Source organism: Scophthalmus maximus, chromosome 13 (genome assembly GCF_022379125.1).
Source record: "Scophthalmus maximus strain ysfricsl-2021 chromosome 13, ASM2237912v1, whole genome shotgun sequence".
Taxonomy (NCBI): Eukaryota; Metazoa; Chordata; class Actinopteri; order Pleuronectiformes; family Scophthalmidae; genus Scophthalmus; species Scophthalmus maximus.
Window position 1 is genome coordinate 8,340,993 of NC_061527.1, and position 208,141 is coordinate 8,549,133.

Below are 208,141 nucleotides of genomic sequence, written 5' to 3' on the forward strand. Positions count from 1 at the left end.
GGAAAACTGTAATGATTAATGGATTATTATACAGCTGCGGGTTAATGTAGTATTTGAATAATTGAATAATCAAGGTTACCATTTCATGTTTCTGACATAAGATTAGGATTTAAAGGAAATGTGCCAGTCCCCAGTTTTTTTTTATCTTACCATCAAATTGTGTTCATTTGTGTTTACTCTAAAAAGAAGTAAAAAACTTTTAAATGTTTTTTGAAAGAGTGACATGTATTGTATGCGTGTTTCAGTGTTTGCCATCTGTGCCTCATCAGTACACCACGTGCCTTGTGTCTGGGCATGTGTGTGTGTATGTGTGTGTCATTGTTGGACTTTGCTGTCAGGAATGAGTGTGTAAAAAGGCCTGAGGGTTGAACTTTCCCCTACTTCTCACAGTGACTATACTCCATCACTGAATGTTCTCCAGCATTCCTCGTTCATGCTGAAGAGACACAGCGCCTGGCCTGCACCCCCCACTGAGATAAACAACAACATCACACTGTCAGGGCTTCACATCGACAGGTCGAAAATCTGACAAATGTGAGCGGTCGAAATCTCATTTTTCAAGGATTGCATAAAATCATACAATTTTGCCTTTTTTCAGTTTTACTTTTTAATGCAAGGATTTTAAGAAAACTATATCTATTACTATTTAGGGATTAAAATATATGCTGAAGTAGTTTGTGTATTGATAAAATATAAAGAGATGAAGAATTTGAGATGGGTTCATTCTTTTACTCAGTGTTGGATTTGCAACAGTCACTCGATAGCTTGCTCAAGGATTTATCAGTAACTATGTCATGACATCACCTTGAGCAGATTGATATTGTTTTTTCATTTTTCATCGTTAGTTACAGCCCCACGGGGACTATTAACAGTATTTGAAAAGCCACCACAACAAGCACAGCAGGGGGAAAAAGTCTAGTGACATAAAAGAAATGTATACGAACAATTGTGGCATTTAACCAACAAACTCTGAATCACTGGAATAAAAATCAGCTACAGATTTGTTCTCAATTAGAAAAGCTCATTGAGCTCTGAAAAACTAAAACCAAATCCATATCACGTCCTTCACGTATCCCCAGTGATTCAGACCTTTCATTGCATCATGATGTTCAGAAGGGGTTACCACAATGAAAAACTTTCCACGCCTCCAACAACCCCCACATCCCCACCTCCGAGCTTCAGTAGCCAACCAGAGGATACCTCTGCTGCAGCACTGAGCTATAAAAACCTCTCCATGCCTTTCAGCAGCACACGACAGAGAGCGACACCAGAACCAGCTTTTTCCGACCACAGGCCAACAGCAGACACAAAGATGAAGATGCCACAGCTGCTCATCCTCCTCTTCGCCATTCTGGTGCATGCGGCAGCTGGTTTCCCCACTGACCGGAGAGAAATGCCAGGGCGGGACAAGCACGCCTCCTGGGACGACGTGAACGTGGTGGCTCACGGCCTCCTGCAGCTGGGCAGGGGTCTGAAGGAGCACGTGGACAAGAACAAGGTCCAGATGAGAGACGTCAACGCCAAACTCAAAGCCCTAAACGGCACGGTGGCCGAGCTGGAGAAGCAGCAGCAGCAAGGTGAAGCTCTGAAGGCCAGAGGTGCAGCGGTGGAGGAGAGGGAGAGGATGGCTGCAGAGCTGGCTGAAGAGGTGAGGGTGAAGGCGGAGGAGGTGAAGAAGCAGAGCGAGGACATGGACTCCAGGATGGACAGACTGGAGGAGAAGATGGATGAAGTGCTCACTGGGCCGAAACTGGCCGGCAACTACAGCGATCACTCCGGAGCCCCATTTATCCAGGTGAGTGGAAACTACTGCTTTGACTGGAAAAAATGCAGACTGTCAATCAACACTTGGTGAAAGAAACCTGACGACACCCTTCTTGAGAGGCACATGCTACATTTGACACATAGGTGTAAAGACACAATGATGTTGTGAAGCTCATGTCTCCCCCCCTGCTGTTTCCAGAGGTTGCTGGCGGCTCAGAACAGACGAATTGATGAGCTGGTGGAGAAAATCAGGCAGCAGCAAGGCAAACTGGAGAAGCAGAGTCTGCACCTGAAAGCACTGCAGAGCAAGGTGAGTCGCATTAACATTTACATCGACACAACACCGAGGTGTTCTAGGGAGGTCCTTCTGAAGACAAGACTGCTTTAACGTTAACCAGAGGATGTAAATGTTCTGATTGAAGTTATAGATTTTAATTGTTTGACTCTGCTCCGTGATTCCTTCAGGTTTCCCACAAAAGAGTCAAATTGCACGGACGGAGAGACGAGGAGACGGCGCTGAGAGAAGAAGCAGAGCAGAACAAAGACACATCAGGTAAGGAGACAAACTGCTCCGGGCTTTTAAAGGGTTGGAAACCGATGGAGGGAGTGGAAAGGGTGAGATCTTAAATCTTTTGGGCCTAAAAACTCAAGCAGTTCTGTAACTGTTGATCTTAAACGGTCATTGAGCAACAAGTTTAACTTTGCCCTGATTTCCTCTGAGAATTCAACCATTAATGCCAAAGTCCACTAACACTGACAACTACACACCTTGTCACAGGTCACATTGAATATAAAGGCTGTAAAACCTGATTCATTCAGTTTGCATCAGCGAGTGACACAAAGCATTTACAGCCAGTGACATAAGAACAAAAACTTTCACCTTTGCACTCAATTTCTTTTGTACCTGACTTGCTGGCAGAGCAGCTCACACAGTCCAAAGATCAGGGAAATGAGGATAGCAGCTTTAAAAACACACACACACACACCTACTGTACTGCATGTTTGTCCAACTCAAGTAAGGTAATAAATGAAACTCCTGACAATGTTTTTCCCAGCTGCACCGAGCTGAAAATTACAGTTAATAATTGAAAACTTGGAGCCACAACGAAGACGCAAAGCTGAGACCGGACTGCGATTCTGCAGCCGCATTGTGAACAAAAATCTCAGTGAATGTGATTTGCTAACATTACCATTGTTTTCTTGTGTTGTTTTTATTCTCAGATTTGCCCAGAGACTGTCATGACCTGTTTGTTCGAGGGCAGCGAGTCAGCGGCGTCTACACAATCCAACCCAAGAACTCAGAGAGGTTCGACGTCCTCTGTGAAATGTCTTCAGGTGAGTCAACGGGAAAAAACTGCCTCAAAGTCCTCTGATTTAATTAGCAAACAAAGTTGAGCAACTTTAATCCAAAAACACCCAAACATAACAGCATACAAGTGGAGCACAAAGCAGAGACTCAGAGAAGAGTCCTGGCCAAAAACACAACTTTACCCTGAACAATAGATTAAGAAACCCACCAGATAGAGCTCGGCCTTCTGGGAGAAAATTTAGGCCACAGGACAGAACACAGTCAAATTATGGCCTTATGGCTGCCACAGCATCGTATTTTCCAAATGCTCAACAAGTTTTGGAAACATGATTTGTATCAAGTGTGATCCGCCTCTTTGGCTCAACCTTCCCTCTGCTCTCGCTCTCTGCAGAAGGCGGATGGACTGTCATCCAGAGACGTCAAGACGGATCCCAGAACTTCGACCAGCTGTGGGAAAGCTACAAGAACGGTTTCGGCAGCCTGAAGGGTGATTACAGTTTATTCAAAAACTGGGAAGAAAAATAATAAATCAGCTTTCCTTGGTGACAAAAACTAACCCTGACCTTTCTCGTCCCTCAGGTGAGTTTTGGCTGGGCCTGGAGAACATTCACTCTCTCTCCAAACAAGGCCAGTACGTCCTGGAGGTGGAGCTCTCCGATTGGGCAGGAGAGCGGCAGACGGAGCGTTATCAGTTCCAGCTCGAAGGAGAAAAGAAGAAGTTCGCCGTCCACCTGGAGGCTTCATCTGGCGACCAGGAGGAAATCATCGTCACCGGAGCCTCCGGTCTTCCCTTCTCCACGGCCGACAGAGACAACGACCTCGCTGGAGACGCCAACTGTGCCGAGCTGCTCTCAGGTACGACTGTTTTACTCACGTCCTCGTTAAAGGCTCAGTTCACCCAAATCACACACTCACATTTTCTCATGTTAAAGTTAAGTTAAACTAAAAGTAGCAGGGGATTAAAACAAAAGATGCTCTTTTGGTTGCAGGTGGCTGGTGGTTCAGTGGCTGCGGTGAGTCAAACCTCAACGGCCGATACCCCAGAGAGCCGAGTCTGCTCAGGAAGCAGCGGCACAGAAGACAAGAGATGTTCAGGTCGTCCACAAGGAGACAGAACAAGTCTCTGAAGACCGTCCTAATGAAGATCACACCCGCCACAGTAAAACAATAAGCTGCTCAGTAGGTCTCATAAAGGTCAAACAAAAAAGACCAAAGAAAACAGGAGTTGTTTTAACTTTTAGGATGAAATCAACACACTTGACTAAGCACAGTCATAATCTCCTGATGCTCTGATATTTCTATGCTATGCCATATGATAACCGTTGTCTGTTGTTGTTCAATCATATTGACAGTTCAACATTATCCCCTTTATAAGGGTTTTATGTTTTAATCTTATTTTATATCACTTGCTGTATGTGTTTTTATTACTTTGTACTTGAATAGTTTCTTGCTGTCCACATTTATACACTTTGTGTTTTACATTTCATTTGTTGTGAAGTGCAGGAAAATAAAAGATTTAAAAGTGTAAACTAAATAATTGTGCCTCTTTATTTGTGTTTGAAGGAGACCGCACACCCTGCACGAAGAGTCGGCATGAAGGGTTTTCAGAGATTCAGTTATTCAACAGGGAGATTTGAATTCAACACATGAAATCTCCCATCCTAAATGGTCAGGGTTTTTTGGTTTTGTTTTGAGCACTAGTGCCTTCTGCTGGCAAAATTATATTTAAAAAAAAAACACATTCCCATCTCTTTCTCTGAAATCAGACCGAGCCTAACGAGTTAAATTGTTTTTACCTCCACCAAGGAGGTTACATTTTCATTCGTTTGCCGGTCTGTCAGCAGTATCACTTAAAAACTACAAAGCGAATTTTCATGAAATTTTGTGGAGGGATGGTGCATGACTGACATTACATTTTGGAGCAAATTTGGATAAAAAAAAAAGAGAAGAGGATCCAGGAATTTCTGTTCACTTTCTTTAATGTGGTGAGAACGTTCATAATCCTTGGCGGAGGTGTGCCTCTCTACAGTGTGACACTGTTTTTAAAAAATAACCAAAAATCTCAATTTGTGACAAAACTTAGAAAAAGATTGTTCACTTTTGTGTTTATTTCTTCATTTTCTTAAAGAGTACACATAATGGTAGCTCGTCATCTCACAGATGGTCATCGGACACACATAAAAATGCATTTTATTGTCATAGGTCCTCAAACAGATTCCCTGATATAAACTATATGAGTAGGCGCTCTCACAAGGCACCTCAGACTGCCAACAGCGGTGTCAGCTCAACGTTCAGTTTGTTGGCACCAAGGCAAGTACATGTATGTAACGTGCAAAAGTCGTCAGCAGCAGAAGAAAAAATATGCTCCCGCAAAATCAAAGCAAGAGCTTGAGTGAAACGGCACAAGGTCACTACGTATTTCCACCAGTTATGGTTGTATAATAATCCATAAAGAGATTTTTTGGAATAACAAGAACATTTTGACACATAGTTTCTGGTCGATCTGCCAAAGTAGGACACCCCACATGAAGATTGTCCTACAAGACAATGGAGGGCGGTGACAAAGGTTAAGAGCTTGTTTGTATGATACTGTATAGTTTTAGGTTTTATAACTTCAGTCCAGTGTTAATTCATGGAAACAGAAAAAAATAAATTTTAAAAAAGTACACAAAAGAAATCAACTCCCAAAACAAGGCATAGCAGCTCCACTCTCTATTTTTTGCATTGCTGAAAATTCTGTTCAGTAAAAAAGGTGCATTAATAAGCATCTTATAACATCAGTATTCATCACTCCCACATTTGGCTTCAGTGTTTTGTTTTGTTTTTCTTATTCCACCATTTTTTTTATAACGAGAATCTGGGAATGCTTCAACTCTGTTTGTTCCAGTCCAACGGCGCCCTCTGTTGGGCTCGAGGCCATAAACTGTCAAACGAAGTTTCAAGATTACGAGACACTTATTTAAGGTAGTTTAATATTAAACACGAACATTTTGAGTTTGAATGTTGTATTGATGCTAAAAAAGCTACAGCACCTTTAAAGACTGACAAGGGACTCTTGAGGTGTGATGAGGTTTGGCATTGCCTGCATTCAGCATATTATAAAATCTAGTGAAAGAGGCAGGTTTAAATAAATGGAGGAATGTGAAGGACGAGACAAAGAGAGGAGGGTAAGTATGCGAGGAAGGAAAGGTTTGTGTGTAGAAAAGGCTTATCAGAGGTTCTGCTGGAGGAAGTGCAGTAGCGTAATCTCGTAATGTTCCCCCGACTCTGGACATCGGATGCTGTGTCGCTCATTCGGATAAACCTGGAAAAACAAAAAAATAATTACATTTTATACCACCTTACTTTTTAAGCTAAAAAAACATGTTGCATGATGCTAGAGATTGGTGACCATAGTTAGATTTTCTTCACAGGGAATTATGTTCACGTTTTGTAGACAACAACAATCTCCCGATTTTTAGATGCACTTTTCTTGACTGGTGAGAAATTATCAAACACAAACTTTTCCAAGGTTGAAATATTTGAAAATCTTCTAAAACTTGCACCATGGTCACTGTCACCATCTTGCTTTAATGCATTAAGGAGGGAAGAGACTTCACTCAACCGACCCAAACAAGAACAAGACCTTGTTTTGTGCTCGTCTGATTTTAAAATCATCTTTGTAATATGTAGCTTAAATAAGGAAGGCAACTGTCTATTTATATATAATATCAGTCTAGAAACTAAAATCAGTATATGTGGGTAAATCCTCCTACCTGTAGGTTGTATGGCTTCCCTGCCCGGATCATTTGAGACACCAGGAAGTTAGTGTGGAAAAAGTGCACGTTCTCATCGAGGAACCCGTGTAGGATGAGCAACCTGTTGGGCCTGTGTTTAACGGAAACAAAGAAGTCTTGGTTTCTGAATTCAGCTGTAGTTACAGCTAACATGAGCGCAGAATCTGAATCCAATTATCCACTTCTATGCATTACTTATTGATAATCTATCATCTGTGCTCATCTGTGAAGTGTATGGTTGAAACCAGACATGATGTTTTACAAAGGAGGAGGGCAACAGAATGTACAATACAATTCAGCATTATCTCTTTTTCAAATCAGCCGTTATCTCAGTTAATTGATGGGCTGAAGGGCAATAAACTTAAAAAGCATTAATATGAAAATCTGCATTTTAACATTAAAAGCTCTCACTCATTTGGGAGTTTGTCGACATGCAGGGCGACAGAACAAGCCTCGTATCCCTGCTTGTTTTTTTCAGGCGTGTCCAAATATCGCTCTGTGTAGCCGGTGTCGTAGGCCATCCACAACGTCACCGGAGCTCCTGCAATGGCAACCTAAAAAACAACAGAAACAACAGAAGCAGGATTTCCAACACTGTTTTTTCATTTTATTTCCTCCTTTAAATGGTTTCTTCAGAAATACAGCCATTTATTGACCAGCTTGGAGTCAAACCCTGCACCTGCTGCTCGAGGCTCATGTGGCATAAGCCCAAATCATCAAGATATCGTGTCGCGCCCCAGACAGATTTTCAAAAGCAATTGACAACGGAGTTACTTAAGTGGCTGTTATTGTCCAACAGGTCTCCACGAGATAATTTCCCTTCAACTGCATATATTTCCATTAACCCATTTACTGTTGAAGGATCTGTAAACACATTTTGAAACTCTTGTTTTTAAGTCTGAACCAACAGGAACTTCCATAAAAATAAAACTTATAAAAAAAAGAGTAAAAGTTCATAGTTTTGACCTTGAAGACGTCGGGTTTATGGACGAGGCCCATGAGTGAGAGGAAGCCTCCGTACGACCAGCCATGAATGGCAACACGGCTCAGGTCCACAAACTTGTACTTGTCAGCTACGTAGTGTAAACCCTCCACCTGGTCTTCGATCTCCACCTGACCCTGGATGGATGAAAAACAGAAGCCGCTCACTTTTCATACAATATGCACAGGAGGAGCTGCTTCATCACTATACATGTTTGTCTCTCTCACACATGAAACAGACACATGCTTGAAATGATAAATACCATTTTGTCCTTCACAGCTCCTTCAAACTGGAGTCCTCGCTGACAGGATCCTCGGCCGTCAATGACCAGCACGGCGTAGCCCAGAGACGCCAGAGTGTTCAACCGCAGATACTTCACTCCTTTGAAAGAGTTATTCACTAACTGCACCTGAGAGAGAAAAAAAATAAAAATTAAAAAAAATTAAAAAAAGAGTTCACACTGATGATGTGAATCATCCGAATCATCTTAAAACCAAATCGATATTGTCTAAAGGATTATATTGCTGTAATCAAATCGAAAGTGGAAGAGATCAAACCTGTGGACCGCCATAAACAAAGACAACAGTGGGATGCTTCCTGCCGGGGACCAGGTGGTGTGGTTTGTACAACATGCCGTACAACTCAAAGCCCGACTTCCCCGTGAAGCTGAAAATCTCTGGAGGAGTGTAGTCGAATGTGAAACCTGAAAAACACAGGGCAGACATGAGAAACGCAAGGAAAAATAAATTCTTCAGAACATCTAACAGTTCTGTCATAAACTTTCAGAATCTGTCGTAAACAAAGTGTCCAGTACCGGGTGGCTCTTTCATGCTCGCCCAGAACTGCGGCTCTTTGTGTAGCGGGTCACTGTCGGAGCCATTCAACTTGAAGATGTGCACACAGGGTGAGGAGGTCAAGCTGCTATAATGGCTGATAAACATGTCAAAGGTCTGTGAGTAAGAAAAGAGAAAGTGCAGCTTTAACACGTCCTCACCAACATTTCCCCTGAAAGTTGTGGGAGAAAACAGACGCGGCACAACACTGGCAACATGATTAAACCGCTAGTGTCAATACCAATACCGTTCTATTGATTTTTTAAAAAAACATTTAAAATCCCAAATCCCAAAAGTTCCCACTCTTCAGAGTCACAAAAATCTACACTGATGTTCACTCATTGTAAGTGTGTGTGTGCATGTTTTCATACCTGGCTCACAGAGCAGCTGTGGGAGAATCCAGGTTTGGTGAGTCTGGCGATTTCGCCCGGAGAATCGTAGCTCACCACGTAAAGATGATGCTCCAGAGGAGAGTCTTTGGTTCCCTGGAAATAAACCAGCTTCGCCGCCTCGTCCACCCAAATCTGAGGACTGGAGGAACGCTACGCTCCCAAAACACCACAGAACAAGAAAAACTGTTGGAAAGTTTTATAAATACAAAGGAAAAAAAACTCAATCAGCCTCATGCAAGGACATATTTGGATTCTTTTCCTTAAAGGTTTGCTGTTACAAAGTCAGATTCACCAAACTTTCAAAACTGTACAAACTAAGCCACTGTAATCCCGACTACATCAAATGTGCTGTGAAGAAATGACAACTCTGGACCACTCTTTGTTTTTGATTGTACCCAAGAGAAATGAAGGTATAGTTACAATAAAATGGGTGAATTCCACAAATTCTCTTAAATCACCACTTAAGAATGAATCTGCATGACTGGTTCTGGCATGAGGCCTATTGTTTTATTGTTCAGCAAGATACAAGTAATTTACAATTAAATGTTTTTCTGCATTTCATTTTTTTTTTTCACTTATTAGTGTAGCATGGCTTCATATGTTAGCTGCCTGCATTCTTATACCCCTAATGTGTGAAACACTGTGTACTGATGAGTGTTTGCTGTGGTTCATTAGCACTGCACTGAAACAGCCACGCAGTAAAATGTTTTTTTACCTTTGCTCCTTGATTGGCCAGCACCTCCCACTCCCCACTGGTTACCGTCAACTCCTCTTTGACTGGACACTTGAAATCCTCTAATGATAGAGGAGCCAAGATGTCATGTAAGAGAATCAACTAAGAGAACTGTTTGATTAGGGAACTCTTCATGTTAAAACTCGTGATTCTACATTCACACACATAAAGAAACCACTAATAAATGGTTTATTACACTATAATCCAATAAGCACATAACAAATAAATTAAAAACTTGCTAAAAACCTTATAGAAATTGGGTTTTATATGAGAGTTCAGGTGGTTTAAATTGTAAGGTTGAGTTAAAGAATGATATGTCTTATATTACCTTCAGAGTGTGTGTAGCCTTTGGCCCAGTGATAGCTGCCCCGCTGTAACACTGACGTGATCTTATAAAGATGGCAGAAGCCTGTTTTGGACTCGTTTACAGTGATGAAGGTGATCTCTTCATCACTGGTTTGGATGAAAGGATGGAAGATGTCATGGACCTGTAGGACAAAAACAGTTCAAGTTAATTTTTCCAAAAGGAAATATTTCAAAGAAGTGAAATTGTAATTGCAGCTAACGCTGATAAGAACAAACTAAACTGGGTCATACAAACTTATGTGGGAAACAATTTGGATTCAGTGTTGACAGATGTAGGCTTAGAGAAGCTGTGATGTGGAGCCTCACATTAATCCAGATGTTGCTGGTCTCTTGGTAGATGATGAAGGGCTGGACTGCGTCTCCCAGGGCCTCCAGACTCTCTTGTCTACTGGCCTCGTCCTGGTGTGAAGGGATGAAGAACGCTGGAGGCAACAGGACCAACTGGAGACGCTGCTGTCGCCGGTCCATCATCACTGCCCACGCACTGACACATGGCGAGAGAGAGAGAGAGAAACAGTTGTGACGAGTGGGAAGGTGCGTGGACACCATGTTACCTCATGTCTGGGTTTTGGAGCTTCACGAGCTCGGTGAAGTGTAAAGGCTTTGGGATGAGCTTAACAAGAGGAAACTTACTATCGGCCATCCTTTGTCCATCCAGCTCTGGTGATGTATTCAGCACACGGGAACAGGCTGGTGAAGGGAACAGGCAGCTCCTTTTCTTGTGCGCTGACAATCTGTGGGAGACAAAGCACCAAGCTAAACCAGAGCACAGAGCATTTTAGTGTTTTGTTTACTGTGGGTGGATCAAAACATCATCAGTGCATTTGGATGACTTGCAGACGCTTACTTTGCCGAGATTATCTGTCCTGATTTCTGCTATTTTGAGAGTAATGTCTGGATTCTTGCTGCCTGGAAATAAATACAACTGAGTTAAAAACCAAAACATTGATGAGAACGGTCAAACATTAAAACAAGGAAGGAAAATGTGACAAAAAAGCGCAGGGTAATCTGCCCAAAAGTTAAAACCTAAATCCTGGTTATTAATGCAGATTAATTTCTCAATAAATCGATTACATTTTAGAAGATGGTGATTGAAAAAGGCCTGCTATATCTTCTCACAGCGCAAGGTGACACCATCAGATTTTATTTTGTCCAACCAATTGCTAATAAACCAGAGATATTCAGTTTAATACCATATAGGCCAACAAAAACCATGATATCCCCATATTTTTAGGAATCTTAAGAAAATGGCTAAAAAGATTATTAGATCATCAAGATAGTTGATGATCTGTCTCTCCGATTAATTGACTTATTGTTGCAGCTATATACAGTCTGTACAGTCTTGCATAAGTCATGCAAGACTGCAAAAAAATCTCACAGACAAAACCAGATAATTTTAAGTGTATCACATAAATACAGAGGTCTTCAGTGCCTGAGTACCTGCACGTGGGTATCTGTAGACATCCGTCTTTCGCTCCTCCAGAGCCGGAGATGGGACGTGGATGATCTCAACCTCAGATTCGTCCACCTCCTCGTATAAAATCTGTAAAGTCTTACCACCGTCTGATTCTGAGCCAGAGAGAGAGAGAGATGCCCAGTAAAGCATGTAAGTATTATTTCATCAGGGAATAATTTTGTGTCTTTAATAAAATGTCTTATTGTTACTCCTTCCTACTTCAACAATGAAAATGATAATAATCAATATTGCACAGTGTATGACTCACTCACCTTCTCGAGCAGCTGGTGACCACCAGTATCCGGTGAAGCGATCAAACTCTTCCTGAGTGACAAAAGTGGCCACACCGGCAGATTTTGGGTCGTCTTTCGGATTTTCACTCCCTAAAACCAAAACACAGACAATAAAAATAAAAAAAACCACCAAAAAAAAAAATATCTCAGTACTAGGGGTAAGACTGAGTCTGTGAACACACTTCATTCCTGACCTTTGTGGCAGAAGGTGAGCCTCCTCTCTTCACCAGTCTTGATGTTGGTCACCCAAATGTCATTGTTAATGATGAAGCCAATGAAGTCGGGGTCCCCAGGGCAGATCTTGGGGTCCATGCGTGTGCCTGAATTCTGGCTCTTAATCTCTGAAGGATTCATCGGAGAAGTCTGCACAAACACACAGAGTGAACGGAGGAAAACTTAGGTCACTTAACAAGGGTAAAGATGTAAAAAGATGAACCCTCCATCTGTTAATTTCTAACATAACGCTGCTGTTCACTGTCCATTTATTTCCATGTTGTTGTTGTTTTTTTTAAATAGAGTGCTCCTTCACTGGTCGATAAAATTCTGATCAATCTGCATTAACCTCACATTTACGAATAATAAGCAAGTGTAGAAGGAACACAAGTGCAGCTAACTTATGCAACTGTTCATATTTTTTACAGAGGAACCTCAACAGAGCTTTGGCCTAATCAGCAACCGTACTATCACCCCCTGCAGGTCTGGAATAATCATTCTGTGCTGTGTGGCAGTGAAAATGTTACTAAACTGTCCTTTAACTCACAGTGAGGCTGTCGTTTCCACCGTCGCGGCAGTAGTACAGACTGCTGTTGGCCTGGAACAGGAAGAGGCCGCTGGGTCGGTGGAAGTCATAGGAGGTAATGCCCGACACCCCCAGACGCTTCCTCTCCCGCAATAGCTCCTCCTCCCGGGAGAGGCCCCCGTGGTGCGGGCTGGCCTGGGGTCAGGGATGACAGGAGGACAAACAGAGGGAAGACGTGGGCCGAGGGAGATCAAGGTCAAAGACAGTTAGTTCAGGGTATGAAAAACAATCAGTGAAATGTTTTTCTACCAAAACTAAATGAAATGGAGAAAAGCCATGTTCCAATAAATGGACACATTTATCTCCTCTATTCAGCCATAAGAAATTCTGTTTATGAAATCAACACAGCTCAATGCAACAGTGCATAAAACAGCACCTCAGTGGACTCTGTAATTTTATATTTAAGGGGAGATTTTCAACAGTAGCTTAAAGCTCCATGGATAAATTTCCCATTATGAGTGACAGGTTCAAAATCATTCTCTAAACTATTAAAATATAAGGTGTTCATAGGATCAGAGAGGAGGAAGACGATGAAGAATCCTATTACCTGAAAGTGATCCAGCATCATTTTCCATGACAAAACCAGCAGGCTGTCTTTGCGGATCTTCTTAGGAATGTCTGAGTAGAGCAACGCATTTTCCATGAAGATGTTAGGCATTCCTGTAAGACCAAAACAAAACAAAAAAATAGTGTGAGTCCAAGTAAAGCAAACCAAGCATGGTGTAGATGAGCTAAGGTTCGACTGGAGACATGCCTGCGAAGAATCGTAAAAATTCAGACAGAAATTCTGTCCACTGCAGTGGCAAAAGAAATATGTCCACAAGGCAAGAAGGTGTTCCTGGTTTAGTTTTCAGGTTCACTGAGGATCTCCGGATTTCTAATGAGCATGCAAGGCCGGCAACTCTGACTCACCAGTTGTATCCACAGATTATTCGTAGACGCGTGCTACTTTTCAAAGTGGCTGAAAGGAATCATGGGACTCTGGAGGTCCATGTACGCTAAAAGCACCTAACCTCCGCTGGATTTTCCTAAATTTTTTTGAGACATTTATTGTAGAAAGGGAAATTATTTGCCTGAAAATGAACCCATTCAGACTTCCCCCAGCTCACCAAGGTAGTAGACGCGGTGAGAGTGCGGGCTGCCCTCGTCCTTCTGGATGAACTGGAAGTCGTGCGGCGCCTTGCTGATGATCATGCCAGTGGTCTTGTGGCTCTGGTGGATGATCTTCCTCAAGCCATCCCAGGTGTGCTTCTCCACCTGGAACTGGGTGGGAATCACATCCTCCATCTCCACCACCTCCGTGCTGTCCGAGAGCTCATCCAGCCCCGTCATCCCTGCTGCCACTCCTCTGATGCTGTGGGCAGACACAGACACTTTTGAAACATGCAAAAATCACGTTCACAATTCAGCGTTTCCCACCAAATTGCAACTGTAACCTTGGGTTTTACTAAATGCGGAGTGTACGTTAGGTGTCTCATAAAACATTAGCAAAGCTAATTTTATGAACTACACACTACAAACTATTTCTCATCACTTGAATCAAAATGACAAGAAAAGGTTTTTGACCTTCAGGGCTTGAGCTAAGGCATTATTATGGTTAAAACTCGATGGATGTTGTTCAGGAAAAAGTCTAAATACCTTTCCTCGGCGTCTTCTGTTCTGTCTTCAACTTTCAGCCTCTTGACTCTGTGCATTAACCGCTCAACAAGCCTGGACCAGACCCGACACCCTGTAAAAAAAAACAGGAGAACACATGAGAGTTGAAGATGCGAAAAAGAGAGGGTTGTTTCAAGATAACAGACCTTTACATGGCAACACCTGGTCTAACTGACAAGCAACTTAAATAGAGCTGAATTAGAAAAACAAAACAAAAAACAGCGAATGTGTCTGAAACTGTTACTGAGGTGACGGCCCCATTGAGGGCAGACGTCTCTTTGCTGCTTCATCGGGGAGCTGCTGCTCTTCAGCCGACCGCCCAACACTTCCAGCTGTGTCTTTCTGATATGAAATATCACTGTGTGTGTGTGTGTGTGTGTGTGTGTGTGTGTGTGTGTGTGTGTGTGTGTGTGTGTGTGTGTGTGTGTGTGTCTCAGCTGCGTGACTCTGGCACTTCAACGTCTGTGTCATTACTGTGGCAAATGTGACACGGTTACTCAAAATATTATCGCAGACTTGTATGGGAGGCTGTTTTGTTGCCTGGAGCAGCACAATGACCTCCACAATTTCAAATATTTTTTTTTAACGTAAATGAAATATCCCAGAATAGATACGGTTGACAATTGTCTACATACTTTCATGGCAAAAAAAATCGTTTTCTATAATGGATATACATGCATTTCTGTAGTGAAACGGCATTAATTGGTTGGGTCTATTTCTTTTGTTTCAGTTTAGACTGTTTTTAGTCTTTTATAAAAAAAAAAATTGTGTGTTGTAAGAAAAACAGCCTCAGTGTTTCAAAAAGCTTCTCCTCACATTTAAGAAGCTGAAACCATTCAAGTAAACACTGTACAGCTTTGCTTCAAAAAATAAAAGTCATTTAAAGTAACTGAAGCTGTCACATAAATGTGGAGGATTGAGGTCAGAAAAGGAGCACGAGCATCAGTTCAGATTTTACACAAACATCTCTCTGGCAGTGAACCTTTCGTCTGCACACACTACATGCTCTTTTAGTATCCCGGCAGAACTCGGCTTCACTGTTTCCGTCTTGATCAGCTGATGGAGCAACATGATGACTGACTGATGGTGCTCGGATCCAAGAGGCGACTGGCTGAGCTCGTCCTGCCCCTTCAAACCTGGACGTCTTCGTCTAAACTTGTCTAAAGTCAAACCCCCTGTCGCAGTGACTCTGATGCTACCGCGTTAGCCGCCCGGTAGCTGCGACTCGTTAGCAAACTTAGCCATAACAGCACTGTGTGTACACACACACACACACACACACACACACACACACACGGGGAAACCACTCGTTCGTTTCATCTTACACTTCCAGTCCACAGGCCGGTCGTTCTCTCCGTGTTGGAATCAGCGGCCGGGCTCTGAATACATAGTCCTCGTCTTTCAAGTAGCGCCGGTAGCTAGCTAGATGCTAATATGCTAACAACGAGGAAACGCTCGAGGTATTTAAAAAAAAAAAAAAAAAAAAGGATCACGACCTTTAGCCCGGATGTGATCCGTCAAGTTTGGAACTTCTTGATTCCCCATCTTTCTTTCCTTTTTTTTCACTTTTTGCTTTAATTCCTTTAAACGTCCCTTTTCACGTTTTATTCTCCAGCCGGAATAAACCCCCAGCTATGACTTTATATAGTCAACATTATTTAGAAGAAATTCAGAAACCTCCCTTTTCTTTTACTTGAACGTTCATAAAAACAGTTGAATAGTGGTTAGAGTTTGGCAAACCGTTATTGTTTTAATTATCGATTCATTTGACAATTATTTTGTCAATCAGGCAGCTAATGTTCCAGTTTATAAGTCACTCCCCACCCCAAACATATACTGTTTATAAAGATATGAAAAGCTAATAATGTTTAATATCTGAAAGACAAAGCAATAATTTACTGTGGCATTTTGCATTAAAAAAACCGTTTTCATTACAATCAATTAATTGATTAATTGACTAATCGTTGCCAATTAATTTTCCAGCTATTTATTAATGGGTCATTCAATCCATGGGTTACTCTACTGATTCGGCCCTGCAGTACCTTGCAGGGTATGAAGTCAAACACCAGACGAAAACACACACAACACCCATGACAAGCACTGTATCGATAAAACATTTATTTTTGTAATAATTTGTCCTTTTTTTCTTTTTGCATAAGTGCAAAAAATGCACCCAAAACAGCCACCTGAGGGAAGTCTACATCTTTAAATAAAAAAACAAGCAAAGTGTACATTTATCGTACAAAATTCTCTTTTTAAAAAATTGCACAGTTTGTGTATAATATATATATTCATAATCTCCATTTTAAACAAACTTTAAAGGCTCAGAAAGTAAACATAATTCACCAAATGAAAAATAAAAACATTTTTTCCCTAGAATTTAAAGCTGAGGAAACTTGAGACCCTGTTTTCATTTGTGTCCACCATAAATATACATATTTATATGCAAGTCTCTTTACATATAGTCTCTGTGCTAGTGTTTGACCAGACAATCAAAATTATTGCAAAGTAGTTTAGTTCTACTATAAAAGATGGGGAAAGAGGTGGGGGATAAAAGCTTCTTTCTGCTGAATGTTCCTTAAGTTAGGCAAAAAAACAAACAAAAAAAAACACTGGGTTTCAATACACCCTTTTTGAATTTACTGGAATCCCTGCTTTCAAGGTTTCTGTTTCACAAACTGTGCATTTAACATTCCCATAGAATGATCCAGAACTCCAGTTTTGCTTTATAGCGAAAACAAACATTTCCCTGACTCTTTTTTTCTCTCTCAAACTTTACACAGCACCCATGGCGGAGGTGGTGGTCAGCGTCGGTACGGATGGAAGCCCTGTACATTGTGGTTCTGCCCTCTGCCGAACGCATTGGCGGCGGACTGTTGGGCGGCGGTGGGCTGTGCAGTCGGTGCCCCGTACGAAGCCGTCTGCTGAGTGGGGTCTGCGAAGCTGTGGCTGAATGCTGTCAGGTCCTGGCCGTACCCTGAGGTGGACAAGAGAAAGAGAGAGTGGAGCAGAAAGAAGAGGGTTTTAATGTCAGCGTCACCACATGGTGTTAGGGAGAATTCTTACACCTTTAACGTATTGATAAAGTAACATGGCTTTTTCAAATTCTCCCAATTTTGATGTTGAGGAAATATCCACCACCTACCGTCACACTGTTACATTTACTGGCAGATGTCTGATGTAAAGTGCATTCAAGTTGTCATTTTTGATGAATGATTACTGTGCTGTAACATTATTTTGTAAATTATAGTTAATATCATAATACCTTCTTACTCCTGGTTTACCATCCTGTCCCTGCATCTATCAATTAATAGGTTTGGGATAATCAGTTATTTAATTGACAGAAAAGTAATGGGTAGTATAACTGATAACTGACTAAAGCATCTCAAATTTGAGGATTTGAATGCCTTTCTCATCTCATCTCTCATCTCAAGAGATGATGAGAATGAGAGATTTTCTACTTTGTTCCATAATCAGTGGTTAATTGAATCCATTTAGATTGGTAAATTAAATCAATGTATTTTTCCCTTCAATTACTGTTATGGTTAATACGGAAAACAACAAAATGGCTAAGAAGTGTCATGTGCATTTTTAACATCGGTTTCATTGAGTGTTTAATGGATTTGTAAAAGATGTTTACACAAGATTTAAATGCTATATTACATCAATGAACCGTAAGTGTTATTTAACAGTTCTGTAAATGTCCAAATACAAAAATTTCATCTGAATTTTAAAGATTTTTCTAATTTGGGTAAATTGATGTGTAGATTATCTTAAATGATCTGGTGTTTTTTCTATTTAGACACTAGATGGCGCCAACTCATCGCAAACAGACAAGGGACACCCAGGGAGAGAAACTAACCTCTGTGTAAGTAGGTAGTTTTTCCCAAACTCTAGCAGCCACTGTCCAAACCAAAGGGACATCTAACTTTAAAAAGGACTGATTTATTAGCTACCAAATGAATCATGTAGAATACAAAGAGCAGCTGCAGCCAAATCTTTCCAGCATCTTGCTGGTGATTGGTTATGTCCTTGCCCTTGAAAAATCCAGTTACACTCAGTAGTCAATAAATACTGGAGTGGAGAAAGCTATAAACAACTGGAATGGAAAGAGAAGAGTGAGAAAAAGAGAAGGAAAAAAGACTTTGGGCCGCTCAAGGTCTGTGAACGGAGATCGGTTCCCAACAGGAGCATCAGACAGAAGAATTGAAAATTTACTGGCATCGTGTCCTTCTTTAAATCTTCTTTCCTTTCTCACCCCTCAGCTATAGTACAACGTGGAGACAGTACATGGGGGTGGGGGGGGGACAAATGGGTGAATGGACTGCTGATACATAGAGACAACTGAACCATGAACACAATTTCTGACAATTAGATCATCCTTTTATATCAGCAAAACAATGTGGACAGTGAGTAAACAAAAAAAAAAGGAGGACGTGGTCAGTCTTGGTATAGTAAAGCTACAGCCCCTGAGGGAGATGGTGTGCTTTAATTTCTATGTAAATTTTTAACAAATACACTCAGCGGAGGGAGTCAGTGGCTGTGTTTTACTACACAATAGCACAGTAATTTGTATGTACATGCAAAATGTACATGCAAAATACTAAACACAGAGCAAAAGGAGAAAAAAAAGGCAGAACCAGGTTGCAGCTCTATAAACACTACAGTACTAACAGATGCTTCTTTTGTGGTGGGAGAAGACGATGCTGGCACCTACCTGCACTATATCCTCCCTGCCCATCCTGACCATTACTGTGAGAAGGACGCGTTGGTCCGTAGGCAGAGGGGTCCTGAGGGTAGTTACCCAAGCCTATCAATGAGATGAGGAGACCAGATTGACTGAACCCAGATACTGCCGGCCGACTATTTTACAAAGTCCCCCCCTTACTGAGCGAACTGACCTTTACATTTATACTCCGGTACTAAGTCTGCTCTATGCGCTTACTCTGAAGTCAAAACAAAATGGGAGTGTGTGAGCTATCTGCTCTCACAGCTTTTTTCTTTTTCTTTAATCATGCCAGCCTGGTCTCAGAAATTTTTCACAAATGCACATGATATGCTTAGATGCCAGAAACATGTGAAACATGTCTTCCCGCCAAGAACATATTACGAGAAAGGGGCAACTCGGAACATGGACTAGAACAACCACATCAGCAGTTCTGCATGTCGTCATGCATAAAATATGTCCTGTGTACGCGTCTTATAGACATTTTCCAAAGCATACCATAAATTTCTGGATTCATTTCCTATCTTCCAAGCCCCATTCATTTCAGTACGCTGTAACAATCAACTTGAAATTTCTTGAATTTGGTTTAAGATAGGCTACATGCCAGATTTATCTTATAACATTATTGTTTTGTATCCTTTACAATATTTTGGTTTGAGTGAGACTGAGAAACATTACTCATTAAGACATTAACATCCAAAAGTTAGTCAAAAGCGGAGCTTTACTGTTGAAAAAAAATACCACAAAATAAAGCATGAACATAACTCAAGGGACAATGTGAAGTTTCTTGCAATACCAAAGGCTGCTGCTTAGCAGTCAGCTCTCAAATATCAGATATTGCTGTATTGTTGCATGCACTAAGGAATTTTGACCAACAAAAAAAAGTAAACATGTACGCAAGTTTCACTGTGTACTGCAGTAAAAGTGAAGTCAGTGTCTGCCAGGAAGATGAGAATCATTAGAAAATATATGGTATGCATCAGAAAATATGTTTTTATTAAATTAAACATTACATGCAAAACCACAGGTCTGATCTTCACTCTTAGCATAACCAGTTTATCTTGACTGCCCAACTCTGCATAAGCAAAGTGTAACCTTAACCAAACTTTATTTGCCTAAGCTGAACCATCTGCAAAGTTCAAACAAAAAAAAGTCATATCCAGTGATGACTATTGTAGGTAGATATCATTTCACAAAACTTCTGTGACTCTGTGCTGTCATCCCTGGCTTTGATTAGCAGACTAAATGCCAGGGGACACTAAAAAGCAAAAAAGCTGGATGGATGAGAAGCCAAACAGGAAACACTGGACAAGATGGACACCTGTCGTGACTGACAGCGATCACATGTCTGCTTTCAATGTAGATCCAGCAGTGTGAGGCAGCTGTAAGCCAAGGCAGAAGAAAAGCACCAGCCAGCCCAAAAAAACGGAATGTAGCTTCTAAATGAATATCTGGCTCTTATCTGACTGCGTGCTTTTGTTGCAGTTGAATGTTCGATGAAGACAAAGTTCCATTTCCCTGGATGCTGGTTAGTTTTCACAGTATCTCCGTCTTCGTTTTGGTTTGGAGCTGAATACCTCCAGTTGTGCTCTCAGCATGATGTCAGACATTCAATCCTGCATGAGCATACAGTATGTCACTGGAAAATGTACCTCTCTAAGTTTTTTTTTAAACCATAGAAATTAATAAGGCACATCATTATCTGCATTTACACTGGAGTGGCTTGATCAAACGTCTGTATTTCAGGTCCCTACATGCTGAAGGATTTTGGCAGAGTTAATCGCCTCAGGAAAGATCTAGTAGAAATAATTATCCTGGCCTAAGACAGTCCAAAGGTAATATTTGACTAGACTAACAGTTGAGTTCAGAGACCACAAAGACATCAGAGAGTAAATCTTATAGACACATTAGTCAAAAAATGACATGGCGAGGATTCTAATTTCTGCACATATCTACAGGGCAGAGGGACAAAGTTCACATTTTGCAAACAAGCATGCAAAGGTCCGGAGAGATAGACTAATGGACATGTTCAAAATATTGGATTGACCAGTTGGACATGCCTAATTCCAGAAATAATGTTTCATGGGTTTAATATTGTCATGCTGGTGCTCTTCTACGGCGACCGTGCCAAGTCCAGGAAAATAAACCAGCAAAGTCCTCATCAGGGAGGAAGAGAAAGAGAAAGTGTAGGAGGGAGCAATTGAAAGGTAGGAGTGTTTGAATCAAATGTCTAGTACAGTCAGTCAGGAGAAGGATGAACTTCCATAAAAATCAAAATACAATTAAAAAAAGAAGCAAAACAAAACAAAGAAAACATTGCTAGGCAGGATGATCTAATTAAAATCTACCAATCTTTTCTTTTTTTTTTTTACCAATCCACAGCTCAGCTGGAAAAACTTGACAGAAATGACAGCTGAAGACTCCTTGATATAGTTAAAGTTCAGCAGCATCTTCACAGTGGAGCCGGAGGGGTTCATGTATGCAAGAAGCATGTATGCATGTGTAGCTGTTCAAGCTAAATGGAACCAAGAGCAAGCTCCGCTTGTTTTAGGGTTGTTAAGATGAACTAACATGAGCTGCAGTTGCACCCATAAAATACTAAAGGAGATGGGGAGGGCGGCGGGTGGGGATCAAAATTTAAATGGGAGAGAAAAGGGGCAGCAAACTGCTTGATGCACAATGCTTTTCTTACCATACTGGCTATAAGGAAAGTCAGGCTGCCCAGTCGGAGCTTTGCTCAAGTCCTGAGTTGGTGTGGTGGCGGGGGCAAAGCCCAGAGGTGCAGTTCCTGGTGTGGTGGGCGGAGGAGGAATCTGTGGAGCATACTGGTCTGCTTGGGGTGTGCCAAAAGTGTAACCTGTTGGGAAGGAACAAGATGATATCTATGACTATTCTGTAATGATCATCTTTTCTTGTGGCATTATCACAGATTGTACATTGTGTTGTATATTCAGACCATGGTCAAGCCCCAGTGTTGCTGTTTTTTAAGTAAAATACAAATTCTCTTCCAAAAGATGTCTTTGACTTTTTTGTATTTTGAATAATAATTAAAAAAAATCATTCAACCACACCATAACATCACATGAAAACTGTAACTAGCCATGATATTCATCAATGTCTCCAAAAAAACTCTTCTCATTTAGGTTGTAAGTCAAACGTCTTTCATAAGGACCTGCTGCAAGATTGAAATTGTCACCACTTCTAACAGATATTTCCACACTTCTTTCTCAGTTGTTTATTTGGTCCACGATTTGAAAAACATTAGCTTGGTCTGCTAACAGGTTTATTTGGAGCAAGGTTATAATCCCCACACACACAGGCCTTTCGCAGAATTTCATGAAATTCAGTGTATCTGTCTGTGTCTGATAAGATGGAGGTTCCTCCCTGACCACAGCAACAGCGAAGCTGCCAAGAAAACCTGACATTGAGTAAACCAACACATTTGCAGCCTAATTCCCAATGTTATCCTAACATATGAGATATCATCTGTAAGCACTTACAAATTTTGATCAACACCAAAGTGTTTTATGAGCGAGTACATCACGTGTTACTGACCAAACTGAGGTGCTGTGCTGTAGCCCTGTTGAGGGTAGCCCTGAGGTGCAGCAAAGCCACCTGCCGGGGTTGTGACCAGGAATGCGCTGAAAGGTGATGGGGGCTGTGTGGGTGTTCCCCGGCCTGCAGTCAACGGAGGTCCATACCCCCCTGCACCAACAGAGGACAGAACTATTTCTTATGCATGTTGTTAAATATCTGTGTACATTTTATATAAATAATCAGGTCGTGAATGAAGTGCACTGTACTGTATCTTTACTGCATCAGTTTCAATTTGTCATGGTCTTACTGAACAGCTGAAACATAGACAAAGTAGATAAATGGTGTAAATTCTGCATTTTACAGGTTTCTATCTGAAACTGAAGTATCCCCGAGCACGGGGCCGACACTGCAGTGAGTCCTGCAGGTTGACCCGGAGGTGGTGAGATGAAACCGAGCCTGACCAATAGCAGAGGGAGGCTGGAATACATTCAAGGCTGCCATCTGTCTCAAGCAGAAAATTATCAGCAGCCTCAGCCATTATGAATCAGTGATAACACGTGCTGTTAACTGTCATCGGCCTATTGGCTGTACTCAATGCAGGCTCTTTGTGTGACACAAGCCTTTTTCAAGATAAGAACACGATCACATGGCTCACACACACGTCTATCTGCAGTTTGATCGAGTCACTATTGTGCAACATATGAAAAACAACCAATTCATTAAACTGGAAAGACAGGATGTTTTCTGTGTGGTCATAAAGAGGTGCAACACTTACCTATAGGTTGCCCGGTAGTCGACACCCACACTCCTTCAGAAAGAAAGAAAGACAAATTTAGACCCAGGACAATAATGATGCCTGACATACAAAATGTTCAAATAATTCACTGTAACGTTCAAACAGACAGTGCATGCTGTGTCCACCGTGCATGAGGTTAATGTCAGAGCAGAGGATTAAACACTTAAAACCATTTCTTCGAGGTTCTCCGCTGAACAGACAGCCTCACTCGCTCTGGGACTTGTTCCCACTCACCCGGTGGCCCGTATGTCTGTTGCCAGCCCTGGGCAGGCTGTGCTGTCCAACCATTAGCTGCGCTCAAGATGCCCCTGGTTGCCCACTGGCCGGGGCCAAGCTGGCCAGGAGCTTTGCTGTCACGCGGTTCAGCCTTCTTTACTTCCACCTGGACAAAGGACAAGGAGGGCACATTTGGCAACACCGGCATAAGATCTAGACGTCCCTCACCTAGACAGACCTGTCCTACCGATGATATTCAATCTCAACATTTTGGGGCCAGGTTTAAAAATTCCACTTTATGTTTATTGGAATAATGTGGGGCAGCTATCTTAATTATATTACTGTGTAGCCTGGAGAAATGTACAGCTATGTGTCTCAGGTACTAGTTATCAAGCAAGAATTTCAGAATGCCCAAAATGATATTGCAAAGACAGCACACATAAATTAGACTTTTTTAAAATCATCATCTCTACATCATAGCACATGTACCTGAGAAACATAGATTTCTTTATTTCCTCAAATGAGGAATACATACATCTAATGGAAGGTCATGACTTACCTTTCTCCAGCTAACGCTTATAAAGAATATCTCTTTTTTTTTTAATTAGAATATGTTTTTTTGGGGGGAAGGGGTTTGTATCTCAGTTCTTACAGAATATTAAGCAAACATGCAGATAGTAAAAATGAACAGTTGTTACAATGTAAAACAGAATCTTCATACTGTGTCAAATGTGAGAAAATATTTTCTGTAACAGTTTGGCACCAATATAATGTCAAGTTGAGGACATTGTCTAAAAAAAATTTAAAAAAGGAATTTTTAAAACATCTATATATTAAGAATCCATCTTAAAAGCCACAAATGTTACTAAGATTGTTTAGGAGTTATTAATGCAGAAATGCATGCTTCACTTTTATTTCAGTTTTATCTAGAAGAGTTTTATCCAATATAAATGTTTAATGTCTTGAGTCAAATATAAATTGATTGCCCCAATAACAAAGCTTCTCTTGTTTGTAACTAGGCAAAGCTACTAACAGTTAACCAGAGCAAAGAAACAGGTTGAGACTAAGGGGGAGGCAACCAGAAATAGACTGAGAGGTTGAGTTATTGGGGTCACCTTGCAGGAGGAAAACGAATCGCAAATTCCTCCCCGCTTTAAGGTGTTGCCACCTTCCCCAGCCTCATCCTCCTTCTCTGTCGACCTAATTACATGCACATGTTTCCGACAGTGGCCTCGCCGCCGCCGGCTGCTACCTGATCGCTTTCTCCCGTGGGCATCACAGCAACGAGTGATGGATACCATGACTTCTGTGCAGTCCCCAACAGCAGAACTGGGATTTGTCCCACAGTTTGATGTGCTCCAATTTCTAATTTTGTAACTCATATCTCCCAGGCTCCCTCAAGTCCCAGCGTAAGGTAATGTCAAGTCAAGAACAATGGATTAAGTCGAGCCTTGATTCTTGCCGAAAACCAGGGCAAAGTCAAGGGGAGGTGGGTACCACTGGAGAGTACAGAGGTTTGGCTGAATCCTTTACGGTACGAAGGAAATGGGATTGAGATCATCACTAATAATCATCAATGACACTTCAGTAAAAATGTCGTGTTGCTACTCTATATCTTTGATTAACATAACAAAAATCAATCTTACCAGTGACTGATAGATTGTATCTTGGGGGAAAATTTGATAGACAGTAATGCACAAAATACAGTAATGCACTTGCAATTTTAGTTTGTCTGTTTACAATAAACAGAAAAAGTGCATCTAAGGGGGTCGGGTTACTTAAGGTGCTGACCAAAGACCAAAGACCGCAAAACTCTCTATCCCATTATTTTCCTGTCCACTCTTTCTACTGTCCACTCAAAATAAAAGCACACAAAAAAACAACTAGCATTATCTTTGGAAGTGCAGACACACCACAACAATTAGCACTTTTCACCAAATATGATCACAACTTAGACAATGTCAACAAGAGAATAAGAAACCTCACAAAAATGCTGAAATATACACAGAGGTCTGAAGTGTGTCGATGCAGACGGACCTTCAAATATTTAAGATACAGGATACATACGATGATATGATGTGACTTAGTGGAACACTGCGCTTGACTTAAATCATTTTCTAATGCCCACAAATCATTTTCTGTCGTTACGCAGGGCAGACTTCTGGTCTCTCTTCTGGTATCCCTCTGTATTTTGGTTTAAAAGCTGCTAATTACAAAATGTCTCTACTGGGGGAAAAGGGGGTTGTTAATGAATTAACACTTTTTTAAAAAAGCCTTGAGAACCCAAGTGGCAGCCCAATCCATGTGAGATGCATGGGACATGCAACATGCTTTTGGTTGGTTTGATTTAGCTGCGGTGTCAAGTGTGTGGAGTTTGCCACATACAGCAGAAGAATAGAAAAGGATGCCAGAAGGTTATGAAGTGTGCTTGAACACTACACCATAGTGAGTTTATTGACTTGTCCCAGATGGACAGCTTACCTTATCTGAAATGTCTTTGAGCAGTAAGCCTCATCCAGCTGGTGCACCCACTGAGTTAAAGTGAACACTAACATTACTCTGTGCGGCTCGTGCCTCATCCTAAGCAGCATTTTTTAAATTGAGAAAACTGAGAGACACAGTATGGAGATTCTTGAACTGAGGTCACTGAGTTGAGTCTTTACTTTAACTTTTCAAAAATGAAATAAAATTAAAATAATAATTAATAAATAACCAAAAATGTTGACGTGTAAGTGACCTGCCAACAATATATCAGAAAACAAAATAAACAGAACAGAATGGACCAATCCTTTAGGCGATTTGCAGTCTGTGAAATTCCACAGGATATAAAGCCTACATTTTATTTTATAATTGATACTGTTATTATTTTTCATAAAGCCAGAAATTTGTATACGTTTTGTTTTGAGTACAATGCACTTATGACATCCTAAAGGAGTGGTCAGTTTAAACAAAGCCTTGGGCGACAATTCAAACTGTAATATAAAAGCATTTGTCGAGCACAAGTTGCTGTGGAAACTATGAACGCACTAGTGTAAAATCATAAAATAATCCGGCTGCTGACTTATTTTTCTTAGAGGCTAAATTTTTGAGGTAGGATGTTGCAGTCACTGATGGGAACCCACTGGAAAAAGTAACTATAACTAATAAAACAGCATCATAGTACAATTCTTGCTCTGTCGCCCAAGCCTCTGTTTGATCTTAAGGGTAAAATAAAACTACAACTACACACTTTTTTGCCCATGATGTCGTGAAAATGCATGTTGACAGCCTGGTCCACTGATTGTTCGGCCTCGAAAGTAATAAATCCAAAACCTAGCCAACGACCAAGAGTGAATCAAGGTAGCAGGGGGGTTGTGACAACACAAGATGAAGAACAGTATTGGGCTCCAGCAGAGTGAGGATCCGTCAAGACTGAGCAAGAGGCTCCTGGGGTTCGGATGATGTCGCAGACTCGCAGAACAACACAAATCCGAGGCTAAAGCCTGGGGGATTGAGGGGAAACTTCTCTTTACTGTGCAGAGAAATGTTTTGTGAAGATAACAATACAGGAAGGTTTAACTGCTAAACATGAAGAATGACAGGTGCAGCATTTGATTCAACGTGAAATGTCACATGACAAACATCAACTAAGTCACTCTTTCGCCCTCTAACATTGATAGATGCCAATTGAAGCAGTATGACATTAGTGTTACTTCATGCCGTTTCATCCAAACCCCACCTTGATCTGTCCCTTGGTATATTGCTTTGGAGCACACACTCGCAGCAGCCACTGTTAATGCATCACAAAAATATGGAGAAACACAAACTGTAGAATGCCTTAAGCTTTCTCCAAGCTTTCCCAATTTCAGTGTTTTACTTTTGAGTCAGCAAGGATAAGCCTAAAATGGACAATTAAAATATCGCTCACAACAATAACACAAAGATATAGGCCATAACTGGTTTCCCAAAGTGACATGTTTCTAATTGTGCTCGAGAGTTTTCATGGGGGGTACACAACGTTCATTGACAAGAATGCGGAGCCCAAAGTTTAAGGACTTCTCGGAGCAGCCGCACCTACTACTCTGTGAACTACTTTACCTGTTCCAGAACTTTTCAGAGTATCAAAAGGCCGCTGCGAGCTGCAGTGATCTACTTTCAACTTGATTAACTTTCCGCTGTGGCAGAATTGGGTTGTGTGCACAATCTCTACTTGGGGACTTAACCTCAATCCAACTGAACGTCCTGCGAGACAACCAAGATTTTGGAGACCTCTAGTAACATGCCAAGCATTTCCCAAGCCTCATGATCTATTGCTATTAATACCATCTGTCATTGACCCAACCTCGATCTAAATTCGAAACCAAGTTGACACATTAAAGAGTTTGACATATCTTGGTTACAGTGACACTCAAATTGGTGACACTCACATTGATATTTGATTTGTGACTCAAATCAGACATCAGCTATAGATGAATCTGACGGGTTGTACATTGTGAACTAGCTTTTACTCAGACCCATAGAAATAGAACTGGGAAATTATTTGAAAATATAATTTGAAGAGCTGTGACGTCGTTCTGATTTTAAATTTATTTGGCAAGAAGTTTGATAGTCAGTTATAATCTATCAATTAGGTTTCTACGGAAAAAATGGCATGTTTTCACTGCTTTCAGCTTCTCAAAATGTGAATATTTTCTTGATTTCTTACTTCTCCACAGTAAACTAAATATCTCTGGGTTGTGGACTGTTAGTCGGACAAACCTCATACTTAAAAATATTTTTTAAACCATTTGTTGACATTTTATAAACTAAACAATAAATCCATTAATTAATCAACTGTTGGCCATATCACCTAAAACCTATTCATCTCAAATGCAGAGGCTGAATGTCAACATCAGACATGAATACACACAGATTAAAAATGAAGACTTCAATTGTTATCATTTGTTTCCTCCAATAACTTTGAGGAAAATCTTGAACAAACTACCTTATTACTGGAAAAAGTTTAGCCTTAACCCAGTTAACAGTTGGATGCAACCTTGTGTACGCCCCATTTTGACTAAGAGGGAAAAAAGATCTGGGTACTTTTACATTTGGCCTGTACCTCTGTGCTACCAGTCAATGCACAGTAACCTAAAGGAGAAAAGACAAATCTTAAGAGACACAGTTAATCACATTCAAACCATTCACAAGGAGAAGGGGGTACAGAAGAAAGAAAAAATAGAAAGGGCTTACTTACAAAACGACTTAACTTTCTACATATGGGAAAACACACACTATGCCGTTTAAGAGAAATATATCAAGTACGTCTAAATCAAGGTCAAAGAAAACTTACGCCAGTGTTCAAAGTCTAATGGTTTTAGTAAAAGAAATTCTTTATACTATTAAAGATCAAGTAATGGTTGTTACTGATGCACTGCATAATGTTAAATTCCAATGACAAACTATTCTGGGGTTTCTCCCAACAGAGAATGTATGGCGTTTGGAAGAGAGGGAAGTAATACATGTTGTGGGTCAGTGGCCACTGCATCATTGCTATGTAGGACAAATGCAGATGAGACAGCTGTGACAGTAACTCAGCAGGCAAGAGTCTGACACCAACGCTGCCAGTGGCACGGGTCTGATTCCCAGTGAGGCACTCCACGCTTAAAGTGTCGGCACGTCACCCACTCATGATACATTTATGACTTATCTGGACAAACTCTTCCGAGACGTTAATGTGTGTCACTGTTACTGCCAGGACTCGTGTCGTATATATTTCTGCGGTATGAAAAGGACATGCAAAAAAATGTAATAACAGAATTTAATTATAGTCACCTCTGGCGACCGGGATGAAACCAGCCTCTGTGAAGGACAAATATCCCCATAGATACTGGAACTGTTCTTAATATGCCAGTTGTGTGCTGTGATGAAGTGCCGTCTTTTTGGAGCACCTACTTTTTGTTCTCTAGTTAGTGAGTCCTACAAACCCCTATTTACAACTTTCCAGTTAGCTGCACAATCTCCTTTCATTTAGCAAGTTTCAGTGAAGGGATTTTCAAGTATGTGCGTTCCAGCTCCTCAAAACACAGCATGTCTTACATAATAAGCAGCTGTATTGCTATCTGCTCTTTCAAGGCTGGTGTGGGGGCAAATTGACATCCCTAATTCTGAATCAGGCTTTTCTTCTTTTTTAAATTTAAAAGGTTAAAAATCTTAATTTTACAGATGAAACACTTAATTAAACAGTTAATCACGCAACAGAAAATTATTCAGAAAGATTACAAATTACTCAGCAACAAAATTTTTGAGGTATTTATTATCAAACATGCCAAAATGGGACCGGGTGTAGACTTTTAATGTTACTATGCCAGTTTGGGTGTCCATTGCCTGGACAAATTTTTTTCAGGATAAAAGTAAGCGAGTAGTAATGTGTCTGAAACAGACTGGAATTGTCCCACAAGGTCATGAAGGACACAGCAAAGACACCATCTGTTATTGTTTTATGTGAGCAGATTACATATGATATTAAACAAATTTGTAACCCTAGCATATACAGGAGATACTGCCATCAGGCCTGTTAAAGAATTAAGTGTTCTTGACCAGTGTGCGATATATATGTGAGCGATATATATATATATTTTTCACTACATTTAATGTGCGCTGTAATGGCTTTGTAGGGGTTTCGTTTAACATGCTTTCAGTGCATTTTGTGTTTTATCGTGTGCCTTCATCGTACACAAAATTCATGTTAAGGATGACTGTGTTTTAAAAGAATTGAACATATGGGGCTGAGTGGGGCTTTTTTTCTCTTTGGGCCAGAATAGTTTGTCATGAGATTTAAGATGGTATGGTATGGAGAGGAGAGAAGGGGAAAAACGGGATCAGCTTTTACCTCGGGGCCTCTGCTTCTCCGCATCATAGATCATTACCACCTCTGTGACCTTGAATGGGACAAAGAGAAACAGAGGCTCCATTTAGAAAAAAACAGGCAGGGTCCCTTCTTATTCCAATAAAATATTCAGCCAAAATTTGCACAAATAAATGATAGTACTTTCCCATGCCACAAAATTTTCATACTGCAGTATTGACCCTGTTCAATGTCACATCCATTCAAGCAGTCTTAATGAATGTGAACTGACTTGCGTTGTGTGCTCAGCAATACTCACCACTCCAAATCTATTGAAATAGTCCCTGAGTTCAGGCTCGCCGCAGTTATGGGGGATTCCACCTACAAATATCTTCTTTGATTTATTGCTATCGGCTTTGCTGCCCTTCTGAAAGAAAACAGGGAGTGTATGGATTTCAATGTCTGTTACAGCATCACTCAGAGAGGGGGGCCAGTTAGCCAACATCTATTCAGACAGTGCAGAAGAAATTAGGTTCTCCTCTTGCCCTGGGGTATAATTCTTAACATGTCATGTCAATGCAAACACTGGTCTCCACAGATCAGAGAACACGGCTTCCTCCACTTACTCTCAAACACTAAGCATTGCTGTGCACTGCACTCATGCCACAAAGGCTGGAGGCTGCTTACAACAACGCTTTTTACCAATTACTACATCTTCTGCTTTGTTAGTAAAACATGCAGCACCAACTGTATGACTTAAATTCAGTGCAAGTAGTTCCGAGAGGAGGAAGAGGGGCCTCATTTATAAAAGATTCTGACATACAGAGTCTGTGCTGCCAAATATGTGACTTATGAAAATGTTTTATAGACAGCAAAAGTGCAATAACTAAACCCTTGACCGCCCAAAGGGACAAAAAGACTATAATAGAGCAGCAGGGGCTTGAGATCATTGTCAATCGACCCACAAATCACGCAAGTTGGTGCAGAGATTTCTGCCTAGCAAAATGCTCACTGCCGAAAGCAATTTTCTGAACCATAAAAGATCTTTTGCGTTTTCATAGTTCTCAATCAAAAGAAAAGACACTTGCAAGGACAAATTATTTCAGCAACCACATCTTTTTTTTCTTAACTTCAAGATCAAGAAAACTGAGCAAAATTCAAACAACATATGGCAGAGGTGTTATCATAATTCACACATTCAACATGGAGATACAGGTTGATGACATCCTCATGAGTCACTTTTTTAACATCTGGGAAATTGTGACAGTATTATGGTCCAATCCCAGGCTTGTGTTAACTCTTCCAGAGATCTGCTGATATCGCTGCAGTCCCATAAATAGAGGTCGATACAAGTCATACAGTATTTAATGCGTCTTTAAAATTTATCAAAGCCCCAAACTCATTTCAGGGATTCTCAAATGTATGAAGCCTGTGCATTGTAATTTCTAAAATAAAACCACACTTTGACAATAACAAATAACTAAAAATGAGATTTAGGACAAAGTCAGAGTTATTTTATAAATGAAGCTTATGGTCTCCTCACAGCTCATAAACAGATACCAGAGTTCAGCGTCAAGATAAGGAGGGGTTGGAGAGACTGACGGCCTAAGCCAGCAGAAACACCTAGCCATGCCTTCCGATTAGAAATCAGATTCCTCTTACCCAGCCCTCTTTGGTTCGAGACTTTTCAGGCTGCATCCCCCTGGGAGTGCATGGCTTCGGGTCAATCTGACAGTAGAGAGAGAGAATTTTTTTTTCCCCAAATGAAGATAACTACAAACCTTCACCTTCACTGTTTCCCTTTTAGTAGACTTGCTTGCCTCACAAAACAGCAGGGCAACATATGTAGTAGAGACATACATTAATCTGAATATATGGCTAAGAGTTTTTCGCAAAATATAATTTGACGTGAATAGCGCCACTTAATGCAGAGGAGAAACTAGATTTACAGCTTGTTTCTTGTCAGCCATCTCTGAAGATACCACTTTAGCTGCCAATATTCCTAATTCTAATTTGAACAGGTAAGTCTTGTTGGACAAGTAAAAATGTCAGTCTGCATCATCTGCATCTGCATGCAGGTGCAACACAAACCAAAATTGAATTTCTCCTTGAATAACCTCCAACATACAGTTACTATTTCACATTGCTCTCACAAAGCGCTGGCAGATTACTCCAGTTGATTTGACTATCTGGTCCTTTGATTTAAAAAAAATACTCACATTTCTTCCATCAAGATTATGCGGCTTTGTCTCCAGCACTGTCCGTACACAATTGGGGTCTTTGAATTTGACAAAGCCGAAGCCTCGCGACTGATTCGTAGTTTTGTCCTTCATGATGACACAATCCACTACTTCCCCATACTGTGAAAAGTAGTTTCTAAGTGTCTCTGAGGAAAGAAAGAAATTAAATAAAAATGTCGCTCTGCAAAAAAATATGCATAGATTTATACAATAATACAGCAAATGTGCAGAGTTGATCAAAGATTTAACTCAGCCCAGTTTGCCTCCTGAACACAAAGAGGAGTAATCATGATTATAGAACGTATGCTTTCATTACAATAAATGATTCGATGAAAACATATTCAGCACCAAAACTGGAACCAAAACTAGTGCAACAAAGGGAACATTACGTCTTTAAGTCCTAACATTAAGTCCTTCAGTGACCTTGATTTTATCTTTTGCATAGAATATTGTATCAATGTTTTTTAATGTGAAAACATAAAAACGCACTAGAGTCACATATTGACTCTCCTGCAGAGCAAATATAGCACTGACCCACTGTCATCTTGCATAGCACCCAGCGTACAACCAACCACTGTAACGCCTGCACATGCCCATGGAGACAAGTGTGCAAGTTTGAACAAACGAGGAGTCACTTTGGAGAGAGTTATCGTAATTGCTTTTCTCATTGCTGAGAAGCCCCAGGGCATCGGCGGGGAAACGGGCTCAGAGTAACGCAGCGTTGTGGTTCAGATCTTAATGTTAACAGCGCTGTTGGCGCAGACAAAGTTACACGATGGACAGCCGAGCATGAGCCAGTAAAAAGCTTTAAGACAAAATAAACCAACTCTGGGCAGCTCTGAATGAGAGGAGAATACAAACACAGGCCCCATCTGTGATATCAATTTGTAGACTCCAGCACCAGTGCTTGTGGTTTTCAACTGCATCATCAGTAATTGTGAAATGTGAAAAGGGATAAAATACTCTTTATCTTCATATCATGATATTGATATAGTATTAAGACAGTGATTTGATATGTTATAAGCATTAATAAACAACTTTGGTGCTACACTCTCCACTCGATGTCATGTCAATGCATCAATATCATCAAACAACACTCAATACCGTCTGTAATTGCGGTGATAGTGTGACAAAGTAAAATCTCTTTTACAGGTTTCTTAGGGCAACATACTTATAACTATACCTGGTGTCAGTATACGTTGCTTTAATTAATTAATTTAATCATGTATTCCGCGTGACACATTTATATTTCACAAAATCAACCAAGCTTCTCAAATACATCAGGGTCTCTATGTGTCTCTCAGACGCGTCATGTGAGCATTTTCCCTGAATAAAACCAATGCTTTGAATCAGGCATTATAGTAGTGACAAATAAAAATATCTTCATCTGCATGTTAATGAAAATTGTTTCCAGAGACCATGTCACACACCTTTTTTACTTATTGTATAAAATCAGCATCACAAAAATACCATCAAATATTGACGCCAAGGCAAAAGTGGAACCCCCTTGTGACCTGACAATTTCGAGGGGTTTATTCAAACTTATGCTCCAAACAATAACGATGAACAGGAAACCATCCTCGAGGCAGACAACAGTGAAGCTACAACAGTGCACAACAACCACACAAACTGCAGTGGATTAAAAAAAAAAGACTTTGTACATGAAGTGGGTGAGATTTCACAGGTTAAAAGAAAAAAAAAGTGCGTCTTACCTTGTGTGGTACTCCAGTCCAATCCACCCACGAAAAGTTTCCTGAGAAGAGTCGATACAAATTACCATCAAGTCAGTCATTTATCATCGCTTTGAGACAGAGTCATAAGTCATCAACTATTTCAGAACAAGCAGCATTGCAATGTCCCACACAAAAACATGCTGCATATCCAGAGGCCATGAAATGACTTTTTTTTTTTTTTTTAAACAATCAATGTCTATGCAGGAGAATATTGCAATGTTGAGAACACAGAGCTGCAGCTGACTCAACAGCCAAATACACAGATATTACACAACATGAGGCATCGCTGCTGCCACCAAGGCTGGTGCAGCATTGGGGGGAGGGGGGGGGGGGATAAAACACACAAGATCTCAGTATCAAACACCCCGTTTTGCGTGAGTCATATGTTTAGATCCCGTCCTGGACGTGGATGTCACTGTAGTGGTGTGGACAATAAAGGCTCTTTTTATGAACCTCCTGCCACGTAAGTTACTCCAGGATGGAGCCACGGCGTCACAGCACCGAGCTGACTGCAGCAGCAGCAGCAGCAGCAGTCCCCGTCCACCACCCGGCTCCAGCCTTCACCGCCGTAAAGCCCGAGGATTCTCCCGCCGGTGCGCGCCGGTGAGTGAATCCTCGGCTGCTGGAAGTTTTTAATAGCAGCGGTCAAAAAAAAAAGAAAAGGCACCACTGTCACACAAGCTAGCGAGGTTAAGACCACTGCTGACAGATAATGGTGGCGGCTGCTGCTGCTGTGGCAAAGAGCGGAGGGTCAGTGCGGGACGAGGAGGCTCCGTCCTCCGGCAGTGCCCGCTAAATGCCCTCGCGCTGGGCGAAGTGGAAGAGAAGGGGGGGGCACGCTTCGCTTCGCTTCGCTTCGCTTCGCTGGCAGGCGTCGGCTAAGCTAGTTCGGCTGCTGCGAGCTACCCGGGAACAACACTGACATGGAACAACTCCACTTCCACGCGCGGCACGCCGAGTGGCAGCACCGGAGACGCGCGTGGAGGGGCTCAACGGTGCCACTTCAGTGGTTAGTTTCACTTTTTTTTTTCTTCTTTTTTTTAAATTTTCGGGCCAGCGACGTCGCTAAGTTACTACGGCTAGCTTAGCATGCTAGCTAGCGTTAGCTGTCAAATGACAGCACCAACGGACGGACGGAGAGGGAGAGAGAGAGAGAGAGCGCGCGAGCGCGAGCTCAGCGGCAGACTGCGAGGCGACGACGCTTTTCTGTACAGTTCGACGCGCCCGCAGCGGGAAGCTGTGTCAAAGCCATGGGACCTTACCCGATTTCATCTCCGACCAAGTTGTTGTTCATCTTCTGAGGCTAACGCGGTTGACTGTAGGCGCTGTGACCGGCGTATCGCTTCAGTGCTGCCCCTCTCAGACTGAGAGCGGAGGAAGGTCACTCCGCGTTTTGGTTCAAACTGCTCTGCGCAATGACAACGCTGCAGGGGGGCATCGTCTTTAAAGGAACATTACACCCAACTAGTCCCCCCGTGTTATTACATCCCAGAGGTGGAGCTAAGTGATTTAAACCCAGATGTGTTTTGTTTTTATTATTCTAAAGCTCTTAGTTCAATGAGGCTTCATATCAGTGAGACTTCTTTTTACAATGAGAACCTGGGCAACGAACCCATGTGCAGTAAATAATGACCAACAACAATAATATTTAATTAACAACAAACAACTACATTTGACCTTTAATTTCTGATATTGCACATAGATGTGTAACATGATGGCCAAAGTCATTATCAACTGCCCACCGGCCCAATACAGCTTCAGGTTTACTTCATTTGGATCTATTGAAAATTTGTCAGAATTTGGTTCCACTTGAAATACTCCTCCATCCTCCATTGTGGTCCTGGCCGGGCTTGTCAACTCAGAATCTAGTTCCAAGACTTTAATAATTAGGGCCTGAGCAATGGTGCAAGGACCTTATTGTATTACCAAGGATATTTATTATTTGCTGTCTTTCAATGCATTTTTAGGGCCTAAACATGCTTGACAACTCAGGAAACCTTGCACACACATCCATTCAGGAAAAAACATTTACATCTTTTGTTTTTGTTTTTTAAATCAAACCCCTTTTGACTTTGCCATAGATGATGACCTTGAAAAAGCCTCTTGGTTTTGATGATGCTGAAGTAGGAATGCTTTTAGTTTTCTTTGAACGGAAAATCGTCCCCCAGGCTTTTTAAAATTTATCTGAGACTGTGAGCCTCCCTTATAAAATTTGGAAGAAAGCGACCCCTTATACTTTACCTTAGTTCACCTGCCTAGTTTGGCTCAATTTCTGCATACCTTTGCAATCATGATTATGTTACTTGATCCCATAGAGACACATCAGTTGAGCAAAGATATCCCTATTGTTGTTTGACAAGCTTCAGACTCCACCAAATACAAAAAAACATTCTGTCCTGAAGAATTTATTTGTTTTCTGACCGGGGGGAGGGAGAAGTCGAAGTCCCCAAAACTATGGTATCTCGGAAACTATAATCTCTTTAACCAAATCACACACACACACACAAACACATTTAGGCTGTTCTAAGTGACCCCTTTCGCCTCTAAGTCCCCTTTGATAATGTAATAACTTATGTAATATTGTTCACTTCAATTCTGGGGGGAATTGAAAACTTATATGTCCTATATTATGCAGTGGCAATTTCCCATACTAATACCCAGAAATAATGTTTTTCTTTCAAAATAAATGTTTACTTCACCCTAGTAGCCCCCCGGATATATGAATAGATCAACATCATATATAAAAGGTTTAACAATACCTGCATTCAAATCACACAGAGATTTAGTGACTAAATGTTCTGCAAGCTTGAAAAAACCATTCACATCGGCCTGTGCTGGTACTAAGAAGTAGGACATTTCTCATCAGCTCATTCATCAGCAGTTACTGCACAGAGTTTTCTAAAGTTAGCTTCCTTTACCCACAACGTCTTTGAGAAGATATATGTTGATATAAAAATACTTTGTTTAGGCCTAGTGAAAACTAGACCAGGATTTTATTTCATGTTGTCTAACTGTAGTGTTTCATTCAAGACATATGTAAAGCTAGATATGTAGCTTACATTATGATTTTATAACAACTAATGAACAATAGAAACAGAAATATTGTGAAATACTTGATGGTAGTATTCCGTGTTTTCACAGAGCTCCCAGTGGGAATCATGAGTGTCAGAGTGAATTCAGATTCTCCTTCAGTGTAATGTTTGTCTGGTAGGAATCCTTGTTTCTAGTTATCTCTATTAATATGATTTTTGGAGGACAAAGTGAGGTCACACATCAGTGTGTCAAGATCTATAACAGACTCTCATCTGGGACCCAAGTCCATCAAAAATAGATTTTTCAAATTATAATGTATGTGAGAAAAACAGCTTGATCAGTTTTCTCAGAGGAAAACGGCATTCCTGAAATGGGTCCTATTTTGTTAAATAGAGCAGGAGAAGGAGAAGGCAATGACATGTTCGGGTGGTTACCTACTGTCTAAACTCTGGACTATGAAATTACGTTTATCTGCTATTTTTTTTCTATTTTTAGCTTTATGTAGACTTTTCCATTTGGCTTTAAAGCAACTAATATACTGTACCGGCAACTCTTCATCTGGTTGATCCAAGGTTTGCGTCACAAATCTGATATAGTGCTCTGGTTTGATACAGATCCAAAGGCATTCGACCTAAAGGCAAGGCTGTTATGATGGTCAATCTTGATGTCAATTGTCATGACACCATAAACCCATAGACTGCCATTGTTAAAAAAAAACAAAGGCCCTGAAAGAACAGCGCTCTCTTCCTGCTGTCTGCAATAGAGCAAGTCGCTGCCTTCAGATCTGAGCCATTGGTTCCGTGTCTATTGGGGAATACATCAACAAAAGAACAAGTAAAATACATATTTTCCAACATTATTAATGGGTCAATATGTGTTACACAAACTAACAAGTTTTTTACTGCAGCCTGCAGCAGGTCTGACACTGTTTTGCTTCGGTATGTCAGGGTGAACATCAGCTGTAAGGAAACAACAGGGTTTTGCAGTAACTCTGTGACTTAGGCACTCGCACTACATGAGGGAATTCTTTTCTGAGATCTTAATGGTCAGTTCACTCCTTCCCAAAATACATACCTGAAAAGTTATCTTTCCAGAAACAGCGTCTCACAGCGAAAGGTCAAGAATTTTCTTTGGGCCTTTTGACAGAAGAAATTACAGTGAAAACTAATATATATATATAAATATATAAATATATATAAATATATATATATATACAAACAAACAAAATTTTAAATAGTGGGTACCTTTGATTTATAAACACATTGTCAGAAATTCTAGATTCTACACCATATTGAGAGAGTAGACTATTAAATGGGAGATTAAACAATTGTTGTATAAATGTTGTCAGATAGAAATAGTTCCGTACCTGGTATTCAAATGGGATTTACAAATGATGAATGACTGTTTGTTTTACCCCTTTGGGAGATTGTATGGTTGGAGTTTACTTTGCAGTGAAAGGTAATTAAAGCAAGAAAGATTCAACTGCTTAACTGTTGACTAAGCATATTTCTCTGTGACTTTTTTTACTGTAAAACCTGTGACATTTTGGCTTTAAGGAACTATGGCTGACTTGTTTTAATGCTCTAATATGTCTAATTATTAAGGAAATATTTGCAGTTGAAAGTGGGAAAGCAGAAGACTGGAACATAGCTGTTACACCTTAGAAATGTTACTGTAATGTTTCATTTCAAACAAATAAAGACCAGATCATTTGTATTTTGTATGATTTAAAGTCAACCATAAACACATCACAGTTGATATAGTTTGTATTTGTATCTTGTACATCAGATCCTTTTGATTTTAATGACTTAATCTGGTGCGTTTGGTGAATTCGCCGTTGCACATTTTCACAACCAGTGATGCTGTGAGGAGAGTTGAAATGCCACTAGGTGGCTAAAGTGCAAGGTTTTCCAATTGGAGAAACATATTTTCCGAAAAATCAGTAAATAAAAGTGTAATGTGTTTTTAAACTCAAACCAATTTGTCATATTGGTGAAAGTACAGTTTTTCAGGCAACAGAAAAAAATCTATATATAAAATGATGACATACTGATTAGCACTTCAAAGATTTTTCTTCCTATTGCTTTGACCTATAGTCACTAATTTCATATATCCTTGCGTCATTCTATTCCCCTTCGAGGATGCATTTGAAAATAAAAACTCAAAGTCAAAACCCATTCTAAAAAATGTGAGTCACATTTTTGATGCAGCCTCTGTTGACTGTATCTTCTGGAATGTGAAGTGAAAAACACACGGGACCTCTGCACCGACAGATAATGAAATGAGAGATTATCTGGCTGAACTGTGGAAGACGGTCCATCTCCTGCCCTTTGACTCTGATAACTGGACGACACCATTTCATTTGAAAACCATGTCAACATGAAATTCAACCAAAATTGTCCAATAGTCAGCTTTTACTTCCAGGTGCCCAAGTTGTTCTACAATTCAGTATCAACAATTACCAAAGTGAGACATTTCTTAGGAAAATAACTCATCAAAAGGTTTCAGATGGGCTTTTTGGTGTTTGTGACATGATAAACACTTGAGAACTGCAGAATAGAAATTATGGGTTATTGTTTTACCATGTCGGGCAGCTGTGGTTGCTGCATGAATGAGTTTCTGTATGAAACAAGTGCGAATGAAGAGCCTTGTGTAAGAGTGGTAGGTGGATGAAAACCTGCAATTTGACGAGGACCCTCATTGAGGAGCCGGTCCCACTTAGCTTCACCTAATGGGAGTGAAGTGGATGATGGGTAACTAGGGCAGAGGCACGGTGAAAATGATCGGATGATACATTTTTGACCGTCACGCATTCTCATTGTGGTGCGAGTCATATAACATACAAGAAAAGGCGAAGTGACAGTGAAAATTACAGACATTCCAGGTTTAATGTGGGATTGTGGTCCTTATTTTCAGGTCCTCTATTATTTTTAGGTAAAATATTATATTCTACTGAAACATGGTTATATGGAAAAACTCAACGTTATCAGTATCTTTTTATTACACTTATATCTATATCATAAAAAATCCAGTTATATTGGGGCTGCAATTAATGATTATTTTCATTATAAATTAATCTACAGATTACATTCTAATCTAATCGCTTAAATGTTTCAAACATCAAAAAATGTGTTTGAGCTACAGTCTAAAAAAAACAAAGTTATTGTTTCCTATAACCGAACCAAAAACATTTATATTTGAGAAGATGAAACTGATGAATTTTGGGTATTTACGGTATCACCATTATAATCCTGTAATACACAGAGAGATCCCCAGTGTATGTCGTAGTTAGTAGTAAACTTATTGTGGACATTAACACACAATGACAATTCTATATTATACCATTATTGGTCCATAATCATATCTGTGCACCACCTTCCCACAGAAGACGACATTGCTGGAAAAAAACAAAAAACATTTTCGGATAGTTACACAGTTATAAATGTCTTTTCTTTTACTAGTCTGATAAAGGCTGCATATCCAGTTAATCAGGCTGCTCAGATTTTGTTTTGCAACAGGACCAAATGCACGACGTGTCTGTTTGAAATACAGTGCAGGGGTTGACTTCAGCTGTTCATACCAACACTCAGAGAGTAGAAAAACTAAGAGTTCTCACTCCCCTGCTAGATCTGGGTACCACACAAATCATCCAGTGGGGTGAAGCAAACACTGAAGTTTTGACAAGAAGATGCAACCGATAGCCTTTTTCTCAGCTCTACAGGCTGAATATGATTTTTTAAAAACCATCATAATAATGTGTATTGTCCAGCTTTCCTTAATTACGATCAGTATGTAAAATAACTGTATGACAGCATTTTATTGTATCTCTAGCTGCACATACAGGGGATTTAGTTAAATATTTATGTTTCATTGTTAGGTCAACAAGCGGAGAGGAACAGACTTACAGAAGTGTACTAGGGCCAAGCAAAGAAAAAATGAGGAGAGGAACTTTTCTTTTCCATTTTGCATTTCGAAGTCGAAATGTCGAGAATGAAGTCAAACTAAATCTGATTTTTCTTATTTATTTCGCACATCAAGAATACAGTTGCAATGTTGAGAATAAACTTGTAATTTGTGGATTTAAGTTGAATAATATATCAAACTACTAACATTAGTGCATATGACTGCCTCCACAAAATTCCTTGTGTAGATGAATTGGTGAAATTGTTCTCCAGAATCAGTTTTAGCAACAAAGAATTTCTCTGTTGGCACATAAACACAGTGTGTTATGCTATCAGTGCTAGGACTTTGAAGACATTGCTCCGAAAACTGCTTCTGTTCAGAAACAGAAACCTCACAAGCTTGGAAAGATGGATCAATGGCAGCTCATATAGCTGCGAGCCAGTAATTCACCACAGAGTGACACGTCCTGTCTTGCAAGACGATCTCGGGCACCGTCACCTCTCTCGGCTTGACCCTCACTTAAACTCAGTCTCGCGGCGTCAGCACTTCTGCGCCTCATATAAACCGCCGCCTCCTACCTCTCGCCCTCTTCTGTCCGCCAACAGAACCAAACAATCACCACTACCTCCGCCATAACAACACACAATATGACCTCCGCCGCTCAGCCCATCTTCTCCCAGGGGGAGGACTGCAAGGCGTCGTGGCACGACGCGAGCGCCGGATACAACGAGTCCGACACACACCTGGAGATCATGGGCAAGCCCGTGATGGAGCGCTGGGAGACCCCGTACATGCACTCCCTGTCGACCGTCGCTGCCTCAAAAGGTAAAAACGAGAAGGTTTGGGAAGTCGACAGCAAGCATGCGCCCATTATCGGACACGCGGTTACTCCGCGATACTGTGTCCGAAAATGGGCGACGGCTTAACTGTCGCGTAGGTCTTTTGAGGATTTGCAGGTGCAACAAGCAGATGCCATATGCTGTTATAAATGACGACTAAATACTTTAGCTATAGGCTATGCAATTCATATATATCATTTCAAACGTTGTTGCCAAGTGAAATAACTCTTAAAAGCACATCAAAAATATATTCCATTAGTTATATATTAGGGTAAGCATGTTGAGCCTTACTGGTTGAGTGAGTGTATTGCTTTCTGTCATAGAATGTGGGGTGAGGTGGTTAAAATTTAGATATTTGAAAAGAAAAATGGGAATGAATTTACAATTTTAAATCACAAACTGTAACTTTTTTCGTATATATATATATATATATATATATATGTATATATATATATATATATGTATATGTATATATTCTATAATAATATTAGCAAGACTAATATATATTACCACTATGTATATACAAAGAGTGTGTGTTTTTTGCACACATCAGCCCAACTAACTTGAGGACACGTGTGTGAGGGGCATGGTGCAGCTGTTACACTACTCATGAGAAGTGGCCAAAGAAGTCCGGAGGGAGGGGTGACAGCCCATCTGCTCCTAATGTGAAAATAGACTGTACACACACACACACACACACACACACACACCCTCACAGATGTGTGTGGGAAATAGCAGGCATGTGCACCAAAAACAGTCTGCACAACTTTGCTAAAAATTCCGTTGCCTGAGCAGAATTTCTACAAGTATATCTAAGAAACATTCTGGCTGCTCATATTTGTTAACAAGTGCATGTTTAAATTCGTAATTTCCTTTCATTTTCAAGACAATATGTAGTTATTTTCTCCCTACTGTGCTTTTCTGTCATAATGTGAAAAAAATGTGAACATATGTGAACATTTCTGCCGTATTTGCACGAGTCTTTACTAAAATGAATGCATGTTAAATGTGACTATTGCAGTGTGCAGTTGATTTTAGGCCAAATGAATCTATAATTTAAAAAACAAAAACTTTATTCCCAATCTTTCTATATGCTTCTGTTGAAAGGAAATGAACCAACCGGCTGTCTCGCACCCAACAGAAGGAGAAAACTTTACGAGTAAAATCAATACCAATACATGTAATACATAGTCAGTACTGGCTCAAAACAATGCTAATGCTGTTTGAATGTCAAACAACACTGTCTTTGTTTGTAGCCGGAGGCCAGACTTTGAACTTTTGGTGGACAAAGAATGCAATCCAAGGAAATTTGGAGAGATAGAAATTCTTGAAAGCTTCAGCGGATTAAAATTTCCTGTGTGGTGTGTTTTTGTGTCTGTTCTGATTGGTGCGGTAGGCGGTCGGGTCCTGGAGATCGGTTTCGGCATGGCCATCGCTGCCACTAAAGTTGAGTCTTTCCCCATCGAGGAACACTGGATCGTTGAGTGTAACGACGGTGTGTTCGCCAGACTGGAGAACTGGGCCAAATCTCAGCCTCATAAGGTCAGCAGACCCGACTAACATATTGGTTAATGTTCCTGTGCTTAAATGCAAAAAAATTATAATTATTGAAGCCTGTGTTTATGTTATTGCAGGTTGTCCCTCTTAAGGGTCTTTGGGAAAACGTGGTCCCCACCCTGCCCGACAGCCACTTTGATGGTAAGAAATCCAACCAGACGTAGGGCAACATGTGTAGATATTCAGCTTCCTGTTTTTGCTTGATGCACAATCCTGGGGTTTACAGTGTTGAGAAACCTCAAAAGCAGCAGATCCAAATCGAATGAATCTGTTTTTAAATGGTCTATATTAAATACCGTAACCATGGGAAACCTGAATATCCCTCGAAGTTCACATCACTACACCCTGGTTTGTCTGCACCGTCCATTTTCTCTAGTTAGAGGGATTCAAAAGCCTTTTTCATATTTCACTGCGATAAAAAAAGTGTGGAAGTTATTGATTTACCTTGCTCTATATACAGTACTAACACCGTTTCTCTCCTCTCAGGTATCCTGTATGACACATACCCTCTGTCAGAGGAGACATGGCACACTCATCAATTTGACTTCATTCAGGTTGGTATAATAAAAATCCACATTCACCACACCAGTAAGTTATACAATACACAAAACATATACAATATAAATAGTGTAAAGATATTGGCATCTGTCTCTAAAACCTACAACAATTAATCTGTAGTTTGGGCAGCTCCCAGTGCACAGATGCATACAGCATATAAGAGTAATAACATTACATAATCTTTCATGTGGTACACACACCAGACCGGTCTGGTCTTCTTTAGGTCATGTCCCAGTGGACTTGAAGGACTGATCGATTTGTTAAAGTGTGCATTTTTCTGCAGGGTCACGCTCACCGGCTGCTGAAACCCGGCGGCGTCCTGACCTACTGCAACCTGACGTCCTGGGGCGAGCTGCTCAAGACCAAATACGACTCTATTGAGAAGATGTTTGAGGTCGGTCCCTGTCATTACCTACTCAATCTAACTTAGCTCATTAATAGCGTATAGTTTCTATTATACGCTAATCACTAGGTAACGTGTTTTACTTTACTGTACTAGCAGGAAAGACAAAGTGCTATTACCTTAGAAAGATACTGTCTGTTGAAGACAGTTTTGTTATGAAGAATGTATTTATTTGTTCTTTTGTTCAACAAAAACTCAAAACAAAAAATCAAGACTTCCTTAGAATGGATACTTTTTTCCCAGTTATTTTGTCACTGTTAGGACATTATATACTTAACATCTGTTTAAATTGCATCTGTTGTTAATAATTGTGATGCTAGCTATTGTCATTAAAGTTATCAACAAACTGTATGAAATATCAAGATTATGTTCTGATGATACAATGCTCGTTTTAATTTAAGCTTTAACGAGCTGAGGAAAGTGAAAGTAGATTTTCTTGTCTCCTTAAAGCAAGATTATGCAAATATTTTTACCTTACAATAACCACATCAAAAATAATTTTGAGGTCCCCAAAGTCCTTAGGAAGTTGTTACCCTGTGTAACTTTGGTGAGCAGGTACAATCACCAGCAGCTTAAACTGCTGGAATCAGGACAAGTCATTTCAAGACCAATACCGAACTGTAGATCAGTTAAAAAAGACTTATAGGTCAGTGCTCAGACTCGGAGCCCAACACATTAATCAGAGGCTGCGGTTTCAAAGCAAAACTTAAACCATGTTGCTTTTAATACTTGATAACTTTGAAAAATGTGATCAGTTGTCCTCTCCTGCAACATGTATTTAAACAGGACTTTTAAAAATATGATTGATTTGAGTCATGGCTGTATTTATTAATGAATCCTAGAACTAAGTGCACATGAGGGTTGTGGTGAGGACAATTTTAAACATGTGCGCCGATAATTTCAAGCCTAATGATAAACTGGATCAGTTCTGCAGAAGCCGATATGGCCGCGAGCCGCCTCACACTCATCCACTCTTCTCTGTTAATGATTTCCAGGAGACCCAGGTGCCTCACCTGCTCCAAGCCGGGTTCAAGAAGGAGAAGATTAGCACCACCACCATGGACATTGTTCCACCCAGTGAATGCAAATACTATTCCTTCAATAAGATGATCACTCCCACCGTTCTCAAAGAGTAAAGTCCAAAGAGACTGCAACAACCCTTTTTTTTTTTTTTTAATCAAACGTGCCTTCTCACCTGACCTCACTGCATTTCAATGACTGTCATCTTCCAATAAACCCAAGAACCTCCATACTCAGTCTAGAGGTGGTTGTATTTTATACATTCATTTTAACATCTGTTTGTTTTGCTCTGTGGTTTCAGTTTTAGAATTTCAGTGCACACCTCAGACTGTAATCTGTTGATTGGAGGTGAATTTTTTGATGCAGCCTCTGTCCCAGCAGACTGTGCTACAGTACGTCTCTACACTGAGGTAGTTTATTCTTTACAATGAAAAATAGGAGACAACGGAAGACTGAAACCATCAAGAAGGAATTTACACCTCTGAGGTTTTAGATTTCTTTGCCCCACACTCAGTATCTTGTATTTGTTGCCATGCATAACCTAAAGTGTAGACCAAGCAGTATATTTATCACTACATGTTGAAACGCATGCTTTGTCATGCAAAAGTATCATCTCTTCTCTATGTTCACAGTTAAACTCTGCAGAATCACGTTATTCCAGTAGAAATTTGACGAGAAAACACAATTTCAAAGTTCCTCGGACGTTATCAAGTAACAAGGGTGCTTTTCCAAACCCAAGGTCCAGTTAACAACATAGTTAACTATGCGTATTGTGTAATGCATTGGTTTTGTACACATTAAATACGTTTTTAATGTTTAGCATCCTACATGATGAAAAACCAACTTCTAAAACAATATGTTGGCAGGTAAGAAGTCCAGTGAGGTGGAAACAGAGCTTATGTTTTCATTTATGGTTATAGATAACGCTGCATGTTATCTGAACACATGGGCATAAGTTACCACCTGGTGGGGACACATTAATCATTAGATAGATGGATGACGCAACATGCAGCTGCAGTGTAGTGGGAAAACTGCAGCAGCTGGCTGCAGCTCTGGTTGAACCCTGAGCATGTGACGCTTTTATTTTAGGAAGTTAGACAAAGCACTTTTACAGAGAAACATCATGAGGGAAAAAACAGACCAGGCGAGACGCGAGAACTGTAACGATCAGTCTTTCTTCTGGTTACAGCCTCTGAAATGCGACGATTTTTCGTTTTTCTTCATATATGAACGTACAGTGATTATCTGTTTTAGGACCGTTAGTCAGATAACACACAAGATGTTAAGTTGCCTCGTTGGGTTTAGGGGAAATTAGGATTGACATTATTTTCTAACATTTTTGAACAAAAACAAATAAGCAGTTGTTCTCCCTCTACCTGCCTGTAACCTGTTGGGGTTGGGGCAAATCTTATAGACATATTTATAGATACATTTATGCAGTACATGGTCTTTTGAGATATTCCGACAGACTGGGACCAGCATTGTGATATGTTCTGTTAAAGGAGTTACCCACCCTACAGACATTTGACTCGTCAGTGAGTCTGCATGGCCTGTAAAAAAAGAAGATCTTTTAAATTGATCACTGCTTTCTGTAAAGCAGAAATCCTGCTGCCTCTTTTATATGTGAAGGATTCCCAGTAAGTGGGCAAAGATTGGTTTTAAATCCTAACACATAAATCTAACTTGTAAATGGGAAGATTTTTGAACCTGCACCAACCAGGGAATTATGTGTCTCACAAAAACACTTTGGTGTCACAGAGATGAACTTGCAGTTCTGTTGATTCACAACTGAAGATGCATGAAAGCAACTCTGAATATGAGTGAAGATAAGTAATGATAATTAGCCAAATATAGCGAAGAGCTACTGAAGCTGATTATGTTCATTAAAAAACATTTTCCGACGCCTTCACTCACAGAAACTCACCTGGTACCAGATAACATGGCATTATATCACCTCAATAAAAATGCATGTTACTTCTTTACACTGCTTTGTTGACACAGAACAGTCAAGGTCACAGTTGGTGGAGCCACCCAGTGACTCTTTCAGTCATAACATTTAAAAGGTTCAGTATCAAGAGTGTAGGAAAACCTACGGTGGCCTTCAGTTAATGTAAAAGAGCCAGTTGTTGGTCCATGAAAGAGGACCCATTCCTGAAATAATATAAAGGGCTTGTTCTTAAAATTAAACAATTATACACTAATGAAATCTTAATTATGAATATTTCATTAAAACTGTGCCGACATACCAACGTAAATCCTACACTGGACCGTTAATGACACAACAGAAACAATAATGCCTTTTCATGTAAGCCTCAGTTTATTGAAAATAAAATTAATTGAACGATCTCTAAAGTACAACAATGTTTTTTGTTGAAGTGAGTTCTTGCAGCTCTACACAGAGGAGGAGCGGCAGCGCTCCAAATGAAACCAGAAACACAACATTTACATACCAGATACACGCAATACACTGTACACGTTCACTTCCTATACCAGATCGTCATCTTCTTCTCTCGCTTGATTTTCTTCTGCAGCTGTAGAGTCCCGTACAGGAGAGCCTCTGCAGTCGGGGGACAACCTAAAAGACACACGGATAATGTATAATCTAACCATTTATATATTGGGCTTTTAATATAATCACACATTGCTCTCATCAGTCTGTAAGACACTGCTGCAGGATGATTGCAATGAAACATTCTCAATCCTAGCTGCTGACTTTGTAAGAGCATTGACAGCATTTATTTAAGGTATTACTGCTAATAAATATACAACAGCTACTTCTACTAATATAAAATAACTCACTAATGAATCTTCCACTGATTCTACAAATACTGTCTCCTCTCCTTTTTCTTAATTGTGGACCTGAGCAACGCCTACCACGAGCTCTGTACTGACGCTATAATGAAACTGTTGACTTCATCTAATTAGGACAGGACCTACAGTAGACATTACACCCATATTTGATTAAATAATGTGCTGCAATATACACATTCACTCTCCTGTCGAAGGCTTTCCTAACGTTTAGGAACCGGGTTGCAGAAACACGTTCAGCCACGAGAGCATTACAAGGCCTGGTTCACGGTCTGTGTTTTACTTCATCCCAAAGTTATTGGATGGGGTTGAGGTCAGGGCTGCTGGTGTACTAATATTTCCCTAAATTTGAACTATATGGACCCACAATGCTGCCCACTTACTTTCATTTACCTTTTCATAGAGTGTGTGTTTGAGAAGTCCTGATTCAAATTAACAATTTTTTTCCATTGCTATTTATAAGATTCCATTTTTTTTGATTCAATCATTTCCATATTGTGCAGTTTACCTGGAACATAAATGTCCACTGGTACGATTCGGTCGCAGCCTCTGACGACAGAGTAGGAGTAGTGGTAGTAGCCTCCTCCGTTAGCACAGCTGGGAGAGGAACACAAGACATTTAATAAGTTATTATGACGTGGTGTAGTTTTAAACCCTAAACCCATATAGTAGGAAATAGACAGCTAGAGAACAAAAAAACTTAACTAACAGCAAACTATGGCTGAAATAAAATACATAATGACTGGGTGAAACCTTCAAATTTGACAGTATGCCTTGTATTTCAGTGTAGCATAAAAGCATAGATGATGTTTGATCTGCTGTGGAGACTTCATGGATGCAGGAGAGCCTAAAGCTCATCAAGGGGCAACTTACCTTCCCATGGAAATGACATATCTGGGCTCAGGCATCTGGTCGTACACCTGTTGGAGAGAAGTTGCTGTTATATAATGTCTGAGTCTGACTAAGATCTAATCTGTCGTTTCAACGTTGTACAAGTCTAACAATCCACCGACAGATTGGTCATAATCCAGCCAGTGTTGACGCAGCTATACTGTTCTCAGAGCCGCCAAATTGAAACATCTGAACGAGAGAGCGTTTGTAACTATCGACGTCAATGAGTTGTGAAGAAACCAGCCCTTTCCTCCCTTTCAAAGACTCTCACCTTCCGCAGAGCCGGAGCCATCTTATTGGTGAGTGTGCCTGCCACAATCATGACATCGGCCTGTCGGGGACTCGCTCTGAACACAACTCCGAAACGGTCCATGTCGTAACGGGGCGCCGCCATGTGCATCATCTCCACTGCGCAACACGCCAGCCCAAAGGTCATAGGCCACAGAGAGCTCTGAGGAAAGAAGCACAGCAGCGATAAGCCAAGAAAAATCACAGACAGAAAAGACACAGGGACAGTTATATTATGGTGCTGTGCAAAAAACCCCACATACATTACTTTCTTAAAATAGCATGACAACGCCCCCTTCGGTAAAGGGTCATCGAATGGTTTGATGATTAGGAAAAATCAGATGTTATAGCCTACACAATCACCTGATCTCAAACCAATTGAACCACTAAGTGAGATTTTGGATAAGTGTGTAACACAGCGTCTTCCACCGCCATCATCAAAACACTAAATCGGGGAATCCTTTTTGGAAGGATGGTCTGGATCTGCCAGAATATTTTTTGTTGTTGTTGTTTTTAGATTAGATAATCTTAAAAAAATGAAACCTGGAGAAATAACAGCCCAGGAGAAAATCAATCAGTGTTTCCATGGGACTTTCTTTGTTTCCATGTGACATAAGTAACTGCTGTGCATGTGAATAATGCTGCTGAGATTGCAGCTCCAGTCTCTCAATTTGCTTTTTGCTGCCTTGAAAAGGTTTAATTTGTGACCGTCAGACTACAAACTACACACAAGGTTAATATTAAAAATGCTTTTGTAGACTTTCTGGTGAATATAGTGTAAAAGTGAGGCAACTGAGCAGTTATAAGAGTTAGATACTTAACAAGCCTAGATGTGACTAAAAGATCAAACAGTGGCATTTTAAGTGAAAGACAGATCCAGACGTTCACTAATCTATTCAACACATGCTGGATGTCATCACAGCCGCTTGCTGACTCACCCTGCGCGCCCAGTTAACCAGATCATCCAGCTTGGTGATAACATACTCTCCCTTGCTGCTGGCTAGAGCTGCTGGTTTGGCTGCGGCCACTGCCGTGCTCTTCTCTCTGACTGGAACAACACTGCAACAGAAGGAAAGAGTTGTTTACCGGGGGTCTGCTCTTTATCCTCATATTTTCACCAGGGCGTTTTTTGGCAAACCCACCTCGTGCTGGTGTTCTCACTTTTGACGCTGCTGTGCAGACTCTTCTGTTGAAGAGCAAAAACTGAAATAGGTCTGTTGGATAGAGAACAAATAGAAGTTATTACAAAAAAAAAAGATGATGGCAAGAATCATATCATAGCATCAGATCACAACATATTCCTATTTCAAAACAGTCAGTGAAAGACTGTAAAGCACCAAAACAACTGTAATCAGCACAGATCAGCTTTACTGGTAACTGGTTTTAAGATGTGAAATGTAATCATTGAAAAATACTGTATTATGTGCACCAAGGACAGATTTCATTGTAAAAGATGCAGATTTTGTCTTGGCCTTGGTCTTGATGATGCTTTAAATGTTTAATTTGAGTGTTTGTCTGAACAGCCTGCATGCTGAGTGCTCCTGCTGCCAAATAAATAAATAAATAAAGCTAACAGATATTTGTTTCAGCATTGTCTTTTGATTGGGACTGTTTTAGCTTGAAACCTTCTTCAGTTAAACATAATCTGATATCAACAAAGTAACTGATAAAAGTGAACAAAACTAAATTTTGACATTTGGGTGTTGGAAACATGTTGAACTGTATGATTTTATTAATGTGACATGAACTATTGTCGTATTTTGGGTCACTATTCCATCCTGCATTTTCTACTATGTTTGAATTTAATTAGCGATGGTTTCAAATGGCTAAAAGAAAATAATACTACTATAAAATATGAAAATCAACCTTGTAAAGGATCATGATACTGTAGCAGTTGCAGGACCAGCATGACTGAGTTGGATTTAAGTAACATTTAGAAACAAGGAACTGGATTAGAAGGTTCTTACCTTGTTGAGAAGGAGCCAAACATGGCGAGACGAGGCGCTGCGAAATAAAAACAATAGACATGCAAAATCATTACTCTGCTGGAAAACAATACAGACGACTTTCTGCTGGACACAACTTTTGGTTGTTGGTGGGATTACCTCATGCCAAAGACAATTTTGTAATGTCTGTTCATTTTATGTGGCCCCACTTAGGGCCATGTCTGAATCACTCAATCAAAAACGCCTGTTGTCAGCATAATCTAATCTTACTTACAAATAAGCACTTGAAGCGTTTTTTTTGCCTATTTGATGAATGTTTATGTACTCTTAACTATATTATTTATACGTATATTATTACTATATTAATTCTTGCACTTATGAGTAATATCTTTAAGGCTGAATGCACTTATTGTAAGTCGCTTTGGACAAAGGCGTCTGCTAAATTAATTATAAGAATTACAATATAAATATGATGCACGATAACACGTTGCATTATAGTATACGTTGCAGACAACATGTTTGATATGGACTATTACTGCATTTATTAAGTGTATTAAGTGGTGCATTGAGTGTTTAATACATGCGAGGCTGTAGAGCAGCACTTTGTTATTCCTTAAACCCCTGGAGTGATACTCCGATGGTCGTAATGTTTGCAAATACAGATGGTAACAAAAAAACTGGCAGTTTTAATGAAGAGTTTGGTTTGACGAACTGTGCGAAACTGACGACTCGATCTAGAGCAAACGGCGCATCGGGTGTGTTACTCAAAAAAAGTCGTGGATTTAAAAAAAAAATCACCACAGAGACTCTTCCTAGTTGAAAGTAAATTTGTCGTTATATATGTGCGCTGATTTTGCTGCTAACGTCACAGCAGGCGTTCATGTTAGCTAACCGCGTTAGCCGCCGTGCTAACGCAAGACACAGCAAGGTCAGTGTGCGCATTCACTTGAAGTTCCTAACGCGGCTGCCCACACAGTCAAAACACCGAGCGCTGCATTTGAATGTACCTCATCTGTAAATACGTTCGAACGTCGTGTGTCTGAAAGCAAGGTAACGTTCATTAAAAGCGTGTTTTTTTAGTCAAAACATCACTCACCGACCAACGCCGCCATCTTTGATTTTCTGGTTACGTGAAACTGCTTCCGGTGTCTGTTTGAGCTCGAGCGGTGGAGGGCGCTGCCGCTGCTGTTACAGCGACCGGTTAGAACAGTTAAAATATTATTGTTCAGTATTACCTTATATTGGTATAAAGTCGGTGTTTTATTGTGTCTGCAAGTTTTGACTTATATGTGACGCGCCGTTTATGATTTGCACTAAACTTTCAGCCATAAAACAAAACAGAAACTATAGACATTCATGTGGTACAATTGTGCTCCATTCAAGTGATGTCGGAATAATCGGAAAAACGACTTTCCGAGTAGGGAATTCACTTCAACGACACTTGAAATCGGTAAAGTTGATGAAAATTTAAGTGCACGAGTTGCGGATTTGTTTCCATATGTCATACTTTAAAACATGGTGGAGGAAAGAGCCTTTGACTGGTGGTTAAAAGCTTTGACTAATGCTGCAAATTTACGTATTCAGTGTCTTTTTCTTTTGTGTGCATATCATTTAATTGCACGTAGAGTAACCTAGATTAGTTTGAAGATAAATATTTATCATCAATAATGTCTGTCACATCTGATCCATTTTCTTTGCTCTTCACTCATATATTGAAAAAAGGGGTCAGTTAAATTCTCAAACACATAAATCTATCTGTGGGAGGGTGTGTGTGTGGTTGTGTGTGGGTGTGTTTGTGTGTGTGTGTGTGTCTAGACTTTATAAGAAGTGATTTTTTATTTTTTTTACTTTCACTTAGATGTTAGAACTTGAGTTTGGCCCAGATACTAAAAATTGGAGACTGCTCTACTTGTTTAGCTGCATCCACACTGGTAGTGTCAAAACAAACACATTAATCTAATCCTAATTATCAGTCAAAACACACTCTTCATGCCAGGTAGAACAACCTGAATATAATGTAATTTGTTCAATTAGTTTGAATGACTGCATTTGATCCCAATATATACAATTGATAAGGACAGCTCCAGAACAGCTACTAACTGGACCATGGTGAGTTTTTGTCTATATTGTTGTTCGAGGTGTTTTTAACAATACTTTTAACTGAAAATTTGAGCAGCACGACTTTCCATCGCCTACCCTCGTTCCGGTCACGCTGCTAAGTAGGATGTAATGGTATATGATTTTGAACTCCTAGAAAAAAACACTAGTTTTCTCTTTACACTCTCAGTCCTACTTAGTTTTAGGTGTGGCAGGTGTGAACAAGAGTAAAGTCCTCCTAATGTTCTTTTATGGATTGTTTTTATTACTTTACTGATTTTCTTTGCTGTTAAACTTCTGTCCTGTTTTAATTCTTGTATGCACATCTGACCAAATGAATTCACTCTTATGTATTATAAACTTATTTATTTGATATGTAGTGTATACGTCACAGTAACAAGCTGTACAGTCAGATACAGCTTGTAGGTTTTGCAACATGGCTCAAACATTAGATGATTCAAATAAACAGAAATACATTTGGAGAGGACAAATCTTGATGGGAAAATTTGTATTAATGCTAATTCATTTTGCAAAATGTATTAAATTGTAAATTCAGCAGGGCCTAAGAAATGATCTTGTGGGTCCTATCCCATCCCTAGACAAGTAGTTTGACAGACCTGATATATTAGATGACAAAACAAATTATACCGTGTGGTTGCACATGACTGACTCCAGAGTTATGAGCCAAACTGATTACCTAATCTGACCTGCAACCAAAACCTGCTCTGAATCTTAGTGTTATCTAATCCACACACACCTGGTAGACAGACAGGTACATTGGAAAATGAAATCATGCAAAAGTAAGAAAACTGTCAGGACTGAACTTATTAGAGACATGGTTTTGTGGTCATGGTCATCAGTCAGGCATGCCTGACAGTTTCACTGAACTAAAAGAGGAAAGTAAATCCTAGCATTAGAGGCTGAAACATGTTTATTTTTACTTGATAAATACCTTTTGACTTGCCTTTAATCATACCAATTTGGATAGCTCATTAATCTTTCTTTCAACCATCTCTTGGATGCCGTTTTTGTTTTGGCCCGGTTTTGCTGTCGCTAACACAGCGAGCAACATCAGCAGCAGTGAGGACGCCAGCAGGGTGGAGATGGAGAGAGCGTCCAGAGAACGTAGAGAGCATGTTATCACATAATAATAGACCCGGCACTGAAAACACACAGTGCAGTTTCTCCAGGAATAGCTGCTCTGTCAAAGCAAAAAGCAGCAACTCGTCAAAACAAATGGAAACGATGAAAATACTTTTTTTTTTTTTAACAAATGGCTTTAATTCTTCCTTCATCATGTACAATCTTTTAGGACAGTTCAAATAATAATAAAGTCTGATAATTGAAGTTGCTTTGCTCGTGGTTTTTTAGGGTCAAACCAAATTCAGCCATATACATATAGCAGAGTTTTTAAGTACTAAAGAGTTCAAAACATTAAATATAGGCACTGGAATAGCTTAAAAGGAAAAATGTTTTAAGACTACAGCATTGTTCAAAGGCCTCGCCCACCACTAGTGGGCAAGGAGCTCTTACATTACAGATAATAAGCATGAATCCACATAAGAAACAGTCCTGTATAGGAGGAGCAGAAGCACAAGTTGATCCGTCACACACTTGGAGGTTATAGTGGCAGCGTGCTGAACTACGGACCACAGGAATGGCCTATTTTTGGAAAGATCTCCTCCTCTGAAAGAAGAAAGCGCCGCTCGCCTCCTCACTGAGAGTGCAGGATGTCTGTGGGTAGGATGTCTGGTTTGCCACTTGGGCTCTGTGATGTCTCCCCTGACCAGGAAGAGGGGGTGACCTGATTATAGAGGACGTCCTGAGATCCAAAGAGTGGCTCTTTGAGATTCAGCGTGTACATGAGGAACAGATTGAGAGCCACCATGGCAAGGAGCGGGAAGACGGTCAGGCCGGAGCCGAAGCCCCGCCAGGAGCTGCACACGTTCAGGCTGACCCAGTAAACGAGCCTGCCGAGGATTAAAGAAACCAAAACAGCAAATCAGATCAAGTTCAAACCTCACAGCCTCTCCGATGATGATGTTTCGGAAAGCAACATGACCAGTTAAACCAGACTCGATTCAGTCAATTAGGCTTATTTTCAGGAAAGGATGATTCAGAAAGACGATTAAATAAGTCTGACAGAAGTTACAAGCTAATAGACTTTACTAAAGTAGTAACACTGCACTGTAAATTGATTAAGTAATGATTATGAGTGTTTAAGTTAAGAGACACATTAAAGAAACAAACCACGGTCGATGTGCCACGTTCTCAAACTGATAGGAAACTTATGTTTCAAGAAAAATGCTAATTATGTTCTTACTGTGACATAAATTACTTGGCCGAGATTCTATTCGATGTTTCAAAATATAAAACGATCTTGTATATTATTTTTAGCACTTATAAACCAAACTCACATGACTCATACGGGACTTGAATGCACGACGGCTGATAGAATACAAGCGGAGCGCCGCCACAAACTGGATAAAACTAAAGGATCTGAGTTCAGTTCTTGTGCTAAAGTCTGAGTGTAACACAGCCTGCCAAAATTCTCTTTGGTTGTGTTAATGACAGTGGTTGTGTTCATTTTTAGCCATGTGAGTGACATGGCTGAAGGACTGGCAATGTTGGTCTGTCAGTCCCCAACTTTGGTCCAGATTGAAATATCTCACTAAAAACCACTGGACACACTGACGCTGACATTAGTGCAGACATCTACGCTCCTCGGAGGAGGAAGCCTAACGACCTTGGTGATCCACTGACTTTTAATCTGAACATTTCTGGCGCTCACCTTCCAAAGATGAACATGGCAACCAGTATAGGCACCAACTTCAGCTGGTCTTGAGGCAGTAAAGCGGCCATAACGACGAGGTTGAGGACATAGAGTAGTAACTGTTCCAAGGACGCTGTGACAAACAGCTGCTGAGCCGCCCGTCCTCGTGGAAACGGCTCCAGCAGATTGAAGGAGCCTGTGCAGAACTGGCACGCCGCGCCCATGAGCATCGCTGCGAGGGATAAAAGAGCAACATGTCAGTTAGCAGATTGAACCACAGCCACTTTTCCATAAACAACTCTCAGCTTTCGGCGACTTCGAGCTGCAATTGATCTCATCTGAGAGCCTACTTTGTTTACCTGATTTTTCTTCATTTGAATACAGCAACTGCCAGCATAAATGGCACGCATGCAAAAACTCCTCTCTTTAATCAACATGACAAAATAGTTGAGAGGAAAATGATCAAGATAGGCTTTGGTTCTGGATGTTTTTGCCACCTGCCCTCTGGTTCTGGTTGCCCAGGTTGGGAAGTGATTAAAATATTCTGAAACAATTAGGTCACAGCCTGGGAGACAACACACGCAGCCAACCTCTTATTGTAGTTTCCATTTAAAGCTATGTGCAGGAGGAGGAAATTATGCTTCTCTCCAGAGGCCTGGGGAGAAGTCTGCTGCACTGAGGTTGAAAGCGCATGAAATTAAAGGGGACAGCAGACATTGAAACATTCCTGGACGAGGCGGCCAGACAAACCAAATCCTCTCTTAATCTTTATCTTCAATTTGTGGCGCACACACACAGCTGTTCCTGAATGTCAGCGTGCAGGTGTTTGAAGCGTACCGAGTAGGATGGGGACGGCCGCCACCACGCAGCAGCAGGAGGTGAAAATGACGCGGCTGGCTATGTCGGGGCAGTCGGGCGGTTTAATGGGGACATAGAAATAGAGTGCATAGAGGATCCCAGCTGCACACAGGAGAGACGCCAGGACTGAGAAGAAAGCGGGAACTCGGCCGCTCTGACAGCATTTACACTGGCAGCAGCAGCAGCAGCAGCGTCCCCGATCCAAAGCCTCCTCTGTGGCCTCACAAGTCTCTTCCCGCCCCTCGGAGCGCCACACCGTCAGCTCCACGCTCTCTGGCGGCTGGCCTATCAGAGGTCGACCCTCGTCCGCACTGCAGTCCAGATTGGTGGACTCTGGACTCCATCTCGGCGTGTCTGTGCCGTTGGGAAGGTCTCCCTGAGAGGCCGGGGCTGGAGTGCCGATGAAGTTTTCCGTGGCAGCGTCCAAGTCGTGCGCTGCGATGATTGGACTGGAAAGAGTTTGATCCAGTTCCCCCTCCTCCGTCTGATCCGCCTGCAGCTCCTCTGGGAGGCCGTCGCTGGGCTGCTGGTGGCAGGGAGCAGAGCCTGTTCAAATGAGAGCACGTTTTAATACAACATCCAGAACCAGATACTTAGAACACCCAACTGCAGGTTTACTCTGATCCGTCTTCCACTTCCTTTTGTCCAGCTTGCACAGCAGAGGTCTGGGTCTCAGGTAAACCTTTAGAGAGGTCTGCATGTAAAAGATTAGTGTGACAAAATTTTATATTTATCTTATTGTCAACAAATACCGTTCAAAGATCCAAACCAGCAATGCGTTGATCTCACTAGCTGCGGGACAAACCTTCTTCTTCCCCTGTGACATTGATCTTCAGTGGTGGGTTGACGTTCTTGAAGATGATCACTATCATTTTTAATTGATTCAGTCCCACGTACAACATCCTACTGTCAATACTCACTACAGCATCAAATGTGTATCAGTCCACAGCTGATAGTGACCAATAAATGCACAACTTGTTCCTGTCTGAATAATATTTACTAAAAACCACCGGGCCCAGTGGTTTCAGGAAGCTGCTGAACCTGTTTTGAAGATGTATATCTTCAGGAGGAGCAATGTGCTCAGAGAGCCACACAGAGAAAAGTGTCGAGAGAATGATGTGCTGCTTGTTTTGGTCTTTCCACGGGACATGTTGGAAATAAGTCACCAGCCTTATCCGATGAAATTATTTTCCATCTTTCATTTTTTTTCCATTCATTTTACTAAAATATCAACTTTCCATCAAGAAAAAAGACCAGATCAGAAAATCCCAGATTTAGAAATCTGTTTTTAACCAAAATGTAAAAAGAAACTAAACAATCCGACACTGATTTTAACGATTCATGATGGAAAACTCTCACCCAGGTGTTTTCAGACAGCAATGATATCAACATCGATTAAACATCTCAAAGTTCTCGAGGCTGAAGCATAAACTACCAGAGATACTTGTGGTTGCACACATTCACCCACTTCAGATTATAGATGAGGTTCCCTCCCACAGGACAGTAGATCTTCAAACTCTAAACACTTTCTCAGCCTCTTAAACTTTGTCTGCCTCGTGTCCTTTTTTTAATAGAGACCAATAAACAACTTTTTCCGGGTGAGTTCGTCAGATGATTATCTTATTGATTATCTTATTGTGTTATGCAATTGCATGACTTTTTACACTTTGTTGTCTTCAAAACAAAATCTCATCCACAAAAAGGTTCCCTTCCTAAAAATCCATCTTTAAAAGAACAAATCAGAGATGGAGATTTCACAATAAAAACATTAAACAGCTCTCAAGTCTACAATCTCACTTACATCACATAATAAACACTAGAATGGCCCCTCTCCAGTCCCTCTACACACTCATAGATATCATTTCCCAAAATATTTTTTTCCTCAAAATTCATGCATTGTATGGACTGGTAAAAATGTCTTGCAAATGTTAAACAAAGTGGGGGAAATGTATTTTTCTTTTTCTCAGCCCATGTCCCCTCCTTCCACCATGTTTCAAGGAAAACAGTTCAGTAGTTTTTGTGTACTCCTGCTGACAAACAAACAAAACACCAACCGACGGACAGTGGAGAAATGATTATGTTGGCGGAGGTAATAATAAAGCTTTTTTCTTTTTGGTAAACCAGTAAACCTCCAGAGTTCCTACTGATTAAAACAAAATCAATTTTTAAAAAAAGATTTTAAGACCAGAGAATCAGATTCACTGCTTATTAATTGTTGCGCTGCTTTAATCAGCCCTGACTCTGTCTTAACTCCTGTTGGATTCAGTCTGGACTCCAACTCAACTTTAGCCATCGCGAGTTTGTTCTGGCCTCCCCTCAAATCGTACCGCTCCATCAGAGAGACGGTAAAACAGTTGCAGTGATAACTCACTCTTTGGCTGATGCGTTGCTGGTGGCGGTTCAAGGGAATGCTGGGAGCCGGAGACGGAGTGGGAGGACGAGTGTAGCTCCTCCATCGAGGACTCGGGGCTGTCTGACACAGGCGCCAAAGAGATCTGAGTGTCCAGGTCCAGGAAGGGGGAGAAGGAGAGCCGGGCCGGGTCGATGTCCTGGAGCTGGTTGATGATGTCGCTGATGGACTCCTTCATGCTGTCGAGCTCCTTCGCGTTCTGCCGGTTAGTGGCCTGAAGCTCTGTGGTGCTCATAGTCAGTCAGCCTGGGCGCAGCAGAAGGAAAATGGGCCAGAAACAAAGTTACAAACACCAAAGCAGGGACATGTGAGGCGGTGAAATCCCCCTCTGTCCTCCCGAGTGTCAGATAGGGGCACTAAGAGGTCGAGCACATAAAAGGCATAAGAAGATGCCACATCAACATAAGCCCTGACAGAACATTTGAAGTCATAAGAAAAAGGAAACCATTTATTAAAAAACAGATTTCTAGTCACAAGAGACGTCTATGGAAACTGCAGAAGCCAAGTCAGAATGTCAAACTAAAGTTGTTTTTATTCATTTTATTTTGTGAGTGGTGCATTTATTTCTTGTTTTCCTTTTACATATTGCCCTTATTCCAATTTTGTTCTCCCACTTTATCACCTCTGCTTTGAAAAAGGTTGCTTGCCGACTTTCAAAAGAAGAGGTTGGGCGAAGGGGGATGAAGGAAATTAATGTCACCACTGACAGGATGTCGAAGTTTATCTTCCTCTGTGAGGCCATGCTCTGTCCGAATTGTTTTCATTTAAGTTTTCAGTTTTCCTGAGACCTTTGAAACAAAATCTACATGTTAAAACATACATTTTATGTAAAGCTTATAGATGACTGACACACACTACTCGGAATATATATTTGTAATCATGTATCCCTGAAGAAACTGCTCATAGGAGACATTAGATCAAGCAGCCAGGACACTGAGGCCATGTCGCCTGCGAAGCTTCTGGAAATGTCTGGTTTATACAACCTGCTGGTAGGTTTTCGATGACACAGGACAGACCCGGGCTGGCTGTTCCCCCCGTGTTTCCAGTCTTTATGCTAAGCTAAGCTAAGAGAGTCCGGGCTCCATTGTCATATATGAGTGATATAGACAATCAATGCAGGCTCATCTTACTTTTAGCAAGAAAGCAAAGGTGTGTGTATCCCAAGCATCCTTTAATAAATAATATTCAAAGTACTCAGTATGTCAGCATCAGTTAAGGTTTTAAAACTTTCCTGCCTTAAAGCTCAAAATCTGACCAATCGTTCACCATTTCTGCCGAACTTAAATTGTTTCCCTTTAATATTTTTACACTACTGTCTCTTTAATCGACTGTCTGACTGGGGTTGTGTCATGCCTATCGTTACAGTTTGCATGGGGGCCCCACGGTGGCCACAGGGGCCCTAAGCAGCCGCTTAGTTCGCTTATGCCCTGGATGATATAAAATCTCGCCCTGCTGCTGTTATGATGGCGAAGAACTAGCACTACAATTATAGTTGTCTATACAGTAAACATTTTGACCTGTGACCCCTCATCTCAGGCCATGGCCTCGGTGTGGTCACGGCTCGATTCCAAATATTTTTTCCCTAACTCCTCCTTTAATCACCTGACCACGCAGATCAATCTGAGGACCACTTGTAGAGTTGACAACAGAAATATGTAGAGTGGGGAAAAAATTACATAAGATCTCTTTTCATCAAGAGTCACAGACAGTTTGTGGGTCAACAGAGAACAGTTTTGTGTACCAGAGGTGGAAAGTAACTAAGTACAAATATTCTAAGTGCTGTACTTAACTACAATTTTCTTTAATTGAATATTCCCATTTTTACAAAGACATACTTCCACTGCACATTTCAGGGGAAATATTGTACTTTCAAACTCTGATAAACGTACATGACAGCCGCATTTACGTTACCTATTCGGATGTGATCACTTTGTGATAATAGGATCCATCGTTGTAGATAAAATAATCAAACAATGTGTGAAGCAGGAAAAATAAACCTATTACATCACTAGCGATCCAAAGACTTAAAGGGGTGATTCTGTGCAATAAGAACTTTTAGAAAGTACTTTTATAGTTTTATACTTGGAGTAGATTTTGTGCAAATATTTCAATCAATCTTCATTTATCAATTACACGTTTGCATGCAGGACTTTCACTTGGAAATGAGTTGTTTAGCAGTGTGGTGTTGCTGTTTTAACTAAGTAAATGATCTGACTTCTCCATTCATCAGTATCTATTACTTTTTTTTGGCCAGTTCTTCCCATAAAATTGCTCAAAGCGTCTGACCAGTGAGTGTAAAGTGACACCGATGACGCGCCTTTTGTTGCTCTGCCGTTATTTAAAAACTTGTGTGCTGATTTTTTTCTTCTCCTCCACGGGCTCTTTAGTAACATGTGCAGACTCATGGAGGAGTTGGAGCGTTTTCTTCTGGACCCTTTTTTCTTCCTCCTCTTTTGACTTTTGGCGCACATCCAGCTGTGGCGCACGCAAAAAAAAAAAAAAGAAAAAAAGAAAAAGAAAGACCTGCGGCGAGGATCTCTCTCCAAACAATGAGGACTTCTCCATGTATAGAGCGCGACCAGGACTCGGAGGGGAGTCGCATGTCGGCGCTGCTCGGAGCTGGGCCGAGGATGTGGAAACGCGCGTATGCGTCAATGTGCTTTTACAGTCCCCGCTGAAAAAAAGAACTGTCGCAAAGCAACAAAAACAAACCCAAACAAAAACCACGATAAGAATCCCTCTTCCAGAAGGCAAGTGAAGTCTGTCAGTGTCTGACCAAGAGCAGGGAGGAGGGAGGTGCTGGATTAGGGGATAAAAGGAATAAAGCCCGAATGCGCACGAATCGGTGCGTAAAGGACACGAGTCGTTCTGCGGCACAGATCTGATTCAGCAGCAATTAGAGCTGTGCACAGTTACTGAGACGCGCTGCAAGGCAGAAGCACACCTCTAGTGGAATCTAGAGACATTAGTTGTATAAATGAACTTACTTTTGGTCGGAGGCTGCAGGGTACTTGGTGACTTTACTCTCCCTTCGCAGGAGGAGAATTAAAAAAGCCCCACTCCGTCCGTCTCTCTTGCCTGGCTGCCCTCCCCCCTCCGTTCGCTTTTTGTCTTCCAGGATCCTGGACTTCTGAATCAAATTTCAGGACGGACAAAATACGAGGCTTTCTCCCTCCGCCCACACAAGAGTTTTTTTTCTTTTTCTTTTTTTCCCTTGCTGGGTACCATGTCAAACACCATATGGAGCAAATAAAACCAGAGGAGCAGGGGGGGTGGGGGGAGGACCTCTGCTCTCAGTCGACTGCAGATCCAACGGTAACAGTCACATCCTCGACACACGTTTGTCCAAACACGACAGCAGACATTTACTCTGGTGCACTAATGTGCTGCTGCGTATATGATCCTATGATGTCATTATGACGAAGGGACTTTATTGACTCCGCCACTGATTCTGTGATACAATGTTACTCAAGTATCATACAGATTTAACATTAACATAATATTGAATAATTCATTTTCTAGTGACATGTTTGTGCTTATTCTCATGGTGGGCTCTAATGTTTCTGTTGTAAGTTTTGTTATTCGATCATAAACTTCTTTTAATAACTGCATAAATGTTCTGGCGGCATATGGAGCACAAATGCCAAATACTTGCTGGTTTAAGCCTCTTAAATGTGAAAAGTTGCGGCTTCTCTACATCACTGTAATGATGATATTGACTCTTTGTTCAACAGATCAATATTTTGTACAGTCTAATCATTTGATTCACTGATTGAAAAATAAATGTCTGTTTTATGACTATTTTCTTGGAAATAACTATAATATTCCTATAACAGATTCAGGTGTTGCTTTATTTTACAGGTGTTGTTAATATATAATAAAGTCTGATTGATAATTTCTTGAAAGTTTCCTGAAAACCACCATGTAGTTAGTTAAATTAAGCCACATTACATTTGGGAGGAAAGTAGAGCCAAAGCCTTGAGACTGATATTGTAATTAGTTAATTTAGCCGAGTGCTGAGTTTATTAATGATATCCAGAGAGATTTCCATGGGGGAAAAAACTGCTCCATTTAAACACCACTAAATATTTTTTCCTCATTCATTTGATTTGTGGACACATTCCACAGTTCACCTGCTCTTCTCTGAATTAAAGTCTCTACGTTGTTCTAGCTCACAGCATTTGGAGAAAGTGTAAAAACTCTCAATTTTACCTGTGATAACTGTAACCCCATCTCTTTTAAAACTAGAGCCATATGGTGGGGACATTTCAAAGGAGAATGTTTAATGTGATGGTAATATTCCCATATTAATTCACTGTCTCACTCTGGCTGTAATTCCACCTTATTTCCAAATCTTTTCCATTTGTTCTTCTGAATGTTTGCTTTCCTGCTGCACAGGAAGGGATGAGTTTTAACAGCAGGAACTTTTTTTTAAGGAAGCCAACTCAGTAACGGGGTTAAAAAAAGAAAGAAGAGAGGACTAAAACAACAAACACTATTTCTCATCAATTTGAAATAAAACGCCAGAATGGAAAGCGTAAATTCATGATTTTAACAGTGGGTGACAGAAGTGAAACTTCATTCTGCTGTATCACTGTTACCTCAGTGATGATATTAACAGCTGTCCACTCTGACCTCCTCCTCCTCCTCCTCAGTCTGATCTGCAGAAGCTTTCATGACAAATCTCTCAGCTCGCACGTTTTCAAAATCCAGAGCTGAAACAAAACACAGGCGCACACGCACGCACACACACGCGCGCACACGCACACACACACACTCACACTCACACTCACACACACACACACACAGCTAAAAGTAAAGTCACAATGACCAACTCCAGTGTTTTATTCCCCCATTACTATCAGGGTGATTTTATTGCATTTTTAAAAAAGCATGTTTGAAATATACAGAGATAATAGCCATTGATTAGCTATAGCGTCAATAAATAAAAAAATATTTCTATAAACAACATCATTCAAGTTTTGTCATGTACATCAACACAAACAGCAGGCAGCAGTTACTGCCCTGTGGAATGAGTCTTGGAGAAAAGGGGTTTAGGTGATGAACGACCAGCAGCATGTTTGAAATACCGATCTGCCTCGTCCTTTTAAGTCATCAGGGAGGACGAAGGAGGCCGAGTGTGTCCACCACCCACAACACAACTTCAGGCTTCAGGTCAGGGGCCAGTTCAAAGATGGATTCTGCTTTTACAGCCAAAGCACAAAACAAATGCAAACATGAACCGTGAAAGTCACGTAGATTAGTTAGAAGTGAGGCGGGGAGGTGGAGGGTTGGGGGTGAAAGCTGGTCAGTCCTCCGACAGCAGCCGGTGGAAGTGATCCTTCCTCTTCTTCAGCACCTCCCGAAAATCCTCCTGAAAAAACACAGCAAGAGATAGTTCGGACAGAACGGTGAGACCGGGGGAGGAAGGACCGCAGGGCAGATGCTGCGGCCGATAAGCAGCTGTTTTATTCAGAACTGAAAAAAGGTCCTGACAAAAACTATCTGAATCTACAGTAACACACTTCTACGTATTAATGGATCTCTCTTTAACGACATTTTTCTTTTGATAAAGAAGCATTGATGCATCTTTTACAGAACAGATAATCCTCACGGCATGGAAATCACCTTAATCAGTTTTTGTTCAGTGGCATTAAAAGCTGAGTTCACGTCACAGTGACTAAATGAAGGAGACACCGAATGACAGACCAAACTAAACAAAGCACAAGTCATAGTGATACTCGATCTACTTATTAAGATTTCACAGACCAACGGGTGAAGTCACTGTCGACTGCCACTCGCTCAACACGTGAAGACACTTCTTCTCCTCTCACATAGAGGCTTTAAACTGAGCTTTCCACAAAATCACAAAGGTTTCTTCAAGCAACTGTTACAGTTGAAGGCAGTTTTGTCTGAGAATACGCAAAGTAAACCTCAGGAACACGCTTCAATTTTTCACAAAGGCAGATGTGAGAACGTGAGGGTGAGATTTTGCACAAACAAACTGAAGCTGTTTCCAGAAACAACATGACTTTGGTTCTTTAAACCATCTAATAGTTAATTATCTTTAACGAACCTTTAGAATCATGCTTTTGTGTGTGCGTCTGTGTGAAACAGACATCAAATGAACACGTTAACTGAGGATATCACAGACATACCGCCGCAGACAGCTTCTCCATGTAGGGGATGAGTTTGTGGAGTTCTCTGTCCCCCGACTCTCCAGACCAGCTCTTGATGGGAATCGTGTTCATCAGCTGTGAAAACACCAAACGACTCTGTTCATCACGTCAAGTTTTCACGTGCGTGCGTTTAGAACGTTTACGCACATCAACTGGCCCGAGAGCCCAGGAAAAAATGTAGGGTCTGGGAAAACGTATATCATATACCATGACCTTTAAAACACGATTTAGGTATCGTCATTGGTTTTCACGATTAGTCAATGGGAAAAAATACGAAAGTGTTCTAGGACATAATAAAATGTACATCTTTTATTTAATTTATGTGACAGAGGTCCGTCACTTCCCATAAGTTATCATGGGGGGAAATAAGTTAAGGCAGCAGAGGAAAAACAGCGGTGGTGCTCACATGGTACGGGTACGTGTGAGGGGCGTTGTCCAGAACCACCGTCTTGCCGAGGTCCCTCCCCAGGATGTTGAGGTCTTTGATGTAGTGGCCGAGGACGCAGGCACAGTCGTCCTGATACAGACGATGCCTGGAAGTACAATAATTTAAAATCATTGACACCAGTTTCTGTGAAACACGTGACACAAAACATCCTCTCAAACTGGTTTGGTGAACGTGAGGCCTCCCCCAGTCGCCACATCTGATCCAGTACAGCACCTTGGGTGTGGTGGAGCAGCAAACTGGCAGCACCAATTGTGCAGCGGAAAAATCTTAAGAAATCGCGTGATGCTATCAAGTCAACACAGAGCAGAATCTTTAAGGATTGTTTTCATCACCTTGTTAAATCAATGCCACAAATAATTCAGGCCTTTCTGGGGGCGAAGTGGGGTCTTACCCAGAGTTAGAAAAGGTCAACCTGAGTTTCTACCACCTGAGGCCAAACTAACACATCTACACTCATTGTAATTCACTCTGGATAATAATCAGCTAAATCCATCACAGTTGCACGCAAACACGGAAGAGCGACTTGACTAATGGTCCGAACACAAGCAGACCATTTGACACGAGCAGCGACCAGATGTAGGTCAGTCCAATCGTCACAGACGGGCCGACGGGCGGTTAAAAGTCGTCAGCCGAGCAGAGAGTTTATAGAACACAAGTGGAAGGAGACGTCAGGGAAACATACCGAAACAGTTTCCTCTGCGGGTCCAGGACGTCCAGTATCTTCTCAGCATATTCCTTCTTTGCACACGTGTAAACAAACAGCTGGAACAAAACACAAACAGCAGCTGGAACCGATTCCACACAAACCGGATCTCGATGGGCATCAGGGCACCATGGACACTACATAGCACTTATATTTACTTTCGTATACAAAGAAAAATAATTTAGTGGTTGAACTAAATAGAGTCAACTGAATTGCATTTAAATAAAGGGGATTTGTAAAGATACAAAGAGTATCTGTGTTCTGAGGATTTGTCATCTTTGCAGAGTTTTCATTCGTGAATATTACTGAAAACAAACAGCATATACCATAGATGACACTTATTAAAAACCCTGTTACAATAAATAACCAGTAAAAGAAAAATATTTTTAAATCAGATTAACACAAACCTCATAGACTTTTGCCATGGACTGAAGAAACTCTCTCACGTGTGGTCGTAGGATCATGTGCACCTGTTGAGAAGAAGGGAGGACGAAAGAAATAAATGAACATGTAAATACACATTCTCCATTTCCTCCTCAGTTCTGATTTGATCTTAACCTCTTGTTGACAGAGCAGTTTACATAATTGAATCTTAATGTTGCTTTTTTATTTTTTGGTTGGAAAAAAAAAGTGAATTGTTGTCACATTTTATTAGCAAAGCCAATAGAATATATTTTATTGAAAGGGTGTGTTGTAGGCAGGGCTGCAACTAACGATTAATTTCATAATGGATTAATCAGTCGATTATTTTCTCGATAAGTTGTTTGGTAGATAAATGTCATAGAATGGTGAGAAATGTCGATCATGTTTCCCAAACCACAAGATGCTGTTTTTTTTTGCCACACACCAAAAATATTCACATTTAAGAAGCTGAAAGAATTCTGAACTTGAACCGATTAATCGATTATCAAAATAGCTTTTTAGTCGATTAACTTGTGCAGCTTTAGTTTGTTGTTTACTCCGACTTTTTACAGAATGAAATAAATGCCAACATGGTGGATGTGATTGTTAGTTCTGATATTTCTCCACATTGAGATTAGATTTGCTCATATCTCCTGTGTCCTGTCGTCTCTCACTGAACAGGACAAACACACTAAAGTAATTCTTCTTCCATCATCCTTTCACTTTCAACAGCAGCGTGCACTGAGCAGTCACCTTGTATCTGTTGTCCTGGAACGCCGTGTGGAAGGTGAACTCTGCGTCCTCGATCACGTTCAGAGAGCTGAACATCAGCGTCTCCTCCTGGAAGGACAGGGATCAATCACACGTTATCTCACTAAACAAACCAGTTTTTTTTTTTTTTTAAACGGCTGAACTCTCGCTCTACTCTCAAGTAGAATAAGGCACCATCCATCCTACAATATGCAAATGCATAGTTGCAGAAAACACTAAGAAAGAGAACTAAATCATAGTGAAAAGTAAGGGCAGGGATTTAATTTCCTTGGACCAACGACGAGGTGGAACCGTTACTGGCGGTAAGTGATTACAGCGCTTTGCCATCACCTCCGGTAGTCGAGCCCTGACTCCTGAGAGCAGGAGGCCACGGAGGGTTAAACTCACCAGGTCGAGCACCAGCGTGGCCTCTGGAGTGCTCCGGGTCTTGGGCGGAATATCTCGGAGTTGTGGTCGGGAATGTTGAGACTGTGATGGTATGTTCTTGATGAAGGTAAATCTGGGGGGAAAAAGAATGCTCTTAGAAATTGAAAGAATCACTTACACCAAAAAAAAAAAAAAAAGGACATGAAACCAGTAAGTGGTTAAACAGAGTCAATAATAAACAGAACAGTGTTACTTGTATTTTACAGGTTTTTTTATCTGAAATGTTTTACTTTTGTTTGCAAACCCTCCTCAAATTGCACATGAACTAATTGGATTGAATTGAAATCAGACACTCACCCAGATGCTTATTTTTTAACAAAATAACTCCCTTTTCATTTCATCGAAATAATCTAATGAACAGACATGAATTAGCAGTAACAGCAGAAGACATTGACTCACGGATTAAAGATGTCATCGTCCTCGTCTCCGGACAGAAGGTCGATGGAGCCGAAACCAAAGACGCCTTGTTCTGGGCTCATCAAAACGTTGCTTCCAGCACGTGCACACTTCACATCTGGACAGAAAAACAAACAAAAAATACATATAAACTGTCAATGTATAAACTAAAGCCATCAACAGCTTCAACGCTGCTTCTGGCTTTTTCAGAAAGGGAATGATTATGACTCACACCAGCTTTTATAAAAAGGAAACTGAAGCCACTTTAGATAAACTCTTTCTGCGACTAGAAATACTCCATTTGATTATAGAAAATTGGATTATAGAAGCCCAGTCCTTCAATGTGAATTCTCAAGGCAACTACTGGCACGATTCCCACACGGGCTCAATCACATTATACTGACTTTATTCTCAGAAGCTGGTCGGTTAAACAGAGTCAGATATTTGCATTCACACATAAAGCTCCTCCGGCAGAGAAGTTCACAGACGCAGCACGTGGGTGAAACGCAGCTTAAAATACAAAAATATTTAAAAATACTAACTGTGAGCTCACAACATTGTTGAGCAGGACAAGAGCCTCACGCTTTTCTTCCTATTTGATAACCTCAATACAATACGCAAATATTTTCATACAAGCCACAAAGAGATATCTTTAGACTGTCATAAAGAGGAGGGGAAAACCCATATAAATGGACGAGTACATAAGTATATCACAAAATGGATAAAAGAGAAGTTACAGTGTTAAGTACATTCCTAAGTCCCAGAACACGAAAAGTGTTTATGACGACTTCTTTTTTTGGGTCTTGTATTCATGGAGTCCAGATTGTTTAAACGCCTTCAGTAACAGCAGCTGCACTCACTCTCTTTGCTGGGTGTGAGGAAACGCACAATGGGCGAGTAGATGTTTCTGGCTGTTGAGTTGCCAGGAGACGCCGGGTCGATCGCGGACAGTATGCGCTCGCGACGCATGATGGGCCTGATCGGAGTCTTGAAGTCCAGATCTAGAACACAAGAGTACGATCAGTCAGGGAAAGAGTGTAAGAAATTCACCTTCAGAAAAAAAAGTGCTTGGTTAAGTAAATAAGATCTGCGAGAACTTCTGGACTCTGCCGAACATACCTGGTTCTCTGTCGTCAACAGCGATGGCCCTTTTCCTTGCGCGGCCGCGAGGCAGCCGCCGCCTCGTCATTGTGGGAACTTCGTCATCAGAGTGGTGGGGATCCTTAACCAAGGTCTCTTCAACCTGCAGAGCCAAAGAGTAAAAAATAAAGTTATCCTTAACAACCAAAAACGGATGAGTAAATTTATCTTCACCCACGTGTTTGAAATCACTCGTTGGTCATGCAGCTTTCAACACTAAGAAACTAATCAAACTACAATAACCCCAGTCCCAAGTAGCATTTACAGCTGTTAGTTTGAGAAAGAAGCTGGTTTCCTCTTTTCCTTTGAGGCATCATTCAAATCACATTTAGGAGTGGTTTCAAACGGTGATGTTAAACTGATGAAAATGACAGAAGTGAGATTGTTGGATGGTTTCAGCCCAAAATACCAACAAAGTAAACCACCACAAATGTTGCCCCAAAGTCTTTTATCATTTTTATGTGGATTGAAGTCGTCCTCCTTCCCTACAGCTGTAGAAATGGTCAGAACAACTCACAATAAGATACTTAAAAAACAGACAAACACTGACATGCAAAACAGACACACAAAAAAACACAAAAGCAGCCGACAAGATGGCGGCTGCATCAAGAACAACGAAAATCTACCAGTCTGCCAGTCAGGAACCCAGCGAAGAGGAGCTACAGGGAGAAGTGAGGAGATGCACATGCCTCCTCAGCATTATGTTTCGTTAGCTTGTCACGTATGCTTTATTGTTGACAAAGATGAAGGTTTAAAATTGCTTATGTCACAAAGGCATGTTCAAAAAAGTGCCTGAGTCATTCATTCCTCTTATGTTACACAATTGACAGACATTGTTATTAGCATGTCAATAGTCATCTATTGTCATAACCTTTTTGAGTGAAATTAATAACAGATATCATATATTCAATATTTGGGTTCAGTTTTCTTGTGTTCTCTGAAAAACCTGAAAAAATGACATGGGCCATTATTTTGAGGAAGGTGACGATACTAGTTTTAATCTTGATCGACCTAATAAACGACTGATTCGTGTCTCAACAGTTTCCGGTGCTCGTAAAGCACATAAGCACAAAGCACAAGGACAAGTTGATCTAGCTGGGGAGAGAATAACAACAGCACGCAGTGAAGTAGATGAGTGATCAATAAAAAGTCACCTATCGCCCTGATCCTGCTCCATCGAAGCAACAACAACAACAACAACAACAACAACAACAGCAAGCTAACGTTAGCTAACTAGCATCAATCACAACAAGCTAGCAGCGACTGCTAACACTCCCGGATCTGACTGTGACTAACACGGTGAGGACCGGTACCACGGACACACACGAGGTTATTACAGGTGTATTAACAGATAGAACATATCGTCGTGACCAGCAGGTATAGTCACCTCGGTCTGAAGCGGGCTCTCGGTCACCGATGGACGACTTCGTCTCGGCGTCGCCTTGGTGGATCGGCGGCGGTTGGTCCTCGGCGACTCCGACCAAGGTGTGACCGTTTTCTGAGACCTGAGTCTCATTCTACCTTCTTCATGCGGGACCTGTGGACATCTAAAACCAAACCCCTCTGCTGTTGGGTCTTTAAATCAGGCGCCTCGCTGCTCGTTCCTTGTTTTGTTTTTGTTCCACTCCACCAGGCTGGCTCGCTTCGGTAGCTTCAGTAGTTGACTCCGCCCGCCCCGCGTAGCCCCGCGTCTTCTCGAATCATGTTTAAAAAGTGCCGGGGTGCGATAGGTTCGCCACTGCTGACACAGTGAGTGGGCGGTGCTTCAGCAGATCCAAGCGTCAACGTGAGACGCGAGTCACGTTACAGCGCCTGAAAAGTCACGTCGTCCCAGAAATATCGTTTGAAATGCTATTTCCCCTCAACACTTTTAAAAATTCAAATGTTTAACACGATAACACGTGCGTTTTAAGAACTCGGAAAAATCTTATGACTAAAACATGAAAAGTTACAGTTTTATTTTTCTTCATTTATTATACTAAAAATACAGCCAGTTTAATTATACCGGGTGAGATCTATAGATGAAGAGCAAAATAGAGCACAGGACTCCTTGTTTTAAATGTTATTCCACCTAAAACTATTTACAAAATGCCATTATTTGAATTTAATTGAGTCTAGAAGACAAACTCTAGACCAGAAGAATACAATCACTCAGAAAACAGACATACAAACAAGAACAGAGAACAAAGATGTTAAAACACGTAAAACACATCACGCAGAATTCCCACAACCTTGTTTAAAATTCTTTTTCCCTCAAAGACAAAACAAATAATACTTCAAATACATGATAAGATCACATGTCAGTTTATCATTCTGGGTGAAATCTAAGGCCCAATGTTGGGAAAATAAGAGCACAGAAACCTAGTTTTAAATTGTAATTTCCTCTTAAAACTATTAATACCTAATGATATAACATGCCAGTTTAAACACCGGGTTTAAATTTAATTTTTGAATTTAATTGAGTGATGAAGACCAGAATAATGCAATCACTCAGAAAACAGAGAAACAAGAGCAGGGAACTATGTAAGGGATTCAGATTCAGGAAAACAAAAATGTTAAAACACCTAAAACCCATTACACAGAATGCTCACAAGCTTCACGACGCTTGTTTCTCTGTTATAAACACAGACAACCCTTGTCAGGGATATTACTCATTACGTATAACTGATTATCACATTTGATTCTATATGTTCTGTTCTAATGCATTGCATATTTCTAAATGCATCATATTGTTTTGAATGTGACTCTGAGCAACCCTCCCTAACTTGAGATACTCCTACTGTATTTTTTATTTTTTGCTGAACTACATTTATCTGGCAGCTGCAGTTTAAAATAAATTAAAATGGAAGGAACATATACTATATACTTACATAAAGATTAAATGAAAAAAAAGCATTTCTGACACTTTTGACATTTGAGAAAGGTGATATTTTATTAATTTCAGATTCAAAATAAAAGTATTCACACAAACACATATTGCGTAAATATATGTGTAGAAGAATAGCTCTTCACCCTTCAAAAACAAAAAGAAAAAACAGTTGCATTGCTCACAGCCACTCCACTGTTACCGTGGTTACCAGGAAACATCCCATTCATCAAAAAAAAAGAAAATAAAAGTAATCAATTGTAGAAAAAGGAGGAATAAACACACATTAATAGAACAGAATGAATAATGACTTGAAGTACTAACAGTGGTACTAGAACCAGTACTTGTTTCTAGTACTAGTAGTATTAAGCTGTTGAACTGGAGGTTCCCTGTTGTTGGTGCTTAAATGAACTGAACAGCCAAAGTGTTACAAACCTGTGACACAGAGAGAAGCAGAGAGACAGAGAAACCACCTCGGTGTCCAAAATGAACCGAGTTCACATATACCAGGGTGAAAAAATATCTGCTGAGGATATTCATTCATATATTTGAAATTTAATGTTATAAATACACCACACCAGTGTTTCTTTGCAATACAATCAACTGTGTATAATCAGGCAACTGTACTCATATCTAATCTTGTAAACTGGTATACTGGTGTGTGATGGTTCATTTGGGACCCTGGTGGTCGTCCTCGTGTCCTCTTTGTGTACCCAACTAGACTGTAACTGGAGCCCTCACTGGGTTAAATGCATCAAACTGGGGCAGAGGTAGATTTTCCTGAGAAGTTGTAAGAGACAAAAAGACAGAGCCTTGTTTCATTTCTGAAGCTGACGCAAAGACACACAAAGCCAATGCGCACACGCACGAACGCACGCACGCACGCACGCACGCGCACGCACGCACACACACACACACACACACACAAACAGCCTTGCACGCTCACACACATGACAATCACACGCTTCCCCTAAAATAATGACATTATTATCGTCATGATTATCGCTAATAAATCTGCTCTAAATGTAATCTCTTGTGTGCCAGGGTTGCTACAGCATTAAAAAAAAAAAAAAAAAGCAAAGACAGCAAAAACAAAACAAACAATATAAACATGATATAATCCAGAGCCCTAAAAAGCCACATTTCAGCAATAATCTATTTAATGAATCTGAGTAATACAGGTTAATTAATTCATACAACAATTGTCACAGCAGAAGGCATCTTGTTATTTTATCATCATCATTGTCCCTTCTCCACAGTCCACCCGATGGCGGTAAAGTCAGTGGCGAAGTCCAGCCGAAAGCCCCTGAACCCACATACACCTTAACCTGTAAATGTTCTGGCAAAAATGTCCACGTACGCAGCCATGTGGGAGCAGCAGTCAACTTTGCATGCAAGACGCTCTGGACTTGGTAAGTTTTCAAGAGGTAATTTGAGCTACAGCTCTGGTGGGGAGTTAAAGCAGCAATATTTCAAGATGAAAGCACTTGAAAGTTCTTGTGTTATGACACTGACAGATCAGAAGCTCTGACATCTGAGATTTGAGGGTCGACTCCTGAACATTTAGTACTGATATTGTCAAGAAATCAAACTCCAAGACGAACAAAATGCGTTTCCCCATTAAGAGAATTCGTCTGGCTGAGTCACTGTTCTGATCTGTACAATAGCCCCTGAATGCATCAAACAAGCTGACTTTTGAAATCAATCCAAGCTTTTAACTGCATTACCACACGACAGTAATGTAACAAATAAAGATAAAGCCAAGAACTGCAGGTGCAAAGTCGTGTGCTGATGTAAAATGAAAACCACCTGCAGGTTACATTAGGGTAAGCAGCTACAGACGCAGTGCAGCTGGTAGCATTCAGAAAAACAACCAAAATCTGCCCCGCAAAAAAACTCGGATCAACCTTTGGGTTTCAAACGAAGTACAGCAGAGTTGAGGCTGACGCAGTTTTCACAACTGCGCTGTTCCAATGTTTCTTTAAATATCAGATATCAGCTCCCTCCGATACGTTGGAACCCGCCTGACCACAGAAGAAAAGAGATGGGACATGTCGTTTTAGGTTTGTTTGCTGATTGGGTTTTCAGTTTGTGAATGAATCCTTAGAGCTCAACTCAACTGATTATACAAAGTGTTCTACGATGATCTGAATGCCGCAAAACCTCTGGAAACACTGGAAAAAAATTACGACATGAACACTCAAAATATGTCATTCTTTTGCCGTAAATGATCAAACAGCCTTCAATCAAACCAAGTTTTTCTACATAGGAAAATCTAAACTGATTGTGCGTTACAACGAAAACTACCACTGAGGGGAGCTCTTACTTCAAAGGTGGAAACTGATATCTGATTCCCCTGATATCTACGATTCCCCTCACATTACTAAAATCGATTGAAGGTGATTGTCCGTGGTCTCTACAATCTCTTTCATCGTCAAACCAAACTATAAATCAACATCTTGACTGTTTTTTCTGCATGTACTCAGCCTTCAACAGGATTCTCTGTCACGGCTGAAGCAAAGAAATCTGCCAAACGCTTTTAGTCTTTGAGGTAGACACGGGCCTTGGTTCTGGTCGAAGGGATGTCTGAGTGTTTGAAGGTATACTGTGTTGTCATAGCATCTCCTGATTGTCGCTACAATGCAATTAAATACATGCCAGCCTTCCCCGGAAGACGCTGTGCACAGAGAGGGGGAGAAGGGGAGAGAAAAGAGAGCTGCAGTACCTCCGCTTTTCAAATGCAAATATCCCACAGAGCCGGTGGACAGATACGCAATAAAAATGGATCTATTGAAGGAGGGCAGGTGCACGAGTGTTGCCTCAAGGCCCTTTAGGGTCACAGGGTCAAATCTAAAGAAGGAATGTTGATCCGTTAGATTTGGATTGATTGAATTTTACTTTCTGTAGCGGCCCCCCCGATCCAAAGCTTGCAGCAAGGACAGGCCTTTATCTGATTGTCAGTCATTACCAGCAACTGTGACGTCTGCTGCTCAGGAAGAGACAGAAACATGAAGAGAAGTAATCATCTATGGCCTTTTATATTGTAATATATGACATTTACAGTAGCTACTGATTGAACGGATGAATAATGACAAAGGTGACTAGTGAGTTTAAAATTAATTTAAAAATTCTTTGTTGTACACCCTGGGTCTTTTCGCAGTAGTCATGCTTCATATATTGTAAATATAGCTTAGCACAGCATGTGCACACCAACATTACTGCAGAGGCTATGTTGCCCAACCAAGACCAAAGACGCTCAACGATCACATATTTGGTCTGAATAGAATTCAAAACCAGAATCTGACTATCTGACATCTTACGTTCCCATAGAAATTATAACTCTGTCTAATATATTTTGGGGGAACTGCATAGAAAATTCATAAAAATGAAGAAGTCAAAGGTAAAATTAAACTGCAGTTACAGGTCTCTGGTTGATTAGGGCTAGCTTGCAGCAAATTTTGGTGTTTTGAGGAATTGACAAATTAATTAAAAATCTTGAGTAGAGCTTAGTTATGCCATATCAATAAGATGATGGCTAAATATTTTTGTCATACGGGAAAGAAACAAGGAACCGATGATAAACAGGACCTAGAAATCCCGCGATTTCATTGGTTAATCCACCTTTATATCACAAATTTTAAATTTATTTTACTAAAGATTAATCGACTAAACTAGATAATAAGTACAAATGTACAGGAACTGTAGTAAAATGTCTATGTGCAGTTTTTTTTTAGATTAGATTTCAATATATATATATTGAAATCTAATCTAAAAAAAAAACTACACATAGACATTTTATATATATATATATATAATGCTAATGCTTTGGATAATGTGTCAATGCTGAACAGCACTGCCTGTATAACATGTTTAGAAATGCATGGACTTCCTCTGAAAGGATTTTACACTGAGACCCCAATCGATATTTCAAACGGGATTGTAAATCTTGACATCAGGCTCCATTATATGAGTCAAAATGGCATAATTGCTATTTATGTTTTCATAAATAGTTGAGGTCGGATTAATCTGCTGGCTTACTTCAGAGCCACACTGCACAACAACTAGCAAAGCTGTAATTGTGGACTGGAGTTTCAGTTCCACAAATGCTTCTCAGACAATAAAAATGATTTCATTGTTTTGAGTTAAACCTGTTCTCAGAAGCAGCGAGGTATTGTTTTTAATAAGCGTTTGACTGATACCCCGAGACAAAATGCAGAAGGTAGGAGAGGAGGAAACCTTCATCTAGGTTCCCTGCTTGGCATAGATATGATCATAGATCAAACTGGCCTCAGTCGTCTGGCTGGCCTGCTGTTTTTCCATTCATTAGCATTCACTGTAACCTGGTTGTATGAACCAGTGTTGATTCACAACAACAGCAGCAGCAGTTTCAGACGTGCAGGTGCACTTCGAGCCAGACCGAGGTGCACCGCATATAAGAGCTACAGTTGCAGCTGCGTTCCAGGGCGAGGACATGTTAAGTCAACCGAGACAGTGAACTAAAGTTCTCACTTTGTGTCACTGTATAATCTGCAATTAACAAATCTGTTGAGACCAAAACATGATCTCACAACAAGGTCCACTCTGTAGCTGCTCTGGAGCTTTCAAAATGTTCTTGTTGACTGGTAGAATAATTCAAATTACACCTCACTTGTCTGGGGCTGGTTTGCATGAAAAAGAGTTAAAGAGTTAGTTAAAAAAACAAGGTTGTGGTGCACAACTGCAAGCTGAGTTCTATTTAATAACCACTGCAGGTAAGTGCAAAACAATATTCGTTTTTCAGCCTCTGATTGTGAGTTATTTTAGCTGACAGCATGTTAAACCTCAAGTACACAGACTGTGTGTCTTTGCCTGCAGGTGGTAAGGACAACACTACCTTCCTCTACAGGTCAGACTGCTGCTGCTGCTGTTGTTGTTACATTTCTTGCCTGTAGGCGGCGCATGCAGCTGTGCATTACACTGGTCTGGCCTTATAAATGTGAATAAGTGAGTCAGTAACCATATTTGTTAGCGTCTTTGAATCAAAAACTAACAGATGGTGATTTGTATCCAAAGTTTCGGTTTCTATTTTGACCAGAGTTCCTCTTTTGTCACGTTCATAAACTTAGCCCTCAAACATGACGGAAACGGTGGTTTGTCTGTCTCATTAAGTAATGTAACTAAACCAATGAGAACCAGTTTTGTTTTTGGGTGGTATTGAGTAACAATCTTTAACAGCCAACGGCCCAGAGAAAATAACATAGGTTAAAGTTCAAAAAGCTAAATGATTGATCTACTTCAAAATGCAGACACACAACTACTTATGAGGTGACATGGCGTCTCAGCTGTGGCAGATTTAACCTTCTATAAATCTAACTGCAGTGAGCGTTTGTGCAAACACTAAGACACAAGCAAGCGCTCAGCCACAGCCATGATTATCTCTGATCAAACAATTATCAAAAGCCCAAATCAAGCAACATCGTAAAAACAGTCAGAGGATCACGAGACATCCTCTGCATTATCGATGGCGAGCTAGTTTCGAGGACCCCATCCTCGTCACAGCACGGGAATAAGAAGCACTTGGATCAGGATAAGCACTAAGTCATGCAAAAACACAAAGCTGAAACAAAGAGCAAGGGCATTTGTAATCTATGATACAAGAAAAGAACGAAAAAAACATCAGATATGAGCTGAGATAATTGTCAGGATAAATTTCTTCTGAAGCACAGATTATGTCTCCTGACACCTGATTGTCCATGTGAGTGTCTCCACAATAACAAGGATTCAGTGGACGCTCGACTCCTGTAGATTCAAGACAGGAAATCACAGTTTTCCTGGTTGCTGACGGACATTTACCTACAAACAACACGTGCATGCATCTGACCTGAAGACAATCACTCCACAAGGAGGCCAAGTCCCGACGAAGATAAAAAACTGATCTTTCAGCAGAGAAAGATGTTGAAAAGCATTACTCCGTCAGGTGTTATAGAAGACTGCATGATATATAATACAAAGCGATGAGCAGACCTGAGAACAATGGAAAATGTGATATTCACATATAAGCTGAACCCCAAACGGTGACAGGAACTGCCGCAGTGTGGACGCCGCTTAGGCTCAAAAAGACCAGCGTTTTAACGAAAGGCTTCAGTTCATTTTCCTAACCTGCACAACGGACCTTATTCGTACAAACAGCCATTTTGATCACTAAACATAATAATGTACCTGCATAATTGGCATATATATGTATTGAACTGGCCTTATGTCAACAAACAGGTGAGGGATTCGGATAGCTGTTTCAGGAAGAGCAACCGCAACAACTACATGAATTCAGCAGGGACGTCAGCGACGTGGCATTGCAGCAAAATAGCCACTCCATAAACTCTGGTAGAGATCAACATTGGACCAAATATATTCCAGAGCCAACCAAAATCCTTGCAGATTCTCGAGATCCAGGCATTTTCAAACTTCCCTGGAGAATCTGATATGATGTGTACTGTATCTCGGTACACAAGAGGAGTGCAGACCTGCACCAGACACGCTCTTCCACATAGATATCCAAACTGGCTGCCATGTGAATAAGGTTATAAGGTTTTACATAAAATGAGGTCACAGCGGTACATTGATACATGCCCTGAAGAAACAACATATAGCTTTAAAGCTTTTCTGATTAAAAATAGAGGATATTCATATTTTCTTTTTTCTTTTTTATAGAATTCTAAATATATAACTTTTTTTTTCCTGCAGTGAGAGGATTGTTAGAGATTTAAAGGATAAAACACAATAGAGAAGAACACTAATGATAATAAAATGACAACAAAAAGAACAAAAAAAAATCTCTCCCCTTGAGGATAAAACATTACTGTCAGTCAGTAGCAGTGTTTGTGTGTGTAAACAGTGCATTGCCCTTCCTGGTTATTACCTTATCTTTTGTTCTCCGATAAGCTGTACATTTATGCAGAAATAAATAATTCACAAGTTGTGCATTGTGTAGCATGTACTGACTCTCAGTTAGGATATTTTTTTTTTCCATTCCAAAACTACTTTGGCTACGAAGAACAAAAGAGGTGAGTTTTGTGAGAGAAAACCTGAGATAGTGCACTTCAAGTGATCTGAGGTTCAGTTTGTGTATTTCTGTATGGTTTATGGTTTATGGGTCTTCTCTTTTTTGGCATAGAGGATGTAAAAAATGAGGTTGGTTTTTGGCTTTAATTAGCATGGTGGTTTAAAAAAAAAAAGAGTAGAGGGGAAAGGCTTAGGGGGTTTTGTTAAGACAACGGGTTGTTGGAGTTTGAGGTAGGTGTGTTCTGCTGCTGCTGCTGAGGGGCAATACGACCGCCGGTGGTCGCGTTGGAGACGGACAATCCGGACACACCAGATGAGGCCAACCCCGCTGCTGCCTGAGCAAAAAGAACGCCTGGACAGGAAAAGACACAAGAAACACAGAAATTTAAGACAGAATTCAAAGTATTCTTGAAAAAAAAAGCAGCTTAAATGAACAACTCAATATTTTAGGAAATACTCTTATTGGTTTTCTCTCCAAGAGTTAGTTGAGAAATTTGCCTAGCATAACTCGAGGAAACAAGGGGGAAATTGCTGGCTTGGCTCAGTCCAAAGTTTAAATACAAGGCTACAAAGACCTTTAAAGCTCACTAATTATCACATGGAAACTTGTTTGTTTAGTCTGTACAAAAACTTGTGGCAAAAGGTTTTCTTGGAGAACTAAAGTTTAACCCGCGACCCTGTGAATAGAATAGGTCTCTACAAAAATGGCACAAAGGCCAGCAACCACAAGCAGCCAGTAGAGCTGTTTTCAGACATGAACTCAAGAAAATATCCAGAAACATGGGTTCTGACATTTTATGAATTTGGCCGTCCACATAGAAGAACATAGTAGGAGATTGTCCAAGTCACACGCGTTCACACTGACAGGAACATTTCCGTAACAGTCAGGTGAGGGTTGGCGTCCGGGCAGAGCCCTCGCCGCTGACATTCACACAGACTTCATGCTGAGCTGAGAAACTGGCTAAGTACTGAACTTCTTTCTCTCGTTATCTTACTTTATTTGTCACACTTCATGGGTATAAATGAGAGTAAGACTGAAAAAGCCAGCCAGGAGAGACTGTCTGAAAGTGTGTGGTGTCATCACCATATTCAAACAGTGTCATGTCTTCTCTCTCTCTCTTTGTGACAGCCAACTTTTCACTCTGCCTTTGAGAGAAGCCATTTGGAAAAAGCTATTAATACCTGTGTCTTCTTCACAGGTCAGAAAATGCACCATAAAAAAGACTTATTTTCAATCCATCCCTCACTATCACGTCATGACTCTGGAAGGTAACTGCACCAGGCTGCTTTTCACCGAGAAACTCTTCAAAATGGACCAGAGTTTACCTGTAATGCCTGAACAGATGTTAAAAGAAAAGCAGCGATGCTCACCAGTGTACACCACTCCATTGAGCTCCACTGACATGCTGATGCTGCCTGTGCCATTGGTGGTGAGGTTCAGGGCCGAGTCCTGTCTGCCATCTGTCAGAAAGACAACCAGAGCGTAGAGCGGCGTTGTCAAATCTCCCAGTTTACACTTCAGTTTTATTTGATTTAAACACTGTGCAAGATGTTTTGACCTTTCCTTTAACTTATCAAACATTTTCTCTCAGAAAAGCAACTTTGTCTGTGAATTTGAAAAAAACCCCATCCAGTTAAACATTTCTCTGAGGTCACCTGGATTATCAGTATTGAGAAACATTCTGCATGTGCAATCAGATAGACAATAACCCCACAATGTCTGCCATGAGATCAAAGTGCATGTCTGCATTAGGGATTTCCCCGCACAGAAAAAAACACACATGTTCAGTATGTATGGTGCTTCTATAAGCGAAACAGGTCAACCTATATAGTTGGTAAGAAAAGTCTTGAGATGCTAACTATGCAAAATACAATTGGATGTAAAACAAGCCACAGTACAGAAATTAAGTCCCCTGTACAACCCAGAGGGAAGCACAAACTCATTTGATGTGAAAACATGAAAATCACGCCTGACTGGTTGTTTCGTTCTACTTATGCTCATTGCTGATTGCAATCTACCCAGTTTGCGTTCAGTACCTTGGTTGTTGATGCGAATGTTCATGGGTATCTGGGCGGTCATGGCCAGCAGGTTATGTTGCAGCGCTCTCTGCAGAAGTCGGTGGTGATCCTCCGGCTGCAGCGCCATCTTCTTCTCCGGAGGCTCGCCGGCTTCCAGTTTGTCCCTCAGCTGCTCCAGAGCTGCCATCTGAGCAGCCATCGCCGCCTGGGCCGCCACTGCCTGCACAGCAGCCACCGAGTGACCTGCCAAGGCCCCAGCTTGCAAACGAGCCATGCCGATCCCCGGCAGTGGCTGGCATCCCTCCTCTTTTGGTCGATTAGCACGGGGAGAAGAAGATGGAACTTAGTATGATGTGTTATCAAGGGGAGATAAATTGTGTTCTTCCCAATATGACAGTGGAACAGTCTAATATGCAAAATATGTTGCTGTGATGTCTCGGTTTAAGAGATGTTACAGTAGATAACAGCAAATCAGTTTTTCAAATTCCTATTATTCCGAAAATAATATCAGCCAGGGGTTTGTGGTTTTACTAATTCAGGCTAAAATAATATGCTTACCGTTTATATTATTGGATGAGTCATGTTAGGTGTATTGGGAACCCTCCCAGCAAACATTGAGGCAATAGGTTCATGTCTCATTTTATGTGTCCCTTTATTTTCATAGGTGCCATTTTGTTCTGCATTATGCTCCACTGGGTTTCTACACTTTGAACCCTGTGACATTAGTTATTACATGTAGCTGTGGTTAGATCACGAGTGACGGTGCATGAAGCCTGCGATGGAAATGAAACCTTTCTGAAACTTATTAACTTATTAACAGCTTTAATTGTAATAAATTATTTTTCAGTATAAGTGAGTTCTACAGTTTTATTGTTAACTCGGCAAATTCCCATTTTACTGTCAAATGACACATGTTCTTGTCTCATTTGTCTTGTAGAAGTCAGAATATTTTAGTTTAGTTTGTCCTTTTTGACAGTATCTCAAACTACATTTGGATTGGGTTTTTTTAGTTAACAAACCTTTGTTTGGTTAAATATTTCATCAATCAATTAAACAAATTTCACCTTTCTTGATCTTCTGGATGGGAGTCAGCGAGGCCCCGTTGGTGCCCATTGTCACACCCATGCTCGTAGGGAGTTTTGGCGAGGACAGCATGGTGGGCGTCCCGTTGGGAGAGTAGGTGAAGAGGGAGCTTCCAAAGCTCTGTCGTCGGCCCTCCCGCCGATTACTGTCGATGGCTGCCTGGAGCTCGTTGGGGTTGCTGAGACCCCTCTTATCACATTCATACGGGTACAGGTACTTCATGTATCTGTGAGGAAAACAATGTGTATTTAACTAAAAGGTCTGTGACACAGAGACGACCTGAGCTCAGACTATCTGAGACAGTTACGTTTCTTTACAGTTTTCTCATCTTCTGATGCTCCAGAGGAGCTTTGTCAAGTGTGTGTACTGACTGTGTGCGGAGGGTGAAGGCTGCACTGGTGATTGAGGTAGGCAGGTTGAGTCCCTTGGTGATCTCCCTCCACAGCTTCTTGTTGATGACCTCCACCAGGCCGCCCTTCTCTGTCACCAGCCTGTAGAGCATGTACAGATCCAAGACCTGTTTGGCCATGATGGGAATACGATTCACTGGGGTTCCTGGAAAAACACACATGGGAAACGTCAAGCGTACTGTCATAGCAAGATACTGCTGCCTTGAGAGAAGACAACTATGATATAAGTGAGCAAACAGAATTCTAAAACCAATTAAAAAAAACCCATGAGAAATAGAAATGAAGTAAAGACAAAATAATAAATACAACCGCAGTAATTCCTTCAATATTTAAGGTTGTTCTTAGGCAGCAATTCCCGGACTGTGTCTTCCTGACTTAGGTATAATAACATTCATTATTATTTAAAGCTGGTGTGTACCCCCCCCCCCCCCCCCCCCCCCCCCCCAAGAGTACATAACATTTACTTTACGTTTGTCTTGTAGCTGATAATAAGGCTTTTTCTTATGTTTGAGAACATACGCAAAGCAAGGAGGAGACCAAGAGTTTCAAGAATACGTTCATCAAATTAATCCAAATTCAGTCATCTGACTAATCGATTGATTGAAAAAATAAATTGATGTCTGCGGAGATTCCCATTCATTCAGGTCATAGTTGAATCAGGAAAAATGGACTTGGCAGTCGACTCTTGAAGTGGGGTTACACACACAGAGGTTGAAAACACAGGTTCCACTAAAACTTAGTTAGAACTGAAGAAACCTCTTGGATTAGATGTGAAATGTTTTCAAGAATTTACAAATAGGTCCGGTTGCTTCTGATTCAACAACCTTTTGGACTTTTTCAGACATGTAAAACATAATACTGATTTAAAAGTGTTGTCATAGGGTTCTTAACTGATGGATTTAAAAACGTATTTTACTGTTGAAGCGTTAATCAATCATCTCTGCATAAATGTTTATCATTTAATTCATTAGTCAATTATTCTCTCTTTGTTATAATATCCATTAGTCCATAACCATTGAATGATATTTTCAATTTTGACGAAATCAATATCATTTTTGACCAAAACATCTTAACATGTTGAGTGTTGAAATGTGTCTCACACAGTACACTAACCAGTATGTTTATGTGAGTGCAGGTTAATAACAAACAACCTATGGGACAAAAGGCCTTTGGGAGAAGATCAGTCAGTACCTACACTTTATATTATATTAACCTCTGACTAATTATTTATCCAGCAAAGAAAAAACAAAGCTTTCAATAACGTGATCATCAAATTACATTACCTCAAATAATAAGCGATCTAAAATACAGTCAAATTTAACATAAAATGTGATATTTACTCCTGAAGGAGAAGTGCATCATTTATCAATATGGCCTACAGATGGCGCTCTCAGATTCTCACAGAGGACTTGGCAGACCCGCCCATCAGACTGTGGCTCTGACACTGTAAACAATCTAGTACTGTTTTTTCAGTTGAGAGCACATGCCTGTTGTTTCCCACCCTCCGTTCTGATTGAATCAGCCATGACTCACAAATGCTTCGTGGTTTTTATGTGGGAATAATCTGCAATAAGCTCCTGGGTGTGTGTGTGTGTGTGTGTGTGTGTGTGTGTGTGTGTGTGTGTGTGTGTGTGTGTGTGTGTGTGTGTGTGTGTGTGTGTGTGTGTGTGTGTGTGGTGCTGGAAGTGTTGGACGGGCCATGTGGACATGCTTCGGAATGGGAGGGTAAACCAATCCATTCGAAGGCATTGATAGAATGTAGTCCTTCTAGTAATAGCCTGGGAATGACGAGGAGGCTGTGCAACCATAAAGCAATCGTATCCAAAATGAAAGACCCCCACACATCTGAGTGAAAGGTGAGAAGACCTCACTGTGCCGTATGTCAGGGAGAGATGGTTGTCATCATCTCTCTATACAACCATTAAAAACCTCACTGGCTGGAGATTAAGTGAGGACATACAATATGAAAGGAAACTGGTGTATTTTATAAAGCTAGAGCAAATGTTAAGTACTGACGCAGTGTTTATGGATTTAAAAAAAATACGTCAATGCAAAGTTACATACCTCTTTTTTGCATGAAGCTGAAGAGGTTGTCCAGAAACTCTTTTCTCTTTGGGTCTCCATCCAGTTCATACAGCTGCGGAGAGGAAGAGGAAGGAGACGAATGAAGACATGTGATGCGTTTGAGAGCTGACATGAGAGTATCAAAATCAGCGTTCTCAGCTGTCATATACTGTATGTGACAACAAAATGACCACAATGTCTTCTTAGAAACAAATACAATCTGGTCACAGTTGTTTCAAAGATCATTCTTGAGAAACCAAACAGTTGCCCTTTTATGATCACAAGAGGAGACGACAGAGAGATGCTGTGGGCCAGTCTGGCCTGATGAGAACCTGATGTGGGTCCAGCTGCTAGCAGGGCCCGGGGATCTGAGAAATTCAGTGAAAGTTAGCAGTAAAAGTGGGGCACCCACTCGGGGGAGTACAGTGAGACCGTTGAGCCCGTGGTTGTTTTTTTCCAGTCTAGTTTGCCACTGTGATAGTGAAATCTCTCATTGACTGTAGTTCTGATTGTGTCAACAAAATGAGGCGCGCGCGTGTTCGCGCGCACGCGCACGCACACACACACACACACACACACACACACACACACACACACACACACACACACACACACACACACACACACACACACACACACACACACACACACACACACACACACAAACACACACACACACACACACACACACTGAAGAGCCAATTTCACAACACAGGAAAGCATTCATCTCCGCACACAACTAATTTAAACGATTTATCAATCAACATCATAATTAGTCTGCATCCGTCTTGATAATTGTTTAACAGATTTCCAAAATATTTAAGTGGAAAACTGTTGGTTCCAGCTTCTCAATTGTGAGGATATGTTGCTTTTTTGGTTTTCTGTGATACTACTAGAATATATTTGTGTTTCTGACAGTTAGTCAAGACTCAAACGCACAAAAAGACTTGAGGAAATGGGCAATATTCGCTATTTTTACAACTTGCAGACCATCTGAACCTGAGGCTTCTTCCACACAAGTACGTTTTGTTTCAAAGCGCATCACTGCTGCTACGTTTACGCCTGCCATCCAGACTTCCCCAGAGCTTTCATGCACTTAAATATGAGAAGTTTGGAAACTTTTTGTATTTTGGCAACTCGCGCTGACAAATTATTCCTATTATTTGCGACTGTAAGGTGAAAAAATGTTGTTCGGGAAAATAAGAAAAATAACCATGAGTTGCGCTCCTATAAGGAACACTGCGAAAAACTGTTCATATGTGCAGCTCAGAAGATAAAAATTTGACATTTTGAGAGATATTTTTTTAGCCAAAATTAGCAATAATTAGCATAATTTATTTTTATTATTTCAAAAACAATTGAAGATCAGAGAATATATCTAAATTTGTCAAAAACCCACAGTGACATCATCTCATCTCAACAGTTCGCAATCATATAGAATAGAAAAAAATGATTCCTTCTATGTGTATCAACTGTTGCAACTTTCTTTAAATCATTTAAATATCATCCTGTGACCCGTGTTTGCTCAGTGGCTGATAAAATCATCAGCAAACAAGCCAGAAATCAAACAAGAAAAAGTCTGGTGGAAGAAACTGCATGTTCATTAGAATTTTCAAATTAGCATACTGGGATTAATCCTGATTTATTTTGAAATGTCTTAGATACTCCGCCACCACAAGCGGTGGCAGGGAAGAACCCACCTACAGGTTTGGCAGAAAGCAAACTGTCATTTCTTCCTAAAAATGTTTTTGTTTGCTTTGGGCTTCGCTCCAGCTCAGAGAAAATGAAAATGAAATGCTCAACCCAGCTGAAGGTTTTGCTGCAGCAGTGACAGTAGTGGTTTCTAACTACTAACAGACTGTCCCTCACTGTGGCATTCAGCCCTCATTAGTGATGCCAAGCTACCATTAGATCTTATTATCTAGTGGGTAGGGGGGAACTGAAGGGTGGGGACTTTTAAACTGAAGAGAGCTAGGGTGGACGGGATGGTGGTGGTGGAGGGGGGTAATGTACAGGACTGCTGGAGGCGAGGGGGAGTTTTAATTACAGGATGCATGCGTTTCGTGAAGTGCCGCGCCATAAATCTTGGAAATGACCCCCCCACCACCCCCACCCCCTTAAATCCCATCCCCCAATGTTGCTTTATTCCCCCTCTATCCCTCTCTCTGTCCTAAACACACAAACATCTCCCCAGTGGCGAGGTGGAAACAAGGGGGCTAATGCTTGAATCCCAATCCCTCCAGGAAACTCCAGATGTGGTAACACAGCTGGATACTGGAGTTTATGAATAAAATGCAATAATCGAGTGATTGGAATACATACAATACATTCAAAAAACCTCAACTGACAAAATGCAGTTTTCTGCATATGACAGCGGCGGTGAGCGTGAGTGGCACAAAAGTCTATGAAAAGAATTGTTAAAGTCGCGTTCTTCACGTGATGATTGTTCGATCACAGCGATTCAACACTCTCAAAGATCTGATGCATGTCCAGTCACGACACAGCATTTGTGCAAACATACACACAGTATCCTGCTTTCTAACAATGAACATGCAAAGGGACATCTACATTCTCGCAGCCGTTATATTACGGGTTTGCGATTCCATCATTTTATTTTGCTAGTGAAGGATTCCCCTTAATGATGCATCTCACATTATTATTATTGTATGCTCAAAGAGTAATCATGAATGAATAAAGAAGGCTCAAAAATGTAATCAAATTCCTTGAGAGCAATTCAGTTTTTGCTTTCATCAAATCATGACTATTTCACTAAAAATTGCTGGATGCATGTGTCAAATAAGCTGCGAAATGACAAACACTCTGCCATCTCAAGCTTCTCTCTTTTAGAATGTGATGTAAAAAAAGACTAGCTTGAAGCACAGTGGTGCTGTAACGTGACTGGCTGTGCTCTGTAGCAAGTTTAACCCGTTTCAACCAAACACCGTCAGACATAGAACAACCTCAAATGCTAGGGGTGTCACGATAGTGTTGCACTAAATGCAAAATGTCCTCCACAATGGCGACTTCAGGGAAGAGGGAGGAATATCCAATTTGGTGGTCGTTTCTGTGTTTTCTCCGCTTCCGTTAGAGAAATTAACATCAGTGAGACGTTCGAAAGACATCAGTCCGATATGTGGGGAATTATATCATTTCCGCTATTTTGTTGACCAGCAAATAATTGTTTAATAGAGGCCCTGAGGAAGAGAAACGCCTCAACAGCCATGGAAAGAGGTTGAATCATGAAACTATAAGAGGCCTATTTGACCAACGCTACTGACACCACAAGAGCCAGCCAATCAGGATCCTGTCCAACCGGCAAGACCACTGCCACCCACCCCACCTCTCATGATATCCTTTCTCGCCGTCTGTCTGCCTTTATCTCGTTTTTTTCCCTCATTGTTTTCCTCCACTCGTCTCTGTGTCTATTGTCTCTTTTACGTTCCCTCATTTGTCCCTCAACTTCTATCAGTTACTCCTAGTTTTTCTCGTGCCCTCCCTCAACTCCATGTCTTTAACCCTTATATATACACATTATAACTGCCCCCCCCCTCCACCCACACACACACACACACACACACACACACACACACACACACACACACACACACACACACACACACACACACACACACACACACACACACACACACACACACACACACACACACACACACACACACACACACACACACACACACACACACACACACACTACATACAGACCTTATCAGGCTGTGGTGGGTGTGGTTGTTGTAGGCTCATATATGTTTTCATGTCTATAGTATGCACACTGGGGCAGGGGCCCCTCCTGGATTAAAGCTCTGTTATTTAGATAAACAACGAGGAAACAAGATAAACGACTAGAAACTGGGCCAACAAGTAATGCTGGCCAGTTCCCACATCTTCACCAAACCCCCTGCAAACAAAAAAAGGGGACTGCAGAGCTGATCAGATGACTGCAAATGTCAAAAGATCCTTTATAAAATCCTGCTGGATTTTCAAACATTTAGACTCTTTGTAGCATCAAATACATACTTTTGTTCTGGTGACAAAATGTGAATGACTTAAGTTAAAAAATTGCGTTTTTTGTCTGATCATTTCTCACTGTGTATGTAGGTCAGCGACAGACTGTCTGCAGATAAATTATAGACGGAGAGCAAAGTAGTTTTGTGTGGCAAATAATCAGTAACCAAAGAGCAGCCTGTTGCTGGAGCTCGGCAGCCGGGGAAGCAGCAGCGGTGGTAGGTAATACTGTCGGAGTGGGTGTATGTATGTGTATGAGGGGGGGAAGGGGATTGCTCCACAGTTAATGGAGGCAGTTTGCCACTGGCATTTAGCGAGCCACTGGCAAACAAGTGTCACATAGCACATAATAGAGGCTTTGCAACCGAAAACCAAAACTGAGAGGAGATCGGGGTAAGGTCCGCATGTTCCCTTACACCTGCCAATCACCTCAATCACCTTGAGGTGAAGTCGATAAACACAAAAGGCACACACACACACACACACAGAGACACACACTAGAGGTAAAAAATCTACTTTCACTTCATACGTGAGAATTCTTCACAATTTTTCGGATTGGACGAGTTTCTCGTCGGTTAATCCTTCTGAATGTTTGACCTAAATCGTGTCGCTGTGAAAGTCATTTTTCAGTTAGAACCAACTTCCCAGAGGAAGTGCAATGTCTGCACGGCACGCAGGTGCACATATATGTACTGGTACATGCATGTGTACTAACACCCCATTTACACCTGGCGTCAAAATGCGTTTTCAGGTGATCGGATTGCATCATGACAGTTCTGGTGTAAATGCACTTAAGATGCACCGTGGACGGCTCGTGATGGGCTCACCAGCTACGTAGACGGCTGTGTTGTGACCACATGCGACACAAGTGTAAATGTAAATGCGTTGTCGATCCAAATACGTGGGCGAAAAAGATAACGTTGGCACACAACTGCTCCAAACCACTGAGGTAGCGGCAGCCATTAGCCAGTAAACACAGGAAGTGGTCCTCTCCTCAGCCCTCACTCATATTCAAGACATCCGAGGATGGAGTGAAGTCCAGACTCGGAGAGCAGGAGAAAAAAAACAATAACGCAGCGTCACGGATGTTTCAGAGGAGCAGGTGACATGAGCTGGACAGAGCGATGGGATCACAATGGAGACACATATCAGTACCTGGTGTAAATGTAATCAGGTCAAAATCATACCTGGATACAGTCGTGAATATGAAACACATTTTTATGCCAAGTGTGAGTGCGGTCCAACAGTGTACATGTACTTTATGCCGGTGAAATCACCTTCATACAGGGTGAAGACAGGCTTCAACTCCTTTATGCTATTTATACTAAAGTGTATTGTGTCGTGCCAAAGGTTGAGTGTATTTATGTCTACGTTGTTGAAATGAGTGGATATGTTTGCTTCAGTTTTTACAGGTAGCTACAATACAGATTGCAACACGTTTATAGACTGTGACGACTATTTTATCCTCACTTGGGCATAGCATGAGTTTCATTTCTAGGAAGTCTGTATGTTGTTTTCCCCCTTTGGCTATAGACAGCAGAAAAACTGGCCACACCGAGATTAAATACCCTTTAATCCAATCACGAAGCAAGGAGCAGTTTCACAACTTCATATTAATCTTTGTCCTTGAGTTGTTCCTTCTCATGAAAGAGATTAGTCAGAACATGTTTTCTTTGAATCCTCAGACTTGAATTAGAAAAAAGAAAAAAAAGTGCGGCTTTCTTATTTATGTGAGGTTGCTGTGCGTTTCGCTCATAAGCATAACTAGATCAAATTAACTTTGCCTATCTGGGATAGATAGAGAGATAGAGAGAGAGAGAGAGAGAGAGAGAGAGAGAGAGAGAGAGAGAGAGAGAGAGAGAGACCATGATGACAGGAGACCGTCTCACAAAGCTAATTTGTAAACATAAAAACAGCTGATAAGAATATAAACACACACGCACACAGTACATATGAAAGAGGGGGAAGGGATGCTATAGCTAGCAGGGAGAGGGGGTGGGGGGGGGGGGGTCTAAATACGGCTCATGAACACATGATCAACCATATTCAAACACTGCATTGTTCCAGGCCAAAGCCGTTCTATGAGTGTCATTAATGTACCAAAGCCGACGCAGCCACCAACACATACACATTACACACACCGCCTTTATTTGAGTGGTTCATCAACTTTGGCTTCACATACATTTGGCCTCAGTAAAAACACAGTTTCTTCTGTGTACAGAAGGGATTTCATCATGGAGCATGTTTACATGCAAGCCCATAATTCAATTCCGCTGCGATTAATGCAATACTCCAATGATTGACGCTGTTATCCGATTACCTTCATCACAGTGACGTCGTAAAAGAGAACTGAATCCCTGCACTGTTTAAGGAACACTGCAGCCAAACGTCTGTTCTTTTTTTCTTCTCTCTCCTTTAAAGATGGAGGCAGAGAGGCAAGTTTGGACATGATCATGCTCCAATTGTTCTGAGGCCGAAGGCAGTGATCGTAAAATATACATGAATATATCACTGAGGACCCATTGGAGACGTGACCACCTTCAGAGGTAGTTAGGAGCTAAATCCACAAGACACTAATGCTTTTAGTTTTATTTATCACTGCACCTAAAACGCAGAAGTTTGAAAACGCTACCGGACCCGTTTCAGTTTGAAAACTCTGGGGCAGCGGAAAAACCTTTGGAAATGATGACTCACTCACCTGCATTTGCTTCCTGATTGCATGAGCAATCTCGTGCTCTTACTTTTCATCATTGCCATTTCTTGTTATTAGTATTTTCTTTGAATTGCGGAGTAGATAATCTCCTTCCTGTTTTTGTGAAAGGTCACACAATATGCGTTTACCGCGTGTGTTAGTATGGATGGAGATCACTTTTGATATGGAGCTAAAACGCTCGTCTGGAACGAACATCGTTTTAGTTTAAAAACGATAGTTTCACAATGACCCAAAAATATATTTACACTTCTCAGTGATTCCTAAACATCGATTTATTTGTGACCACTGCCAAATATCTATTTTCTATTCTTTTTTTACTATTTCAAATGGATTTCATTGTAAAGTGCACAGCGGACTGATTCATGACAAATGACATGCGTGTGTATTTTCATTTGTCCACTTGTGATCGGATCCGGCCCACGACACATGTTGGTTCCAGGTATGAACAAGGCCTTTTTCATCTTTACACCCCACACTGCTCTTTTCCCCATCCCCATGGCAGAGCTGTCCAATTACAGATGCATTGACCGGTGTTTTATTGACAGACAGGATCAAACGCATCATAATCCAAACTGACCGGCTGACCTCAGGATGAGGAGCAACCATCCTGCCCGAGACAAACAACACTGCTGCTGTGACTGATTTTTATCTAGTGTCTCTGTATCTGCAACCGGCACATTCAGTCCAAGGTGGGAAGAAGGTGAGGATCGAATCAGAAAAAGAAACTATTAAATTATTTCCGTAATTATAAGTATCAGTCTGGTAGAGATTAAAGCCGTGGTTGTACAGCTGTTCTCTCGCTCTCTCTCCTCCTGTCTCTCCTCTCCCCTTCTTTCTGCCCACCTCTCCTCTCTCCCCCATTTTTCTCCTCACCTCAACCGGTCGAGACCGATGTTCCGCCCACGCGGTTCTGCCAGAGATCTCTTCCTGTTAAAAGGGACTTTTTTTCTCTTCCACAGTCGCCAAGTGCTTGCTCATTGTGGGATTTGTTGGGTTTTCCCTGTAATATTGTAATATTGACCTTACTATGTAAAGTAAGTGCCTTTGGCTCTATACAAATAAAATTGAATTGAATTGAATTGGTTTGCATTGCTGAATTAAACTGCACGTTTGAATGTGTAAACTTCAAAGACCAAGAAGCAGAGATTCATAAATCCCCCGCAGCAATCTCTTCTTTACGGTGCCTAAAATGGGATTGATTTAAGAGGGTGTTTTTTTTCATTGAAGCTGCTCAGTCTGGTTTTTCAACTCCAGTTAGAATGAAAAACAAATCAACCAATCTAAAAAAAAAAAATCCCTTTCATTTCCAGACACCGCATCTTTGCTAGTACTGGAATAAACCTCTGGAAATCCAATAATGTTCCAGAAATCCAATGATCTTGGAGGTTGTCAGTTAGGCCTCAGTCTGCCGGGCTGTGCTAAAGGATTTTTTTTTTTGCCCGGTTTCTGTCCGGTATATTTAGATCAACAGTATCCCCTGCTGACATGAGGAAAAAGGTGAAAATCAGTTGACGAAGACAGAACATTAAACAAGAATGAGCACTATCCCATGCCAGCATTCCATCCCGCCTGCCAAAGCCAGCTGCCGGGGCTTGTGGATTTGGATAAGAAACAGAAATAGCAACCAGCCTTCCCAAGGCACCTAAATCATTTTATGTAGTCGTTGGGCATCCATTCTAACCGCACTGTTAATGAGTACTATCACAATGATTGCTGCCAAATCTGGCAAGGACAAAGTTGAGAAGACTGAAGGAGGGGAAGTGGGCGAGGCAGGAATTCAGCGCCATAAAATTATGTGTTGGAATGGAGCAGACAAACAAATGATATTGCTCTATCACGTATTTGGCACGTTGGCACCGGTTCAAAGCCTTTTATCAGTGGCATTTCCCTCCCAAAAAATATCTTTTCATAAAGTGTCTTCAAATCTAACTTATCATCAAACCAACCACATCATCTATTCAAAAACAGTGCAGATGCTGTGATAAGGCCTTCGTCTCAAGGCAGAAAGATGGAGACAGAGATTGAGGAGTGGCTGAAGGTTCCGAGGAAGGTCTGTGACTGTTCTTGTACAGAAACAGGATGAACACAGATATTTAATCTGGGCTAAAAAATCTAAGGCTAAAAAGCACTAATCTGATACACTGCTGCCGCTCAGCATGGAGCGCCTCGCTGTGCAGAGGGACCATGGGAGGGACAGACACGTGGTCAGCGTCAATCGGAGTGATGGATGGGCAGGACAATGGATTTAATGCTGGACAACAGTGGCCTTTAAAAACATATCTGGTCGCCCCAGCCCAGCGGAGGGCACATATCTTGTCTCCACGTGGCCAATCCCACCTCAAATCAATAGGTGGACAGGTTGTTGCAGTTTGACCTCAGGCAACCCCTTTGGTTTGCCCTCTGCATGGTACTGCAGTGTTTAAATTTGGATCTGGGAGAATAAAATGAAGCAAATGACAAGGAGCTCAAAGGCAGCCTGGGGAGTTTTTGTTTGACATCCATGTTTGCTTTACTTGCACACATAGATAAGAGTGGAGATACTTGCATACATCTTTTTTTATAGACAGAAGGAAAACGGGCGTTTCTACTGTAACAGATCTACTTCTCAACATTCAGCTGCCGTTTCTATCCGTCTTTTCCACCTGTCTTGTTGTTGGTGCATTGCTGCATTTTTTGGTTTTCACCAACTGTCACACAGGATGCAAAGTTTTAAAAAATAGAAATTGGCCTGAGACTACATAAGAATGTTGCCCCCCATTTCAGTCAAAACTTTCAATTAACAACAACTGTCCTCACAAAACATATATAAAATATTATTTACACCCTTTAATCAGACTAGACACGTGTCCTTTCAACATAAAAGTTATTTGATAGGGTTTTTACCTAGTTATAATGACAATGATGGCTTTGTTCCCACTCAGGCATTCTATTATGCCTCGTCACTGATCCAGCGATCAAAATACCAGAACTCTGGAATCTAAATGTAATAAAGCCGCACAAAAACACAGTTTTTCTTGTTTTGACCTGTCAAGATATCTGGAGAGACAAAGGTCTATTATCAGTCCGTATTGGTGTCAACTGTGGGTGATGAATGAATTATTGTATCTGCTGTGTGAACAGATACTGACAAGTCCGGCCAAAAGTTTTGTTACCATCACAGAGGCCTTGTTCACATCTGGTATTAACATCCGTCCCGAGTGTTCCGAGCAAAAGTGGACAGCTCTAAGAACAGGAAACGCATTGATGACGCATGTGAGATCCGATCCGATGGGGACGCATGTGGCCACATTCTTTCGGATGTTTGAACATGAATGCGTCCTGGGCCACGTTTGAAGGACCGCCTACTCAGCTGATAACCTCTGATCCACTACAGTTTCATAATGAACCAAAAAGAGTTTCACATGCATTAATCTGTTTGTGGCCACATCTACAATATTAACACTTTTCTTTTATCATTTTATATTGGCAAAATCTGAACCAACGCCCGTTCCGGGTCCACTCTCTCTCACAGCAACACACACAAACAACACAATTTGGTCGTTGCAAACAGAAATTACAGACACGTCTATTTGCGTATTGAGCTGGGAAGTGAGATCTGATCACAAATGGTCACTAGAGACACACATGTGGACACATACTCTACTGCCAGGTGAGAACTGACGTTACCAGGTCTGAACAAGGCCGCAGACAAGAAAGGGCAGCTAGAGAGGCGTCTCCGGGGGGCAAGTGTTCCTCGAAGATTATGGATACTAACGGGGTCTTTGACGCTAATGTCAGAGAAGTGTGTCAAACAGCGTCTTACACCATTTCAAAAACATGCAGATTTGATATGCTATGCAGTCCAGTGTCATTTCACACCGGGACAAAGAGAGAAATCAGACCTTGAAAATGCATCGCTAAAGAATCTTTATCTATGTCTGACCTATTTCTAAATTCATTCTTTCAAGGATGAAAGCTTTCAACACACGGAACCTATTGAAAAGCATCTGAAGGTGAAATCACACATGAAATGCTTTTGTTGAACTGAATGGCTCCCACTGAAAGCTTGAATGCAAAGATGTCCGTTGTTTGCTGCCAACCATTAAGTGCAGATCTAAACACGGTTGGCAGTTTATCAGGTACAACCTAGCAAGCGCTAATAAATAATAAATCCATGAAGGCTATAATGTTCAATCCTTATTGAAACTGCTGCACGTAGGTGCTTATTCAACCGTTTGATAATATGGGGGGTGTAAAGTGTTAAGCCCTGTTGCATCACGCTGAGGTGTTTCCAATGTTGTTGATTGATATAAATGGGGTAAGAGAAAAACTAACAGTTACACATGTAAGTTGTGTTTCTGTTGTTTAGCCTACCCTCAATGTGACAGTATAACACAATGAATTTCACCAGCACAGCAAACCGCAGCTGCCCATATGTTGAATCCACAATTCTTATCAACTGTAGAGTGAGTGTTGTTTTCCTGTGCTAATATTGAGACATGAGGCTAAAGTGAAGAGTTCCTGTATGCAGAGATGAAGAGGGTGGAAAGAGATGAAGCAGCAATTCCCACATTTCCTTTGGAAAGGAAGGGGAGAGCGATCAAAAATAGGATTCACACCGTGGCGATAAATAAGGTGGGTCTTATTTCTCCCTGGCTCACCATAATCATTTCCTCATTCTATATTCGGGTGTCGACACATTTAAGTCAGGAGGCAGCTTGAGGGGAGCAGCCGTCGTTGGCAAATGTTCCAGGGTAAAATGAATACTGTTCAAATAATGCTCAAAAGCCAGCTAACCTCAGCCCTTTACGCAATCTTTGTTTACATTCCTGCTTCAACCCCCTTCTCCTTTTCCAAACTGAGCGGCTGCCAATTTCCAGAATCCCCATGGCTGTACACTTTCTGACATCAGCTCCGTGCGGCACACTCGGTGTTGGACACAATTCAAACGCTGTGCAAGGCTTCAGTCAAAATGAGCATGTACTAAACACTCCACTTGGCAGCAGTTCAAAGCTCAGCGTCAACATACTGACTTCTTTCCCTCTTCCCTCGGTCGCACCTACTCTTCCCCCTCCTGCACTGTTCCTCTCAACAGGAAGACTTCCAGAGGCCTTCCCGTGCCGCCCTGCCCCTGGCATTGTTTTTGGCCTTTTGTTTTCGTGACGTGAACAGGGCCCATTAACCCCGTGTTTTCTTTTTGTTTATCACAGATCACTGCACACAGAACGTAATACAATTCAATAAAAACTCCTCTGTGCTGATTAATCCAACCCTGCAATAATTCAGATAATGTGCTTTACAAAATTTCAAATGTTCTGGTTCTCTGGAATTTACGTGCTCTGAAATGATAAATTAAATCCAAGCAAGTGAACTGGGGTGAAAAACTTTGCCTGAATAATGACCAAGCCATGCAAAGACACAGCTTGACATGATTTCACATTAGTTGTTATTGGTTCATTGACAGCAGGAATGGGCAGGTCGGTTCGATGATCCATCTGAAACTGTGATTTAATCAAATTTTAAATGTCATGTCGTTGCACAACTGTGCAAACCTTTCAACAGTAGTCTGAAGAGAGGGAGAGAGAGTGGGTGCAGATCGAGTCACAAAGGACATTCAGGAATTTGAAATACCTGTCTGAGCAGACAGCCAAATCTTCAGCTGTGAAAATGCAAAAACGACATGATCCGACCTGTTTACACAACCCGGAGGCAGATCAAAAGGCCTCACACGGTGGAATATAAACCCAACAAGCACTTATCAGACAGCTGTATCAGCAGAAACCTGACGGCAATCCCAATAAGTGTCGCTCCCAATTGGCTCTCATCCGCGCAACACTTCCTGTAGTCACTAACAGCCCCCTCCCCCACTCCCAGTGTGTGTGTGTGTGTGTGTGTGTGTGTGTGTGTGTGTGTGTGTGTGTGTGAGCAATTTAATGTTTAATGCCAACTCCCCCCCATTCACCCTGATCATGGTGAGTGCCATGAATTTTTAAAGACATCCCTGCTTTACTGTCCATCTGGGCTCCATCTGCCCAGCTGCTGGTGTTTAAGGCAGGCAGAGACACAGGAGAGGAGACTTCAAAGGCTCCGCATGGCCTCTGGACAATTTCTGGCCTGAAGACGACATTGTTTATGAAAGGGGGCAGGGGAGAGGGGCACTTATATGACACATATATATATATATGCCATAGCATTTAAGAGACCATACCATTAATGAAACCAGATTGTAATTGTACTTCCGCCAACATATCTTCGATACAGAGGCAAAATAGAAAGAAAGAAATATAGTTTGTTGGATTTTGAGATTCAGCAGGTTCATCAATGTTTATCTACGTATCAATTGATTAACATACCAAATATGGATAATGCGCATAACATGAAATGGCTGGGTTTAGTGGTCGGCATCAAGGCGCAGATATAAGAACACACTTGGAATTATTATGCTTCTTAATATTACTGATACGAGCAGGTGGAAACACGTGTACGTCAACTGGCTGTAGGATGGCACACGATTAACTTTAGACCAGTATAAGCGCTTGCTGGAAGTAAAATTTGTAGAGTGCAATGTAAAGAGTGATATTGATATGGATCACTCAAGGAGCAGATGTATGTGGGGGAGGCTCAGGGTATGGAGGATGGTTCAACTCGTGTCCCTGAAATAACTCGGTTGAAAAAAGCACTCCACTGCCAACGCAAATCAGTTTCGATAACAAAATAATCCACTGAGGCCGGCATCATTTGATAGCCGCCTAAATCGCTGGCCTTTCTGTAATTGTGCCGCTCTCTGACACAGCAGGGATATGACACCACTGGCAAAGTGCCTCGAATATTTTTAATTAATTCACTTAAAACTACACAGCAATCAGACATCTGAGCAGACGGCACCTCCTGGTTTGATTTAGTCTGACCTTTCAGCTGGGGGAGCAGGGAGAGAGGACGGAGGCCGTCTGATCCATCAGGAATGCAGTTTGGGCCTTGGCATGATATATCTTAGCCAGACACAGCCTGTGGTCAAACCCGGAGAAAAAGTGTAGGTTTGGCACATTCAAACCGGATTGTGTGAGGTATTGATATGTGACTTACACATGGACTTTCCTGTGTATTATTTTAGTGAACACTCTTCGGTGGACCCATTCTTTGGACTTATTCCACTGTTATACCGGATTCACTGCATTAGTAATGTGTTTTTTGTATGTATTTCTTCGCCCTGCTGAAAAAATCTCCTCACAGACAATCAGGCTAATTGAATTCACAGTTATGGAGGGGGATTTCTGTTTTTGAATTTCTTCTCCTAAGGCCCTTAAGGTTTTCATTGCGCTGAGTCAAGAGTCACTTGTGTTATGGGTCCGTGATGCCACCCTGAGATGCTGTTTATGATACTGGGGCAAAACAATTGACACAACACGAACATAAAAAAGGAGAAAAGGACAGTTTGGAAGAGCCCCAGCTGCTGCAGACTGATAGAGGCACACAAGGTTTCTGCTGAGGATCTGGGGTTCCTAGTGGCCACATTATCACCCTCCCTCAGGCACATTCCAACAGCCTCCACCCACCTGCCTAAAATAAACTGTACAGCCTTAACCCCTTCCTCCCCACCCACAGCCATCCAAAACACTCACACAATTAAACTCCAGAATACATGTATGCAAGTTACAGGGTTTCTCCTATGATTCAAAGAGATATCTCTTTTTTTTTAAATTCCATACTTTCTTCATTTCGACAAAACAAAACTTTTCAACAGATAGCTCATACATAAATCCACAACATTAGAGGGCTTCTAGGAGCATTTGTCCCATAAATGTACCATAAGTTTATGGTTTTGTCTCTGGCTAACTTAAAATTATATCCTCTGAAGTCTGGTTTTTCCTGTAAGAGTCTTGCAGTGAAGTGTGCGCCTCGCCCACCCGCCACAACATTAAAACCAGTCTCCAGTAATAAATGCATGTGTGGTCTGGTGACAGAGTTGACAGTGTCCGTGAGAGGTTTAATCAAATTGAATGTTTTGGTGATGTTTCAGGTAGCTGCGCAAAATCACAGTGATACATTGTGTAGTAATTTAATTATTTAGTGTGCTCAAATTACCACTATTACAGATATAATTCATATATATGTAACCTGCTAATCAAGCAAAGAAAAATTTAAAGTTTGCCCTAAAAATACATTAATACTGTGGTTTGCACATTTAACTGCTGTCTCTCTCTCTCTGCTAAATAACAAGAAGAAACCACAAGTGGCAGGTTCAGAAGGCTGAAATCACCAAGTTTGATTTTCATCGGGTTGCAATTATCAAGGGACAGACCGTGCTCATCATAACAGGTCGGTCATTTTTACATTACACACTGCAGAGCAGATTTACTGAGGATTATAATTACAGGCCACAGTGCCAATTATGACTAATCACTGTAATCATCCGAGGGCAAAATTAGTCCTGTGTGAATGATGTGCAGGACTAAAATCCTGGATTCGTACCAACCGTCAGCAGCAAGGAGGTTGAACAAACAGATGTGACTATTGTTCCTATTTCCATCAAATATATATTAAAATGTACAATGGTTTCAAGGACAGTTTGGTCTTCCCCCTCCTCTCTCCATAGTCTCCACCACAAGAGGAGTTTGACATTAGGTGTGTAGGCGTGATCAGTGGATTGGGTAACACATACATGATACTTGCTGATGTACATAACTGTCAGCTCCTGTACATTCATGCTTGTATGGTCCACTGCTGACTAACTTGTCATGATAGAAATGTCCTGTATTTCCTACCTCACATACCAACAACCACCAACTGCTGAGAATATCAATTCAAGTCATTCACACAAAGATTTACAGAGGGAGGAGTTGGCTATTAAGAGATGCAGCATGGAGGTTTGAGGGGCGTTATATACCTTACTCTCTGTAATTACAAGAAAAAGCCCTTAAATTAAAAAAATCTTTGGTTAAGTTTTTAAAATGGAGCACATGCAGAGACCGGTTACAGTGCGTTGAAGTTAATTAACTTCTGACTTACAGAAGGGCATCAATTTAAAATGGCTGAAATATATCCCCCGCAGAGGGTTTAGTAATCTCTGCACAGAAAAAAAGAAGAGATAAGATGCTGCTCAATCTGTTAAAACATGTTTTATGGTCTGAAATGTTGCTACAAGCCACAAGTGTGTTTGCATTTCAATAGTGGCTTTCATTAAGTCACATATGCTGCAATTGCATGAAATGTTGGCGACAGGCCAATTAAGGACTAAATTTAGAGCTTGAATGTTCCTGATTTACATTTGTTAGATACACACTTACATACAAGGGTGATCTGAGCGCAAGTGGACAGCTCTAAGTACAGTAGTGAATGCATTGTGGACACATTCGAGATCTGATCACTCAGCGCATTGATTCATTCAGCCACTCCTGACCCTGCTCTCTCTCTCTCTCTCTCTCTCCCTCTCACACAGCAGCACACAGACACATTGACAATGGACCCATCTGAATGGCTGGACTGGCTGAAAACATCATCAATCTGTCTCTGCGAACTGAAATGACGTACATGTTTATTTGCATATGAAGCCGGGAAGTGACATCCGATCACAAGTGGTCACTGGAGACATGTGGCGACATGTGGCGTCGCACTCTAGTGCCAGGTGTGAACTGATGAAGTTAGAGCTGTCCACTTTGGATCAGCTCAACCCCGGGACAGACGTTGATACCAGGTCTAAACGGGAATTTGAATTTTTTCTCTTTTCTGAAAAATGTATTTTGCTATAGGGCTGCAACTAACGATTATTTTCACAATCAATTAATGTAGATATTTTTTCGATCAATCGATTAGTTGTTTGTGTGTGTGTGTGTGTGTGTGTGTGTGTGTGTGTGCGCGCGCGTGCGTGTGTGTGTGTGAGTGTGTGTGCGCGTGCGTGTGCGAGCCTGAGACCTTTCATGTTGCGCGCTGGGTATGAATCGCCTCGCCAATGTTTTTCATTCTATCTATAACACACAGCAAACGGAAATGGGACGAGGAGGACTAGCATGTACCCTTACAGATTGCCTGGTGTAAAAGTCAAACTTTAAAGCCTCGTCAACATTTGGCCAGTGCCTGGTGTTAATTTCCCCCCCTGCTTGGATTACGTCTTGTGCTGCTGAGAAAGTGACATGCAGTGTTGATGTGAGAGGTGCGAAGATCGGATGTGGCTCCCTCGTCAGCAAACAACATTTCTGATATATGTACTTCCTCGGGTTGAGACAGCAGCTGACTGAGTATTTTAGGGATTTCGCTGATATGACATGGCAAAGACATCATGAGGCAAATTACTTTTTTTTTCTTCTAGACTCAAACCCACAGTAAAGGTACAGAGAGTTAAAGCTGCAAATTCTGACACGACTGAATCTGCAGTGGCGATTTGTTAATCTACATGCAATCCTCAGAACACCAAGATACAAAGATGTCTTACCTGTCTGAACTGCTCCTCATAGGTCCAATCTCCGTGGTCCTGCCCGCCAAGGTGACTGTGCGTGGCGTGGGTAGGCAGGATAGCTACACGGGGCTCCTGGTCGACGCTGGGGCGGGCCTTTAGGAGCTGCGAGTGGGGATGAAGCTGGCGGTGGGGCAACAGGAGGATGCCTTTCCCTGGGGCCACAGCGTCGTGGCCTGTTGGCAGACCTTCGTCCCCCAGGTCATCGTCGAAGTCTTCTTCCATCTCACCTTCAAAGTCCTCCTCGTCCCATTTCCGTTTGCTGTGTGTTATAGATAGAATAAAAAACATTGGGGAGGCGATTCATACCCTGCACGCAACATGAAAGGTCTCAGGCTCGCACACGCACACCCACACCCACACACACACACACACACAGGGTAACGATACTGTTTAAAAGACTTAGGACAACTTGACCATAAACAGTCATTACTTACATCTGCTCCTCTTCATCGGACCCCATCATGTCCTTATATTGTTCCTCCCCTTCTTCATTGTCGTCATCATCCACTTCTTCCTCGCCGCCGCTGCTACGCTCCGACATGGGGCTGTCCGACACCCTCTGCAGACCGGCCGCCGCAGCACGCATGGCTGCGAGTGCTGCCATCTGGGCCTGCTCGGCCTCAGGGGCCGGGATACCCATCGGCTCGTCCCCTCCTCCTCCACCTGTGCGCACCTGAATGTGTTGGCCAGCAGCTTGCTGCTGTAGCTGCTGCTCCATCAGTAGCTTGGCCCTCTGCTGCCTGTGCAGGTTCTCCATAACAGCCTGCAGCTTCATCTCCAGGGAAAGTGGCGCGGCGTTCAGCTGCTCTCCTTCCCTCTCCGTCCCCCACTGAAGGAGCACCAGTTGGGGGCCAGTCAGGGGACAGTGGTCGAACCTTCTGCCCAGGGAGTGAAATCAACAACTGTGCCTGTGATGAAGCAGCTAGTAGCTGGCTGGAGGTTTGCAGGTAATGGCTAAGTGGAAATGAGGGTCCTTGTGGAGAAGTGGAAGGAGGAGGAGGAGGAGAATAGGGGTCGGTCAGAGCTCTGAGACATGCAGTCAGAGGTTAGCTTCACTTCTGGACACGAGAGGCCTCTCGCTTGTCTCAATGGTTTTTCCTGCAGCCGGGGGGAAACCAAAGCCGGCGGCCAAGCTGAGTTGCACAGCGTTCAATGAGGCACAAGCAGTGGAAGCAAAGGTGGGAGTATATGCGTTGGTTGACAGACTACAAAGACCTGAGGGACAGAAATAAAAACTGTGTCAGGAGGCCACTTCCCCACTGTCTGTTAACATCAGTAGATGAAGTGAAAAACCTTTGTGCTGAGGCTGTGACAAAACTGAAACAACTTTCCTAAAAGCATCAGAAAAAAACGATTCTATTTTTACAACTAAACTTTCCCTTCACTGGCCTGAAATTGACAGTTCTATCTCCTCCGATCTGTTTTAAAGCTATAAAATAAGCATGGTGAAAAAATAATAATTCATGCATGCCGGCCTTAGGTCTTCGCAAAAACTGTTGTGTGTTGAAGCAGAGCAGAAAACTACAGCGATGACTAGAGAACTACAGTTCAGAAAAATGTGACAGGGGGGAAGGGAATACCCAGTTTCACATACAAAGACACAAAATTCAGCCTTTAAATCCAAGCATAAATACGGCGTCACTCCAAGATATAACGTGCAGGATAACTCAAACAAACACAGACAGGACACACTGCACTCAAACAGGACAAAACGTTTCAACATGAACAACTATAAGGAAGTGAAATCAAAGAAAGAACCGTCACTTTTCGAAGCCAGAGAGAATTTAAGCCCAGCAGCAAAAAAGAGTATTATTAGTCAACGATATTTGTTAAAACGCACAGTAATTCATATATTCAGAGGTGTAACTCTTGGAGGTATGACTACCGAGTTTCACCCCTTAGTAAAATGTTTTATTGCAAGAAGAGAGATGCAGAGGGGAGTTTTTCTGCAACGTCTGTGGGCAGTGATGGTTCTCCTACATACCTGTCCCGAAAAGTGCCCACGTATTCAGAGCAGTCTCTTGGTTATAAGAAATAAGCTTCAACACTTTGGAATCATTTAATGTCTGTTCTCTATGGCCAACAATCTGCGGGGCGCGCGACTCTGGGGTCATACTCGAGGGAGAGTAACCGCCAATCCTGTCTACTCTCCGTTTATGTAGAGCACGTTGGGAAAAGTTAATAAGTCTGCGTTTGGGGGACGTTGTGGCTCAGACCAGTTGCGCAGAGATAAGAGCCGCACACCAAGTCGGCAGCACGTGGGGAAAATAAATTTGAGTGCAGGTGCTGGATATGTGGAAGCACCAGTCATGACGGGAGGCGGCGGTGACTGTGTTCCACGACTCATTCAGCTAATCTGACTAATACGTGAACAGACCCGACCTCTGCAACCACCACCTGCCCTAATCTTATACTTTCAGAAACTGCAGGCTTTACGTTGCACTTTTACACTTGGCACACTCTGGTTGAAAGCATGAATAATGTTCTTTTTACAGTTGGAACAATTAATCCCTTGAGCAATTCTTCATAGGCCAATCTGAATATGTATATGTAAGTATTGACTTGGATCTTTGGGTTTTTTCGACTGTTGATTGATAAATGTGGGCTTTGGAAACTTTTGATGGCAAGTTTTATTTGCAATTAATCAATCGATAAAAAATATGTGCAGCTGTTGCTACTTAAAAACAAAACGCAACTGAATTTGTAAGAAACATGACACAACTAGAGCTGCAACAGTTAATCGATTAGTAATCAATTACTAATTTAATTGCCAACTATTTTGATAATCGTTTAATCTGTAGTTTTTATGAAACATACAGTTAAAAATTCTCTGATTTCAGCTTCTTAAATATGAATATTTTCTGGTTTCTTTGCTCCTCTATGACAGTAAACTGAATATCTTTGGTGTGAGGACAAAACAAAACATCGTCTAGGGGTTTTCCCCAATTTATTACATTTTATGGACCAAAAACGAATTGATTAATCGAGAAAAAAAACGACAGATTAATCGGTAATGAAAATAATCATTAGTTAGCAGCCCTATACACAACAGCTGAACAACCTCTTGGCAAGAAGTATAATTTGTATACCTGTGTTCAAAGAGAATCATCATTATGGAGACTGGTTGACATTTCCGATGCAGTTGGAAAGTTTGAAAGCATTTGTCTCATTTGTTTTTCTTCAGTCTTCATATTCCTCAACTATATTAAAATAAGTAGCAATCGGCCTGCAGTTAACACCCTGCAGCTCCTCACTGCAGCTCAACTGTTAGATTCCCGGGCTATGAAATTTTATTTAAAAGCACACAACTCCTCTTATCTACTGGAAAGCGTCCAAATGCCCTAGAGAACTAAATGAAAAAGCAAATACTAGTCAATGACGTATCCATTGACTTATGCTAAATATTTTCTGCAAATAAATCCAAACCTATCGAGCAACATTCATTCTGCATAAGTTTGAACGGCAGCATGGACAGGAAGCAAAAAAATTCAGTCACGCCATGCTACGAGGAAATAAGAGCTGTGAAACTTGTGTTACTTCAGTGAGTGAAGTGACAACTGACGGAGCAGATATAGTGAGGCAGCCAACAGACATTCAATAACGATTCATTGCATTCTTTACAGGCGATGGAGGCACAAGTGAGCGGCTGCAGTTGTCAGTTGGCGGAGAATCGCACCAGTATGAGCGGGATTTAAACATTTTACCAAAACGGATCTGGTTTGACTGAGACAACTTGTCCAAACCTGTTCTACATTCTAGCCTCAAATTGGAGAGACGCAAAGAGGCATCCAGTTGCATTTAGTGACACATTAAATTCAGCTAAAAACAGCCTGTGCATCCACAGTTTGCACACTAGATTATTTAGACTATCCATTACTCAACATGTTAAATAGCCACAAACATGTTCTACATTTCTACTTTCTAGCAAAGAACAACAACAACAACCTGGCCTCTTGATACTGTCTCTCTCTGTTTCATATAAGTATTGTCAGAGACAGAAGTGACAACAACAAAGCTGTTCTGATGACTCTTCCTGTGCAGAGGGAAGGAGAAGTGGTTGCGTTGTTTCGTACCACGGCTGTTCACAAGCATCATGATTTCCTACATGCTAGATGGTGCAAATTGCATTGCGCCACTGCACATGTTCTTAGCTTCCCCAAATGATGAGGCACGTTTGATGAAACATTTTCATATGGCAGTGATATTGATCATGCAGTGACAAAAAAACTCGCCTTCTGCTTGTTTTTAATTCCAACCAAACACTTCGACAGGTGATCTCACCCTTTAAGACTCAATAAAATTGGAGCAACAGGTGAACACAACCACCAAAACATGAATGAGTGCCGCTCTCTTCACTCAAGCTTGGGCCGGAGATATACCCTTTTAGACACATGTTCGCGTAGACAACCACATGCGTCGTGAGTGTTATTGTTCACATACTTGCTATGTCCTACATGCATACGGACGTTAATGGAGTATTCCATTAGATGGCACACCAAAGATCTAAAATCCTATACACTGGAGACGTAGCCTTAATTTCTGACGGACGCAGGACACGCGAGCAAAACACAAAATCCGGACAACAACAACAACAAAATCTTTCAGATTCAAGTCGTTCCAAAAGTGACAGCACAATTTACAGATGGGCTTGTTGAAGGTTTTGAATTGTAAATGGTCCATGGAGACCCAGTTCAATATTGGTGCAGGCACAGATCTTTATATCATAACGATTTAGGGTTTTAACAATTCTTTAGGAAGCTGGTAGAGCTACGCTAAGCCTTTCTTTTTTGATATCTTATTCTCACACATTACAAATATCTACACTGGCCAAAGTGATAAGGCTCTTAATGTCTACATTACAACTTGCAGTGAAACCAAACACTCTCGGTGGGAAAGGGCCAAATCCCCGTAAAAACCCCTGCTGGGTCTCTATTATGCAGTGGCAATGGTTGAAAAACCACCTCTGTACATTTCTTTACATTAACCCCTCGGGACAGTGAGGTATTCGAAAGTCCTGCTTTATTCACAAACTGTTGCAGACCTAACAAATTCTGAGAGGAAGTTGCTATTATGACCAAAGGCCTGTCTGCAGTCCCTTTTCTTCTGGTCTAAATTGCTGTTGAAACTAATTTGCAGAAACTAATTTCCTTCATGGGTTTGCTCCATCACTGGGTAACGTTCAAAAATGTATAGCTGCAGTAAAGGTCATTAAATAGAGAAGGACTTATTTGCCAAACTAACGTGACGATTTCCTCCACATTTTATAGTCAGAGCTTTTTCAAGGGTTTCTGAATGCGATAGTTTGTCTCCAAATCAATATGACTTCAGCAACTTGTTTTTGCCAATGAGCAAAGGACACATAAAAGCCTGCTGCTGTGATGACGGATATATATGGATTTTCTTTTGGAGGGCGACCGTCTGTTTCAGTGGCTGTAAAGACGCATTTGATTAAATGTTACCATATTTGACTGCCGTTAACTGCTCCACCTGAAAAATGCCTATAATCTGTTTGCCGTCTTGAAGAAGCCCCCCCTCCCCACACACACACTCATATTTTCCCTCCCTGTCACTTGAATTTAAAACTATATGCTTAAAATTAGCATTTTCCAACAGAATTTGGGGGTACACATAATTTGTTCAGGGCACCATTTTCCCTCGGGGTGACAGCATCATTTCACATGCTATTATACTTCTGCACAACATAAAAGACAATCCCTCACACTGCACAGATGACGTTAAGACCCTTAGGGCCCATATAACACCTTAATTGGCTAAAGGGGGGCCGGCCTGCTGGGATAGGTGGCAGTAGCCCACTTTGCGGTCAGGGAGGAGCCACCGGGACAGAAACTTTGACAGTTGGCTCAATGAAGGATAAAGTAGAAACGATGAGAGCTAATGGGTTAATCCTCTTATTTATTTTTTTAAACCCACATTTTAGAGGTGGAAGACTGCAAGGTCTGAGCAAACATGACGGAGTGATAAGGACAGGAGCTAAGGGGTCTAATTCCAACTAGATAAAGGGACCCACACAGCCCCACATACGTGCACATATACATACATACATAAAGTTAATGTACTCTGGAGAAAGCACCAAAGACTTCTCATACTACAAAAAATATGAGGGAATTAATTTCTGAAGCCCTATTTTCAGAAACACATTGACAATTCACTGCTGGTATAATTCACACGTGGTACTTTCCAACATGTGTGTAATTAACCAGTTTTCTACAGACACCAGGGTTTTTCCATCAGTAGGTAGTTTTGTGTATCTTGTATTAAATTCAAAGTCTGTATTTCCTTTTGTGTACCGAAAGAACAAACCATCTTTTTTTCCTGATGAAGACAAGTGGCTTGAGACAACTGGGCGAGGGCTTGTGAGACTTGAAACTGCGTATTAAAATGACTGTTTGTCTGTTCTGCATGATTTAATGATTCTTTAAAGTGGTGATCCACAAGAATCTTGTTTTTTTTTCTCTGTGTTAAGTGCTCTTTGTTGGTGTTTCTGCTCTTCACTCTCATATAAATCAGTGTGCGTGGCATCTGTAATGTCACCCTTGGATACTGACAATGCAATTTGAGTATTGCACTTTCTTTATCACATTACCCATCACACTGAAGCTCATGCTACTGTTTTGAATAAAAGACTACATCCGACCTCCAACACGGCTTCGCATTCAGGGTTGTATCGCTGCCTTTTGGTTTGGTGACCAACCGGCCAACAATTCTTTACATGGACGGGGATTTTTCTTTTAAACCGCGCTGGCGCTGTCAAATTTTAATACCACAAAGCACACAAGAGTTTTTTTTCTTCCAAAGATTAAAGATCTTTGTTTGTTCTTCACTAACATGTTAAGTGTCTGTGGAATAAAAGATGGTTGCGACCCCAGGGAGAAAAACACACAACCACACATCTCCTACTTCAAACACACATTAATTTTGTTTACATACGTTTTCAAATAGCAGCAGCATATAGAATTAAGTAAAATTGTAAACTGCTCGGCTTCCATGGTGTGATATAATAATCAGAAGGCAGCAATAGTCTAGCTTGTTTGCTTTGCATAGAATAAATGATTTGCTTTAATTGCCAGCTTTTGACTTTGCCTCACAGCCAAAATCAGGGAGGTGATTTTCATGTCATTTTTATCTGTAACGGTAATAAATCTAAAAGGGACAAGATAAAAAATATGAAAGGTATATGTTCATAACAAATTGGCACAGTCCGTTGTTCTGGATAGTGAATAAATAATGAAGGAATTCTGATTGTGACATGCAAACACCATGATCATCAAGTATTAAAATTTTAAAATAACAATATATTTAATTCTAAAAAAACTAAACATTTTATATTACGCTAAAATTCTATTTAATTTTACTTCATTGCCCTAATCACTCATGTAAACAAAGGTTATCATTTAATATAAGTTAAGAGTAAATGCATACGGATGATTGAAACAGTGGCCATTCATGATCCTTTCTACATAAAAAAAAAGAAGTCGGTTAGTGGTGCTGTTCTTGATTATGACTCCCTCCCTCACATTCCTTGCACTATTACCTCGCAAGGCAATAACACAGGCTCCATTGAGCCCCACTGCCCCAACAACAAGATCATTGAGGAAGTGTCGCGCAGGCTGGTCACGCACTTTCCACTGACCTCTTCTAGTAGCCACAGAAACGCAGCGAGCCAAATCTGATTAGCCCCAGTTATGCCATAAATTAAGTGGGTATACAGCAAAAATAATCCAGTGATCTACTTCTCGGCAGCAGAATCTATGGTTATCTATCAAGCTGCAGAATTCGAACTGCACAGGCAAGTGGGGCCTCAACTGGGCTGTTACATGTGTGATCCAATGTTTGGTGTACTAAATATAAAAAGTCTTTTTTTGCAGGGAAATAAGAAAATATGTTGCATGTAATTTATTTGTGTGGAGTGTTTTAAACAAAGGGCAATGTTAGATGAAGCTTTATTTCCTCAAGCAAAAACATTACGAGTAAGCAACATTGAGCAGAGTTAAATATAGCAATGTGTATTATTGATATATATTTGCAATTCAGACAGCACTGCTGGCCCATGACGATGATCAATGCCTAGTGGTATTTTCTGCTCTGAAAATAGAGCGACAGCAGAGGAAACATTTTTGGTATCAAAAAATGAATAAATATATATATATATATATATATATATATATATATATATATATATATCTAACAAGCATCAATCATTTATCGATGTATTGAGTGAAAAGGGTCAAATGGTGTACGTGGATCTAAATATTGGCATGGGGGTTGAAAACATCATATATCTATACATGTCCCATACGCCCAATGATAAAATATATAGGGAACATTTAACTCTCCTACATGGACGTCTGATCACAAGGAAAGACAACAGATGAAGAGATAAAATGAAAGGAGCTAGAAAAAAAGAAGGTCTCTGCTGATTCTGCTGTGATGTTTGCACGCTGCCTGACTGGTGGATATTGACCTCGCCATGTAACAACCCTGTACCTACGACTTCACGTGAAAACGGCAGTATTATGACAGCAAACATGAATCTCGTGTGATGACAGCTCTGGTGGTGAAACAGGCAAACCCAGTCACTACTTAAGTAAAACAATGGGCCCTGTAATGTCAGTTTTTTTCTGTTCTGGATGAACAGTTATGTTAATTTATGTTTATTTATTTCCTTTTGTGTGTTCAATCCCAAGGTCAACCAAGACTTTATGGACACAATCTTGACATATGTTGAACAGTTAAAGATAGACACAAAAAGAGGAGGGAGGGGCTTCTGTGCTGGATTAATGTATTGCAGCAGTTATAGAGTCAATTACTTGTTCTATTCAATCCTTTATTACTTAATTCCTCAGCCTCCTATTCATGTAATAGGTCAGTTTTACCAGGAGGAAACCATGTGATGGTTGAGAAACACATTTCGTAAAAAAGCTCATTGCAAATGTTAGATTCACCTCCTTTACAGCTTCTAAACAACTGCAATATCGCTACAACTCACCTTAAATTTAAAAAATTGTGAGTGAACTATTTTCTGTTCTCATTTTAACCTCCATAAACAACCCACCAAGACAAATACCTGAGTTGAACACAACTATGCCATAAAAAGTGAGGATTCAGGAGGCCGCGTCATGTTGCTGCTTGCAGAGTCCAATGAATTTGCCATTGTAACTCTAGACTGAAGGTATGATAAGAGTTCCTCTACTGCAGGAGATTAAAGAGGGGGGTTGCGTTTTCATTGAATGGCACTAACATCGAAAACTGGATAAACTTGTTGGTTTATATTGTGCAGCCCCACCATTGCATTGTGATCTTGAACAATTACGTAAGTCTTTTTGTCTGTGGGTTATAGTTACACGTGCATGCGCCCTGCCAAATAAAACCTGGCTCTGCTTCGTCTGCTCACGACAGATGTCTGATATCTATTGGCATGAATTAGGGCTCTTGGTTGCTCGGGAAGACAGCCGGCCACCAGCAGACACGAGTATGAAACACAAATGCTTTAGGTTTCAGGGACATGTCAGCATGCTGCAGCTGTGTGCTGGTATCCAGGCAGACAAGTACCAGGATAGACCACGCCGGTTGGCTGGCACAGCACGCAGTGTCAGCTGCTGACAGAATACACAAAGCCTACAACTGTCCTACAGCAGCCGTGTTGAGAAACTGTAAGGGCATCCCAAAACACAAGACCCGTCCCTACTCTGCTCTCTGCCTGCGTCACCGTCGAGCCCTGCTGGGATTCCCCCATGGCTCCAGCCCAGGCAGTGAAGTAACTTGTGAGTTTTCTTTTTTTCCTGCATTTTTTGGCAGGATAACAAAGTTGATGCCCCACGTGCTGTTCAGGCCCTTCAGAAATGTAGCTTTTGGCACGGGAACAGCTGAAAGCCAGCCAAGCCACCGTGCTTCCCACTTCTTTAATGGCAGGAAAACTTGCGGTGTTCAAACAGCGGTCGCCGTCACAGTGATACAATTCATGTATCTGATATTTACAGGTGGGTTATTACTGAAAGATCCAGATGACTAAATGTCGCCTTTAAACACACGCCCTTAACCTTTGAGAGAGATTTGAATGCAGTGACAACATGAGACCAGCCTTTATAAAAACCTGTAGAGGATTATAGTTTGAGAATAAGGAAACAAAAAGACCTGTTTGTCTCGTCTGCGCATGTTTGTCTGTCATTAAATTCCGACAACCTGCGAGTGACTGGCGCTCACACGGCCACGATGCTCGGGGGCAAACTGAGCCCGCTTGTTACATATTACACTTACAAAGTGTTGTTCAAATACCTCTGGGCTGAGATCAGACGTCTGTGGTGAGAAGAAGCTGGTAAACGTTTTAAATGATAACAAGGCTCGGGCTCTCATCTTGATGTGTACATTTAACCAACTCAAACACGGCGATCAGTGGATCGACAAACATCGCTAACGTCTTGGAAAAGTGTACAATTCCATCTCTGTGAGTCCATTCAAATACAGATCAAACCAAACACCTGATTAGAGAAGAGGCCACCGGCACCAAGTTTTCACATCAAGAGGGGGAGGGAACAACAAATGCAGACTGGGGAACCAACAGTAGACATACTGGCTGGTACTACACCTCCGAGAGAGCAATTTCTCACTGTATGGAAAAACCGAAAAAGAAAGGATCACAATGGGGATGCAAATAATTAGATTTTTTTTTTTTCAAAACAGCTGTCAATTTAGCTTCTACGTTGTCAGACAATAGATGAAAACGCCTATCAAATTTTCCAAATTCAAAGGTAACTACTTACGTATCCTCACAAGGGCAAAGCTTTGACTAGTGAGTGTTTTTTTTGGGATAAATGATTGATGATTGATTGATTAAATACATCTAATGTAATTTTATATTGACCAACAGTTTCAGCACTGCATTCATTTTCTTTGTCTTTTCGAATAACTTGATTTTTTTTACAACACGAACATGTTGCAATAGGTCAACTGTTGGGAGAGGCTTATCCTCCAACTGCAACTTTTGGTATCTCTAAATATTGACATATTCACTTTGACATCGGTTTCTGCCTAAAATTATCAATATTGACAATCTGATATGTCTACAAGCTTTACTGACGCATGTAGTAAGATGACCAAGTGGTGAGCAGATGTTCATTTCCGTCAGCCGTAACGGTTGGTTTCTAAAGACTAATAACTTTAGAAACCTGCTTTGCATAACTAATGCAGCTTAATAACCGAGCCTCACAACCAAAATCCTACGATATGTCAAATCACAATATTACTATCATATTGATATAGTGCCAGGTAAAGATTTAACACTACTTCAACTTGTGTCCTTCGATTGGGAATTGACAGCCCAAGGGTAATCTCTTGTAGAATTAAGAACAAAAACAAGCATCTTTATGTTAACACGGTTTCATAAAGCGGAACGTTGCTCATTAGGGTGACCCCACGTTATGAGAAGACCTTTAAGACCTCAACTTCATTGCTGGCCATACGTTTCTAATCCACAATGGGCCAATTACATTGTAAACACGCACCCCCTACACACACACACACACACACACACACACACACACACACACACACACACACACACACACACACACACACACACACACACACACACACACACACACACACACACACACACACACACACACACACACACACACACACACACACACACACACACACAAACACACACACACAAACACACACACACAAACACACACACACACACACACACACACACACACACACACACACACACACACACACACACCACCCACTAGCTGCAACAGTACTTCTCTCCATAGGAAACATTGAGCTGATGCAGTTAACTGGTGTCGGTCAAAGGAAACCATATGCCAGATTAGTCCAGTCAGATTAGTGTGGCAATTTCTAGGCGAGCCTCTAATGTGATTGGAGGTTGGTGGTGTGGAGGTTGTGACAACGGCTTGGAAATATATCGCTCAAGAATTTCAGGGGCTTAATAATCACATTCAGAAACACCCCACACTTTCTTTCCCTTTAGTCTAACACAACTTTATGAAGCTAGAATATGCACCTACTGAAAATGATGTTTTGACACCAATTTTGAATTTGCTGAAGTGGCTGGCCGCACAACAAACCAGTCGCTGTAAATCCCGACCAGTTAGCTCCCAGTGGCTGGTGGTAAATCCTCTGAGAGTGAGAAAAGCCTCCTCTCGAATTCCTTCGCCAATAAAAAACTAAAAGTGAAGTAAGTGACACAGACTCCCTGTGCTCCCCTGTTTTCATCCTGTCATTCAGATTCCAAGTTCAGGTTGTTGTTTTTTTAGGTTTCAAAACCTCATTTCCTCATCAACTTGAGATGTTACAGCAAACCCGCAAATGTCTGTTCGAGACCTTGTGTTAAATACATTTCTTCATGCCGAGTAAGTTTCCTCAACTGTGTTACTGTCATACTCAGTTACAAAGTAGATTGAAACACATGGGCCAGGATCTTATATTCTAGTGTGTGTTTGAATTCACATCATCAAATTTAAGTATTCTTCATTTCACCAAGTATAATAATATTTCTATAGAGTGGGAAAACCCACATTTAGATCAGAGAAGGAAAAGGAAATTATCTACTGACTGTGAAACTAATGATATTTTTTAGAACATACTGTATATGTTTGAGGTCTTTAAGACAAAAGCACCACACATGGCTTAAAAATACCAGCAGCTTCCTGTGCCTGTGCTCCCCCACCCCCAATACTCCTGCATCAATCACAAACCAAATGCTAGTCACTTTTGGTTGTGGCTGTGAGGTTTGTCAGCTCGGCACAACGGACCAGACTCCTGACAAATACAGTACAAAAGACCTCTTGAGCTCTTTTTTTTTTTCTTTCTCTTTTCTTAAATCCACTTGGGATGAAATATCGTCTGCCCCACTTTAATGTCTGTTGACATGACTGAGAGGAACACACAGCCTATTTCATACAGCAGATTTTCCCACCACCCCTCTGTCGTACTGAAGGCTTTTCTTTGTGTACATGTTGGACTCGTCTTGTGGATGTTTTGACTGGACTCATCTCAGCCACTAACCGATGCTGACAGACTCTTGTTTCCACCTACTCCACTGTTGGTTTTGCACTGCCACAGAACAACTGATTTTTACCTGTGAAAATCTCACACGGTTCTGAAACAATGTGTCTTTTTTTCTATATCTTTAAACACATGGCGACTGGTTTATGCCCCCCCCACACCTCGAATCGGAATGAAATTTGCTCGGATATTAATCTTATCTTCAGTCCAGCTCTACCAAAAAACAATATTACCATAATGTTACAACATCTTTATCACTCCATTTGTGGTGATGTGAGAGCCGCAGGAACTAATGATTATTTCAGTTATCAGTTTGTCCGTTGATTATTTTCTTGATCAGTCATTTAGTCTTTAATATGTCACAAAACAAAAAAATTAATAAAAATAGATATGCCAGTTCCTCAATATTCTCAAGACCAAGATAAAAAACGGGGGAAAGGAAGAGCACCTTGTTTATTGTCTTGATAAAATTATTAATAACTTATAACAACAGTCGCCAATGGAACCGATTAGCCGAAATACTCAGTGCGGCTCTAAATGTGAGTATCAAAAATAGGGCTGCAACTGACGATATTATTTTAATGATCCATTAATCTGTCGATTTTTTTCTCGATTAATTGTTTAGTTGTCTGGTCCATAAAAGGTCACAAAAATTGTGAAAAAGCTTGATCGTGGGCCCAGACTTTTTTTTACAGTGTATCTGACTTATAAATACCGAGTACAAACGTTATGCAATCATTCTGTGGACGTTTAAAAAAAAGTGTACAAGTTCCAAGTATATGCTGGGATTCAAATTGGATACAGGACGTGCCACTCTGTACTGCTAAGAGCATTCAACAGCCACTTTAATTATCATTTCTAACTGTACATGTGTAATGTCCAGCAGCTGTTTATCCTCGAACAGTGACGTACGTGTAAACTGAGCGAGCTGACAAGTGTGATGGTGGTTTAATGACGAACGTGAGCACTTGATGCAGGTTGACGCAAGTTAACGGTCGAAAAGTGGAACGTTTGATTCTTTCTGTCGGATTGCTCTTAAACACCGTTTTTTGCACCCGGCCCACATAGCTTGTAACACATTTAAAAAAAAAATGTTTTCACTCATTTTATTGGTTGTTAAAAAAATCCCGTCAGCCCCTAAAACCGTCAAAAAAAACCAACCAGCAGAATAATCAAAACTCTGGGCTTCAATTTTTTAACAACAAGAAACATATGTACTGTGCCACTACACTCGGTTGAATCAGGTTGAATCACATTCCTCGGGGTGACATGTAGCAGTCGACACCACCCGCTAGCTTTAGCAATATAGCCAATCGATCGGGCGATGTGATAACGTATCGATTAACGAAAAGGGGGAAAAAAAGAAAGAAGCTGTGTCCTGGAAGTGACGATGCAGAGAGATGCACCGTAAAACAGGCAACACGCACACACACGGACATTCTGTGTATACACGGAAATAGAGTCAACAAAAATAAAAAATAAAAATATCTTAAAAAAAGGGAAATGTAAAAACTCACCACACAGGCTTCCGTTCGCTTCATACGCTCTGTGGAACCGGAAGAAACATTCCTGCGTCGAGTCCGCCGGTCGCCCCTTCGATCACAACCGGGGAGAAACACGCCGAGGAGCAGGAGCAGGAGGAGGAGGAGAGGCGGTGCGTGCGTTTATCAACTAGAAATAATGTGGGTTCATGTGACTGCATGATATATCCACGCACTCGGCTTATGGCGTGTGATTGTGATTTCACAGTTTGCCTGGAGCCCGCATCGTCCAGACAGACAGACGGAACGAGAGGGAGGAGGAGGAGGAGGAGAGGCCGTCCGGCCCCGCACAGTCACATCATTGGTTGACAAACAGCAATCAGATGCAAATTCCTAACCTCTGAATCAGCAGGGGCCAGCGCCCCCCCCCCCCCCCCCCCCCCCCCCCGCAGCCGGAGCAGGGACTGTCGCTAAATTTCAAGGGGTGTGAAAATAAATTCACTTCTCAGCCTATGAGAAAAGAAAAAGTCCTTTCTGCAAAATGTTCATTTGAATGTAATGGCCTTGAAAAATAAAGTGTCATTGTGCCATGTGGCAACATTTTGGTTACCCTTAGTCCTGTTCTTAAGAACATTACCCCTGCCTGATTTCACACTTGTACAAATATTATGTTGCTTCTCTATATTTATATTCCTTAGACTTGTATAGTTTTGCAGTTTTTATATTTTTACATTTGTATTTCTTATATTTTTTAAATTTTTTTTTTTGTTTTTTTTTGTGTTGTGTGACTGATACCTGCTGCTGCAACACAAGGATTTCTTAGTTTGGGATCAATAAAGTACATCTATCTATCTGTCTATCTGTGGAATAATCAAAACCAACAATAATGAACAGTTTCTATATCTATATATATATTTTTTCTCTGTAACATTATATGTAGTGCGTTCACATTTCCTGTCAGTTTTGCATTTTAGTGACAGTCCCTTGGGTGGAGAGCCCCTGTTCAACAGGGAATCTGGTTGGGAGAATCAATAATGTGTATGGTTTGAAAACTCCATAAAATAAAAAAATATATAATATATAATATATATAATATTATTGACTCATATCTTTATGGTTATTTTTTATTTTTTATTTTTATGAATCATTGATTGTGTCTCATTTCAATATCTTCCAAAAGCTAATGAAAGTGGGAAAGCAGTTTATTTGGTTGAGGAAAAGTCACTTTGACTCAGAGTAGGCAGGATGCATTCGAGCCCTGTGAACTGAATGATGGTGTTGGACAGAAATAAGTCTGTTATTGATATAAACACGTCACGATTGAGATACCGCCACACTGATGGAAACTGTTGCTATTGTTTGTATTTGACACAGAATTGGAGAAAATATCATGGCAGTGACATCTTTGACTGAGCCATCTTTTCTACCACATGCAACCATCAGAAAAAAAGATGCTGAAGAACTGTCCTCAAGACCTTTTGATGCATTTTATTTCAACAATTTCAAAGTTCATGAGACCAACAAGGCCACAAGACCCACATAGGACCCCAAAAGCCCCAGATATATACACTCAATATCATTTGGGTCTACATAATTTATTGCAAATTTGTCAGAAACTCGCTAAACTGAAACACAAAATCAACTACAGTATATCACATTCTCTGTTCTCTTGTAGAAGGAGCAAGTGCCAAAAACAAAAGTTTCAAAATTCTTTTTGTTTTGATTTGTTTTTATAATGAAACCCAATTTGGTGTAAGTTGTGTTTCATTAAATTGCTTCCATTCTTTCTGTCGATTAATCAACCTACAGAAATAATGTGGCGCTCATTTTGACTGCAGGAAGAGCCACAGTTGAATGAAGTCCTTGCAGGAAATAAGTATTTTCTGTCCTCATCCCATAATTGTTGACACCCTCCAAAAGTCACCTGCCACATCATTTGTTTCCACAGTGAGTGTTGAGTGGCTACAGCTGTTTACCAAAGTAAAGAGCTCTGAGATATTTAAAAGAGAAAAACGATCCTCCCTTCACCTCAACAGATGTAACTGGAGAGAAGCTCATCGCCCTGATACAGTGACAGATGAGAATAAATTGAAACAGGACTCTGTGTGGCGACGAGAACTACAATTTCACACTTGACTCGAAAATAATTAAAGGTGACTGATGTGTGTCAGCTTGAGTCGGTCTTTGCCAGGGTGCAGTCGGTTCAACACAGGACATGATTCCTCCAAAAAACAAGAACATGAGGGCGTCTTGGATTTAATTTCACTTGAATATTGATAAATATCAATATAAGTTTTGACTGAGTGTTCCTGCTTTCATGTTAATACTTGAACTTTGTGTTAGTAAGGTTCATATTCATATTATATATATTTAAGTAGTAGTAAAATGCTTGTCTCATCTCTGATACATGGTTTATCAATAAATCTAAATATTAATAAATTGATATAAGAACATGTGAATGTTTCAGGTTATATTTCAATATGAATATTAAAGTTATTGACGAGCCATAAGAGGGGTCGACAAATAATTGAGGTTGACATTTATATGTAAATACATAACTGTGCAAATTCAGTTAAACACCAATTAGCAGTATGAGTCAGACCCCACATGCTGTATTTAGTTGTTATATCCATGTGGGTTAGTTTCAGTTTATAACTGCTACTCATCTTTGTCAGTACAGTTTTTGTTTGGTATATGATAATTTGATTATTAAGGCTATTTATTATTGATATTTTTGCATTTTCGGCCGTTTGAACAATGATGATCTGGACATTGTTGACTTATGTTAGCAGTCTTTTGTCTTAAATACCGTTAATAATTAAACAGCGGATTTCCCCACACCTTAAACAGTTCCACCACAGCATCATTGAATTTTTACATCATTGTCTATCTCTACCACCTTATAATATAATATACCATCTTTCACAGCTGCTTCTGTGAAAAAAAAGTCTAAAAAGAAACTAGAAAACTACATGTAGAAAAAGTCTTTAGAGCACATTACATCACAAGATCACAGGCACCTTGTTGTCACCAATGAACTGGATTTCTTTGCACTAGTACGCCATCTATTGGTAAGAGGTAACAATCAACCACAAAGCTCATGCCCTGATAAAAAAAATATATACCAGAACAAGATGTTTATTTTAAGAAGCTGCAGAAAATAAGACAGTGTTTCTAAAAATACAGACTGAAAACATTTGTTCTAAAGTATGAGTTACAAACAAGTGACAACCACCACAATAAAATAGAAGATGCATAAATGTAGAAGAAACACACATTATCAAGAGTTTAAAGTTAATGCGTGTTTCTTCTACATTTATGGATCCACTATTTTGTTGTGGTGGTTGTCACTTGTTTGTAACTCTTACTCTTACTCTTCTTAGTACAAATGTTTCATTTTGTTCTGGGGTTTGTCTTTGTTGCAACCAAACAGCACTATATTTTTATGTATACGGCATTTAACATAGTGTGTATGAACAATTGAATGCCATAAATCCCAAAACCAACAATGAACTGATTCCACCAACAAGTATTGTGTCGGTGTATCCAAAGCCTGACACAGCTTATTCCTCTGTGCTATAGAACTGCATTGTTCCCCAGAAACGATTAAAATCACATCACTGCACCGGGTGAATTGTTAATAAATAACAATAACGATGTGGCTCATTTTCAACCTCACCAATCAACCCCATTTGCAATGTGTGGGAACCAAGAATAAGTCCCCAACATCTGCGTGAATCTTAAGTGTCCAGCTGTTTTAGTAAACTTCTGAGATCTTTTTCCCTTCAATATTAACTTACATTTTTGACGTTTTTAAAGATTTGCAGCTTTGGTAGAAACCAGTGGATGTGAGCCCGAGAGCCGTAAATGTTACTACATAAACCACAATCCAAAAGGCCTTGTGTAACATGTACTTTTACATAGTTTGAGTACATTTTGATGCTAATATGTCTGGACTTTTACCTGCATCAAAGTATTTCTGAAGTGTATGTACTTTGTCTTTACATTTGTTTATGTGCATGGAGTTAATTCAGAAAACTGAAGACCATTTTTCCAGCATTTAAAAGTAAAAAGTACACAATGAAATGAGAAAAAAAAGATCTTGAATCCTTTAATAGTAGCAGTGATACCTATAAATAGGTAAAATAGCACACATACCATTATATACACAAAGTTGTTACAGTCTAGAGTAAAAAAAGCTTTCAGGTGATTAAAGGCTTTTTCAAACCAAATGTTGGCACAAGTAAATTATTTGAGCTCATTATTTACAGCACATCCACTTGTACATGTACTTAAAAAGTTGGCAGCACCCCGGGGGTGTCGGGGGGTGAATGCAGTCTAAATGAGTTCATCTTAACAAAGAGTATACAGTACACAGAAAATCACAGTATGTGAAAGCATTACGTGACATTCAGAGTGAGAAGGTGAAAGCCTGAGAAGTTGGATTCCCACACGACAAAACGCACAAACTTTGGTTGTTGACAAAATGCACCGATAAGTCAAGTTTTATTACACTGCCGACAGTAGCAGTACAATAGGAAATCAGGATTTCCCTTTTATTTTTTTTTAAGTAACCTGGATAAATCTTCCCAGAATCCAGTCACGTATAAATATATGTACAGAAGAAAAAAAATGTTTTAATAAGGCAAACGTGCTTCTCTGATGTTTTTGTAAATGTTAACATTGAGAAGACACCTATCTGAGAGTCAAAGCTCAGCAGGTTTTTTACTATCACAAACACCTGAAAGTGTAACACACCTACTGAACATACAGTATAACCTCAACACCAGGAAACCAGCTCATGTGAGAACGAGGCTTTCACAGTTGTAGTTGAGTGTTAAGTGAAAACTGGAGTGAAACATTTTTGCATGTTGCAAAACTCCACCAATAAATCTAAACGTGCAGGGAAACTAGCTTTTTTTTTTTAACAATAGTATAGTTCCTTATCTTGACTTTGAATATTGACTGTGACAGAAATAACATTTAAACCTTGTCTACACGAGCAGCACATCAGCAACACAACAGGAGCAGCTGCAGTCTTCTGCCTGTTTCTATACCGGGTCTGTATCCACAGGGCAGCTTCAAGTGGAATACAAAAACACAAATATTTTTTTTGATGTCACTCTTGTTATTCAAGCTTGGTTGTTTTCGGAGTTATTCCTTGATCAATATTGACAGTTTGGTTGGATAAAACGTGAGAATATCACTCTGACGACGATGCGTGAACGGTGAAGACTTAAAGGCTTAAATGTAGAAAGCTAGCAAGAGAAAGATACCAAAGCAGATCCTGAAATGAATTGTACCTAAAGAGCAAATCTTATACGTAACACAGAGATGATTATTAAAGAATCCCAAGCATGTGAGACGTTGTTGTTTTACACCCTCGATGACAGCCGTTTACTTGTTTACCTACGATCATGAGCGACGAGTCTGTGCATGTAATGTAGAGAGATTATAAATATTCATGCTTTATACTTCACTACTGACACGACTCCTACAGGCAGTGATGCATCTCCTGATGCAGTAGAGCGGCCTCCTCCGTCTTAGCACCTTTACACCTTTCAAGTGTTACTGGCCTGAACAGAGCTGAGACTTCACTCAGTAGAAAAATGGTGCCTAGTAAATTTTCTATTCATTTGTTGTTTTTTTTTTGCATCATTATTTACTGTTATGAAGTTGTGCTTTACTGATATGAATATTCACAATGAGTACACAAAAACATAACATATTACATATCATATTACATTGATGGAAATTAAGTAATGACACCGTCCTTACGTCGAAGCGCCTTCAGGACGATTGTGTTAGTTTAGTGCATGTCGCTCTGTGTGTGATCGGTCTATTACGTCTTTGTCTCGAGCTGCAGACAAAGTACAATATCAGTATGGACACATGGTGAATGGTAGCATTATGATGTAAACAGTATATGAGAGTTGAGGTCATCAGCTAATGTCGCGCTTACTTCCTGCTCTGTGAGGTTTTTATTCTTTGCAAGCGTAGCTGACTTTTGTTTCTGTCGTCTCCATTGTTATGGTTTTTTTGAGGGTGTGTGTGCTCGTGTCTTCCTGCTGCTACACTGGCTGAGCAGCCGTGTTCATGTTAACCCCAGATCATATTTGACATGTACCATTTAGGATTTATACATAGAAGGAGCGATAACTATTGATTTGTTTGTCAAATGAAGCGGGTGACCTTCAGCTCTGTTCGTGGACAATACACAGATGTTGTGTACGGATTGCGCACCTTCATCTACATCTCCCAGAGCCGTGCAGAGGACCCATGGTGTGGTCGTTGTTCTCAGCTCATCTGCTCCAGATAGGCAGACAACTGAAGTGTAGGAGGGAGAAACTCCTCTTGTTTGTTCACCACTTCGGTCTGACGTGACCCGTCGTAGTTGGTGCCTGAGGGTTCGACAAACAACAAACATGGACTTTGATCACTTTCATGTGACACAGACACAGGACGGCTTTTGTGAGTCCAACCAGGCAGCATGAACAGAAGAATAACAATAATAAAATATTTACTTGCAGGGAAGCATTGCTAGTCAGTGAACTATTAGTATGGTGGATATGTGCGTGGCTGCTATGTGTTTTCACTCACTGGCAGAGACGAGGTCCATGTACTGGCAGACGGCGTGAAGCAGCAGCCTCTCAAAGCTGAGTCACAAACATAAACCAAGAGAAGTTAATATCCACTGCTCCCCCTCTTCCTCCTCCTTCTTTCAATACACATAATTCATTTGCTTACAGTCTGTACTGACCCATTTCTTCTCCACACAGATCCATAAATATACTATATTTTTTGCACGTTCGCCATTCTGTCCTATCCTGTTTTGTTTCCATTAGTCTGGTCGTTCAACTTGTCTTTTTGTCAAGAAGTGAAGAGAAAAAAACAAACAAAGGGAATTTGTAAGCAGAGACATGTTGTTTCAAGCACTGGTGAGATCATGAAACATGATCCGGGGAACTCAATATAATTCACACTTTTAAGAGTTTGGGGGCTTTTCAGAACGAAACTCTGAGGCAGGATTTCACATCTTGTGATTATCAATAGCTAAATGGATCGGTAACCTCCACTGCACCTGGACGAATGAGAATCTCCACAGACATCCACGGCAATGTTTGTGTTTTTTCACAAGGGACTAAAGTCAGAATGAACGTGGCCTAACAAAGCTCTGTGATGGGGGCTGACGACGGTGAGCACAAACATTTTATAACGTTATCGTCACCATGTAGTGGACGAATGTAAATATACAGGGTTTAAACGCAAGATTCAAGTTAAATGTTGGACCTTTTAAGAGCTTTTAAAACCACGTAGAACAAATGAGAAGTATGAAAAACAAAAATGTCCAGAACAATTTCTGCGTATATTTTTTTTTCAGAACTTTCTAGCAGTATGTCACAAGGATTCCTCATGATCTATTTAATGTCATTAGTTGTAAAATAGAGGTATAAATTAACTAGTGAAAAATGACTCATTGACTTAAGATTTGCTAAATGGACTAATCGATTGTGAGACAATGAGTTTCCCACCTACAATGGCAGCAGAACTGACGGTGTTGGTTACAGGTCTGATGGTGCTGACTGAAATTCAGTTAAATTTTAACAAAAATCCCAATTTTAGTTTTTAAGTGATTAACTTGAATTGTAATTAAGCCTTTTGTGAAGTGTAAGACTTTTGAATTCTGTCAAGGCAAGACTTGAGGACCTGCAAATAATCTGAATAGATAAATAAAACATATTTCTACCTGCTGGCGAGGTTGGTTGTGTAAACTGAGCGAGGTTGAGTGTTGAAGAAGCTCAGGAGATTTTCCTCCAGGACTTCCAGAGTTCCCTGTGAGGAGCGACAACAACAAGAGGATATCTCTGTCATGTATTAATCTCTTAAAGTTTCTCTAAGAGTACGGATGATACCCATTCGTATTTCTCATTGCATTTTAGAAAATGCAAGATGGAAACATATTGAGTTTACAATAGAAGTTTGTCATAGAAGAGAAAGGGAACCAGGAAAGTGTCATAATAAGAAGCTTTAACCATAAATTGAGACATAATTTTGACTCAAACAAGTTGTTTTTCTCTTTATCAGTTAATCGACTTATCAGTGAAGCTCTAAATCCCACGTTCAAAAACGATAACATATCTCATAGCAGTTATCAAAACCACATGTAAACAGAGTTGATAAGAGACTGGATCACAATTCAGAATAATTTCTAAAGCTACTGTATGATACATAGGCTCCTGACACTGCAGCATTTTCTTTAAAAGCACCGTGAGAATAAAACACAACACTTACCATGGGGATTTGTTTCCGCTTCAGCGTGGCCCGCAGCCTGCGGTCGATTCTCTGGAAGCATTCTTGAGCGGTGAAGGCAGGATTTACTGTAAAGGGATGAGAGACGGTGAACCGAAGAACTGCAACTTTTAAACAACAGACTGATGCCCACAACACAAACCGAGACGCTCACCATTCCTTGGGTCTTTGAGGAGCCGGCTGAGGGTTTTCTTCTTGGCCTCATCCTGCTCCAGCAGCGACAACAGTCTCTCCTGCTCCTCACCGGAGCAATTCATGAAGTCATTCCATGGCTGGAAGAACAGGGCAATGAATGAATAGAGCAGTGCTGACAAAACATGAAAGAACTAGTCTGTTCTAATGGTGTTTTTGCGAGTTTAATACAAATCAAGTTCACACTGGTATGTAAAGCCTACAGGAAATAGTCACCAAACTTACTCCTAAAGGAAAGTGTTACAAACTCACTTGAGCACAGTGTGTTTAGCTTCATGCCGCGAAGGTGGTGATCGACGTACCTCTATGAAGTTTCCGTTGGTGCAGGCTTCGGTGAAGATGGATGGGATGGACGGGTTACTGCATACCTCCAGGTCATCTTTGGAGCATTCATCCCTCTCCAGAAGATTCGCAAGAAAGCGAGCTGGTTTCCAGAGGACGAAGGAGGGAAGAGACAGACGGAGAGTGGATATGAGCACAAATTCACTGACAGATTTAAAGTCTTCTTTAATAAGTGAAGCAAAAGATAATGTGCATTTTTGCATATATGTATTACTGGTGGGACAAGAGATGCAGTAGATAACAGCGTTTTCTATCCTGATTGTGTGGCGTGGGAGCTTACTGTTCTCCTGTCGGCGGAGGCTCTTCTTGCCTTTGGCTCTGGGAGTGAGGTCAGAGTTGCGGATGGCTTGGTTGATATAAAACTGCTTCTTTTTGGTGGGAGACACTCGCTTGGCAGGAGAGCTGGGCAGGGAGGAGCATTTGCGCTCCTCTATCAGGCTGGGAAAACACAGAGCAATTTATCAATTTAGTCAAAAAAAATCTTTAAGAGGGAATCACGGCCACCGGCTGCTCAGTTGTTAATAATATGAGATATTTCAGGCTGAAGGGATTTAGCCGTTTAACATCAGTCAGTTTTGTGAGAATTGAAACACCAAGCAGACAAGTAGGCTAGTGCAAGACCATGAGGTGCTTTAAAGACAAGTAAAATAATTTTTTAATCAATATGGAAAGCGGCCACTGTGAGGATCGGTGTGACTCACTCTCTATGTCTGGTCCTATTCAGGATTCAAGCAGTTCCATTGAGTCAGTTGTAAATAACATTTTTTTGGTCAGTGTAAAAATAAACCCTGACTAAAAACAATACGAAGTAGCTTCATGGAATGACAGGGTTCATACAACTTTTCCAAAGTCAAATTCAGCACTTTTCAAGCATTTTCAAGGTTGATTTTCAAACTTTTCCAGCACCTTACAGCTGTGGTAAATTACATATTTCTATGAATACATATGTTTAAAGAGATGGTATAATGCTATAAACAACCAAAATCGTGTTTCGTAATAACAGAAGGATAAGAAATTAAAGGACACATAAGTTATATGGTTTAAAATGTGTCATGCGTTTGTTAAAAAAAAAACCCAGATACAATTTAAGCATTTTCAAGCACTTTATCCAAAATTCAAGCACTTAAAACCTTGAAAACACAACTTTAAAATTCAAGCATTTTCAAGGATTTCAAGCACCCCTACGGACGCTGGAATGAGTGAATGGTAATAATCTAACCTGTTGGATATAAAAAGCATGGATCAGTATGTCTGAGAGAGAAAAGAATGCATGGCAGTCTATTTTTAAAGATGCTAAAGAGCAGGTTTGGTGACAAACTCTACTTGACTAACTCCTTAAGCTCATTGATTCAAAAATGACACCAGTGTTTCTTGCCTGCTCGTACAGGATAGGTCCTGGTGGATCATTTATTTGTTTGTCTCTGTGGGCCATGCAACCTATAGCTAGGTTTTTTAATATTTATACATCTAAAACAGACCAAAAAAAATAAATTGAGATTTCCCTGTGTCATCAGGAGGTATGTCCGCTTCTGCTGTAGCTGATGAATGCTGCAGGATTTTAAAATGGATCAGAGCAGTGAGGAGCATGCTGCAGCAGCAGCCTCAGATGTAGGTCAGTGTGTGTCAGTATGTGTGTGTGTGTGTGTTCAGCTTTAGTGCCATTTTTAGCCCGAGCCCTGCAGGTTTTATAAGCAACGCTACAGCAGCTAAAATATATGCTGCAACCTTTGCCTGGTTTACTACGGTTTGCCTACAATAATGATGATGATAATAAAATAAATCACAGATTCACTCTTACATGTTCTTGGCAGCCAGGTGGAGGCTGTAAACATTAAAAACATTTAAAAACTTCTCTGGCTAACCAGGAACAAGGAAACCACTATTTAATCTGAAGAACATATGTTGTAGGAAACACCCCAGGAGCAGAGGATTATGTCATCATCATAAACGCGTGTTGGTAGAAAACACTGAATCAATTCACAACACCACAACCAACCATAGACAGTGTATAAAAAGCAACCAACATATGCTAGCTGGTCAGCTAGATAGCGGCTAACATGCTATGCTTGTTAACCAAGCAGCCTTTTAATATATATATTTTTAAATATCAACGTTGATGATCAAACTGGCATGCGGGAGTTTTGTCGATTAAAAAAACAAACGAGAGCTGGCAGGTTTACCCAGCTGTTACACACCGGCTACAAGCTAACTAGCCGTTTAAACCCTGGCTAATGCTACCTAGCCGTTTAAACCCCGGCTACAAGCTAACTAGCTGTTTAAACCCTGGCTAATGCTAACTAGCATGCTAGCGTCACAGACTTGCTCGCAATTGCCACTCACATATAATCCTGTTCTTCGTGGTTTTCTGTCAGAATGACCATCTTATTCGAACAGAGACACGCGGTGTGGATACTTACGGGCCTCGTTACAAAATAAATACAGTTAAACAACAAGATAAGACAGCAAAGGTGTGTTTTAGCTGCTAGTAGCCGGACAGCGAGTCCCTCCCACCACAAACACTCACACAAACAACAATGGGCCTCGTTAAATGAGGGGAAGAAGGGAAAAAAAGTAAGAGCTCTCACTCTGTCCACACCCGGTGACACCTGGTAGGAGCTTTCACGCATACGATCTTTTCTCCACATCACTCTGATACTATTTCATTTGAGAGAATATCATGTGTTTTACTTTTTAGATTCGTGTTAATAAAAGGAGATGAGAGACAAACTGTAGTATTATAGAATAAACAGGGATGAAGAGGAATGATACAGAATAATTATTTATTTATTTTTTATTATTATTTATTTTTTTACATAGGGTGACACCCACAGATTTTGCTTCAGTCTGTCTAGATACCACAGTCTGATTAAATATGTTTAGAATGATCTGACTCATGTCAGTTGGCTCCTGTAGATGGTGTCTGTGATTCTCACCCGCCCAGTCCAGTTTTGTGTTGATTTGTACAGTCTGTATATTCGCCCTCCAGCTCCTCTACTTCCTCCCATCACTGCATGTGCATGGAGACGTGTGCTAGAAGCTTCCTGCTTCCACATTAGTTGACATTCTATCACCGTATGAATTTAGAACAACATTAACCTTCATTAAAGTGGCTTGTGTGACGAGCATCCACAATTAACTTTCTTTTTTAGCTCTGTTTTTGGGCTCCACCAGCTAGTCACTTCAGCCAAATAATAGGTCTGGACATTTTCCAAATTTGCCTTTCACATTTGAAGAATGCAGGAGGAGATTGTCCGAGTCAGATCAGTTCACAACAGCATGGCAACATTTCCAGAGCGTTCAGTAGAGGGGTCGCGCCTGGGTAGAGGAGCCCACTTGCTCACTGTGAATCTTCACGAGGTTTTGTCTGTTGCTATATTCTCACATGGGTTCATCTGTCCGGAAAATTTAAACCTGGGGAAAAAAAACTTGAGGAAAATGTCCGGAGCAACATTTGTGGACAGTTGATTGTATTCGTAGACTTGCTAATAAATGTCCATATGTCCTGTTGATAATCACCAGCAGGAAGCTAAGGCGAAAGATGTTGTTTCGTTTGGTAGCTCACTCATGATGTAAACCATCATGATGTGGTGTGTTTTTTCTCTCTAGGGTGATTAATCTTGCCAATAGACAATCTTTGTCATAGCTCTGCCAACAAAAAATTATATAATTTCAGTCATAATTTCAAACTAAAGGCACTGCCTCCTCCATAACCTTTATAGTCCTGCACGTTAGGTGGTTTCATTTGAAATAAGATTTTCTTTTCTCCAACTCCACCAGCTGACTGGAGTTTGTGTGCATGTTACCATAACAGCCAGTTTAATAGGCCTGCCACAAAGTCATCTGATTGTTCTGAGCTTTTCTCTTGGCTTCTGGGCAGAAAAGGAGCTGAGGAGTTTTTTGGCAGCATAAAAATATCTGAACCCCCTTATATATATATTTTTTTTTTAGTTCAGTTATTTTGGGGAGATGTTTGGACAATATCAGAGAAGATTTTGTGATGGAGAAACAGAAGAAAACAGTAAGAATAGGAAACCACACACCAGACACGCAGCCGATCATCGTGGTTGAAGTAAAGAAACCAATCCCCAGGATGCGAGTTGTGAAACCAAAGGAGAGGATTAAAGTCACCACACTAAACAAGGGCACAACTACATGTGAGACATCAGGCAATATAATGAAGCTTTGTGTCAACTTAATGCCAGTTTTAGCTTCAGCCAAGGAGCCTGCGGAAGATGAGGAGGAGAAAGACGAGGATATCAGCTGTACAGGTGAAGCGGAACCAAAAACCAGCAGCGAAAAAGATCCTTTTGTCACCAAACTAGTGCAACTAACATTCAATACAAGTGACTCTTATGCAGGATTAACTCTGGACAGAGCCACCGAACGCACGCGATCACTCAACCCTCTGTTCGTGCTGCCAGCTATAACTCAACCTGCAGCAGCTCCTGAGTGTTGTGACCATCACAGGCATCACAGGACCAGGAGCTTCTCTTCATCTCTACCTCCCATCACTTCATCTGAGAAAACAACAACCACCTCCTCTCCAAACTTTACAACCAAAGACTGTGGAGGCGACGCAGCAGTTACAGGACAAGTGTCACTAGACAGCAGGCCCTGGATAGATAATGTCCTGTTCTCTAAAAGTGTGAGTTACACTACAAACAACTAAAATGTGGTTTGAAAATGTACGGTGCCACGTTTAAGTCATAGTTTTGTACAAGAGATATTTTCTAAAGAAAGAATTTACAGCACCTTCCTAAACTCATACTATATAATGATACAGAACAAAATGTCTTTTAATTTGATTAGAATATTAAAACAGACATTGAGAAACTTAATATTATATATTATTTCTACCTTCAACATTTCAAAAAATCTAAATAAATCTTGAAGGCGTTGCAAATAGTTTGATTGATCAGACAGAAGCTTTCCAATTCATACACAGCCACAGAGGTTAAAATAGATTTTAAATAAAACTTTGAAGAGTAAATACTAATGACATTACAGTCAGAGTAAAGAGTACTTAAGTGTAACTTAAACTTTGAAAAAAAATGATCCATATAAGTTTAACTTTTTTTGTCCCAAACAAAAGTTTTACACGATAGAACAAATTAAAAAAAAATACAAAGATTAAAAAAATGTAAAATAACAATTGAGTTTTGTCTGATAATCTGCTGTGGTATAACATCCATCTGTGTTATCTTCCACCCCTGAACAAAGTATTGAGGAATTGTTGTATTGTACCAATTGAAGTGATTTAAAAAAAAAAAAGAAGAAAAAAAAAGATGGTAAGCAATTTTCTTTTTTCCACGCAAAAGACTAACATTTTTCAACATCAAGTCATTTTTTTGCACAGGAATTATTTGCCTATTTTACTAGATGATGCTGATGAAATTCTCTTCCTGCTTGTTCTCTGAGCAGAGATCTGCCGAGTTTCGTCTTCCTGACATCTCCTTGTCCAGTCTGGATGCTCTGCTGCAGACTGTCACACAGAAACTGGCGAGGAAGAGGAGAGGCGGCGGCCAAGAAAGACCCTGGGCACGAGTCCAGTCTGATCACCTCCTCATGGCTGCGTGGGAACAACGTCTGGGAGAGAAGAGGGTCGACCCAGCAAACATGTATGTCTGCTGACTTTGGGTAAAAGTATTGAAAATGTTATTTAACCTTTATATTGGGGGAATGTAAAAATCAGGATCACATGAAGGTTACAGCCTAATGCAATATAGTAAAACACAATTATAATAGCGTCAATATATGACTTTATAATGGTTGAAAAATTCTGTACATTCATTAGTACTCTAAAATGTCCTTAAAGCTGTGTACACATTTCAGTGTGTAGAAGCATTTATTAAATGTTTATGCTGAAAGTGTTATTTTCCTTTCTTTTATCAGTGAAGCAGCAACAGAAATATCAGTGGCTGGACTCGGTGTGAACAGACAGAGAAGCCTCCGTCCTAAACCCACACTCATCCTCACTATGACGAAGAAAAACCTCCTGACTAACACTGTGATGCAGTGACTCGCCAAAAAAAATTATACAGGAAACAATACATCTTTATTTTTCTTCGGGACAAAATATTCACAACACGAACATACCTGTTGTTTTTTCTACACTAGAATATTGTCTATATATATAATGTACATCTCATAGTAGATAAGCATAAACAGATGTTCAAGTAGAACTGATCGAGCTTAATAACTAAAAATTACATTTGGTAGGAAATGAGGCAAACACCGTGTAAAAAACAGCTCAGTGTTTTTCGGTTTTGCATGATTTCAGCCTTTTCAATACATTCAAAACATTTATTTTTTATAAAGTAACAGTTTGAATTTTGAAAGGAAACCCTTCTGATGCTAAATGTTAGTCTCATGCATATACTGTCGTTACTATTATAACAATGATCTGAATATGTAACATTGCAGAAACAACCTGCTTTGGAAACACACAGCTGTCATGTTTTTGATAGAAAAAAAAAAAGTAAAATTTAAAAAGCGATTATTAAAAGAAATTAATAAAAAATTCTGTTCACCAAAGGCATTATTGTTGTATCTGGTGTTTACAGCTCAGACTGAACAATAACATTTATTATTTTGATTGTTTGAGCTTGATTTTTTTCTTCTTTGAAAGTGATTGGTTCGGTTTGTCCGTCTGTTTGTCTGTTTGTAAGCAGGTTTACTCAAAAAGTTCTGGACAGAATTGGATGACATTTTTTATCAAACATAGTTTCTCTACCATGGTAACAGGTGATTCAAGTTAGGGAGGGATCTGGATCTGGATCCAGACGGAGATGGGACTGCACTTTTTGGGTGAAACAGCATATAGGTGGGGGATTGCTCAACCTTGGCGAAGGCCTGCGCTCCCGGAGTGCATTTCACTGAATTGGCGTAATGTAGAAGAATTTGTAATGACAGTAACAACAATGTGGTGTTTGAACTCAAAAGCTTCTTCAGTAGTTTGATATTTTGAAAATATTATAATATCATATGAGGATTAAATTAGTTTTCCAGACCCTTCATTTGGAGTGACACTGTTACCCAATGACAATAACGTGAAATAAAAAATAAAAAACAAAATAAAAAAGGAACATTTTTGATAGATTAACATAACAATAACAGTTGTAAATGTCATCATTAAATGTGTAAGAGGTATTTAACAATGAACTTGCAGTAAGGATTATCTCCACGTGAGAGATTGTTCAAAAAGCATTTACAACCATGTAAACACCTTCTGGCATATAAAATCATCTGAATAATTATCTGTAACACATTTACTTAAGCTTCTGTTTCAGTGTCTGTAACATTTTCTCTGTTAAAGTGCTTCCTGTGAAATCAGAATGAGACTGTGAGAGGTATAATGACTGAGCCCTGAGGAACGCCTCTCATCGTTTTTTACATTGAGCCTTGCATAACATTGTTTCAGGATCAATAAACTATATCATTTTTGGACAGATGAGACTGAAAGAGAAAGAGAAGACACAGTGTATGATTGATGAACCCGAATAAAGGGTGTAAAGCTACAGATCTGTTGTCGGGCGAACAAGGCACCAAAGCCATTATTAGGAAACAATAACTTTTGGTTCTTTCATCACAGGAGGCAGAGGAGTCAAATTTACCTAGACTTTCAAATCCGATCTTTTTCCACCTTTCGCTTCGTACTGACGGACTCAAGTGAGCTCAGTCGTCCTATGTTGCATATTGAGATTCAGGCTAACACTGCGCAGCATTCAAATGAACATAAAATAGTTTTTTTGTCTATAAACTGCCTCCTCTGCTCGTGTTCACAGGTAACTTCACAGCACACTGTCTTGTGAGTTGCTGCCGACTATAAAAAGTGCCGACGGATCTTTACTGGAGCTCTGTGCTCGGTGTTTGGACCTTCTAGATTTACTGGATTCTGCCTGAACTCCTCCATTGCTGCTGTCTGATGCACTGCTGCCCCTCCGGCTCGTCTGAGGCAGCTCCTGGTCTTTCTCTGCAGGCTGAGGTAATTTGGTCATTGCCATACTGCTGCTTTTTTCTCCGCTAGATTTGCCCTCTTTAGATTTACCCTTGCTAGATTTGGCCTTTTTTGATTTGCCCTCTTTCGGCTTGCCGTCAGATGACAGTGCATGCTGCTGTGCAGCCTTGCTTTGCCGAGGGGGTGTGACTGGCGGATGCGGTTGGATGGTGGGAGGGTTAATCCTGGTGGGCAGCACCGACAGGTTGGTCTCTGCTGTCCCGTTGCTGATGACCACATCTGTGAGGCAGTCATCGTCAGTTTGCTCTTTGGCAAAGTTGACAAACACCTACAACAATGAACCAGCTTTAGTGTCACACAGTTCATTTATAATCGAGTGGTCAGATGTCAAGGTAAAGATAGTCATACATCCAGTTAACGTTCTTGTCATTGCATCTTCGCATGAGTGCCTACTATCTAGCAGAAGCATGGAGATGTCATTAATGGTGGTTTCTAGAAGCCTCACAGCTTTTTCAAGTAAATTAAACTGACTAGTCTCAAACTAAAACTAAAGATTGAGGGTTAGAGGGTCAGAGTTGACACCGGCTTTCTTTCCTACTACCTCATTACTGCAGAAATAAGTAAATAAAATAAATAATACATTTCACCTAAAGGAAAAAAAAACACTGTGCCAGCCTTTAAAATGTGCCATGATGACATATTAAATTAAAGACAATCTGCATTTTTCACCCTTGTATTATTTCACTATTAATTCATTGTTCTGTAAGAAAACAAAAAAAAAAACCCCTGCTAAATAAAAATGTATGTGGAGAAAGAGTTGAGAGTAGTTGCATCATCCTCACCTGGTCCAGGGTGGTCTGTGACACGGAGAAGTCTACGATGCCCAGCTCCTCGTAGTTGTTGGCCAGCACGTCGAAGACGCGAGCCAGGCAGCAGGCGTGCGCGGGCAGCTGGTACTGCAGCACGCTGTGGTGACGCTCCTTCAGCTCGATGCTGGGGAAAGAGCTCTCCATGTAGGTGCTGACAGGACACGAGTCTGTGTCGGACTTGGTGTCTGCCAGGCGAAGAACGATGGTGTAGCCGTCGCCAAACCTGAAAGACGAAAGAAAGACAGAAAAAAATTCAAGATTTTACATGTTACTTTACCTTAATATACATCAATGTATCTTAATGGCATTTAAATCAGTTCTTGACAGTTTGGCTTTAGATCTAGATGAGCTGTCATTCTATGTATTCATTATTATATTGTCGTTGCAGATACACACATTTGGAGATAAACATTGCAAGTGTCCATGTGTAGATTTTGTAAGGGCCATGACCACTGCAGGCACCTCGCGATGATCATAAATCTCATCAAGTGACTCAGTCAGCTGCTTTACTGTGACATCAAATGCCAAAGGAATATAAACACAATGAGGGTCTTCCATGGATCACCTCACTGCACACAAAGGATCGACTCAACTCAAATCAGGAAGCAAACTTTAGTTCCAATGCCTCTAAATAGCTCAGTGTTGATTTGGTAAATGATACAGACACAGTGTCTGGACGAGAGGCTTTTAAGCTTTGATGCAAAACAGCACAAATCTCCATTAACATTCATCCTTTGACTCTGTTTGGAGTTTGACTTGTTGTGTTGTTGTAGTTGCGACAAAATATGCGTATATGTGCTCACCTGTTCTTCAGGTGTTGAACAGATCCCAGACACTGGAACCTGCCGTTGACCATGATGGCCATTCTGGTGCAGAGGGCCTCACATTCCTCCATACTGACCATCGAGACAGAGGAATAAACCCGTTAGCATTTACACACTGAAGAAGAAAATGGTTAAATGTCTGTGTCATGCTCACAATAACCACACATTTTATTTAAAAACTGCTCTGCATCGTGTTTGCGTCTCTGTGTTTTTCAGAGACAGGGACTCGTGGGTCCTCCTTTTTAATGGGCACACATGTAATTATTGATCATAAGTCTCCTCCTACCTGTGGGAGGTGAGAACTACAGCTCTTCCCTCTTTGGTGACGCTGACAATGCAGTTCCACAAAAACCTTTTGGCTTTTGGGTCCATACCAGTGGTGGGCTCATCCTGACGAGGATTACAGAAATAAAAGCGAACAGATTGTCAAATGTTAGTTTGAAAAAATGACACAATTTAATGTGCATGTCAATGTTTTTTCATGTAAGGATGCTATATGTGATATGTACTGTATTTCTCTGTAAGCATGCTGCTCGAACTGAACCAAAGGCAATTGCCATTACTTGGCAATTCCTGTATTTATGAATTAAATTAGATGTCATATCAGGAGAGAGATGACAGCACCAATCTGCTCATTTTGCCACAGTTACTACCACTGTGTGCTCTTCATACAGTCAAATGAGGATATAAAGTTGTACAGTAGTTTCAAAGTTATTTTTCAGATGCTATCCAACCATTATTTGATCTGCCCACTATGCGTCTTCCTGCCTGCGTGTTTGTTGGATGTTTTGCTTCCTGTCCTTGTGCATTTCCCACCTTTGTGATAGTCTCTGCCCCGCCTTTAGTTTCATCCGTTCCCATTCACCCGTACCTCCCTTGTGTATTTAGTCTGAGGCTGTGGTTAAAAATCCTTTTTGTTCATGAAGGTTCCTAACTGAGTGAAATGACCCAAAAGGATCCAGGTGGCGGCCATGATAAGAGCTGGTTGAAGCTCTTGATGCTAAAGAAAGATGCTTCAACGCCCCAATTCCTATCTGCTCCAGCAGCGGATACACTTGACTGTCCTTTATCAAAGAAAAGGTGAAAATGCCATTCCACAATTCCGTATATGGGGAAGTCAACAGGTGATTTGATTTTATGTTGACTGTTTTCTAAAGGCAAGGTGTCTTTTTATTGGTTGATAGTGAGGTGTCACTGTTTCAAAGTTTATCTCTAGCTCTTTTGTACTCTAGTCTGATCCTCACCAGGAATATAACAGGTGGTGCCCCAATCAGTGAGATGGCAGTTGAGAGTTTCCTCTTGTTGCCTCCACTGTAGCCTCCGGCCTCCCGCTCAGCGTACTGTGTCAGCCCCAGCTTCTTCACCCCCCACTGCGCCACCTGCAGGACAACACAGAGAGGCCACATCACTGGTACCTCCTGCCGCTGGAAAAAAACATTCACTCCACTGGACATTGAGGAATCAGCAACATCATACTGCGGTATGTTCGGTTCAATACAACATTCACGTAATTTCAGCAGAGTGGGACGAACAGTCAAAACGCCCTCTACTTCAATTTTGTTGTGTTGATAGATTATTCCGTGACGGTTAGCACGAATGCTTCTCATATATATAATCTCATATTCACGACACCACAAGAACGACTTGAATTGGCTTCTTAGTGAAAGAAGCTCCTATGAAACAGATTGTGTTACTGTTAACATTGGATTTTTATTTTGATGTATCTGCATTCGCAGATTGTGAACATTGTTTGCTTTTCACCAAGCAGGTGACATTATTTGTGTCTGAGATTCCTGATAGCTCCAACTAGGAAGACTGACATGAATGTTTTTCCCCACATGGCTACTCATATCTATAGTTTAAATTCTATTACGTGAATGCCACTTACTCGCAGAAACTGATGTTCACCTTTTACATCCTAGGGAGCAACATGTCTCTAAACCCGAGTTTTAGAATCAAATAATACAAATTTTTTGACAAAATTTAAATTGTACAAGCAGCCACATCTATAAAAAACAGACAGAAGGACATCTTCACAATTTCACATTCATTCATTTGAACCTTGGTTACCTTGGTAACAGAGTCTTCCTGAATCCCCCGCAGGCGGGCGTACAGCTCCAGATGTTCCTGACCTGTCAGCAGGTCGCTGATGGCGTCAAACTGTGGACAGTAACCCATCAGCTTGTGGACCTGCTCCATCTCTGTCACCACACTGAGAAGCACATAAACAACACAGTTTATCATTAGTAATACTAATACTGTTGATATCACTAACGAAGACTAGTGCAGTAAAAAGTGCAGTGTTATCGCATTTTTCACGTCATTCACTTGGTAGAACAACATTTCTGTAACTTGGTGGCGGAGACCGTTTGTACCTGTGGTGGTTGAGGGACGCCTCTCCAAAGGTGATGGGTGTGTCTCCGGTCAGCATGCGAAATGTCGAAGTCTTCCCTGCTCCGTTCACCCCAAGCAGGCCGAAGCACTGGAGGACAAACACAATATCAATGACTTCAGACAATGGCTGTATCTGCAGCTGCTGACAAACACAGTGCTGACGAAAAGAGAAGTAAGACACTGTTTTTCTGTCGTCACTTCACTTTGACGTAACGAGTGATGCCACTCCCTCACCTCGCCACGTGGAATCCCGAGGCAGAGACGATCCACCGCCGGCTTCCTGCCTGCTTTATAGACCTGAAAAGAACGATCTGAATCAGAATTGTGTATATTGCCCAGTAGGTTCTCACATGGGAGAACCTACACAAGAACCCTCACAAAGGAATTTGCTTTGGTGATTTGGTGCATAACAAACATAGTAAATAGAAAAATAAGGGGAAGGACAAAGCAAATTAAAAAGCAAGTACTGTAAGTACAAAGGGAAAGAAAAAGCAGAAACGTTCTTTTTACTAACGATACTTAAATAAGAAGAATAAATTGGTTGAACAGGTTTATTTTTGGTCACTTTTCACATCAAGATCTCGACCTTGCTCAGGTCCGTCATGGTGAGGATGTCTGATTGGGCTTTGCCACTTTTGACCCTCTCTCTCTCCCTGGCAACGTCCTCGTCTTCCGGACCAAGGGGAGGCATCTCAGGCTCCGCCCACCACGGCCTGGACGGAGAGATACAAGAGCAGTGAATGACCACTCTGATTACCTTACTTTTACTTCTGTGGAATGATTTAGCTACGCTTGTGATCTGGGTTTACGTTTCAACTTCTAATACATTCACTGCTTTTAGAACACTGTCTGCATTTTATTAAAATATCTGAATCCCACCTTATTTCTAAATATCACCTCCACAACTATTATGTTTAAAAAAGTTTTGTTTTAAATACTTATGCATCAATGATTTTTCTGACACATGTACAATGACAGTAAGTGCCCCGGTGACGATAAACCTCAGGAGTAGTATTCATCATACCTGAAGTGTATGAAAAACTTGTACTGCAGCAGTATGGTGAAGATGAAGAAGATAACACCCTGGGCCGCCATTGCAAACAAGTTCTTTCCAACAAAATCCCACTGCAGCGGATCCAGAGTCTGTTTGCTGCCTGGAAAAGGAAGAAACACACATCTTTAGTCATGTGTGTTTGACTGCATGTGGTGGTGATGAAAATAGAGTCTAACAATATAATATGAAATTTACAGTATATGTTTAAACTGCTGTAAACTGCTGGACAATCAGCGAAACATTACGTACCAAGCAACAAAATATATTTTAATGCTATTTAATGACAAATAGATTTGTTTCTGGTGTTACAGAGAGTACAAACATACCTACCTAGTAGATATATATAGACACATACACACAGATAAAAACTTTAGAGGACAGTAATAAAAACTCCTCCCTAGCGTCATACCCAGTCTCTGGAAGGCGTCTGCCATGGCCTGATTTTTGGCCATGTCGATGAGTCCTCGTCCCAGACAGAAATGAGGGAAGATTAGGAAAACCTTCTTCAGGATCCGGTTCACCTCGTTCAGATGCTGAAAAGAATCGTACATACTGTACATCATTTTTTTAGTCTCTTTGCAGAGTATCACTTAGAGATTACTGCTCTATGTGTCTGGATTTCTGGCTTTCAAATTCTAAAATCTTACAAAGATCACTGTGATTAAATTCAAACTTTAGCTGATGAAGAAAGTGTTAACGGTAATGCAGCTCCAAAATAGCTTTGTTTTTCCGCACATTCGAGCATTATTTCCCTTTTTTTACATTATTATGATGTTGTCCAGGAAGGAGGTTATGTTTTCGCTCCTGTCTGTTTGTTTTTTGGTTGGTTGGTTTGCAAAAACTATGAAACAGATTTCCGCAAAACTTGTTGGAACATTTGCCAAGAAAAACCCATTAAACTTGGGCGTGGATCCGTACAAAGGGTCAGATCCAAGTGTTTATTTTCATCATTTTCCTATGGCGTTTTCTTTTTTCTTTGCATTTTCGCAAGACATCACAAAAAAAAAATTGCATCATGAAAAAAATTGCATATTTACGAGACTGATATCTATGAGTGTGTGCAATTTGGTGCAGATCCCCCCAAAAAATCTGCATCTAGCATTGGTCACCCACTGTACGGTAACAAAAAAAGGCTAGAAAAAACGTAAACCGACACCAATGTGTAGCTGAGATCATGTGGATTCAGAAGGAAATCAACAGTTGTACCTCGTCTACAAACAGCTCCAGGACGAAGGTGGCGACGCTGCCGTTGATTCCAATGAAGAGGTTGATGGAGGTCAGAACGACATAAGCTGTGCTCGGGACAGTGAACAAAAAGGAGGCTGGGTACATGAGAGGGGTGATGGACCACCTAAAAAGGATAACCGATTTTTCAAGTAAGTACAGAGAGAGACATTACGTTTGTTATAGATCATGATCCAAGTTGGACAATAGAGACTTTGTCCTTTGAGAGAAACAAAACAATTGCACTGTTTAGACACAAGAAATGTATGTATCAGTAAATTTAAGTAATATGGAAGTCATTTTTATCATTTGCTTGAGGGTTTATATAATTGCACAATATAAATCCTATGTCTATACAGATAATTTAAGATAACTACTGCAAACAGATCAAGATTAAAGTTTGTGATGTCTTGAACAGGAAATGAATTCTCATTAAATGAATGAGAGAATAAAACAGATCTAAAGAAAACAATTGATTCTGGACTGCAGGGACAGACATGAACCACTCAGATCATTTCTGTCTTTTCAGATTTTATGATTGATGTTTTGAAGAGAGTAACACCATGGACCGAAGTCAGTGACGTACCCATAAAAAAGGAGCAGCAGGACGAGAGCGGGCAGGTTTGTCTCAGAAACATATGACTGCTGCTGGAAGCAAATGAAGATCAGCACCACCATGGTGGCTGGGACGGTGTAGTTCAACTGTAAACAAATATTTAATTAAACAGAAGAAGTCTTTCTTCTACAGGATATGCTCTAGAGTAATGGTGCATCTGAGCCAGTGACTTTTTGATAGATAATCATTTTAACCAGAGTATTGTCTGGAAAACTGGGTTGAGCTTCTATTATCACAAGGTCTCATAATGTGAACTGTGATTAGGCCCAATATAGATAAAATTATTTGAATTGGAAACTTCACAATATGAAAGGTGTGGGACTTTGGGCTAACTTTCTCCTGAGTACTGACCATGTCCCAGGTGAAGTTGGCCAGCCAGTAGAGGATCGGTTTGACCCCGCTGACAAACTGAAGGTGTTTGGCTTTGCTGACTCGCTCCTCGATCAGAAAAAGGACAAAACTGGCCGGCACAAAGGACATGGCAAAGATGACGCAGATGGAAACCAGAACATCCACTGATGTAGTCATCCTGGAAGAGTGAAAAAACATACACACTGAGTAAGTCCTTAACAGCTATAAATAAGTCAAATCCTTCTGACTATAATCAACTTAAGCTGCTTTCAGACTTGCTCTTTAGTCCGGACATTTTCCTGAACTTTTCCGGAGGGGCTGTACATGTATGTGAGAACGCAAATTTCAACAAATGTTGCTCCGGACATTTTCCAGACAGCCCCCGTAGTAAAATTTCCAGAAAATGTCCAAGTGAGGCCATGTGAGAACACAGCGGGAAAATCTCACGGCGAGTGGGCGCTCTACCCAGACTCCACCAGTCACTTGAATGTTCCTGTAAATTTCCTGCTGTTGATAAAAGCATCTCACTTGGACAATCTCCTGCTGCGTTCTGCATATGTGAACAGCAAACTACGGAAAATGTCCAGACGCAATTTTTCTGAAATTTTCCAAAGTTTATGTCTGAAAAGATGCTTCATAGATATATTTCTTTTGTAAAACAGCTTAAGGTTTGTTCCTTAAAATCTATCAAAGATTTATCAAACTTTCTTACAAATTGATAAACCACCTTCTACAACAAAGGTCTGTCTGTCTGACGGTAAATGAATGGTTTGAAGTATATCATTACGTTGAATGATTGCTAAAAAAGGGGCAACACGAGGGTAATATAACATCTAACAAAAAACCTTACAAGGCCATTTCGGTGAGTTGCTCTTTGGTGAGGTTGAGCGGGTGGTTGTAAGCAGTGATGCCGTGTCTCGTCCTCTCTGGCCCTGGGGGTAGACTTGCTCTCAGCAGGCCATTGTTCATCACGTTGACAAATGACACCATGGCATGCCAGCCTTTGTTATTGTACCACACCTAAATACAGCAGTGAAAAAAAACACACACAAGTCATGTTGTCTGTGTCCTGTCTGGATTTAAGCATTTTATATTAGATTTTTCCTTTTTAGACTCACAGCTGTCTATGATCAGAGATACATTAGATACACAGACAAACATTTACCTTAACATTGTTTTGACTGTTCAGTCCTCCGAGAATATCCGGCAGTCGGTTAAGAAGATTATTCAGTGAACTGTTCTGTGATGAAAACAACACGCATCACAACACGTTAGAATTTTCAGGGAGACGGCAGGATTCCCTAAACAAGCTTGAGGCCTCACTTTACCTGTGGAACTCTGTAACGAGTCCTGATAGCCATGATCGAGTCTTGGACACGTTGGGCCTGAGGTAAAGTCTGGGTGGCTCTGCCCCCCAGGGAGAAGCCTCCATATCTGCAACGCAGAAATTAATTGATTAATTGAAAACGTACTGAGCATTAGTTTTTTTTCTCTTTTCAGTCCTTCAGAAGAGGAAACTTTAGACACGATGGCTACTGCAGACAATTTGCCCTCATAATTATGTTTTATTCCAGCATCTTACCTGAATTCATTCACCCACTTCTTGGTTTTCATGCTGTAATTGGAACATGTGAGGAAAGATTGAGTGAAGGAGGGAGATTTGTAAAGGAAACATTAACTGTGTAACACAGGGTTGCAATCTCTGCATTAACACCAATGTTCTCATTCCAGCAATCTGTGATTTTTATGTCAGATTGTCTGAATTCTGTTTGTAAAACGTAAAGATACTGGATGTCATCAGCCCCCAAATAAAAACGCTTTTTAAAATTCAACATTAATAAAGTTATATAGTGTGTAGACTAAAATAAATAATATATTTTGCCGTAAAACGAAAGGCACTAGAACGAATAATAATATATATATATATATTTCTAAATTTACGATTGGCGCTTGATCAACAAGAGAAGAGAAAGAAGACAAATGGGAAATGTATCTTTGGACACTTAAATAATTTTGAGATGTAAGCTTTTAGGTTGACCAATAATCACAACTAAAAACCTAAACGTCAGAAGGTGATCAAAAGTACTATAAATGGAATTCCCCCCAAAAATTGTATTGTATTATCATTCATGAAGTACCTTTTCTTGAGGATCTGAGAGTAGGTTTTCACCAGGTAATCGGAAACGTTATAAGTTGTTAGATTTTGGAGGACGTCTCCAGTCAATCTCCTGATCTGAAAATTTAATTAAAAGATCTCAACTGAAAGTTGTAGAGCCAAATAGATCCCAGAATACATTTCACCCTGCACAGGCAGAGGGAATGTTAATGATTTGGATTGAAATTATAACTGAACACACAGCAAGGTCATTTCATATCAGCATGTGAAAGTGTTCATTGAAAAGTCTGAACACTCAACGCTGCATTCTGTCCCTGTCTGACATCACACTGACCTGTGGAGGTGGCAGCCCACCGGCACCCTGTGGACAGTCTGGGAGCATCCGGCGGACGTCCTCTGTGCTACACAGACATTTAGGAGAGGGTCTGTCTATGCTCCAGTTTCCTCTGCTGAACATCTGCCAGGTGGAGTAGGAAACCTGTGGTCGCATGAACAGGCCAACCTGCTCCCCTTCACACTGAGCACTCCTGCAGGGAGAACAAGGAGTCAACATAGAGGGTGTGGGGTTGTCGTTTTTTTGGCTTCAAACATGGACAATAGCATGAATTACTGGTGTTAAAAATAAAAAATATTTTGGAAACAAACAGATTCAGTCAAAGCCAGAAATTTGTGCAGGCAGAAATAATTCTATAGCTAATAGTGAAAGTAATTGACTATTTAATACCACCAATCAAATAACTACTGTGTTCCCAGGAGGAAGTGAATAATTTTCACCTCCATCCCAGGCGGTATTCCCTCGGAAAGGAAAGAATATTGAATGTTTTGCTATGTTTCAGAAAGTTTTAATCAAAACACTGTCCATTTCATCTTAGTTTTTAAGAGATGGAATTTTATGTCACCAATGTAGTGTTTAATGCTATTTTGTTTGCACTTTATCTAAGATACAATATTTATAATAGCTATAAAATACATTAGTTAAACCTGTAATTATGCCAATTTTCTTCATTATGTACCTGGCACTCCTAAAGTTGGTCGTGAATCATTTTTTTATTGTTCTAAAATATATAGTGTTCTTATCATTTGTGATGTATGATGTAATAAGCTGATGGTGAACCTTTGTCACCAAAGATGTACAATAAAGTTTTCTTTTTCCTATTGTTTTAAAAACTTTGTCACACTAACTTTATTGCTGTTTCTACATCTACTGATGCCATTGTGACAAAGTCTTGTGTTAACAGATTTTGTCTCTTACGTGCTGTTGTCGTCTTCCTCTGTCTCCATGCATTTGGTACCAAAGCCTGGCTGGTCGAGCAAAGCTTCCAACAAGTTCTCCATGGCTGTGTTCCCGGGGGCGTCGTTGCTGTGGGTATTAAACCAGAGGTGAAGGAGTGAGTGAAGAAAATAACCAGTAATTATACAGATTTAAACTTTCAATTAGAAACTGATTACGTTGGACAGAGTGGCAGAGTAGACCAAACTCATTCACAAAATCATTTCTGTGCTGACTAAGATAATGGATATTTGGGTGGATGCCAACCTGAAGAAGGTGAACTGTTGTCCGTACATCCAGGGCTGCAGGTGCAGGGCAGGGTACTTCCCGAATGGAGGTACGATGAGGCTGAAGAGGAGGGCAACCAGGACAAACACAGCCGGCAGAACAATCTGAAATATGAAGCAACCTTCAGCAGAGATCAACTTAAACCTTTCTCTAGTAATGACCAATGACTAATAATTTTCCATTACAAAAACTATGACAATAAAACATGCATTGTAACAGCAGCTGCTGGTGCTTGGCATCACCTGAGCAAAGAAGCCCCTGCGGCTCCTCCGGGCGTAAAGCCAGCGTTTGACAAAGAGAGCCCTCAGCTGCTGCCACGTCAGCCACCATCCGGTCAGGGGGATCCCACCTCGACCGTCTCCGCTCAGCAGGTCTGTCTCCAGTGGTTCTGTTAACAGGAAAAGACCCAGGATGAGAACTTACAATAATATACTGAGATGAAAAATATACAGTATATAGATCCTAGTAAGTGTCCACCACCTTGGATATGATGAGGACACCAGAGCTAACTGTCATGTTTCTACTCTAAACAACAAAAGTAGAAACTTGACATGAAAACACTTAAAGTGTTTGGTTTCTATTAAATCATTTTTCAAGTCAGTTGTGTAGAATAGTTTCACTACTACTACTACTGAAAAGGGTTTGATGTGTGGTGTCTCAATTCAATCTGGTAGCTACAAAAACTTAAAGATCTTGATCTGTCTGGTTTTAGTTTATGTCCCACCATGGTCTTGATGCTTTTTCATAGCCTTTAACTTTAGTTCTGGGGGAAACACAGAATGCATTTGAACTTTGGGATTTAAAATTTAAAAAAATGAAATACTGACAATGACAAAATAAAATACAAAAACATTGGTTTATTGGTCTTATTTGTCAACTCCAACTCTAACAGTTGAAATAGTGAGAGTGAAGATAGTTTTTTTGTAAATGCTGTGCATCTAATCTGGGTTAAAAGTTGTCTAAATCTAATAACTGTCAGTGAGAGATGATCTGAGGGTACCTTGCTTACGAAGCCTTTTCCTTCCTGACAGCAGTATGGAAACAAATGGTCACAATTGGAGAGATGTTCTGATTGGTTTTGGAAACACTGTGTGGTATGAAGACAAATATACTATATGTGTCTGAGTGTTGGTGCATACCTGTCTCTGGTTCTTCAGCTTGTTGTCTCTCCATTCTCTGCCCTGCTGATTGCTGTCGGCGGTGGGGAGATTCGGCCTGGAGCACAGGTTCAGCATCCACGCCAGTTTCCTCTGCCACCCGCAGAAAAATCTGGAAATGGGACAGGATGGCCATGATAAGAGCTTGAACTCTTATTTTCATTAACAGAACAAGGACTATCTTTCAAGAATCATCCAGTGTCAAAAGAGAAAATCACCTCTAGTCGGTGGAGAATTTGTTATATAATGACAGGGTAAATCTACAAGGTTATTAATCAATTTCAGCTTCTCCATGTTGAAGATAATATTATCAATCTTCCCAACTACGGAAACAGAAGATTAGCATTTTCTTGGTTTAAGAGACATCCAGGAAGTTGTCTTCTATCTTCTGACAGCAGATGGCAGTAAAAGGACATCAATTAGCATTTACGCAAAGGTCAGAGGAGCAAACAGTGAGTAACTAATTCACCCTGAGTGAACTTATCTGGCTCCCGAAGTCCACTATCAGCACTAATCTGATGCCAACGTTAAGCCCATTAGAACCATGGCTGCTCCACAAATATCCAGCCTTCCTGATAAGACCTGACTGAGTGAGATGGTGATTCAGTCATTCACAGACATTCGACTCATATGAAGCCAGGGAAGATTAGTAGGAAAGTGTTTTCAAGACCTCACTTACCAGAAATATTGTATAGAAACCTGTTTTTTTTTTCCCCCAAGAAAGACATCATTAATTTACAGGTCATTAGAAGGATCGGGTTTCTATTGCTTCCATGTATAAGTAGTTTAATACGGAGAACAGTCAGTGTCATAGAATTCATTTAGTTTTGTTTACTTCAGAAAGAATATGACAGATTTTCACAAAAATATCTCTTGTTTTTACTTGTTTTGAGCTTTTACATTGTTTTTTTAAAACTTTTCTTATCTCTAAGATATAAATATTGCAGTGCTATCTGTTTTGTGATGTGCTGATTCTGTTTAGTTTAGCATAGCTTAAAAAATAGGATTCGGCTCCGACACTTCAAACCAGTGGATAGTGACTAACTCATCCATCAATGTAAATGTGACTATAAATGATTTACCTCCTCCAGTGTGCTGTCTGAAAGGCCGTAGCTGCTGATGCCCAGTTCAGGAAGCCTCTGATCCAGTTCGGACAGAAAGATGGCCAGGCTACTGTTCTTAGCAGCCACCTGCGGCAGGTTAATCACCGCCTCGCGCCCTGACTCCTCCACCAGTCTCGCACCCGGGATGTGGTGCTGTGCCAGGGCGAGCAACGCCGCCAGGTCTGCCATGATGATGATGATGACGAAAGAGAAATGATGTGAGGTCTTAAAGAATTATCATTAATAGTAAACTAGTACTAGTAAAAAAGTGCAAATGCACCAAACAGTGCTTAACTAATATTGTACCAACATTGTTTAACACTCACATGAGCTGCTTGCTTCACTACCCAGCCCAGTGTCTTCACTCAATGATGATTCGCTGTCCTGAAACAGAGTTTACAGAGTTACAGAGGAGAAGATAGGGACAAACACGATAGTGTCACATGAAATACATGAAGCAAAGTGCCAGTGGCTCATTATCCACCAAGGTGGATGGATTTAGATGAGCATGTATGTATGTATGTTTATTTATTTATTAATTTTTACTTCAAGCTTAAAGCTCTTGATGTTTTCATTTTATCTCAGTGGATTTTATAAAGATGCAGAACAAAACTCAAATGTTGATTTTCTATCGTACTTTGGCACACCTGAACTTTTCCTGCATATTTAAAAGAAAAAAAAATCAGACCTTGGGAGGAGGAAGCTTGGTTTTGCTGAAGCTGGTACTAGTGCAGATACTGGTATTGCTGGGATTGCTGGTTTCCAGTCCTTCCCGCTTCACCACAGTGAGGTAATAACCAGATCCCAGCTGGGATTTCAGGAAGAGCGGTGAGCCGCAGCAGCAGAGCTTCCCCTGGGAGATGATGGCGATCCTGTCACCTAACAGCTCTGCCTCGTCCATGTAGTGAGTGGACAAGATGATAGTCCGGTCTTATGGAGAAAAGAGCAGAGAAATATATTCACGTGGCCTTGTCATTTGTGTCTTGTGTCATTTGTTTTGCTTGTCATCTTTCAGGGTTTTTTTTTTCAGGCTGATGGACTGTTTCATTAAAACACATGCTGGCATTAAATTTCATATAGAGCCGCTGCTTTTAGCCATACAATTTCTCCTACTACTTATTCACATATATGTATACTTTTGATCTGAAGCATTTAAATATGCGCCATCCTGTTAACCCCACACACCAAAAAAAGTATAAATAATTTGTATAGTAGGTATTTGTGTATTTTGGCACAATGATCATCTTTCAACCTACAAGAATTATATCAGGAGATTCAGGACTTCATATCCTGATCTGTCACCATCACTACAGTTGAAACACAGTACAATCCCCCCACCTTTGCGATATTTGAGCAACAGATCCCAGATCCCTCTGCGCGAGTAAGGATCAACTCCAGCTGTAGGTTCATCCAAAACAACCACCTTAGATCCTCCAACAAATGCTATCGCCACAGACAGCTTCCTCTGCATGCCACCTGACAGAAACACACAGGGACAATTTCAATTTTGGAACAAACAAAAAAAGCATTCATGAAGAAAAATGTGTTTTTTAAATTACATCTTTACATTAGTATAGTTCCAATAATTCAAACTTAGTAGTGAGTTTACCAGAGAGGTTTTTGGTCTGTTCATGTCGTTTATGCAGAAGGCCAACGTTGTCCAGCAGAGTGTCCAGCTCAGTTCTCACCTCTGCTTCAGACAAACCCTTCAGACATCCATAAAACCACACATGCTCCTCCACTGTTAGTCTGAGAGACACAGAGAGGCACACACAGACAAAATATGAAAATCTGTCAAAAGTAATATATTCCTTTGAACAAATTCTGACTTTTTCCAGACGTTATTTGTTTTAAGATAATGTGACAAATATGTCTTGATACAGAAAGCTACAGGACACAGCAGACGTGGGAGAGCTGAACCATACATGTCAAACAGGACATTGTGTTGTGGACAGACTCCCAGCGTCCTTCGGATGAGATCCTTGTCATGGCGAATGTCCATTCCCTTGATGTACACGGTCCCAGAGGTAGGTGGAAACAGGCCCGTCAGGACAGATCTGACCAAAAATCACATACATTTCTTGTTCAGGTTTACCTTGCACATTAGATTAGATCACAATCCCATATATTATACAGACAACCACAGCAAATTACATTAATGTAAGTGAAAATACATCTGACAATAAACCACATTATTTTCATACAGTAACTGATAATCAATGCATAATGAAGATCTTTAAAAGCTACAAAGTTCTGCAGGTGTAAGTGGTTAGCCTCTACCAGAGCGAAAGGCTTTGTTCTTTTTTTCAGGTCTTCTTTTAAAAAAAAATTAAAAAATGCTCCCATTTTGGTCCAAGTTTCCCTCAGTTATTTCTGCATCTCATTATCTATGAAAATATAAATTTCTCTACAAGATAATTATAGAAGACATGAGTGACGACAGTCGTCATCTTTCAATGCACAGCTTTACTCACATGGTGGTGGTCTTGCCAGCTCCGTTGTGGCCGAGGAACGAGGTGATCTGTCCCTCATAAAACTTCAGGTTGAGGTGGTTGACAGCCAGTTTGGCTCCCTTCTTGTAGATTTTCACCAGGTTTCTGATGTTCACGCCCAGGATCAAGTCACTGGGCTCTGGTTCAATGTGATCTGATGACAGACACGCAGCTTAAAAACTTTGAAGAGATAAAACATACTATATGAAGTAGAGGAAAATCCCCCCCCCCCCCCAAAAAAAAACACGTTAAATCCCTTTGCAACACACAATCACAATCTACAATCTGAATAGCAAACTTTTAAATGACCTGTCGAGAACATCCAAACTCAAACCAACCTATTGATTTATCTATTTGCACCATTTAAAACACATTGAATTAAATACACTGGCTGATCAAGATCATCTAAATATAAATAAGTGTATTCACTATCATATCAGACAAAGACGGCCAACTGTATGTGTGATTGAACCCTCTAGATTACAGAAAAAAAATGTGCTGGTGTGCAGCAATTTCTGGAATCTGGTACCGTCATCCTGCTCTGTAGGTGCCGGCGGGATCGGTAGACCTGCCTCCAGTGGAACTCCACCCCAGTAGTTAAGCTGGAAGATGAAATACCAAGGCCTAGGGATCCCATATTCACCTGGTGTGAAAACACACAAGCATATGCACAGTTAGTGAAGGTAAAACTCTGGTATTTTCAAATCTGGGTCTAAACATAACAGTTTTGGGTGCAATTTTACTTTTTAACAATTAGGCAAACTTTTTTGTTAATGCAAAATTCTTTTCTTTTCTTTTTAAATGAAGTGACATTCACATCATTCTTGTGTCTTGGCATATTCTGAAGACTTACATAATGGCTGGATTAAATCTTAAATTTGTATGTATTACTCCAACTCAGAATAATGCTCACTCACTCAACTGTAAACTTATTGTAATGTATCCTGACAAAAGTTTGCAATTTGAACCCAAAAACTGAATTCACAGCAGGAAATCTCTTTTGCATTTCTAGCCAGATAAAGTTCGAGAAAGATTCTGCTTGAGATAGAATCAGTTGACTCAATTTTTTTCCTTTAATGAGTTCAATATATTTTTGGAAGCTTAACTTTTTTTAGTTTTTTGTCAGATTGAGTTCAAATGAAAGAAAAAGAAGTCCTACCAGGGAACACAGCTTCGATGTACCAGGCTGCAGTGGCGTAGATGAAGGCGTCCACATAGAGCATGACAATAGACATAGTGAAGCTGTAGGCGTCTCCTTCCAACGGGCTGGAGTGCAGGTTGTGCCACTGGATGCCCACACCTTGCTCCTCGTACTGAGAGAAATACTCACAGCCAAACCCAAATGCCACAGGAGAGAGAAAACTCTGAGGAGAGAAGAACAAACCGTTTTTAATCTTGGACACTTGTGATAATGGCCAATACAAAAGACCCAAACATTTTCATTTAATGAGTAACATACATTTACATTGTAAATGAAGTGAAGTATCTGATACAATCATTTATCTGAGACTATTGCTGAAATAAAAAAAGAAATTCAGTTTTGACAACCAGGAATATTTTTTCCCCAACTGTACACATGACACTTTCTGATTCTACCCATATTTATTTTACTCACAGCGAGGACTCTGTGTGTGGTGGTGAGGTGGTCTCTCCAGGCAACACACAGTACATAGGGCAAATAGAGGCTAAAGTATATGAGCCCCCCACAGGCAGCAGCCAGGTTGGCTTTGGAGAAGAAGGTACTAATGAGGAAACACTGCATGATGGTGGCAGTGGCAAACGCCATGAGGAAGAAAAAGACAACCGTCGGGTTGCTGTATGGCAAAATGTCCCCCCACTGGAAGAAAAAAAAGACAAGAAGGCATTGAGCATTCAATGTGCATTCACTTGTCCTTTAATATGTTTGCTGTGGAGCGAGCGGTCATCTCACCTTGAGCATAGCAATGAGAAGCGCTGCAGAGGCCAGGAAAGGAACCACGCTGCTGATGAACCAGCTGAGCCACAGCGTTCCCGTTCCCAGACCCATAATCCTCATGGTTTCCTTCAGCCTTGCCTCCTTCTCGTATACCACGCCTTTGATGATCATGGCAACCGAGTAGATCCAGGCCAAAGTCATGAAGAGAGGCAGGGAGCGGTTCAGCACCCGGAGGAAACTGTAAAAAAAATCAGGAGGAAATTGAGAAATCATGATCAGGGGTCCAGAATGTGGATTTATTGGTTTGTTACCTTAAAAACCTATGTGAACAGTTTACCAAAACATCAATTTACAGCAACACACGACTCACACATCATCCACATAGCAGGGGTAGGGCATCTGCTGGATGTAGATGCCTGTAGTCTGTTGAACTCCAGTCAGGACTCGGCTCACAGCTCTTTCCACCAGGTCCTGGACGTAAACGAAGCCGCCCCAAATGTAGCGCATGTCATTAAATGGGTCAGCTGCTGGGCCCGGATCCCAAAACCTGAAGAAGTAAATGCCAAAAACCTGACAATGAGCACCTGCCTTGAACAACTTCAAAGCTGAAACTGTTCTTTGAGTTTGAAATTGAAAACATAATAAGCTGTGTCACAATGTGGGTTGTCCAGTTATTCCAAAATGCTCTAAGTCTCTATTTCTCAGAAAAGGGTCACGTGGGCAAAACCAAAGCAGCTGCTTCACCATTCCAATGAAAAGATCGATAAATTACAGAGTAAAAGAAGCAGGAAAAGACATTTTGTGTTTTCTCAGCACCTGTCCTTGATCTTGTTTGTCCGGGTCACATCATCGATGTCCATTCGGATCTTGTAGGTGACATGGGGCGGCAGCTCAGGAGATGAAGAGTTGGGCAGCATGAAAACTACACCTGCCCAAAACTGCCTGTCCTCGAGTAGCTCCAGTGCTCTGTCAATCATCTTACCCTCACTCTCCTGCCCCTCCAGTTTGTTCAGAGAGAAACACTGCAGCAAAAGAAAGAAAATGTAAAATATTTGAACGGTGAATGACAGGGAAAAAGACTGAAAGATGAACTTAAGTATCTTTAACAATTCCCCACATATATTTCATAAAAATTCTGTTACACCTATTTCTACACAAAGGTTGACATTTCAGAAATTCTTGCAAAAAAAAAAGCGTAAACAGGGAGAGAGAACCTCAGTGACTTGTGCGAGAGTGGTGATTGTGTGGCTGATGTCGTTGTAGACGTCCAGCCAGGTAGGGGCTGCATTAGGATTCCTAGGGGCGTCTGGCGAGGGTGTGGACAGGAAACGAGAGATCCGCGAGGCCGTCCAGGAAGTGTTTTCCAAACGCATGTTGACCAGTATTGCAACCTCTGGCCGCCTCAACAGATTCTGTTACATAGTCACAAAGACACATAACTTGAAAGAACGATTTTTTGGGGCTTTAAATGTCATGAAAGACTCGTTTTTCTTGCAGAACAACAGAAATTGGTGGGTCAGACCTGCAGGAGTTGAATCTCTACGCTGCTCTCCATGTAGCGCTTGACTCGTGGTCCCACCTCCATCCAGGCTTCATTCAGCTGCTGAAGGATCTGCAGGTCCTCGAAAGTTTTGTTCACCTTCAGCAGATACAACTTGTGGTTATCTTAAATGGATGTATTAACTTAATGATGCCTCCAGTTGTCTTACAACAAGTAGATTAGCAGACAAAGCAGACACAAACTTTCAATACAAAAATCATGAAGATTGTGTGTGATGAATGGAAACTAACACAATTGCCTGTAGCTGTATGTGATATTCATGGATTTCTGCAAGACATGCTCTGAATAGTAATGACACATGCTTTGGTTACAAATAAGGACAACGGTGAAAAATGTCTTCCACTTTTGCAGTTCCTGTCTATTAAGCAGATCAATCTTTATTTTAACTTGTCCCCTGCAGACAACAAGTGAACTTTCTCATTTAACATCATTCCTCTTGTACTAACTCACTAACACTCTCGTGTTTTACCTCTTTCATGACTTGCTGTATTGCAGGAGTGTCTGGTGTGTAAAGTAGTTTTCCAATAAAGAGAGGTTTGATTCCTCTCCACACAATGCGTGACAGAGGGTTGGACTCCAGACCCTGGATCAGACCTTTACAGAACGGACCTGGAGGGAGGAAAGAGGAGACCAAACGGGACAAAACTTAGATGAACAAAACAGGTTGAAACAATACCAGCAGTGCACCCAGAACAAAAGGGAAACAGCTGTTCTTTGATTCAAGTGATGTTGCGCTGATTCGGTGTCTGACCATGAAAACAAACTATAACACTAAACACTGTGATCCGCAAAGGCTCTTACTGGTGCTGTTGTCACGGTCCAGCTCGGTGTCTTCAGTGCCGTTTTTGCCTAAGAAGGACTTGATGTCATTGTCTTCATACCAATTGAGTGACGGGATGCGTTCACCTCCAACGTCGGGGTGACCGCACATGATCCTCGAAAAAGCTCGGAAACTCTCTCTGGGCAGCGCCGTGCGATTCTCAGGAGACAGAAGACGAAGAGCTGCGCTCATGTCTGCAAAGCTGGAGAGGGAGGAAAACTGATAGGAAGACAGAAGTGATAGCAAGCAGGTTTGGAGAAAGAGAAAGGAAATATTATTCAGTCAGAAAGTAAGAAAAACAGACAGAAAACTACAAAACCATATACAAACAACAAATGCTTCCTGTAGCCACTACATGTAAAAGCTTCAAGGTTGTTTACATCACGTAAAATGAAAAGAGTCACAGGCTGCATTCAAATGTTCAACATTCAGCCTTGCGGACTGAGCCCCTGCAGACTTTTGTCATGCGTAAATTGACTTCTTCGGCATTATCACCCAAAGTGTGAGGCTTCTGGAACCGCCTGAATTGTGCTATGAAACAGGATTTCAAGATCTCCTGTGTTTCCATTGAAATTCACTGACTTTTTTGAGTTAAAGGTCAAGATCTGTTTTTGTAATTGGATCTTAATGGTATTGATATTTGCATTTTTTGCTATGTGCAGGTTAAAATGTTCACTAAAATTTTACATGAGCTGCCAAAAACAATACAAAGAATACAGATTGAAATACTCTAAACGGAGGATCCTCACATCATATATTGTCCTTTTAGTTTTTCAGATTATAACAATCAAAATTATTTTGCATCTTCATATTCTATAAATGAAATATGAAATACTGTACTTATAAGGGAAGCACAACAATTCAGTTGTTAGCGCTGTCGCCAATAACAAAAATAACCATCTATTCAGTGGTCTCACTTGTTTAAACAGACATATTCATAATGAATGCAAACATGCAGCATTTCCAAAACATTCTCAGGCTGTGAATGTTTTTTTTCCTTACATCATCCACGAGGACAGCCAGCTCCTGCGAAACTGAGGTGACGGCCCGGCTGATGTCCCTGAGGTCTCCAGCGTTGGCCATCAGACGGTCTCTCTGACAGGAGGGAGAGACAGACGGCTCATCAGAGAGATATATATATATATATATATCTAAGCAAATCAGTGTCATTGGAAACAGAAAACTGTATCTGAATTCTTTGAATCTCACTGGTAAGTTTACAGAAGGTAGTGTGTTCCCCCCGTCCACTGATTCTTACCCTGAACAATTTGGTGAAGTCGAGCTGAGAGAGAAAAAGGCGCTCGGCCTCTTGCAGGACGTCAGCAGGCAGGTCACACAGCTGAGTCTGAAGATCATTCTGGACGGCTTCTCCTCCGTCCACCATCAGAAACTGTCTTAACATGCTTGCGTTACACACCAAGTCCTTGAGCTGCATCTGAGCTCCAGCCAGAGAAACCTGAATGGGAAATTGAAAGTTAAACGCATTATGCATCTTTTGGGAAATTATAATGGTGGCAGAACAGATGAACTGATTTGACTAGAGCCATATTCTGGAGGATTTGGTGCTCTTCACCTGTAAGTTGAGACGAGCCTTCATCAGCTGGTTGACGGTTGCAGGCGACAGGCTGCTGTTGGTCAGGAGGAAGGTGGAAAGCGTCTCATTGGCTGTCATGTAATCTTCTATTGTTTCGACTGCAGAAGAAAGAGAGACATTAAGTCCTGCATGACAAGAAAAAAAAATCCACAACAGAATATATCCACAAGCTGTTTGCAGGTTGGTTCATGCCCTGCGCGACACCAACGGTAGAGATTTCTAAGATAGAATGAGTATATTTTATTTGCTCCAGTTCGAGAAATGTGCTTTAATTCAAAATCCGTAACATTAAATTGCACTCAGCTCTGGGGACATAAATAGTGTGGCTGAGATAATAGATAATTGCATTTCCCGTCATGCATGACTATGACTATTATCCCGAAGGCTTGTTCACTATCTCACCTAAAGTGCTGGTTTGTGAAGCTAGATTGAAAATGGAAGGTCAAGCAGGGGAGTTACAAACGTCGTAATATTAACATCCTCCATTAGAATGTTGGACTTATAATACACTTGAGAATGTACTTTCATTCATCCGATTATTTGTTCGGGACAGTCATGTAATTTGATCTGCGTACAGTAAGGAGAGGCTGAACAGACTCTCTGTGCTCCGTTCACAACAGCAGTAAAAGGCCACATTCAGCCAGTCACTCAACACCTGTTTAAAGCCTTTCATGGCTTCACTGAAACCTTGACCACTACTGTAACCGATCAGTCCTGCTCAGATAAGTCTGGGAACAGTTCTGGATCAGAGACAAATCCTGAATAAATTTCAGTGCTTTCTAACCTCTACTCCTAACCCTTGACCGCCTGCAGTGGCTTAATCCTGTTATACCTGATACTTCTTTGTTTGTTTGTGTGCTTGTTGTTTTTACCTTGTTTAATACTAGAGAAAGAAAGAACACTATGGTCATCTCGTCTCCCTGCTCTCCAAAACACAATTACCTTTTTTACAACTTCACTGACAGAAGCCAAGGATCTATTGGGTTTCTCCACGTACATAATTTATTCTGATTCCTGGAGAACAATCTTAAAGACATACATACAAATTCTTGTTTGTCGTGTTCGTTTTGCCATACCACAATAACTGGACACATCGTCCATGTCTATCTAATGATACATATCTTTCTGAAGAACATTGCCATACATTTAATCAGGGTTTTTTTTAAATTTTAGGTGAACGTAAACACCAGTGTTTTTAAAGTGTCACAGTGTCGCAATGTCAGTGCAGCCCCTCAGATCAGTGCAAGAGCATATTCAAATATGCTGTGGTACAGTACCTGGCCAAGCTCCAGGTCTCTCGCCCAGCCTCCGGACACTCTCCCTCAGGTCCTCAAAGCCAGAGAAGCTCCGGTTTCCACTATAGGACAGAACAGTGTTGGCGTCCACGAAGAGACGAGACAGTCTGTGAAAGCAGAGCAACAAGAGGAGTCCTTACTGGTACAAACAATGCAGTTAACTTTGATATTACTGCTGCCCAGCATACTTTTTTCAGTAAACCACCAAAAACCAACTTCCGTTCGTGAACATCACCTGGTAACATTCTAACTTATTAATACTTACTTATAACACAAGTCTTGGTGAATCATTTTAAACAATTTGGTCTGTTTGTCTCATGGAATAGTGCATGAACAAGCTATCATTCTTCTGCGAACGGTAACACTCCACACACCTGTCTACGCTCGTTTTTAACCTCTTGTCTACCTACATGGAGTTGTCAAAGTTGCCAAATTGTCCTGGGGTCTCCCCTGGTGTCGGGCTGTGGAAGCAGGGGTTGTTGATGTTGCAGACGATCCCCTGAATCCAGGGCAAGGTGCCCGCAGAGGGCAGGGCTTTGTTTGGAAAGTGACCTACAAACAAAGGAAAAGAAAAATCAAACACAAACCGTTAAGTGCAAGAAGATAAGCCTGAAATATGCAACAATTAAAATACTGTGGTGCTGATCCGAAACTCAATCTACAATAATCGCAGTAAGATGTTGTTAGTGTTTTTGTTTTTTTACAACTGGTATTGAATCATAATATAATTACCCTCAATCTGAAGTGAGCTGCTTTTACCTTTCATGACTGATCCAAAGAGGACAAATACAGCAAAGAAGCGTGTTCTTACTTTGTCTCTACTGAATTTTGCACCAGGTAGTACAGAACTATTCTAAAGTGTCTCCTACATCTTTACTATGTCATTTTATATCACCCTATACCAGAAATGTTATTAGAAAGTTAAGATTTACAATGAAAGTATACAAAAGAAGAACTTCTATCATATGGTCAAGAAGTTTGCAGCGTAGGTAAACAAATGTGCGTGTCTGGCAGAATAATCACTGAGTGACTTAATCCTCTTTAGCTGGTTGATAAAGGGCCAATTTTCTAAACCGTCAGTGTGTGTGTGAAAAGACACACACATTACATAATAACCCTCACATTGGCTCTGTTTGTAAGGCGGGTGTGACTGACGAACAGAGATGAGGATGACAAAGAGGAAGAGTGGCCAGAGAAGCTCGATGATCAGTTGGATCTACACAGGGAGAAGAAGGGAGCCGTTAACTGTGCATCAAATACTCAAGAAAATACATTGACTAGGACTGTCATCTAGTGTGTCCTACACTGTAGCAGATACAAATAGAACTTCAGCTGGTGCCGTTATTATAGTCAATTTGTGCAATGCAGTGGGAAAATAATTAGCTCATTTAATGTCCTAGTCTTTTCTTACAGAATGAAAATTTATTTTCTCTCTAAACAGTGAAAAATGGCACCTTGTTCCTCCTGCGGTATGTGATGTTTTTCCAGAGCAGGAGGAAGAGCTGTCTGAAAACCCCCATGGCTCTGAACAGCTACCTCACCATGATGTGGTCCTGGAAAACATAAGACCATAAAAAACATTTTAAAAATCACATGAGGTTATTACCTGCTTTTTTTAATGGAAATTTGTCCATATGCATTTTATTTTTTATTTAAATTCTTACTGACTTTCGACTTCTGATGTTGACTATGATTAAGCTAACGTTAGTCAGGACTGTAGTGATAAACTGTACCTGACTCCCTGCAAAAAAAAGAGGCTAAGGACAGCTGAACCTTTATCTTCTTTAACCTTTATATATATATATATTTTAACTTTTCCCTTACAAACCCGTTACTTTAATAAAGATATATTGGAGAGGATGAACCCTCCTGTGCGTTGGCAGACCTAATGGGATGATTTTGTGGCTTGTTCTGTTTTTTGTGCCCAGTGTGATTTGCTGAAGACGAACAATCCCCTGCTTTATCCTGAAATCCTCCTGATCCTAACAGCTTACCTGTGTCCCACTGAGACTCTGAGCATTCACTTTTGCTCTGTGAAGGCCTGCGCACTGTGTTTGTGCTGCAGTGAATAATCTTGGGATCCAGATTGTGATTTTGTGCAAGGTTGGAAAGAAAGATCGGTATATTAGATATTTCCTTTGCAAATCTAACTGGGACAGTGTGTGGCGTTAGAGTGACGCTCATTTGTTTACATTTCAAGGTTTCTCAGGTGTGTCACCATGTCAAGCGTCAAATACAGGTTTTTATGTCATCTTTTACATCTATTTTGTCCCTGAACATTAAAGCGTTTCCATTTCTGAGGTCATATCATAAGGAGGCTTATAGCAGAAAAATACAGGTTATTATTGCAATTTAACATATTTGCCAGTTGACACTTCAAGCGAAAGTAGCATACATATTATGTTATTACATATTATAAGGAACATGTTAAAAAAACAAACCTCGTGACGTAATTCAAAATTAAATTACCGGTACAAATTATGCGCAAAAAATTAAATCACAACTTCGCATTATTTGAGCAACATGAAGGCATTTCATCGTGTCATTTTCTGGAACCTGTTCGAACAAAAAATGTGTAGAAATATATATATATATCTTACCAACCATTAATAGTTAATGCCACTATCTCTGCTAGCAAACAACAAACTAGGAAAGAAAAGGAGGAAAACACCGAGCTAACAGTCATGCGTTAGCATTACATGAGGACCAGGATATAGCTTCCTCTCTCTAGCATGTAACGTACCGGTGCCGTTATTAGCTGAACAGGCTCTTTCACGTAAGATACATCTAAAGCAATGAGTTCCACAGACTCACAACACTGTAGTTAATCATTACCTCTCTGTACTACAGGTGATACCGTCTCCTTTCAGCGCTGCGCACACACCGACGGTCGGTAGCTCGTCATTGACTCTGTCGGTTTGTTGAGAGCAGGTGAAGAAGAAGAAAACAGTCCAGCCCACACGCGACGCCTATTGGCTACAGTGCATTCACGGGGGTGTGGTCGAAAAAGCCGGTGTCGAATCTAATTGGTTTGCGTCTAATGTTTTGGTAAGAGGACAGCTGATTGGCCAGGCGTGGGCAGCAACGTTCCATACATGCTTGCCTTAGATAATAAGAATTATAATCTTTCATTGTTTATGAGGTTATAAAAATTTTTTTCTATTATTATATTACATTTAATACCCATAACTAATTAAAATAGTAGAAGCAGTAATATCTGTTTACTGTTTAATAGTTTCAGTTAAATACAGTATATTGCAATGATAACATCATCACAGGATGGTCCTTGTCAAAACACAATTAAAACTCTAGTACTAAATAATTGTTTCTCAAAATATATTTGATTTCATATGAAGGAACTGAAACTAACTCGTTGAACACCTTTTTTTCAATAAATAATTTAAAAAAAAGACACCTTACAGATAATTTTAATGAAAACATCCAAAACAGCAAACTCTTAAAAATATAAGCATCTCTCTGTCATATAAGGCAGTTACCCTTCAACTGTGCATGATACCTGCTTACTGTCAGGCACAGTCAGGAAAAGCATTGTATGAATGAACCGGAGCGTCGCACCCAGCAGCCTACTCGTCTGGAGCTCGTCACAGATACCTGATACACGCGAGTACGTGAGGCAGGTTTACCTCAGGCACACCTGGTTGGAAGACTCATGATTACTCAACATTGTTCACCCCCATGTAAGTTATTCATTCATTCATTCATCGTCTACCGCTTTATCCATTTAAGGGTCGCGGGGGGTCGCTGGAGCCAATCCCAGCTAACATTGGGCGAGAGGCGGGGTACACCCTGGACAGGTCGCCAGCCTATCGCAGGGCCACATACAGACACGGACAATCATTCACTCTCACATTCACACCTACGGTCAATTTAGAGTCTCCAATGAACCTAACCCCATTCTGCATGTCTTTGGTGTGTGGGAAGAAGCCGGAGAACCCGGAGAGAACCCACGCATACACGGGGAGAACATGCAAACTCCACACAGAAAGGCCCTGGTTGAACCGGGATTCGAACCCAGAACCTTCTTGCTGTGAGGCGAAGGTGCTAACCACTACACCACCGTGCAGCCCCCATGTAAGTTAGTGAAGTAAAAAAACAAAAAAACATTGCGCATATGCATTATTGAATATCAGCTACTGCCTGCATTATTAAATATCTGATAAATATAAATTGAAAGCCAACGTCTATCCCTGTCCCTTAAAAATATGTTTTTACGTTATTCAAATGGACTTTACATCTAAAATATATATAGCTAGACTCATTTGTTGTCAACAGTGGTGTGACACAAGCTTATGATATGCTGTGCGGTCAATTGCATAATATTTTCTGAGTTTGGCAAAAGTTCATGTAGCTTGAACACTGTGCAGATTTTTTTTTTTGTCTTTGCAGGACGTGCTCAAAGGAACACTGGTTGCTCCTGTCCTGTCAAGAGCCGATATGTTGAGGCTGGCATTGTCTTCAAGTGAATCTGCCCAGAAAGAAAAAAATGAATCAATCACAATTTCAACGGTGAGAAAACGTTATCAGTTTTCAGATTTTCCAGATTAATGGAAGAATTTGATCACCTCTCCTATTGCATTCGTTAGGATCTGGATGATCTTGTCGTGTGGTGTGGCGACAACACTTTGCCCGTTTATTTCAATGATGCGGTGCCCGACACGTATGCCTCCTCTCTCTGCTATACCGCCCCGCATCAGACTGCAGATCTGCAACAGGAAATAAGAGAAAGGGATGCATTAATAAATGTGTTTGAAAGCTGGAATAACAACTTGATTTCAAATCGACCAATATAGTAAATCAATGAATTTGTAAAGTGTTTACAAAACTACTAGTAAACCAGCACAAAAAACCTCTACTAGCTTTGTGGGCAAGACAAACCCTGAGTAAAATCCTCCTTTGATAATGACAGTAAAAATATGAATATTGACGTACGATGCCATCCTCCACACTGAAGCCCAGCTGAAACTTGGGATCTGGTCTCTTGATAATCGCTATGGTGACCGGAGGGCAGTGGACGATGCTGAGCTTCACATACTTTTGGCTTTTCAGGTCCTGCGATGGAAGCAAAATGTGAGAACAACAAGTTGCAATATGCCCAGTCAGTTTTGTGACTTTGATGACAAGATCCGAACAATTGATGCTAGTAGACGGTAAAAACTCACACCTTAATTCATTCTCAATGAATCAGAGAAAGTTTATTATTATTATTATTTTTCTGTCAACCATCTAATCATTAGTCAACTATATTTTGGACTGACTATTTCAGCCCTGGAATTCACTGTCAAATCAGTACTGACACAATCTCTCACTGCAAGGAAACAGTGCCATCTAGTGTGCACTTAAGGACAGTGCACAAGCAAGATTATTTGAATGTACACTTTAAAAACAGTTGACATCTTTCCATATCATTATTATTTTTGATACTGATGTTGTTATTGCAATGATAATAAGTCTGTGCCCGAGTTTTCCCTTCTTACCCGGATGATGTTCTGGCAGGTGGTAATGGGCAGACCCACCATGCTGGTGCTGTTGACCGACATGATGCGGTCGCCGATGCTGAGTTCGCCGCAGCGCTCAGCCGGACCTCCGTGAAGGAGGTTGGCCACCACCACAGTGGGGAGGATGGAGCCCCAACCCGACTCCACCACCGCCAGCCCTAAGATCTCTCCAGGAGGCTTTGTGATGACTACCTGAACCACACACAGGAAAATCTGGTTAACCCATGATTCATCATCAATTATCTTTAATCTATTTTGTCACAATATAAAGCAGATAAACGATCATAGACACAAAGCCATCCTTCAAGAAAAGGCAAATTATGTGTATTTTCAGGATCTTTCAAGTCTACTGTTAGATTCTGGCAACTGTTACTTTAGAGAGGGCAGTTACATATAATTCATAATAAATGACATGAGAAATGAGATTAGGACAATGAGAGACAAGTTTTTGGCAGAAAAAACAAGATGGAGGAGAGCAGGACACGATACTCTTTCTGCCTGAAGGTATGTCCCACTTCTGGACTAGACACTGCCTCAAAATAACTTTTACAAGATATTCTCTGTGGAAAGCTGAAATATGATATAAGAGGATTCTTTCAAAACCACAATCTCTCTGCGTACATCTCTGAGGTTCTGAGAGTCGGAGAAGTGGGCCAGGTCGCCATTGTAGAGCTCCTGACTTTCCAGGTAGTCACTGTATTCGCCGGGTCTCAGGTCACTGGCTTTGATCCCGTTGGCCTGCAGGAACTGTTGATAGGCCACTCCGAACGCCTGCCCAATAGCTTGGGCAATGGTCTGAGCCTGAATGTAAAAAAAAAGGAGGAGAGAAAAAAAGGTTTAGACATACACGCTGCCCTGCTGCTACTGCTCGGCACTAATACTGATGAGACTTGTTGCTACATTCAAATCTATGAGGAGACTTTTGTATCTGAATGGCAGGTATCTGAGGGCATTTTTTTAAATAAATATTTTTTCCTTCACTCTTTCACACTCTGTTTGTACTGTCACAAATTAAAGCAAATTAGTTAATTTGCAAACATCTCAACAGTACAAATGTCACATCCTGAATAAAGTAACTATTTTTCCATCCTGTTTCATTGTATTTGTTTGTTAAATTCAATAATCTACTCGCCTTGCTCACTCTAAAAATGTACTTCTAAATAAAACGTTTCATATAAAATGTGTTGAGTTGGGAAAACCTAGCAGTGAAAACAGGAGCCTTGTGGCCTTCAGTATCCCATAGCTAATTGGTTTCTAAAAGAAACTCTTCCTCCTCCCATTCAGTCTTGCCAAAAGTGGGGAACTGGGATGACAGCCAGGCCTTTTTTACATTCAGGAGATCTTGCTGCCTTGTCTGGAGGAAGGAAACCAGGCCAAGCTGTAGCTGAAACTGTTGTGCAGCAGGAAACTGCACATTTGATCTGAGATGCAACTCTGTGAAAAGCAAGAGACACTTCAACAATGCGAGTTGTTTGCTTGATGCTTGCCTCAAGGCTCAAGACTCCTGCGGAAGCAATTAAGTCGTGGCCAGTATGAAAATCACAAAACCAGAGCAGGAAACCCTGTTTCCATCCTGTAACCAGCACAGCAGCTGTTGGAGTCTCAGGTTCATTTTTTTTTAAAGATCCGATATGTCAATCAAATAAAAGGTTCCCATTTTCTAGGTAAGAAAAGTCATGCTGCAATATGACTTTTCAATCGATTGACTCACATCCTCGGAGGAGAAGACGTGGCAGATCATTAAGCACTTCTTCTGAGGCCCCGAGGAGGAGGATGGAGAGGGAGAGTTGGAGGACCCGTCACCGTCCTGCCCTTTACGTTTCCTCCGTGCCATGAGGACGACGATGGCACCAATGTCGGCAATGTAGGAGATCATCTGCAGAGCGTGATCCATCATCGCTTCCTGAGTGAGAGGAAGTCACGTGGGGGTTAATATAACTGAGAGAAGATAGAAAGGTCTGGTTTTCAATTTCAAACTGTACAGACTTGAACCTCGAGGCCGGAAATAGGTAATTAATTTCCAAACCACTGCCCCGCCTTAATTTCTTTCCATCTTCGCCTGGTGCTCAACTCTCAAATTTACTCTTCTGACGGTTTGACAATAAGCTGATGTAAAGCAGGACAGGGGTAGGCTATGTTAACAGGAAATCTAATTAAGAAGGCAAACATAAACTTTGTAAAAATAAAAAAAAAGCTTGTGGGAATTTTGTCTTATCTTGTAATGGAATTATTGAAATTATTAAATTTGACAGGCTGGAGTTTCCTTAAAGAGGAAAGTATTTCACCTCGCATATTTAATAATAACAATGTAATTTATTAGTGCATTTTTTTCCTTCAACAGCAACTCTGTGTCTTAACGAGTAAAAACATTACTTGTCATTAATACCTGAAACCAACAAAACATCATCAGAAAGCTGAGACTAATTCTAAGTGTAAGTATGGTGCAGTGAGGCACAACCAGCCTTTTGAAGGGGGCACTGACAGTACATGACCCACTTCTTCTTTCATGACAAGTCAACCACACAATGGAAGAAAATACACTCTACTATTACTGCAACATTACTGCACTGCTCTCATGTTGAATCACCTTCCAGCTCTATATTAAGGATTCTTGCTGCAGGAGCTCAACGTGGTGGCAAACAATTACAGATCACTTTAGAAATATAAAGTTTGAAAATGATAATGTAATTATATATATATATATATATATATATATATATATATATATTTTAAAAATCAAACCCTTAATGTATGTTTCAGGTTTTTTGGTCATATTCATCAAAAGAGAGCGAGTAGGAACACTAGATTAGATTTTTTTTTTTTAATAGACAAACACTGGAAATTACAGACGTCAAAGCATTTTACATGTTTAAGTATTACAACTTTATTACCTTTCAAAAACTCCTCCAATCAAGTTGTGGCTTTTCAACACTTAAATGGTGAAAGATATGTTCATAGAGTAACAACTGTAATATTGATGCAGCTAATAATACGGTTTAATACTAATTTATATTTCCGTAAGAGCAATTCTGTAATAGTGCCAAAAGCTGGCAAACCACAAGAGGAAAGGATGATAACATTTACTACTGTAATGGTAAAAACAGTCAGATTATTTTGTTAATCAGCTGTAGCAGAACAAGTACTGTACCTGTGTGTCAGCACTGAGCACTTTGATTCGCTGCGTGGAGATAAACAAATCCACTTCAGTCATTGGCTGGGTCTCGCCCTCTGGAGCCTGGAAAGAAATACAGTCCAACAAAAGTACTAGATCAGTACAGGGCATGAGTTGAATCTCAGTAGAAACATTTGATTTCTAATTGAGATGATATTAAAATACTGGTATTTTATGTTGGGAAACAACACCACAGAGAAACTCTATGAAGCAATGTAGCACAGAATCTATGGTTCTTTATGTCGTAGAATTGTCTCCTCTCTTGTGTAAGAGACTGTGCTTGGTGCACTGTGTGGGATCATCTTATCCTTGGCAGGTCAGGTCACTGTCTCTGGATGTCATAGTCTTAGATTATAGTTGAAACATCCTGATTCTAAGGAGCCATTCCATCCGTTTAATGACGACATGATTCTGATAGTTAAATATGCCACGCTGACCGGGAACGGGAGTTTTTTTTTTATCATACACTTTTTGATCTTTGTACGAACCAGAAAACCCCTCAATATTGAGCTCCTGTAATAAATACTTCTGCTTAAGACATCTAAGGTCTCCGTCTCCCTGATTCAGTCAGTGGTGATGTGTCAAGCTTCCATTTCTATGCGGTATCAATGGTGAGCCGATGGTTTTAGGCGTCTCTCTGACTGGACTTCACCTTTATTCGGTCCACGGCCTCCTGAGCCTGAGTCATACGAGAGTTCGTAGACGGGTTCTTCTCTGATTTGATCTGAGTGGAGCCCAGATACTTGGCTCCAAATATCACCCCATCCAACAGGTCCTCAGGGTCACAAGGACCCGGCACTAAAACGTAAAACAGCATTCATGATCAAAAATGACCTGTCTTCATTGCCTCCCAGCTGAATTTCTGCAAGATGAAAGCGTAGGGGGGATGACTTACCATCTTTATATGCAGGATGATCATCAGCACTCTGCAGTGACAGAAAAGAGGGAAAAATACTGATTTTTCGAGATACTCTCTGATCAGTTGAGCAATATATTATTTGTGCAATAACAAATGTGAAGTGTACAGTCTTTTACATGATTATCGTAATAGCACCTTGACCTACCTGCTCACTTTCTGCAGCAGCGTCTTCATCTGGAGGCTCCTCGCCAAGCTTCATCCACACTGGTTCAGGATACTCTTCGTCAGGCAGGGAGGAGATGGATTCCTCCCTGTGCCGCCGATGTTGACCATTTCCGCCTTTGCCCCAGAACCTCTGCGCGTCCTCCTGACTGTAGGAAACGGACACTACGGCGTCCACATCCCCTCCGTGAGGCAAACGAGTGGGACGCGGTGTAGCACTGATCTCTGTGCAGTGCAGCAGCCCCAGCAGGTCTCTCTGGTGGCTCTCAGAGAACAGCAACCCAGTGGTTTCAGCGCTGTCATCTGTAATTGGCGAAGGAGCACGGGCCTCCAGCTCAGACAGACTAGAGTAGTGACGGTGAGGTGGTGTCCGATGATCGGGACGAGGCTCCTCTTCACCCATCAGCTGGAGCTGGCTGAGCAGGGTGTGAATGCTGCTGTGGTCTTCATCAGCTGATCTTCTGTCTGCAATTTCCTCTTCCGTGACTACATTTTCTACATTCCCTAATGTTACCCCCTCCTGGTCTTCCTCAACCTCAACCTCATCCTCAGCCTCCAAGTCCTCCACCCTCGACCCTTCTTCCTCATCAACTGCTGCATCTACTTCCACCTCAGAAATCTGGACTGGCTCTGAATTATTTTGCACCAGTTCCTGCTGGTTTAAGTTGAGTTGAGCCACTGTGTCACTCACGTCCAAAGGTAGTAACACCTGCTCCCCTGGACTGGCCTTGTCCGAGCTGTCAGCAGTAGGAGGGAAGCTGGGCTCGTCCAGGTCATCCGCGGAGCCCGTCTCGCTGGAGGAGTCAGACCTCCAGTCTAACGGAGGAGGCTCAATCGGGTTGTAGGCATCCAGATCCTCCACCTCTGAACCCGGCCGAGCTGCCACAGTCCGTCTGATGACCTCAACCCCAGAGGCTTCATCAGCCGGGACAGAGTCAGACCACCGGGTGTCTGAGGGGGCAGAGGTGGACTTATCCGCAGGGCAGACGTCTGTGTCCATTTCGTAAGAAAGCCTGTCAGAGGAAAACCGGCGTTATAGTAATATTCCTGGGTGAGGCCAAAATTAGGGCCTGTCACAAGAACTACTTTTTGTCAGACGATATATTAGGCCAGATATTATTGCGATAAACGATATTGCCCTTTTTCGACAGCCATTTTTTGAAGACTGAATAATGTGAGCTATTAGTGAATGCCTATTGGTCGTTGTGTGTGTGTGTGTGTGTGTGTGAATCACTGCACTCTTCTCCTACACAAGAGAAATCTTATCTACGAGCAGATGGTACCAAAACAGTCTGTGAGCTGCGCCTCCGACACTAATAAAGATAAATGAGAGGATTGAAGCAGTGTGACTGGCCACGTCAACAAACCACACACGTGAACAAAATGGCGATTATCCAGGTCAATAAAAATGATCGAGTTCATGCGTCGTACGATGAGTCAATGAATTATTTCACCGTGACAGGTCTAGCCACGATGCAGCAGACAACCAAGGAGTAATGGTTCATAAGGTTAGAGTTGAACCTGAAACACACTCATTCACCCTCTCGTCCTTATTGCCCCACGACCATTGAGATAGACTGCAGAGCTCAAAGTACATGGACATCATGTACAATGTGAGTCACCATCAAATGCGCCACATCCACCCACAATACATTTTTAGGAAAAAAAACAACATTCAGTTTCATCTAATGCCCCCAAAAATGGATAGTCTGGAGAACTAGGAGGTGAAGTAATTCTAATCCCATGTGTTGACTAATGCAGTTTACCAAACTCCATTCAACAATCTCACGTTTTAACAGTGAATAGATCTGACAGGTCTTCTAGTAAAACTCAAAATCTAATAACTAATCGTTTACAACACTTCAATAAATATTAGAGATTTATTTCCGGAAAACAAGATTGATTGGATCTATTCAGGTGATTGGATGCAATTTACACGGTCAGAAAAAAAATCCTCCAATCACAGAAAAGCAGAAGTGTCTCACACCAACTTGGCTAACTCGAGTTAGCTGCTCCGAAGAGCTTGAGGCTAATTACGATGCGAATCGACGCTGCAGCACTTTAACGTGGAAAGTTCTTTACAAAACACGGAGATTAGATTAAAACTGCGGAGGTTTGAGGAGCCGTCACCTGATATTCGGGGTCTCGCTCGGTTCCTTTGTGCCCCGACAGAGGCTCCTGAAGGCGCCACGACAGACGAGTCGACGTGGTGTGGGATCTGAGCCTTTTCCAAAACTTCGGGTGTGTTTTGTTCGTCATACTAACAAACAACAGCAGCGCCGGTAAATGTAGTAGTTTTACATAATCCACGGGTTAATTAAAAATAACAACCAGTCAGAGTTCTTCTGTTGTTATTGTTGCTGCTGCTCTTGAACCGACGGTTTTCTACTCGTACGAAAGAGGACTGTTACTGTGCTGCGTTCAAGTACTACACGTCTCTTGGGTCGTATACCAACACGGCTTTACAACACTTTTCCAGAACCCGTACGATTTATTGTAGCAATCCTACAAACCTTTTTTTTTAATAATTGAAACTTCTAGGTCGAAATAAAAGTTGTATACCCAGCTTTTGTAGATTTGAAAGGGGCGTCTGACATCTATATGTGGGGTCGAATATACGTTTTCAATCATTAATTTCGCTTTGTCCGCCGGCACCTGAAGGCAACAGTACACGTCATGTTGAACCTTTAAGTCCCGATCAATCAAACGTCGATGTATCGCTCCAGGTGTAAGTTAACATACTTTCATCATCTAAAATTGTCTCACTCTTTATTAACTTCGCCTTTCCAGCACTTTCAGTCTCGTTTGACCAGTAACATACAGATTATTTTCATATAAAGATTCATCACTACCACATACAAATCTCAAATGCTAGGATATTTTCCTTGTCCGTGTCAAACAATGAAGTTTTTTTGTTTGTTGCTACAATCATACATATAAATCTGGTATATAAATGCCCCACCAAGCATCACGGAATATTAAAATATCTCAGTTTTGATACTATAGTAAATGATTTGAGAGAGGACAGTAAATTCAACATATTTTTAAAAAAAATATTTTTTTATTATTTTAAACGATCTACAATGTGTTTCATTTGATCAGTAATAAAGACAGGTGTATACAGTGTGTCTCTAAGGCAACCATTAATCACCAAAAAGATTTCAATTCTAAACACAAAAATATTTTCTATTTCAGCAGTGACCTTCTAGGGTGATTGACCCAAAAATCTGCCTCCGACCTTCCAGGAACAGGTTCAAGCCTTGGATCACTTTGCATACAGACAAACAAGGACACAAACTGGGCTCCTCAGGCAAAAGAGTTGTTATCCCAGCCAAATTTAGTTGCAGTGTTGAAGAACAAATACAAGGTATTGTCTGATAAACACAAAGACAATTTACCCCAAGTTCTGCAATTAACCAGTGTCATTAAGACTGTAAATCTTGCTCTTTTAAAACTTGTACACTGCATTAAAATGCCATGTAATACTTAATTTTCTGCATGTGAAGAAACGTATTTCTAAATATATTTCACATTTGTGATTGTAATGCTGCGACGGTTAACTGCTGATACATTTTTTTACATCATCAAATTGTTCCTCACACTGTCTGATACTGACGACAATGTCCGAACATGTTTTAAAAAACCAGTGAGGATGTTTTGCCTCAAGTCACATCTGACGATTGGCTGCAAAACAACTAAGACTATTCACTTTCTTTGCAGCTAAAGGTCACGATGAGTTTGATTTCATACGTTCAGGATCTCCTACACAATCCTTCACTCAGGACGTATCACTGATGTACTTGTACGTCATTCGCTCAGTGCTGGTCCAAGCATTTCATCTATTCCTCGCTGTTAAGTGAGGACTATGTACTGTCTGTGTCGCCAGCGCTCATCTGGATCAAACCGATTACAGACGAGACTGTGCCCATCAGCCCCACCAACCAGTTGGGGAATCGACCAGCCCACAGGAAGCCAGGCGGCATCCAGTGGATGGCGTTACTGAGGTCGGCCATACTGCTGACGATGGAGAGAAGCTCCCCTCGCATCTGTGTGTGGAGCCGAGAGTGGCTAAACAAAAACAAAATGATAATAATCAACACACATTTATCAGGACATATTGTAAAGGAAAAAGTCTCAGGATCAAGACGTGGGCCGTCTTATTTTAACTGCAAAGAACTGAATATTTGTTGTAAAACTGCAGAAACAACACCTGTCGCCAGCTCCGTCTCTCCCACATCTCTCCAGCTTCCTCTTCAGCAGCAGCAGAACTCGAATTGACCTGAAAAACAAGGGATTCACACTCAGACTGAAAGTGTCGTATGTCCAATATTTAGCAATTAAAGCAAGAAACTATGTGAGTACAGTACCTAAAGTACTGAGTGTTTTTTTCTAAATACAAGTTTCAAAATTCAAATTTCATTTCACTTCATTGAATTTATATTCAGTTACACTTCTAAATAATCTGTGAGCCTATAAGTAAAAATTGTCATTTCTGGGACTGTACGTCTGATGTTTGTGGACAGGTAACCTCACCTGAGTATTCCCAGCAGCAGTGAGCTTCCCCACAGCACCGTGCTGAACAGCCACCACTTATCAGACTTCGCTTTGATGAGCTCGGCGTCAGCGGCCCACGCGATGTGTTCACAGGGGTAGTACAGTTGGTCGGCCACATTGTTTATCACAGAAATCCAACGCACACCTGAGTCCTCTTCCTTTAAAAGACATTCAAAATATATGTTTATGTTGGATTTCAAAGGGTGAAATTTATAATTATGGATCACATCACCCTGTTGTTTTCAAGAAAAGATTTAGAACAACTCGATATTTCCAGCTGTTATTAAAATTGACAGAATTCAATGTCTCAAGTCCTTTGTTAATTCAATTTCCTCACCATTCGGGGCGTTGACCTAATAATGCATCAGAGCATGTACAGTATTTGGGACACCTATGGTAAATGTTTGCATCAACTTTCAAAGCCTCATTTAACTTTAATGTTGCAGGAAAGCTGTAAGTTAGCAAAAGTCTTGAAAAAGGACAGATTTCTATGCAATCAACATGGGTTTTCATATTTTATTGACATAATCTTTTCTGTTTTACTTTGGGGAGTTTACCTCTCACCTTTCTACCATTGACGGTTATTCACTGGACTTTGACTGCCCTAATTTCAATTTAATGAGTCAAAATGAGACCAGAGAGTGTATGTTTTTCGAGTACTCCGGCTTCCTCTCACACTCATGCAGAACACATGCAGGATTGCAGGTTAGGTGAACTGGACACTGAACAGGTGTGGGTGTGAATGGTTGTTTGTCTTTGTACATTGGCCTGCCCTGACCCTGCCTACAATATCAGTTGGGATTGGCTGCAGCTCCCACTCGACCCTCAGAGGATAAGTGGTACGGATAATGGATCTTTATCTGAAAATGATCTGGTAAATACAACTGTCAGATAATGCAGAGTAAGAAGTACAACATTTGCCTCTGACATTTTGTGGAGCTGAAGAAGAGATTGTAAGTAAAGTCCAACTATCGTGATGATCGGAGGATTGAGAGGAGCTGTTGTGTGGCTCACCCCGGCTCCAAAGCCATAGCTGTGTGAGTACGTCAGCATGGACAGATCGTCGAACAGTCTCAGCACCGTCCTGCACTGACTGAGCTGAGCGGAAAACAGGAGCAGACTTTTGCCAAGGCGCTGCGATGAGATGTCCGCTTCGGCCTTCCGGGACAGAACTCCTCCAACGAGCTGGGAGCCATAACAGACCGTCCTGATCTGAGAAGACCAAACAGAGAGAGAGAGAGAGAGAGAGAGAGAGAGAGAGAGAGAGAGAGAGAGAGAGAGAGAGAGAGAGGTTCACATTCAGGCAGAAATTATTTTATATTTTGTGGAACAATTTGTATTTGTTATTTTTAGACACATATATATAAAAACCTGTAGGTTGTAGGTGGGTGTTTGTATGTTGACAATTATAATGACATAAAGTAATTATTAACAACTACAACAATTCGACTATACAGCAACATACTTGAAATATTTAAAATAAATAGGCTACCACTGTCTAATAGGTCACTCTTTATGAAGTTTAGGTGTAGGTTTATTAAGACTAATGAACAATTAAATTATTAAGACAATGGACAGGATAATGAGTTAGGTGATTGTTTTTGCAGCCCTGTGTGAATCCACATGACTCCACTGATACTCACAACTTTATCTCTGCCCCTGTAGGACTCCAGCAGGCGGACCAGAGACTCCACCGCCCGCTGCATGTCTGCGTGCGAGCGACGAGCTGTTAAATAAAGAAACACAACATCCTCACTCTTCACCTGCTTCCTCTGCTGCAGAGTTCTCCGCTGGACTTTGAACCAGGAAGTGGTCGAGTTCAGACCCAGGTAGATGATCACCGAGTACATAGACCACGATGGCGCACTGCTGCCTTCTTCCGTTTGGGCTATGTCACTTCTGCCTCAACATCACTGGCTCATCGTTACATAAACACAATACAATCCAATGCGATAAAAGTATTATGGAAAATAAGGCTTTGTCAGTGTCGTCCTAAAGTCTCTTTATTGTATGTTTTTTTTGACACACCACATCCACCAACAGCATAATGTGCCCCCCATTTATATACACTAATTATATATTATATGCAATACTACATTGCTATCAATTTCCAAAGCTAATTATTTTTGGATATTTACACATTTCCCACCGATAAAATGATTTTTTTTATTATCTCTATGTGCAGAGTAGAATAGCACTGAATAAACTTGTAAGATTTTTTGAAAGAATGTCCAGTATGGCAGCTGTACATTCAATTTATAAATAGTTTTTTAAAAATGAATTGTGTAAAAATTAGATGAGCATAATATTTCTAATGGGCAAATGTGTAGTGTAGCTATTAATATCAATGCTGTAGAACAATATTTAGGGTCATTTAGGTGTTTTACTGCCAATCTTGCTAATCTATAATGGGTGGCTGTGGCTCAGGAGGTACAGTTGGTCATATGCATGCTGATGTGTCCCTGGGCAAGACACTTAACCCTGAATTGTCTCTACCGATAGTGTATGAATGTGACAGAAAAAGCGCGGTACATCGAAATGCGGTATTAATGTGTGAATGGGTTTATGTGACTTGTCCTGTAAAGTACTTTGAGTGGTCAATAAGACTAGAAGAATATAGTCCATTTAGTCCATTGTAAAAAAAATGTATTTCAGTCTTCAAAGAGCAAGGTTACATCCAAAAGATTCCAATTACATTCGGCTAAAACCTTGGCCCCGTACTGGGACCTTACATCAACAGCTCAGGTCCTGACCTAACCCCAAACCAACTTGCCAAGTTTGGTCCAAATTGGATAAAAGCATCCTGAGTTATCACTGGGACACAAAGACAAAGCATTGATTACAATAAACCCACCCAGTGGGTGTAACCAGTGCTGTGCCAGCTCTGGTTACACCCACCGATTTTATCTGTGCTTTGCAGATAGAACGCAGATAGAACACAGATAAAATCGGGACACTGAAGAGCTTTCAAACACAGTGTAATTTGTCAAGATTATGATTCCAGAACACACCCAAAGTAGAGTTATCTAGGCTAATGTGTCCCTTGGGATGGTGCAAAAAGAAAACCTGATACATTGAAGGAACACAATTGAGGAGTTAAGTCTCATCCAAATGCAATCACTGTACAGTCATTCGGAGGCCTAATATGGATTGAAAGTCCGTTGTCTGAATTCTGTCGGAAATTTTAGAAGATGTATGTTTGGAGAAACATTGATGTAATGTGGGCTGCCCAGTGGTGCAGTGGTTGGCGCTGTCGCCTCACAGCAAGAAGGTTTTGGGTTCGCATTCCAGGTTCACAACAACCAGGGCCATTTTATGTGTGGAGTTTACATGTCCTCTCTGTGTATGTGTCCCTCGGGGTACTCCGGCCTCCTCCCATAGTCCAAAGACATGCAGATTGGGGTTAGCTTAATTGGAGACTCTAAATTGACCGTAGGTGTGAATGTGAGGGTAAATGGTGGTTTGTCTCTGTATGTTGGCCCTGTGATAGGCTGGCGACCTGTCCAGGGTGAACCCCGCCTCTCACCCAATGCAGCGCAGGTGGGATTGGCTCCAGCCAACCCACGACCCTTGATGAATAAAAAATAAAATAGGTGTCCACTGTCTTCCTTTGACTTTACCAAACATAACTCTCTGGATGTGAGCAGTTCTTAATATTTATTAAGTAAAAAAACAACTTAACAGTGAAAAATTTATTTTATTTACTTAGTTATTTCAGAGATCAAGCAATACACAAAGCCACACTGATAGTGTATTCATTTTCTATACAAGCAGTTTGACAAACAATGGCATGTTGACAGGTCTCTGCACAGGGTTTGAGTGTGTGTTTGTGTGTGTGTGTGTGTGTGTGTTTTGAAATGTTTTAATAATCAGTATGTTGGAGAATCGTTGTCATAGACATCTGAAAAGGGGACAAAAATGAGAAAAAAAGTAAAACCACTGAACTGGCCTTCACAATTTCAAATCCAATGGGAATTACATGATCACAATTTGCATGGCAATTATCATAGATCACGAGGATTCAAAGATAACTCACCGCTTGGATAGTCAACATCGTCATATATGTCACCTTCCCTGCAAAGTAAGACTGATATTAACCTGATTGCAGAAAATAGTTGCTATTGTTGTGTCTATGTAAAATCTGAACCCAAAATTAAACATGAAGTCAAGATTTAAGGGTACAACGTTGTTTACGGTAATTGTGAACGAGAACAAGATTCATAATTTTTAAAAACAGATGAAGTAAAAAGATATGTACTATGTTCAGATGTAGGTTCATCAAGTAGGTATATTAACAATTTGGAAAGATGAAGCAATAGCCTAACATGCAGTGAAATAATATATACATGTACCATATGTAATGTGCCGTTGTATATGTCTATATTTGTCAGTATTTTTACGTATAGTTTATACATTTTGTTTTGATGCTGTTGGTTCGAATGCTTGTACATCCAAAACTGTAACTTTAAAATCAAAAAATAGAAGTCATTAATCATATTTTCGCTTGGTTAGATATTTCTAAAATTCAGACAGACATAAAAAGTGTTTTGTAGTTGGAGTTTATGAAAAATTAAAAAGCGTCTGTCCAAAATAAAATAATATCCATTTCAAAAACAACACCAACAACTAAATGAAATGTCGAAGATGAGCTATTACTGTAACTATAACACATACAAAAGACTAATTCAGTATTTTTTAACAGTTAGAAACATGGTCAGGTAATTTGGTCACAAACAAACTGATGAAGATTCACTTACATTGGAAGAAGAAGAGATCTGCACACATAACCATCTATGAGAGGCGAGACAAAACAAACCTTTAGGATTATTGATATTTCATCATGATTTCCTCATTATTTTATTATCATCTGACAAACACTAATGATTATAAGAAATTTTCTAAAAAGGAACTAAAATCTGCTCTGCTTGTGTTAACCAACATGGTATATAACTACTGGTGAGGACAGGATGACAGGCCTCAAGTATCTTTTGGACTTTTCAAACATCTGAATTGAAGAAAAACAGTGGAAGAGTCAACAAAAGGTAAATCATTTTTCCTTTGGTCATGTCCAAACTTTTCTCTCCTGTCACCAGCAAGCTTCCTCTTTTTCAGCTATTCAGAAATGTTGGAAATATTTCTATAACTTACACTGGATTGGGACTACATTTTGAACAGTTCACTGTGCCCAGACACTATAATCTGTTAAGATGTCCCTTTACACTGCACCACCATGTCTTCACGTACATTTTCCAAAACTGTTTCGACACAGAGCTTTCTTGCTGTTGATGAGATGGATCACATCCAGGACTTCTCCCTGACACACATGCAGATCCTTCCCTCCTGGCCTCTTAATGACGCCGTTAGGATCCACCATCATGGTGTGCAGAACACTGAGGGGCCCTTCATACTAGAAAACAACAGGTAAAGTGACTTCCAATGAGGGCTGTATAGTATGTTTATGTTATATGAATCATGTCATTATTTTTCGGAAATATAAGCGGTTCCTCAGGGATCAATCCTGGGCCCTGTTTTTTCTCTATGTAGTTCCTTTTGGACAAATAATACATGCTACAACAATGCTATGTTGATGACACCTTGCTTTACCTTCTACTTAAACTAAATAATATCTGCAAGTGTAAGAAAAATATTTACCTTGAATTTTTTTCTTAGCTCCTTCTCAGCTTTGGAATCTAAGCTGAAAATGACAATGGTATCACAGTTAGATTTCATCACTTATCTGATATTTAAGTGGGTTTACAATACAATGATAGTACAGTTACTCTCAATGGGTGATCATCTCAATCCTGTTTCTTTTCAGTTAATCAGATATGACCGGATACCTGATTTCAGGTGGTGGTGGGGGGAAATCCTCAGTTATTGGTTGAACGTCATCATAGTCATCTGAGGACGAAACAAAATGCTAACTGAAACTAACTTAATCTTGTTTTCTGTATCAACAGAAAACAAGATTATTGACATTGTTGGATGTATTGACATTGTTGGAACAATCAAATAATAACAGAAAAAGTAATAAATAACAATAACAAATACACATTGAGCAAGTAGTTTATTTCTTATTTATGTTTGGTATCAAGTTGGATATCTTTCATATTATTCAACTTGTCCAAGATTTAATTTAGCAAACAGTACAGTGAGTTATAGTACAATTATTTAGAAAGTATTTTATTGCACAAAATTCTATCAACCACAGATTAAGCTAGTACCTGTTAACAGTAATCAAATAAGCACTGATTTCATGAATATTTTGTTGGCCATGCAATTTTTTTTCAGAAAAGAAAAAAAAATGAAACTACATATGATGTCCTTTATTTTACATTAATAGCTAAGACTGTGCTGACAGTGCACACTACATATAATGTCCTTTATTTTACATTAATAGCCAAGACTGTGCTGACAGTGCTGAAAATAAATACAAACTCTGGGATCTTACCATATATAATCCTAATTAGCCAGTGACATGTATGCTTTACTTTTACTTACCTTCATCTTGAATCATGCTGCAGATTTGAAGAAACAAAATGAACATGTTAGCTAGAAAAGTTTTAGAAACAGAAGAAAAAGAAATACAACCAAATAATGATGTATATGTTTACAGGTCGAGTTCCAGAATTTCAAATTACTAAATCACTGAACATAACTTTAATACCTTTGGAGGAAGTTAGTTGAAGAGAGTTAAAAGGGTTTTCTCTCAATTTAACAAAAAAAAAAACATAGTGCTGGAGGAAATTAATCTAATGTACCTGTCTCTGTTATCACAGTCCAAATGTAACAGCTGCGGGGGGTCAGGAGGTGGTGGAGGTAAAGGTGATGTCTCTATTTTTTTTAACTGAAGCACTTTGCGCTTCACTGCTTCATAGTCAATGTCCACACACGTGTTGCTGATATATCCATCTACATGAAACACGATGAAAAGATGCTTATTATCGCATTCCAGTGGTAAGTATCAGACAGTACAGCCAGAGGCAGGGCTTTTCTCCCCCACAGATAGAGCTGTGCATCATCTGCGTAACATGATAGGTCATATTTTCATAAACCATACAAAATTAAGTAGGAGCCGAAGGTCAGGAACACATCCCTTACAGGATGCAAACATCTGCCTAAAAATGAAACTGTACAAAGTGAAGTAGGAGCCAAGTCAAGACCACATCCCTTTGAGGAGGCAAACATCTGCCAAAAGATCTCCAGCCTCAAGATGAAGAATTGCAGAGGCAGCAACCGTATTGGAAAGAAAATGAAAATGAGGAAAAAAAATCACCCTTTATTCCATCTTTTGTTGATATGCCAATTTTTTCCAGCTAAGCCAAATGTAAAAAAAATGTTTTGCAGTATATAATTTAAGCTATTTTCATTTCTGTTCTGTTGATATATGCAAATTGAAAACTACTCATGCTCAAGTTGCTGCTGGATATTTACAGACATTTAGGCAAATCAAGCCTCCTCATTGTCAGTTAGGTTCCTGTGTGGAGGTGAATTTGCTAGAAGTGCTGTTTCATGACCAAATCAAACACCTTTGTGGCTCAGATGGGAAGATGTTTTGCAAGATTGATTCAGAGAAATGTGAAGCAAAACTCACAGTTTCCGTTCAGCGACCGAGCCAACCATTTGCCTAGTGGATTATTCTTCACTCGTAGGATTTCCACACTCTCGCCCTGTCGCACAGCGAGTTCCAGTTTTCCTCCTCCATGCCAATCATGTCGGACTTTGGCTGTATGAAGGACCTCCACCTCCCCTTGCAGCTACAGGTGGACAGAAAATAAAAAGACGTCAAAGTGACAAAACATCTCAATGTTTCACAAATTTGAATTTCAAAGAAGGAACTCTGGTTTTAAATTCAAATGAGCATAACACTCTTGGAGCTGGAAGATCACCAGGTTACCTATTGTAGCTAACTCCTTTGACAATCTTTTTCCAGTCAGTACAATATTCTTACTTTCAGCCATTTAAAAGTTCTGTATATAAGTTTTTCTCTGCAGCCGAATGTGGTTTCTTTCTGGCGGTGTAGCGATAAGAAAGATAAGCCCCGGCCATTGTTGAGCTTGCAAGAGGTTAGAATACATCTTCTGTTCTGACATCGTGTCAGTGTGAACTGAAGGCAAGCTGGATGCTACAGTAACTCACTACCACGAAGTAGTATAACGAGACAGGCCGGGGATAGCCATGCTAATCTCAGTAGAAGAAAATAGGTAATGAGAAAATGAGTAATAAAAATTAGAGAAAATTAGACAAAATTGGTGTTGTTTTCTACAACCGGAGACCGATGTTGGACAGTAGAGAAATGAAGTTTGATGCTGCCAAAACTGAAATGTTTCTTCTAGATGTGTAAGTAAGCAGTTGTTAATGCTAAAAAAAAATAAAAGAAGACATACAGCACCATTAACTACTAAACCTTCAATTTGTGTCATTTCTGTTTTGTAAGGTCACCCATGCCAACTACTTGAGAGTGATCCTGTGCTGTTGAAGGAGCTGGAGCTGAGGAAGGTTCTTACCTGAAAGTTCTTCCTCAGCTCATTCTCCTTTTTCTGACGCTCCATCTGGTCTTTCTTCTCCTGTTCCCGTTGCTTCTTAGCTTCTTTCTTGTTTGCCGTCATAGTATTTACCTGGTTCACCCCCACCTCGTCGCTGTGAAGGAGCAATTCGAATTAAAAATGACACCATTTCATATGACACAACATACATGAATGAACAGCAAACCAAAACTGCACAGCATTTAGGTTTGTGTCAGAGTTTTCTTTTAAAATGCCCTTACTGAATTAAACTTTTTTGGAAAAGGTTCTAATATCACAACGGTCAGTGTAACAGCAAAGACAATTAACAATAAAATATTTAACTCCAGGTCTTTTGTCTGTTATCACATTTTCCTGGTTTGACGGGAGTTGCATGTGCTGAATCTTAGAAACAACTTATAAGTAAGAAAAGCTTTACCCCATTAAAATGTGGTTGGCTTAAAACTGAAGGAGCAGATACTGATACTATACTATACTTATACAGTCCGATGTGACTTTGCTTGTACCTCATTTGTACATTGTTATCAAATCAGTCAAGCACTTCATCTCATGTTCAAATCAAATTATGACTGAGACAACTGTTGGGTTGATCATTGTGGTTGCTACAACGGCAAACTGATGCAGTAGTGGTAGCAGCAGATTCAGAAAATAACAGCAGCAATAACAGAAATAATTGCAGCAGTGTCCGTCCCATAATAATGCAGTTGAAGCCATTTTCTACTTTTAGTCTATACTGCGCTCATTAGATTAAGAACCAATAATTAATCGTAACTGGCAAAGGTATTAAGTGTATACTTACTCATCAATAAACTCATATACATCATCATCATCATCCTGCAAGAGAAACATTTATTTGAAATAAAAATAAAATATGCATGCACAGAGATTATTCCATTAATGCCACTCATTGTGAGAATGTTTGTTGATTCACAGTCACAGAAAATATCTGAAAACAAAGTCAGTATCTAAGTTGATTGCCAATTGTATCACCAATATAAATGAAATGAATAAACATGTATTCTTAATTCTAACGTTTGTTAATACTTTGATAGTAAGTTACATTTCAGTTTCACTTTACCCACCTTGTCCACACAAAATGAATTGTTGTCACTCCAGGACTCTGCAAAAAACATGAAAGTCAAAACTTGTGGCACGTTTTCTCACAAAATGCTTTAGTAAACCATAATAAAACGTCACTCAGATGAAGAAGAGCGTCTGGAACAGAAGAAGCTGCAGTGATGCACCAATAAACAGAATGTATTCATACCGTTCTTCTTAATACTTGCGATGTCATCATACGTTTCCTTTTTGTCATTAATGTCTCTGCAATTGATAAGCAACAAATTTCTGATTGTAAATTATTTCAGCAATTACTCACTTTTTTTCTCGTAAAATGTTGCTCTGTATCAACACTGACAATGTGAAATATTCAACCCTTTCTCCTAAGATTTTTTTTGTAAAAATATATTTTCAAAGTTGTATATGACCTTATATGATCTTCATCTTTAGGAGATTTTCTTTAGGCAATTTTTTTTATAACAGAGAGACAAGGAAAGACAGACAAATAAACATAAAGGTAAAAATAATTCAATTAATAATAATATATGCGATACAAACATATTTTTCTGCAATTGTAAAAAAAAGACATTTTAATGACATTTTTAACGAAAGTGTTTAGATACTTTGTAAGGACAAATTGCAACGATTTAAAAAGCCGTGTTCACATATGTCTCATAGTAAACTATTTTAAAATTCTTAATTTGTTTGTTGTTTATTTTGTTTTCATAAAATTAATTTGTCACATTATCTGATTGTATTTTAGCATCCTCATGGATTTTATTATCATTGATTGTATATTTAAAGATGTTTTATATAAGATATGATATATATTGTTTGACCTTTTTCCTGAATTTAATAAACACGTGCATGTTGTGAACTGATAAATACTCACAGAGAGGCGATCTGGTGTGTGAGCCTGCTCGGCTTGTTGGATCTTTCTGGCTGTTTTGGAAGATTCATGACTGCTGGTAGAGACATTTTTCTGCCGGCTGAACCTTGGTAACCTGCTGACGGGAACCAGAGAGAGCGTCTTTATGTATATTAAGAAATGTTTTACAATTAGACACATTGACTATGAATGCAATAAAAATCCACCTGAAAAACAGACATCAAAAAGTAAGGAATAAAGGCACATACACTAAAAAGTTACCAGTCTCCTGAATGGGCTTCATTATTTTATTTTATTGAATTTTACTGCTGATAATTAGAATATGATGTTCAGTCGGTCGAATTTAGATTTAAAAAATTTATAAATTTTATTGATTTAACTATCCAATAAAAGAAAGGATTTCACATGGAAATCTAAAATTGCCCCAAGTTCATCCATCAGACTTTGTTTGAGCCTTTTTGACTTTTCATGATTAAAAAAAAAAACAGCTGCTTGGTTCTATTCAAGTCAAATTAAAAATCTGAGCGCGAAACAATAAGCCAGAGAGACTCACATTCACTGTTCCTCGGGGCAGGAAGGGCAGGTCCTCGATTAAACCTCTTAAATGGCTCCAGGTCGACATTTGGAGGCCGTTTTGGCTTCAAGGGTAGCGGCCGTTCAGGGGGCAGGGGCTTCCTCAGCGGGATCACTTCACCTGCGCTCCTCTGTCTGGGCTGCTGTCGCAGCAGTAGAGGGGCGGAGGGGGGAGCTGGTGCAGGGACCTCGGCAGGAACCGGAGCCGGAGTCAGGGCTGGTTTGGGGCCTGGTGGCCTCTGGTGGCTCAGCATCATGTTCTGGAGCATCTCCCCCTTCTGTTTGACCTTGCTAGTGTCTGACGGCTGGATGGATGCTCTCACTCCAGAACTGGGAGGCGGACGAGGGAAGGAAGGACTTCTGATGGGGAGGGAGGACGCCATTATCTCTGGCCTTGGAAATCTCACCAGGCCTGCGGCAGTCAAAGGAGGGGGAACAACGGGAGACAGTCTGTGGTGGGCCATGTTGTTCTCTGTTCCAGGGGGGATCGCTGTCCCAAACCTGGGTTGTGGAGACTTTGGGGAGCCGCTGTCTCGGCTGCTGTTCTCCAGCGTCTGGTTGTTAAATCGTGCCCTCAGAGACTTGACGTCGACGCTCTCCTCCTGAAAAACAACACAGGAGCACAAACTCAAACATGCAGCTGCTGTATATCTGAAGCAGGAAGTTAGCAGCAGAGCACACAGCAAGACATACACCCCCTCACTCTCACGAGCACACACCACTTGTCAAAAGCCTGCACTGTCTTTATAAAGAGGAGATGCACCAATGCAAATGCACAATTTCCTGGGTTTTCTTTCTATCTTCACAGAGCTGATGAATCCCCACCAACTCCCCGCAGCACTCCGAACCTCTCAGACAACACGGTACTGGAGGCAGCTAGTAGTGATTTCAGATCAGTAACACTCTTTAATAGCAGTATATAGACATTGAAGAAATTATTTATAACACAAATTCAGTATGAATTCAGAGCTGTTACGGATCAACCATTGATCCCTCAAAAGTACACAGTACAGTATGATGCTGTACACAAACTGTCGTCACACATTTTCTTCCTCTGTTGGTTGTGTTTGTTGTATCTTTTTGTATTTTTGTCATTCAGGTGTCACAATGGTGATAGCATGCAAACCAGACATGCAAAGCCTGACCTGCAGATGAGTCTGCTTACAAGAGGGAGTGCTGGTTTGATATTTACTTGCTTCATGGACTCATCTGCTCTCTGCTGGTGTTAAGTCTTTGTATTCTTATTTCTCTTCCCTTAGAAGTCATTTCCTGTCGGGTTTCTCACACTGAGCTGAACCACAACACTTACAAAAAGAAAAGAAAAATCTAACACAACTCAATACTACATCCCTGTCATGAATCCTACTTTTACAAATACAATACTGTTCAGTTTTTATCAACATTGTTAGAGAGGAATTGACTCAACTATATGTTTGTTTTTGAGATGGAGTGGTGAAAAACTGGATTGAAGTTATGTTGAAAAACTTTCTAATCTTCTTATGCCAACTTTCATCCTAACTCTTCACTAACTCTGACATCATATCTTAATTAACACCATTATAATCCTTCTAAATCTAGAATATTTCATCTATTGCATCGAATGCTATTGATGTATGTGCTTCACTTGTGTCAAGTGAAGGACAGAGCACATTAAATGTTGTTAAACATTGTCTGAAGAATTTTACATGGAAGTGCTCTTAAGTATATATATATTCTTTTAGGAGGATGAACTCCATAATAATAACATCACAGCCAGTGTGGAAAAAAAGAAGAAAAAAAAAACTCTTTATAGAGCTCAAACTCAAACTCCCATGGCCTTTTAAGTAACTAATGGCTCGTCATTATTTCTTAATAACACATGGATATACTAATAATTAATTATTACAAATGAATTACTACTTTAATCCAATCATATTTACATCTCGGCCTTTGTCAAACAACCAGTGTTTTTATAATGTTGAATACTTTTAATGTGTCACTCTTAATGTGTCACCTTTAATGTGTCACTTTTAATGTGTCACATGTGGTTTTAAGACAATTTTATATATTTATTTATATTTATTACTTGTTCATATGACTTCTTCTGTGTCTTCGATGACTTGTCTAATATCGTACTATTGGACTTAATGACGTTTTTGGACTAAATAGGGATAAAGATGCAAATTAATACAGGACCTAATTGTTCTATTCCTGATAAAGTCTGAGGTATTGACCTAAATAAAAACTAGTGCTGATATGAGTCTGCCAGCATTAAACCTCCCATTTTCAGAAATATTCTCTTTGGATTAGTTGAAATTCAGCATATGGAGTCATAAAACATTTTTAAAAAACCAATTGGCAAAAGTGATCAGCAACCACAGAACCGTAGTGGAGAATAATGGGATGAAGGAATACCCCTGGTACTTTGAGACGCTGACAATCAGACGATCTTTATGATAATTAAGGAATCACCCCATGTATTGTCTGAATACTTCAAGTTGTACGCTTTACAAAGCCAGAGAGAGGACTGTGAACAAGTGCAGGAAGTGCTCACAACCACACACCTCTATACCTCAGATAGCATGCTGCACAAAAAACTTTTTTCTCTGCACCACAAAGCTCAGACATGGGTTCCACTTTCAGTCAGCAAATGCCTGCAGAGGAAACATAGTGTTTGTGCATGTGTGTGTGTGTGTGTGTGTGTGTGTGTGTGATTGTGTGATTGATTGTGTGATTGAGTGAGTGAGTGAGTGAGTGAGTGAGTGTGTGTGTGTGTGTGTGTGTGTGTGTGTGTGTGTGTGTGTGTCTGATTGTGTGATTGAGTGAGTGAGTGAGTGAGTGAGTGAGTGTGTGTGTGTGTGTGTGTGTGTGTGTGTGTGTGTGTGTGTGTTTCCCCGTCTTTGGCACACATTAACTTAGGTGTTTTTAAAACGGTTCTTGCCACAGGCTGTGCAGGTGGTGCAGAGAAAAAAACATAAGAACAATCTGTATTCACAGCAGAGTGACAAAACAAAGGCTGTCTGACAAAATATGATTTAATTTTTCACAATAACTCATACTGTAGTTATATATGCTCTGATTGGTGAAAGCCAGATTACTGATCACTGATCATAGTAACATAATACCGTTCATGAGGTACCAGCCAGTCTTTGCTACAGATATTTGATGCTGCAGATACTTTATGTACTCTCATATAAGAAAAAACTATAGGAAGCATATCATCTTTTACTGTTTACAGACCAAAAAGTTTAATTGCATGCATAAATGAAGTCGTATTGAGCGTACACTGTGAATCATTAACCAGTGTAGTAAAGAATCCCAGTATTCATTGTGAAAAATTTCAAAGTTCAAGGCAGAAGGAAACTGAAGTTTTTCACAAGCTGAAACAATAAAAAAAATAAAATCTGGAGATGGACTTTCTACATTTGTTAGTTTATTCATAGACGCATTGATGGACTGGAGGAAATGGCCAGAATTAGACGCAGGAGAAGTTATGAAAGCTCTACTATTTCATTGGTAGACACATTTTAAAACACACAAACGTTATAGATATGATATTTTCTTACCATTTTTGCCTTTAGTTGTTATTCAGCGGTGGATAAATTGTTCCATGTCCAGCAGTGATTCAGTTTTCAGGCTGATGCTACTTTCTGACAGCTACATGACCTGTGCCAGTAAACCTCACAGCAAACAAGGAAATACTCAGTAATTCAGTGAAGGCAAAGTAGTAACGGTTACGTATTGGTAAATGTCATAAATTCTGTATTTCCTGTTTTATTGTGTTGTCATACTTGTACTTCCTGTCATTGCAGTTCATGTTTACTGCCAGTTTATGTAGTCCCCTGGTTCCTGTCACGATTCCTGTGAACACCTTATATAGTCAGTTCAAGTCTAGTGCTGCACTCGTGTTCATGTTCCCTCACATTTTACCCAGGGTTGCCTTCTCGTGCATGGACTTTTTTCCTCATTCACCCGGGCTTCATAGCCTTTGTTGGTCTTATTAACCAGTGAATGATGTTTTGGAGTCTGAGTAAAGAAAAGTGCAATTTTACCTAGAGGGCTGGCAGGAGCTGAGCAGTTCCGTAAAAGTTCGGGAAAAATACATTTGCGGATATTTGCGTTCTCCGACAAAATGCAGCAAGAGATTGTCAGAGTCAGGTGTGTTTACAACATGAGGAAAAATTTCAGATCCTGCTGTATTCTCACTCATTTTATTTTATTTTAACTTTTATCTTTTTACTCCACAAAATGTCGGGACCCAGTTGCCCAGACATTTTTACTTTAAAGGCCACAGCTTCCATTAAAGGCTTGCTGGTAGTTCCTGGATCTATAGGCTTTAACCTTAAGGAGACTGTGCTTTTGAGGTAGTAGCTCCTAAATGTGTGAGCATACCGATTAATGTAAAGGACAAAAATAAACTACATATTGAATCATTCTTTCAGAAAAAACAAGACAAAGTGAAGTTGGGTAGTTGATAAAATAAAATGAAAATGGACGTAAACGTTCTGTATTTTATTTTGCCTCTACATGTCAAGTCAAGTCTATTTTGATTATAAAGCCTAATATCACAAATTTAATAGTCATAATCTGGATACGAACCCCCACCCCAAAAATAAACAAACAAGCAAAAAACCCAGTACTGTATGTGAGCAAAACTGAAGACTGAAGAAGAAAATTTGACATAGAAAAACCAAATAAAGATACCTTCATTATCATTTTCGTGTGTCAGATAAAAATATAATATATAAAATATTAAACTGCAGGATAAATGAAAAATGATTATCAGCCTTTCCACTGTACAATTTTCAATTTCAACCATCACCTCATTACATGAGACCCAGCTGTATGAAAACATTGTCACTGTCTAGTTTAAACAGTCAGCACATGTCATGGAAACCTTGCACTTTACCTCTGACTATCTTTATTTCTTTTAATCTTCAATTTTTCTTGAATGTAAAAACAAATATTTGATTATTCACTCAAATAAAGGGAACAAATAATTGCAAAAATAAAACATTTAAGGGGAACATATTGTGGTTTTAGGAGCAGCTGTTTACTGTATATTTTGTTCTACATCTATGAATAAGCTAAGGCTAGTAATAATGATGACAATAGAAATGTAGAAAGAAAAAAAAATGGCCATAAATTGAATGCAGTCACGTGCAAAATCATCACAGTTAATCAGGAAAATGTGAATCAGGGCCAACTGGACTGGGTTATAGATACTTGACTATAAGGCTTTTTCACTTCCAATAACAGTTAAATAAAATAAGAATTGTATACGTTCAGAGATTCACATCTCCATGAGAACACAGCATGACATCTCATTATTACAAACTAATAATTTCCAAGTTGAATTGCAGAATCAGATTGTTTCGAACTGTAATGGAACATGGTCCAATTTCTGTCTGTATGTAAAGTAAAGCCGTGACCTTGGTGTGGAGTAGATCACAGGAGGAGATTGTGGTCCAAACTGGGTGGTGCTGACTGCGCTGCTCCTGTGGCTCCAGTCGGGGCAAAGAAGGAGGGTACAGGTGTAGTAGGGAACCTGTTGAGAGTGGTGGGTGAAGCAGGTGTATTTCCTCCCCACATGACCCCAGGCTGAGAGGTCACCATGCCACCAGCCTCATACTGGCTGCCTGCAGAGGGCGCTGCGACACCTGGCGGTGCCCACGCCGCCAAGCCTCCGGACACGGTTGGCCAGGGCGCCACAGCCACCGCCAGACCTGACCACTGGTTCCCCGGTGGCCCCTTCTGACCCTGGGTCATTGCAGTTGGAGAGTACGGGGGAGAGGAGTACGGGGAGCCCCCTAGTGGCTGTGTGGGGAACATGGAGAGGATCTGAGAGGTGGAGAGATTCGACTGTGGAGAATCTGTGAGGAAAGTAGAAGATGAAGAAAAGTGAGTTTGCAAAGCTCAATTCTGCTCTGGTTGATATTTCAATGTTCGGTGTCACTCTACAACCCAACAAAATATTAGTAGCAGTATATTAGTGTAGATATTGGTTGAAATTGATACATTAGTGGATAGATACACACACTCATGAATCACACACTAAATTAAAAGGCAGGACTGTGCGTTTGGATGGATTGAAATAATGAGATGTAAAGTATTGATCGGTAAGCTTTAAAATTTGTGATTGGTGAATATTGTATTCACCAATCACAAATTGTATGAAATGATGTATAGAAAAAAGATCAACAGATTAATCAATAAATAAAACCCCCCATCATTTTAAATGTTTACAAACCTCATGTGCAAAAATCAGTCCATCATGCAATGTATTTATCAATCACTTTGCTCAAAAGATGTTTGGAAACAAAAATGCTAATGAGTTGAGTGAGGAAGCGTTTGAGGCTATTTATTCCATCATTTATAAACAATAAACACTGAGCATTCCTCTCTCGTTCTATATCAGCAGTACCATGGGAATCATGGCATCACGAACATGGTTCTTATCAAACACGAAATGGACGTGTTCAGAGTGATCATGGGAACAAACTTTTTTAATATCCTTTGTCTTCTATCTTGCATCTGATGGTCAAAGGTCAGAGGTCTGTTGAGGAGCAGTAGCTCAGCAGCTGCTGGGAATCACTGCATGGAGTTGTGTATAGATCAAATAACTTAACATAGTATATATTATTATGTATATTACAGTATTGTATATCAAGCATATTTTGCAGTTTTTAAAACCTACCTTGGTCTTATAATTATGAATAGCTCTAATGAAACATGAGGATAAGAGGTTTTATTTTAAATAGCATGTGAGTGGACCCGTAGTTTAGTTTGGGTAATTTTGGTTGCAGGCTCCTCCATGTCACTTCATCCATGTTATTTATTCAGCCACAGTTTTCATACCACAGTTTGATGATGCTCTGATTGTGTAAACATGAGTGAAAGTAAAGTTGGATGAAAACTAAATGGGACATAGCGGTTCGGGGCCGCGATGCTCTGGAATGATCTGCCCAAGATAATCCAGTGTGCTGACTCACTGAAGTCCCTTCTTCAGACCCTTTCCTTATTTGACTTGAATTTGTATTTTCTTTGAACTTTTAATTCCGATGTTTTCATTTCTTATTTGTTTGAAGTGCCTGCCTTGTGAAGAACTTTGTAATGTCAATTTTGAAAACGCCTCTATTGTTATAATAATATGTATTTATTTGTAAAAAGATCGATTGAAAAAAAGGGAGGGTGTGTGATGTGCATTGTGAGACATTCATAGTCATATGTGAAATCATACTGGTGCGACCTGTATTTTAACTATGTAAAGAAACAAATATGGAAAAAAAGAGAGGCCCCTTTTTTACCTCCCAGGTAACCCACAGGCTGAGCGCTGCCCTCAAGTAGCTCTACGTATTAAATCTATGAGTCCTTAGCCCGAGGAAAAATGCTCCGAGAGGAAGTGCAGACAACAATACAAAAGAGCCACTTTCTCTGAGGTCAGTCTTGCCCTGATGCAGGGCAGTACTGTACTTGCCCTATGAAACCACTCACCTGGCTGACTGGTGCAGGAGCTCTGGGTGGGCGACAGCGGCTCCTCCATCTGGACGGAGAAAACTTCCATCAGCTCATTACTGAGAGCGACCTGAAGACGCAGAGACAGAAAACAAGTTAGTTTGTTGATGTAAGTGTAGAAGCGACCTGTAGTGGAGGACAGTGTTATCTGACTGGTTTAACCTTTTAAGTGGAATAGATAAGATAATTATTATTAGTCCCACAACAGGGACATTTGCCTTGTTACAGCAGCGAAGGAGATATTAGAAAATAGATGAAAAATAGAAGAAAAAAAACGTGGAGTTGAATGCATAAAATGTTGTACGCTTAGTTAAATTCTCAGTAAAAACATATTTAACACCCTTCTTGTTCTGTGAGACACAGTTCAAAGAGTCAGACAGTTACATGTATTCTGGGGTTCACCTGGTTCGGTTGTCCTGGTGAAGAGTCTGGTCGTGGACTGAACACACCCTCAAACAATGGTTTCTGAAAAGAACAGTAAGATATTCAACCACTGACGTGTTTTTGTTTCAAAATGTGGCCTTCACCTCCATCATGAGGAGCTTTTTTTTGTTATTTAATTCACCTCAGAGTCAGAATCATCATTCAGAAGCAGTAAGGAGCTCGTCTGGAAATCAAAGGGAAACAAAACACAGTGTTGACACACACACAAAAATGAATGAATAAATACAAAATGAAAAGGGTTAATCTCTGACTTGTGTCGGCGTCTCTGTGGGTTCCGGTGGTGTCTCCTGGTCCACACACTGACAGACCTCCTTGATGTCAGCCAGGACTGGATCTGCCTGGTGGACCCAGATAAAATATCACTCTGCATGTACCAAACATATATATACTGAAAAGGTTCAACTTTCCCTCTAATGATAAAGAACAAATGAACAAGAGCTGAAAATCTATGATACACTTACTTATTAGTTTAAATTGCTATTATTATTATTATTATTATTATTATTATTACAAAGGACCATATTCATTCTTTGTGCTATTTTGTGAAGCACAAAGACTAATTAGAAGATTCCCACTTCTAATGTTTTCTTAAACATGCTACTATTTGATTCAATTGAGCTTCACGATGCATTTATACACAAAAGGAAGACTTTGGAGTTTATCCTCAGCGTCGCGTCAAGTATTTGCATTTACTGTTGCTCCCAACGCTCGTATCACCTGCATGCATCAACGCTTGTGTCACTACTTCTTCCCAGGGACCTATTTTCGAGTCATTATCTTGCCTCTGCCTCGTCTCTAATTGTTTACTTAGATAGAACTACCACCTATGAAGAACACTCTGTTCCCCTTAGCTTTGTATGTTGCCCTTTGAGTACTGTGTGTCGTTACCAGGTTGGCCATCTTGATGTAGAAGAGGCTGTAGGTGTCCTGATGTTGGTAGATGTAGGCCAGAGCTCTGGGGTCTGACTGGTCTTTTGTCAAAGAGCTGATCCGGCTCCTCTCGTGGTCATGGAGAACAGCCTGACAAGCAGATAAAGAGGATTTGAGCTTCTGGTCCTGTTACAACTCATCTAACCACAAAACCACCATGCAGCAATAATGGCAGCCTCAGATTTCTCCAAAGCGGTTGAGCATATTGAAAACATAAAGTAGTAGCGATCCCAGAGGATCAGAGATGAAGAGCGGGAGATCATCAGCATGTTTGACTTGAATAACAAAGATTTCAGCTTCATGTAGAGCCGGGGGCCAAGCGGTGAATTTAAAGGATTCATTGTAAACGTCTTTTTAAAATATGAATGAGATTTTTGTTGGAGTTTCTTTAAAATCCAACCAGGATTAAGATGAAATTCTGTGTGTAAACATGGTGTCTGTTTATATAAATCTGGACAAAGAGAAGCACAGCGTGGCTGATCCCAAGTTGAAAGTGATATCAGTGAACTCCAGGGTCCCGGGTTCGAGAAATGAATCAGAAGAGTCAGACGATGTTACGCACCCCGGTCCTCTCATCCAAGATTTTCAGGCCACTGGAGAAAACTTTGAGCCAAACTCTCTGCTTGTGTTTCCCCTGTTTCCTTGCTGCTGCCTCGAACCCCTAAAACAAACAAACAGAGTGATGGTTTTAAGCTCACTCATCATATGATAACAGAAGTATGGCGTTTATATTTAATTTTCTCTCTGATAAAATGACGAGAAGATCATCATACAGACAATTAATCATCTTTTTTTATAAAGTGGAGACAGAATGTAAGTTTTCTTTGGCCGTGGAGGACAGACTATATATACCTTTAGTTTCATCATGGTGTCCCAGCACATCTTGTCCCCCTGCGAGTCGGCTACTGGGTCCACACCGATGACCTTTGCTTTGTATCGAACCCCTTCTCCCTGGAAACGGGATGCGGTGTCGCTGGGCGACCTGGTGGCTCCTGGGAAACACGAGGAGAGGAATATAACGGGTCAAACTATGATGATAAATCTGTGTGAGAACAAGGGAATGTGTGTTTATGTTATAATGTTTGTGTCATAATTTGATTAAAATGCAGTTATTTGTTCTTAGAGTATTTGTGCATTTAATATGTATGTGTGTGTGTGTGTGTGTGCGTGCGTGCGTGCGTGCGTGCGTGCGTGTGTGTGTGTGTGCGTGTGTGTGCGTGTGTGTATGTGTGTGTGTGTGCGTGCGTGCGTACCAAATTGTTGAGTGAGCATTTGCCAGATCCTTTGGTCAATGTCATCTCATTTCATGGAGTGAAACAGGTAATTTAGTGATTATTGTAAATGTCGGTGTGTGTTTATGTAACAAAGGTCAACCCTTAAACTGTTTCACATGTGTTGTGTAACAGTTTACTGGCTTTCAGTTTAATGTTAAGCTCAAATAGGCTGCATGTGACTTGCATTGTACAGTCCAGTGGTCAGTCAGAGTCAGTGTTGTAAGTTGGTAGATTGTAACAGTATAATGAACAAAAACTGATTCATTTTTCCAAACACAGGGTGAAATTAAACTGGGAAATGAGCAAAATAAATCCCCAGTGTTATATTTTCACTGGACAAGATTACTGCTCTGTTAGGTTTGCAGATTCTTGGTGGGTTGTAAATATTCTGCTGACGATGTTCAACCTCAACGACCTCATGGGACAGATATCTGAACGACAAGTCTCTTTCCTTATACATGGTGAAGCTCCGGAGATACAAATCCTCCTGGAGGACAAATTATACAAGTCAAAACTCACGGGAGATTTTGTCCCACGCCACGGGACAAAATCTTTAAGGTTTACAAGCGGCGTTAAACCCACTTTAATTTGAGCTTGGATTGTTTTTAGTGAGTTTTCCACTGGTTTTTTTTACGACTGTTGCGTGTTCTCTATTATTCTAAGGCATTTTGTGAAGAGTAGAAGCTAAAAATAAATGCGTGATTCAAAACCCAAAATAGATCAGCCAAAGTAAGATGAGAAAAAACAAGCATCTCATTCTACGTCGCTTTATTCCCTCTCACAATTGAGGTTCCACAACTGCATCATAAAAGTGTGACTACCTCAGTTAGTGCTGTTGTTTCTATAGACACTCAAAGTGGTCATATTTTCATAAAAACATAATGCCTCATGATGGCGAATGATTAACACATCTGTGTCACATGTGAAGAGCATTATGCAAGACTGACATGTTTAGCGCTTGGAGCTGAGAGTCCATCACTCTGTCCGCTAAACTACTGTTTTCGGAACTGTAAATATGAGAGGAAATGGCCTTTTAGGAGCAAAGTGAGCTGTAACTGACAAGATAAACAGACATTGATCTACCTCACACCAAAAGTCTCTCAAGGTTGGAAATGTGTTAAAGGATTTACAGGAAGAAAAAGACTGTATACTTCGTGTGACGTCGAGAATATGCTTCCCAAACTGCCGGAGCAGCTGGACACGCTCCAGTGAACAAAAACAAAAAGGTCTTACCTCAAAACTGTTTGTCCCGTTTCCCATCAGACAGTAACAAACCAGGGGACAAACTCAATCTTACCAGCAGTGTTTATAAACAAGTTATACACTTAACCGGCTGCGTTCTAAATAAGATTAATTTGAAATGAGGTGTCATTTATTCGCACCTATAAGTTCACATCTACGGAATGAATCTGCTGAATGATAGAAGGTAATTATTACTATTATAAACTAACATAACGTCACAAGTGGCATGGGTGAAAAAAACAAACATGATGTCCTGACCTCTACTGTGCTCAGACAGAATGCAAAGCGAATTACAGGCGGCGAAGACAGTGGAAAAAGATGCAAAGACGCTCTTTTGCACGAGTTGAAAATGCTTCAAATTGAGTGAAACATTCGCTGATTTGAGAAGAGAGAGGAGACAGAGAAACTCGGAGGGAAATAAACACTGCTTCACTTTGCTTTCGGTCTGATCGTATCTCTAGTCTCTTAACTTGGGTCAAGTCTTTGCGGAACACATCATATCTAGTCAGTCACATTAAAACTCCATACTTCGTGAGAGCTGTTCGCTGTTCAACAACTGTTGTTGGAGACATTGTGCGGATCAAGTGTTTTTTCTGGGCGGAAATTGAAATCTTAGATTGCAAGGATTTCAAACAGAAGCAACGCAGCTCAGGTTTGAAATAAAAGATGATGATGACAAAGGATTTCTGATAAGACAAAAACAATTCTGGGTGTTTTTCCTGCAATCATGTTGTACCTATACCACAATCGAAGGGACTGTAGGATTGGAAGCATCCCGCTCATCCACCTCCAAAGAAAAGGCAAGAATCTGTACATTCAGCAGGTTTTGAAAGAATGTTTTTTCCTCAGGTCACATGTCAGAGCCTCTGCCACAAACGGCACATTGCCGAACAAATCCTGACGGTCAACTGCAGTTTAATTCTTGTACCTCTTGTACTGGAGGAGAGCCATGTCCTGACAGCCGCTTGGCCCGGGGCAGGACAACTTCCAGACGTTTGCTCCGTCTCCATCACGGCGAGGTCTTTTTGTAAATTCAAGGCTGGGGTTGGGGTGGTGGCGGCTCAGGATCCCCGAAAAACAATGTGGCCGTCACAGTTGTTGACTGCAAATGTTCAATCTGTTCAGCGGCTTGAGTAAAAAAGTCAACAGGGGCCGGTGCAAAGAAAATCAAAGAATTTGAGAATTTTTTTTCCGTCAGACTGAACAGTTCAAAAAAACAAAACATCTACAGATTGAAGGAAGTTCTGAGAAGAATTTGTAAAATAGAAAAAAACGTTTGCTCCACCTCACCTACTGCGAGCGTGTGTCTGCTCTGACCCTGCCGCTTGGCTTGACTCACAGCTGAAACTTCTCCGAGTCAAAGGTCAGGCCGTAGACTCACTGGTGATATATTTACATCCGCTGGGAGGCCCAAGTACATGGGAACTCTTGTACAAGTCTGGGGAGGAGGCTCTAATTGGAAGGAGAGTCAGTACGTGGTGCTTTCCCTCTCAGGGGGGTTAGTGTGAGGTCATGTGTGTCTATCAAAAAGAGCCTTTTGGGTGGTATATTCTTAAAAATAACAGCTGATCTAAATCAGTCTCTCTACCAAAGAAGTATTTAGCTCGCTGTAAAGACTCTACTAATGGGAGTGACGTTCAGAGGAGCCAGGGAACTGCCCCAGCAGAGAAAGTCATGTTTAAAGGTCCTCTCCTGGCTTTGATTACACCCAGAAAAAAACAGATCTCTGATGCTCGAAATCACACATTTGAAAGTGTTTTAGCTCCGTATCATCTCCTTCAATACTAATACACCTGCCATGACCCCTCACGTACACTGGGCATGCGCGTGCCGGTGTGCGTGAATCCAATCCAATCAGGAAGCGAAAGCGGGTGACTGCACTGCATTACAATTTTGAAACATCTCCGTTTTGGCCCGTCCACACTACAGCGCTCCCCGAAGTTTACAACCTACAACTGGGCAAGCAGCATTCCCCTAATTTCGTAGTTAAAGGGGCTTGAGTTTTGTGGATGTGGCCTTTGTCTCCACCCACCCTCAGCTGATCACCCGCAGCTCCTTGCTCATGAAACACACACACCTCTGCCTGTTTTTTCTGTTTTGCTACCTATACGCTGAACAATGAAGTGGTGACATCGGAGCACAGATAAATGTTCTTCGATATATGCTGTATTTCTTCATGTATTTCACGCATTGCTGTAGGAGCGTCGGTGCGTCTGATCACAACGTGTCAATGTACTCCGTGCTTTATCGTCTATTTGAATTTACTAAATAAACATCATGCTGTACTAAAGAAGGCCCGGTGATTACGTCCATTTCCATACACAGTCTGTTGCACTCTACACTCACTCAACGTGTGGACATTTGGACACTCAAATGAAAAAATTGAACTGTAAATGTAGTGCGGTGTATAGTTTTAGGAAGTAGTAGTAAAGTTTCGGGAGTGATTTTGGACGCGGCCCATGTCTTGGAGCCAAAGCTGAGACAACCCCCGGACATCACCATGACTTCGTCTGGGTTATTTTCTTAGACTTGTCTCTTCTCTCCCACCAGAGTCAAGACATTATGCAATTGTGCTCACCTGCAGGGCAGTCCTTCCTCGTGATGACTAAACCGAACACATAGTGTGGACTGAGCCTTTAAAGCCCCTGACTGTCATGTTAGTGAGTCACTTCCGGGAGCCAGTTGGAAAACAATACACTAGTCTGCGCGCGATGTAGATCAATAAAGGTTTTTCTTGACCTTTTTTTCTAACAAGGTAGACCACGGCTCATGTCCTTCATTTCTGGCATTCGTGACCTTCCGTTGTTTCAGCCTTTGAGTCCGCTGAGTTAAGTTTCTGCACATAACTTTGGTCTTTGGTGTCTTATTTTGAGGCACTTCCCTCAGAATGACTGACTCTGTTGCCACTTATAGCTTTTACTTTGGTTGTCAGTTATATACATTATATATGTTTGCTTATATATGTACTCTATGTATGTATGCGTTTAGGCACACATTTCATTATTTACAAATATTGTAATATATGAATGTTGCTTATTTTTTTTATGTTGCCTGATTCATTTTGATCTTGAAAGCACTTGAACAGTGCTCTATAATTAAATGTATGATAATAACAACAATAATTATAATCATCATCATCGTCAACATAATCATAATTACATTTATATTTCTTTATAGAAAAGCAGCTGTAACTGACCCAAGTTCTTCACTGAAGTACTACTTTACTGATACATGTAACATATTTACATTTTGTTCGAATTTATACTTTGACTTCTCTGCAATTGCACTGTAACTGTACTCTATATCTGAGAGCTATAATCACATTTGACTTTGCATGTAAAATTAGGATCAGATTATCCAGTTGGCCAGAAGTGAGGCTTATTTGAGCTGTGGACTCATTTTGACCCCTCCTCCCTCCCTCCCTCCCTCCCTCCCTCTCTGTGCACGGAGTTTGTGTAGCGACAGCGCACTATACATTTAGCAGTGTTATTACATTTCCCCCACAGACCAACCAGGAATTGATTGCCAGAATAATGATTCTAAGAATAATAATTTGATGACCCTTACATTTATTTAGGTATATGCACCATGTAAGTGTCATATCTTCAGAAAGAGGCTGCAAAACTGCATCGTGCCACAGAGCAGCTGTACATGACAGAGCCATGAAGGAAAAAAAAGAAAAAAGTTGGCCCTTTCTCAAAGCCCTAATCATTTCTGTTTAGATTGTGACTTAGTGCTGCATATTCCAACATTTTGTAATCAAATTACCACAAACCAATTGCCCGCAAAGTATTCGGGGGGAGGTGAAGATCCGGGCCTCTGGAGTATTTTTCCACTTTGCCCAGTTTGCAATTCAGCCCGAGATGAGGCAGATTGTAGTTGTTTGATGTAAATCAGATACAAATGAAGAAATGTCGACAGTTTGAGAAGATACAGAGAAAGTTTAAGCCATTATTCTTTCTCTAGCCCCCCCCCACACACACACACACACACTTGCATTTGAGCTAAGTGTCTGGTAATCAAGCGATGCACTTTCTCAAATAAATATTTTGAACCAGACCACTTGTGACATGATATCTGTGCTAGCAAAGAGGCTTTTTAAGGGGAGAAACCTATTTCTCAGAAAGTAAAGCTGGTTTGTTGAAAACCCTCAGAAGCAGGAAGGATCTTATGTCAGATTAAGCGCGGCTTGCCTGAAATCTCCTCCAAATGAGAGGGAATCTTTTTAAGTCAAAAATAATATGCGAACCCTGGATGTGAGGGCCAGATCTGGCAGAATGGAAGACGCTTTAGTAACCTGAGGACATGAAATACCAGATTTAATCCACTTCACCAGGGAATCTGCGCAACACACCAAGGAAAGGGTCACATAATGCATGCTACTGTCATCACAACACCGAGGGGGTTTCAAGTTTCCTTTTTAACAAGAACAACAAGTGTGGGATCATAGATACGGTATCATTTCCCATCAGTGACAGTGAGGAGGATATCTTTCTCTCTCTCTCTCTCTCACACACACACACACACACACACACACACACACACACACACACACACACACACACACACACACACACACACACACACACACACACACACACACACACACACACACACACACACACACACACACACACACACACACACACAGTAGTGATGAGCACTGTAGGATTTAATCAACAGTTCATGATTCTTTAACAGCCAATGAGCTTACTGGTAGATAGAGAGTCTCTGACTCTGGTTCAATGTTAACCTCAGTGTTGCTGATTCTCAGAGTCCAGAGTCCCTGCTCAAATAAACAGATCCGTCTCCAGAGACAATTCATTGTCAGGCTTTGAAACACAGCCAATTCCGTTGACAAGCTATTTACCCGGGACCTGATTTTTTTCTAAACCTTCCCGCAAGTTTGTTTTGCACACGTTTTCTGACTTTTCCTATGACATGTTGGGCTCAAACTGTCAGTACTGTGACCTTTAATATTATGTGAAGATCAATATGCAAACATTTTTTTTACCAATCAATGGGTTATGACCTCGTCACACAGATCAGCAGCTCTGCAGTGTGTTGATTCGAGTGCGTCTCAGTCAGATTTCTGCAGCTAATGCGGTTCAGTGTTTCCCACATTCCTCTTTCATATTTTGTGGGACAGCAAATCTACTGTCGTTGCGTGTTTCATTCTCAAACTTAAACTTAGGGATTACGTGTTCCGCGAAACGGAGATTTGGATAAACAAAGAAAAATTCTGTAATCAAGCTAAACACCAGGTCGGTCCTGTTACCCTCTGCAAACTTTTGCTGATAAGATTTTAAACTAGAAAAAAAAGTATATATATATATATATATATATATATATATATATATATATATATATATATATATATATATATATATATATATATATATATATATATATATATATATATATATATATATGTTTTACAGTTTGTTTAAATGTGTTTTATAAATTCACCCTGTTTTCGAATGTACCTGCATTAAATACATTTTGTCCAAGTGCTAATTCCACAGACACCTTTGTATGTAAGTGATAAATGACACGGTGACAAATGAAAGGGTTTAAAAGGAAAATATTCATATGTCTGGCTATGTTTGCATGCAGATGACACGGACAAACACCTAACAGCCTTTTATTCGTGTAAAAAATAGCCCGGCTGAGCAAGGTAGTCAGTGACAGTGTGGCCTAACGCCAAACTCTTGTGTGTCCCTTCGACTATAAACAAAGCCTTTTATAGGGAGTGTCATGGTTCTCAGAAAAGGGACAAAAGCGCACGACTCAGGAGGACGATATAGATGTGAAGAGACTTTATCTAGAAAAAAAAAAAATCCCATATGACGAAATAAATCCAAGCTGGCAAACAAAGTTGAAAGAGTAAAGGCTGATTCAAAATCCAAAAAACACACGCAAGGTCAACAACACAATCAGGACCGAAGGAGGCAGGCCAAAAAAAAGAAAAGAAAGAGCGCTGGAAAGCTAGTGCACATGGCACAAAGACAATCTGGCAGAAGACAGCAAGTGGAAGTGGACCAGTACATATATATATATATATACATATATATATATATATATATATATATATATATATATATATATATGGGGAGGGAATGAGGAGCTAACTTAAGAAGTTAATTTGGATCATTCCACATTTGATTAGAGACAGAACATAAATATATTTTTCGGTAAAACATAATAAGTTATACAGTTTACTAGGAACACCCTCGTACTACTAGGTAGAGCGCGTCCTTGTTCTCGAAACTGCTGTAAGCGTCAATAGACAACTATTTGGGCTTAAACGTGTCATTATGATGTTGAACCTGATTGCACAGTGTGATGTTGATAGAAAAATGACACCATCCGCACTCAGAGAATAGCATTCTGCCGGTACCTATCCCTAGGGCGCTTCGAGGAAAAGTACCTTTGTCCTTACTGGCGTCTTGCTCCTGCAGCGACTTTACGACAGAGACCAAACATTTACACCACCTGCCACCACTGGGAGCACGGGAGTGTCAATTGGCATGGATTTCCACGAGATGTTCGAAACCTTTCTGTGAGGTTCTGTTTCGCCGAACTGTGACACCGAATTGTTGTCTTAGCGTCCGCATGACTCATGCCGGGAAAAACAACTCATCGGACCAGGTTAGGGTTTTTTCCAGTTTTCAAGCGGTCCTGTGTTGGTGAGCTCGTGTTCACCACGGCCTTTTGATTTCAGACAGGGGTGGAGCCCGACGTGGACTCTAAGATGTCGTAGCTCACCACAGTTGTGAAGAGTGGTTATCTGAGTCCCCGTGGCCCTTTTTCTGACGGCCCCGGCCAGCCTGGCCACCTCTCGCCTCTGACCGCTCGCCGACGAGGTGTTTCGGCCCAGAGAACCGCCGCTCGCTGAGCGCTTTTGTTTCCGAGCAAATCACACTGGGTCGTTGTCGTGCATGGAAACTCCGGGAGATTGGCAGTTTCAGAAATAGAAAGGCTGCGCTCAAGGCAGCCACATCTGGCACCAACAACCATGCCAAATCCTGTCGAACTGAGATCATACGTTTTCCTTTTTTCATGTGAATATTAACCGAAGCTTTGAACTCCTTCAAAACGGGAGCGCTCATCTACGGCCTTTTAAAAGCTCTGATTAATACAGCTGCTTTCACTCATGCACTGAACACATTTTCAGCAACTTTTCCGGAGCGGCTTATATGTGAGAAACTCAAATGCTGCCAACCCCATTGTTAATTTTTCCGGAATATGTCCATGTGACGGGGGTTAGGGTTATATGGAAGATTCACGGAGAGTGGGTGGCCGCTCCACCCAGGCGCCACCCCTCGCCTGAATGCTCCGGAAATGTTCCTGCTGTTGTGAAGGCGTCTGACATCGGACAAATCTCCTGCTGTGTTGTTCTATATGAACAGATAGACCACGTCTGAAAACAGTAAAGTGAACAATTGCAGTAACTAGTGTAAATCAGACTGTTTGCAGTTTTGCAGCCGTGGTTAAGGGATTTGGTACATGAGTCTCAGTGATTGTGTTTCGAGTTTCAATTTCACTGTGTAAACAATTGTGGAAAACCAATTCATGATCTGTCAACTTGCTCTTGTTTGGCCCGGATTATATTTTCAGCAACCATGACACAGTCTTTGGACTCTTAGAAGGCCACAGGTTAAGTGCCAGCATGAGTCATGTCCTACCATTGAACTCCAGTAGTCACTCACTCTGAATAAAAGCAGCGTCCAGATCCCTGAAGTGTAAATCATACAACGGTTGCAAAGCTTCAATTCACTTGAAGAACAATTAACATTCACAAATGCAGTCGTGACATTCCATTGTTATCTGCACAACACGGCTCCTCCTCGGATACATCACGAAATCAACTTTTATTTTAGTCGAGGTTTTGGCTGGGGACCTTCCAAATACAGTAAGTTGTTCCATTGTCGGAGTCGATTATTTTTTCTACGGCTGTAAACACAAAAAAACATCAACAGTTCCAGCATCTGTTCCCCAGATGGATTTGCAGTGATGAAGCGGGCGAGTGGGGCATGTGCATGTTGCTCAAACGGAGTTTCCGAAATTACTGAAGGTTCACATCAAAATAATGCCACGAGAAATTTATGTCTGTGGCAAATGTTGATCTGTTGGTCTGGACTGAAATATCTGAACAGCTATCAGAGACACAGGATTTAGTACAAAACCTCCGTGATTCCCAGAGGATGAACCCAACTGATTCTGGTGACTTTACCTCTAACTTTACCATGACATCCACGTTTATAGATTTGAGTGATCTGTCTCAATCTGGACCTGTGTCTTCCTTAGAATGAAAGACTTTCATGAGCCTCGGAACTTTTCACAGGGAATCATCATCATCATTTGGTCAAAGTTTGGATTTGATTACTAACCTGTTGCTCTTTCTTCAAATCTTTCTCTTTTTTTGGTCTTATTCAAAGGTCTAAGGTCAAAGTAAATAAAATTCAACTTCACTAATACACATAACTAAGATGTAAATGTAGGAAACGTTATTCCTGCGCACATTGTTATGTGACGCACATTTCCAGCATACTCTTATGCATTAATCTGTGAATATGTGAAATGAAGTCAAGGCTCTCATGGTCTGTTTGTGCTTTCGCTTCCCTCTTTACGTGCAGTTATGAGCTTTGCGAGAAAAAAATGTACGCTATTTTTATTTTAATTCGGAAGGGAAGGGTGGTGGGTGAATGAGGTAAGGCCATGTGGAAACAGATCAAATCAGATTCAAACCAGGACTCTGCAGTCACATAATGGGCGTCGTAGCCAATGAAGTGTCCTGTTTTCATCCAGATGAAGTCGCTTTCATTTCAGCCACGGAAGTTTCTGTCCTAAAGATCCAGTTTGAAGGACTCAGGGACACATGACTTTGATTTTCATTCATTTTCTCATAAATTTCCATAGAAACTGAGCAGTGGAGTCGCCCACTTTTGCACTGGCTTCCCTTTCCAGACTGAAATATCTTGATACAACCAAATAACCAAACTATTTTGACGCATTCCATTGCAATCTTCTACAGATATTAAAGGTCTCTAAAAGATTAACCCACTGATCCTCAGACTTTTTTCCTCTTTCCTGCCACCTGCAGGTTAATATTTTTGGCTTTTAGTGAAACACCTTGATATTCATCTTGATAGACGGATCAAGTGCCGTAACATTTTGGACAGATATTCACTCAGGGTGAACTGAAATAACTTTGGTGATCCACTCACTTCTCATCTTGTGCCACCTTCAGATCAGAACTGTTTTGGTTCATGACTGAATACCTTCAAAACGAATCACATTCCAAGCAGGCTCAACTGTATTTTGTGTCTGCATGGCTGCAAAATCTTAGTCTTGTTATTAAACTACTGTGGGGAAAGTTCACTCAATAAGAACTTCACTTCAGGCGAGTTTCTCTGACCTCAGGAGAATGGAATGATAATGAAACACAATATGTTATTTTCTTCCTATAGGTGTCTCTCAATCTCTTAAAACATTAACAAAAGACAGTTTGGTGGCGTAGTGAAGTCTGAAGTCTGAGTGTGGTAGTTTGTTGTTGTCTTCGGGATCACTGCTGTCATTGCGATCGGAAGCCGAATTATCCTCAGAGGTCTCCTCCTCTCGGAAAAAATTCATTTCTCCACCACTGTCCGGTGGACACAGGAGGGGCCGTGAGCCAAACTGCCACTCAATGTTTGCTGCGCTTGTCTCTCTTATAATTTAAAACTTGAACATACAGTGACCAAAAATCCTTCATTCACATATAAATGTAAAAATCCCAAATTGCCAAGATCTAAAAAAGTGTAACTTAAAATTGTGATTTAAAACTGGACAAAAAGTCAACTTTGACCACAGTGCTCCTCTGAGTTTGAAAATTGCCTGAAACATTTGGGATCATATGTCATATTACATCAGGTCTAGTCGTTTTGACATTTTGAACGAGGAAAAGGTTATATTGACATCTTTATGAATGGTATCCGCTTGCATAACATTTCCAAGTAAAACAGCAGCGGTTATGTTATCTCACTTTTTTGTTTTGTTGTATATTTGTCTTGTCAAGTATATTGTGTGTTTGTTCATGTAATTAAATAGAAGGAGTAGCATAACAGACTGTGCTTGATTTTCAGTAACTAAGAAACTGCATTAATTGTGTGTTTGTGTCTGCGTGTGTGATAAATAAAAGGTTATTGGGAGTTGCCGACACATCATCCCATGAGAGCATTGAGATGGATGGCATCAAGCGATTAAACAAAAACAGAAACATGACTCTTGACAAGGTTAAACTGAAGACCTAAAGGTTTTCTCAGGCTTTTGACCGTCCTCCATTGTTTTTTTAATCACATTTTTTGCATTTCCATTAATTTTATTGTGTTGTTCTATTTTTTATTGCATTCCATTCTTGTGCTTCTCTCTGTTTCTATTTATCGTGAAGCACTTTGGTCGACTTGAGTTGTTTTAAATGTGAAAACTTACCACTTTTTTCCAGTCTTCAAACATCCCACCAAGTGAATATTCTCAAAGTAAGGTAGTCGTCCCTGGAGGTGGATGGATTACCGGAGAGCAGGGAGTGTTTCACGAAAATATCTTCACTGTAAACTGCATCACGTCTCTTTCTGTATGTGCAGGAATGTGACACAGAGATTATTTCAGTGAGTGTGTGTGTGTCTGCATTCATAGAAATAACCTGACGGGGAAACATGGAGAGATCAGCATTTATCCTCATGTCATCTTCCACATTTGAAAATATGTTTCTTAACTCATAACCTGCAAACAAACAGATCTGGCTTTGGATCCTTTATATCCTCCAAAGACGAAAGAAGTTGTCTTCCTGCAGCAGATCATTAGTGAAAGGAGAGGAGGAAGAGCTCAGAAAACCTGGGGTGACGACGTTCCTCAACAGTGTGATGTGTGTGAGTTTTGGAAAAGATGAAGAGGTTTTTAAAAGAAATAATCACTGGCTTTCAGTGTTTTAGCATTTCGCAGCTCCAACAAATTCAGTGCTATGGTGTTTTCTCTCTGTCTCTCTTTGTTTTCAGATTCCTCTGTTCCCCTCATCGTCGTGAAATAAAAGTTCTACTGGGAATCCTTTCTTTTGAACAAATGAAATTGTTGACACGACAGATTAAATCCACCTACGTTTAAGGGCGGCCCCCTGGAGTTCCTGCTGAGTCCCGCCGGTTTCAATAAAACGCTCCTCAATGGATTTAATCAAGACTGCTGCTCCTCTGAAAATGAAGCCGATGAAGCAGATGTTTTTATTTGCGTTGTTTAGTTACTCGTTTCTCCAGCAGCATGAAACACCCAAGCTACTGTCAGAGGCAACATTTCTTCCGGAATGAATGGAGCCATGTGGTTGGGGTAGATGCCAGGCGCTGTCATTCTTCATGGAAGTACCTGTGGCCACACCCAACCACGATGCACCAACACAACCTGCAGACGAATTTTACAAAGGGGTCCGGAGCAACATTTGCGGACATTTACATTGTCACGCAGAGCTCCCTGTCCCATGTGTGGACCTCAGTGTACGTCTGAGAGTAGCTTCAGACAACTCTACAACAGCAGCTTCCTCCTTAACTCATCACTAGGAGTATTATAATGCCCATTTTTCTGACATTCTTATGATGTTTAATTTCTTTTATTAACTCTCACATACTCTACTATGATTTTTTTTTTCATCTGCTGTTGACTTCGACTGACTCCGTCTCATGTAACTTTCAACCCACTTCCCCTCATGATTTCTTTGTGCTTCTGAAGACCCAGGAGATCACTGCAGGAAAGGACAGATTTGTGTTCCTCCCCCCTACCTCAATACTCCTTCTACACCAAAAGGTCTTTACATCTGTGTGCGAGAAAACAATAAAAAGCATACGGAACTTATTTGTAGTCATTTTTTATGTTCACCGTCACGGCATCTCTAAACAATAAAAAGGCTCGACTGGAGGCCGAAACATAAAAAGGATGCCAAGGAAACAACCTGCTTTATTTTAAACATAGTAAAAAAAACTAAAGAGGGGAAAGGAGATCCCCCGCCAGAAGGAGAACAAAGGATGGAGAAGCTGCTGAGACGGCCCCACAACTGGCAATCGCACTTGGGTCAAATGACAGACCAAAAGCTGGACTTGGAATAGCAGCGGATGTTATTCACACATTAAAACTGACAGTGTCGATAGCTCACCCGGTTGAGCTGGCTCCCCAGGCACAGAGGCTTGAGTCCTCACGCAGCTGTCTCCCCCCACTCTCTCGCCCCCCCTTTCAAACCACTAGCTGTCCTATCAGTAAAAGGCTTGAAAGCCCCCACAAAATATCAAAAGACAAAACTGAAAAAAGCGACGTCGTCAGTGAGGGTTGCAGGACGATTGCCCAGTGCACAAGTCTTTGGTTGGAGTTCTGAATTCGATCGACGAATGCCATAGAACTGTGGTCAGAATACAGAACGCAGGGGCAGCACAGTGGGACGGCGGTTGGCCTCACAGCAAGGAAGGTTCTAGGTTTGGAACTAATGAGCTTTCTGTGCGGATTTTGCGTGTTCTACCTTTGTTTTGAGTGGGTTCTCTCCGGGTTCTTCTTCGGCTTCCTCCCACGGTCCAAACACATGCAGATTGGGAATAATTGGAGCCTATAAAGTGACCGGAGGAGATTGAAAATTGTGTTATCCAAACATAAACGCGTGACCACAGGTTTTAACAGTACTGAGCAAATGTAAATTCAGCGACATGAAGGCCACTTAATAAATAAAAAATACAACGCATGTTGGATTGCATAAACAGGCGTATTTAAGACTGCACTGTCGTCACCCGACTGGGAACAGGCCCTGAAGGAGCCACTGAAGACACAGTTTACGGGAAGTAAGTGCAACGGGATTGTTTAGTGAAATCTGATCAAATGAAAATGTTTGAGAGCAGCGAGTGAAAGGCACTTCTTCAACCGGTGGTGACTTTTAAGTGCTGATTTATGGGTCAAAGATGAAGTTAAGTTGTAAAGACGGAGGGAAAAAATGGTCTGTTTGGCTGCTTGGTCATACAGTAAATTCTACACACACTTTTTATAGCTGCACAGACCACAGACGGAGATAATACATTTAAAGTGCATTTACAACAAATGAATTACCTTTACGACATGCAAGAAACTGTAAACCCGTTGCAGGGACTGGTTGTACACCTCGTGATTCACCTAAAAGGACACAGAGTTTTCCGAGCCGAGTCATCACTTAAGTAGCTTGTTGTGTTTTAGACTCTCCTCTGTGTGCGGCAGAGATGGGCAGCAGGGGTTTACCTCTCACGGAGGTGTTGTGTTTTGTCTTTTAAGGTTGGCCTGCGGACAGGGACGCCTCTCCGCCGCTCCTCATTGTAAACATCAGTCACACTGTAATGAATGTGTGATGGCTGCGGAGTCGGAGCAGAGTAAGTGCACTGACGTTCCCCTGTGTTCCCGCTGTCCATCAGCCCTTCTTCTCTCGTTCCTCACAACCATTTAGAGTCATGTCTGTTTGGGACGGGAGCACGAGGGGGGAAAATACCAGCGACAGCAACACACCGAGACACATCACGGACTCTTGTATCTTTCCCCAACCTCACATTCGTGTGCTCCATTGAATATCTTGCAGCTTTTACCACCGACGCCGCATCTTTATTCAGTTCCTTAAATCTTTTACACTTGTTGTAAATATCTTTGTCCGATTGGTTTCCACCACTGCCTCAGGGAAGAATCAAAGGGCAACGTACATAAACTGAAACGTCACCGCGGATATTTAATTCTCACAGTGGAAAACTAGAAGCAGACTTGAGATGATGAAGATCGATGTGGATCTGTGGCTTGTTTTTTTCGATTTGTGTTTTGATGTTGTTTATTAGTTGCAGTCACCACTGGGTTTATTATAGTATGTAGGGAAATGTGCCAACATTCCAGGCACAATCCAACTTTGCAGCTGCTCAGACACTGGAAGGAATTAAACCACACATGAAATAAAGTATGGGAACCTCTTTTTCTGGAACCTCTGCCTCAGATGCCGGGATGTCTCCAGTCGAGAGAATAGAAAACAGGAGAAACCTGCACGAGAGTCAGGCAAACCTATTAGTGCTGAAGATGAATTTGATCCAACGTTCATATTCAAATGCACAAGCTCAATTTTAAGATTGTGTGTCTTACAATCAGCTGATCACACGTCTGCTTTAAACATATATATATATATTAAAAAATGATTGACA

At 40.8% G+C, this 208,141-nt stretch overlaps 15 protein-coding genes and 1 long non-coding RNA gene across 37 annotated transcripts; 4 read left to right on the plus strand and 12 right to left on the minus strand.

Moving 5' to 3' along the window:
• Nucleotides 1-1,206: 1,206 nt before the first annotated feature.
• Nucleotides 1,207-4,607, plus strand: LOC118318228 (angiopoietin-related protein 4). The gene is made up of 7 exons (XM_035647692.2): nucleotides 1,207-1,795; nucleotides 1,964-2,074; nucleotides 2,230-2,317; nucleotides 2,986-3,099; nucleotides 3,465-3,560; nucleotides 3,653-3,928; nucleotides 4,063-4,607. The coding sequence occupies exons 1-7, from the start codon at nucleotides 1,235-1,237 to the stop codon at nucleotides 4,242-4,244; spliced, it is 1,428 nt and encodes a 475-aa protein (XP_035503585.2). The 5' UTR covers nucleotides 1,207-1,234; the 3' UTR covers nucleotides 4,245-4,607.
• Nucleotides 4,608-5,161: 554 nt separating this feature from the next.
• LOC118318225 (dipeptidyl peptidase 9) lies at nucleotides 5,162-15,834 on the minus strand. 5 transcript variants are annotated; one of them, XM_035647671.2, is made up of 21 exons: nucleotides 15,685-15,834; nucleotides 14,342-14,432; nucleotides 13,813-14,057; nucleotides 13,251-13,363; nucleotides 12,665-12,838; nucleotides 12,099-12,267; nucleotides 11,884-11,994; nucleotides 11,596-11,724; nucleotides 11,003-11,064; nucleotides 10,789-10,889; nucleotides 10,462-10,639; nucleotides 10,118-10,277; nucleotides 9,772-9,851; nucleotides 9,036-9,206; nucleotides 8,646-8,781; nucleotides 8,389-8,534; nucleotides 8,094-8,240; nucleotides 7,816-7,968; nucleotides 7,261-7,403; nucleotides 6,829-6,940; nucleotides 5,162-6,377 (listed from the first exon to the last, which is right to left on the minus strand). In XM_035647671.2, exons 2-21 carry the CDS (start codon nucleotides 14,395-14,397, stop codon nucleotides 6,285-6,287), a joined length of 2,679 nt encoding a protein of 892 aa, XP_035503564.1. In that variant the 5' UTR covers nucleotides 14,398-14,432; nucleotides 15,685-15,834; the 3' UTR covers nucleotides 5,162-6,284. The 5 variants fall into 5 exon arrangements, 4 of the variants coding, with proteins under 4 accessions (XP_035503564.1, XP_035503567.1, XP_035503563.1 ...); XM_035647674.2 differs by lacking the exon at nucleotides 15,685-15,834 and adding an exon at nucleotides 15,342-15,360; XM_035647670.2 differs by lacking the exon at nucleotides 15,685-15,834 and adding an exon at nucleotides 14,604-14,685.
• Nucleotides 15,835-16,462: 628 nt separating this feature from the next.
• Nucleotides 16,463-35,865, minus strand: dazap1 (DAZ associated protein 1). 7 transcript variants are annotated; one of them, XM_035646762.2, is made up of 13 exons: nucleotides 35,675-35,865; nucleotides 34,392-34,432; nucleotides 32,659-32,825; nucleotides 32,102-32,167; nucleotides 30,759-30,863; nucleotides 30,485-30,533; nucleotides 26,864-26,946; nucleotides 23,653-23,800; nucleotides 23,398-23,430; nucleotides 22,641-22,811; nucleotides 21,778-21,942; nucleotides 19,077-19,169; nucleotides 16,463-17,336 (listed from the first exon to the last, which is right to left on the minus strand). In XM_035646762.2, the coding sequence occupies exons 1-13, from the start codon at nucleotides 35,704-35,706 to the stop codon at nucleotides 17,164-17,166; spliced, it is 1,326 nt and encodes a 441-aa protein (XP_035502655.1). In that variant the 5' UTR covers nucleotides 35,707-35,865; the 3' UTR covers nucleotides 16,463-17,163. The 7 variants fall into 7 exon arrangements, with proteins under 7 accessions (XP_035502655.1, XP_035502654.1, XP_035502656.1 ...); XM_035646761.2 differs by having other exon boundaries at nucleotides 30,759-30,866; nucleotides 35,675-35,862; XM_035646763.2 differs by having other exon boundaries at nucleotides 22,641-22,790; nucleotides 30,759-30,866; nucleotides 35,675-35,857.
• Nucleotides 35,866-41,872: 6,007 nt separating this feature from the next.
• Nucleotides 41,873-45,957, plus strand: gamt (guanidinoacetate N-methyltransferase). Its single transcript, XM_035646768.2, has 6 exons — nucleotides 41,873-42,173; nucleotides 43,584-43,729; nucleotides 43,822-43,885; nucleotides 44,231-44,298; nucleotides 44,586-44,696; nucleotides 45,701-45,957. Exons 1-6 carry the CDS (start codon nucleotides 41,996-41,998, stop codon nucleotides 45,839-45,841), a joined length of 708 nt encoding a protein of 235 aa, XP_035502661.1. The 5' UTR covers nucleotides 41,873-41,995; the 3' UTR covers nucleotides 45,842-45,957.
• Nucleotides 45,958-48,019: 2,062 nt separating this feature from the next.
• On the minus strand, nucleotides 48,020-52,860 carry ndufs7 (NADH:ubiquinone oxidoreductase core subunit S7). The gene is made up of 8 exons (XM_035646769.1): nucleotides 52,755-52,860; nucleotides 51,680-51,716; nucleotides 50,855-50,926; nucleotides 50,651-50,771; nucleotides 49,696-49,875; nucleotides 49,407-49,453; nucleotides 49,042-49,130; nucleotides 48,020-48,300 (listed from the first exon to the last, which is right to left on the minus strand). Exons 1-8 carry the CDS (start codon nucleotides 52,768-52,770, stop codon nucleotides 48,203-48,205), a joined length of 660 nt encoding a protein of 219 aa, XP_035502662.1. The 5' UTR covers nucleotides 52,771-52,860; the 3' UTR covers nucleotides 48,020-48,202.
• A 2,150-nt stretch (nucleotides 52,861-55,010) lies between these two features.
• On the minus strand, nucleotides 55,011-63,071 carry LOC118318648 (transmembrane protein 79-like). Of its 3 annotated transcripts, none has more exons than XM_035648489.2 (5): nucleotides 62,784-63,071; nucleotides 59,758-60,042; nucleotides 57,366-57,932; nucleotides 56,547-56,760; nucleotides 55,011-55,725 (listed from the first exon to the last, which is right to left on the minus strand). In XM_035648489.2, the coding sequence occupies exons 2-5, from the start codon at nucleotides 60,029-60,031 to the stop codon at nucleotides 55,470-55,472; spliced, it is 1,311 nt and encodes a 436-aa protein (XP_035504382.2). In that variant the 5' UTR covers nucleotides 60,032-60,042; nucleotides 62,784-63,071; the 3' UTR covers nucleotides 55,011-55,469. The 3 variants fall into 3 exon arrangements, with proteins under 3 accessions (XP_035504382.2, XP_035504383.2, XP_035504384.2); XM_035648490.2 differs by lacking the exon at nucleotides 62,784-63,071 and adding an exon at nucleotides 62,320-62,680; XM_035648491.2 differs by lacking the exon at nucleotides 62,784-63,071 and adding an exon at nucleotides 62,114-62,291.
• A 1,562-nt stretch (nucleotides 63,072-64,633) lies between these two features.
• Nucleotides 64,634-71,960, minus strand: ctdspl3 (CTD (carboxy-terminal domain, RNA polymerase II, polypeptide A) small phosphatase like 3). 2 transcript variants are annotated; one of them, XM_035648424.2, is made up of 11 exons: nucleotides 71,649-71,960; nucleotides 70,241-70,364; nucleotides 69,982-70,122; nucleotides 69,125-69,239; nucleotides 68,687-68,798; nucleotides 68,282-68,368; nucleotides 67,534-67,596; nucleotides 67,106-67,185; nucleotides 66,382-66,508; nucleotides 65,955-66,050; nucleotides 64,634-65,170 (listed from the first exon to the last, which is right to left on the minus strand). In XM_035648424.2, exons 1-11 carry the CDS (start codon nucleotides 71,775-71,777, stop codon nucleotides 65,105-65,107), a joined length of 1,140 nt encoding a protein of 379 aa, XP_035504317.2. In that variant the 5' UTR covers nucleotides 71,778-71,960; the 3' UTR covers nucleotides 64,634-65,104. The 2 variants fall into 2 exon arrangements, with proteins under 2 accessions (XP_035504317.2, XP_047192923.1); XM_047336967.1 differs by lacking the exon at nucleotides 71,649-71,960 and adding an exon at nucleotides 70,888-70,933.
• Nucleotides 71,961-73,166: 1,206 nt separating this feature from the next.
• arid3a (AT rich interactive domain 3A (BRIGHT-like)) lies at nucleotides 73,167-117,852 on the minus strand. The gene is made up of 9 exons (XM_035647422.2): nucleotides 117,477-117,852; nucleotides 103,341-104,121; nucleotides 102,883-103,165; nucleotides 85,742-85,814; nucleotides 83,639-83,822; nucleotides 83,249-83,493; nucleotides 82,203-82,490; nucleotides 81,537-81,626; nucleotides 73,167-80,517 (listed from the first exon to the last, which is right to left on the minus strand). Exons 2-9 carry the CDS (start codon nucleotides 103,679-103,681, stop codon nucleotides 80,369-80,371), a joined length of 1,653 nt encoding a protein of 550 aa, XP_035503315.2. The 5' UTR covers nucleotides 103,682-104,121; nucleotides 117,477-117,852; the 3' UTR covers nucleotides 73,167-80,368.
• LOC118318089 lies at nucleotides 116,388-118,040 on the plus strand. The gene is made up of 2 exons (XR_004795624.2): nucleotides 116,388-117,613; nucleotides 117,709-118,040. It is a non-coding gene; the product is annotated as an uncharacterized LOC118318089 (long non-coding RNA).
• Nucleotides 118,041-121,537: 3,497 nt separating this feature from the next.
• Nucleotides 121,538-128,813, minus strand: r3hdm4 (R3H domain containing 4). Of its 2 annotated transcripts, XR_004795519.1 has the most exons (9): nucleotides 128,625-128,813; nucleotides 126,565-126,722; nucleotides 126,245-126,366; nucleotides 125,905-126,022; nucleotides 125,733-125,818; nucleotides 125,188-125,273; nucleotides 124,201-124,303; nucleotides 124,041-124,096; nucleotides 123,757-123,841 (listed from the first exon to the last, which is right to left on the minus strand). XR_004795519.1 is itself a non-coding variant. In XM_035646708.2 (8 exons), exons 1-8 carry the CDS (start codon nucleotides 128,663-128,665, stop codon nucleotides 123,738-123,740), a joined length of 771 nt encoding a protein of 256 aa, XP_035502601.1. In that variant the 5' UTR covers nucleotides 128,666-128,813; the 3' UTR covers nucleotides 121,538-123,737. The 2 variants fall into 2 exon arrangements, 1 of the variants encoding a protein (XP_035502601.1); XM_035646708.2 differs by lacking the exon at nucleotides 124,201-124,303 and having other exon boundaries at nucleotides 121,538-123,841.
• On the plus strand, nucleotides 128,742-132,315 carry LOC118317753. Of its 4 annotated transcripts, XR_004795518.2 has the most exons (5): nucleotides 128,742-128,855; nucleotides 130,487-130,552; nucleotides 130,643-130,929; nucleotides 131,706-131,902; nucleotides 132,177-132,315. XR_004795518.2 is itself a non-coding variant. In XM_035646707.2 (4 exons), the coding sequence occupies exons 1-4, from the start codon at nucleotides 130,282-130,284 to the stop codon at nucleotides 132,301-132,303; spliced, it is 882 nt and encodes a 293-aa protein (XP_035502600.2). In that variant the 5' UTR covers nucleotides 128,849-130,281; the 3' UTR covers nucleotides 132,304-132,315. The 4 variants fall into 4 exon arrangements, 2 of the variants coding, with proteins under 2 accessions (XP_035502600.2, XP_035502598.2); XR_007032007.1 differs by having other exon boundaries at nucleotides 130,487-130,929; XM_035646707.2 differs by having other exon boundaries at nucleotides 128,849-130,552.
• A 5-nt stretch (nucleotides 132,316-132,320) lies between these two features.
• abca7 (ATP-binding cassette, sub-family A (ABC1), member 7) lies at nucleotides 132,321-161,012 on the minus strand. 2 transcript variants are annotated; one of them, XM_035646703.2, is made up of 50 exons: nucleotides 160,020-161,012; nucleotides 158,639-158,737; nucleotides 158,307-158,400; nucleotides 157,595-157,736; nucleotides 157,167-157,291; nucleotides 155,869-155,987; nucleotides 155,554-155,751; nucleotides 155,298-155,390; nucleotides 154,277-154,514; nucleotides 153,945-154,084; nucleotides 153,437-153,553; nucleotides 153,129-153,326; nucleotides 152,731-152,936; nucleotides 152,285-152,461; nucleotides 151,930-152,152; nucleotides 151,615-151,836; nucleotides 151,159-151,363; nucleotides 150,529-150,642; nucleotides 149,982-150,153; nucleotides 149,433-149,564; nucleotides 149,117-149,256; nucleotides 148,846-148,983; nucleotides 148,196-148,437; nucleotides 147,834-147,891; nucleotides 147,487-147,689; nucleotides 146,387-146,516; nucleotides 146,248-146,271; nucleotides 145,490-145,635; nucleotides 145,227-145,351; nucleotides 144,942-145,049; nucleotides 144,024-144,216; nucleotides 143,712-143,806; nucleotides 143,156-143,188; nucleotides 142,902-143,007; nucleotides 142,739-142,813; nucleotides 142,424-142,593; nucleotides 141,574-141,751; nucleotides 141,193-141,308; nucleotides 140,589-140,733; nucleotides 139,792-139,915; nucleotides 139,353-139,482; nucleotides 138,915-139,041; nucleotides 138,563-138,625; nucleotides 138,310-138,416; nucleotides 138,005-138,146; nucleotides 137,179-137,313; nucleotides 136,221-136,324; nucleotides 135,914-136,006; nucleotides 135,084-135,333; nucleotides 132,321-134,569 (listed from the first exon to the last, which is right to left on the minus strand). In XM_035646703.2, the coding sequence occupies exons 2-50, from the start codon at nucleotides 158,702-158,704 to the stop codon at nucleotides 134,075-134,077; spliced, it is 7,176 nt and encodes a 2,391-aa protein (XP_035502596.2). In that variant the 5' UTR covers nucleotides 158,705-158,737; nucleotides 160,020-161,012; the 3' UTR covers nucleotides 132,321-134,074. The 2 variants fall into 2 exon arrangements, with proteins under 2 accessions (XP_035502596.2, XP_035502597.2); XM_035646704.2 differs by lacking the exon at nucleotides 146,248-146,271.
• A 547-nt stretch (nucleotides 161,013-161,559) lies between these two features.
• On the minus strand, nucleotides 161,560-169,386 carry si:ch73-40i7.5 (amyloid-beta A4 precursor protein-binding family A member 3). The gene is made up of 11 exons (XM_035646709.2): nucleotides 169,084-169,386; nucleotides 166,937-167,966; nucleotides 166,768-166,798; nucleotides 166,525-166,670; nucleotides 165,849-165,935; nucleotides 164,412-164,603; nucleotides 163,322-163,501; nucleotides 162,680-162,892; nucleotides 162,135-162,254; nucleotides 161,768-161,908; nucleotides 161,560-161,670 (listed from the first exon to the last, which is right to left on the minus strand). The coding sequence occupies exons 2-11, from the start codon at nucleotides 167,951-167,953 to the stop codon at nucleotides 161,599-161,601; spliced, it is 2,199 nt and encodes a 732-aa protein (XP_035502602.1). The 5' UTR covers nucleotides 167,954-167,966; nucleotides 169,084-169,386; the 3' UTR covers nucleotides 161,560-161,598.
• A 606-nt stretch (nucleotides 169,387-169,992) lies between these two features.
• Nucleotides 169,993-173,317, minus strand: pex11g (peroxisomal biogenesis factor 11 gamma). The gene is made up of 5 exons (XM_035646710.1): nucleotides 173,151-173,317; nucleotides 172,522-172,719; nucleotides 171,487-171,665; nucleotides 171,164-171,232; nucleotides 169,993-171,021 (listed from the first exon to the last, which is right to left on the minus strand). Exons 1-5 carry the CDS (start codon nucleotides 173,211-173,213, stop codon nucleotides 170,817-170,819), a joined length of 714 nt encoding a protein of 237 aa, XP_035502603.1. The 5' UTR covers nucleotides 173,214-173,317; the 3' UTR covers nucleotides 169,993-170,816.
• A 1,867-nt stretch (nucleotides 173,318-175,184) lies between these two features.
• On the minus strand, nucleotides 175,185-186,880 carry si:ch73-40i7.2 (FYN-binding protein 1). 2 transcript variants are annotated; one of them, XM_035646536.2, is made up of 16 exons: nucleotides 186,099-186,880; nucleotides 182,534-183,155; nucleotides 181,984-182,098; nucleotides 181,300-181,355; nucleotides 181,115-181,152; nucleotides 180,832-180,866; nucleotides 180,015-180,147; nucleotides 179,102-179,264; nucleotides 178,269-178,419; nucleotides 178,009-178,025; nucleotides 177,348-177,408; nucleotides 177,160-177,202; nucleotides 176,752-176,914; nucleotides 176,265-176,298; nucleotides 175,544-175,581; nucleotides 175,185-175,408 (listed from the first exon to the last, which is right to left on the minus strand). In XM_035646536.2, the coding sequence occupies exons 1-16, from the start codon at nucleotides 186,099-186,101 to the stop codon at nucleotides 175,377-175,379; spliced, it is 1,704 nt and encodes a 567-aa protein (XP_035502429.2). In that variant the 5' UTR covers nucleotides 186,102-186,880; the 3' UTR covers nucleotides 175,185-175,376. The 2 variants fall into 2 exon arrangements, with proteins under 2 accessions (XP_035502429.2, XP_035502430.2); XM_035646537.2 differs by having other exon boundaries at nucleotides 181,984-182,095; nucleotides 186,099-186,604.
• A 149-nt stretch (nucleotides 186,881-187,029) lies between these two features.
• LOC118317666 (disabled homolog 1-like) lies at nucleotides 187,030-205,162 on the minus strand. 3 transcript variants are annotated; one of them, XM_035646542.2, is made up of 10 exons: nucleotides 205,074-205,162; nucleotides 204,411-204,550; nucleotides 192,274-192,413; nucleotides 191,984-192,082; nucleotides 191,380-191,511; nucleotides 190,743-190,829; nucleotides 190,613-190,654; nucleotides 190,450-190,512; nucleotides 190,027-190,117; nucleotides 187,030-188,405 (listed from the first exon to the last, which is right to left on the minus strand). In XM_035646542.2, the coding sequence occupies exons 3-10, from the start codon at nucleotides 192,301-192,303 to the stop codon at nucleotides 187,981-187,983; spliced, it is 969 nt and encodes a 322-aa protein (XP_035502435.2). In that variant the 5' UTR covers nucleotides 192,304-192,413; nucleotides 204,411-204,550; nucleotides 205,074-205,162; the 3' UTR covers nucleotides 187,030-187,980. The 3 variants fall into 3 exon arrangements, with proteins under 3 accessions (XP_035502435.2, XP_035502434.2, XP_035502433.2); XM_035646541.2 differs by lacking the exons at nucleotides 204,411-204,550; nucleotides 205,074-205,162 and adding exons at nucleotides 194,866-195,065; nucleotides 195,228-195,362; XM_035646540.2 differs by lacking the exons at nucleotides 204,411-204,550; nucleotides 205,074-205,162 and adding an exon at nucleotides 194,866-195,289.
• Nucleotides 205,163-208,141: the final 2,979 nt, after the last annotated feature.

Coding starts and splice junctions, on each gene's coding strand:
- LOC118318228 (XM_035647692.2), top strand. CDS start 1,235: ATGCCTTTCAGCAGCACACGACAGAGAGCGACACCAGAACCAGCTTTT. Junction 1,796..1,963: donor CCGGAGCCCCATTTATCCAG/GTGAGTGGAAAC, acceptor TGCTGTTTCCAG/AGGTTGCTGGCGGCTCAGAA. Junction 2,318..2,985: donor GCAGAACAAAGACACATCAG/GTAAGGAGACAA, acceptor TTTTATTCTCAG/ATTTGCCCAGAGACTGTCAT.
- LOC118318225 (XM_035647670.2), bottom strand. CDS start 14,649: ATGAAGCAGCAAAGAGACGTCTGCCCTCAATGGGGCCGTCACCTCA. Junction 6,941..7,260: donor GTCGACAAACTCCCAAATGA/GTGAGAGCTTTT, acceptor CGTTAAACACAG/GCCCAACAGGTTGCTCATCC. Junction 6,378..6,828: donor GGAAGCCATACAACCTACAG/GTAGGAGGATTT, acceptor TTGTTTTTCCAG/GTTTATCCGAATGAGCGACA.
- dazap1 (XM_035646761.2), bottom strand. CDS start 35,706: ATGAACAACAACTTGGTCGGAGATGAAATCGG. Junction 23,801..26,863: donor ACGACATCATGGGCAAAAAA/GTGTGTAGTTGT, acceptor TCCTTTGTCCAG/GTGGAAGTAAAGAAGGCTGA. Junction 17,337..19,076: donor GCAGGGAGGATATAGTGCAG/GTAGGTGCCAGC, acceptor TGTCCACCTCAG/GGTACGGCCAGGACCTGACA.
- gamt (XM_035646768.2), top strand. CDS start 41,996: ATGACCTCCGCCGCTCAGCCCATCTTCTCCCAGGGGGAGGACTGCAAG. Junction 43,730..43,821: donor CCAAATCTCAGCCTCATAAG/GTCAGCAGACCC, acceptor ATGTTATTGCAG/GTTGTCCCTCTTAAGGGTCT. Junction 43,886..44,230: donor GCCCGACAGCCACTTTGATG/GTAAGAAATCCA, acceptor CTCTCCTCTCAG/GTATCCTGTATGACACATAC.
- ndufs7 (XM_035646769.1), bottom strand. Junction 50,927..51,679: donor TTTGGCTCCTTCTCAACAAG/GTAAGAACCTTC, acceptor TCTATCCAACAG/ACCTATTTCAGTTTTTGCTC. Junction 49,131..49,406: donor TATGTCATTTCCATGGGAAG/GTAAGTTGCCCC, acceptor TTCCTCTCCCAG/CTGTGCTAACGGAGGAGGCT.
- LOC118318648 (XM_035648489.2), bottom strand. CDS start 60,031: ATGAGCACCACAGAGCTTCAGGCCACTAACCGGCAGAACGCGAAGGAG. Junction 57,933..59,757: donor AGCAACGCATCAGCCAAAGA/GTGAGTTATCAC, acceptor TCATTTGAACAG/GCTCTGCTCCCTGCCACCAG. Junction 55,726..56,546: donor GCCATGTTCATCTTTGGAAG/GTGAGCGCCAGA, acceptor AATCCTCGGCAG/GCTCGTTTACTGGGTCAGCC.
- ctdspl3 (XM_035648424.2), bottom strand. CDS start 71,777: ATGAGACTCAGGTCTCAGAAAACGGTCACACCTTGGTCGGAGTCGCCG. Junction 66,509..67,105: donor CCGCAGAGGAAACTGTTTCG/GTATGTTTCCCT, acceptor TTGTACTTCCAG/GCATCGTCTGTATCAGGACG. Junction 65,171..65,954: donor TGGAGAAGCTGTCTGCGGCG/GTATGTCTGTGA, acceptor GTGTTTTTTCAG/GAGGATTTTCGGGAGGTGCT.
- arid3a (XM_035647422.2), bottom strand. CDS start 103,681: ATGAAGCTGCAGGCTGTTATGGAGAACCTGCACAGGCAGCAGAGGGCC. Junction 82,491..83,248: donor CATCCAGAAGATCAAGAAAG/GTGAAATTTGTT, acceptor ATCGACCAAAAG/AGGAGGGATGCCAGCCACTG. Junction 81,627..82,202: donor CATTCGCATCAACAACCAAG/GTACTGAACGCA, acceptor TCTTTCTGACAG/ATGGCAGACAGGACTCGGCC.
- r3hdm4 (XM_035646708.2), bottom strand. CDS start 128,665: ATGGTCATTCTGACAGAAAACCACGAAGAACAGGATTATAT. Junction 126,023..126,244: donor CCAACGGAAACTTCATAGAG/GTACGTCGATCA, acceptor CTGTTCTTCCAG/CCATGGAATGACTTCATGAA. Junction 125,274..125,732: donor AGCGGAAACAAATCCCCATG/GTAAGTGTTGTG, acceptor CGCTCCTCACAG/GGAACTCTGGAAGTCCTGGA.
- LOC118317753 (XM_035646705.2), top strand. CDS start 130,282: ATGGAGAAACAGAAGAAAACAGTAAGAATAGGAAACCACACACCAGAC. Junction 130,930..131,705: donor ATGTCCTGTTCTCTAAAAGT/GTGAGTTACACT, acceptor TTCTCTGAGCAG/AGATCTGCCGAGTTTCGTCT. Junction 131,903..132,176: donor AGGGTCGACCCAGCAAACAT/GTATGTCTGCTG, acceptor TTCTTTTATCAG/TGAAGCAGCAACAGAAATAT.
- abca7 (XM_035646703.2), bottom strand. CDS start 158,704: ATGGGGGTTTTCAGACAGCTCTTCCTCCTGCTCTGGAAAAACATCACA. Junction 153,554..153,944: donor TACAGCAAGTCATGAAAGAG/GTAAAACACGAG, acceptor TATCTGCTGAAG/GTGAACAAAACTTTCGAGGA. Junction 143,807..144,023: donor GTGGGCTGCCACCTCCACAG/GTCAGTGTGATG, acceptor TTAAATTTTCAG/ATCAGGAGATTGACTGGAGA.
- si:ch73-40i7.5 (XM_035646709.2), bottom strand. CDS start 167,953: ATGGACACAGACGTCTGCCCTGCGGATAAGTCCACCTCTGCCCCCTCA. Junction 166,671..166,767: donor TCATCCTGCATATAAAGATG/GTAAGTCATCCC, acceptor TTTACGTTTTAG/TGCCGGGTCCTTGTGACCCT. Junction 164,604..165,848: donor TGCTCAGTGCTGACACACAG/GTACAGTACTTG, acceptor CCTCTCACTCAG/GAAGCGATGATGGATCACGC.
- pex11g (XM_035646710.1), bottom strand. CDS start 173,213: ATGCAGCGGGCGGTGGAGTCTCTGGTCCGCCTGCTGGAGTCCTACAGG. Junction 172,720..173,150: donor ACAGGGGCAGAGATAAAGTT/GTGAGTATCAGT, acceptor TGGTCTTCTCAG/ATCAGGACGGTCTGTTATGG. Junction 171,233..171,486: donor CTGCTGCTGGGAATACTCAG/GTGAGGTTACCT, acceptor CTTGTTTTTCAG/GTCAATTCGAGTTCTGCTGC.
- si:ch73-40i7.2 (XM_035646536.2), bottom strand. Junction 181,356..181,983: donor ACACACCAGATCGCCTCTCT/GTGAGTATTTAT, acceptor TATCAATTGCAG/AGACATTAATGACAAAAAGG. Junction 180,148..180,831: donor GTATATGAGTTTATTGATGA/GTAAGTATACAC, acceptor GCTCCTTCACAG/CGACGAGGTGGGGGTGAACC.
- LOC118317666 (XM_035646541.2), bottom strand. CDS start 194,947: ATGGAGACGGAGCAAACGTCTGGAAGTTGTCCTGCCCCGGGCCAAGCG. Junction 192,414..194,865: donor GCTCTCCTCCAGTACAAGAG/GTACAAGAATTA, acceptor CGTGTTTCCCAG/GAGCCACCAGGTCGCCCAGC. Junction 190,830..191,379: donor ACATCAAGATGGCCAACCTG/GTAACGACACAC, acceptor TGGGTCCACCAG/GCAGATCCAGTCCTGGCTGA.